We start from the raw sequence: 288,358 nt of genomic DNA on the forward strand, positions 1-288,358 counted from the left end.
TGTCATTATATATACATTCTCAGTTGGCCTGTTCAGACCATTGTCTTGATCTAGAAGAAATTTCATTCTATCAGAAAGCCACAGCCTATCTTTTCAGGTGTGTTCAGCTGAATATGAGCCAGCAGTGTGCCCAAGTGGCCAAGAAGGCCAATGGCATCCTGCTTGTATCAGGAATGGTGTGGTGAGCAGGGCTAGGGTGATCCTTGAGGTCCCTTCCAACCCTGACAATTCTGTGATTCTGTGTACTCGGCATTGGTGAGGCCTCACCTCGAGTACTGTGCTCAGTTTTGGGCACCTCGGTACAGAAAGGACATTGAGGTGCTGGAGCAGGTCCAAAGAAGGGCAACAAGGCTTGTGAAGGGCATGGAGAATATGCCCTATGAGGAGAGATTGAAGGAAGTGGGGCTGTTCAGTCTGGGGAAAAGGAGGCTGAGGGGAGACCTTATTGCTCTCTTCCAATATCTGAAAGGTGATTGCAGTGAGAGCGGGGTTGGTCTCTTCTTGCTGGTGACAGGTGACAGGAGGAGGGGAAATGGCCTCAATTTGCGCCAAGGTAAGTTTAGGTTGGATATTAGGAAAGACTTCTTTACAGAAAGGGTTGTTAAGCACTGGAATAGGCTCCCCAGGAAGATGGTTGAGTCACCATCCCTGAGTATGTTTAAAAATCATTTGGATGTGGTACTCAGGGACATGATTTAGCAGAGGGTTGTTAGGGTAGTATGGTTGGACTCATTGATCTTGAAGGTCTTTCCCAACCTGAGTGATTCTGTGATTCTATGATTATATCAGGAATGTTGATGTCTCCTGCATTCAAATTTTCACTTTAAAGCATTTTAAACCTACTTTTGGTGGCAGCACTGTACCTCCAGAAGCTTGTGGTTGAAATAGAAATATTACTGAAGTTACCAGTGTAGGATGAAAATACTATGAATTATTTTATTTTTTTCAACACAAACACATTCTGCTTATCCCAACAAGGAGGTGGTGTGTACTTTTCTTATTTTTCATTAATCTATATATTTTTTTTCTTTTTCTGTTTATGTTCAATGAACAGTTTGTAATTTGTCCTAATACATTTTAAAATATAAAATTGGACTTACGGAGCTGCAACTGTTCAGGTTCTTCTTTTTCACTTGTAATAATCCTTTAGGATTTTAGAGTGTTATGCTACGGACCAATGTAATTTAGCTTTGTGACCAGTACCCCCTGCTCCTGACCTCTGTCATTGTGGGTGCCCTAACCAACAATGGGATGAATATCCTTAATGTGTGAGTGGGTGTAAATGTATCGCTTGCCCAGATGCTGAGATTCCAGTAGATGGTGACACCTGTCCTGCAACAAAGAAGCTCAACAGCACAGGGAGCTGCTCTTAGCTGTCTGTTAATCAGGCAGCAACAATACCTAAGGGGGACTTAGAATGGAAAAGCTGTTGGATGGTAAAACAGGGTGAACTCCAGTGGCCAGTGACATCTACACCATCTTCTTCCTCTCAGGACTGAATGAGTGACTTGTGTTCTTTAATGTGAGCCTCAGTCTAAGTTATGACTGTATTGTGTGCTGACTGGTAAAAATTTAACCTAATCTGCAGTGGGTTTAGCCAGGTTACCAAAATGCCGTTGTAAATGAGAACTCTAGAAATTCTATGCAACTATAAACAATAAGTGCAAAACTGCACTCGTTGTTCATTCTTTCTTACTTAATAGCAAATCTCTGTTTCTAACCACAACAGTGCTTCCAGTTCTCTATTCTGCCAAGAACCTGCCTATCCTCTGTGGTGCTGGATGACAAGACAAGTTTTAAGCAGAAAATAATCTCATTTAGAGTATGTTTTACTTAGATGAGGAAAAACATGTCAAGCAAACATGAAAGTGATCTTTATCCCTATCTCTATTCAATCCATATTAGCCTTTTCTACATGTAAAAATTCTTTGTGCTTTTTTTTTTTTTTTTTTTTTTTTTCCTAGAAGCACCTTAGTGATACTCAGGAAAGATCTGTGTTCATTAAGATGACCTGATGAGTCTTCTGGTCACAATATTTGGCTGAGTTTAGGAATGATACTGACCGTCCTGCTCTGTGCTTTTCATGGCAGTGCTGAAGACGGCAGAGAACATTCAGCCAATTCAGGAGTGTTGGCAGCTTTCCCTAGGGAGACCTGTGAAGCATCAAACAGAGAAAAATAGACACTAAATGAATTATGGGAAAATTTGAATCATTTTTTTTCTTTCTTTAAGGAAAAGTGCAAATCAGAGAGTTCCTTTGTTTAACTAAAAAACTCTCTTGTCTGAAGAAATGAACGAATTAATAAACTGCAGATGTGAAACCAAAAATTCAGAATATGTGCTGATGGCATGATTGAGTAAATAATTATTTTTGAAGGAGCTTAATTCAGATTATAAATGAAAGCCAAAAGGGACCATCAAATCATTAGGTCCAAAGCTATCCCCCACGCATATTGCTCCCCAGGTGGTTTTGAAAGCTGTGTAGTATACTCATACACACATTGATATCCCACCACATAGTCTGAAATCATGACCAAATGATTCACCTGGGGAGAGACAGCTGCGGTGTGGCTTTTTTTCTGGCCTCATATATACAAAAGTCTTATGAAATAACTGCTTATTCCTGTAACAGTAGCAATCATCTGTAAGAAATCTTTTCTTTAGTGTGTGTCCATTGTACAGTGAGTTATTCTGTGCCTGAAAAGGCTTTGCTGTCCTGTCTACACAAGGCAGATGTATACTGTTACGCAAGAGAAGAACATTTCTGTAGAGCCCTTGACAGGTATGCATAATGAAATAAAACCTGTGACTGTTTATATTTTGTTAAGGAAAATAAATATGGGCTTTGCCTCCGATAGCATGATAAAGAGCTCTTCTCCTGGTTCTCCTCACTCCATTACAGTCTCAAGAAAGAAGGGAAAATGTAAGGAGTTAACTGAAGTTAAAATAATAGCAATAAATATATAATACTATACTTAAAAACTGTAACATGATAAATTGTAAACTGATACTAAAACTCCTTGGACGATACATCTGTGACATGAATATATCATCTTGTTCCTTTGTTATCTTCATGTTTTCAGAGGAAATGCGCTGTCAGCACCAGATGTGCATTTATGTCCACTCAGTACTCCCTGCTGCTTTAAAACCTCCATGCCAAGTCTGGTCTACTGTGTTCAAGTTCATGTTTTTGTAAGCTTGCAAAAACCAGCTGACTAGTGAAGTTAGGGAGATCATGTAGTTTGAACGCCATAGAAAAGAGGTTTTGGATTTTTTTAACCAAATATTTTCTTTTACATAATTTTGAATTTTGGGAAGAAGGAACCAGTTTTAAGAAATTGTGTGTTTATCAGCTTTAAAAACCACAGTGACTTGAGTTCTGGAGAATTATGAGGATCATTCTGTACAGACTGCATAGTTCTTAGTGTTTAAGTAATAGTCAACATCACATTTTTTTGCTGTTATCACAACATAAAAGTACAGCAGACATTGGCAAGGTCAGTATTTGGCTGGAAAACCTCTAATTTTTATATGGGTATGCAATATGCATCGGTTGTAGAAATAAAATGCAGACATTGTTATACACTGTATATATATTACATCTTCAGATATAAAGATTTTCACAAGGAAAGCTGCTATAATCTGATTTGCAATTTTTTTTTTTTCTTTTAATAAGCCACAATGAACCTCATGCATTAGAACATGAAACTTGATGATTTTTCTAGTCTTCTTCATAATTTCTGGGAATCCACAGTCTTGAAAGCATAGAAGCTAAATGGTGGGAATATTTACCTATTTCACTATCAGTTCATATAATTTGAGATTACTTCTACTTTAAGACCATGTAATCTTCCTATAAAACTGCACACTTATGGAATATATTACTGCTGAAGAGAGATAACATCTGACCAATATGTTCATAAAATGTTAACCATAGATGAAAATACACTTCAAAATCTGGAAACAACAGGGGAAACATCCCACATGTAAGACAGGTAACACTGAGATCACTATAGAGTGAGAAAGCAGACAACCTGGACATAATCCTTCTCAGTATTTAGGGAACATTTCTTCCTTCTGTTTTTTTTTTTTTTTTCTGGCACAGCCTTCCATCCATGCATGCAAGACCATGTGCAATACGTAGCACAATTTAACTGTGTTGATTACAGTGGTTTAACTACCGCTCCCTTTGCAGACACGTAGATGGAGCCTTCACCAAAGCACATGTGCTGCTGAAAGAGCACCCAGCCTCTCTTCATGCATGATCTATACTGCAAGCCTTAGACAGGTGCCTGAGCTGCTGAAAGATAAATGATTTGCCTGAAAGATGGAGATTGAATCCCTACATGAGATTTCTGGGGAATTAGATGTCTGAAATCCTGCAGGATCTTTTAGTTATAAATTCTGTAAGTCTTTTCTCTTAACTCAAGCACATGTCTGTGTTAAACAGTCAATAGAAATGTTATCATTAACTCAAAATGTTTACAAGCAAGTCATCACGAACTCTGCAATGAAAAGGGCAATACAATTGGCAATTACTTATTGTTAATTATTACTATTATTGCAGTCATGGGATCACTCAGGCATTTAGCTTTCTGTTTTGCCTGTCTTTCTGAATGCCTGGTGGCAGTAGTGGAGAGAACATTCTTCAGCATTTTTGGCCACGAAATTTAGAGGGCTGCAAGCTTTTTTTCATCTCACTTTCAGATTTTGCTTCCTCTATGTGAGTTTGTACAGGAAATCTGGCAAAAACTAATGCAAGATCAGCGCAAATCTGTTTTCTTCTTCTTCTTCTTCTTGCTGACAAGCAAAAGATCGGAGGAATGCAGTTTACAATTTAGATGCCTGGATAGAACTCTGTTGGTCAAAGATGGGTGTGGGAACTGCTGAGCTGTTCTATCACGAATCACTGGCTCAGGGCTCTGCTGGAGATAATGTCACTTTCCTAACTCCAGACCCTATAAGATGAGGCTTATAAATGCCTGATATAATAAGTAATAATTAGAACATAATATCAGGAGTATATGAGTAGTGTTCTTGAACCATTCTTGATGCCAGGAGACAGACAGATAGAAAAAAATTAAAAAAAAGTAAGAAGGGAAGGGTGGGAAAGGGAAAGGGAAGGAAAAGAAAAGAAAAGAAAAGAAAAGAAAAGAAAAGAAAAGAAAAGAAAAGAAAAGAAAAGAAAAGAAAAGAAAAGAAAAGAAAAGAAAAGAAAAGAAAAGAAAAGAAAAGAAAAGAAAAGAAAAGAAAAGAAAAGAAAAGAAAAGAAAAGAAAAGAAAAGAAAAGAAAAGAAAAAGAAAAAGAAAAAGAAAAAGAAAAAGAAAAAGAAAAAGAAAAAGAAAGAAAAAGAAGAATCTGGAGGTCAGCTAGTTCAGCTAGAGATAAGGACTTATCGAAGTATAATGCCAGCCTGGGAACCATGTCTCCTTGTAGTGATACAGAGTCCTAACAGATACGGAAAGACAAATGAACAGCTATGCAAACTACTGACTGGGGAAATCTTGAGGTTTGCTGAGGTGACTATTTCTTGTCAGGGCAAGGACTGAGTTACTTTTCAAGTTCCACAAGCTAAGTCAGTGATTTTGGAACTGGACAGTAAGGAGGATCAAAAGTGAGAATTGGTGTTATTGCCTGTAGGTAGATAATAAGATATGAAGCCTGTTTAGTGTGAATTCTTAGACAAATCAAGAGTTTCATCCAAGATCATGTGAACATTTGAAACAGGTCATTTCATAAAAGCAACCAAGAGTGTTGCTAGTGACTACTGCAGGGAAGATTTTTTACATCTTTGCTCTTTGGAGTGATGTGGAGTAGTCTGAGGGTTTGTGCAGGTACTTCCAAATGTATCCTCAGGCATCATGACTTCTTTTCTACTCTTGCTTTTCTTTCTTTTAAACACCATGTTATTTCCTCCATTCTGTGTACTGTGACCTTTATGCTGGAAAATCTTCACAATTCTTTTTTTTTCTCCCCTTCCCTTCCCTTCCCTTCCCTTCCCTTCCCTTCCCTTCCCTTCCCTTCCCTTCCCTTCCCTTCCCTTCCCTTCCCTTCCCTTCCCTTCCCTTCCCTTCCCTTCCCTTCCCTTCCCTTCCCTTCCCTTCCCTTCCCTTCCCTTCCCTTCCCTTCCCTTCCCTTCCCTTCCCTTCCCTTCCCTTCCCTTCCCTTCCCTTCCCTTCCCTTCCCTTCCCTTCCCTTCCCTTCCCTTCCCTTCCCTTCCCTTCCCTTCCCTTCCCTTCCCTTCCCTTCCCTTCCCTTCCCTTCCCTTCCCTTCCCTTCCCTTCCCTTCCCTTCCCTTCCCTGAAACTAGCTTTTGCTCATGGTGGAAGTAGATGGCTATCACTCTAAGCATCCTGTGTGCCAGAGAAGTAAAACATACTCTGTTAAGTGAAGACCGACACTTGGATCTCTCTGTTTTTGCACTGTATCTGCAAAGTGTTTCAGCAGTTCACATGAAGTGTTGATTTAGGCAGCTACACATTCATTACTTATGCTGATGACACACTTGCATACTCTTGTCCTCAGAAGGACACACAAGAATTTTTTACAGTTCAGCATTCCAGGTCTGTGCTAGCAGAAAAGTATTATCACCAGCAATCAATCTGCAAAGGCATATACTTGAAGCCATAACCATTTTAGCTTGTTAACTCTATTTCATATAAAATGATTATAGGTACTCAGCCATCTGAATCTATCTCTAAGCTCTCTTAACATCTGTTGCAGACCATGCTGTTGCTGTTGGCAGTCACTACTGTATTTCAGGAAAATAAGACATCATAGATGCATAAAAAGAAATTTGACTAAAAATATGTCATCAGTTTTTCATCACAACTCAACAATACTTGAAAAAGAACTTTTGCATTCAAGATCCCTCTCATTCATTGGCTGGACCCACTTTTCAGTTGAGTTTTCATGTATTTTACAACTGATAGGCAAAAACAGCTTTAAATTACCTGTAAGGTTCACAGTGTGTTATCACTGAATCTCATGCATTGTGCTGTCATAATTTCCATTCTCTGGCTAGAGTTCAGTGCACTGAACTATGCTTGGATGACCTGTTACAAATGATTAACAAAAACTTGTTTTTACAGGTAATTCCAGTGAGAGACCTTTACCGTCACCTGCAATGACACACTGTGGGTTTAGCAGATGAATCATTTTCCTCCACATCTCCTGAAATATAAAGTCTGTAACAGGAGATAGAAGTATTACCAATTATACTTTGAAAGCTATGACTACAGTTACACCCTCTTTAAGACCTGATCTGTTCAGGTGAAGAGAACTATCTAAATACAGCAAAATCAAGAAGTTTGTTTATCTTTCTTCATATTCATTGGTCAGTACCGTTAATTGCTTTAGTTAAGCAAGCTACTGAAAACACCAAAGCTCACAGAAGTACAGGTGTGCTATAGCTGATATCTTTTTAATCACCTCTTTTTAACCCTCTCTTAGGTGCCATCAAGGAGTTCAGTCCTTCCTTCAGTCAATAAAAAGTCAAAGAGAGTCTGCCTCCTGTGGAAGAAGGAATGAGAAACTCAGGGAGAGTTGGTACCAACAAAGAAGTTGGTAGGATATGCAGGGAAAAAATTAGAAAGGCAAAAGTCCAGCTTGAACTCAACCTGACCACTGTGGTTAAAGAGAACAAAAAACATTTTTACAAATGTATTAACAGTAAGAGAAGGGCAAAGGAGAATATCCATCCTTTACTGAATGTGATGGGGAACGTGATAACAGAGGATAAGAAAAAGGCTGAGATTCTCAATTCCTTCTTTACACCTATCTCTAAAAGACAAGCTAGTTATTCTCAGGGTACTCTACCCCATGACCTGGGGTAGAAGTCTGGGATGGGGAGCAGAATAAACTCCCCATGATTCAGTGGAGATAGTTATGGACATACTACTCCACCTAAACTGTCACAAGTCCATTGGGCTCGTTGGGATCCACTTGAGGATGCTGATGGAGCTGGTGGAGGTGATTGCCAAGTCATTTTCCACCATCTATCAGCATTCCTAGCTAACTGGAGAGGACCCAGAAGACTGGAGGCTTGCTGGTGTGACTTTCATCTACATGAAGGGGCACAAGGAGGATCCAGGGAAGTGCAGACCTGTCAGCCTGACCTCAGTGCCAGGTCAGGTAATGGACCAGACCATCTTGAGTGAGATCACATGGCATGTGTGGGACAGCCAGGGGATGAGATTCAGCTAGCATGGATACATGAAAGGCAGGTCCTTTTGATCAGCCTGATCTCCTTCGCCCGCGTGGTGGATGAGGGAAAGGCTGTTGATGTGGTCTACCTAGACTTCAGCAAAGCCTTTGACACTCTCCCACAGTATTCTACTAGAGAAGCTTGGCTTGGACAGATATATTCTTCGTTGAGTAAAAAACTGGCTGGATAGCCAGGCCCAGAAAGTGGTGGTGAATGAGTTAAATCCAGCTGGTGACCGACCACTAATGGTGTTCCTCAGGGATCAGTACTGAGGCCAGCTCTGTTCAATATCTTTACTGATGACCTGGATGAATAAGGGCACTAAGTGCATCTTCAGGAAGTTCGCAAATGACACCAAGTTGGGAGAAAATGTTGATGTGCTTGGGGGTAGGAAGGCCCTACAGAAGGATCTAGACAGGCTGGATAGTTGGGCTAAGGCCAATGGGATGAAGTGCAATGAGAACAAGTGCTGTGTCCTGCACTTTGGCCACAACAACCCCAGGCAATGCTACAGGATTGGGGCAGAGTGTCTGGAAGACTGTGTGGAGGAAGAGGACCTGGGAGTGCTGGTTAATGCTCAGCTAAACACAAGCCACCAGTTAGCCCAGATGGCCAAGAAGGCCAGTGGCATCCTGGTTTGTGTTAGAAATAGTGAAGACAGCAGGAGTGGGGAGGTGATCATCCCTCTGTAGTGCCAGTGAGGCTGCATCCTGAGAACTGTGTTCAGTTCTGGGTCACTCACTACAAGACAGACATGTCCTGGTCATGTCCAGAAAGAGCAGCAACAAAGCTGTGAGGGGTCTGGAGCACAACCCTTAGGAGGAGTGGCTGAAGAACTGGAGAAAAGCAGGCTCACGGGAGACCTTATTGTTCCCTACAACTGCCTGAAGGGAGCTTGTGATGAGGTGGGAGTTGTCCTCTTCTACCATGAAGCTAGCAATAGGACTGGAGGGAAGTGCCAGGGGAGACTCAGATTGGATGTTAGGAAAAATTTATTTGAAAGATTGGTCAGGTGCTGGAATGGGCTGCACAGTGGTGGAGTCAACGTCTCTGACAGTGTTCAAGAAACATTTAGATGTTGTACTAAGGGTCACAGCTTAGTGGGGAAGTATTGGTGGTAGGTGGATGATTGGACTGGATGATCTTAGAGGTCTTTTCCAACTTTAATGAATCTGTAACTCTGTGATATGTTATGGTAACCACTGAGATGACATCTGGAATTTGTAGGCTGATAGAATTATTTCAAATGCAGAAAGGAAACAGAGCCAATAAGTAACTCAGAGTATACATAGATATTCAGCAACTAGTGTCAGTTTACATTTGTAATCCCTGCAATAGATATAACTGAGGACATGTCTGATGGAAAATATTTTCCTTGTTAATTGCAGTGTGATACAAAGTGGTTAAAGAAGAGAAAGATACTGCATTGTTGCAATGGAATTTCCAAGCGGAAAAGCAAAACATCTATCTAAAAATCAGAGTTTTTTTTCAGTCTAATTTTGTTTTTAAATAGACAATTGCCCTTATCAGCTGTTTCCTAGTTCACTGAAGCAAACTCCAGGTCTATATCAGAGGATGTCAGCTTTTGAAGCTTCCTTTGAATTCTGACACGTACGCATTTTGTTATCTAACACTGCTCTGGTTCAAGACACTTATTGCACTGCTATAACTCTTTCTGGAGTTACTTTAACTAACAAACTTGCAATTCCAACTATTTTCCTGAATCTACTTTACTGTAATATATATTCTTTGTTTTCACTTACATTGACCTTTACTTACAGAATTTAACCAAGAATTTAAGGTCTTATAAACAAATCAAATTTGGTTTATATAAGTCAACCTCAATGACCTATTTTTGTTTTAAATTATTCCTCTATAAAGGATGAGTAATTACACTGAGCTGACATTGTTATACTGCTATAAAATGAGAATCACAAGAGAAAAATCAGCAGAGACTTACAATCTGCAAGTGGACTTTGAGTTTCCTGCTTGTGACATCCTTCAGTCCCAGCAGCAAAACAGACACTGACGTCTTGAGATCTTGTGATAGAATTCATGCTGGATCCATGTTCTGCTTCCATCCTGCACTATTTGCACATGTTGCAAGTCACTGTTGCAGACTTTAGCAGAGTATGATTAACAACTGCCTCACAATTCCAAGTTCATTTAGAATTTTTTCGAGAAATGTATGTATTACCAATCTGGATTGAAGAAATAATGAACATCAGTTAATTACAATAGTAGCTGTCCACTGGCATTTCTCTGCTGTTATACTTTGAAAAGTTTGATACAAACAAATAAAAAAGAAGGATATTTATGCTCAATGAGAAGGGAAGGGAGCTCTTATTCCCATCATTACCATTATTCCCCCCTACTAAGAAGGAGAGTGAGTAGACACTGGGTGATAATTATAATTACTGTTGAAAATGAAGACTTCACCAAATTAGAATTAATAACAGCTTCCTGCAGGGAGACTGGGTCTTACTCAACAACTAAGATAACACTTGCAGTGGGAAGTGAAATTAAATTTAGGATTTATTTCTTTAGAAGCTATGGACAAAGGGCTCCAGGAACCTGGTGATTCAAGGGGAATGTAAAAGAAATAGAATGGTTGGGCTTTTATGCTGTAAATTTAACAACTACTAACATCTTCATCCTACTTATAAAAAATATGGAAATGATAAATTTTCCACGCAATAAGGGCAACATGTCAGACAGACATATTTAGGGAATTATCCAAACAGCTAAATTAGACCCATCTACATGCAGAGCCAACGCTGTAACATTCCTTACCACTTGATGGAGGAACTGTCTTCCTCAATCAATCTCAAGTCAGAACAATGATGTTTGGTAGGGTGAATGTTATAAAGCAAGATGCTTACAGGATGCAACTATAAATGTAGTTAAGGCATCTATCTTAGTAATTGTTTTAATAAATGTCATGCAGCATAGTAGTAGTAGTATAATAAATGGTAGTTACTAGCACAGTGACAGTTACTAACAGAACTGCTGACAGTTGCTCCAGAAGTGCTGCTTCTCATCTCTCTGAAAAGTGTCTGCGAGTATCTCTCTATACTATCTGGGAGCAAATATACTTTTCATCAGTGACCACTGCACATTTCCATCCTCAGAGTGCTTTCCATAGCAAGTCACCTGTTTTATAAGCTAGCTGCTTTGTTTGTTTTGTATGGACCTTATATTCTTCAGTACACGTGAGCTGTGAGTCTCAGCACGCTTGGTGTATTATGCATAGTATTCCCAACTATTTGCAATAACTTGCAAGAGACAATTTTTCAGTATCTTAACTAGCTGTATTTTATTCCCCTCCCTTAATAGAGCTGTACCTGCTTCTTTTTGGCTGTGATTAAGAATTGACAGACCTGATGCACACCAAATACTTCCAGCACACCTGACAGGGCTCCATTACTGATAAAAATCAGTAACTTGACCCCAGGCAGGAGGCTCAGCAAATAACCTCTCTTTTGGAACAGGACATCATCACAGAAATGAGGGCTTGGTCCAGGAGAAAAAAGTTTGACTCCCTAACCACATAAAGTGAGGATATCCTGTCTTGAAATATCTATCAATCCCTATCAGACATCTGTCTGCTTTCTGCCTTATGCCCTTGGAGACTGCTGAGTAAAACCTCAGGTTTTAGCCCCCCTTCCTGTTGACCTGGGCACAGCATTTCTGGATGACAGCTCTGTTCCTCACACCCAAGACGCAGCCAGGAGCACACGGCGCTCATCTGGGCAGGAGATGCGGTCAGCACACAGAGCTAAGCAAATAAGTCTCACCACCAGGAACTCTGCGAGCACACTGTATTTGTAGACACTTATTTCTACATAAACATATGTAAATGCATACATCGAAGGAAATCATGCAAATTGCCAAAACAAAGCACATGAGCAAACCCTCCTCTGAGGAAGGAGGAAGAAAAGAGCATAATGTGAATGTTCTCATGTACCTCAGTGGTGAAGATGGAAAGCAAGCCTAACAGCATAACAGGGCTACGTGCTGCTGGCAGTAGGTAAAGCCTCACGCATTCCACGAACCTACAGTATTCTGAGGGCTTTAACCCACAACACACGTTGGTGAACGGGCGCGTCCCCCCCAGTGCCAGCGCAGCTGGTGTAACCAGGAGCAGCCACGCACCAGGAGCTCCGCGGTGCACACGCGCTGCGCTGCCGCGAGCCATTCCCTACGCAGGACAAAGCACGAGACAAGTCACTGCCACCTCAGCAGTTTTACTAATGGAGAAGTGCCTCTCCCCAGCCGCGGCCACCCGCGTGCCCACAGCACGGCCCCCGGCCCCCCCGCCTGCCCGTACCACTGCTCGGCTCGACGGGGTGGCCCGGGAGCGCACGGCCCCGCGTTCAGAGCCGCTGCACGGAAAACACCTCTCTAGTCTGCGTGACAAATGGGTTCTACTTGCAGTGAGTTAACCGAGAGGAATTTTGGAAACTTCTGCCGGAGGAGTTTGCTTTGCTTGCAAGGTCGCGCAGAACGAGCTCCCTGAACTTTGCCCCGCGCTGCCCCGCGACGTAAACAAGGGCCCTATAAAGAGCGGCGCCGCGCTGCGGCCGCGTCCTTCTGGCAGCGGAGCGGGGGGAGAGGAGCGGCGCGGCGCGGCGCGGCGCGGCGCGGCCGCTGCCGGGTGAGGGGAGCGGCCGCTGGAGGGCAGCGGGGAGGTGGGGAGGCGCGGGGGGAACGGAGCTCCCGCCGGTGCGCGGCTGCTGCGCGGCGTGGTAGTGCGGCACGGGGTCCTGCCGGCTTCGTGCGGTGGTTACGGGGCCCGGAGCTGCCGGCCGCTTCCCAGGTGTGTGCGGGGCAGTTTCAGAGTACTGTGCCCCAGGTGACTGCGGTGGAACTGCAGGGAGGCAGCACGGGGACAGCTGGGGTTGTCAGCTGTGCCGGCTCTGCAGCGTTTGTCTCTTGCCTGGGAAGATCAGTGTTCTTCATTTATGTATTTATTTTAATACATTGTGATTTACATCGTTGTCATCGTGTGTCAGAACTTGCTGTTTCCATAACGTTCTGTATTTACCATCAGATGTGAGCGCTGGAACTGCACAGTTCCACAGCCTAGTGTGTTGGGAGCAGTGTTAACATTTTATTTCTCAATAATGAGTTGTCTGAATGTATTAAGCCAAAGTTTTTATGCTGTTGGAGCGAAAGGGTAATTACAGAATTTCTTGAATGCTTTGATTCCCATGAGCATTAAAGGAACCTGATGTGAGCAGTGGATTTTATAGGATATGGCAAAGCCTGGAACTTGAATTTTTATTTCCCGTTTTTGCAAACTTGTTACTACTGCCTGCCCTAGTATTTTTCTCAATGACATCTGAGTGCTACAAACTGACTTGTAAAAAAACTTTGTCTTTTCTCTCTCTCTCTCTTTTTTTTTTTTTCTTTTTAACATTATTTTCTGTAATGCTTGGTGCTTTAACACACTGCTGTTTCTGTGAAGTCAGTGGTTGGATTTGCACTTAGGTTCTTACCAATGTGAACCCATTCAGCACCACTGTTTTCACTACAGAAGAAATGGATCTGGTAGCAGCATTTTAAAAAATCCAGCTTTTTTGAACAATTAAAAAAATATATTACAGAGGATCTCTGCTACTGAATGAGATAAGTATGGTTAGGCAGCAAACATAATGGATCAAATATATTCTTGCTGTTTTTTTTAACTGAACAGAGCCAGTATCCTGCTGTGTTTTGCGTGGGAATTCCAGCATCTGGACTTTGTTCAGGCATTGATCTCATTTTGTTTATTTTCTTTCTTTTCAGATAGGCCCAGCCATGTGGGCAGGGCTGGGACTGGCCCTGGTTCTCTGCCTCCTCCCAGGAGGGTGGGCAGAGAGCCAGCGGTGCCAGGAGCCCCCGGAATGGCGCATTGGGGAGGAGAGCCCAATGCTGAACTCCAGGGGGTCGGTGGCAGTGGTCGCTCTCCTCCAAGCTAGCTGATACTTGTGCCTGCTGCAGGCTTCCAGGTGAGCACCAGTTTCCTTTTGCTAAAACATGCATGCCACTTCATAAAGTCAACTGAGGATAATATACGCGCTCAACTATGGGTGCACTGAACAAGGAATAGCTTCCTCAGATTACCACCGCCGTAAGTGACCTTGTCCTCCTGAGCTGGCCATTTCCCAGCAGTTCCAGTTCTTCTGCTCTCAGCTTTGCCCTGGCTGAAAGATCTTCTGTTCACATTGTATTTACAACATAAAGTACAATTAGCTTAATGTTAATGAAACCCAAAACGCACTAAAAACACACAGGAACAGTTCAAGACAGATGCTTTGGTTAGTGGCAAATAATTAATGTAGGGAAGCACTGAAGCCAAGAAACATAGTTCTCTAGCATGGCTTGGACACTTGAAAAAGGCAGATGATCATTCCTTTTTATGTAAAAATAATAATAATAATAATAAATAAATAAAAAGAACAAAGCAGAATGTGCACCTGTCACGTGCCTCTGTTCACGGGTTCTGGATACAAAAAATTCAGAAGATGCAGAAAAGACTAACCTTGCAAAAAATTGATAAAACATTTAATGGAATCATCACTGTTATATTTTCATACAAGACCTAGGACATCAGTGCTCCAGTTTCTAGAATGTACCTTGGCATAAATAAATAGATAGTATGATAGTAACAGCAGCAGGAAAATAATTTTGAGCTGGCCTAAACATGAATTGCCTGCAGCGCTTATCTTTGGTTCAGTGGTTGTGAAATCACTTTGGCATGAAATTTCATAGTGCTGGTTTCACAACTTGATTAGGATCACTGTAGTAACATGTTTGTTTCATTCTCCAGGCTGTAGAGCTTCATGTTACAATAGTCTTAGCAAGTTTTTCAGGAGCTGGATTTTGGAAATAGCAGTGGCAAAGTTCTGGATTTGTGGCTGACTTTAAAAGTAGTTGGATTTGATTCCATGCATTTTTAAATGGCTGTATTCTTTGAAGTTTTAGACTACATCCTGAAAGTGAAAAAATGAGAGTATTTTTATTTCTAGAGCAATCCTGAATGAATTATGCTGAGGCCAACTAGGTCATGAAGACATTCTGTAGCTGTTCTTTTGACCCAGCTGCCATCCCTTTTATGTAATGTCCTTTTTTGGCTATTGCAGAAAGTAGACAAGTCAAAATGACAGGGAGAGCTGTTGGCCTTGTGCTGTAGGTTTACTTTCTTTGTTATTCAACTTCCTGATCTATTCACTCTGCATTTTTTAACAAACTATGTGACCCCAAACTCAGCATTTAAGTGAAAACATTACGTAAGTTCTCATTAGATCATGAAGAGTGTGAAAGAACTGACAGGGAAATAACACTGACTTCCATCTGACAGGAGATGTCTGCTTTACTTAGTAATCTTTTCTAAGTACGAGGATAGGAACTGAGGCATGTGGACTTTTGTAGGGTCAGACTTGATGGCAAAACAGTCATACATTCCTTTATGTTGGAAAAGAACTTCAACATTTTCAGGTGTGACAGAGCTGATACTTATGGTAAAGAGCAAAAATGTTTTAATAGTACTAGACTGTTGTTTAGAGGAAAAAACAGTCATCATAAGGTAAGCAACATGGAGCACATTAACTTTTGATGAATGTGGCAAATAACTTATTTTCATATCACAAAGGAGAAAAACCTCCTATGATTGCCTGCTGATTTATGTCGTCTTTTTTCACCTTCCCCTCTAGATTGGAGGACCTGCGAGTGAAATTAGAGAATGAAGGACTGGTCAATATCTCATATGTGGTTGTCAACCATCAGAGTCCTCATTCCCAAAAGAAATTTCACCTACTACAAGAAAGTGTTTCAGACCATATTGCTGTCTACCAACAAGAAGATCACCAGGCTGATGTCTGGACTACCTTAAATGGAAACAAAGATGATTTTCTCATCTATGACAGGTTTGTGTTTAAAGGCAAAGACTGGAAATTATTTGCATGTGTTTAGGGTAATGATTTGTAGATCTCTGTATTAATTCATTAAAATAATCTCACAACAAAGTCATCAAGCTGTACGTGCACTTTTACTGGGAAATGGAAGCTACAAAAGAAAGTCTGCTTTTGCTTGAGTAAGTCTGGGATAAGTACATACGATCTTTATAGGTAATAATGATGGCTTTTGGGCTGTTGAGTTTGATATCATGGTTATGGTGTTTGTTTTTATTCTCTAACAACTTTGTTATGTCCATATATTTGAAAGAAGAATCAAGCCTGGAAAGCTACCTGAATTCTCATTAGAAAATTTTGACTGAAGATGCTGAAAGTGTCTTATAGCTGAATGAAAAACTTAGAACTGTGGAAAAAATTAGCTTTTTGATAACAGGATTCTGGAACGTGAATCTTTTGGTAGAAACAGTAATGACTGTTTAGTTGGAATCCTGAGTTTTTGTTTTTGAAGTGATGAAAATTATTTGAGAACTTGCAGTTCAAAAAATGCCCATCTTGATTACTATTATGTTACTGTAAAGAGAGTTCTGTCTTTGTACTGAACCATAATGAAACGTAATGAAGAATTAGAAAGTTATTTAGCTTTTTTTTTTCAATATGATGAAATTAGACAAATTAGACAAACTAGCTATATTAGGCAGCAGATATACCTAAATTGGAAAGTTGCTGCTGTATGACAGATAAAGAGATCAAGACTGTATGTAGTCCATGGAGTAGCTGCAAAGCTGCCACCTGGCCCACAGCATTTGAAGGGTTGAACAGTTCTGCAGTGTTGATCCATTGGGTATGTGTACAGCTACACTACTAATTGGTTTGGCAGCTGTTGTGCTGTAATCTGTTTTGATTCTAGGAATTTAAGTCCTACTCATTGCTGGTCCTAGATATTTATGACAAATGTTTAAAGGTAGGGCTGAAGGACCTCCTCTTGACATTGCAGATACCTGCTTATCAAAGTGCCCCTGCGTACAGCTTCCACATTTTTACCAGCTGCTTTTAGTGTACCATTTGTACAGTTAAGTACATACCAGAATATTGAAGTACAGACACGATGCAGATCTGTGTCATAAAACCCCCCTCCCAGTGCACACTAAATTACTCATAAATGGTTCATAATGTACATTCCAATCAAAAATCACATTAGGTTGTTCAGACATTCCTTCTCTCAGACTGGAGATTAGGGAAAGGCTCTTCAACAGAGGGGTGGTTGGGTACAGAACAGGCTCCCCAAGGCAGTGATCATTATCCTAAGCTGCCAGAATTTAATAATCATTTGGACAGTATTCTCAGACATAACGTTTGAAATTTGGGTGCTTTTGTGTGGAGCCAGCAATTGGCCTTAATGATCCTTGTTGGTCCCTCCTGTCTTGGGATATTCTGTGGTTCTGTGATTCTTTGGATACAAAGACCATGCAGTGATTTGTACACTTATGCAAACTGCCCTCTTCATTAGGAGGACAGGTACTGCTATTGTATACCTTTTGCAATCTAAGTGCAGATAAACAAGAAGTTTCTGCCAGCAGAGTGTTTACATCCTCTAGAAAGCAGACTTTACATGTACTAAAGCAGCTGAGCAGACAGATGTTTGTGAGATGGAGATTGCTTGTTATTGTGAGCTCTTTGGAGAAAAATGCTATCCATGGGACTGCACAGCATTGGTGGACTGGCATAAGTAAAATAAGGTATACTAAGATGAGATGTTAAATTTTGTGTATATGTAACCTTGAAGTTCTTTCTCTCCTAGATGTGGTCGTCTAGTATATCATCTGGGTCTTCCCTATTCCTTCCTGTCTTTCCAATATGTAGAAGAAGCCATTAAGATTGCATACTGTGAAAACAAGTGTGGAAATTGCTCTTACACGGTATTTTCTTGTTTCATTCTTTATATACTGGGAAAAAAAAACACTGATACTTAAGAATCTTCGTTGGCATGATTAATCAAAAAAGACAACTTTGGATGTGTGTGTTTCAGTGTGACAGAATACGGAAGCATTTTTTGAAAGTTTGTCTAATTTAGAATAGACTGACTGTTTAAATTCCTGCAAAACATTTTCTGAAATTTAAATGTAATTGTGGATGCTAATTTTGTTTGTGGAATTACATACAGTTAGTGAGAATTTAGCTACTTTGGTTTTTCTTTAGTTTATGGAGAGAGGTAGGCACTTTTTTTTTTTTTTTTTTTTTTTTTTTTTACTATGGAGATGAATCTGAGCTGTTTGAGTTACAGTTCCTTTTAGTTTATGTTTAGAAGCACTATACAAAAGTTACTTTAAAAATTGGTAATACAAGGGAGTGATTGTTACCGCAAAAAAAAAGAAGAGGAGCTGTATTTTACATGTAACCAGATATCAGAATACTTTCAGGATTACTATGCAATGTAGATAGGTAGTGATGAATTTCATCAAGAAGAATTCTTTCTTAGCTCCCATCAAATAGCTTTCCAGCTTCCCATAGGCCTCAGGCAGATTAGATGTGGGATCCTAGAATAGGAATACTTTTTATTAGCAATTACTTTGATTATAATTCCCAAAAGTTTACATTAGGAATCCTGTGTAGTTAGCAGTGCTGTTGTAAAACAAGATTCTTTTTTATACATTTCAGTCATTTTTCAGCAAAGTAGCACTTTCAGAAACAATCACTTTTTTCTTTTTTTCTTCCTGGGATAGCTGTAAGAAGGACAGTGCAAAGAGTTTAGATGCTAAACACCCCACATGCTGTTCTCAAGGTGCAGAGCACCTACGTACCTTGTTCACTCTTCAGCCTCCAGTGCTTATGCAAATAATCACAGCCAGAATCACATGGGCTGATGAGCTTTTTGGGCACTGAAATAGAACATGAAAAGTATGTGATAGAAAATACTGCTTGATTTGTATTTCACAGAATTACAGTCAGCCAGGTTAAAAAAAAAAAAAAAAGTCATTTTAAATGGCTTTTTGGTGACTGTGAGGACTAACCAGGATAATCTTTGCTATTTTCAATTTTTTAAAAAAAATTTGTATTCCTTTTTTTTTTTTTTTTTTTTTTAAATTAAACTTTGCCATTAAGAAACTGAGTATGCATTGCTGACTGCTTTATCTACCTTTACTGAAGAATCTTCTGAAATCCACTCATAAGCTTATCTGTGCCTCAAGATCACAACCAAGAAAAGTGGGGGTCCTGGGGGTTATGGAGGAGGGGTGGTGCCTCAAAGACAAACTTTGGAAGCAGAATGTTTCTTCCCATGTTTTCTTTTATAATTGCATGACCTTTCAGAGGGTGCTGTAGATTCCCTTCCTGGAGCCAACATTTTTGGCTTTCCACTCCCTGCCAACCTCCAGGACAGAGAAATTACAGAAAGAGATTTTTGGATGGTCTTTGTCTTGACTTTTTTGGAAACTAGAACGCTAAAAACGCTTTATTATTTTCAGGACAGAAATACAGACTGTAGCTCATACTCCGCAGCACTCCATTAGTTTATCAAAAATATTTGTAAACAAGAATTTTAGATATCGTACTGCAAAAATATTTAGTTAATTAATATCTTACGAGTAGTTTAATTTAATATGATGTTTCTGTTTTGCAGGAACCTGATGTTGATTATATATGTGAAAACATCACCAAAAAAGAAGATGAGAATCTAGCAGGGATAGAACCTGAACCTGAACCAAGTGGTCAGCATTCACATCATCACCACCAAGTGCACAGGCACAGACACCACCACCATCGTGAGGGTGGTCGTCATTCAAAAAATCAGAACCATCAGGCCCCTCCTGAATCTCAAAGACGTCACCCTCACAATGGTCGACATCACAGAGTTTTTAACCACAACAAACATGATCAAATAGGTAGCCATGAACAGGTAGAAACTCTTCCTCCAGGAGAAGGTGTGGAAATTCTTCCACGTGTTACAAAACTATGAAAAAAGGGGAAAACCATCTGTAAAAACCAGTTAACTTGAAACTGGCAGACAGCATCAGACTCAACAACCAGTAGCTGATGCTGTCATTGTCGACACCTTTTGTTTGAAGAGCTAGGAAATTCTGTCACTTGACAGTGTCGCGGAGCACTTCCAAATTCGTGCAGGTGACACGGCCAGCTGTTAGCAGAGGACATCACTGAATCCTGACAGTGACGTCTGCTCACTGCTGCCTGAGAGTCAGCAGCAGCAGGAGGAAGTGAAACTAGTGACACCTGACAGTGACAGGAAAAGGCAGGAAACTGAGCATGAAAAACAAACTAAACACCTAAAAAAAAAGGCAGGTGAGTCATCTGGCCTACATTTACTTAATTGCTAGATTGGAAAAGCTATCAGATTAGGTATTTCTATTGCTCCCAAATAAAAATTAGACTAAGATGACAGGAGTATAGAGCTAAAATTTTTCAAAGAGCAGTGCTCTTGGAATTAGGCAAGACCTGTCAAACTCCATCAATGAAAATTTCTTGCTATAAAGGGATTGGATTAACCCATAGTTTGTTTTTCAATTACACTGGAAAGGTGTCTGCTTGGTTGATTAATTTGTCTTTCTTGTTTCTCTTCTAATGTTCTGCTTGCATTTGTGAGGACAGGAGCATAAACTATGACCTAGGGGCTCCTGTTTGATATTTTGCAATCAAGAACAGGAGATAAGCAAAAGAGATACTTTAATTTTTATTTTTTTTTTAAATTAAGAGGGGATATATTCAAAAGTTTTTTTTCTAAAGTAGGTATACAAATTATGTACAAGCAAAACTCATTGTTAAACAGTGGACCAAAATAACATTTTATTTGAAGTGTAAGATACAACTGTAACTGCATTGTTTTAAAGTAACATCATATACTTAACTTTTGTGAGTTAAATATAGTACAAGTTTCACTGATGCACACTATTACAGTTTGTCAAATCCTACTTAATCAGTAAGTTCATGCCTGAAGTGAGAAGCAATATTTACAACTCTTTGTGCAGATTCAATGCCTCTATCAAGAAAGAGACAGGACAAGTTCAGTCTTGGTTTAATACTTTGCTTATGAGTGTATGGAATTTGTTATCTGTATTGAATAGTAAGGCAGTATACCACTGACATTTTAATAATTTCTTTGTATGTAGCTTAGCATTTTCTAATTTTGATTAACCATGTTGAAGTAAAAATTCTTTTGTTTGAAGGATGAGCAGAGTATTCAAGAAAGAAAAGCAGCTTTGAAAGCATACACCATAATTAATGATGAATGAATAGGGCAATTATTCCTATGAAAACGGAATCTTTTTGTGGTGAATGCTGATTAGCAAGAAAATAGTACTGAATATAAACAAAATGCATGCCTTTGGGATATCTGACAAGAGACTTCAATAAAAAATATTCAGCGTCTCTTTGTATTTTGTTTTTACTTTTAAGTGCACAGTTCGAAACACACTGTTTCTTGTATGTTCTACTGAAATGCTTCATGCTATTTACTCAAAACCGCCTCCGTTTCAAGTGCAAATCTTGGCCTTTATTAAGACGTTGCTCTAAGTCTCTTATGGTGTTTCGGAGGATCTCAATTTCCTTGTTTTTCTCCTCCTGCAGGTGCTGTAGTTTCTGTAAAAATGCAAGTAAAGGTTTTGTTCATAATTATCGGGAGGGATTATGCATCAATACAATATGCTATTGCTAACAAGCAGTATTTTAATAAGAATTTTTTTTCTTGGTATCTTTTATCACAATGTTAAAAGAAATAATATCCCCTCAATCCTTTTCCTGTGACATTATGAAGTCCTTAGTCCACAAAGCTACTAATACATGCAAAATTTGTCATTAGTGTTATTTCTATCTCAGATTTCAAAGTCAACAATTCTGTACTAAAACCCCTTCACCTGTGGTCTTGTCAAAGATGTTTCATGTCAAAGGTGTTAAACATTATCAGTACCAACTGCAAAAAGACATGGAATAGGTAATCTAGAGGTGGGAAGTGTTGAAGGGACACAATGACTAGATCCTGTAGGTTACAGAACTTCTTTTCCCAAATAAAGTTTTCTTGCAAATGAAACACAGTAACAGCCAAAAAAAAAAAAAAACCAAAAAAAAAAACAACCCTGCTGTTTAGCATGGGCTGTAATAATGCTTAAGTATTTGCAGATTATGAGTTATTGGAACACATACCCTTCGATAGATACTTTGTGGCAAAACAGAAGCATCTGAATATGATTTTGTTGTTTTGTTCTGAACTCTTGCCAATTTAGTGTTGAACTGAAAGAAACAGGGAAGAGAAAATATTGACAATCCAATAAGAGGGGAAAAAAAGTATGTTAAAAAATACAAGCAGAAGTTTCTTTTTTTCTTTTCTTCAATGAATGTTGTATCTGAAAGTTGTTGCAAGATTATCTAGTGTTTAGTCCTAGGACAATGAAGTTTATGAGAAATCAAGATAATTACAGATTATATTTCTAAATAATGCTTCAAAATATTACAAAAAGAAAATAGTACAAATATTCTGATCCCAAGACATTACACGTAAATATTTCTGAATTACTAGATAAAAAGAACACTATGAAAATGAAAAGTTGAAAGTACTTTGACAGCACAGTCTCATGTATGCAGGAAGAGAAACGGAAAGGATGCTAAAAGCGTCTTAAACTTTCCCTCACATACTACACATATCTCAGCCCAAACACCTTGTTTCTGTTAAGAAATAGCTTATTTCTTATTGAGTATGTGAAAGATTTGAACTATTTCCTTCACTTTTCTGTAGTGAGGACTGAGCTATGAAATGTGTGTTGAATTCCATGTCTGAAACCTCTCAGAAGTTTATAGAAAGGTAATACTAAAAAATAGACATCTTCAAGTACCCAGAAACAATTATAAAAGAATAAAAATAAATAGAAAACATTGTTTTAGTTTCTTTGTAGGTAAAAAATTACCAACGCTTTCAAAATAAATTAAAAGAAGAAGACTACAAAGCTTAGCCTCCATATACAGTAGGTAGAAGAGTAGATTTCTGAGCAGAAGCTACTTAGATCCCATAGTGAAAAAGAGATCAATGCCACTGACCCTTCTAAAGATCACTTTTTAATATGCTTAGGTTCCACCACATTGTTATGCATTAATTACAGCATTTTTCACTAGTCTTCTAAGTTTCCTTAATGCCTAATTGATCTTTAATTCAGCAGAACCCATACCTCTATCTGCAGTTTAATTATTTCATTCTGCTTCTCTTCATCTTGAGTTTTCAGCTGTCTAGCTAGCTCTAATATTTCCAGTTCCTTTTTCTGTATCTGTTCCTTATACTCCATCTCTTTTTCTTCAGCTAATAACACAGTAACACCGAATATATTGATTAAATTAATTACATAATATGGTTAAATGGAAAAACAAAATAAAAACAGAGCATTTCCCAAATAGCAGAGCTTTCTTCAGCAACAGGTTGGAACAATTTCTGTCAAACAACAACAAAAAAAATCTATCTGTCTATCTATCTATCTGGAACCATTGTGAGATTGAGTTTCATTAAAGCAGCATCACGTTTTACAGAGACTTCATTTTGCTTTTTTACAGCTATGTGAATAACTAAAAAAATCCTACTTAAACCTCTGTCAGTAATGAAAAGTAATCAATGCTACAAGCAGGTGTTTCCTTTTGCAGCATTATTTATTTGCAGAAAGTCCTGCTCTTCTCAGGTATAGCTGAAACACCATCCTAGGAGCCTACCTAATTCAATTTTCAGCAAGTTCAAAGCAACTCTCCAGTTAGTATTTAACCCAAAATTTAACTCCTTCAGATTTTTATGTATGAGTTCCCAGTGTTTGTTATACTTGATTTGGAACTTCTGCTCATCCAGTGTTGCTGTAATAATACCTCACTAGCATTGTCTATTCAGTTAAGATAAAATTCATTTTGACAATATCCACTTCTAGCTTTCATGTTTCATGTTCAGTACTACACCTGGACTCTAAGTAAAACTATTTTCCAGTCATGTTTCCATGAGAAAGTTGAACTATTTTTTGCATTTATGCTAATAAAGTACAGCTCTTACAGGTTATGACATGGTTTATCCAGCTGTATAGCATTCAGGCTTCAGAAAACTTACTTTTTTTTCTCATGTTGCAGTTCAACTGTGCTATTTCTAATTTGTGGTCTTCCTCTTTGTTTTGAATTTCAATTGTGAGTTTCTCAATCTGATCGTTATATTCCTGTGAACATATAAATTCTTCATAAAAATCTTCTGGTTTCTGTACTTAGAAAGCCTTCTGCAAAGCACATTGCTCATGCCAAAGTATACTGAATAATTCAATTATTTGTAGTTCTGTAATTCTGTACTTGTTTTAAGTTGCACCTGTTCAATACTAAAATGTCCAGCTACATCTCACTGAATCCAATGAAAATCTACAGATAAATGATGCAGCAGATTTCATCTGTCTTAAAATAAAATTATAAACTGCTTGTATTAGGAGAAGGGGCAAATGAAGAGGTAGTATTCTTTTCCTCAGTGCAGGATTTGGTATGATTCTGCAATAGGTTAAATAACTACAGTTTTACTTGTATAAATTTCTGGTTGTAGAATTGTGCAAGAAGTTGTATTTAAAGTATCTCAGATTGCTAATATTGCTTATACCAAGGATTTCACAACTTTACACTGGCAGCAGTGGAAACATCAGTGGTATTAATACTAGTGGCCCTGACACTCAAGTTAGTAGTTTGAGCATACTTATTTTAGATTTTAATTAAATTTCAATGAGAAATACTCCGGAACTATCAAGTAATTTGCTGTAACTGCCAGTGCAGAGGTGCTTACTCCAAAGATCTCATCAGAACCTTCTGTTGTAGATAGACATGAACTATAGCAATGCTCAGAGGCATTACAAAGGCAGTTACTATCTGGTGGTAAGAGCACGTACAGAATAATCAACTAAGTGCCTTCAGAACATCACTAGAAAGATTCAGTATATGTATACATGCTTACACACACGCGCGCACACACACATATATGAAACATATATACATCTTACTTATTCTTAAACTGTCAAGATATCAGTTCTATTATCATTAAAGTTGACTCTTTGGTACTATAAAAATAGGCAAAGAAAATTGACAGTTAAATTCCTAATCCTATGTAGGTAGCAGATATGCAGTCTAAGCACAGAGAGCTGACATAACTTGTGGCCAGTGCTGTTGATGTTACCTCCTTTCCAAGAATAAGATGATAGATAAAAAGTACAGGGACAGCAATGGAATTTATTTTGAGATACATGGACCTATCCTCTTTACAGCATTTACTCCCAAAGAAACTAAAGAGGTAATTCAGATGGTATTTGATTTCCTGGCAGTAGAGTTGGTATCTTGACTACAAAAAAATTAAGTGTAAGAAGTAGATTTTGAAACTAAATATTGTTAAAAAATGAGCATACCTCAGGTTGAGCCAGAGTTCTCAGCATGGTATAGTTTTGACCTTTTTGTTCTTGGCAAACTCTCTCATACTGTCATTAGAACAACTTTTCTCTTTTTACACAGGATGAACTTTAGGAAAAGTGAAATAGTAATGTGATAGGCAGCAAACTCAAGAATAAAAAGGTATAAGAACAGCAGCATGAGACATGAGATAGAGACATGACTGTTATTATTCCTCCTATTAAAGAATGATCATTCTGACAAACCTGTTCAGAAGACTTCAATTTGTTTTCCAAGACATGAATATTTGTCTTCAGTCTGTCATTTTCATCTAAACAATAAAAGAAAAGAACAATACACTAAAAGGTAAATGTTGACACAGGGAAGCATGAAAAAAAATTATTTACACTTTTTTTTAAATTGCCTGGACTCTAAAGAGACCTGACATTTTCTAGATGTGATAATCTTAACTTGCAGAGATACATAATGTCTATACAGTTTCTTTGAAGAAGAAAATTCATTGCATAGTTGTAATATATACTGAACTTCTTTAAGCAATCTTTAGCAATTGTTTACCACTGTGTTCAAGAATAGATACAAAGTTAACTTGCTCAGAAAATGAAAGATTATTATCATATCAATAATTACTTTCAAATTAGGAGATGTAACTTTTTAAGTACTTGTTTCTCAAAACCAGAGCTTACTCAATTTGTGTGAGCTCCTTTACAGCTTGCTTATGGTGGTAGCAAATATACAAATTGAAAAGCAGTATCTCAAAAAGAGAATTTGGGAAAAGCAGATAATGCTTTCTTGATTAGCAAAATTCATTCTGATTATTAAAAACAGCTGTCTACTTCCAATTTTTAGAGTTTTATTAACTCTTATGCTAAGGTACCTTGAATACAGAACGGGTATATATAATTAAATATAATAACTAGACAGCAGTATAAAAATACATTGTTATATGATATGTATAAAAATTAAGTACTTTTACTTTTAATTAAAATAAAAATGAGCAATTATCAAGAATTTGTGGATAACAGCCAAATTTCAGCCTCCTTGAGATGAGGATTAAGACTCTGATTTTATGAAGCACTTTATCAAAGACTGTGCATAAGTGCTTTAAGAGAATACAGTTCAGTGGTTGAGTAATACTTTTCCACTTTTTCTTAAGTTTCCTTTGCTATGCTGAAATAGATTTTAAATCTAACTATTAACTAAAAATCTTGCTAGGACAGGAATTCCTTTATGAGTGGATTCTAGCAGAATAATATTAATAGACATTTACGAAGAATATAGACCACCAAAATCTGCACAGGATTGATTTTAGATATACTTTGTTTTATTTCTGTCTGGATGCTAGTGAACTTCTCTCTAAAAAACACAGTGAACAGAAAGAAAAAATTAAAAACCCTGTTCATACAATATTACTGTACAGTACATATAAGAACGGTTTTCTTTTACCTTCTATGTTACACTGGTTTTCAAGAGTTTGTGTAAGACCCTTTATCACATTCCGTAGAGCAGTACATTCTAGAAGTGAAAAATCCACTGTTTGAAAATATTTTCTTCACCACTTTAATTTAATATGGCAATTAAAAATAATAATGAACATCAAATTTAAACATATTTTTATAACATAATAAAAATGTCTGAAAATAATATACATATCTTAGTAATAGAATTGCAAGCATAATTCTTCTTTATGATCTTTCAAAAATATTCAACTTGTTTTTTTGGGGTAGTGGGAAAAATATAATGCTTTGCTTACTGTAAAGGTGATTGATAGTCTTTAAGAACAGCAATCTCTTTCTCCCTGGGAGTTAACCTTATTTAATTCATCACACAACTTCAGAAAAGGACATCTTTTGCAAGAAAGAGTTACTGACCATATATATCTAAACCTCACTTGCACAGTATAAATCAGCCTAAAGATTCATAGCCTTCTAACGGTAGACTACAAGAATTCAGAAAAAGTAAAGAATCTACACACTGTTTTGTTCTTAGGTTGGGCTTTTTGGTAACAAGTACCTAAATTACCTCATATTTGAGATTTTAATTAGTTACTGATGTTATTATACCATGTCTCTGCTTTTCTAGGTGGATTTCAGCATAAATAATATCATGGAAGAGGAAAGCCTGCTGTAGGTAGCTAAGCAAACATTTGGTATAAATATAAGAATTACAGTTTATTTTGGAAAAATCAGTGAACGCTTCATAGGAGAGGAGTTCAAAAAGTGATTGCAAGCCTTAAGTCATTGGATTCAACTATCAGTTTCCAGAGAGGGGAGCAAGCACTGTGATAATCTCCATTAAATTCTGTAATCTATAGAGGAAAGAAGAGATGACTGAAGAATTTTGCTTTACAGTACTATCAGCAAATAAATATTTTAATAAAGGAAGCTTAAAAGCCAAAAGAATTACTTTTCTATATTAAATTAATATTTTCTGCTGCAAGGTTTTACCTTCAAACTTGCTGAGAATATCTGTCCTGAAGATCTGCCCTGTTCCAGGGCCTAAATGTTCTTTTACTAAATTTTTAATAAATATTATTAAATGTTTTCTTAGTATAGCTAGATAAACATTATTTGGATGGCTTGCAGAGTCTGGCTAAATACTAATTTCAAGGCTGCTAAATATGTAAGCTTTACACAGAGTAAGGATTATATATTGCCATAAAGTAGAGCAAGGCATGCAAACTAAAAGTAAACATACTTAAGAATAAGCTTATAGTAGTTGAATTGCATATCCAAGGGTAATAGAATGAACATGAAGAAAAAAATCCATTTCATGTGGCTGTGAAAAATGGTTCTTTCTTAAAAATGTCATTTTCATTTGTTTTCATATGTTTGCCACTACTAGTCCCTTTATTACATGAATGACCATTATTGCAAAAATACTTGTACTTCATTACAGGTACTTTTAAGCTGTTAATGGAAGAAATCTACTTTTTATCAAATATTTGTTTGCCCTCCACTCTGAAAATGTGGCAATTTCAAATTCAGTCAAATGGTTGACTTCAGAAAATCCCAGTTTGTATGTGCTCCCTGGAGACCTTTTACTACTTGCTGCTAAGATTTCAAGACTCAGATAAATAGCCCCAAAACTGAAAAAGTCTTCTACCACTGTATCAGGAGCTAACTGCTGCTTTGTAATAACAGCTGATGTCAATCTCTTCATCCAGTAGCTATGGTGGTAATTAGAGGTGATTTAGTATTATGAAGAAAAAGCCTGAGACTGGGAAAGTAGATGTGGAAGAAATTGAGATGTAGATGGAAGAGGCAAAACACAGCAGAACTAGGCACTACTTTTGAGGTAGGTGACAGAACTGTGAGTCATGCAGCAGTCAACAATGAAGAGAAATGCCAGATGCCAACTGAAAAGGGACAGAGGTGGTAAGATGGCAATCGCACTGTGCAACAAAGAAAGGTGGATAAACAGGAAACTCAAGGTAAGCTAAAGGCAGGACATAAGAAACCATGCTTTAAGAATACTGTGAGTTCAACCATTCAAGTCAAACTTTCTTAATTCTATCGTATTTGAATTATAATTCTTGTTATCATAACTGGTCTTGAATACATGTAGGCATACAGCTTCTCCCCAGAACAAGAAGGTGAAGAGAACAAGGAATGGTATCATGATTTGGAAATAAAACACCACTGTGATCTTGTTAGTTATAGAAAGTGAGAATTTTACTTTGAATGAGATAAGATGTTTCTAATCACTAGATTCTAATACTAAAGCTGTTTGTGGCACTGTTATCTAGTTAAGTCAATGGTGAGCAGCTTATTATGCCTGCAGGCCTCTTTCCAGGTCAGGAGACAGCTTTAGTATGCCACTGTTTTTTTTCTATGTCACAGGACATACTGCAAAACAGTGTGCACATCCATGAGAGCACAACTCTGCATGCATGTAGAAAGAAGATGTGCTCCTCATTTTACAGATACCCACTCTGAGATTCAAGGTTCCAGGTATTGAAAATGTGTATCTACATATAAATGAAAATTATTTGTATAACTGTAAATAAGTAAACAAAAAAATGAAATGGGTATGGTACCTCGACAGATTAGACTTCCAATGTTTTAAAGTAAGCATCTAAATTTGGACATTTTGGATACTGATACTTTATTGCAATCCACTGTGAAACGCTGAAATAATTTCTGTCCTGTCTGCATGCAAAAACTGCAAAATTTGTAACACGAAAGACTTCAGTGATTCATATCCTTTAACCATGCTTTTCTGTACTTTTAATTTTGTTTACAAGTGTGTCTCAAATGTTTTATAACTACCTTGATTAAACTTAAACCTAAATCTTCTTACTGGCTACACAGATAACAGCTTACTATTATACTATTACTGATTATTTTTAGCTTTTGTCTTGATTACAGACTAAACTCAAATTTAACAAGCAGTACAATTTTATGAATTTTTTTTTTCTAGTCATCAAATAAGGATGCCATCATATTCTTGGCAGTAATTAAATTTTCCGCATCAAAATACTGACAATTTTATGTAATTAAGGTTAGGTTTATCTAACAGCATTTTTGCCAAGAACGTTTTTAATAAGACCAACACAGAATAGTTCTGTGTGTGCGTACACATGCAGCTTGTTGCTATCCTACATACTTATATTCCATAATTTTATTTTTTGTATTTGAAGACTATATGGGCTAGCTATAATAGAACATTTTGTTCTCATTAAAATCTTTTTATATTGCTTTTGTTCCTTGTAATTCTAACAATTAAGCTACAAAACATTCAAAGACAGGGAATAGTGGGAGCATTAAAACTAAAATTGCTTCCTCTTAAACCTTTTCTTTCTGTTTTCATAGTATCAGTTCATTTCTGAAATGGCTTTTAATATCTGTAACAGGTAAAGTATGCTAAATAACACTGCTTTTTGTAAGATGAAAGTTTTGTTGAAAACTGTAGATCCTGTAACTGAGGTCTACATAAACAAATTCTGAAGTCATGATGGTGAAGTATGATTCCAGTATTTGGTTTTCTACTCAAACTTTTTGAACTTTAACCTATTCTTCCTTCACGCCTGCCTTTCACACAGCTATGTGCTAGCCACCGTCATTGCCTTGTTCCATTCTTCGAAAAAAGCAGTAGGGGGAGTGCGAAGGGCATAGGAACAGTGACTGTCAGCTCCCACACCATGTAGTACATCATATCATTATTATAGTGGAATAATCCTGTGCAAATTTTGAAGCTTTAGGTCACTATGTCTATTTATACTGACAGGTTCAGTTACAATTTTTCATTCCTTTGAAAAAGTAGGAAATAAATTATAGAAAATCATACACATCTTGTAAATACACCTATGTATTTGAGTAAACAGTTTGACAGCAGATAGTCTTACAATGAATCACAGGTATGTAGGTGCAAACTACTTTTTTTTTTTTTTTTTTTTTGTCCAATCCCAAGAATATTTCCTTATCTTTATTATCTTAATATATATATATATATATATATATATTAGCAATTTTCTCATGTTAAATTACAGTTTTGATTGGAAAAAAGTACTGAGCTCACAGTTTTCTTGCCTATGTTAAGGAAAAGAAAGCACAACTTTGCTAAATGGTGACAGTTTTGTGGATCATTGACATTAGTATGGTTCATTCTCTGTAAAGAATACACCCTACACACAGAAAGACTGAACAGCCAATCAATATTATCCTACATTTAGTATTCATAATTCATTGCAGATCCTTCCATCCACATTTATAACAGAAAATATTTGCTTTTTTTTTTTTTTTCTTTAACAACTTCAAAACACTAGCCAACAAATACACAATACTGGAGATACTATATGGAACAATACAAAGCTCATTTATTATCTTTCAGAACATGTATGCAGTTGCCATGCTGCCCATCTTTTTCTATTATGTTTGGTTAAATAGTTTCACACTCCTCTCCCCAGTGAATTTTATAAATTTTCTTTCTTCCTTTTCATATCCCTCAGAACTCCCACTCTTCGTTTACTGTGCACAGTTCCAAAAGACTTCTGGCAATCAAGGATGTCAAGAAGATCTCAGGTTCTCATACTTTTTGGAATTTTCTTGGGGTGTGAAATGCTATTCCCATTTTGGTTTCTCATAATAGCATAGGGTTTTTCAGCCAGAATAAAATTCCACTTCCTTCATCCCCAACAGCCAAAAGTCCTTCAGGGTAAGTGGAACAACAGTCTTTCCTTACACAGTGCTTTTGCTCTCTTTCCCATTGCTGAAAGAAGCGTGTTTATTTGGAATCATATGTGAACCATTCACCAGCATGTGGTCTCTTATGTTTTTCCTTAGCTGTTCTGTGAATCGCCTTGTGGTCTACTGCTAAGGCTCAGTTGTTTATCTATCCTATAAACTCACTTGCTCTTGTATTAAATTTGCAAAAAGGTGAACTTCAGAATCTTATTCAACTTGAGAACCTACATACATTAAGAATGCATGTTGACATTGTTCATCAAAAATTTGACACAGCCATTCATATCCAGAAATTTCAGTTGCTTTTGAATCAGTTCTTCTACTGATACTCTTGGGAAATGTGACTGAGCTGGACTTTGGGAAGTGGCTTGGGACATGAGCCTAGAAGAAATCTCTTTTCCAAGCCACAGTTGGCCCTATCATTATATAAAAGCCATTCTCACATGCAGAGTCTGTTAGGATAACTCTTGCCAGAACAAGAATAGAAGAATCAATGATACATTGTTCCCAAACATCTTCTCCAGTTCCATGCAGGACTCCTCTATATCCCCAAGAGAAGTAAGAAGTCTTTTTCACTGCCAAGGTGCTTTGACTATCAGGTGCTGATACAAATATCCAAACTACCTGACACAACACTTCCAGAGCTCTGGTGCCAGTCTGAATGTACTGTATGCTGTTACTTTAACTTGTGATTTTATTAAATTTACTAAGTCTGCTTTATCAATTTTAAAAATAAAAGGCAAAATGCTTTGAAAATATTTTATAATTACTGCAATTTATAACTACTTAATAACCTATAATGTCCTTTCAAAGTATTTTTAGCATTGTAATTACTGCTGACGCTCAGCAACATAGTAACTCATGTTTACCTGAAAATTTCTCTGACAACATCTACTGCAGATTATGGCAATGCATAGAACAAAATGGTTTGAGAAACTACAGTTTGATTACCTTTAATGAATGTCATTCAAAAATGTTACTTACATAAACACTTTGAATTTTGTGGTGTGCTAGAATTCTATTGGAGTACTCTGCTGGTACACATTTTAACCTAAGAGAATATAGCCACATTAATCAGCTTATTTTCTAAATAGATTCTATGCCCTTGGTATCTCTTATTCATCTCATTACCAAACAGATTTCAGAAACAGATCTTGGAAATCTTACTATGTTTCAAGTTACCTCTTTTTACTTTGTGTTTTACTGCTGCTAACATGTTGGCTGTCTCTATTAATCATAGACCACAATTATCAGCTTCCAAAAATTCTGCCTCCTATCTATGTCCTTACTAATTTCTAAATTACTGCATCTTGAATATTATTGAGGTGTTTTGTTTTGTTTTGTTTTGTTTTGTTTTTGCCCCTGCTGCTGAACTTTCATATTTCATGCTGATTACTCTGGCATTTTTACTTGGACTTCTGCCATCCACATTTTTTTTTCCATCATGCGTTTCAAAACAGCTCCAGAGATTGTTCTCTCCAGTTTTGTCAGCATAACTATCTCCTCAAGTCATTTCAATCTTATCTCATTGAAGTGAGGCAATTTACATAGCCCAAACCTCACTTCTGATTTCCATCTGTTTTCAGTCTGTTCTGCTTATGGTGTCCCAGCTGCTCTGACTTACTGCATTGTCTCTTTCGTATTCATTATCTTTTATCCCATGGGTTTTATGATAAGAATAATTTCTTCTTTTTGTCAACATTTCTCTTTTTGTCTTTAAAATATATTTCATCTAAAAAAGCTCCTCTTTGCTTTCATCAGTAATGAAGCATCTTGCTCTGTTTCTGAATCACTGTCCTTCATTGTCTTTTGGGCTCAATAGAGAAAGAAATGTTTGTAATGAGTTAAACCAGAGTTCTTCTCAGTTTCTAATGAGTTAAACCAGAGTTCTTCTCAGTTTGCTGTCCTGTACCATAATTCTCAGTACAAGATACTTCAGGAAAGAGTAAAGATACAGCCACAATGCAATTTCCCCTCTTTAAAAACCACAAATAGGGGATACCTGAAAGAGCAGTACTGTCTTTGTGTTTAAGACTTTGGAATTCCAGGAAGGTTGCTGTTATCTATAAGCTAGCCAATGTTATGCACATCTACCAGAACAGCGTGCAAGAAGACACCAAAAACTACAGACCTGTCAGTCTAACCTAAGTCCCTAAAAAAGTTATAGAAAAGATTATTGTGGGTGCCACTGAAAGAATGAAGAACAAAGCTATTTTCAGGCATAGTCAGTGTGTTCCAAAAGAGAAAACTCTGCCTTAAAGATTGATCTCTTTCTGTTACATCCACCTCCTTGGTGGAAAAGTTGGTGGAAGGGTAGATTCCATTACATGCCACAAAACAAGCATCACTACATTTAACACAGTATCTAACATCCTTACTACTTTATATGACTGAAAATAATGGAGGTATTTCTCAGAACTTCTTGAATACAGCAAAAAGCACTTTTTTGTGGGTTGTTTTTTTTTTCTTTTTTAGGAAAAAGCCAAGACCTTACCTTCTTTTAGTGATTCCTCCCTCGACTGGCTTAATGTTAACAACCTATTTGATTTTTCCAGCTGAAGAGTTAATAGTTTGTTTGCTTCACTAATTTCTGAAATTTTCTAGGAGAAGGGAAAAAAAAACCTAATTTTATACTAATAGCTTTTGATTTAGGATTTATATCTTGTGTTTTAAACTTATATAAAATTAACATTTATCAAGACCGCAGTCACAAGCTTATATTATTTGACTTCCTGGAAATTCTATCATAGAAAAGATGAATCATAGAATGTTCTGGGTTTAGAATGGACCTTTGAAGTTCACCCATTCCAACTCCTCTGCTATGAGCAGGGACATCTGCTGTTTCAAAACTCCTCCCAGGTGTTTTAAAACTCTGTCCAATCTTACTTGGGCCACTTCCAATAGCTGAGCATCCACAAATTCTTAGGTCAACTGGTTCCTGTGCCTTATGACTCCCGTTCTGAAAAATTTCTTCCTTGTATCAGATCTAATTCTAACCTCTTCCACTTTAAAACAGTTTAAAACTGTTCCCTTTTGTCTTGTCACTGCAGGACCTGGTAAAAGGCCTCTCTATCTTTCTTATAAGCCTGTTTTATATATTGGAAGATTATAATGAGGTCTTCCCAGAACCTTCTCTTCTTCAGGCTGAATAAATCCAGCTTTTCCAGCCCGTTTTCATAGGAGAGGTGCTCCAGACCTATGACTATCCTCATAGCCTCCTCTGGACAAGCTCCAATAGATCCGCATCTTTCTTGTGCTGGGATCCCCAAGTCTGCACACAATACTGCAGGTAGGGCCTCATGAGGGCAGAGAAAAGGGGTATAATCACCTCCCCGGCTGGCCTCTCCTGATGAAGCCCAGGATACAGTTGGCTTTCTGGATTGCAAGTGCATACTGCTGGCTTACAATTAGTTTTTCATACACAATTCTTCTCAGAAATTGACTTTTCCCAGTCAATTTCTCACCTAGTTTGGTCAAAATCTGGGGATTGCTCCAGTCTAGGTATAGAACCTTGCACTTGACCCTGTTGACCTTCATGCAATTCATGTGTCAGACTTGAAAGCCTATGCAATTGATAGATTACCCTGCAGAACTAAGAACTAGCTATAATCTCCATCCTTCTGAATTCTACAGTGTATGGTACAGATGGATCCTCACAAAGTTCTTTTTACTGCTGTGAATGCCATCACTGGGAATCAACACGAATAATCTGTATGAATAGAAATTGATATGATATATATATATATATATTATATATATATATATATATATATATATATTCATGAGAAACACTATGTTTATTTTAGGCACTGCTTCTCTATTATTTCTAGTGTGGATTTACTGAATGGGATCAACTACCAAAGTGGTGGCCTCTCAGTCTAACAAGGATTCCAGTACCAACTTTCCTCAGTGGATCAGTCTTTAAGAAATTACACATAGAGAGTTCAGTGCATATATATGAAAAAAGAAAGAAAGAAAGAAAGAAAGAAAGAAAGAAAGAACAAACAGAAAGAACAAACAGACCTTCATCTTTCATTCTATATTAATAACAAGTTCTAGAACAGGGAACAATTTCTGAAGCAAAATTCCAGCAGATCTTTGTAATACTCGTATTAACAGTGGAAGTATCTGTTAGAAAGAGATATTCCAATCTTTTCTTGAGAAGCCAAAATTGTCCTCAGCACCATTAAAATTCTAGCACAGAAACAAATGCTTCTCAGACTTCACAGATCTTGCATAGAAATTGTGGCAGGTTGGAAGGCTGAGCAATCACTAGTCATATGAAGTTCAACATGAACAAGTGCCAGGTTCTGCAGCTGGACAGAGCACCCCTGGCTGTACATACAGACCTGGGGGGTGAGAGGCAGCAGAGCACTTTTGCAAAGAAGGTTCTGGAGGTTCTGGCCAACGGTGAATAGACTCTGAGTCAGCAGTGTGCCCTGGCTGCCCAAAGAAACCAGAGCACCCTGGGGTGCCTCAGGCCCTGCACTGCCAGGTGGGTGAGGGAAGGACTGTCCTGCTCTGCCCTGAGCTGTGTAGCCTCACCTTGAATACTGTGTACAGTTTGGGCACCACAGTATGAGAAGGAAATAGAAATATTAGCATTCAAATGAGATCTATGCAGGTAGAGGAGGTTCTAGAGGGTACAGTGTGTGAGGCCGTACTGCAGCTCCTCGCTGGGAGTGGAAGGCAATGCTGAGCTCTGCTATGTGTGACAGTCACAGGGCCCGAGGGAACAGCATGGAGCTGTGCCAGGGGAGGGCTGAGGCCCTAGGAAAAGGTCTGCACCAGAGGGCAGAACATAGGTTTTGAACATTTGGGAGTTTCTGTATGAAGCCATGTACATCTGTGTGTTATGAAGAAGCTGGACTTGGTGATATTGGTGGGACCCTTCCAACACAGGAAACTGCATGATTCTGTTATTCTCTTAAATCACTATATCACTTTGAGATAAAACCAATACAAAAAGCTTTGAAACAACATTGTTATTATAAGGTATATTAATCAGAATTAGCTGACACTATTTGAAAAGCTTACCACAGTATCAAAAAAATATTTATAGGTAGCAATTTCAACTCTCTTTTAAGACTTTCTTTTCACTTACCTTTTCTATCTCTGAGAAGTTATCTAAAAGTTTTTCAAGATTCACCACATTGATTTTCTTCATGGCTGTGATTCATTTATTTCTGGAACATTTCATCCAGTGACAATTGCATATATAAAAAATAGATCTATTAATTTTCAGAAGATTTCCTATGCACAAATGTAAGCAAAGCACTTCACACTTTTGAAAAAATTGAAAAAAATCTCCTCACTTTTAAAAACAAGAAATTGAATGGATTTGAAATACTTGTTCTCCACAATCGTTGCATCTTTTAGAGGCAACGGGTAAGTCTCTATTAGGTTTGATTAACTTAAGACATATTACATAAACAAAGGAGCTTTTACAAGGTACATATTAATGCAGAATATACATCTTTTAACTGTCTATGTGCTCTAATACTTTATTCAGACTTAAAGCTATATACATATCTTTTTATAAGCAATCCTAATAATTTCTTATAAACACTAGTATCAGTGATGAGACTCTGCTGAACATAAACCTCACCATGTTAGTAAAGATCAATATTTTGAAGCACACCCATATAATTTCCGATTAGTAACACAATTCCTGTTTTTCCTGTTTTAGGGAGTTCTACTTACAGAATCTTAAAGATGCAATTGCAAGATGGATCTGAAAGAAAAGATATGAATGTTTCTAAAAATATTTCAAGTGTCTTAGAGCATCAGGCTTCATCAAACAATAATTCTAATGCAGATAAATCATATATTCTGGACCAAACTATCAGTTCTGCATAGGAATGTATAAACTGTCTTTGTTACATACAGTAAATAAAGATGAAATGAGGGAGCTGATCCAGAAGATAGAATGCGTATGCTACCCAGAAACTGAAGACGTTTCCACATGTAAGTACTTATAATGAAGTTATGCTGAGATATACATGTAAACAATCAACTGAGCAAAAACCAAACAGAATATTTCCAGGTCTTTATGTATGTGCAACATCTTTAGAAAAGCAGAAAGACAGTAGAAATCATTCTGTGTGTTTAATAGAGCTTTCTCATGTCCACTATTTCCTCTAATTAGCATTAGAGGGACTAATGTGAATTCATTAGTAACACTAAAAACTATTTAAAAAAAAAACAGTCATTTTTAAGAATCAATACTTCTAAGATAACTTCGTAATTTTCTTCAAAGCTGGTAATCTTAATAGCCTGTAATTGTTATTACAATGTAATGAATTATTCAAATTGAGTTTCAAACAGTTTTTTAGGACAATCAATTTTGTAAAACAATTACATGTTTTATTTGACAATCTAAATGTACAATGCGAATGCTAAGCTGTGATCTTTCCAGTCTTTCTCATGGGCACTATTTTATCCATTTCTCTATCACTGTTCCATGCCGTGCTTATGAACTTGTTTCAACATCTATCTGAATATTGACTGAGGATGGAAGCTCAGGGAGCTGCCATGCTGCATGCTGTTTTATTTGTGTTTTCATATTCCATGGCATCATTTGTTTATGTAGAAGACAGGATGTGCTAAGCATTTGGCAGCATTAGGCAACGATGCCACTGGGAATATAACTCCTGCTGAACAGAAAGAATAAATTAAAAGTAATATGCTGTATTTTTAATGGTGTATTTTTCCAGCAGGAAAACTCATCACTTTTTGTGTAATTATTTTTATATGTTATGTTCTCCAAAAGCATTTTTCTTAAGCCTCCCACTCCTATTTTGAACTGCATTTATTTCATTTGGAGGTAGGCTAAAGATTTAACATGTGTTTTCAACTGCCACAAAACTGACGCCATTATTTACTCTCCACCTCCCCATCTCTTACAATCATTTTCTAAGTACTGCTTATGATGATCTTACTTTGGAATTTAAGGTTTCTTTTTTGTTTCATATAACACTGAAAACTATATATAACCAAAAATGTCCAAGAGGCTCTCCTGATTTTTTAACAGCACATCTGAACTGCATACAGTGATTACTCTGTAACAGGCATTTCAAATCACCTCACTGTTTTTCCGAGCTCCACCCATTTTGAGGAAAAGCGCTAGCACTGGTGCTGACCTTACTTCATTGCTCACTCTTGGAAGACCCTCTGACATTTCAAACACTCGATTTTGCAGAGGTCTCACCACAACGCGAGAAGACGGCAGTACCAACTGCTGCAATCCCAGCCAATGGTGTCCACCAGCTTGCAGAGGCCGTTTGCCTTTCTGTCCTGCAGTTTGCTAACAGCCAGTGCCTGCGTCGAAGTGAGATCCTCTCACAGGCTCCGGAGCGCAGCAAGCTCAAGGCAAGGCCTTTTGCTTGTCAGAAGCACAGAGAGAAGGCAGTGCAGCAGGTACCTGTGAGGGGCCCTGCCTCGCCCCACCCCGTGCACCCCTAGCCCTCAGAGGGCTGAGGAGGAGCAGCACACGCCCTCAAAGGCGGGAAAACCTCTCTGGTGGTGGAGCATTCTGCTGCTGGTCTCGGGGATCCCTTCAGCCCCTTTTGATTGCGGAGTGCCGGAGGAAATGTTGGCACGAGTGTGCCGCACATCCTAATGTTCCCTTGACATCAGCCTGAAGGCAGTGCCTTTGCTTGGCACCTCACAAAATGAACAAAACAGAACCTGAACACCTCAGTGGTGCACCTGTCAAGGCCCTGATTTTATTCTCTCTGTGACGTTTCAATTATTTTTTCAAATGTCTCCTCACACTGGCATTAACGTTAGCTGAGCAGGAAGTTCATGTGTGAATATTCCTTTGAATAAAGGCAAATTGACTTCTGATGAAGTCAGCACACCACCTCTGTGAGTGACGGAAAGACCAATTGGTTCCCATTATCTCCATTTCTGAGTATTGATGATGTGCCTATTACTGTCTACCAAGCAGCGATATTCTCTGTATCACTCCTTTTTCTGTGGGAAATTACCACAAAGAGCTTCTGAGAAAGCTGTCCAAGATTCACGTATAAGTGTGACAGCATGCAGTGAAGCCTGCAAAGTAGACAATTATAATGTCATTGAATAAATAACATTACCAGAAAATCAGATGCAACCAAGCCCTCTTCCCAGGGGAAGCTGCATAACTCCTCCTCCAGCTCATTCTTACCTCATTAAGTAAAAATTACTTGTTTTCCAGGCTATCGCTAAATTGATGACCAGGTCATATCAATGTTTCTTTAATCCTGCTTGTTAGGGCCATGTATGTATTCTGCTTGATATTCTGCCTTACCATGGAAACAAACTGCGGTTCATATCAGTAAATGTAACGGTTGTTATAATAGGGTAATTAGCTAGAGAACTTTACTGAAAGCTTCACAGCAAAACATTAACTATTTTGTCACTGAAATGATCATAACAGGGCTTCAGAGTTATTAATGCTGAGTGAGGGAATATTTGCTACACTTCACATAATAATTTTGTTTGGAAGGAACTTCCGGATCTTACCTAGTTCAGACCTCTTCTACAAGCATGGCCAGCTTCAAAGCCAGACTGAGTTGCTCATAACTTGCCAAATTCAGTTTGGAATATCCTTTACTCATGATTATATCATGGCTTGAATTGGATATTTTTAAAACAAACTGTTTCATTTAGACAGAAACAACTCAGCCACATCTGCATGCCAGAATAAGTGGACTTGCTTTCAGAAATGCTAATTATGTCACAGCATGCTCAGATAGTGTGACTTCATTTGTGATAGAGAGGAAAGATGTTACATCTTCAGTGCTTGTTGATACTGTCCTCAAAATTATTTCTGCCTGCCTCATAGATAGAAGCCATGGGAGCATGCAGGGCCCTTCAGGTCTGAGCATGTCCAGAGAAATAACAACTTACCAGTCACGGTAACAACTGCCGTCTGTAAGGAACAATGTGATCAGAATGTCTGAGGATCGCTACCCACTGGAATATAGACATAGTCAAAGTAATGAAAATATTTTTGTGCACAGAAGATCTGCAGCTGAGATAGGTGCAAATGGAGAAACTACTGTGCTCTCATAGTCGTGGATTACACTTGTGATTCCAGGTGTGTCATCATGGCAGGTATTGATGGAGAAAGGGGAACTCCTGTTATCTCCCAGTGAACTCAGAGCTGCTTGTACTTTCCAGTTCACCTCTGCTTCACATACTAATTTTCATGAAATTTATTATTCACTTTCTATTGTTCTTGCACAGTCATGACTACCACAAAGATTAAAAAAAAAAAAAAAAAAAGCAGTCCTGAATAGTGAGATTTTAAAATACAGTAAACCACTCAGTATTGTACAGTTTGTTTTTAATGTTAATTATTTAGTAGTTGTTTTACTTCATAGATTACATTCACAGGAAGACAGGCAATGTATACTGAAATACAAAACTAACTCTGTAGACGTCTCATATTTGCAGTAAGGTGATGCTGAATATCCATCTGTAAGTACATCACAGGATTGTAGAGCGGACTATCTCAAGTTGGAAGAGATCCACAAGGATTATCAAGGCCAAATCCTGTCTCCACACGAGACCACACAAAATCCAAATTCTATCTGAGCTATGACCAAGTGCTGAAGTATGTCCAAATGCTTCTTGAATGGTTTGATGCCGTGATCTCTGCCCTGGGGAACCTGGTCCAGTGCCCACCACCCTCTGGTGTGGAACCTTTTCCTAACACTCAGCTCGACCCTCCCCTGACACAGCTCTATGCTTTTCCTCAAGTTCCATTATGACTGGTAAACAGCAATTGAAAATTTCTAAAGTGTGTACTATTCTGTGTCTCTGTATTTGCTTTGATTTAAGTGCCTCCAGGAGGACTCATAAGGGTCAGATGTAAAGACACAAACACACGCTAGTGTTAGTGGTACCACACGCTTGACATAGAAATGTTTTTGGTCTGCCTTCTAAAGTAACTTTCTAACTGACTGTGACGGTGGATGGAAATCCAACTCACTGTATCATGCTGTCTGCAAATCTTAATCTGGAATAGCCTGTGTTTGTTTGCAGCATAACGTTTAATAAAATATTTAGCCATATGGTATTGAAGGTAGACAGCATGTTCCAGCATTTTCTGCATAGACAGGCTGGTACGTGCTGTTTCCAAGGGGAAAAAAGCCCCTTATATGTCATTAGAGCCTAAGAGACCTTTACAGTTATTTAGCTTGTCAGAACAATATTTTTGTTTTAAGTCTCAAACATCAACCAAGCAGGACTGAAAGCACTTATTTATACCATGGCTTTCTTGTTTTTTTTAAGCTTATTAAACTAATTAACAGGAAGAAACTACACAGTTGTTATTTACACTATAGGAGCAACAGATGTTTTACCCCTAGAGCTTTTCATAAAATAGGTCACTCTCTGGCTGGTCTATTGGAGTCTGACAACTACTACACTTCAGAAAAATGTTGCATTTTTAACTACTCTGTGATAACAAATCTAATTGCAGTTAACACAGATACTTCTCTAGAGCTTCACATTTTTTCATTAAAGCATATTTGGCTCAGGCAATTTCACTGAGAAGCTTTCATGACATTTCAAGGCACTAGCTAATCTTCCTGATTCCATAAATAACAAAACAAAACAGAACAAAAAAGTTATGAGAGATTTCCAAAACATAGACAAAAACTTAACTTATGGAATCCCACATTGCTAGACTACAGATGGAGGTTGGGATGCTGAACAATCCTGACATTTCTGGGTAGCAAACATCTGACACTCAGACTGTTTTTGAAGGGCTGGACCCACTCTTTGGGTAACACAGTTTTGCAAGGAATCGTGATATCTTTGATAATTTCCCAGACTTATGCCTTACTCTTTCAAGGAAAGTACATTTAGTTGGCTCACAGAATCAGTTCCTGAAGAATTTTTCCATTCGGAAGGGTGAAGTTGCTATTTCTTTTGTTTGTAACTCAAGATTGCAGCACTGTACGTGCTACAGGAACAGCTGCTGTGAAATAGATCAGAAATTTTAATTTCTTTCTTAGTATGGGGAAGTTACCAAACTCTGTATGGTTCTATACTTAATGTCTTTCTGATATAATATTGTAAAGCTTCAGGAAGGAGCACAGCCGACACCCAGCAGGCAGCCCACTCTTTCTCTCTTCTGAGAGCAGCATGAAGATGCACTCTGTTGAAACTAACATGGTGACCACCTGCCGCAACTGTCAGACTGTGTCGGAAACCCAGGCTGGGAGCCACAACGTTTCTGGGCTGATGCATGCACCCAGAGAGAGCTCATCGTGAGCAACTGAGCAGCCCAGGCCTTCAGTTTTGGGGAACTTCAGAATCTGGAAGTCCTTCAAGGGCCTAAGGGCAGACGGAGGTGTCATGGGTGCAAATGTGCCCAGCTTGATGAACTTTTTGAACAGGTGGCCATGTGGTGTAAGGAAATCACCAGGCAGTGTAATATTTAGATATCAGACAGAGAAATTGATATGTAATATTGCACAGTGACATGGACAGACTGACAGCTCTATCTTGAGTTCCTGAAAGGGAAGAAGCTAAGCTAGCTCTCAATCTTGAGGAGACACAATACTGTGGTCAATGGCTCTACATCCAGGCAGAGATTGGTGATGAATAGTATCCCCAGAGGGTCTGTCTTTGAACCAGTGCTATTCAACATCTTCATCAGTGACTTGGATATGAGATTGACTGCACCCTCAAAATGTTTGCTAATGACACTAAGCTGAGTGGTGTAGTTGATATTACAGAAGGAAAGTATTCCATGGAAAGGGACTTGGATAAATTTGAAAAGTGGGCTCATGAGAATGTAATGAGATGCAACAAGGCCACATGCAGTGTTTAGCACTTGGGTTGAAGAATCCCAGGTATGTATAGAGGCTGGGAACTCATTGATTGCAACTCTGAGGAAAACCACTTGGGGTTCTGGTGGGTGAAAGGCTCGAAGGGAGCCAACCACGTGTGCTGGCAGTCCAGATCTATCCTTCATTGCATTAATAGAGGGCTGGCCAAAGGGAGACGGAGGTGGCTGTAGTACTTCATCCAGGCCTGAGGCTCCCAGCACAAGATTTGAAGCGTTTGGAGCAGGTCTAGAGTGGAGCCACAGAGATGATCAGAGGGCTAGAGCACTTCTATTATTAAGACAAGCTGAGAGAGTTGGGCTTCTTCAGCCACCAGAAGAAAAGGCTCTCTGGAGTCCTCATTACAGCCTTCCAGTACTTGGTGAGAGAATATAAGCAGGATGGAGACCCACTTACTACACATTCTGATAGTAAAAGGACATGAGGGAAAGACTTAAAACTAAAAGAGGGGAGATTTAGATCAGACATTAAGAGGAAATTTTTTACTCAGAGGGTGGTGAGGCACTGGCACAGGCTGCTCAGAGAAGCTGTGGATGCCTCATCCCTGGAGAAACTGAAGGCCAATTTGGATGGGGCCTTGGGCGGTCTGATCTGATGGGTGGCAGCCTTGCCCATGGCAGAAGGGTTGGAATGCCATGGGCTTTAAGGTCTCTTCCAACCCATGCCGTTCTATGTTCTATGATATAAAACAGGAGTGAAGAAATATATGTTGTTAGTTTTACTACTGAAGAAAGAGTGAAGGAATCAGATTCTTGGCATGCATTCTCCTCAGGTGTCTCTTAGCAAACATATTTCACTTCCTCAAGCTCAAAAGGAGACCAGTGATTGTAGTGGAAGCTTCATTGATAAGATTTGTGAGTGGAGACTACATATTGCTGTCAGCTCTTCGACTTTGCTTTTAATTCTACTCCCTAAAGATAAGCCTTCAGCAGACTTCTATTCTTTCCAACTGGGAGGAAGTAATTTTATGTTCCCTCATAATTTGCAACATGATGTGGAAGGATCCTCTGATTTCTGATTAATTTCAGGAAGCGTATATAAAATTAGCGTGATAGATTTCATTTATTAGGACCTAGAAACTCATATTATGTGAAAAAACTACTAAAGTCTGCAGGAAATAATAATAAAAAAACCTATAAAACATTTGTGTTAATTTACTAGATGCATTGATTTTAATAGCTACATCTGCTTTTCATTACAAATACTGACAACAGTGTTGTCATCCGCACCACTCATACAGCTTCACCTACAACTCGTTACCATTGCTGTATTCCTTTGGCTATTGGTCTGCTTGGCCAGAGTCTTAAATATCACTGCTATTCTTCCACTTCCATCTGTTTTTGAACATTTTATCTTATGGTCCTGAATTGAGGAAGTGACAAGATGCTTACTCAGTAAGTTATGACAGTTGTTATGTGATACACAAATAATGGAAATGGATTTCATCTACATCTCGCCTCTGTTTGGCATGATTTCTATTGTTGCTAAAGCACTGACTATATGTCCAATTAATGATAACAAAGAAAACAGACTTTGAACAGTTAGATTAGATTTTAACAGAGATTTCCAATATAGATATATATCCAGTAGTATCTTCTAATAGTTAGTTGGCTAAGGAAACTGTTCAGTACCAATTTGCACCATACTTGCAAACAAGGATGTTCTGAATTACAACTGGGAAATGTGTAATGATATCGTAATCTTTCATAGTAATCCTTCTCCAAAACAGAGTTTGCATTGCTTCTTTAATTTAATACAATCAAACAATCAAAAGAAACAAAAAACAACACCATACTATAAGCATATTCTGTCTTTTCCTCTCAGGTCAGTTAACCTGGCACCCTGTGTGAGATCCTTCTTTATAAAGGGTGTCTGGTTCCCTTAGCATTCTCCTGCCGCCTGACCTCTCTCTCTTCAGTGGCAATACTTTCATTTTCCACCTGAACTGCAGGTGAGGTTCCTGCTCAGTAAGCTGGCCTTCTGTGCCATCTACTCGACTTCCAACATTTTGTTATTTTTCTACTCCTGTGCTCTTAAGAGGTTGTACTGCGCTGTGAATGACAGTAATGCACCCAACATAGACTGCAATCATAAACGTGAATCATTAATAATAACAGTGAAAGCTTATAGAACACCTCACACCTCTTTAATCTACTGATCTTGCCTCCTGTATAGTGGGTTAGGAAAAATATTTCAACTCAAGCAGTAAGCAAGAGAATCACAGAATCACAGAATTGCCAGGGTTGGAAGGGACCTCATGGATCATGAATCTCCAACCCCCCTGCCACATGCAGGGCCACCAACCATCCCACCTAATGCTAGACCAGGCTGCCCAGGGCCCCATCCAATCTGGCCTTGAACACCTCCAGGGATGGGGCATCCACAGCCTCTCTGGGCAGCCTGTTCCAGCACCTCACCACTCTCTCTGTAAAGAATTTCCCCCTGACGTCCAACCTAAATCTCCCTTCCCTCAGCTTAAAACCATTTCCCCTTGTCCTGCTGTCACTCCCTCTTTCAAAGAGTTGATTCCCCTCCTGTTTGTAGGCTCCCTTTAGGTACTGAAAGGTTGCAATGAGGTCACCCTGCAGCCTTCTTTTCTCCAGGCTGAACAAGCCCAGCTCCTTCAGCCTGTCCTTATAGGGGAGGTGCTCCAGTCCCCTGATCATCTTTGTGGCCCTCCTCTGGACCCTCTCCAACAGCTCCCTGTCTTTCTTGTACTGGGGGCTCCAGACCTGGACGCAGTACTCCAGATGGGGCCTCACAAGAGCAGAGTAGAGGGGAACAATCACCTCCCTGTCCCTGCTGGCCACCCCTCTTTTGATGCAGCCCAGGATACCATTTGCCTTCCGAGCCGCAAGGGCACACTGCTGGCTCATGTTAAGCTTTTCATCTATCAAGACCCCCAGGTCCTTCTCCACAGGGCTGCTCTCAAGGACCGCTCCTTCCAGTCTGTAGGGATGCCTGGGATTCCTCTGGCCCAAGTGCAAAACTCTGCACTTTGCCATGTTGAACCTCATCAGGTTCACCCGGGCCCACCTTTCTAGCCTCTCGAGGTCCCTCTGAATGGCATCCCATCCTTCAACCGTGTCAACCGCACCACTCAGCTTGGTGTTGTCAGCAAACTTGCTGAGGGTGCACTCGATTCTGTCATCGATGTCATTGATAAAGATGTTAAAGAGCACCGGTCCCAAGACAGACCCCTGGGGGACGCCGCTCGTTACCAGCCTCCACCTGGACATAGAGCCAGTGATGACCACCCTCTGTCTGCGGCCTTTCAACCAGTTTCTTATCCATCGAGTGGTCCACCCATCAAATCCACATCCCTCCATTTTGGAGATAAGGATGTGGTGGGGGACCATGTCAAAGGCCTTGCTCAAGTCCAGGTAAATGACATCGGTCGCCTTTCCCTTTGTCCAACGATGCCGTCACTCCATCATAAAAGGCCACCAGATTGGTCAAGCATGACCTTCCTCTGGTGAAGCCGTGCTGGCTGTCACGGATCACACGCCCTTTCCTCATGTGATCAAGCATGTCATCCAGGATGATCTGTTCCATGATCTTCCCAGGCACACAGGTGAGACTTACCGGCCTGTAGTTCCCGGGGTCCTCCTTGCTCCCTTTCTTGTAAATGGGAGTGACGTGACCCTTCCTCCAGTCATCCGGGACCACACCTGACAGCCACGACTTCTCAAATATGATGGAGAGCGGCTTGGCAACCACCTCAGCCAGCTCCTTCAGAACCCTGGGATGCACGCCATCCTGCCCCATAGACTTGTACACATTCAGTCTCATGAGGCGGTCTCGGACCTGCTCTGTCCTCACAGTGGGGGGGGATTTACCACCCCAGTCCCCACCCAAAGGTGTAGGTATGCAGGGCTCAGGGACGGGAGGAGTACTGGAGTCCTGGCCGCCAGTGAAGACCGAGGCAAAGAACTCATTCAGTACCTCAGCCTTCTCTCCGTCTGTTGAATCCAGTTCTCCTTTTACATTTACCAGAGGAGGTACACTCGCTTAAGAGGCTTAAGAAGCCCTTGATTGCCGAGGATCGCTGCTTCGGAGCTGGTCCAGCCAGAACCGCAGTGACTGATCGCGAGGTACAAGGGGGTTTCGGTCGGTTCCCTCACTCAGGTAAGCTGTTTTTTCACAAAATTATTCCTTAACAAAAAATTGTATAAATATTCAGCTTTTTATAACAGTAATTTGGAAACCTTGATGGAGAAAACTGATTCAAAATCAAACTCTTTCACGATGAAGTGTGCTTCTTGATTTCACCAAAAGGCAGAAATAGATACAATTTTTGCCCCACTTCAGGGAAAAAGTGAAAGTAAACAAATAGGCCGCTATGCAAGTGCCTTGTACCTTAATAACAGGTTACCGTGTTTCATATGAAAACAGCAAATTGCCAGTACAAAACACAGAGCTCATAGGCAGCTGCAGGTTGACCATTTGGACTTGTCTTCAGAACAAGTGCACTGTACACACAACCTTCAGTTGTTAGATTTGAGCTGCTGATGGAGGCAGGAAGGAGCTCAAGATAGCTTTCCACAGTCCTCTTAAACGGATGGTAGCTACCACCAAGAGATTGTTACACTACCTTCCTGCAAGCACACCTACCTTCAGCTGAGTGTCCCTCCTGTATCTTGCCCACAAGGATGAGCTCCTCAAGGAAATGTCTTGATCAAAAATAATCCTGTAAGAAGATTACTGTATCTCCTTCCTCCTTTGCTCTTGGCCATGTGGTCCTGTGTTTCTTCTCTGGTGTTCACCCAGAATTTTGTTCAATTAGTTTAACTCACTAATTAACAGAATATAACTTCTAATATTCTACTTCCATGAATATACTCAGGTTTCAGGAAGTTGAATCAAATAATTTAAAAGCAAGTGCTGAAAACAACGAAAATGTCATAGGTAAGAGAAATGGGAGCTGGACTTCCCCTGATGGCAGCAGAGAACTATTGTGCTCACTGCCATTTCTTACTTTGCAGTTCTCCAACTGTGAATCCCTAGACTCCCACTGGAGTTTAAGCAATTTTAGAGACTTTAAAAAGGCATAACCCTTCTGAAGGTTAATTCTTCAAGAAGATATAAGCGAGCACATTCACTCATAAGGACAGTTAATTTGTACTGAGTTCTGTAATCAAAGTTTACACAAAAAGCACAGATCCTACGAGAATAGCAATAGCTTTCTTTTCCCTTCTCATCAAAGGGTTCAGGTGAGATGAAATTCAGCTCAGCATTAAGACACTTCAATTAGCTTATACAATTTTGTTTCTGAATGTGAGCAAAACATCCATGCTCCTACTCTGGTCTGAAGAGTCTCAACCAATTCACCTAAAGCAGATGCCAAACCTAATCAGATAGGTAGCTCTTTAGACTGCTGGTTATAGTGGTAATTTACACACACCTGACACAAATGTATATGTTCCTTAACCTGTTCTCTTCCACTGACGATCAATTCAGCTGCCAAATCTATCATCAGTCAGGCTTTCAGATGAGGCAGAATCTACATAAGCCTGGTTGCTGTTTTTCCTGGAGTCTCAGAAGTGGCAACGGACTTCTATGTACAGGGAATTGAATCATACCCTGACTCACTGGGGAGGCAAGGATTTAGTTGTGTCCAACTGATTCCAAAAGCTCCCTTTCTACCCTTGTATAGAGAACACAGGCAGTAATAAATGACCAGGGTGCATACTAGGAAACATTCAAAGTATGACATTTTTTATATGACTAGATTGTATTTCTGACATTTCAGAGTTCATTTACTGATAGGTTTAAAGTATAATTATAAGTAGGCAATGAGGACTGTCAGAATCTGATTTGTGGATTGAATTGTAGGTGTGAATCTCAAACTAATGCAGTTTATTTATCTGCAATCACAGGCTGTGCCAGCCAAAGGTCTGCTAAATTAGTAACACAGTCTGGGCCAGTGCTGGGCACAGTATGTCCTATCTCCTTCTACAAATTTAGGTATGTAGTTCTATTTTTAACTAAATAAATATCAATAAATGAAAACACCAATGCCAGCAGGTATTGCTTGTGTTCAAAGGAAGGCTGTATTCTTCTTGACTCAGTAAGAAATACTCGATTTATCCTAGCAGAATCTCTGTTTTCCATGAACACTGAATTATCTGCAATAAAACACATTCTGTCAGGACAGATCAAAGACAATACATTTATTAAACTTTGAGGAAAACAAACAAAACACTGACATAAGGAAAGTTAAATAGAAACTGAAAGACACATCTTCTGACCGGCGAATAATGGCTTGTGTGACCAGTAAAGTACCAAAATGACATTCTGAGTTTGATTGAGGTATTTAACTATTTTTGGCAATAGAAACAGAGTAAGAAACTTCTTCCAAACACACATAGGCTTTACTTGCATTAGTGTCTATCATCTACGAAATTTTATATGAAACTAAATAATGTAGCTGTTAGAAAAATATAGCAGCAAATTAGCAGAATACCTAATGCACATTTACCATAAAGTACGTTCTAAACGTAAAAATCCCACCCAATAGTTGGGCTCAGTCCTGTAGCCCTTGGTCACAAAGAGAGCATCAGTGAGTTCAGTGGGAGACATCATGAGCAAGATCTGCATTCACGGCACGTCATACACTTCTGTTCATGTCAGAGAAAGGCAATGAACATCCCCATTTGCTTTATCAGAAGAACCCTGCTATGATGGAGCTATAGTCTAGTAAGGTAACTTCTGAAGCAATAAAAACTCATTGCAAAGCTCTGTCAAGTTCTTTATATACTTAAGAATAAAGAGAACTTTCCCACTTGGTTTTGGTTTTCTCACATCCTTTTTTTCCTAAGTCTGCCTAGCACAGTCAGAGGAGATACTGTAGGCAAAGAGGAAAAATCCTTTTTAACAACACTGTATTCAATTCCTGTGTTCCATTGAAGACTTTAAATCTATTTATAGCTTAAAAAATCAACTGCTGGCCAAATCCTGAAGTCCTTATTTTCTTAATCAATACTTCATGTGTCACAGTCTAAAACTGTTGCGGTCGCTTTGTCCATTGGAGGGCTTCAGAAGTTGGTCAAATATGAAAAGATTATGCTGCTAAATCACCAGAGCTTATTCATGTGTTTTCAAAAATTTTCAATGAAAATGTACTTCCATACTCCTTAATACTGTGGTCATTGAAATCTTGCTTTAAAAAAGTATATTATCATTAACAGAATTTGATGAATAACAGAAATTTTTGTCCAAATATTTTGTATAGTTTAAAGTTTTCTACAAAACTTTAAATTTCATGTCTATTTCTATACTAGTTACCATAAGAAAGCAATAGGATCAATTACTCTAAGTTCCTAAAATATTTTAAAATTTCTCAACAGATTTCTTTGGAGATATAAAATGGCTCTGTAAAATCTATTTTTAATTTTTGCTGCAAACAAAACTCTTATAAAACAGAAAACTCGTTGTCAAGACTGCAGCACTTACATTCCTTGGATGGGCCATCATAATTAAACTACATCATGTAGTGTAATATAAAACATCTACACTTTTGTGACTAAAATATTAAAATATATTTTATTAATTTATATAGATCAAAATAGATGCTTTATTCAAACTACTTCTGTAGATTTTTTCACCTTCATGCTCAGTTCCCAATTATTGATAGAAAGATCTCTGTCAACTGCATGATTTTACTAAATTCTCAGATTTTAGACCACCTGATTTTTAGCTTTACAAAAAGCATGATTTACTGTACATTAAACATAGTCATTTCAATGTTTAGTATCACAAAGATCAACACTCACAAGAACAAGACAGTCACGGCTAGTTAAGCAGTCTCAAGACAAATTCATAGATAATATTTACAGAGCAAGAGGAATATTATGATGAATATTTTATGTTTCAACATTTGAGATAAACTTATAAGAACCATGACAAATGTTTAAACTTCATTTTGGTTTCAGCACACAAGCCCAAGCTGACTCTCTGCTGTGAAATACTGCACACATCTAGTCAAATTGCTACGGCATGATTTTGTTCAGCTGGTCTGTGCTCACATAGCCACAAGACATGTTGAATTCTTTCTCTGGCACAGGCAGTGCAGTTGCATTGAGCACAAGGCCTTGTGGAGAGTGAACTATATGAATAGAAGTGTAGTCTGGGACAGGCATTTCCATACTTGGGGTTTCTGCCATTGAAGCTCCAAGACTGATACCAGTAGTGGTAAGGCTTTCTGTGGTGAAGTAAGTGTCCTCGTTACAGCTTTGCTCCTGAACACGCGGCTCATCCTCTTCCTGGGAAATCACAGCAATACATTTTTTCACATCCGCCTCGCAGAAATAGGCATTGTCCATATTGAAGTTTTGTTCTGTGCAGCCTTCACACTGTGCTCTCCCCACCTTGGATTTCTGCCCTGGAGAAAGTACAACACTTCCAGCTGGAGTAATATCACTCACTTGAGCATAGAAGTCAGTGTTTGTCAGAGAATTCTGGTTACTTAGCTGAGTTTGGACTGATGGACTAGCTGAGTCAGTGTTTTCTGCAAAAGGAGGCCACGACTCTCTGCTTTCAGACTGAGTACTAGTATGTGGCTGCTGAGTATCTGTGTTGGCAAGACTTCGAAGCGCCTCATCATCATCCTTCCTATGAAGGCACAAGAGATCCCCTTCTTTTTCAGTTACCTTCTTGAACTGATCAATATCAGAGATGGCATCACATGTGTCGCTTGCACTGAAGTCTGTCTCTGGAATATCTGGTTCACAACAACTGGCACGTCCAGAATCATCATCCTTTGCTCCCAAGCAACTGTGTGACTTCAGACGATCATCACTCAGGAGCCTGTCAGTATCTGAGACTCTGTTCTTTTCATCGGAGTCATCTATGTCCAATTCAATAAACTCAACCCACAAGTCATCATTGTATAGCTGTGTCTTGTAGTTGTCATGGCTGGCTAAGATGGAGTTCACTTCATCTAGCTTTCCTTTCTATAAAACAAGAAAAAACAGATGTTGTATAGGAAAGAATGAAAATATTTGTGCTTCTAATGATGCAAACTCAAGGAAAGGTAACTGGAGCTGACATAACAATTACAATAATTTTTTTTGTTTGTTTGTTTTCATATTTTATGAAAAGTTGTTCTATTGCATTTCCCCACACATTGCTAGAAGATGTAATTTTTTCCTAGAAAATTGTTCTGCCTTTGATAGCAATTGTAACCTGCTACTACTGCAGTGATTCCTGCTATAGATATCAGAATGTAACATTACCTTCAAGAGATCTGGGTCAATCCCTTTAATCTTTGGAACTGGCACAGGAGGAAAAATCAGCATTTTTAACCTGGAAAAAAATAAATGACTGTTTGTAATTTACAGCAGTCCTTGATCTACAGCAGACTTCTTTGCTTCAAAATTGAAATATTTGAAGATTCAGCTTAAAATCGTAATAAAGAATAGAATATTTTTTTTTCACATTCCAAACTAAAGCAAAACAAAACAAACCCTAGCTTTTTGTTGCCTGCTTTGTTGGAATCACATAAATTTATGCTGAACTTCACTCTGACTCCAATCAATTATTTTAATGCTTTATATAAGGAGAATAAATTCCTAGAGCATTGCTAATTGTTTCCCTTTTTATGTTTTCCCAAAGTTTTTTTTTTTTTTATTTGAGGGATGAAGTAGTTCTTGCATGAGCCCAATTAGTTTAAACGGAGAACAGAAAAAGAAAGTTGGCTAGGCCAATATTTTGTTGTCTGCAAGACAGTTGTTAATGCAAGAATTAATATATAATAATAAGAAGGTTCTATCATTGCTGAGAAAGAACTTGCTTATGTGTGTTCGTGCTGCTGAGATATTATTTTAATCCTTCATAAAATGAATTTAAAGTTATCTGAGAAAATAACTAATAATTCAGCTATGGTCATGCCTATCCTCTTCCATTTTACCTCTCTGTTTCTTTTGCAAACACATAAATTATAATCCCAAAAGGAAAATTCAACATTTTCTTTATACAGGATTACTTCTGTATTTTAGAAGATAAATCTGAGCCCACAAATCAGATATTCTGACATGATTGGGAACTAATCCATCTAATGACACAGCTCAAGGATTTAACCACTCACAGACTCAAGACACAGTTCAGAAAGCTCCTTTATTAGCTTCAGATAACTTTAACTTGTGTGTCTCAAGGCTTGATATGGCATCTGTCCTAAGGAACCTGGTTCAGAATTTGTGAAACAAAAGTTGAAAAAGAAATGAATAGGGATCTTTTCAGATATAGGAAAAAATGGATCCTGGATGTTTTGCATTACTGGAAATCTAAGAAGTCCATTTCCCTGCAAGAGTTGCTGTCAATCCCACCACCACATGTACCATTTTGAAGGGTGGAGGCCTGTCAGTCCAGAAATACGTGACAGATACGGCCATTGCTGGTGAGAAGCCTCCTTCAGCAATCGTTATTAGCACCAAATGAGCTGTGATTAGAGACATGCTTCAGCCCTTCGGATTTTTTGAGAAGTTACTCCTTGCTCTGTGTGCTGAACAGTAAGCTCCTGGTCCCACATGTGACATCTTGTACCCATCTGACACACGGAGCTTCTGCTATTGCAGAGAGTGGCCTCTTGGAAGTTAAGCACTACTAAAATGCAGTGTTGCCTGCCTAACCTATTTTTGCAGTGGTAGCTCCAGCTGCACCACCTTGTTTTCATTTCAGTGACTTGTACTTACCTGGTACGTACAAAATATCTCAATGTTCATTTCAATGTGTATATATAAGCTTACGGACAATACGTACGTGTGCACTGGGGCTAAACCATAGTGTTGCTCTAAAGTGAATTAATTTTGTCAAAATCTGTCCCTGAACACACATTTCAGGGAATGAATTTGCTGTGAGACCACTATCATGTTCTTATAAATGTGTCTCTGTGTCATTTTTATAAATGACACAATCCTGAGCTTTGTTTTATTTCATCCCTGTTATTTATAGGAGGCACAGTCTATCCACAGATACCAAATACCACCCCATGACTCAATCTCTTTCCAATGGCTCAGTGAAGTAGTCAGAGATTACTGGAATAGCCTTAGAACAATGCCAAATATACAGCCATATGTTTGAGTGAAACTTTTGAGCAGAAGTGTGTAAAAAATACTGTTTACAAAATTTGAATGGACTAAAAAAATACCAATTGCCTTCAAAGTCTACGTACACTAAATAAATACCATATTATAAAATGCTCTGCAATCCAAACAGAGCAGGAGTTGTCAGCATAATCATACTCCTCCTGCTTAAAGCACAGTACGCACATGTGCCAGCATCCATGTAGCATGACATGGTGGACAGTGATCATCAAAATAGTTTCTAGCCCCCCAGATGCAATGAAGTTGAAGCACCCCTTTCTTAAACTACAAATAAATGAAATATAAACCTCTCTACCTTGGCTGTTTAGATAGCAGGATTAAGATCGCTGTTACGGCCAGCCCACACACTCCGAAGACAACAACTAAGAACCAGGGAAACTCGATTTCTGGAAACAGAGAACAGAAACATTAGCAAGAATCTGCATCCCTGTCATAACTTACAGCTTCTCTGCAGCCACCTGAGAATTCCAAAGTCAGAAAAACTGATAGAAATATTTTTGGTTAGATAAACATGAAAGTTCTGTAGCAAGAAGAAATAAAAACACTCTGATATCAATAGTTTCCATGCTGCATTTGTGAGTCCACTGAGACTGCCTGCAGAAAGAGTCTGAACTTTTTGACATGAGCAAGATCACAGCACAGACAATATATATAGCAAAAGCAGACTGGAGGAAAATTCTGTCAGCCAGAAGTATGCTACCAAGTAGACCACTCTGTAGTCCATGTTATTGCTTCTGTTTTAGCCCAAGCGAGAGAACCTTATTAACAGCGTGTACCTCTGCTAAATCATGGGCACCACAGTGGCATCAAAAACAATTACACCACTTTTTCTGGAGGCAGAACATTAATTATGTTGTGAGCTGTACCAATTGCAAAAAAAAAAAAAAAAAAAAAAAGTTTTTTACCTTGCAGGCAGCTATATAGAGAGAATTTCAAGCCACTGATAAAAGTGATTTGGCAGGGATGAAGAACAATGCTGATAAATGAAATGTTTTACCTTTTATATAATGTCAATTGCTTATTTAATGTTAATTGTGAATTGTAAATTCAATTGTGTTTAAGCTGACATTGTAGAGTACAAACTGTAGAAAAATTTATTCTGGCTGTAGCCTCAGATTCTTCTCACTTGTTCCCAATTTTAAATTTTATATTCAAACTTCACTTTTAAGGTCCAAAAATACTGGGTAGGAAGCTTTAGAATTCTGTACTATGCATAGTGGCCTATACACAAACACACACACAGTGCAGACCAATTTGCTTTAACAAAACCATTTGGACAGAACACTAGGTATTCACCTAGACTAGGTAATACAAGCTGCTAAAAAGGGGATTCTGGCAAGACTGTGAAGGATAACAGTTACAGGTTGGTTGTATTTCCATTGGTACTACAGAAAATGAAGTTAAGCAGTTTGTTAAAATAGTTTACTGCAGAGTTCATCTTGTGAAAAGTTTAGAAAAAGGCACTGTCTCATTCTTACGATAGAAAAAATGCAGTTCCCAGTGATTGCTGCTTCTGTTTTTAATGGCAGTTTTAAAACAACTACAAGCACAAAAGAAAGAAATAGAAAAGTACCGTCCTTGATTATCAGGCAGATCAGGAATGCACAGCATTCTGATAACAGACTTAGAAAACAGTATAAAAATTTGATAGAAAACCACAATTCCCACTTCACTGCTGGAATGCTCTGCTTACACAATGGAGGTTGAGGTTTATCTGTCTTCATTTTAGGCTGTATAGCATGTGTAGGAGCAGTTATTATTTCTGATCCTCAAAGCTACCTGTACTTTTGCACTCTAATGAGCTGGGAACAGTTGCTGAATTTACTACAGAACCTGTGTGGAACTTGCACGTTCTTAATCTCACCAAATGACTTGCATGTGGTAGGCTAAATTATCAATCCATTCAAGCATACATCAAAAGTATGGAGAAAAAAAGCAAAAAGATGGCAATGATTATAAGAACATTTTGATGCTCTTCTCTTATTTACCTTCAGCACAATGAACGAATTCAATGCCTGCTTGAGTGAAGGAAACGTAGAGGATTTCACTGAACTCCCCAAACTTTTCGGAGGTACGCTGTCTTGATCGGACTCGGACCTCATAATCTCGTCCCATCTTCAGAGAATACAGTGGAACCACTGTTGAGAGCCTAGGTTCTAACTGCAAAGACAGAAAGGCTGTGATATATTTGAGTGACTTGTACCTGCAATTTTACATTGCTTCTTGGTTTCAGAAATTAACATTCAAAGGTATTTTTTTTCTGCTTGGAACATTAAGGATACAATGAGAAGAGTTCAGAGAGAAGTCACACTATTTACTTCAGACTTACTAGCCAGACACTGGACTTTCAAGAAATGAAAAGCTAAGAATCAAAGCTCTCTAAATACTTCGTGAAAAAAGGCAGCTGTGACTAACTCCACTGATTTTACCAAGCTGCAGATTCTTCTCACTGTTAAGATACAACCTTATTGACATCACAATGTTAAAAAACTTGCTAAAATAACACGGGAACCTTAAAATTACTGTGATTCCTCTGAAGAATTAATTTTACAAAGAAAAATGATTTACAGGCTTAGAAAACAAATTTATTGCATCTAACAAATCTAATTATTTTGCAAAGGTTGCATAGCTCTCAATATCTTCAAGGATATATAAAATGAGATAATGCAAAAAGAGTCTGGTAGAGCTGGCATCACACTGTATGTCTTGAGATGCCTATATTAGTTGCAACATTCTTGCTGCTGTGTATCAAACTATGTAGGAAATCATATTGGAGGTCTTAATACACAATATCACTCTTCTCCTCATATAAGAATATGTATTTTAGCTCTGACAGGAGTATAGAAAGTATAGAAAATCTAGAAAAAAAAAAAGGAAAATGTACACAAAATAAAAATCTACTTGGCAGATATTACATTCTATATTTACTTCAGAAAATTTATCTCTGTGGGGGTAAGAATTAAAACACCTGAAAAACAACAGCCACTGGGAACTTCAAAGAAGCATCATTTATACCTTCCAATTATCACCACTGCTGCACAATCTACACTTGAAACACATTCTGTTAGACATGAATCTGTGGAGTACTTGTCATCCTTGATGCCTCTAGATACAAGTGTTCCCAGAGGTGACCAGTCAGATTTTGGATGAGGAAGTGATGACCACAAACAGACTGCTTTTTTTCTGCTAATAATGGAGGCCAACCCAACTGGAAAGCGTGGATAAGGGTATATGATTTATACTATTCTACTTTACTTATTTTCTGTGAAGAAGCCATAAAAAATAGCACACTCAATTTTACTGTAGATAAATTATTTTTTTTCTGGAATATTTAATGCAGATTCTTAAGAGAGTGATGCTGGCCACACTAAACTGTATGTACCCCAGATAATAGCAGCAGTTGGAAAAGGCAGCATGCAAGCCAACACAGAGAGCTGAAGAACATCAAGTAGAATTGCTGTAGCTGTGTAACTCAAGTGACGTGAAATTGCAAGACAGTTAAATGAAAAATTGAATGACGTATGTGAAAAATCAAACAGGTTAATCCTGAAACCTACAGAAAAATTGCAAGGCCCAGCAAAGAGAATTTAATAGAATTCAAGCATGGAGAATTCTCTTCTATGTTACTTTTTTGTATCAGAGTTATCCATCATTACGTAGTATCTGTGCACTCTGAGATTATCTTCTGTGCACAAAACTAGAAATTTAATCAAAGCATAAGTGGACATCCCTTCCTTTACTGCTTCAGCACTCGCTTTAGAAGGTATTTGTAGTAAAGAATGCACAGGGAGAAACTGCTACTACCCTACTTTCAGTAGGAATTTTGCTATTCAGATCAAGATTTTGTTCAGAAATTTGGCTTTTGTATTCTAATTAATAGGGGCTCAATGGTTTTAAAATGAAAGGTGCAGTAACACACAATACATACACATACAGCTCCAGTACAACATAAACACTTTTTTCCTTGAGGCAAATACAGTATTCAGGAGTATCTGTTTTCTGCAAGAAGAAACACTGAACTTCAAGCTTTGCTGTCCTGGGGAGAACCAATCCCAAGGCATACTGGAATTATTAATGGTACTGGAGCAAGAACAAAGGTTTAGAAGGACATTTATATGGTTGATACCTTAAGGATTATAAAAAAAATACAAACTGTATTTTTAAAGAGGAATATGTATTGTCACCTGCTTTTGTAAATCTTTTAAGAAGTCAGCGGATTTCCATGTTACGGATTTATGGCAAAAGGTTAGTCTAAGTCATTTATAATGTAGAGATAATACAGAAAATATAGTTAGACAAATACAGAAATAAATTCAGGCAAGTATTTGAAAAAAGTTACAAACAATATAGGGCCTGTTGGTCTTTACTCTTACCAACAAGGGGAGACAGAAAAACATAATATTAAAAAGGATTAGAAGAGAGAAGGAGTCCAAGGTCTGTCTTAGCTATATTTCAGCTGGTAAACCTGCCTTTTGGAGATTAAGACAAATTCTCAGCAGTATTACCTGCTTTCCTTCTGTCATTTACCTCAATTCATTCTAGTAAGAAAATAAAGGAAGAGTGCTCTGAGAAGACATTACATTGGTCAGGTATTCAGAAAAAAGTCTATATATGCAAATATTCTACAACATCCTGACAGTAAGTCTTTATATACATTCAGGTAAGCTGGGTAAAATTACTTCTTCCATAACAGGAAAACTCCATGAAAAGTTAGTGATTTCTAGAATAAAATATAAAAGATTCAAGAAGTAAACACCTCATGCTTTCATGGACTACCTATACATTCACAGATTACACATTTCTGTCTTGTTTGAAATTTATGTTTTACCAATGCCTTGATTTTACTATCTTATTGATCCAATTTTAAATCATAATTCAATCTTTTAAAAAATTCATTAAAACAATATTTAAAACTGTTAGAATACTGAAGAATCTGGACAGACATGGTGACATTTTCCAAATATAAGATTCCTGTTTCACGTACTAAAAACACTGTGCACTTTTTCAGATAGCTGAGGCTTAGAAAAAACAACAGAGAAACATTTTATCCTTGAAAACCTTTACATATCTGATTACTGCTACACTTTGTAATATAACACAGGGATTTCAGGGTCTCATTATCATAGCTGTATGCCAGCTATCTTGATATGTAAAGTTAAAATGTCTGCCAGAAAAATTCAGAAGAATATGTGTTTATTGTTTAAAATTTAAGGTATCATCTCATTAGCATTCACAATATAGCTTTTCAAAATGGGACAAATGGGGTAGGGACAGGACAAGCCTGCACTAGACTATGACTACTGCATAATAAATATTTCCTCCATACCTCCTTCCATTTTGTCTCATTAACTTCTTTGTACTGCAATTCATACTCCAGAGTAATCCATCCTTTCTGAACATCTGCAGTTGGTGGTGGATCCCATCGTACTTGAATATCCCCATGGATCCCAGTTTGACTAGTATTTAGCAGAGTCCAGTTAAGATGCACAGGGGGATCAGGTAGTACTGTTTAAACAGAGTATTGGAATAAAACAACCAGTTTTCAAATGAAAATGACCATTCTTACTGTACACAGCTACATTATTTCTAGACTAAAAAAAACCATATTAACCGCACATTTGCTGATTAAAATCTAAACCTATGAGTGTCAATGACAAAATCACTAGATGTCTGGTAACAAGAAGGTAGCTAGCCACCAACAGCAGACATGCTCTGCATAAATCTCACCTGAATAGTTAATAAAGAAGACTAAGAATGTATTACCTATTTATATTATGATTTCCAAGAGTGGCTTATAAAACACTGAGACATAAACAACTCTCCATCAGAATTTACAGTGAGTTCTCTTGACAAATAAAAACAGTAATTAAAGTCACACATAATACAAATATTTGGTAACAATCTCAGAAATAATGTAGAAATACACTGAAAATCAGTATCTGAAAAGTAATTCTGATGTTGCTCAGCTGAATAAAAGGGCACAGTGGGTACACTCTAGTCACTTGTAGGAATACAGTCTTAACTGCATGTGCATACACCATTGATACAGACCAGCAAAAATATCTGGAAATCCCAGTCACAATTCATACTGCACTAAATATAAAATCTAACCTAGAAATGCTAAACATCCTGACTCTGCAGATGTTTTGATTCAGGAACAAAAGTCTATTTGGTTCAGGAACAAAAATCTGCTGGGTTCCAGAATCTTGCAGAATCAAGACTTTAGCACCATCTTTGATCACAGTGACCAAGGGTATATAGCATTCCCTAGAAAGGAATCAGAGTGACAGCAAAGGTAAACACTGACGCAAAAACTTGAGAGCATTTGTATTCATAAAATAAAATGACATATTTGCTTTCACCCTTTTAGATTGCTCTTAACAGTGGCAATATTATCTAGATGTAGATCACATTACATATTTTATAAATTCAAATTGCCTCCTATATACATTATTTTTTAGAAACTGTTCTCAGGGGGAGAATTCAAATACATTCTGAAAGCTTATAGAATCACACCCATTGCACTAAAATACTATAGAGATAAAATGCATAATGGAAGGGTACCTATTTCATCAACACTGAAACATTTTTCATCAAATACTTCATCTTTATTGGCAAGCTTAACACAATACGGTATCCAAATCGAGGTGTAGGATGTGTTGAAGTAACAGCTATTTTCTCCTGCAGTGATATAATCAGGACATTCTTTCCAGTCTTCATCATTCCTAGAATGACAACAAAAACATGAGATACGTGAGAGAGAGATTTATGGATTTTACAAAGTACAAATTATAGATGTTAGAAGACACGCTGTTGATAAGTCACATCTTCTATAGAAGTAAGAATATGTGTCAGTATTTCCTGTGATTTATAATGGAGTCAAACCACTATTCAACCAACCTACATAAATATTTCATGTACTGCTAGTGGTATTTCTATGCGTTGGATGGCATTTCTGAAAGAACAGTCAGAGAGTCATTTAACATGCATTTAAGTAACTGTTCAGGCAAAATTAAATGCAATAAGGCACATATCTGTATGATGAGATCCAAAACTTGAAAGCCAGACTGCAAGGTAGATCAGTGCTGCACCACTTGCAAAACTATGGGCCTATGGGCAGTGCACTTCTGCTGGTGACCACGATGGGAATGTAGGCACGGGGACATTTAATACTCACATGGGAAAGTGCCTGAAGGCAAATGCTGACACAAAACAACCCATATCAGCAAGATGTGAAAGAAAAGAGAAGAAATACAGAGAAAAAGCTATCTTACTTGGGATAAAGAACTTCTAAAACACTGGAAATACTAGCAATAAAACCACCTTTTTCCACTCTTACTTTGTTCAAACATTTATGAGTGCTCTTTGTAAACAAAAGAACTGCAGTAGGAAATGTCACTTTTGTATGTTTCGTTTAATCTCTTTAAAAAAAGAGAAACTAGCAGATATGAAGAGTGATGTGAATTCTTAGACTAAGAGTTGTCATGGATTTTGTAGGGTCATTCTCATAAGACAAAGCTGAAATGAACCAGAATGAACCAAACTATAGAAATCCTTCAGTTAAAGCAAAATGGGAACAACTAGTTTACTAGAAATATTCTACAAGAAAAGTGAAAGATTTTTATGCATTTTTTCTGAAATATCTCAGAATGAACAGATGCCATTCCTGATCTTTCTCTCAATACAGCCCAAATACAGACTGAATAGGGAACTTTTCAGAAATTACAGTCTCAGTTTGCTAAAGATATAATGTAAATGCTCTTCCTTACTAAGAGTTGTTCATACTGTACAGGAGGATTAGGCTTAAACAATTATTCCAATTGCATCCTTCAATCCTGAGTCTTTAAGACATAAAAAAGACAGATGCTACATAAGTGAAATGGAAGTGTTTGTGCCAGTAGGCAAGAGCCTTGTGCTTAGCTGATGAGACCAGACACTTCTCTAAAGGAAATGCTGTAGCTCTGCCAAAGCCAGGACTTGATAAAGGTCAGATACTTCAGACACTATGGCTCATGTTAAACAAGAGACTGAGTTACTAGATATAGTTCAATCCTGAGCCTTAAATATTGCTTGCACATTGAAACAGAAATACTTCTAACAGGATTTTTCAGTTCACATCTTTTATTGTAGCATACCAATTTTTGAGGCAAAGATGAAATACGTGATCTTTTCAACATATGTGGAACTGAGTTTAATTTTTTCAAGTTTGTACCATCTTTGTGCATGCCACTGGCGTTGTCAGCTCAACATTTACATTCTAACAGTGTTTTTGATTTGGATCCCTGTATTTCTAGGCCTTAGAAAGGTAAGGAAGAAAACAAGCCTTGCCATTAAGCTTGTTTCCTGAGTAAATTTATTGTCATCTGTACGAAGTTCCTGTAAATCAGAAAGGTTGAAAACCAGTACATTAGATGGAAGAGAAACACACACCCTTCTCCTATTCCTGTGAGTAAAAAGGCTTCTGTTTCCCAATTGGCCATTACTGGTAATGGGTATGCCCTCTTTCTGGCTAATCATTTTAGCAAGCAGAAATTTACAAAAACTTCAGTGCAACATAAATCTGAACTATACAGAACTCTGCAAAAAATAATCCCCAGTCTCAGAGCATGGTTTTTACCCAGATCTGCACATTCAGACTTTAGTTTAGCAGTTGACCAATGAGGGTTTTATACAACTTTAATAAAAACTGAAAAGGGCTTATATACAAATTCTTCTTCAATACACAGACGTAATGAATATCACAGCTACATGTTAAATTGTTAGGAAGCAAACTGAGGCTCCCCATTAGAAACTCCTTCCCCAACCCACACAGTATTCAATTTCAGATTCTGAAGCCAAGACCTACATTTGGAAAAATGTTTTCTCAATTCCCATGTAAAGTTCATGACTGCAAAAAGTTTGATAATTAACAAATAAATTCAAAAATATGCACTTAAAACACAGCTTTGTGCCCTTCAATACATTATTGTTTGTATTATAGTGAAAAATTAACAACAATGAGCTAACAGGCATATATGAGGGCTGCTCTGAAAGCAATGCCTCATTGCAGAGCTAAAAGTGGTGACTATGTTGAAAAGGACTGTTGTGTAGCTGCAAATTTGCTTTATCAAATAGCATTATTGCACTTTTTGTAGGTGTTGTAGTTTCCAGGGAAATAAATAGGAGCCATTACTTTTGGAGCAATCTATGTATAAGTAGGTTAGAATAAGAATGAATTCCCATTCTTTTCCTCCTTTTCCACTTTTTCATATACAACATATACCTTGTCATACCTTTTCATATACAACAGTTGTATTGTTCCTGAAGTAGTGAGGTTTCCATCAGTCCAATAACATGAAAATGTCTCCAGCTCAGGTGATCTGCACTTGCTGATTTGTGGCCACTGCAGAAGATCTATCAAGAAAAATGGCAGAAGACAGAATTGGATAAATCAAAGGAATCCATAAACCGGACCAAGATGCTTAAAATGAAGCACAGGACTTTTTATACATAATGAACTTTCCTTCCAATTGCTTATGAGCAATGAGGCAAGATACAAATTCTTCTTGCATGCATATATCTAGATGTCTAGATCTGTAAAAGGACAAATTTCAAAGATGGATCCAGCTTTATTTTGTGAGAATGGAGATATTAATGCCATGGCCTGGTACTCAGAGTGGAGGTATGCCAATGCTAGAGCTGTAGTTCAGTACAGATTACTCCTGCCCTTCTAAAGAAAAGCTCTGTTTTAAGGGTAGAATGGTACTGCAGAGCTCAGCGCTAGACTAACCAAAGCACTAGATTTACTCAGCTGAGCAGTTTAGCAGTGTGACAGGGCCTGTACTGCTATCATTAGAGTTGCTACCTTGAACCTTGAGTTGCTACCTTGAGTTCAGGTTTGTGTATTTTTCATTGTGCAGTTATAGCCTTACTCTGACAGAGATGAGGACAGCTCACAAGCATGTGCCTGTTCTACCACATGCTGCTTCAATATTCATAGTTTCCATTATTTTTCAAAGATCCATGAAATGACTGGTACAATTGCTCAGCCTTGTCAGCCTTGTGAGAAAAATAAAAACAAAAGCTGTGCATATAATTCACTGTTTTCAAAGTAAGCATGTAACTTCTTCCTAATTTTTAAGGGTCTAATCAAGCAGTTATTCCAAAATGCCACCATTTCCTACTAGGCCTAGGAAGCTTTCCAGAAAGGGATCACAGCATATGGAAGTGCTTATCTATCTGTGAAATACAATCATCTGTCAAAGAAAATTTCTCCACTGCGCAGCCAAAATTTGGATATTATCAGGTGTTTATGACTGATGAAACGATCCCTGGCCATGAACAACACAACACCACTGGATTCCGCCTGCAAAGCCTTTCACAAATACTTTTGCAGCACTGCAACTGAAAATATTTGGTACAACTTATTTAAACTCAAATTTGGAAAAAGTATTAAGGTACAGATAACCACATGCATCAGATGTTTCCTCCTACGCACGGGGATTTTGTGACCTTCCTGCATGCTGACTGTTTTATTTACAGTCCAGACAGAAAGGTTTACAGAATACCAAAGTAATTTGTATTTCTTCGACTTATTGGTTCAAGCTGTGTCCTCTACATTCTGCAGTGACATGCATTGACATAGGCAGTAGCTAATACATGAATATCAGATGTTTCTGTTTTGCTCACTATGCAGTATTGCCTCATTTTACACTTTGGACATTGAACAAGGACTGAACACCTTTGTGTAAATAAAAGGTTTGATAAGCTTTGTGGCCTATGCCCCCACCAAATATTTTAAATTCTTCTTACCAGCCTAAAATAACTTCTTTTTTAATGACAAAGATTTAAACAGCACATTCCATTTTTCTGAACTTCAAAGAAATTTCATTTTTAAATTGAAACACATTTTCAAATGAAATGTTGCAGCAAAAGGAAAAAAGTCAAACTGTTCCTTTTCAGAACATACTGAAATGAAACATTTTGGCTATGGCACTTGGTTTTGTTATGGTATTTAGTATTTGATGGCTTCTGCCATCAACACGGTTTTGATTGACCTTGATCTGAATTTATAGAAAACTTTGCATCATTCAACAATTTTCATCTGGCAGAAATCATCATTAGCACATGGCTGTGACATTGCAAACTATTATAACATAGATTGAAAACAAAATAGAATAAAAGATTCAAGAGTATTATATATATATATTTTTTCTATGTATCATAGTTTCACCTTTCAAGCTTGAACTTTCTTTTAATTTAATGAAAACTCAATTATTTAAAAACAAAGCAAAGAAAAATAAAATTTTGTGCCTCTACTTCAGACACATGAGCAAAACTGCCTCACTCGCAGGATACCTATAATCAGCACGACTCAGGTCTCTCCCTTCTTCTATAAACAAGTGTGGTAACAAAGAACATGTTATAGTTTTTTCCTGTTTCTATCCTCAGCTATGTGAATCAAGAACAAATATAGCTAGTTTCACTGAAACAGGTGTAAGAATAAAAGAAAATGATATCCTGGATAAACCCTCCTAAGTTAGGATATTTCAGTTGATGCCTGCACTGTATTTAAGGCTGGGACATATCATATTTAAAGCTTGCACAGTCTATATGTCCTCAACTCCAGGGGTAGAAGTCACACAGTCACTTCCTAACATGGCCAAAGGAACTGAATGGAATAAAACTTCACCACTTTATATGGAAACTGAATTAAGGACTATGAGACGTATGAACTGTTCTAGAAAAACTGATAAGGATGCAGCCAGAAGTGCAATCAGTTACGATGGAGAGATCAGCAATACACACAGAATGTTGATTAAGACATGTTGTCTTAGACTTTAGCTTGAGAGGAATGCATTCCTAAGGCCCCGCTTTCTTCTCTTCTCCCCTTGTGACAGGACTCACTATTTCATCACACAGGTGTTCCTTTAACACGCACAAGAATTTCTCTGCATGGAACAGATTTATCTGGGATTCATATACTCTTGGTTTGATTCACAATTGATATTTTTACTTTTTTAATGATCAGCTCAATTTCTAACAAAAATTGTTATCTAATCAGTTGTTTCCAGATTCTGTGTCAAGCTTCCAGCCTCCAAAACCACAGGCTTTTGTGCCTGACTGGAGGAAACCTTGTCACGCTGACTTGTAGAATGCTTGGCACTCTTGGGGTGCATCTTCTCATCTTCTTGTTTGCTACAGGAGGCAATTATCAACATTGTACAGGACCCTGTGTGAGATCCATCGCCTGGACAAACCGTACCAGACTCTGATAAATGAATACAATAGCTCAGTTGAATGCGTTTAGGCACAACGGTAATAAATGAATAAAACCATTCATCTCATCCCAGATAATGATTTGGCTAAGGATGCAGTTCAGCAGCAGGAAACATGGAAAAAACCTAGCAAATCTGTTGTTTCCACCATGCTGGTTCTGGTAGAGGAGTTCTAGTCCTGCCCAGCCAAAATGTTCAGCTGCCACAAATGTGCTGTAAATGAGTAGGATCTCTTTGTGTTCTGCTTTCCTTCTGCTGTGGCTGCAGATTAGCCGTGGTATAAACTGGCTCAGCCAGAAGTTGTTCTGCCAAAACAGTAGCTGAAACAATGGTGTGGTTTGCAGAAAGAATCAGGAATGCAGACGCGCCATCCCTCTGCTTACATTTGTTTGAGGTCACAGTTTTCCATTTAGTGTAGTTTCAATGCTACATATACTTTTAATTTAAAAAGGAATATAATACTGTAACAGATCACTGAAAGTTACATGTGGATGGGCTTCAAAACAGAAGTAGTCTTAAAGACAATCTAGAGTTGTCAGAGGGCTAAATCCTTTGGAGAGTAAGTTCTCCAGTGTTGTTGTTTTCTTTTTGTTTGCTTATTTAAAAGTTTATTTAAATAAAAAGTAACTGTAAAGAGAGCTGGCCTCGAGTATGGACAGCAGTCACTGATGCTGCTGGTAGTCAGTTTGTAACTGGGGTAGAGCAGAGCAGGTCACCCTCATCTCAGAGGCAGTCCTACTGCCACCAGAGTTCCAGCAGTTCTGCAGGACACTGGCAGGGCATTGTGTAAGGTATACAGAAACCTATGCAGTTAGGTAGGGGAAATACTCATGAGGATGCAACTGATACAAAAATAACCAAGCTAACTAAGCAGTACATGAAAAAGAAAGATGTAGTCTGGGGGATTAAGGCAAAGTATTTATCATGGTAATTTCAAAAGGTTCATCCAGAATTATTGGGTATCAGAACTTAGAGCAAACTTAAACTTCCAGAAAAATAACATGCTCCAACGTGCAAATCAATGACAGAACAAACCATATGCAACAGTATACTTACTTCATATTATTCACTCTCAAAGCACACACACTGTGTCATTGCTAAAGCATAACAAAAAAGATGGAGATGCAAACAGGGAAATTAAATACATTTAAATTGCAAACAATTATGAAGACCTGGAGTGTTATTTACTGTAGCTCAGATTTGTACATTGAAAACGAGTGCTCTATCAGTTAGGTTCTGCTTCTGAATCCACCAACTTTAACCACTGTCAAGCAGTGTACTTTATTGAGGGCAGGGTGATTTCTCTAGTACTAAGAAATTCTGTTTCTTTCAAATTGCAAGGCGAAATGAACAATGTTTGCTGTGTGTGGATGATATTTTAAACAGTCTAGTACTAATAATTTAACATATATCATATTTAAGGAAAGCAGGATGCAGCCAGCAGACAAGAGGGTCAGTTCCTAATCATGTTTCTTGCCAGTCTGACTCAGCTCTTGCTCTAGGTACTGTCCACAAAGGGCCAGCAGCAAAGTTCTGGAACAATGCTGTTGGGGAAAGGAAGGTAACTTCTTTTCTGTCAGTATCAAATGAGATCATATTGCATGAAGTACTTAGCAGAAAGAAAGATGAGTTTAACAGCTGTAAAAGGAACAAAATATTTCAGTGAAAAATAAAGGAAAATAATGCACAAGAGAGTATTCTGCCCATGCATTCTAAATATTGCAATAGTTCCTGAAAAATACAGATGTTCTGCTGAGGAGCAAGGAACACTGAAGGCTAATCTGGTGACCAGTTTTGACCATATGTAGGCATTCCTGCTAACAGATGGGAGGCACGCACGGTGCTCTGAAAAATGCCAGAAGGAACTTTTAGCAAGTTTGCAGCAGAGTCAACAAACAAAAAATCTGAAGATCAATATTGGAGCTTGAAAGCACTGAATGAAGAGGTAATGGTCAGCTACTCCCTTTCAGGAGCAAACTCCTTCCCTCTTGTCAAGTGAGACAGATATAGTTAAAAGAACGAATGCCTTGCAGAAGCACAGATTTTCTTCAGCATCACAGTGCAGTGACTGTGATGGTTTCCCACGCTCTCTGTGCTACTGAACCTCCACAGAACAGGAGCTGACGTTGCTCACAGATGTGGTGTCCATACTGTGCTCCTCGGGTACACAAGAAAATCAAGTAAATAAAGCTGAGAACTGTGGGAAAAAACAATCCTGCAGCATTACTCTGTACTGCTGCCCATGAGACAGTCTGTACAGGGATGAGCAAGGATGTGGATACGTGCCATGTTTCATGTGTTTTGTTGTGTGCTTTCCAAATCATGCCCTCCTATGCACAGTGGTGGAATCATGTGGTTTCTGCTACAGGCAAGCCACATCAGCTTCCCAGCCTACATATATAACATAGACATGAAAGCAGAGACAGAGGGCATAGTAAAGGAAAGGCAGTCAACACAACAAAATCCTTTCCCAATGATCTCATAGTTGTAACTCGAAGTTACTTTTTTCAAAAATGTATCCATAAGAATAATAATTAACAATGTTTTTATCTGTTCTTGCTGCTGCTGAAGATGTTCAAAATTGCATAACATTATGTGGTAAGGCATATGAGGAAAGCTGTGTTCTCTCTGCTGCACCAACAAACAGTACAAGAAGTAAACAAATATTGCAAGAGGTTTTCTTTGCCCTTCTGAGTGCAAGCAATTTCTACATAGCTGGCAGATACCTCTAGCATGCTTTCCTCTCTTGCTCCTGCGCCAGCTGACACCTTTCAGGTACAAAGGGTGCTCAGAACCAGGACATCATGACGGTCCTGGCTAAATCTGACAAATGACTTTCCTCTTTTAAACATCAGCTCACTTCCTATAAAGAAGAAGAGGGAGCTCGGGTGGAAGCAGATGATCGGTCTGACTCGGGGCAGCCCCCCGCAGCCTCGAACATGTGATGCCCGCATCACCGCGAGAGGTGGCAGCAAGCGGCTGCAGGAGGAGAAGCAACACTGGCGCCAATGGGAGAGACGGCAACATGGGAATGTGCTCACAGAGCTTACAGAGCTTACAGCACAGCTCACATCTGCAGCAGAGTGGATTGTTAAAAACAAAACGGGGGATGCAGGAAAAAGAAGGACAATGAAAGAGGAGGAAAAAAGGATGGGAAAAGAAGATGCATTTGGAAGCTGAAGAAGAGGAAATAATATGAATAAACTGTAAATGAAATATGCCAGGCGACACAAAAATGTGATCACTGCCACTCAGCCTGAATAGTAAAGATGATAATGTCTCTGTCTGGCATGTATATGCCCTGATAGTGCGGAGAAGAAATAATGTATTTCGGTGACCACTCAGAACTCTTAGAAGAGTTACTTACTAAGGTAAGCACACAGTTACATGGACAGTGTGGTTTGCAAGGCTGAGGAAATAAAAAAGGAATGACACAGCACACCACTGTTAGAGAACATCTGCAGAATACGGACAACTTGCCAGAATCACAGAAGTGATTCCTCATGAACCTAAGAAGGTTTCAATCATTAGATTCACTACAATGAGAGCTTCAGAAAAGCAGGGAAACAAGTTGGCCAGGTTTCATAAGACACATAGCTGTGTATTACCCATTATCAATGATACTTTGTCCTAAAATGTATTTTGTCACTGAAGCAGTACCTGGTATGCACAAATTCATCCTAGTATCTCTTGTTATTTATTCCCTTTCCACGCCTTTGTTAAATGCAAGTGAAGTAACTCAGGAACATTGTGGCTCTCAGTTCATCCTTGTTCTTGACATTTGCTCCCTTTAATTCACACTCCTTTTCGAAGGCCAGAATCAAGTTGTAAATCCTTGAACTTATAACTGTTGAGCTCCTGAGCTACTTCTACCTTCTGTAGATTTTAACCATATCAAAATACTGACTGATTAATGTATGTGGAATAGCACTTGCATACACTAGACAGAAATATGCTTCATTGTATGCTGCAGAGATTTTCATGGGGTGCAAATCAACAATCTCATTTCATTGAATTTGAAGTCACAGAATTTGGTGAGGTTTTTAGTCTAGCGAAGAAAAGGATGGAAAAATGCTGTTAGTATCCACAGGACAACTAGATGAATGCCCTTGAAGGAAACTCCCAGAACTCTTGTTCTTTAGTTAGGGGAAAGTTCCCTGTTATAGTCTATACATATTAATATAAAAACTAAGGAGCCAAAAAGCTTACAGAAGCTTTATTACTATGAAGATCATTTGTTACCTTCCACATCTGGAGTGAAGATCCAAGGGAGATTACTGAGTTGTCATACAACAATTCCTCTCAGAAGCCCTGCTACGAGATCTATCCGACACATGGGCACGTGCAACAAAGGGAAGATGAGGTCTCCAAATAGTCTGAGGAGTTTCTTCTCACTCTCTGATCACTGACAATCAAAAATTACTTGTTGCTTTGAATATCTGGAGATTGAAAGTCATGCTGATTTTTCACAATTTTTCAGCATAGAAACCACTTAATTTCACCTTTACAGATGATAAGAAGAATAGAGAGGTTTCATGGGATATTCTTACTCTTTTTGCACATCTGGACCATAAACATATTTTTCCTGGGCAACAAAGATGACTGAATCAATATGGGTATTTTAAAACCTCCTGGCATGCAATATTACGCCTGTGCTTTTTGGATGTCCTGTTTTATTACTGCAGCCAGGATGTTTACTTGCTCAGTAATTCTGAACTTTATTATTGCAATGAATCATGAACTATGAGTTACTAACTTCAAAGAAGATCCAGTGAAATTTTAAAAACAACCTAGAGAAGAATAAAAGTATTTTCTGCTCCATTTCTTCTGTAACTTAGTAAGAACCCGAGTCTTTGTGTCTTTGCAGTTTTGCAATTTTCTTGTATATGCATCCTTTTCAGTAGATTTCAAAAGGAAAATGTCTGTGACAACAACTTTGTCCCTTGTTAAAGTGCAGTTCTTACTGACCGACTAGCAGTGTCCTTTTAAAGGTATTTATAAAACAACTATTTCCATTCTTAATTAAGCCAACATATTAGGTACATAATCCTCATAAATTAACAAAATAGTTTCCTTTAAAAAAGCATAATAAAACAAGAGTATCAAGCAGTTCTCAACGCCATGACCAAATCTCAGGTGGACTCTTGCATATGAAAGGAAATATATGTGACACATATGAATTTATAAATATAGAGTATTTTGTTGTTCTTCCCCAAATGGTAAAGTTGCTGAGCTGGGTACTTTTGAGCTGGTTATTTTTTAGCTTTGAAATTCACGGGGATGGAAACACCAAAGGAGTGAGAAACCATGCTGATGATATTAGACTGATAGAATCAAACTAACAGTGGAAAAAAACCCAATTCCCAAAGTATTGGAGATTCAACAGTAAGATGAACAATGCACAAACAAGGAGCATTCATGACTCAGAAGGGAACTGTCCTTAACAGAATAGTACATTTTTTTCTTTCAGCTTTTATTTCTGTGATATGGCTATGAGCCTAAAAGAGTCTTCTATCATCTGCACAGCGCTGAGAGGTCTGAAGTAAGCCTCCAGATTCATTCTGATTTTGCTATTTATTATTGCATTTAATGATTCATGTGCAGAACGGATTTGGATAAAACAACCACATTCAAAAGCACAGTGGAGAGATTTATAGAGGAAATCTCTTTTTTTTTTTCTTCTGACAGACTGCCAAAAATGATTAGATTTTTATGTATCCTCTGCTGAACTTCCCTCTAATACTCACTCCTTTGTGAGGACCCATCACTGTCACTCCTATGCTTCAGAGCTTAGTTGGGTAAGAATCACAGAGAGAGTTGCTGGGGCCTTTTCCTCTCACTACTTGAATTACAGACTCCAGAGACACACCTGAGTTCAAGGATTTAAAGACTAGTGGATTTTCAAGAAATGAAGACTGACCGCTATTAAAAAATTGGCTGTTCTCACTTGGCTTGTTTCTCATGTTCCTTTAACATCTTTTCATAGAATAGCCATTTCAAATAAATGTAGCAGGAATTTACGGGGAAGCCTGACTTCGTTCATTTGAAAACAGAGGCAATATTTGAAAACAGAGACAAAGCACAGAGCTAACGTTAAAATTAACAAAAGATCAATCTCAATCTGTAGATTTACTTTTACATTAATCAGCCACTAAGTAGATTCCCCTTCTGACAAAAGGATGCTATGCCAAGGAAGGTCTCAATCCCTTGAGTGACATTAATACAGAAGCAATAGTTTTCACAGTTTGTTTAGATCAATGACAGATTAATAGGCATAAATAATGAGTCTTTAAAACAATCAAAGAGAACAAAAGTCAGTAAAAAAAATGCTTTTACGTATCATCTACTACTCTTCCAGTGGCTTTCCAACATGTACTTTTGGTCAGCAGGTTCTGGGCATTTAACACACAGTATGTTAAGTGCTTTGGATGTTACCTCATTCAAACCACAGCACATTATAGCTCTAAAAGATTGTGACATAGGTATTTCTCTGCTCCTAGCTAAAAGAAAACAAGGGATTAAGAGAGGTTTGATACCTGAACCCCAAGTAAACATAAAAAGTAGGATAGAGAAATGGCAGTCAAAGACAAAAATATTACTCAGAAAATCCTTACAGCAAGAACTTCTCTAATGTGTCACACTGCATTGTCAGTTCGGACACTGCTTACATTTAGATTTCTAAATGCATGCAGGAGACACTGATATATATGCTGGACAATATAACAGACACCTTTCCTGCTCTGGAGTCCCTGCAACCACACAACTCAGCTCCAACAGTGATCACCTGTCATGTGCCTGCTAGCCCAGCTTTTCTCACTCTCTTCGTTTTATTCCATTATGCTTCGCTTATTTTAAAGGTATAAAAAAAAATGCAACATTTAAGCCACCAACTGCTCTGCTGATTTTACTGCAGTGCTTTAGCAATGGAAAACTGAGATTAAGAGCCCGCAGATCACTTGCTTGTATTTAGCCAGATGTATGTATCTTGACTATGGCCTTAGTATATACTCCAGCACAAAAGGAGAGAGAGTTTTCTACTTAGACAGGTCTCAAGAATAATGTTACAATTACATCATTTTCTAAGCAACAACCATAAGCTATAATCTCACAAAAAAGGGCAAAACATTCATGGCACACTAAATCACTTGGCATTCTGTGATTCATTTGCCTCTTTTACAGGTGAGCAGAAAAACAAGCTGAGTGCAGGAGGTCTAATCTTTAGAAGTACTTTCTTAATAAATAAAAATAATAATGAGAATAGAAATTAATGTGAGAACATCTCTGAGTCACACTCTAAATTCTACCCCAGTACCTCATTCCATTTCAGTGAAAAACTCATCTCTTACTGATCTTTTCTTCACTGCTGTTGAACCAATCTCAGTTTGCACAGACAAGTAAAATTTAAGAGTTTCAGAGAGGGAGAAATTTAAGAGAAAAAACAGCAAAAGAGACGACCATAGCACACTATTAGTCTAAATATTTAATTTCTGCCCGCTGATAGAACAGATACATTAACAGTCTCTTCAGACATATTCTGTGATTATATGCTAATTTTCTCTTGGACACTAAGGTTATTTGGAAATTTAAACTTCTGAATGCTGTAATGCAGGCTTTCGTCATCATACCAAATGTGGACTTTCCCAAAGGACGTATTTTCACATCCTAATACCTACAGAGAGCCATCAACTGTGAATTTTTCTGTTGCTCACAGAAGTCCACAGGTCACGCAGTTCCAGTGATAATATGTGGAAAGATTCATGAGATAATGCTATTTTTTTTTTTTTTTTTATAAAATATGCTGAGTTCTCTTAAATTTGAAATGTTATAGCTAATGTTTTCTTAGTCATGAGAATGAGACTGTATGATAAGACTAGAATTAGAAAATATTAGGGCATAAAATAAATGCAAACATCTGATTTAAAAGAGATGATACTTAGCTATCTGAAAGAAGATTCTACGAAAACTAACCATCTCAGTGTTAGCAATGTACTTAATCAAATTTGATAAATTAAAAGACAAATTACTTCTTTGATCAGATTTCAATGACAAACTAATGTCTGTAGAGAGAAAAACTAATATTTATTACAACTACTCTATCATATTTCCCAAAGTATACCACATTTCTTGATTGCTGTTCTAATTGGGTTCAGAAAGTCTTCTTAATTATTCCCATTCTTTTGCAGCACAGACAGTTGCTTTTGTTACAGAAACAATAGTGACCTTGTGAAATGTCACCCTTTTACTTAGAACTAATTTTTGATTATACACTAAATCATGTTGTCTCATTTTATTTATACTAAATCTTGACAGCCCTTCAGCACCACGAGAATTTGGAAAAGTGAGATGAATTCTAGACAATGATTCATGTTTCAACAGAATTTTTCAGACAGAGTTTCAAAATCTCCACATTAAGATCTACAATGCTGAACCTTGTATCTAACCTTTACATACGCCAATATTTTCAGTCCATTAATATGCTAGGCTGACCTACAAGTAGCCCGGAATAAGTAGGTGGAGATGAGAAAAAAAACCAAACCAAACCAACCAATCAACCAAACAAATAAAAACAGAACAAGGAAAAAAAAGGTATCAAGAAAACAAAAAACGCTTAAGTTGCAAGTTATAAATTTGAATGACATTTGAAGTTGCTGTTTCTTTTTAAATTCATGATATAGAAAGCAACTACTAAAAAGATACTAAAACTGAATGTACGTTTTTTGATCCTTGGATGGACAGCAGTGACTCAGTGGAGACAGAAGACAATTTCAGCTAAAGTGGGGAGACAAAGATTTGCTGCATGGACCAATTGCTAGATTAGGAATTCTTTGAATTCATAATTCATTGCATTCAGAATGTCAGAGTGCAATGCCCAACTGAAGACCAGTGGCAGGTGGTGTCCTTCAAAGGTCTGTACAGGGACCACTGCTGTTTTTAACATTTCTGTCAGTGACATGGACAGTGGGATTGAATGCACTCTCATCAAGTTTATAGATGACACCAGGTTGAGTGACGACATTGACATGCTGGAGGGAAGGGATGCCACCCAAAGGAACTTGGACAAGCTAGAGAGGTAGGCCCATGACAACCTCATGAGATTCAGCAAGGCAACATGCAAGATGCTGCACCTGGGTCAGTAAAATCCCCCAAATACATCCGGCTGGGCATAGAACGGATAGAGAGTAGCCCAGTAGAGATTTTGGAGGTGTTGGCTGGTAAAAAACATGAGCCCAAGAGGGTGCACTTACAGCCCAGAAGGCCAACTGCAACAAAACAGGGGTGGTCATAAGGGAGTGGAAGGTGATTGTCCCCATCTCTCTGCCCTTATGAGGCCCCACACCTGCAGCACTGTGTCCAGGTCTGGGACCTCAGCACAAGAAAGATGTGGAGCTGTCAGAGAAGGTCCAGAGGAGGCCACAAGGATCATAAAAATGCTGGAGTATCTCTTTTATGAAGAAAAGTTGAAGTAGCAGGCTTGATCAGTCTGGAGAAGGCTCTTTTTTCCAAGACAAACAGGTTTGATCTGTATCTTCTGTATCTGAATGCCTCCCCTTCTTCACTTTTAATGATGGCTGAACTGGTGCCATTTGTTTTGGAACCAAGACTTGCGTTCCATACCCAAAACAGGTTGAGGGGCCACTGCACTGTCCATCAGTTCTTCAGACAGGCACTACATGGCAATAGGAAACACCTCACATAAACTTTTTGGAATGTTTTTTTATTGTCTCATACCAAACAAAGAAGCGGAGCAAGACTGGGAGCTGTTTCCAAGGCAGTGAGGAATCACTGTTCAGTGCCAAGCTGATCTCAAGTGTTGGAGATTCAGAGCTGCTTCCAAGTCAGAACAGCAAGAGACAGTTTCACAGCTCACACCAGAGTTTGCACACAAAATAAACGGAACCGGAGATGCCATCTGCTCACAATACCTTACTTGGTGAAATGAGCACTTGACTTCAGAAGCCAAAAGCTATAGCACAAGTTTGACCAAATATTTCTAAGTAAAAAGGTAAGCTTTCAGCAATATATACCTGACTGTGAACTGAAAAACAGGCACAAACATATACATGCATTTATTCAGCTGAAATATGCTACATAAATACTTTTGTATTATAGCCACATGTAACATCTTGGTTTCAAATAAGGCAGAAAGCAAAACGTATGCAAACTGGCATTTGCCTTAAGAACCAGCCTAAGCTCATGCACAAGCTGTGAATAACACACAAAAAAAATTAATCTGAAACAAATGTTGGTTCTTTAAGAAGATTCTCTCATTATGATTTTGGGTAGCTACAGAATTATTTATTAATGAAAACAGATACAGAACTTTTTTTTCTCCTGTGGAAGCTTGACATTCAAGAAACACAACAGAAAAGCAAAAGCTGAAGTAAAACATGTCAGTAAGCTCAGGACAGAGAAAAAGGCTGGTTGTGAAAAGCAAACAAACAATATTTAGAGCATGTTGCAATTTCAGATTTGCACTCACTGGAATGCCTAAGAAGTGAATTCATCAATAAAAGCCCATAGTATTTGCTTTTCGTCATTGATTTCAAGACCAGAACTATTCTCAACAGCCAGGCAGGTTTACATCAACTGCTAAAGTTTAACCTTGCAAATTGTAAAACACGTGGCTTGGTCTCCTAAAACCTATGCAGTAAAAAGTCTACCAAAACAACATCATTTCCACTAAAAAACACTTCCTCAGCAGATAGCCATTAGCCCTCAATACTTGTGACAGCATTGGACTGACTTCAGGATATCTGAAAGCTTAGCTCAGCACTTCAAGCTTGGATACTTGTTTGATTCTCTGGAGACAAATTTTTCTTCAACTTGCATCATGTTGGCTTTAGCAAGGCAAATAAGGTACTGTGAAGAACAGAACACGACCCATGGCCTGCAAATCTGAGTGGAAAGACTCTCAGCATGTCCTCCACTGTGACTTGAAGCACCCTCCTTTTATAGCCAGGCTTTTAGGTTTTTGCTTAAACTTAAAATTGAAAGGGAAAAATCTGCTGAGTATTCTATTGCATCCTGTGGTTTCTGCAGGAGGAAAGAGATAATCGATCCCAGGGTGTCATTCAGAAAGTGAGAGAGTCTAGACGGTTTTAATGTCAGGGATGAGAGATCCACCTCTCCTTAACCTGGCCAAGGTTTATTTGATGGTCACCACCTTTCAGCAAGTCCTGTTAAGTGTAGGCTGTTTAGATTTTTCCTGCAGCTATTACCGTGTTTGAGTTAGCACATAAGCTGTGTCATCTTAGAGACTGACAGTTTGATTAACTCACATAAGACAAGAAGACAGCAAGGTCCATATGGCTGAAAGCACAAGGGCTGATGGTTGTAAAGTGCCATGTTACTTAGTGCACTTTTGCTGGGCTTTGGAAGAAATAATTATGCCTAGGGAGGCTGTTGTGCTTGTTTCCAACTAACTCTGAAATACTCAGCAAAGTGTGCAGTGCCACACATATAAAGATTGATTTACAGAGGCAAACTGTGACAGGAGTCATCTAATGCCCAAGACAACACCAAAATCTTTGGCAAAGTGTGGTGCTTATGACAAACTTCAGTGTTTCTGCCACCTTGTTTAGGTCACTGTCCAAGAACACATTATGTAGAATGACACGAATCATCATACTCTCAAGACCACTGTAGAAATAAATGCAAATAACTTCTTCAGGTTTGCACAGGATATGGGCATTAGGATAGACATATGATTACTTAGTAGGTATATACCTAGCAGAGCACAGTCAGGCCCAAGACAATAAAAATTCAAACAAAACAAACCATTTTTTTTTTCAAAACAGTAAAATGGGCAGTAATTTCAGAAATGTGAATATCTTCTTTCCAAATGCTTCCAAAACTGCTTATTTTGAATATGTCAGCAAAACATGAATCCCAGGTGACAGTGACTAGGCAATCACACAGCTCTTTTTATCAAATTAATCTTCCTAGAAACAACAAAGAGATGAAATACATACCAGCTTAGTTTATATATATATATATATATATATATATATATATATATATATATATATATAAAACACTGAATATATACATCTGGCAGTGATCCTGGGTACGCTATGTAATATTTAAGCTCATACTTCCTCGCAAAGACAGAAAAGTCATATAATACACATGAGTGACTGCTGCAAAGTCAAAGGATGTGCTGCTGACACAGAAATTTCCTCTGTATATTACTTCTCTCTCTTTGTCCTGTCTTATCAGTCAGCCAAAAAATGCTATGATTTATGGACTTGGAGGAAAGAGAAGACACACTCTATATGCTTTGTCTTGGTAAAAGTCTCTAAATTATACAGTGAAAGATAAATGGGAACAATTGTGAGAAGAGAGGATGCCCAGCTGACTCATACTGTGAAGTACCTTGCATTCAGTTCCCAGTGCAGCAGCATACTGTGGTGAGGAATGGCTCTGCAATGGCTCTCACCACACACTGCTGCTCTCAGACAATGCAAACACAAACTCAATGATGCAAGTACAATCCACAACTTGCAAAGCCCTCTTAACACTTATGGCTGCAGCAGTGAATTTTGATCCAGCTACCTGATACAGTTCTATTGTCCGTCAGGCTCCCAAGAACACCATTTACACTGACCTTACTCAAGAGTTTCAATCACTTTGTTGCCCATGAAGGATGCAGTCAGAGAATCACAGAATGGTTTGGGTTGGAAGAGACCTTACAGATCATCTAGTTTCAATGCTATCACAGACCTCAGATTTCCTTGAATACATCAAGATAAAGGTAAGAAACCTAGACAGTAAATTAAACCATGTACTAAAATAATACATTTGCATTAAACACTGGCTACAGGTTAGATAATCTCTTTGTGGATTCTCTTCTAATACCAGAACAAGGAAGTGCAGGAAATCTTTCCTTGCTGCGGTCTGTTTCGTCTCATCTCTGCATATGTCTGCATCTGCATATCTGGCATATGTTCTCCAACAATCCCAACACGGTGCTGTCAAAACTCCACCCAGCGAATGTTCCCCAGACTGCTAAGGACACAGGCCTCACTGCCTCAAAGACTTCCTTGTTCAGGGTGGGCTTTTCCACTTTTCTTTTCCTAGGGCTCCTTGGCATGCTTTACGGGCGCAAAGACATGGATTCTTGCCTTCTAACTTGGAGAGCTTAATGAATGCCTCTAGGGAAGCAGTGAAGGTGTACTGAGCTGCATTCTGGAGATACCCATCTCTCAATGATTGCAGTCCCAGGAATTCCTTTGGCAGATGTAACCAGCAGTGCTGCCTGGAAGAAGCCGGCTCCCAGGATGTGTGCTCCCTCCTGCTCCAAGAGCTTGTATGATGGTGAAGCACACTGGACAAGAGAAGGGAGGCAGCTGAAAGCTGATACTGGAGGGAAGAAGAGATCAGCTCCCCAAAACAGCTTCCTGTTATGACTGCAAGAAGGTTTGTGCCAGCCTGTGTGAGAAACAGTTTGGGAACCAGCATGAGGCATGGATGAAACTCTTCCTTTCAGTGACAATGAAGTCCTCATCTCAGAAAAAAAACACCCACCTTTCCCTTAGGTGTTTGAAATCAAGTGCCAGTGATTCCATACAGCATAAAAATGATGTGCAGGCAGGTACCATAAGTGGCTCAAGTAAATCCTGATTCAGTTTCTTATCATGACAGAATCACAGAATCACACAGCATCATAGAATCACAGGGGTTGGAAGTGTCCTCTGGAGATGATCTAGTACAGCTCCCTGCTAAGGCAGGTTCCCTACAGTAGGTTGCACAGGAGTGTCCAGATAGGTTCTGAATGTCTCCAGAAAAGGAGACTCCAGATCCTCTCAGAGCAGCCTGACATGTAATGTGACTCTTGCAGCAGGAATGAGGATCAAAGACAAATTAGCTTCTAAATTCAGCACTTGCCATACCTGGATATATGAAGAGGAATTTCTAATGATATGAAGAAGCTGAAATTTTGGATAACTTCTGTGCTGACAATATAACTGGCTCAAACAATTGTGAGATAGGCACTCATTAATAAGGAGCAAATAAATATTTTGAGGAAATAAGAATAGCATGAAGAACTATACAAGCCTTCTATCCGGCTTTGCTTTGATTGAAGTTTGAAAAACTGAAGGTATTTTTTAACACTCATATTTTATATATTTTTTCTCTAACCTTTTTAGTTCTACTAGCAAGAAGAAACAGAAATGAAAAATTATCATTAAAAAGATGAGTTTCAAAGTATAGTGTTCCAAAAAGTAGTAATCAAGGAATATAGGAAACACCAATGTACAACTTGCAAAATCCCCGTGTTCGTTTCTGTATGGTTAAGCCTGAGTTCATCATCCAACTCAAATCACCACATGTTAAAGAAAAAAGATAAAAAATTACAGTTTTAAGTGGAAAACCAAGCTCAAAATCCTCCACAATTTCTTTGACATTATCTTACCATAAGAGAGAAAAGCTGTTGGAATATGGAGAGAATAGTGAGGGTGGGTACTCAGTGTTTACATGATAGAACAGAGACATAAAAAAACAGAAACATGTCATGATAAACTGTACATCAGTGGTAGAGCTAACAACGGCATCTGTGAAGTCTTCTTTTACACAGCTCACTAGAAAATCTGGCATTCATTTTCATGCTGCTTTGCTATAATTCACTCATTTCAGGTGAATATCTCTGTGTTAGGTGCTTGTCTATTATGGAAACCACCAGTCAAAACAGTTCAGCTTTTCATAGCAGCTTAGAGAAAACAGTTCACTCATGCTACAGACACTGGTGTTCTTCATTTCAAAAATAGGTTTTTGATTACAAACATGCCATTTGCTGCTGGACATCTGCCTAACTCCATAATGCATCATACTGAACACAAATTCCTGCCTAAAGTTGCATTAGTTACTTGCACGGGGCACATTTTTATTACACGATGTGTAGATATACCTATCACTTTTTTAAAATGACTGCTTATTTCATGCTGCTGTATGTCAGTGTAGTCTTTCGGTGAATGTTCATGCTGTTACCTGAGCTGGGAAACCAAAACCTGGAATCAAGTCTTTCATGTGCAGGCACATAACGTGGTGGCACATGTTGGAAATTCCTATGACAGTGGCAAAATGCTGACAGATTAATCTACACCTGGCCCAGAAAGTGTCTGCTACTTCTCACCAAACGATAAATCAAACATGTTTTTTCAAGTTTTCTTCTTTTAGAAATCGCTCAGCAAATATTTAGAGCTCAAATTGGGATCCTTTTTCTCATAAAAGTGCCAAGGCCTTTTCAAATTGGTTCTAACTGAGAGCAGATTAAAGTATCAGTTGCTTCTGACATACAGGAACTTCAAAGTGCTTAAAGGAAGAGAGCAGTATTTCAAATGATACCTTGCAGAAGATAAGCCACAGAGTCACTACCCATTATCAGTGCAGAAAGCCTGGAACTGTTTTCAAGCAGTTGTTGTCACTTTTGGCAGCATCAGAGTTGCTCTGCCCTTGCTGAGTGGCACTGTGTGGGTCCTGCAGTGGAGCTGATCTTCAAGGCTGAAACCACTGCAGTGCACGAGGCAAGAGCCTATGTAGACATCATGGACACAGGTATAAAATAGGACTTTCCATCCAGGCCTGAACACCCACATCTCTGGAGCAAGGCAAAATAGCCAGTGCTTGCTCTGTTTCTTTGCTATTCACTGCATATTTGGTAGATGATCATTTAAGATGCAGGAGATAGGTTACAAAGTTAAAAGAATTTTAGATCTTTCTTGGCACAGCTGTTACTGTTTGGAAAAGAACCCTGCAAGCAAGATAGATATGATTATCAAAAAACTGTGTTTTAAAATTATTTTTATGCTACAAATAAAATAACACTTTGTCAACTCAGTTTTGCCACCCCAGGTCAATAAGTGACATACTCAAGATTCCCTAGTCTTGCTATGTAACACAAATATGATACAAGCTTTCTCTTCTACCTTTAATCAAAGGACATTTGGTGAGCTCAAGCCAGTTCACAGTTTGGAGCCAGTAACTGCTATTCTAGATATGTTGTTCCAAAAGTAATGCCTCACTGTGCTGACAGCACTGTTTGGTCTCCATAAATGTTCCGCTAGCATTTATGAATGTCAGTGGGTGCCATCTTTTCCACATGGAGGAATTTGATGATGCACCTCTGCTACACACAGGCTTCCATATCAGATGCTGTTCTGTCAGACTGCCCCTCTGCTGCCATCTGTCACGTAGCTACAACATGCAATGAAATATTGGTGGGAACGTTCAGCTTCTACTGCCATTCCACCAACATCTACCTCTAACACAGGCCAACATAATAAAATAGGAGGCACTACTTTTGGAACAGCCTTTGTATTTTAACGCTGCAAGGAAACCTGAGTTATGTGTTATATATTTATATGTGTATATATGAAAAGTTCAGAAAGAAGGGTATAGCATTAAATTCATGGTTTAGAAAGCTGCAACGTTCTGCCCTCTTCCTTGAACATGATACTAAGCCTTCTGCCTACAAATGACACCCTCTCAGGCTCACCTGCACAAAGCTATGTAAACACCACTTTGGGAGCACTGCCAACCATGGGATGGTCTAAATCACATCAACCGTTTCTTTCTTTTTGAAGAGAAGGGCTGAATGCCATAAGGGGAGATACTCCAAAATGGTAAAGTTTAGGCAACTTAATTATGTACTCGTCTAGAGTACATCTATCTCGAATAGATACACCTAATTTGCACACAGAACTTTATTTATTTCTCAGTTACCAAAATATATACTGCATTTATGGTGACTTTTAGCTTGCTTCCCAGGCATAGCTGAGAAAGGCAACAGTGCCCTGAAGAACTGAAAGGACAGAATATTCCTGAACTTATGCCATGTACTTTGCTGCTGAGATTGTAGCCCGGGACAGATAGAAAAAGATTTATTTGTTGAGAGATCTCCTGCTGAGACCTGCATGTTACAGTCTTTTTTTCCTCCCTTGTAAATTTCATGGAGCAGTTCATGCAGCATTAACTCTCTGTGTGACTTCTACACTACGCAAAAATAAGACTGATAATGCATACACTGTTGGAATGAGTCACTGAAAGCATGATTGGTTTGCAATCAGAACAGGAGTGATCATCAGAAGGCAGTGGTGACCCTTGCACACCTGTAAGCCATGAGAAGAGCCAATGAGACACCTCTCATTTCAAACTATGAGAAATCAAATACATGGTTTCCTGCAGCCAGTGTGATGAGTAGAATAATCAATACCAAGAGCACAATCAACTTTCATAGACTGCAATGCAAACACAGCACATTTGGTGCTAGATGCCTAGGAAAGAAAAAGTCAAACAAGAAAAAGATTAAAAAAAAAAAAAAAGTACTGTTAGGATTTTAAAGTGTGGTTTGCAAAAAGAGAATGTAAGTTTTGGCAAGAGCAGAGAATAAATTCCCTTTCATGTTTCATCAGAGCACTTGAGGATCACAGATTTTATTACAGAAACTAGTGACAGAAATCCTTCTGCATCTGGTATTTCTTTCTTTTTTTGCCCTTTCATGTCCCCTCTTTCCCTTCCTGAGCTCTTTGCTACCACTGATGAGTTAGTTTCCTGCCTACATTTCTCCTTTCCCAAGGCGACTTCCCTCTGCACGTACTTTTGATCCTTCCCCCTCTGTCATCCCACCCTTCTTTGTGGCAGTTCCAAGTTGTGCCATTCTGGGCTGCTTTGCTCCTGTGGGGTGAAGGCAGGATGTGAAACAGGGCGCAGAGCAGTGCAGTGGCAGATCCAAACACAGCACAGTGACATGGCTTTATTTTCTGTTTGAGACACAAGGTCCCAGCTAACCTTTGTGTGGTAACAGGAGGGAAACTGTTTCCTAAAGTTCAGTAAATAATTAAATAAATACATACAAATAAAATGATTTGCTAAGGGATCTACAGAGGCATCCTGAAGAATAAAATAGAACTCATCTGACAATTGTGCTGCCTGCTTCATAGGGAACACTGAGCTTTTGACACAACAGAACCTGATCACCTAACGTGTCAGAAAGAACATTCTGGTAAATATTTACGTGAATTCTGTTGAAGTCCAAAAGGGCTTGTAAAAATTACAGCTTCGTTATGTGACCTTGAGCACTACCAAAGCATGTTATGGGACTGCAACAGTAACATATCAAACATACTCTATAAGTCTTACCAATGACAAGTATTAAGTCCCCAAACTACAACAGAGCTCCCATCATATACTCCTGCCATGACTGCTTGTCATCTTTTCTAAAAGCTTTGTATAATGCATTAGCCATTTGTTACAGTTTATAAATGGATTTACTTTCTGTCACAGGCATCCTGGTGAGAAACCTTTTGTTGACACAGACAATGGCAATTTCTTCTATGAAAACCATGTTTTAAGTTCACATCAAAGATATACTGAATAGACAGTAACATTTCAACAGCTTTTTAGAAAACTGGGGTATGAATTAAAAATGTCAAAATCACAGAGTCTCTGGAGCTTTTTAAGTCCTATCACTTGCACTGAAAAGATACAACTTCATTATGAAACTAACAGAGGGTGGGACTGGCTCTACCACACTTACTCATGCTGGACAGGGTGTACCTAACTAAGGCACCCATGGGATCTCTTTGCAATATGTAGTACTGGCCCTTTCAGATTAAACTGAGAAAAGAAAATAAATAAAACATTCCTTTTCGACTGTCTTAAAATGTTGATTTGCTGCATCTCATGGTGTACTTCTTGTACAGTTCCTACATGAATCTCAGTCAAGATTCATGTTTTCTTTCTGCAGTCTAGTTCCCAGTAAAAAAAGGATGTATGTATAGAGGAAGAAAATATGTAATAAACATGAGCCAACCTGACTGAATGCCAACTCCAGCAATACTGCCTGGATGGGAAAGGCCTATTTGCTGGCACTCAATATCTGGCTTGGTCATGCAGTTTGCCAGTGAGATCTGCATCTATCCAGTACGAAGCAGCAGGCCTCCTCTGGAGGAAAGCAGGCTGCAGAACTTATATGGAGCTTTTCTTTGCCGTTGTGAACCTTTGTGTCTCAGCATTACAAACCTAGCTTTATTTGCTTTTATTTTTTTGCCCTTACCAAGGAATCACCTTCAAGGGGTCTGAGCAGTTCCATTTTTGCCATTCAGACAGTATTCCTCTTTTCTTTCCTTGCTTCAGTTTCTTTCTTTTCCATTCAGTCTAAACCGGTCTGACAGAATTCCTTGGACTGCATTTACATCACCCCCGGGCCCTGCAGCGCAGCATGCCCCTGGATGAAAGGCTGCAAGTCTCTTACCATCAGATGGACGTGAGCTCCAGACCTGTCTTATCTACCCTGGTGTTATGCAATGTCAGGCCACCTTTAGGCAACATTTGCACTACGTTACCAGAACAGGCGGAGGCTGTGCAGACAGCTGGATCCCATTCCACAGTAGGTCAGTAGTGTAGATAGGCATCTACTGGGCCACCGAGATAATTTCAGGTCTAGCATACACAACAGCACGAATTCAACAATTCAACCCTTGCCCATATCCCTTTCCTCCAGATCAGCTCCTGTCCCCACTAAACCTGAGCCTATTCCCTCCTCCAGGCAGTCTTGGCACCAGCGCAGGTGTCACTGAATGCACACAAGCGGAAGGCTTCCTGCTCCCAGCTCCAGGCCTTGGCCCCCTCCCAGCCCACAGCAGCTGGCTGTAGCCGCTGAGAGAAACTCAGCTTCACCTCTGCAGCCCTGGGACAAAGTGTGCTCAGAAATGCTTTGTGGGCAACATGAGCAGGTCCGTCAGTGCTCGGTGCTAGCAGAGCCTAAGCAAAGTGTGATGTCAGAGGCTTTGGAAATTTTAGTTCCCAAGTGCAAACACATCTCTACTTAGCACACACACACAAAGTTGAGAATTCTCACAGGGGTATCACAGGAGTCACAGGAGTCTGAACATGCTTCGCAGACACAGTGAAATACAACTCCCCGGTGAATCAGAACCAACAGAGAACATTTAAGCAGATACATTTAGACGAATTCAATCCTACTGAATTTGAATACTTTTTATAGTCATTCTATCACTGGAAAGATTGGAAATGTGGAGAAGCACACAACACCAGCCCTCTGGTGCAACAGATCCTGCAGCCACTCCCTTGCTCTTTTGCATATACCTCTGAGAAGAAACAGGTGTGTCCATAAAAGCTCCTGAAGGTAATGGAAAACAGACCCAATTATCTCCAGCTCCTATTTACATACTGTGTGCTCCCACCCTCCAACCAGCACAGTGGCCCCCTCTGCTCTGGGACTGCCTCCAGGTTGTCAATGATATCTATAAGTACAAAGCTCTCTAGATTGCACAATCCCACAAGAAAACACCAACCTAACAACAATTAAATTAATTTGTGAAACATTTTACTGATTCTTCATTATTCATTTAAGATGACTGATTCTTCATTATTCATTTAAGATGACTGCTGGTAAAGCAATAGTTATGGGCAGTAATTTCAGCAGGGTACAGGGCACATTCTGCAGCCACGTTCTGCAATGAGGTTAAAAATTAAAGCCTATATAGAAATATAAATATTAGATAGAAAATATCCTGAAGAGTTTGATAATACTGGAAAAAAAAAGAAATAACTGAAAGCATGTTTGGTGAAAGTATAGGTTACAAATTTTCAGATGAAGTTCCCTTCTGTTATAATATTCCACTTAATATCAAAGCCACATTTTTCTTTCAACTGAGGTCATTTCACTGAGCTTCTGAGACGTATTTTAGGCAAAAAAAAAAAAAAAAATTCACCTTCTGCACTTCAGAATTAAAAATATTCCTTGTGACTCCTTGTGATCAAATGCTGATCAGTTTGTTTCAGCTAGCGTCTACAGACGAGCATTCTGACTTACCCAAAAACTCCCCAAAAAACACTGAGAAACAGTGCTGAAGAGAACTCTGCCAGCACAGTGAGGGCTGCTACGTTTTCCTATGGTATTATTTTGAATACCTCACAGAGGGTTCTGTGGATTTTCTAGGCCACAGCTGAGTTTTCCTTGCCCTCATGAAGTCTTTCTCCTCTCTGTTGATTATGCAGAAAAACAATGGGGAAAGTTGGGCCCATATGGCAACAGTTACAATCTTCCCAAAGGAAAAGAGAACTGATGTGTTTCTGACAATGCTTGCCATTGCAAGTAGCAGAGTTGCCAACTTCATTCCTACATTCCTAACAACATGAATTGTGTCAGTGGTTTTGGGGAAACGCAACGCTAGGTTTCCTGAAAGCATCCTTCCTGCACAGAGCATTTCAGAACGAGATAGGCAGAAGAACTGTGTCAGGAAGTGTGCTATGAAGAGAGAAACACTGCTGGAGCACTGTGCCATCAACTTGCTAACTGGAAATACAGAAAGCCAAAGGCACAGCTCTGCTACAGCACTGCTCTGTTAGGTAACTCCAAGAGGAGAAAATACCACATTGTATGTAGAAGACAGTAAAATCAGACACACAGATGGGAAATAAGGCAATGCAGGATTTTTCATAACGCTTCAGTACTGCTTGATGCTACTTATCCTACAATCACCTCTGTACTCACTTGGTCATGCTGTTGTGGCCCACCCACGGGTCTGCACTACCATGTTCACCCATGATCCACAAAAACACACTTTTAATCTCATTTTAAGATAATAAAATTAAAATATTTTGGAGTAGAAATGCAGTGAAAGCTTCAGTATTTCTAAATCCCAATCTATCAGGTAGATAAAAGATTCCAGTAGTAGTGCTGAGTAAGATCGACAAAAACTTTGCAATATAGCATGAAATGTTTATCAGTGGTATAAAATAATTTTTAAAAAAGGCTTTTGAGATTTAGCATTGTGTTGCATTTGAAATTCATGGGATAAGCATGTTGAGACTCATGCTAGTATATTTAGGTGTCCAACAACAATTTCAACTTACATTTAAACATATACCATTACTGTATTTCAATATAACTACAAGTGATAAAAATAATACAGCAGCAGTATTTCTAAAAGCAGTGATAGAAAAAATATTTTTGTTTTAAATCTGCCACTTTACATTCTTTGCTGGAGGCAGTTTTGCTGACTGCCTTGATATTCAGTCAATTAGTATCTTTCACAGTTGATATGGCCTCTTTACACAGCAATGTGATAACAAAAGAAAAAAACAGAAAATGGAAATGTGCATATTATGCTACTGAAAGGCTGATGGATTTGGGGAGAGAAGGAAGAATATGTAAATGTTGTAAGCAGATTTTTGATGATCAATTTTAACTCCTATGCAGTTCTGACACATGTAAATAATAGACGAAGACCTCTGCTGAAGAGAGACAGGGGTCATGTGCTTGATTTGCAGTCTTACCTAAAAATGAGTAACAGCTGTTCCCCTTTGCCTTGCTATCTTTACAAAACAACTGTTGAACTCTCCTAACAATTCCCCATTTCAGCTCACATGTTTCTTTCCTATCTGGCACCATACCTTCTGCTATGATTTCCAAACGTCCTCTTGACGCTTGTGCACGTACTGCTGCATCTGCTACGAATTAGGGAGGGATATTTAGCCTGGTTTGAGAATGAGGCTTTTCAGCAGGGAAAGGAAAGCTGCAAGTTAAAAACACCTTCTCACTCCACTTCCATTAATTTGTATGCACACTAAAACAGAGAGAAAAAAACCTCTGAGTCTTCTCCAGAATGAGAACATATATTTGCAAACGTATTCAGTTCTCTTTCCAAGACTCTGGAAAGTGATTTCTTCTGCTTTCCTTTGATCTCGGAGTCAGATTGGCTTTTTTCCACATACCTGTGCATAACAGATATTTGCTACCAAGCTGTTAAAACTGTCTAGGCTTGCATACACTGAACAACAAATTCATGCTACCTAACACAGCCAAACACTGTAGTAGGTCACCATGGAACAAAAAAAGCAGACCAAGTTATCAACTTGCCAGTAAATGTGCACAACAAATGAGAAAGCTTTATGCTAAATAAAAAAATTGTGGAGCCAAACATTGTGGAGCAAATGAGTAGGATATTTAATTATAATGCACTAGGAATCACATAGAATAGTTGCTTAACTTCTAACTAAGCAGGCTGTGATTTTTCAGTTTAGTGATATTTGGATACAGAAATTCAACTTTGTATGGAACAGCAGAATTTGAAAATGTAGTGAGAATTTATGGGGCTTTTCAAAAGCAAGGTTTCATCATTAAAAATGATTGCACATTCAAAATCCCAAGATGATTTCCTCCTTGTTGCTGCAAAGAACGGAAAATGGTAACATCTGACAACACCAAATTATTTTTTGAAAAAATGCAAATACATTCCTGTAGGTTTTGCCTCTCCTGATACACAAGCACTATACTGTTTTTCTATTTCCAACCTTAATACTAAAAATTATTTTATTTGCTCTCCCTATATTCATGTGCAGATAAAATTATTTAGGTGAACATGAATGTATAGTTTACATGTATGTACACACACTTGTTTCTGTTTCTATCGGTGGCCAATATTCATTTCTTCTTAATCTTCTTCCGTACACTAAAGCATGGGTATGCAAGCTTTAGGTTTGCTTGGGCCTCAGTGAGTGAAGAGGAACTGTCTTGGGTTGATGTTTGGGTCATTGCTGAGTGATGGGTGTGTGTCTATGTTAACGGGCAGGGCTAATTACTAGCTGTCCTGGGCTGCATGCGGGATGGATATGCCTGCACTAAATTATCTGAGGTCTTATTCCAAAGAGTTTCACACAGTTCAAAATGAAGATAGAAGATAGTTATTTGAAGAACAACGTATGAAATTTTGCTGATTCACTGCAGGTCTGTCACCATAATAACATTTGGAAAGAGGCTTCTTGAACATTTGGCAGCAAGACTAGGAAAATGATAGTTCCACATCTCTAAACCCACCAAGAGTGTTTCCAACAATAAATCTTAAGGTCTCCCTGGAAGCTCTTACTAGTGTTCACAAAAGAAAACAAATCCGAAAAACATTATTTTAAACTCTAGTACTTCTGACAGTAAAAAATGGTCCCACTCATTAAGAAGGAAAGGCCATAATTGTGAGAACTCTAAGTCCCGTTAACATATGGAACAGTTTAACACATCCAGGATGAATGTCGTAAATCAACAATTAGTTATGACAGGCAGAGATTTAGCACTCATTAATCTGACACAGAAACAAACATCTCAAATTTCCATGACAATACTGTATGTAGATTCCAGTTGTGTTCATAAGATCCTATCAAGACATCAAGAGCCTGATGGACACAGGCCATGATTTGTTTTTCTCTACTTTTTAGTCATCTTAATAAAGATCTGAATAGCTGTCTGAAATATAAACAAAGCTGTCCAGCTTGCAGAAGCTGACATATCTGCTGCTGTGTACCAGATAAAAGGGTCAGATCACATTCAGCCTGCTGAGAAACTTAACAACACCTATATGTGAACCATATTTGCTTGTTTATGGAGCCTGTCTAACTCAAAGCATAAATACATTTTAGAAGAATTGGAAAGGGTTTCTACTGAATTCTGTGGATGACAGTGTTACATATAGAGCTCACAAATACAACTTTGGATGTTTATCAACAATAAGTATTGTCTTCCTTGTTGTCATGTTGTTTTATGATAAAAGTATCTAGTTGTTAGAAATCTTATTTATCTCCACAAAAGAAAAACCTAAAATGCATTTTGCCAGCACCCATTTTGCAAGCATATTCACGTAAAAGTACTAGCCTCTTTCATTCATTCTCTTCCAGAAAATTTCATACTCAGTTCACTTTTTAAAATTTTTCTTGTATTCCCATATCTTTATCTTTTGCATTTCCAGGTTTTGCTCAGTGACCACTCAATGCCATGGAACTGGCGGAAATGGCATCCTTCAGACAACTTCCCTCAATCAATAAACAATTCTGGCAAATTTCCCCCAAAAGGGGTGAAATAAATCCAGGAAGAGCCTTTAATTTCAAGTGTTGCTGGGTACAAAGGGTTCTCAGCTCCTTATAGAAGAAATAAGAACTTAACAGCCATATTTAATCTTCTGAAATCTGAATGTTTTGACAGAGATTAATAAATTATCTTTATAGGACTCTAAACTGCAATACAGAACACTTCTGAAACTTTGCTCCCAGCAGTATTTGAATACTAATGGAACAAGAATCAGTAAACTCTGCATGTTTTTCATTCAGAAATTGGACATGCTGTTCCTGCTTTTGAATTTAATAAGAATTAGGTGATGTAATTTTAATTAACCCTCACCAAAAGAGTATTGCAGCATGTGTGGACCTATCTACATACAGCTCCCTCTTGGGAGGGAAAAAAATTTGGGTGTCTGCACATGTACCTTTCACTACCCACAACCTCCACCCAACTGGCATCACAGAATCATGAAATCATTTAAACTGGAAACCTTTCTGGAAGTTTAGATGACTTCAAAGCAAGTTCAGCTTCAAAGCAAGGCCAGCTGCAAAGGCCAATGTCAAAGCTAGCACAGGCTGCCAAGGCCCTTGTCCAGTCCATAGTGATTGACTCTAAAGACAGAGGTTCTGCAGCATTTCTAGCAAAACCTACCCCGGTGAAAAGGAAAAACCTTCTCTTTATGTCCTAGGGGATGATTGTTTTGGTAGCTTGTGATAACTTACCTTGCCCTTTTATATGTACCAGAAGAAACTGGCTCCATTTGATACACAACCACCCTGTATTAATGATTGTAGGAAACTGAATCACACTCCCCTTCTTCAGGTTAAACAACTCCATTTCTTTAGCTTCTTGCATGCCCAGTGCTGCAATCCTCCATCTATTGGATTGTGGTCTGTCAACAGTTTTCTGCAGCAAAGTCCCACACAGTACACAAGATACCACTGCTGAACAGACAGAAATAATCTCACCCCTTGACCTGCTTGCTATGCTCTCTAAACATGGTCCACTATGTGCTTAAGCCTTAATCTCATCCACCGTCATCCAGCTTTCTTCTCCGCTTCCATGCAGCATTGAAAACAGTTTTTCAAAAGAGACCTCTGTGAAGGGGATATGTGATGGAGCACAGTAAACTCTATGATGTTATGGGATGTATCATAACACTGCTCTTTTGCATGCTGTTGTATAAACATATCTCTCAGTTTCAGAAAAGCTGAAGTATTCTTGCAAATTATAAATGGTAGGTAAGTGAAACTGCCAAGATGTTACTCGACAGGAATTTTTGATCTCTGCAGACTCAGAGCTCATAAAATCTGAATAGTTATACAGGCTCTACAAAGAAAATCTCTGTACTTCATGCTTTCAGAGAGCACTTGAAGTTAAAAAAAAAAAAAAAAAAAAAAAGAGACATTTTCATCCACTCCTTTCCCAAAGATCAGTTTTGATTAAATACTAACATACACAGGAGTTTATCAATATTCCATTCTAATAATTGAAAAATCAAGTTTGTGTTTTGTATCACTGAGTCATAATCTATCAGAATAGCTCAGTACTTTAAAAATATCACCTTTATTACTACTGTAAGAAAATGTGAAAACCAGCAAAATAAGAAACCTTGCCCTTTATTAGGATTTAAGTAACTAGCTGCAAAACTTTGCTAAATGAAAAAAAATTGGAAAATAAACCAAACATATGAAAGAGTCTAAAACAAAGACTGAAAATTGATTTCAGTGACAGAATTTTTTTCCACACAATTCAGAAAGGCAGACAAAGAACACTGATTTCACAAGTGAAAGCAGGTTTAACAAACTTCACTATGTCCTTTATTGTTTTTGTGGTCAAACTGTCCAGCTGCTGATTTTTGTGAGGAAAGAAAAAAAAAAAAAACAAAACCCAAATCCTCCAATTCTCTAATCACCCAAAATAACTAAGAACTAACAACACTAACAACATTAACAACATTAGATAACTATTGCTAACGTGTTTTAGGTCTGAAGTCTTTTCCCTCAGAACGGTTATTTTCAGTTCTCCAGCCACATCAGACAGCAGCAGGTTGTTGCCAAGAGCATGTGTTCTCGGACATAGCTGCGGGTCCTGGGGAGGGATAAAATCTCCTCAGCTGAAGAAATCTGACTACAGAAGGCACTTCCAGAAGACTACAAATACTGCCCATCCTTGTTCTGAAATGTTTTTTTCTTTCTTTTTTTTTTTTTTTCTTCCCTGCTGTTTTTTCCCCTTTCTAAAGAACTGTAATTGGAATGACACTTCATACCAAAAGCAGAAAAGAAGCCAAGAACTCCCTGAACCTGACTAGCGACTTTATTATTTCCAACAGTTTCTGAGGATGTAGCTCAACTACCAGGATGAAGAGGACATTCTGATGCTGCAACTGCCTGGATTCTGTACTGCTTCCAATCCACCTGCTCAGTAACACAACGTTCCCTTGGACATAGTGTCTTTGAACTTGTCTGTAAACTGGCAGAAGAAGGAAACCTCTGTGAAAAATCAAATGGACTTGAGACCCTTATTCTTGTACCACCTTTATCATAGAATGACAGAGTGGTTTGAGTAGGAAAGGATCTTAAGGACAATATGGATCAATCAGGCTGCCCTGGGCTGCATCCAGCCTGGCCTTGAGCACCTTGAAGGATGTGGCCTCCATAGCTTCTCTGTGCACTTTAAATATTGGCTGTGTAGTACTTATCTCAATAATTGTATTTTCAGCACTGTTACTCCAAAAGCAGTATCAGATGCAATAATTAGCATTAGAAGTAGAAATATAAGTAGACTAGACCCAACCAACATTAATTCCGTTACTATACACACAGTGGAAAACCATGAAATCAGCTACACCTGCAGGCTTTTTCCCTCTGGGTTTAGCTCTCCTGCCACCTGTCCTGTAACACTATATGATAAACCTGCACCCATCATTCGGCTGCCATCTGCATGAAAGGACCTTAAAGCTTATTCCAACCCCTGCTGCAGTCAGAACTGCCATCCACCAGATCAGGCTGCCCAGGGCCCCACTCAATCAAACCTAATCTCCCCTCTTTTTAGTTTAAAACCATTCCCCTTTGTCTTATTACTACAAGACCATGTAAAAAGTTGGCCTCCCTCCTGTTTATAAGCTCCCTCCAAGTTCTGGAAGATCACAATGAGCTTTCCCCGGAGCCTTCTCTTCTCTAGAGTGAACAAGACCACTTGTTCACAGGAGGTGAGAATCTGAATTCAGTTTAGTGAAATGGCTGTGATAAAACCCTGTTCTAGAAGCATGTCAGAACTGTGGGAAGTTAAAGAAGTCCTTTAATTTTCCACAGATTTTCATTTTTAAAGACAAAACAATAGGATTTCTGTTTTCACAGTCTTCAACAGTCAACATTTCAAGAACATCAACAATAATTTAAAATTAAAATTGAAATATCCAGATGGAAAAAAACTAGACCATTCCTGTAAGAAACCTCCCACAGCACGGAACTGAAATCCCCAGTATATATTTCTCCCTCTTCTCAAGAGATTTCATTTGCTCTATTCTACTGTGTTTTATGAACAGCAAACTATTTCAAGCATCTAAATTGTGACATGATTCAGATTGATGATAATAGCCACATTTGAACTTTGAACACCATCTCCTTTTGCTTTTAATGGTTTAGAACTGTCCTAACGTATTTACACAGGTTAAGTATCCTAAAAAGCTGGAACACAGGAAACCTTTGGGCTAAGCACAACATGAGGAAAGTTCAGAGTAATGGTTAAAAAAAAAATGACAACAAAAGAGAACAAAAAAACTTGAAACAAGTTTTGCAACCCTTTTAAATAGAAGAATGTTTTTGTGGAAAACACAAATAAGTACAACTTTCTCTGAGTTATTTAAATAGACTTTTTATTACAGATTTTCTTCTTGTGTCAAATTTGGCAAAGAGATTTAATATGACACCTAGAATATCTTCACATGTATGTTCACACTGTATGTTTTGAAGTGCAAGCATTCTCCTAGGAAACTATCTTCTTCATTCAGGTATTTTACGAAGTGAAAGAAAAATGCAGTCAATTAGAGACTCCGATTGTGCCCATGGCTCTACAATCACAACTCTAAAATGACAAATATCTGGATACTTACATATAGTTTCACAGAATTGGAGCCAGCAATTTATCTACTTAGAGATCCATGAAAAGAAAAATGTTTTATATGGCCCATACAGCACTTACAAAATATTAAGTTAACATCAAAAATACAAAAAAACAGATAGACAAACTGTTTTTTTTTTTCTTCTGAGGGATGAAACACATTCTTTTAAATTTGATATATTGATGTTTCATTTAGAAAGATAATCTCTAAGATCATTAATATCTTTGTAGCTTGAACTATCTGCTGCCTGCATTCAGGCAATTTGGCTTAGCTAATTCTTAATTTTCTTTAAGAGTAAAAGAGTAAAATTTTATAAAGCAGTTCTTGTACTCACATGCTTTTAGTAATATCCTTTATCCGTTAGTAAATTACTCAGACCAGGAAAGCTAGGTAGTGCACATTCGTCAGACTCTTGAGATAATTAATTTGCTGTTTTCACTTTCAACATTAGTGGTTAATTTCATAACAACTGATAAAAGACTTTAGTTTGATATGAGAACCCTCTGTTTAAGTTGTAATTTATGGAAATACAAGAAAACAAACAGCAAAGAAATTAGAGGAATGTCACTTCTCTAATTCCCATTAATACTCCATCTGCCTATAGCCATCTCATCCTTGAAATTCTAAGGCTATATCAGTGCATCCCTTGTAATCCAATTAGATCAATAGTATGTATAATCTTCATCATTTCAGATTAGAAAAGTTCCAAAAACAAAAAAAGAGAGGAATCAAGCTGATAAATGACAAAAGACTTCACAGTTAAAAGATCAGTAAGATCCACCCATGCTTATGTGACAGAAGAAGTTCAGTCCTTCATTTAGGATAGGCCATGCTGGTGCTAAAGGTGCTCACACACAACACAGAAATGTCAGACAGGAACAAGTGTTTGCTTGCTGTCCTAAACAATGTTATAATTGACATTTATATTAATCTAGTCAGTATTTTTTACATGCAAGAATTTGGCAGATTTTGCTGTTTTGAAGACAAGGAGGAAGCCAAGCATTGTACTGCTGGTGCTTCTCTTGTCTGAGAAAACAGTGCCAAATTCACAGTCCAAAGCAAATGTGCATCTCAGCCAGTAACAGTGCAGCTTTTCCCATAACATTTCATCAATACATTTTAACCTGCATCACAGAGATTCTCTCTAAAATGTCTGTAGTGCAGTTACACTTACGGAAGTCCTCTGTCTGCTCTGCTGACAAACAGAAACAATTATGCTTCTTGACCCTAACGATTTTTTGATGCAGCTTGTTAGCAAGCAGCCTGACTTCAACAGCACATCTCAAAGCTATGAAAAAGCAGGCAGCTTGAAAAAGGTCAAATGTAACCCATTAATGATTTAACACAAACACCTGCTTGTACAAGCATCTTTCTCAGGCAGCTGCTGCTTAGTAGAAACCACATGCAGCAGCATCCCCTTCTCATATCCCAGCAGAGACTCTGTGGTCACTGCCTGCCACCGTGGTGCCTATGTCACTTACAACTTCTCCACACTTTACTCATCTGAGTGGAGATATTCTAAATTTGGTGTTTGTCTCATGAAAAAAGTGTCTTAGAAAACTCCAGACAGGATAATTCAGCCTTTTCAGTGCATAAGCAAAGGGGAAAAATATGTTCATTATTTGAAACAAAATGCTCTCTTCATTGAAAAGCTCCGTTTCCATTTTTATTTTTGGATCACATTTTTCAGCAGGGGGAAAGGCTGGAGTGTCACAGTGTGTAACAGTTGAAGTTTGAAAAGGGAAAATTTCACAAAACTGTTCATGTCTATGCTCTGAGCACATCAATGAATAGAAGAAACGTCAAGTGGCACTCAGGGAATCTCTGCAACTTTAGCAGCTTTAGCAACCCAAAAGACAAAGTGTTCCAGGTGTTGCTGATGTTGTCAGAATCTTTAAAATCAAATAAAAGCTTTTTATTTCAACTTGACCACATTGGGCAAGAAATATATATATGCTGTGTACACAAAGATTGAAGAACATGTATGAACATAAGCTCTATTCAGAAATAAATGTGTGGGTGGCCATTTCATAGTTTCCCGTGGTAACAATTAGTTATGGACTCACGGTAGTACAAATCCTTGCTTGTAGGAAGAAAAGTAGCGTTTCTCCAAGTACACAGATTTATGCAGAAATCAAGAATGTGCTGGGGGTAATGTCAGTGCTTTCTCAGCTAGCTAGTGCTGTCCTCTACCTGGTGATAAACACACAGATGAGCTACCTAACTAATAAAACAACAACAAAGCAATAAATAGGTTTAATTAATAAAACAAATTTCACTTGCACTTTAGCACTGAACTAAATGCCATTTGAGTGAAATACAGCTTCAGCATCTTGTACAGTGGTCTGCAAGGACTTGATTAGGCCAGCTCTGTTCCTCCAACTGACACATATATGCTGCAGACATACAAAAGATAGTTATATATTTTAATACTTATCTATGATCAAAACTTTGCTCTGATTTAAAAGAAGGAGATTTTCTTCATGTGCATTTTTCCGAAATTCTCATATTTCTATCATACTGTAATCAAAATCTATGCTAACACAGGGGAAATGCTGTGCAATTTCCCCACCCTTTTAAGAAGTCAGGGCAAGTTAAATATCTGCAGCTCTTAAAAATGTTATCTGTTAGATGATTATAGTGGCTTTTCATAAATGTAATTGACTACATAATGGGATTTCTGTAGGCAACTAGAATAACAGACAGAGTCTATTTCTGCTTAAATCTACAAGCAATATCCATGTAAGCCATTCCTTTTTTTTTTTTTGGTCCTTGCTTCTTTTATTAAAGGAGGTTAAGAACCGCATCCTAAGTCTAATACTACGTTTCTTAAAGGGATAGCTATGACTAGGAAAAACACTGTTTCTAGAAAGTCATTATCTATACACAGGTATCTTAGGATTATTGGAGATCTTAATTATATTTCACACATCTTTGCAAGTTGCTGAGATCTGTAGCCCAGCGAAGGGAAAACTTGTCATGGTCCTAATTTGTGTTTCTTAAGAAATTTCAAAGGAACATAATGGAATTAAGAAGCAAGACATTAACTGTGGGTACCTCTCCAAGCAAAAACAAAAAGAAAAAAGAAAAAACAAACAAGCAAAAAAGACCCTAAAGAAAAACTGAACTTTCAACTAAACAAATGGCAAGAATAAAACATGTTTAATTTCAACAGTAACAAGATCTCACAACTGAAAAACAGAGTTTAACAATAACTTACAATCAAGCCTTCTGTTGCAAAGTTGAAAAACACATAACAAACAGTAAAGATATAATCCTCACACAGTTTTTCCTGTAACTGGAACTGCTCTTTAAGTTTACCATCAAGATAAAATGATGCAGCCGGCTGTAAAGCCTGCTGTTCTGTTAGAATAAGATAATAAGTCAGGTTGAGGCTTCTGCAAGGAAGATATAGTTATTTTGAGGTGGCCAGCATGTTTGGAAAGAATCCCTCACCTCCTGCAGAACACTAACTGGAAGCTGTCAAGCACTTATCTCAACAAAACATTCACAGATTGCACCACGGGCAAATATGACCAGGAGGCCAAATTCTGTACAGCGTGCTACTCACGGTAAAAAAAAACATATACTTCTTGACTGGTGGAGCAAACAAAGAGCAACTCAGAGAAAAGCCTGCTTCAAACAACTAGCAGTGCACATGGACTGGCAACAGTAGATAGAAAAAGAGCAGCTAGATATTTTGGGTAAGCACATTAAATTCCACCAGTTTGATATTTGCTATTTGTCTTAATGTGAAGTCTCATTCTGGAAGGTTCTGCAATATTATTGAAGTATTTATGTAAAATATATATAACTCTACTTAATTAATTACCTTTCACAGGAACAGGAGGATGAACAGCTCCAGCTGTGAGAGCCAAAAAATCCCCCAGGACCCACATAATCATAGCATATCCCAAGTTGGAAGGGACTCACAAGGATTACCTAGCCCAACGTCTGGCTCTACACAGGACCACCCAAAAATCAAACCCTATGTCTGAGAATGCTGTCCAAACATTTACTGAATTCCATCAGCTCAAGGCTGTGATCAATGCCTGGGCAGCCTATTCAATGCTCACTACTCTCTGAAGAAGAACTTTTTCCTGCCTCCCCTCCCACAGTCCCCCGGCACAGCTCCACGCCGTTCCCTCGGGCCCTGCTGCTGCCACAGAGGGCAGAACTCAGCACTGCCCTCTGCTCCCTCCGAGGAGCTGCAGCAGCCATCAGGCCTCCTCTCAGCTCTTCTGCTCTGGGCCCAACAAACTCCCGGACCTCAGCTGCTCAAGTCTTCCTCTCTAGACACTCCACCATCTTTGCAGCCCTCCTTTGGACACACTCTACGAGCTGTATGTCCACGTTGGTTGGCCCTTCTGGCTGCTCGGGGGACTCCTCTGATTTGAGTTTACCTTGATGTCAGCCATATTCCCAAGATCACTTTCCACAGGGCTGCTCTCCATCCTCTCATCCTCTGCTCTATACAAATATCCAGGCTTGCCACATCCCAAAAGCAGGATCTGGCACTTGATTTTGTCGAACTTCATATGGTTTGTAATCATCCAGCCCTCCAATTTGTCAGGATCTCTCTGAAAGACCACTCTAATCTCAAAAGACTCAAGAGCTACTTCTAATTTAATCCTGTCTACAAACTTCATTATTATACCTCCAAGTCTAATATTTAGATAATTTATGAAAACAGTGAAGAGAACTGGCTCTAAAATGGAGCCTTCAGAACCCCCTCTAGTGGCTGGTTGCAACCCCATTTACCAACTCCTTGAGCACAACCCTTAGGCAAGTGTTCACCCATCACATTATGTTCTTGACTATCTGCTTGCTGGACATTTTGCCAGAAGGATAATGTGAGTAGTGGTATTAAAAGCTTTGCTGAAATCCAAAAAGATTACATCAACAGGCTTTCCTTAGTCAACTACACAAGTAAGCCATATCATAAAAGGAGATTAAGTTTATTAAACAGGACTTTCCTCTTGTGAACCACGGTTGGCTGTGACCAATGACTGCATTTTCAGGTATTTTTCAATAAGAACTGCAAAGTCTGCTTTTCTATCTCTGCAAAGCATGACATAATCCAGCCAAGACATCAATTTAATTTTGCAAGGCTCTAGATGTGTGCCATGAGTAACACAGGATACTTGGGGCTTTTCTGATTAATGTCTACAGCATCATATTGTGCAAATGCTATGGATTCAGACAGAAAAGATAGTGAGATATTGATCTCGCATCGATTTCATCACTTGAGGATTGTATCAGATGCAAGCATTTTTTCTGTGAAGTGGCTTAATAGATCTTCACAGCAAGAAGTGCTGAGCTTTGGAGCCAAGTGGAGGCAGCCTTGGTTAAGAGGGTTATTTTTGCCTAAAACAGATGAGGCATTTGCACTCAAAGATAATTACACTAGTTAGCAAGAACTACCACCCACTACAAGCCCACCGAAGAATAAAACAGAGAATGAAACAGTTTGCTAAAAAAATAATTTATACTGTCTATATATACACCAGCATATTTTTTTATTTTACTCTTCACCAGTGTCATATACTTTCCTTGTAATACATTAATCATATTTCTTTTATCTTACGAAATAAATTCATTGGACATTCAGATCAGTGATTTCCACCTCCAAACACCTTAATCAAATCAATCCCAAAATATAAACACGTGGCCTGTGACAGGTAGCTCTTGTGTGTTATATTCTGCCGGCAACCATTTTTGTTACAGAAGTCCTTAAAAATGGACACTAAGAATGTGAAAAAAAAACATTTCTTTTCCTTGCCAAGCCGTGAGCCACTAATAATTTCCATTCCCTTAATAACCACTTCTATATTCCAGAAAAACACTTCACTGCAAGCAAAGATCAACCCAGGATATATACAAGTAGATTACAACATATGGTTTGAATTAAATCCTCTACAACAGCAACTGTAGTTGTCATAAGTATTTTTATTGAAAAAATTATGAATATTAACTATTTGATCATTACCAGCAAATAATGGAGTGTTAGCATTTACAATTATTACCCACATTCACTTCCCTATGCTTGCAGTTTCCTATTCAAAGTCAAATTATTACATTAGACTTTGTCTTGCACCTCAGTTCTTTAGAGGAAAAAAAAAAAAAATCAAAGTGCATAATGACATTTTACTTTGTGTTGTTTAAAATTCAAAATTTAGTAAATGTCAACATAGTTTTTTCTGTTTTATTGTAGGCACAGGTGGCAAACTGTAAGTGCCTTTTAAAGGAAAAATGATACACATAGGGTTTGCCAGGCATGTCATTGTTGTGGTTATTTTGTCCTTACAAAGGAATAAATGGCATATATGGCTTCAAATATAAACTCTTGATCCAAGTGAGTTCACACTTGCTTGTAAATTTCCTGCATCAGCCTCGTCTCTAAAGCCAAGACTGTACATTGCTAGGGGAATAATAAACAAACAAAATCCCAAACCAACGAAAGAATACATTTATTTCCTTTCAGTGTGTTTCCCTGAATATATTCTGGATATGAGTTAGGGAAAGCCCACGAAGTACACACTTTCCAGGCTTGGTGGATATTTTTGCCTTTCCCCTATGCAATTGCACTCCATCATTACAGCTGAGCAGCGCTGGAGACTTTGCATGGAGATGAGAAGGAATCCAGGAGGCTCTGGATGCCTGCTGCATGCTCACACTCTTCTCTTTCACTCCCTCGACACCATTCAGGATTGCACAGATTTCCATCCGAACACGAAGCTTTCCAAGCAGAAAAGTTCTTCTCTATTTAATTTTTTTAATGGAGTGTATAAGGGAAATATCCTTAGACGTTTCTCCTGTGGGAACTGATCATTTACCAATATACATATATTTTCAATTTTATTTCAATTTCTCTTGCTTAGAAGTGTTTCCTTGAGCCTTTTTTAAAAATGGGTGTCAATTCTGCTACATGCCATTTCTTTAGTGTCAAGGCTGATGTAAAAGATAAATTCCCAATCACTATTTCTTACTGCATTCTTTGAAACTCCATGGTAAATCTCCTTGACCAACTTAATAAGACTGAAATACAGGAGTGAACAGAAATAACATGTGGCTCTTCCTATGATACATCAATATTATAAGCCTATCTTACAACAATACTGTGTTCCTTACCATGGAATTACTTTGTAAAACATTTTTCATGAATTTCATGAAGCACACATCTTGTGCTTCAGGAAAAAAAATGATTATCACTGCATAAGCAAGGATTCAAAATCCCCAGCAGGGAGACACTTTTCTCAAGCTCTGCCGCAAATTAATCACTGCTGTTACTGTTTAACAGACGAAGTACATTTCTGTAATGAGCAAGGAAAAAGTAAGGCAGAAAAACTTCCTCCAGATTCAGAAGCTAAAGAGGCCCTATCTATAGTCTGTGGTTCTACCACGTGTAGCATCATTCTTAGGCTACTGTTATATAGTTAATTCACTTCTCCAGTAACAGTGAAAGGAAATAACCTAGACCAGAATTTTTGGGGAACTTTACCAAAGCCTTGCTGTGGAGGCCCACTCAGTGATCAAGCTTCCAAGCATTATCCCTTTCCTCTTTCCATCATCGTTGGAAGTGAGTGATCACCAATGCATCTGCACACTGCTACGGAGAATAACTAGGAAGACTAGAGAAACAGCTAACATTTGAAATAAATAAACTGTCAGGACTGTCACAGTCAATTTCATCAAGAATTCTGCTTGGCTGGACCAAACCATACTAAAAATGGCAGCTCTGGTTGCCAAAGTACTCAACTATGCAGAAAGTGCTATTGCAACCCTGAAAATGACCTGTTTCTGTTGAGGGTGGTTACCAGTACAAAGCTTTATCACAGACACTCTGTGCAAATCATGGATGGCACCCTGTGATTTCTGCTCTGAAATGCTTCTCTGTTGCTTCTGGTCCTTTGGAATGGTTGAAGAGAGCAATGGTGTGCAAAATAGTGCTGAGATGTCAAACAACACTTCCTCATGTACAGTGGTACAAACCAGATCTATTCTGTGACCGTTCTCCAATTTCCAGTCATGCTTTTATTCTGTTTCAGATCAGATCCTACTACTTTTGAAGACCATAGCATGGAAATATAAGGTGCAACACTGCAGACAGTCTCTTGGTTCTATAAGTCCCTTGTATATTAAATTTGGCAGAGCAAAATAATGCACAATGATAACTGTACCATTGGATGAATTCCTGAAAAATATTTACTGTTTGTTTCCCATAGTATATTTCATAACACGCTATGAATGTGCAGTAACGGTTTATTTTTCCAGTTGCAGTTGGTAATACTCAAATCCTTTGCTCTCCATTTACCTCTGTACAGAATGATTCATTATAGCTCATGCAATATGCTTTTTTAATATTAGTATTTTTTTGCTTGAGCTACTTTTCCTTTTCTTGATGCAATGCCAGTTTATTAACTAAGGTTCATTTGGTTAGCGCATTACAAACAGTTCATATAATTCATACAAAAAATACAATTACATTTGTAATACCAAAATGAAAGTTCAAGTAAAAGCTAATTAAGAATGTTCTCATTTATTATCTTCCTAACTGTAATAAATTGTTTTCTTGCGGTCTCCATTATCTGAACTTCTTAAATACACGAACTCAAAAGCATATTATGGGCAAAACCTATTTCAAACTAGCCTCACTGATTCTCCAGAACTAAGTCACAAGTGATCACTCTGAGCAAGCAGTATTTGGTGCAGCTCATCTCTGGTAAGTCATGGTTCACAGGAGGACCAGAGTGTGCACTGGTGGCTTGGCTGCTTGGGAAAGAGAAGACATACATTGCAATTACAAGCCCCACAGCTGATATATAGAATGACTGACTTTTCCTTCTCACTACACCTGCTACTAACTACAGATGTGTGGCTAATTTTTGCAAATGACCCCACAAAAAAACAGCAGAGGACAAGAAATTGATGATTTTGTGTTTTAAAGAGAAGAAAATACAATGGCATCTAAGAAACAATGAAGAAAATCTACGCAAGAGCAGAAATGCTACAGATATCTGAGATAACAAGACAGGAAAACTGGCATGTACGTTATTCTGCAGGGTGTCTGAAGCTGACTGATCACAAAGTGGTCTTTTGGCATATTTGTGAGTGAAGATAACTAAGAGCTCAAAACTCTTCACTAAATGCTAGAGTCACAGATGTGGTTTAGAGGAAAGGACAAAAAGCACAAGTATTTTGCAATGCATATCAGCATTTCAACTACTGGATATACTCACTTATAAACCTAAATATGGATTTTGACGGGCATAATTTAAGGCTACTATAACTGAAAATTTCAGGACTATGTTTTTCTTTTCTGTGTTCTCTTACAAAAGATAGTCCTGTCTACAATTCATTTCCAGAATGTACTTTCAGCACTTAGAAATCCCAAATCCCTTCTTGTTAATCATATATGCTATCCACACAGAAGAAAGATAAGATGAAATCCTTTCTTCTCCATGTGAGAGTTTAGATACTGTCACGTTGTCCCAGATAAAATACTTATCTGTTATACGAACTGACCAAGAAGTAAGAGCAGTGAAAGCAACTCAGAAACACACAGACTCAAGGCCTTCCTCAAAATTTTCAGACAGTTATCAAAGCTATGCCTAATCACAGAGGAAAGTGATGATGAAAATACTACTTGGTTCTCTGCCAAAATGAGTGTTCTTTCCAGCAGGAATGTCTTAGCAGTATCAGAGCAGTATAACTTACATTTACCTGTGCCAAGCTTCCTGATCTTGGCTCCTATAATGGCTTCTGTGGTAATTTCTACTACATAATGGAGTATTTTTCTTGCTCAGAAATACTTCTGAAAATAAGGTGAGCATTCTAAATACTTTGCTTGTTTAAAATCTGTTTCAAAACTTGCTATTTTTAAATATGAATTCTCAACAATTCTCATGCTGTTCCTGTAAAAGAGGATTCACCAAGCTGACAGCAATGTTAAACTTTTTTTATTACCAACTCTGCTCTGGTTTGTATTCCATAATTATTACTTATATAATTGAGACACTGGCAAAAATTCGTCAGTTAGAAGAATTAAGGAAGAGAAAACAAACACAATGACTAACAACTATATTATGATACTATTGTTCATAAAGAAAAAGTAATGAGTCTGCAGCTCAAGGTAGAGACTCTGCCCTTTCTCATTATCCTCTTCTACTCCAAACAAGATTAGAATAGTTACATACAGAAATATAATACTTTTCCTGATCACCAAAAAAAAAAAATCATTTAAAAAATAAATGTTCATGTATGAGAAATGGTTTGTCACTGCATTGACTGCAATGTGAGTGTGCCTAAATCACAAAATGTGTTCAGCCAAAACCCCACAGAGTCACTGACATTTACTGAGAATTTCAAACCAGATAATGAAGTTCTTGCTATCTCCCAGCTCCAGGAACAAATGGAAAGTTCCCTTTCTCAGTGAAGAATATGCTTCAATTCAACTGCACCTTACTGCTTAGATTAAGAATTCCTCTCTGCATCACAAAAGTAAAATCAATGCCTTTAGACAACTTCAGTCTTCTACTTAACTTCATGGTGACACTAAGACGACAGTAGTTATCCCTTCAATCCATTAAGAAGACTCTTCACTTTGGCTGGCAATAGAAGACTTACAGCGTATGGCTGAGCAGCTACACAATTTCTCAGTAGAATGTATGCAGCATTATATAGACCCATATAGACAAGGCACTGGATTCACTGATCCTTGTAGGTCCTTTCCAACTAGGAATATTCTAAGGTAGACGTGAGTGTGAGACGCTGTTCAAAATGCAGACACCCAGACACCAATATATTTATTCAAGTTAGGCCAGAATCCAGTAGCCTAGACATCTGTAACTGTCTCAGACTGCCTGCTTTCCAGCATCTGCTTCAAAAGGCACGGGTCTCCTATAGGTTTTATAGGCTGTCTGCAAGTCTCATGCAGGTATTTTAGATACCTAGATGTTCTCCATATGATTCATCTATGTATCAGTTCAACCTCCCATAGAATCAGTGCAGAGAGAATCAATACTGTCTCTAGAAAAAAGAACAGCTGATGGAATTGATTTTGTTGCCTGAAAACATAACATTCAGGGACATTTGAGATGCTTGGCCTTAAGCTTTTTATAGAGCTCGATAAGCTTCTGGTTACTCCAGGACAATACAGATGTCCTACAGGTTCTGTGTTGTCTCTGTGGGTCCCATTCAGATGTCTGAGGTGCCCAGGAGTGTCTTTAGTGACAATAAAGCCTATGCATGGCCTGTGGTTAAAATCCCTAGTTCTATAATTGGTAGCTCTGACACCCAGAGCACACCTAAACTTAGATCAATTTGGACATGGAATACATACAAAGCACAGTAAGAGGGCAGACAGTAGCATATCAGAAAGACATTTTCAGGAAAGTAAAGTCTGGATTTCAGTCTCTCAGAAGGGTAACTAACCGATCATACTTCTGAAAAAAACAAGGAAAATAAAGCATTTGAGCATAACAGTTTCACGCACTAACTGGAGAAAAAAGAAGAAAAAAAAAAGTGATGCAAAACATTAAACTCATTTCTGAAGTCAGTCTAGATAAAAGGCACAGTAAATTCAGGCTCACAGCTCCTAAAATCATTGTTGAACAAAAACAGTTTACTCAAAAATATTTTCACAGTTCTATCAGAAAACACAAACATTTCATTAAACCTCCAGAGAATGAATTAGCATAGCTGCAATAGTGTACAATAAACTTTGATTTAGTATAAAGAAATGATAAAAGCCATTTCCTACTTCTTTCACTGGGAAGAAATTAGTTTTGGAACTATGAGCTTATGTATTGTTTTATTAACTGGGACTAATTCCAGGTTTGTCCTCTCCGTCCTTACGTGACCTGCACTGATCAGTTGTAGACAAGGAACAAGCAGACAAAACTTATTTTACTTCCTAAACATTTTGTAACCTCTGCCTGTGGCAATTCAGCCCCTTTGGATGCTGCTATACTGAGCCAAAACACTTAAGTGTATGCTTAGATACATATTTGAAACACCATAGTTACATTAATCTCACAGACAAATAGCTGGTGCCTACTTGAATACAAACTTGTAGTTTTCCTTGAAGCAGAACTACTATTGCACAGAGGTCAGCAAAACATTCATGAATCACTCCTGTCTCTTGTTCACGTTTACCTAAAAACAAAGCTCTGCAATTTTCAAAAGTACATAATCCCACACCTTCAAAACAACCTAAATTCTCAGGAATTGTAGTTCTGCTGACTTTACAAAAATGTCTTCAGAGATGTGAAAATGGGCCGTTTGCTTTAATTACACACATTAAAAATTACCTTCCCACTATTGTGACCTTAACACTTTCTCTCTGCCTGTGCTGTGCCATTACTGTTGCAGGCATCTCCAGAACATGGGCAGTGTGTGGCTCTGTGTCCAGCTGGCAGGAGGCTGCACGTCCCCCAGTCTGCCCAACTCTGACCCACTTCAAACTCTGATGAAGCAGACGTATTTGGCCACATTTAGCATCTCCATCTCAGTGATGGTGGGCACCCTGTGACTTTGCTTTAGCCATAGCCTCTGTTTAAGCAGCTGGCAAGCCAGGCTCCTGGCAGAAGGAGAACGTGAAAACTAAATCAATGGAAAGCCTCCAGCAGACGTAGCAGAAAGCAAACATGTTACTAAATGTCCAAGATCTGGTCCTGAATGCTGTGCAGTTCTCCTGCCAGCCGCTGGCCTCACAGCAGTTTTCTTGCCAGGAGGAAACACGTATGGGATTTAAGTGTGTGCCAAGGGTGGATCTGACCCCACTGCTGAGATCCAGCTCGAAGCACAGTTGCTTGTACAGCTGAATATAAGCTTTACTTTCAAGACACAGAAGTATGCAGATCTTTCCTTCCATGTATCAGTGTACACTGTGTCAGTAACATGCTTTGGTATAAGAGTTGTTAATATACCATGCCGTCATAAAAACAAACAAACAACAATTTCTGAAGTGAACTTCTTCAGTAAATCTGACACTGCAGATCCATCCAGTCCCAGTGGCAACATATCCACTATGCAGTACGTCAAACTAAGCTTATAGGAAGGTCTCAGCAAGTTTGTGCTGGGCAGAGCTTTGTGAGATTGTCAGGGTTCATCACCTACAAATGAGCTGGAAGAGTGGCTGGAAGCTGCTGGCAGAAACAGGCATACCCACATGAACAAAAAAAAAAAAAAAAAAAAAAAAAAAGGAGAAAGGAGAAAGGAGAAAAAGAGAAAATAAAAAGGAAAAAGGGAAAAAAGAAAAAGGAAAAGGGAAAAGAAAAACTATACTGGCAAAAAACCAACTTCATCTACATCATGCAAGAATGACACATGGGTGTTCTCCATGCTGTTATCTCCCATATTCCTGTTCAAATTAAACTTCCTTGTCTGACTTTTTCAGCCAACCATCTGCCACACACTCAGCACAGAAGTGCTAGGATCTCAGGAGTAGCTTACTGTTAAAAAATTATTTTCAGGATGACAAAGTGCTGTCACTTCACACAGTTTCATAGTATTACTGTAAATCAGGACACATGTAGTTAGCACTGTGTCCTGGATTTAAGCACGGGAACACAATTAAAATGTTTTTCAGTTTTTAATTCTGGAGGTAAGCTCCCAGAAATTACTATTTAATCAAATTACTATAGACAAAGCTGCCAGATAAAAGGTGACACTGTGGTTGAGTTTTATTTGTAATATGAAGATATTTACCTAGGACATCTGGACTATCCCTCAGCTGGAAAGGATTTAAAAGCCCATGTGTGCTTTTATATATTGTGAGAGCAATCAATTGGTTCACCAACTACATCCAAGCAGGGCTTACATTTGCCCACTTAATGAAGGTACTGTAACATACAGACCCAGTGGAGAAAGGATCAAGTCAGGACACATGCATTTTTGTTCTACTGGCTGTATGAGTTTCATTCTGAAAGACAGTGAATAGAAGCTGGTACATGTCTCATATTTCACTCAGAAATACCAACTTTCCACATTTCAGCAGAACCAAGGAGGAATTTGTAAATTTTATTTCACTTCACACACCTAACTAAAGGAGTGCTATGCAACAGGAAAAAAAAAAAAAAAAAAAAAAAAGAGTATAGAGCTTTATTCAGCAAATTCCTATCATAAACTTCCTCTTTTAAAAAAAAATTGAAGACAGAAAAGGATACAGAATAAAGTAAATAAAGGCTTAACATTGTTATGGACCAATTCTAATACAAAAACAAACACTTCATTAAACACACTTCCTTATACACTTCTTAAAGAGGCACTCTCATTTCCGTTGGGAGTGCAGGTAGCAGAATGAAAGTACTACTTTAAGAAGGAAATGAAAGTAGAGAACAAAAGAGAAAACTTGATCCATTCATTGCCTTCAGCAGCCAGCTACATTTGGGATGCAAATTGCATTTGGTAGATGTTACAGAAAATGCCTTAACTAGCATAGGAAAAGATAATTTTATAGATGAACTGGGGACAGTTGCCTAAAAAAGACTGGGGACAAGAATCTAAGCCACAAACATGGAAGTTGATACAGACACTCGTCTTCTTCCAATCTGAGGTCTTATTAATAAATCATCTTTAAAGAAGAATTCTCTGAAAATTGATCATCTGAATTCTAATTATATCTTATTGCAGCCTAATGTGCCCATTAACAATAAGGTAATATCCCTTGTATTTCTCCGGTAGTTCTGCAAAGACAAGTAATTAGAAATGCTAAGTATGTAACTCCAAGATAATGCAGAACTGTATCAGGGAGAAAGAAGATTATTACACCTTTAACCAGTTATGATTATAGGCAACTATTACACAGCTCTTTCATTTCATATCATATTCCAAAAATAACACCAGAAGGACTAACAAAGCATGGCTAGCAACTCTATCTGTACTTAATTTCCATTTGGTGACACGTAAGCAGGATTGGAACTAATGAGCAAAGAAAAAGGAAATAAACTGAGAGATGTGAGAAATTTTCATTGAGTATTTTATCAGTCTGTTTACAGCTTGCTGTGGAAGCTGTTTCCACTCCACTTTTTCCAAATTACTCATCAAGCTGCCCTGACTTTCTCTGCTGCACTGGATTCAGCCAGTAGGAGGTTGGTAAGGAGGGTTACCTGCTTAAGGAACCCCGCTAGTTCAGCAGCTCTGCAGTTTTGGGAGAAGCGGCAACACATTTGTGTAAGATTAGTAATTATGGAAAACATACTGTTCTCCCCAAAGGCCAGAACAAGACAGAGCAGATTTGGTTCTGTATTTGTTTACAGGAGTAGATCATAATCGGTGCTAGCAGATCAGTCTGATCACAACAACAAAGTTCCCACTGAAGTTAACAGGAAGTTCTTGTCCTAAATGAGTAAAAAAAAACAGTCACAAAGGACCAACCAGGTTCAAGGCAGGCCTCTGGGTGATACAGAAATGGCTACAGAGTGTTGCTGGTTGCAAGAGGACAAAGCATCAGAGAAAGCTCAGCTGGAAGGATTAATTTCCAGCCCTACATTAAATCTAAAAGATGGATGAGTTAAGGTGAATGTGTTTGGGAAAGAGAATGACTGAGGAAAGTCAGAGGTACATTCTGTGGATCTGAATCCTGGGCAATCTGTTAAATCGTGAGCAGAGCTTTGCCTGGATAAAAAGGTTTCTTGTAGCTACCCCCAGCCATCTGGCTGTCTGAGTTTACATGTTCATTTCAAATCCCTTTCCTAACCTCTACTTAAAAATTTCTAAGTGTATTTCTTATGCAACTTGTTCATATTGGCCTCAGATCAAATACGCCCAGCCTTAAAATACTTCCTCTGTACTTTCAAATAGTTCTACTTTTATCAGGGAAATACACTAAATACGCTTGTTAAAAAAAGAAAAAGTTTCAATTAAAAAATTAACATCACACACAATTCTTACATAATTTCAGTACACGAACAAAGAAAACCTTAAGATCTAACATCATCGATTCAGACTGCTTGCATTCCACGTGCCTGGTGTTGTCTATGAATTTCTCTTTCGTTTTCCAGCCTGTTGCCTCCATCTTACTCACCATCTTTACAATAAGACTGACATATTTTTCACATTTTGCATCCTGTTAACACAATCAAGGAACTTGCATAGTCCCGATGCATATAATACAAAATCACTCTGTATTTAAAGTTCTACATACACAAAGGCACAGAATGATATCATAAAACTTACCATCACTTGCAGAAAGTGAGTCATTTGCACAGACCAGTGCCAAAGTAAACAGCAGATGCCGAAGATCCATACCTCTAATTCTGTATTAACAAAGAAAAACAAGAGTTTGTTTATAAACTAATATTACTATGGATACATGACACTTCAATTATTATCTATTTCCACTGAATTTCTGATTGCATCTAAACTAGAAGCATATTTAGTTTACAGCTTATTGCCTCATATACATCATCTTGAGTTAGGAAATAGATAGTAAAGTCTTATTAAAAGAAGGCTAGCTCATGGGTCACTAGTTCATTTAATACAGAATAAGAAAATCAGTATTGTCAATTTTTAGCTTCCTTCCAGGCCACAACCAAAGTAACCACACTCCATACAGAGTAGCCTGTGGGGAATGGATCCCAACAACTGGCCTAGGTTAAATGTTAAAGTAGGAAAGAACAATATCTCTCAGGGAACAAAGACTTCAAGCTCACGCTCTCCTGATGCTGTTTGTCTTTGCAGGACACATATAATATTTCCTGAAGTATTATATGAAGTGAAAAACGAGTTCTGAGGGGACAGAGAAATAGCACTTTTATATTTGTCCATAAAGTAGTACAACAAACTTTGATTATATGCTGAAGTATTTTCAGCTAGACATTTTCCTTTTCCATCTGACATAACAGATCAGCAGAATAAATCGAACTATTGAGTTCACTATGGAGCAACGTTTTAACTGGGTGCTACTGAATAAAACAACTGGTGCTAGCAAACTTGGCTGTTAAAATAGTCCTACCAGAGTTAGCAAAGTTTGAATTTAATCAACTGTAAGACACAAGCATGCTGAGCATGGAAAACTATGTTCACATTGAACTGAAAAGATAATTCGCTTTACTTAATTTTCTCACCCCAAGAGAACAGATTATTCACACTGCAGGAAAAAAAAGCAATTATTACTAATGCCAGACTTCTCATTCATGCTGTTTAGAACAAAACTGGAGAATCAGAATGTATTTCTCACACCCTCATTAGCAAAACTACTCAATAATTCTCCAGTTTCAAGCCCAGCATGGGGAAAATTCATTCCAACTACATTGCAAAGCCTAACCTACAACTGCAAAGACAAACTGAAAGGTGCTTCCTTCTGTGCTGGGGCTGCTACAGGAATGGCCAGCTGCAGTGCTCATCCCTTTCCCACCAGGCACAGCTCTGTCCAAAGGGGCAGAAGTCTTAGAGCTTGGAGGGATGCAGGCTTGTGAGGCATTAGGGCTGATGTAAGAGCCTGTGGAGCAGAACTGAGGAGTGGCGGAAGGCAGTTGCTGCTGGAGAGCACAGAACTGGGTAAAGTTTAGAGAGCAACTAGAAACTAACTCTCCTACTTGCAGAGTAGGTACAATATGAAGTTCATCCCAGCACAGATACTTTTATCTAGCTCATCCAGTCCTCACTCCATCCGTATTCATGACTAAAGGATTCTTGTTGTCTCTTATTAATAAACCTTCTACAGAAACGCTTCACTGCATTTGTCAGTTTCTCCCCTCTTAGAACATTTCCACTTTAACAGTCCATCCCCACAGCCCTTCTACTTTCTCCCTGCAGCACTGCTCCCTCTTTCACAGATGTGAGCACAGCATTATTTTATTTACAACCCTGCTCTTCTACTATGACACCCAGACATCCCACATTGCCTCTATTTACACTTCCCTGTTCTCCTGTCTCCACCAACATCTGCTAATTTTCCTAAAACTCTTCTCCAAACTCTCCTACTTCTTCCTGCCTAACATCAGCTACAAAAAAACCTACAATCCACATAGAAAAAAACCTACAACCCAACCAACTCCATACAAAATCATCAACACTGTTGGTCTTTCAGAGAACATCTGCAAGTAGAATTTTGGTTTCTGTAACCACACCATACCAAGGAACTCTGTGATGAGAAGGGGATTGGTTCCCACAGGCTATCCCCTTGTTTGTGCACTGGAACTAGGAACTATCTTAGCTTCCTCCAAGGAAAAGTGGTCTGACAGCTGGAGCACTAACCCAGGAGTCCTCATTGCAGCCTTTCAGTACCTAAAGGGAGCCTACAAACAGGAGGGGAATCAACTCTTCGAAAGGGTAGATAACAGCAGGACAAGGGGAAATGGTTTTAAGTTGAGGGAGGGAAGATTTAGGTTGGACATCAGGGGGAAGTTCTTTACAGAGAGAGTGGTGAGGTGCTGGAACAGGCTGCCCAGAGAGGTTGTGGATGCTCCATCCCTGGAGGTGTTCAAGGCCAGACTGGATGGGGCCCTGGGCAGCCTAGTCTAGCATTAAATGGGGAGGTTGGTGGTCCTGCTTGTGGCAGGGGGGTTAGAGATTCATGATCCTTGAGGTCCCTTCCAACCACAGAATCACAGAATTGCCAGGGTTGGCCATTCTGTGAGTCTGGATGTATCCTGGAGGTCAGATATCATGTTAAACTTCAGTAAGGTCTCACTGCTGCAGATAGACAAAATCCCAGTTCAATACTGCTCTTCCTCTTGTGCTGGCATTCTTGTTTGCATAGCTGCATGTAGTGATACCATCAGGAAACTACTTCAGCAAAAATGAATCGATAAATATTTTTAACAAAGAACTGTTATAAATTGTAATAGAAAAAGCAAACAGGTTTATTCTGAGCACGTCCAATACAGACAGGATCAAGCTCAAAAATAGTGACTGCTCTTATCTGAAAACATGGAAAGTCTTTTATGCTCTATACAGGCCCTGGAAAAAGGAAATTCCACTTCCTCTCCAGCCTGTGTGATAGGTCTCATGCCAAGATCTACCCCAGACACATCCCCCCACACTTCAAGGGATGTGAAGCACTAGGGTCTGTGTCTTCTCTGCACCCAGCATGTAAACAGAAAGCACTGCTGATGTGCAGTAAGTCTTCTACTTCAGAACTTCTGGAGGTCAAGGCACAGCTGTACCACCATGCCTAAGGATTGTGGGACAAAATCTGTTGTGAAGCAGCTGCTCCATCATGATACTGCCTTTGGTGGTACAGATTTTGCAGAGAAGATTCCTTTGAAGCACCATCTGCTACACCATTGGACAACTTTCTTGTTGAAAGTTCTCAGATATCTGTTTTGTAACAACCCGCTGTTGCTCCTCTAAAACACTTGTGCAAGCTCACAAGGGCAGTATTGTTCAGAGGCTGCAACATTAACCTAGGGAGAGTCAGCTTTTTTCCTTTGATCAGCTGTAGGGCAAACTTGACCTTTTATAATCTACTAACATCAACCTCCCGAAAATTATGTCTGTACACGTATGAAAAACAAGTACCACAAATAAACTTCTTGTTACTGAACAGATCAAGAAATTTCAGCGCCTGTAACACATGCTATTCTAAAGGATAATAATCTATATCTTACCTAGCTCCTGCAGTTTGAAAGAACGAAGAGAGCTAAAACCAGAAAAATAATTACAACAGCTGACTGTCCTCAACGCAGCTGAAATTTGACCACAGGAACATTTGGCTAGAGGTCAGCTCAGGCTAATTGCTTCAGTAGAGAAGGAGAGCCAGGAGTTATAAAAAGGACAGAAAAATTCCTGGCCCTTTTCTATAGCTGTGCTGGAGTAAGGTCAATCACAAGTGAATTTAAACACAACTCTTCAGTGGGACGTGAACACAGTCAGCACAGACTGGGGAAGCTAGACTAAGAAAATCCCTGAGAAAATAAATTGTTTAGTTAGAGCATACTGAATGGTTTGTATCTACTCTGGACAGATAACAATATTGATTTTTGGAGCAAATCATAAAGAGTTCTACTTGTATACAAAACTGTTCTTTGAAGTGGAATTTTTATGTTTAGATAGCTCCTGAATCTGAAAGGACTTGAAGGAAAGAGAAAAATATTACACTTCATTAAACTGTGCCTAAGAAGGAATTTCTGCTTTTGCCATCTCCGTTAACTCACTGTACTCCAAGCACTCCAAATATGAGATTTTTTTTCCCCTATAACCTCCTTCAATTTCACTTGGCTTGCCAAACAACACATGTGCAACTATTCCAGAACCAAAGGTGGCTTCTCTGTTGCAAACCAAACACAACTGAATGAAGGACTAACCTGAGAAGAAGATTTACATTTTTTGTATGTTGCCATTTTGTATGTTACCATTTCATTAAATTTCAAACAGGCAAGCACACAAGAGGTCACGGTGCCTGTGGATGCGAGAAGAAGCAAATGCAAATTCAGGCTCTTAAATTCTGTGCCACTCTAAAGCAAATGTATTCAAATACCAAATATATGTGCATACCCTTGCTGAATTTCTGGGAGGAAATACCTTTATTTTTGGGAGTGCATACATTCCTTACAAGCTATCTCATGGCAAGATCAGTGGCAGTAAAAGCAAAATCTTCTTTCCCTGCTTATATTACGAAATTCACCCAGGTTTTGCTCAATACACATAGCTGAAATCACATCGCCTGCTCACTCTCACTTCACTAAATGCCAACAGTACAGAGTCATTTGCAGATGAAATGAATTAAAGACCTTCAAAGCAACACAATATAAAGCTGCCACAGACCTAAAGACTTCTCTGCTTGCGTGCTGATATTACAGCTTGGCTGAGTCACCATCAACGCTTAGATGACTGCCTGCTTTTATTGAGTCCTTGTCAGTGCCATATACGTGACCATCTTAAGAAACATAAATAAATGATTGCCTCAGTTGGGATGAATAGCACAACATTCACCTAGGGTCTGTGGTAATCCAGGATATGAAAAGAACAAGACATAATACCACAGAAACAGAAGTTATGCGTTGCAAATAAACAAATCTCAGAAAGGGCGCATTTCTCAAAAAAAAAAACAACCACAAAACAACCCAACAAACTCACAAAAACAAAAGACAGCACCACTGGGAAAGAATGAAGATCTGGCACAGGGCTGCAGTTATTACACATGGCTTGATGCAAATCTGCGTGTTATTAAGAAGTATATCTTCATAATAAACTGAAAGTATGGAACAGAAACAATTTTATGGTCTTAATTAGAGCTCTATGTAAGTCAAATCCTTTATAACAGATGTAAGTATTCAAGTTGGAAACAGAATCTATAAAAACAATTACTTTTTTTAAATAAAAAACTACTCATTTTGGAATACAAACTATATGATAGCTTCATTTAAAGATAAAATTTGACAGTTTTCAACAAGTCCTGATTTAATTTATTTATTTCTCTATTGTGATGGACATCTTTACCACCTTGACCAGAATTGATTTCTTTTCCTCCTTGACAGTTGTGTCATATAATTACTCTTACTTAAAACAAACTTAGACTGGTAACAGACCAAACGGTTATAGATTCTTGCATGTTATTTAATGAATTCAGACTTTAGACACTATGCTGAGCTTTTACTAAAAGCTCTTCTAGGTTAATTCAGCTGTAAGAATTGGAGAATACTACAAGAACATGGCATTATAATTCTCACCCTCTAAACGCTAGGATTTACATCATGCAAATTAGCAAGCGTACTAGCAAGCACGTGGCAACTACAGCCATTTAGGCTCCAGAACTCTTATTATAAAGAAATCAGCACCTCAGCTCTTCCACTTTTCTGCAACAGGATCAACTTATAGGCAGAGATAGCTGCTGCCACTCAAGTGATTATAAATAATGAAGTTTCTGCTGACCACAGGTGAATCCAGGTTTGGTTACAGTCAAGCAGTTTTCCTCAGTTGCTTTTAATCACCTTGAACTCAAGCTTGCCCTTCAGATCTCAGAGTATATTTGTTGTCAGGAGGCAGGGAGTTCATTTTTAATTGTATTTATACAAAGCTTTTCTCTTCCACTCTTGAAAATATCTTCAAAAAACTTCAAAAAGTTGCAAAACTCAGGTTAAAGACCCTAGTGTTTATCTGAAACTAATGGAATTACTTAACAGTTCATTAAGATGGGACAAATTAATTACATGGTTCAACTGAATGCTGCATTATTCATGTGCTGCTAATCAGACCAAAGACCACATAACAAAGCCTGTAAGACATTAAAGAACTCCTTTATTTAAATACTGAATTAAATGAAAGTTTGTAAGTGAAGAAGTACTGGAGCAGAATTTCTAGGTGGCCATTTTTGACTCTAAGTGTTTACATACTCACACTGGTTACCTGCAGAAAGCAGCAGGAAAGCTTCCACAATTTACATGCTGCCAATTGCTTGGTCAACAAATAATGACTAACTAGTTTAACAGAGGGTATATCTGTAAAAAGTGCATTTAAATTAGTGCAGCTTTGTGTGTCCTGAAATTCATACCAGTTTTAAGATACGATTTATATTGATTTCACTTACAACCAAGTGATCAAGTAAATATCAAGTACAATTATCTTTTTAAGAAGTTCTCTTCTGTAACACGATTAACTTCCTGGCTCTATTCCCCACAGATTTGGTGCTTTAGGTCCATGTAAATTTGAATATATAAACTGTGTGCATCTACCAAAAGTAGCTCACTGCTCTGACCAACTGCACACTTTAAAAGTGGTTAAAAGCCACTTTACATAACCTCACAAAAAATTCTGAGCTCCATTCTTAATTGTCTAAGTAAACACAAACTTGAGAGAGATCACATGATACTATCATGGAGAAAAAAAGTTATATTTTTACACGCAGCATTGTAAAAGTACATTTTCATAAGGCAGCAAGTAACTCACTGAAGACTGCTGTCCAAAGATTTAAAAAGTCAGTTAACTTCTTCCTCTACTTTCATTGGTAAGATCTGGAAATTAGAATATCCAAATACAGAGTTTGAAGAAAGCTTTGATAAAGTATCTCACATTAAAAGAAGTTGACTATATCCATCACAAGTAGTCTAAAAACACATCAGCATTTTTTCTACCATCCAAACAGGATGTCTAGAGCCTTTATGCTTAAACACATTATTGTGATACAGCTATCAACATCTTTTAAGCCAATAGCCATTGGACATAAGCTGCTAAGCTGCTCTTTTTCCAAGGCTAGTATGTCCAGTATTTCCAAACAGAGAAAGAGAAAACAGCTCATTTCATTACCTGAATTAATTCAAATGTAATGTATTTACATTTGAGTCTTTATCTTCTTTATTTACTGAGTCTTTATCTTCTAAGGACTCAATGCATCTTTTCTCCTACATCACATTTTCAGTGATATCACTGCCATTATTTGAGCCATCACAATTAGTACTGGTACTGAAAAAATTCTTCACAAAGGTGTTTTTTTCTTTTTAATTTGTGTGCATGTGCTTATAGTCCCTAGACACGGCAACCTATTTAACAGTCACTAGTTCAGTGAAGATGAAAATCATGTAGTTAATCTTCTAAGTAGGCACCAAGGAAGCCTGTTTTGGAATAAGAAAGGTAGCAGCTGGTGATTGCAGATGGCAATTAAAAATCTGTATCTGAAACTGAAAGAGCTCACTCAGACCCCATGCCCCTCTAATACTAATAAAAAATCTAAGACCTTCCTGTCAAATAAGCAATCAACAATAGAAATAAGGTTACCAATTTTAATGCTAATTTGCCAAATCTATTTATAAAGAGATCTTTTAATGTTTTCTGACAATGTTTTCCATACAGTCTACAGTGGGCTCAGTGCCTTCATCCATCTTCACACAAGGAAAGGAAGCTGCTTGCCTACATTTACACCACTGCCCCGCAGTAGAGTAACAGGTGGAGAGCTGCTGTAGCCTGTGATTTATCTGCCTCAGTGTGTTAACGAGAACAGTGAATTTATTGCCAGCCATCTCATAATAAAGCTGTAGTGGATCAAAAAAAAAAACCTCAACAAACCACAACACAGCTAATCATTTGCATTAAGAGATTAAGAATTGTAACCATTATAAAGACTAATTCTTCTGAAACTCTTGAGTAATTAGCAAAACTTTCTTAACAAATATATAGCTCTATCTTGTGAACAGAAAGAATATACAACAATCTTTAGCTATAGGAACTACTAGAGTATAGTGGATGTAAATCTCTCCCCTCCATGTTAAGGGGACAGACACAGTTCTGCATGCACACTACATGCAGAAGAGCTCAGCAAAAGCCAGGCTGACTGCACGTGGCAGTACTTCTCTTTCCAAGAATGTGATAAATCCCTTCCTTCAGGAAGCCTATCGTGTTTAAAGAAAGTGAAACTTTGGAGCAAATTCAACATTTCTTGTAATGAAAGCAGACAAATGCATTCACATCTCTCCATTCCTATCATTGTTACTTTATGCAGGAGCACAAGAAAATGGATGTCTACAGATAAACTTGACAATTTACCTGCCCTAAGGGGTAGCTGAGATCCTCATTCTTCATCCACTTCCACAGAACTGTTGCTCATACTCTTGCCAATTTCAAGAGGGCTATTCAACAAAACACTATATCAAGCTAGATCTCACAACTTACATTAGATGCACACACTATGCTAAAAATGAGTTGACCAAGGGTGAGGACATGGCGCCGTAGCCACAGAAAAATTTGTACAACCCTACCAGGGTCTTTTCTGGTATAAAACGATCATTAGCTCTTTTGTGCAGCCTTGCATCCCCACTGCATCCCCTTCCATAAAGAAGGAAGTGGCAATGCTGCCTTCACAAAGCCTGTAAGCAGAAGCCCCAACAACTTGTCCTTTCAATTTTAATCAGTGTATCAGTAACCTTCCCACTCAGTGCTTGGCCATGCAGACTAAACTACAGCTTTCAGTTTCACTACCATGATCACGCTCAGAAACTGTCCATACAGATGAGAAAGAAAATTCTTACACTGAGTACATTTAGTGTCACAAGTACCTTTGAAATGTACAAGGCTTCTTCCACTTCTAGAAAGACCTTACCATGTAAGTTCAAACATGATTTTTTTTGTTTGTTTGTACAAAAGATCCTAATGATCACAGAATCATTGAATGGCCCGGGTTGGAAGGGATATTTAAGACAACTGAGCTCCAACACCCTACTGTGGGCAGGGTTGTCACTCACTAAATTAGGCCCATCCAACCTAGAAAACCTCCAGGGATGGAGCAACCACAGCTTCTCTGGGCAGCCTGTGCCAGTGCCTGACAACCTTCTCAGCAGCAGAATTTCTTCCTAACATCTAATCTAAATTTCCTCTCTTTTAGTTTAAAGCTGTTTCCCCTTGCCCTGTAGTTACTAGACTGTGTAAATAGTCACTCTACTTCCTGTTTATAAGCTCTTCTCAAGTACTGGAAGGCCACAATGAAGTATCACCAGAGCCTTCTCTACTTCAAGCTCAACAAGTCCAACTTCCTCAGCCTTTCCTCACAGGAAAGATGCTCCAGGTCTCTGATAATCTTTGTGGCCCTCCTCTGGACCCGCTCCAACAGTTCCACATCCTTCTTGTAGCATCTTCTACCATGATGATACACACCATCTCCTCCCAAAAACGTGTTTGAACACGAAGCAATCACACTTGAATTGTGTGTAAGCAACAGCATTCACAATGAGGACAGTGGGTCTAACTGTTCCTAAGTCCTTGTACACACCGCAGTGCAACCCTAGATAAATCATTATCTCCATAGATCATTTTCCCAACACTAATTATCCCACAGAATATCATTGTAGACAGAGTCATTAGTTTTGAATTGCTGTGGTGTGTAAATTAGTCCTTATTTATAGTTCATTTATTGCCTGCAAATATCTGCACTGCAATCAAACTTGATTACAGGTGACTGGACTCATACGCTAGAAAGAATAATGGCTCAACAGAATTACTTGAAGATATTATTCTGTTGTTGCTTTCACAGATTATATAAGTGATCCTGCAAAGATTAGAGAGCTTATCAGTCATGTTATCAGCTAGCTCTGAATATAAATTGATACATGGTGCTTTAACTACATGTAAAAAAAGCCCCACACTCCTTCAGACATTAGAAAGTAAATCCAAATATTAGCTGTTCTATGGGTTGCAGAGAACAATTAATGCAGAATTACAGTGGTCTATAAATTATTTTGTTGGTAAGAAAGGTCTGGTTTGGGCTGGCTTGTAATTATAGACAAGCAGGCTTTCCTCCAGTCTCGGATGCTCTCAATAAAACACAGAGAATTCACAAAAAAGCACAGACTGTGGGTCAGCCAGATTTCTCCCAAATAGTTCAGACAGTAGGTATACAACAACTGTGCCCTTACAAAACAGAAATGTCCTCAAAATGTAGCATTTACCAAACACTTATAGTTGTATTTTAATTTTTCTGTGTCTTTCTCTTTCCCTTCACACTAAAGGGTTTTACTAGATTTTAAGTCTTAATAATTGAAACAGAGCTCAGTACCTGTGATGCAGATAGCTGTTCTAAATGCCGCTACAGATAGCGCCAGGCACGCTTGTACATATGCTTGAATAAGGATCCGAAGAAGAATTTGAGACTGAAATGCTGAAGTATTATACCAATGGTAAGTAGGAAGCTTGCATAATATAGTATGTGATTTTTTAGCAAACAGCTTATTTGTTACAATCTGAAAGATACTTCTTCCCCAAGAAGAATTTGTCCTGATGGGAGAAGTACATTTACTTTATTGGTGTGACTGAAAGTCATGTGATATGTTAACAAGCAGCTGTTAGTAGGAGCTGATGCATAAATTAATGGAGATGATGGTAGAACTTCAAAGAGAAGCATTTGAAACTGAAGACTAGCTTACTTTAAGAATGGGATTCCTTAAGTTGTTTTTTGGGTTTTTTGTTTTATTTTTATGGCATGTAGTTAATAAAGCAGATCTTGCCCACGAAAATATGCTATTCAGCTTGTGCCACCTCTACCTGGAAGACAAGAGATCCATGAAGCCTGCATGAACTCTTCCTCATTATATCCTGCCACCCACAGCCCAAAGTAGAGAACGCTTCTTCCTGTTGCCATCAGTGAAGGGGGGGGAAGTGCTGCTTTTTTAGGAGAAGCACTTGCTTCTCTTTGTTCCTTTTTCCTATTTCTTGGACTCTGTCAATAATTCAAGCAGAAGAGCAAGTATGTGCCTTCAAGAGAAAAAAGATGAAAAGAGCAGAGTTGCTTAAAAGCATGGTGAGAGCAAATAGCTGCTTCCACTGCAAGATAGGCAAGGAGTGTGGATGGGGTAAAATAGCCTGCAGTTGCTCAGCTAACAGTGAGTCAAACGCAGTTAAGTTGGAACATCGAGATCAGCATTTCCAAAACTCAGATTTACATCTCACATACTTCTGCAAAGACCAGACCATGCTGACATATTTTTGCTAGTTACACATAATAAACTCTACAGTGATACATATAGAGTAAGACTTGATTTGTTGCTACGTATTTTTAAAGCACATAAAACAACATATGTGAGGGTAGACTTCCATAGATTTATCTGACTTTTTTCACTGGCTCAGTGTATTATATTTAGCCTGGAAAATCCGTTTTCCACAAATAATTCTCAAACAGCAAATTTATGAGTTGCCGTGTACCCAGAATTCTATCTTATGAGCAAGGAGCCAGAACAGAAGTGGCTACACCAAAGAGTACAGAGTATTTTACTAAAAAAAAGTAAATATTTTTTGTGGTATACTTTTATGCTTGCATTCTTAGTTTCTTTTCTATTTTAGGCATAATAGTTAATAAAACACGACTGCCTTCAGATTTTTGCCAGGACATAATACCTGTCTTTGCCAGACTTGTTCAAACTGAATCTTAACTTTGATTTCAGGTCTACATTACCATATGACTCAACAGCAGTAGAATTTAACTCTATTTATTTAACAGTAAATTACATTGTTCTACTGATGACTGTATCATTAACTGGTAAAAAGCAAACACTCCAAATTATATGATGAACTGATAAAACGAAGACATGAAGAATGACCATAAAGCTAAAAAAGAGTGTTTTTCTTTTTTATGATTAAATACATATTGGTCTACTAGTAACACTTTTGACTGAGGATTTGGATCTGATCCCAGTCACGAACAAGGGGACATGACAGAAACGGTCATGTAGCTTAACATTACTAAACAAGTGGCCTGATCAGAAAAGTATTACTGCATTTTGGTATTAAACTGATGGGTACATTCATTGTCAATACAGCATCTACGCAATGACATTTTCATTTTAGGCAATGTCTTCCCTGAAGTTAGATGGCCAAAAGAGAGAAGCCCTGTATGCCTGTAAGTTTTTCCAGACTGTGGAGGAATAGAACAGAGCCAATTTTATTTCCATATCCTTAGCTTTTCTCAGGCACTCATAGCACTATGAATGGTTTCCATACTCTGTGTGTTGTATGCAAAAAACTTAGCACAGCTGTATTTAAAAGACAGAGAGGTGTGCTGACCTGGTAGATGCTGAGTGTTAACAGCTAAAGAAATGCCACTTACTGGAATATTTTACAGCAGTTATTTTACAACATCTCTGCTACTTCTGGCACATATTAATTTTTTTCCAGCATATTCAGCAGAACTACCAGCGCTCTCAAAATCTAATTCAAGCTCTGCATTTTGTTATCTTCAATTGGACTGTAAATGTCAGTGAGGCACAAATTACTCTTGCCATACCTATGGGGCACTTTCAATATCTCAGATTTGAAAAAACAAGGCATCTGTTTAATTTTTAAGGAAAGAATACAACACATTCATTTAGGATAAAAAAAATCCTTGTTCAGAGCAGAATACTAGAATCTAGAAAATGTGCAGATGAATATTTCCCATCACACACTGTGCATTACAAGTCTCAATTTCACTGAAGAGCAAAGCTGTAAACTTGCCTCCGACCCTGAGTCAAGGGTTAGTAAATCCAGGACTGTATCAAGAAGTAAATATAGAAGGGCTCAGCTCTTATTTAATCTGCATGACAACAGTTATCACATTTCCAATTCTTAACCTAAAACTAGCTTAACATAAATAGTATAAATTATGGGTACGTGATTTGCAAGTTACTTGGCCAGAATTATCTCCCTTTTCTTATCCTTGAAGTAATCACAGAATTATAAAATGGCTTAGGTTGGAGCAGACCTTAAAAGATCATCAGCTCCAACTCTCCTGCCAAGGGCAGGGCTGCCATCCACTAGATCAGGCTGCCTAGGAAAGGAGAAGTGCTCTAGCCCTCTAATCATCTTTGTGGCCCTCCTCTGGACTCACTCCAATAGTTCTGCATCCTTCAATTTTGCAGGCCCCAGGCCTGGACACAGTACTCCAGATGGGCCTCATAAAAGCAGGGTAGAGAGGGACGATCACCACCCTGTCTCTGCTGGCCACCCCTCTTTTGATGCAGCTCAGACCTTCTGGGCTGCAAGAGTACAGCAATGGCTCATGTCCAGTTTTTCATCCATCAGGATACCCAAGTACATCTCTGCAGGGCTTCTCTCTCTGAGTTCTTCTCCCAGATACTGAAAGGCCACTCAGATCTCTCCAGAGCCTTCTCTTGTCCAGGCTGAACAGCCCCAGCTCTATCAGTCTCCTTGTAGGAGTGGTGTTCTTGTATTTGTATGTAGGACTGCCTTGACCCAAGTGCAACACTTTACACTAGGCCCTGCTAAATTTCATTAGATTATTGTATTCCCACTTCTTGAGCGTGTCCAGGTCCCTCCGGATGGTGTCCCTCCCTTCTATTGCGTCAAATGCACAACTCTGCTTCATGTCATCAGCAAACTTGCTGAGGGTACATTAAATCCCATAGTCTATGTGGTTGATAAAGTTGTTGAAGAGCAAGACAGACCAGACCTGGGGGGTCTCACAAGCCTGTATTTCCCCAGATCTTCCTTTCTTTCTTTTTTTCTTGAAAGGGGAGTGATGTTTCCCGTTTTTCCAGTCACCGGGGACTTTGCCTGACAGCCACAATTTTTCAAATATGATGGAGAGCGGCTTGGCAACCACATCAGCTTGTTCCCTCAGAAGCCTGGGATGCATGCCATCTGGCCCCATAGACTTGTACACATTCAGCCTCACAAGGTGGTCTAAGACACTCTTCACTTTACTGGGAGGGATTTTGCTCTCTGACCCTCACTTCAAATTTCAAGGACAGAAGAGTCATGAGAAGCCAGGTTGGCTATGAAGACTGAGGCACTGTTCCCTCTGTCAAAATGTTTTCTGTCAAGTTAGTCTAGACTAGTTAGTGAAAAATACCAAATAAGAGAGGACCACAGAAATTTATACCTTAGAATCATAAAATCCTTAGAGTTGGAAGGGACCTCTCAAGATTATCTAGGCCAATTTCCCTGCAATGAACAAGGACACCACACCTAGATCAGGTCACCTAAGGCCTTATCCAGCCTCATCTCGCAAGTTTCCAAGGACAAGGCATCCACTGTATCACTAGGCAACCTGTTCCAACCTCACTGTAAAAGATATTTCTTTATATCTAACCTAAATCTGCCCTCTTTGAGCTTGAAGCCATTTTCCCTTATTCTATCACCACAGACTCTGCTCAAGAGTCTGTACTCTTCCTTCCTGCAGCTCCCCTTTAGATACTGAAAGGCCACTCACAGATCTCCCCAAAGCCTTCTCTTGTCCAGGCTGAGCAGCCCCAGCTCTCTCAGTCTGTCCTTGTAGGAGTGGTGTTCCATACCACAGATCATTGTGGACACTCTCCAACAGGTCTATGTATCTCCTGTACTGAGGACTCCACATCTGGATGCAATACTCCAGGTAAGGCCTCACCAGTGCAGAGTAGAAGGGCAGGATCACTTCCCTCGATCTGCTGGCTATGCTTCTTTTGATGCAGCCGAGAATACAGTGGGCCTTCTGGGCTGTGAGGGCACGTTGCTAGCACATGTCCAGCTTCTCATCCACCTGACCCCCCAGGCCTTTTTCAACAGGGCGGTGCTCAATCCTTTCATCCCCCAGCCGTATTGGTAATGAGGGTTGCATTGACCCAGGTGCAAAACCTTGCACTTGGATTTGTTGAATCTCATGAGATTCATCTGGGCCCGCTGCTCAAGCCTGTCTAAGTCCCTCTGGATGGCATCCCATCCCTCTGGTGTCAATCACACCCCACAGCTTGGTGTCATCTGCAAACCTGCTGAGGGTGCACTTGACTCCACTAGTCAATGTCATGAAGACATTAAAGAGTATTGGTGCCAGTACCAACCCCTGGGGGACACCACTCATCGCTGATCTCCATTCAGACAGAAAGCCACTGACCACCACTCTTTGGACTTGGATCTGCAGCCAATTCTTTGTCCACTGAACAGTCCACTCGTCAAATGCATACCTTTCCAATTTAGAGAGAAAGGTCTTATTGAATTTGAGAGAGATGACATCAGTGGCTCTTCCCTTGTCCATTGATACAGTGAGACCATCACAGAAGGTCACTACACTAGTTAAGCAGGATTTGCCCTTGGTGAAGCCATGCTGGTTCTCACTTCCATTTGCCTTAGCATAGCTTCCAGGAGGATCTTTTCTATGAACTTCCCTGGCACGAAGGTGAGACTGACAGGTTAGTAGTTCCCGGGCACATCTTTTATATCCTTTTAAAAAATGGGCGTGGTGTTGCCTTCTTTCAGGGACTTCACCTGACTGCTATAACTTCTCAAATATCATTGAGAGTGGCTTGGCAACTACATCAGCCAGCTCCCTCTGGATTTTGGGATACATCTCACTGGGACCCATAGATTCATGGATGTTTGGGTTCCTCAGGTAGCCACAAGCCTGATCTTTGTTTACAGTGGAAGGGATGCTGTTTCCTCGATCCCCTCCTACCAAACCAAATGTTTGAGGGCTGTGTGGTGAGCAGTTATCAAGGAAGACAGAGGCATAGAAGTTGTTAAGTACCTCAGCCTTCTCTTTGTCTGTTATTACCAGCTTGTCTGTATCACTCTGGGGGGAGTACGTCCTCCTGGGCTTTCCTTTTCTGGTTGAGGTACCTGTAGTCTTTCTTGTTCTTCTTGTCATCCCTAGCCAAGTTCAGTTCAGGCTGGGTTTTGACTCTCCTGACCCCATCCCTACACAGTCTAGCTGCTTCCTTATATTCTCCCCATGGAATCTGTCCCTGTTTCCTCTACCTGTGCATTCTCTTCTTGCTCTTCAGTTTGACCAGCAATTGCCGGTTCAGCCACACCAGTTTCTTGCTTTCCTTTCCTGACTTGCTAACCAGCAGATTGAGAGTTCTTGCACCCTTAGGAATGCCTCCTTAAAGATCTGTCAGATCTGCTCTGCACCCTTGCCCACAAGAACAGTTTCCCATGTGTTTTGTTGAGTAAATCACTGAAGAACTGGAATTTAGCCTTCCTAAAGTTTAGCTTCCTAATTTTACTCTTCACCTGTCTCATGTCCCTCCGGAGCACGAACTCAAACGCAGCATCATCACTACAGCTCAGGTAGTTTCCAATATTGACATCACCAATAAGTTCATTTATGTTTGTGAGCAATAGGTCCAGAATTACATTTCCCTCAGTGGGGCCGTCAATTACTTGACTCAGGAAGTCACTACCTGGGAATCCCTATAACTTTTAATGCAGAGTCATACTTGAATGCAACAGGTTTGAACTGCCTTTTGGTAAGGCATGTGTGCTATGTGAGTACCAGCATTTCCCAAGGATCAGACTGCTTTCATCTCTTCTGGAAGTTAAATCTTACCAGCCTTCATTTACAAGCAGCAAACTGAAACACAACACAGTAAAACAAGGTGGCAAGACCACACATTGTACCAGTAGTAGTGCTCAGAAGCCTGTCCAGACTCTCTTTTCAAGTTGGGCACTTGAAAACTAAAACATTTCTTTCACTGATGTTTGTAGAGGAATAAAGACCAGGCAGTTAGCCGGATCATAACTAGCTTGCTCAGCACAAAAAGTAAGGAAAAGAATGCACAGAAGCAGCTTTCTGCATGGCTGTATTGCCGTAATTCAGCTATAAGATGAAAGAAGTCATCCGTAAATTTGTTTTTAAGGGTGCTTAACTTATTAGGAGAAAGTATGGTAGCCACAACAAAAAAAGATTTTGGTTGAGAAGGTCCCTTTTGACAGTAGGTTACGCACACTTTTTTATTTTTTATTTTTACAAGCAATTTTTCACTCTTTTGACCTTTTTATTTTCTTAGTGGAATTGATATTTCCTTATAAAAGTCTCTTGAGTGTAGATTCATAGTACAATGAATACATTCAGAGTTCAACCATTTGATTTCAGAAACATTAAAAGGACATAGAGTGTTCCACCTGTTATATCAGAATCTCTTGAATTTCTCTTTTATTTATAATGTTGTATTTGTGTACATTTATATATATGTAGTCAATTAAGTTAAATGATAACAATCATAAAATTGTTACTGTACACAGATAGCAGCTGTAAAGTCTTAGATAGTCATTTAAAGCTAGATAACAGCTTTTCAGTTCCACAGCATAAGCAATCATTCTTCCCAAATCTTGCATCACAGTATATTTCTATGAAGTGTTTTATTAAAATTCTACCTCGATAGTAAATTGATTAAGTCTGTGGAAATGCATTCCAGATATGAATCAGAATCACTACAATAATTCATACTAGATGCCACTTAAGTGTCATCTAAACAAAGATCTTCTATCTACTATATTCTAGAACAGATTTCTAAGTTCTCTCTCCTGGAATAATAAGGAACATTTTCCCACTTGTTTTAATATTGTGCATTCAAAAAAATTAGGCAATCAACAGTTTAAATAACTCCATAAATGAAAAGTGTGCCACTGACACACAGTAAAATAAATTTTCTCTGACAAGAAAAAATGGCTTTCAAACACTTGTATCAATTATTAAGTCACTTGTCTCAAAAGCTCAGTAGAAATGAAAACATCAGCTTAGATCAGGATGGAATTGAATAGCCTTAATTCAAATACTTCTGTTTTTTTCCCTGGGGGGAGTAAGAGTACAGTGTAGGAAACTAAGCTAAGGATTGTAATCTCAATCAAAATTCCATATACTACATACTACCATTATGGTCTTCTGCAGGAATGAATCACAGGATTTGTAAGGATTACATGCAGAGCACTACAGGGCTCTACTCATCATATCCTTAGATAACATCAATCATTAAGTAATTTAGGTAATAAATAAGGTAAGAAAAAGGTTAAAACACTACCTCAAATGTCAGCAGGGGATGGATGATGCTTCACACGTCCCTCAGCTCAACTGCAAAATGTGGCCTTCTCCAGCCATCCCAGCACCTACACAAAATCAAGGGGAAAAAAAAAAAAAACAACAGATGAGCTCTAACATAATGGTGGAATGATGACAGAACAAAATCCTAGTGGAGTCTTGCCACTGTCCTTCTATGGGAAAGGCATCTTGGGCAAAGTCTCCAGCTGGGCAGCCTCCATAATGGACCAAGAGATGCACCTGGGCTTCTCACTCAAAAACCAGCAGCTGCCTGCAATCCCTTTGTCACTGGGGATTTGCCAAGCAGCAGTACTCAACACTAACTTTGACATTAAAATGTACCAACACAGATTTAAATGGCAAAGAGAAGTCAGAAAGACCTATCAACACTCATTATCAATATATCTACAGCATAAGTAAGGTGGTTTGGAAAGAAAAAGCGGAATTATCATGAAGAGGATATGGATGAGTATATCACATTCCTAATATTTTAGACAGTAAACTATAGTGTAGAAACTTATGAACAGCTAGTTTTAAGAAAGCAACACTGTGTTTTTCATTAGAAGGACAGTATGAAGCACTCCAAGGCATTTGTTTTGTCCAGAATTACTAAACACATTACCACTGCGGCAGTATTTGGCAAAGCAGCAGCATCTAAAATGGTCTTGAACTAGTGGCACTTCTATATTTAAATAAAAATAATTATTAATTCAATATGAAGGTTTATTTCTTCCCAAGGAAGAAGTCATTAGTGATTTGGTTTAATGGTCGACTTGGTAGTGTTAGGTTGATGGTTTGGACTTGATCATCTTACGGGTAATTTTCAACCTACATGATTCTAAGTCAGCATTCTTTAGAGTTTTGAAAAGTTGGCAATGGTGCCCACATTCATTGATTATTTCATAACAATTTGGTTGCTAGTGGGTAGAAACCCCTCAAAGACCAGAGTTCACAGTATCAAGCTCTTTAAATACCAAAAAAGGAAGCAGCTTGTGAAAAAGCATTGAAATAACTGCATGCATTCAGACTGTACACACAGGGCCACACTGCACTAGCCTTAATAAGAAGTTAGTATGTCACATAAGAGTTTCCCTTGGCTGAGGGCTAGTACTGGCTTCAGAAAGAACAGCAGAAATTTTCATCTATGTTCACAGAATTTCCAACTTTTTAAGAACTTCTTTAAATGTATGCATAGATGCCTAAATAATGAAGATCTGAATGTAAAATGAGACAGACTGAGTGAAAATGTTGTATTAGTCAGATACTCTTCAGTGCAATTTGTAAAACGCTAAGTGAAAACTGTGTAATTATGTTAAAAAAAAATGACAACAAACAACTATCAGATGGGAAAATCTTTGAATTGAACATAGAACAAGATTAAAGAAATATTTGGTGACATGAGAAGGAATCTTCCATTAAAAAATATATAAAAAAAAATCAAGAATAATATGTAGTAGCTATCAAAGTGAAAATAAATCAAGGTGTGTATCATAGCAGAAGTGAAATCTGCAATCATGGTTCTCCACAAATACAAGCCGTGGAACAAGATAACTAGACATGATATGCCTTTACTTATTACCTCTTTCACCTTCTGTAACAAGCACAACTAATACTGCACCTCACAGAAAGAGCCCACTCACATTTTGTAAGGTTGAGGATCTTACTGTCCCATTTTAACCTCATCCCATAAGGATTCTTAAAACCATTTGTAAATTTTGGAAAGATCTCACTTACAAAAATTGATCCATGAGCCACAACCCTCATTTTCTACAATAAAGGACAGTTCAGGCTGAACAAAACTGTAAAGACTAAGGCAGCTGTTGACTGAAGCAGGTTAACTAGGAGTACTGACAAATTCCTGTTTCAAAACACTTGGTACAGTATTAGCAAGTGGAAATGATCTCCATGTGACAAAATCAGAACCCTACTACAAAGGCAAAGGCAAAATTCTTCCAGCAGCCTTTCCAAAATATTTTGAAATCCTGCTCAATAGCAGAGAAGATCTTAGTTACTTTATAGGCAACAAAAAGGACATGCCCTAATTTCTGCTTAACTAACTGTACTCCGAATATTTTGTCTCACTCTTGGTAGCTACTGGAGATAGCACAGGGATTCCATGCAACAACACTGCTTATTTGCAATGTTGCAGTTTAGAACAAGCCAAACAAGCGGAAAGACAATCACATGTGCACTTGATTCTGACTCTTTATCACGTATGAAAAAGAGGTAGTATTGCACACAAGATAATGCGCAGCCATGTTTTCAATGATTCTTAGAAAAACTGCAACTTCAGTGAAAGGAGAACATGGATTAACAGGAAGAAACTGCAAAGGTAATGATTTTTTTCACATTTTTTTTCACAGTAAAAGTTATTTATGCTAATCTGTGTGGCAAACAAAAGGATTGGAATACAGAGTCAAAATGGGACCCATCCAGGATTCCTTTGCCTCGTAACTAAAAACATGCAATTCTTTATTGGGATGTCAGGATCTGTGTCCATTCCATCTCCTCAGCGCCTAACCTGAGAGAATAATAAACCTGAGAATGTGAGACGGACACAAACACGTCAGAAGATTTTTCAGTCTTCAAAACAGTATTCAAACAATTCCATCTTTGTAAAACCAATCATGGGTTTTCAAATAGCATTCTGTGGTTGGTCTCAAGGCAGGCAGAATGAGGTGCTTCACTGGGTATGAAGGGAGGAAGGAACCTGTTGCCTACAGAGGGAGCTAACTAAAATTAAGCTCTTGCTTGAAGGGAAAGCCTATGCAATGCATTGCCTCCCAGTGATGGGAGATTTCATGGATATGAATTTCATGGATTTTATGGAAATTTCAGCCATACCAGAGAGGTAGACATCTTACTGTGTGTACAGCCTACTATTCCTCTTCATCAAATGAACTGCTCCAATACAATGCTGCTCAGAGAGCACTAACTCTGCATTATGGCTTGAATGTCATTGGAATAAAGGGAAATGCTGTGGCCTCACTACCAGCTCAAGTTTTCCCATTTCACTTGTTAACTTTATAAAGTCATCCTCAGACTGAAGAGATAAGGAACTACAGATACAAACGGTACAAACCAGCATATAAGTTCTATGTTCTGCTATTGCCTTTCTTTACTTTAGAGTGTTATTTCTCAATATAAGAAATGGGATGGACAATGCCCTAAGATTTAGAGAGGCTAAGAGTTGTCACTTCATTTATATATGCTTCCAATCACAAGGCAATGCGTCTGCTTTTTATAGTTACATGTATACATGCACATTTATACAGTCATGCTGACAATATATTACAGTATTATTTCAATTGATCTTGAACAAAATAAGGCTACAACTTATGTAGACAACTTGACCCATGCACCAAATTTGAATCTAAAAACTAAGATGAATGATCTAGGCTTATGGCTGAAAATGCACAGTTAGCATGACTCGAAAGCCCAGCATTAACTTGTGGTCACTTGTATTGTCCAGAGAACTTGCAAAGTATTCTCAGTCTGGTTTACATACCACACTCTTACATAAGCATGTACACAAAAGTGTGCAAAATCAAAACCAGCTTCATGCTTGGATTCAGAATTACAGAATCACAGGAACAGCATGGTTGGAAAAGACCTACAAGCATCCAGTCCAACCATCCACCTATCACCAATAGTTCTCACTAAACCATGCCCCTCAACACAACGTCCAAATGTTCCTTGAACACCTCCAGGGTCAGTGAATCCACCACCTCCCTGGGCAGCCCATTCCAATGCCTGACTACTCTTTCAGAGAAGTAAGAGGAGGCATGTATATGTGTTCGATCTTTAGCTATAAAAAATACAACTGAATGCTTGTAATAAGCCACATGCATATATATGTCCATGGGATTTGAAGGAATGCACATGAAAGTTCTGAGGAAGCTGGTCAATGTCATTGCATGCAAGGCCGCTCCCAATGACATCTGAAAGGTCAGGGCAATGTGGAGAGGTTCCTGAGGATAGGATGCATATCACTCCAATTTCAAGAAAGGAAAGATGCAGAACATTGAGAACTAAGGACTAGTAATTATTACTCCTGATCCCTAGGGATCTCATTTTGATCTTCTGAGAAGTAATGGAGAAAATAATCCTCAAAAATACTTTGAAACATACAACGTACTGGAAGCAATTGTGAGTAGTCAGCACAGATTTATGAAGGAAATATAAAATCTGATGGCCTTCTACAGTGAAATAATTAGTTTGCTGGATAAGGGGAAAACAATAGATGTTATCTTGAGTTCAGCAAGGTTTCCAACACCTTCTTCTCTGAAATTTTCACTGACAAACCAAAGAAGTACTGCACAGGGAAGCGGATGATGGAAACTGGTTAGCATAACAGGCTCAAACGTGTAATCAGTGGGAAAAATTCAGCAGAAGGTCAGTCAGTGTTAAACTCAATATTCAATACTGACCAGGAGTTAATTTTTTGCTGCAAGACATCCATAGCAAATCAGAGAATCATGGAATAGCTTAAGTAAGAAGGGACCATGAAGGTCATCATTCCAACCCCCCCCCTGCCATTGGTAGTGTTGCCAGTCACTAGATCAGACTGCCCAAGCCCCCATCCAACCTGGCCTTGAATGCCTCCAGAGCACTCCAGTGGAGCACCCACAACCACTCTGGACAACTTGTCAGTCTCTGAGTAAAAGATTTCTTCAGAACATCTAACCTAAATGTAGGCAAATTTACTGAGGGTACACACAATTCCAGTATGTTGCTGATGTTGAAGAGCACTGGTCCCAAGACAGACCCCTGTGGGACATCACTTGTGATTGGCCTCCACCTTGATACGGAACCCTCTGTCTGTAACCTTTCAACAAATTCTTTATCCACCTAATATTCCAGCCTTTAATTCCATACCTCTCCAATTTAGAGATAAGGATGTGGCACAGGATTCTATTGCCCTTCCTTTGTCCACCACCAGTGCTGTCACTCCATCAGAGAAGGCCAACAGAATGGTCAGGCACATTCTGCTACTGGCAAAGCCACGCTGGCTGTCTCAGACCACCTTTTCATCTCACTTGCGCCTTAACATCTCTTCCAGGAGAATCTGCTCCATGATATTTCCAAGCAGAAAGATGAGTCTCACTGGACTGTAGTTCCCCAGGTCTTCATTTCTCTCTTTCTTGAACACGGAAGCAGTGTTTTCCTTCTTCCAGTTACTGTGGACTTCTCCTGACAGTCACAATTTTTCAAACAGTGGAAATTTTCAAATATTTTCAGATATTCTCTTTGAAGAAGCTTTCATGCACTACTAAGCCCTTCCATTCTTCTTAAGTTCAAACTTCTTACTGCTTCAAATTATTTCTGTAACACAATAACTCACACCCACAGATGAACAACCTTATTTGCCTCTGTGAGGTGACTCCTTGAAAATTCTCTAATAAATTTTTCTCTGCAAGGGGAGTTTTTCAAGGAAACACTAACAAAATACAACAGACCCTTCTAATCTCTTTGCCTTTTTTTTATCTTTCTTTTTTTCCCCCCTCTCTCTACCCAGATGTCTTTTTTTTTTCTTCTTTTAAATACTTTTTTTTTTCCTCTTTCCTTCTTCAGCCCTTCCACTTACCTTATCAGCATTCCCTGAATGAGGGATCATACTCTTTTTCCCAGTCAGAGCCTTTTTTCTCCCCCTCAATCCTTTCATATCCGTAGAGGTCTAACAATAAATCTTGACCTTCTTATTTTAAATACTTCACTCAACCACATTTCTGTTCAGAGAGACTTGGCAGTCTTTGCCTTCTTGACATCACAATAACTGGAACACCTTAGCAGCACTAAGCTAAGGAACAACTTGTATTTGTTTTGGCACTCACAGTAGGGATGAAAGGTGAATATGTATTTTATACTGTATTATGCTTACACAAGTATAGCTTTGTGGACAGGAGATCTCAGGAGTTTAGCACAGAGCCAAAAACAGGAATTATTACACCTTTTTAGGTTGTAAAATGAGGCATCAGCACTGTTAAGGTTGTGAACAGATGAGTAGTCCAAACTTCATAGGTAAGCTTAACACTACATACAATGTTGTGCTTGGTCTTATCAAAGCAGAATTCAGGCTGCCTTGCATGAGTAAAGTGTGCCATATTCTCATCCACAGTTGTTTATGTTTTTGAATTGAAGGAATATTATGAAAAACTTGCAAAGTATCTGGAGATCTGGGCAGCTGGAAATCCAGAACTCTACTAGTTGAAACTGGTGCTGAATTATCAGTAACTTAGAAGGGGAACTTTTACATTAAATTAACGGGGATGTACCAATTACTAGCTGAGAAGAAAACTGCATTCCTGGATCATTTTAGCCAGTTTTCATATGCACCCTTAAGAGACAAACAAACTTGAGAAAAACAGAAATACAGAAAAAATCTTATACTACACTTGAAATGAAGTAAATATCAGTTATTTACTAGAAGCTGAATGAACAAAACCTACATCCAACTTGCTTTTCAAACGCGGTATCACAGAATCAGAGAATAGTTTGGGTTGGACATGATCTTAAAAGTCTCAACTTCTTGCTGTTGCCATTCTCTAGATTAGATTGACCAGGTCCCTATCCAGGCTGACATTGAACACCTCCAGGGGTAAGGCATCAACTGCTTATCTGGGCAGTCTCATAGTAAATAATTTCTTCCTAATGTCTAATATTCCTGATTCTCAACTCTGCTGACTGGATTTCAGAAAAGACTGACAAAGACACACATTTTTCACAAGATTTTCAAAGATTCTGTAACCTCCCCAGGAAATCTAACCCAGTGCATGACTATCTGTGCCACTATGAAAGTTATTTGCATATAGATCCCAAGTCCTTCTTTATGTAAATCAATCCCTCTATTTTTATTTTTTTTTCTGTCTGTATGTCTGAATGTGTTTTTGTCTGTACGTTCCCTAATTTTTTTCGTAGTCCTTTACTTATGCAAGGACCACTGTACTTCACTATCTCTCTAGATTAAACAAAACTATTTCTTTCAATCAGTCAGGCCTTAAAGACTGCTGATAACTTTCAGTTAGCCCAGATCTTGCATAGCAGTCTGAGGTTTTACCAAAGCTAAGCTGAAAAGATTACTTCATGTAGTTTTCTTTTAGCTTTGTACCTCCAACTTTATCTGTATTTTCTCTATCAGAATGACATTGTTGACTCATAATCAGCCAGCTCCAGATAATTTTGTGAAAACTGAAATGCCAGGATTTTGAATAATACAGTTTCCCTTTCTCCCATCATCGACCACTCCTTCTTGATTAAACATTTCTAAATACAAAAATTATATATTAAAAATAGGGGGAAAAGCTGTTAATTTTAACTAAACAATAAAACAAACGCAAGGATAAAAAGTGTGCTTCAGAGACTGCAAGACTGCAAGGGACTGCAGGACTGTAAGAAGGTAGAAGAAAATATTTTTCTTACATATTAAGAAAATCACCTATTAAGTGTGTGATGCCAAAGTAATCACTGCTTTACAAAAAAACACATAGCATATGTCAGTATTTGGCAAACTGTGAATACAGAAACAAAGTTTACTGGATCAAAACCACTCATGACTAATCAACACAGCGCGCGAACAGTTTAGAACTCAAAACTACAGAACTTAAAATGGAGAAATACAAGATTTATTTTAAGCTAATTTGTATCTCAGTATATAACATGGTCAAAGTTAAAATCTATGTGGCTCTTGTTCCCTCTCTATTTTCAGAAATGGGGTAAATCTACACTTCAGGAGAGTGTTTTTGAGCACAAAGAGGGAGATTTGGTAAATTTGTTGGCACAAATTAAACTGAATATAATTTAACCTACGTTCTAATGTAATTTAGTCATTAAGTGATGCAGCTGCTATTCGAAGCATTATTATGGATCTTTGGTTTTAAATGCTGGCTTTATGAGTTCCTCAAGTAGCTCAAATGGTTTCAAATGATGTACTATCTTTGAACTAAGGCAGTGGCCACTTTGTTCAGCTTTCTCATGATTCAATAGCAAACCCCAAAAGTTCAGGTTATTTTATCCCAAAACAGCCATTCCATTTTCTGCCACAAAAAAAAAGCTAACTGTTGTCATCATATAGATTACTTTCAGCTCCATATGTCTTAGACTTCCCTGATACAAGAAGAAAACAGAACTGTTGATGAGTGCTCAAAGTTACATAGCAAGAAACAATATATACATACTTTATTTATTCCATACTCTAAATTTACTTCTGTTACAACTCTCCTCTGTAACTTCTGATTAAAAAAAACAACAAACAAACAAACAAACAAAAAACAAAAAAGAACAAACAAAGACTAAATTTTAAAGATATCTGTTTAGGAACTCCATGGGAGCTCTAAGCAGACTCTTAACAATGTTCTTCCAAACTTTGTAGATTATTCAAGAACTGGCTGCTTGCTGATTTTAGTCTTACTTTTGTACACATTTTCAAAAGCTTCTCAGAGTTGAATGTGAAGCAAGATTGAACCAGCAATCACATCCCCTTCCAAAGTTCGCAGTGAAGGCACTCAGCATTTTATCTCAGAATCCAATATTGCATTTGGGAAGATTTCAAATTCACCTCATTCTCTCAGTAACAATTAAACACGGAGTCACTGGTCTCTAACTCTCATGGTGACAGAGAACCAGAAGAGATTTCTTGTGTCACAAACTTTGGCACCTGTGCAGCAACAACACTGTATATTTTTATTCAGCTCAATTTTAAAAGCAGTCCTTATTTGCTTTTAACTAATAATAATAGAAGAACACATCTCTAGAATACTTCTTTACAAATCAATCACAGTGAGGCATCTTTTGAGAGAATGTATGGGTATACACATGTATATATTTGTATCACACATCTCTTTTGTGTCATGACTTCTTGTCACAGATGTTACCCTTAAGAGTTTACTCTAAATCCTGCATTCAATTTTCATGCGTATTCTGCAATATTCAGTTTTAATAAACTTCCTGACTGCTAAGGCACAGAGGTCATATAACAAACTCCCCATCAGTGATCAGTAGATTACAGAAACTACCCATTTGACCAAAATACACTGTGAAGTTTGATTGTTTTATGATACCGTGCCTTTCCCTGCCTTTAGAAACGTAATTCAGTAAAAACCACAAAGCACACCTGCACCTGGGATAGTCCTGTTCAGTGTGGATTTACTAGCCACCCCTGTAAGATCTCCAAACTGCATCTTTTGTTTTGAAGGCAACATGCTGCCTATGTGATACAGAGTCCAACTCCAAGAGCATAACTATCAAGAACTAAGGTTTATTTACACATGGATAACTAGGGAACAGAAAGCATCCACAGCAGGATATTTTGTGTGCATGTGTGACAATTAACACAGGAGACTGCTGTGAAGAATTCCTTCATAGCATGTTTTCTCTGGGGTGCCAACTGAGACCATGAATATTGCGCAATTCACATTTTCAGCCAATTATTTCTGCACTAACTTAGGCTTGTTTTCTCTTCTAAAAATATTAAATCAACAATCTTAAATCAGACTCAGGAATTTAAAGCAGCCTATTTTGAGGGCTTGGCAGGAGTACCATTGATGGCAACATTCAGACAGATTCCTGCCTGTAGCCAATATGAGACTTCATTAGGAATATAAACTTACTTAGGTACTTATGTATATACACATATGTAATATAACACAGGCACGTTACAGCAGTTCTCTCAGGTTTATCTTTGCACTATATGACATAAATGCTAAGTAATGGCAGAAGTTAATAAAATTCACTTAATACTTTCAATGAAAAGAAATGGAAAGTGCTTCCTTTTCCCATTTCAGTACACATATACCACAAGGAATTCCTGAAGACACCACTGTATGCCAAATCAGATAATCTTTAATAACTTCCTCATGAAACACTTACAGCTTGTAAATAAATTATATCATTAAAAAGTTAATAAAATTTGCTGTTTTCTTGCACTTCTAGGATATGTTTTCTGATATGTTTTTAAACTTAATCACCTCTGTATTAAGGAGAACTTCATGTTATCAAAACTTCCAAACTGAAATTAATGCCTCCTATTTATTTCCATAGGAACTACAATAAAGCTCAATCACAACATTTGATAGAGCAAATTTTTGGCTACAAAACACTGTTTTTCAAACCAGTCACCTCCACTAGTTATGCATTTTCACCAGCCATTAACATGCTGAGCTTGTCAAAACCTGTACAGCCATCTGGAAGGTGGCTTGCCCTTCACTTCACTGTTGTCACCACTGAAACACAGCACCCACTGCCTCACATCCACTGTGCTCACATCCACTCTTTGGTCTCTATAAATATTCACTAATCAATGATGAATGTCAGTGGGCACTATTTTTTCCTGCATGAAGGAATTTAGTGATGCATCCTGCTTCATCCACACTTTCATCTCAGACACCATTTTGTCAGGCTGCTCCTTTGCTTCCACATGTTGTCACGTGGGAACAACATGTAAGAGGATGTTGGTGGGAGGGTTCAATTTATACTGCCATACCACCAACATTCACCTCTGATGTCACGGGCCACTATCATAAAATAGGAGGCATTACTTTTGGAGCAGCCCTTGTACAGAAAAAGTCTAAAACAAGCAGATCTGTTTCCCCCCCTCCCCCTCCCCATTTCTTTTTAATCTCAGATCAGTTCAGAAGTTTTCATAATAATGGAATAATTGATGCTGAAAGTAGCTAAGTGGGAAATGTTTCAGAGAATGCTCCTGGGCATAACAATTACTGTCTCCCCATGCAAAGAATGTGCATTTATACAAATGCAATTTATGATTCATTGTTCTTCAATTTAATGGTAACTTTAATACAGAGTTCATTTATACTGTATCCATTTTTTTAAGCCTTTCCTCTGAATCCTCTTTAATTACCAAATCATTAATGTAATGAAGCTCTAATTTATCTTGTCAGTGTTTAAGAAGCTAGACTAAAGGATGAAGAGTTATACTATTAGTTATGCTATAAGTGTCTGAAAAGATTAATGAAAAGTAGTTATTTCTGTAAGCAGTTCTATACTGAGCATAAAGAAAAGCACTTTTCTTGAAATAAAACCCAAGCACAATTTAAAAAAATAAAGTACCAAACTCAAAGAGACAACAAATTATCTATACAGAAAAACAAAAAATACATCATATTGTAAAGAAATCATTAAAAAAATTTCAAATAAATTTCAACTGAATGTTTTCTCCTTAGCTCTGGTGCACGAAATTTTCCCCTTATAAAAAAAAATGAACAGCAAACAGCAGCTAGTTTGACAGAGCAGCACGTGTTATATACATCCTATATCACCTTCAGTCTGAAAAATGATGACAACGACTATATCAATGAGACAAGTATAATTTTAGTATTTGGTCACAAATCTGAAAAGCCCCTCTATAGGGAAGATTTATGCAATCTACCTAAAGCTCTGTTTCCTTCTAACATTAAGTCCTCAGATCACATGGTGATGTCAGATTGTTTTGACAGTTTCATGATCTGTAACTTTTGAGCTTCTCTGAGAGTTCTGTGGTCAGGTCCTTTTCTAAAATACTTCTTACTTCGGTTGCTGATTAGTCAAGAATCTAAAAAAAGAAACTGTTACAAATGCCTCGGGTTGCAATAGAAACAGCGCTTCTCATTGTACTAAGTGGTTTTCTCCAAACAGCTCATGCATTTTGGATGAAAATGAGCAGAGAGAGTCAGACTCAGACACCGAAGCAAGCTGTAGTAACCATGACACGAATCTGCAGTACCTCTCCTATACTAGTTTTTCTTGATAGTAGCAATCTGATCCCGGAATCTCAGCTTAACTGAGGACCATTGGGAGAAATAAGAAGTGTTTCAACCAGCAAAGAATTGAATTCCTTTGGTAATTTACATAGGCAAGTAATTTCCAAGCACCTGGCTAAAAGCACATCATCTTTTTACAGAAAAACACGCTGACACCATACTTCAAACTGCCTTAGCTGCCACAACGATTATCTGATATGGCAGGGCGACAGCTGAATGTCATGACCTTCAGTGCTATCTTCAAGAGGTGTTCATACTCTTGAAGAAGTGCTCCTAGTCATCTTTCAGACACTGGATGAAGATGACTTTGCAGTCTGTGATGGACAGTGTGTTTCCGAGAAATACACCTGTTGTTAAGAAAGTGGTGCATTTAAAGGGACAAACCTGACTGTGGGTATATGGAGTTGTGACAGTGCAATAAAGAGCTCAGCTGAGACTGTGCTTTAGCCAAATTGAAAATGGGTGTCTAAAACATCTCAGAAACAGGCTGAAATGAAACTTGTCCAGAGAAATTAGGAGTTTTATAAAGCACTAGTCTATCATGTGTATCTAGCTCAAAGACAAGAACACCTGTACAGTAAGGGCAAGAGGAAAGACAAGAAAGAATTGTTAGGGTTGAAATGATGCTGAGAAGGCTTTATGTCAGTTACCTAAATCTTCATGTCTAATTCATCATGAGCTAGGAGACAGACTTGAGGCAAACATTTCATACCAACAAGGAAAGATTCAATGTTCCAAGATCCAATGATGAGCAAGTATGTTCCATGGACAGCATACTCTATACCAACTTGCCTGCCTCCACACCTACCAACAGCTCGATGGAAGCAATGACTGAAGTGTCATTCAGAATGAATGGGAAGTGTCACTTTGCCAAAATGTATGGAAATCTCATTTGCAAGGCCAGCCTGCAAGCGGTCCAACTGCTTTTCCAGGTATCTGAAATGCTCTTTGGTGGAATTAGCCAGAGCACACTAAGAGAACTGAATGAACTTTATTTCCACTTTTATGTCTGAACATTCAAGTTATTTTAAGGTATGAATCCAGGAAAGATATAATTACAAGGATTACTGTGTGATTTTTTTCCAATTTGCTTGCTTTCATTTTTTAAGACTGAAGGGAACACACTAACAGCTGAAACAGCTTTAGACTGCTTGAACAATCTGGATATTCCTCTCCAGTGGAAGGCAATTTTTTTTCTTTTCTATTTTGACAACTTCATATCATTCCTTTTGCACTCTGTCCTGCTGCTCCCCTCTTCCTCTCCTTCAGGCTTTCCTCTAACCTTTTATCATATTCCACCTCACCTCATTCTACATACCTGCTCAGTATTTCTCTTCTAGCTAATTAGAACTCTAACTCTAACTCTCTGCTAGCTTAACCCAGAGTTTCCCTTCCCTTCCCTTCCCTTCCCTTCCCTTCCCTTCCCTTCCCTTCCCTTCCCTTCCCTTCCCTTCCCTTCCCTTCCCTTCCCTTCCCTTCCCTTCCCTTCCCTTCCCTTCCCTTCCCTTCCCTTCCCTTCCCTTCCCTTCCCTTCCCTTCCCTTCCCTTCCCTTCCCTTCCCTTCCCTTCCCTTCCCTTCCCTTCCCTTCCCTTCCCTTCCCTTCCCTTCCCTTCCCTTCCCGTCCCTTTTTTCCTTTCCTTTTTTCCTTCCCTTTCCTTTTTCCCTTCCCTTCCCTTTTTCCCTTCCCTTCCCTATTTCCCTTCCCTCCCCTTTCCTTCCATTTCCTTTTTCCCTTCCCTTCCCTTCCCTTCCCTTCCCTTTTTGTCTCAGACTCATCAAATACACTTCATTCAGTCACTATCTGGAGGCCTCATCTTCCATTTCTGAAGTCCAGATCTTTTACACTTCACCAAATTTTCTAAAAATCTGTTCCTGAACAAAACTCAGAATCTGATTCCATCAGCAGTCTTGTTCACTTATTCTTTTGGCCATACTCCCAAAATCTTACAGTCTTTTTTTATTTACTGCTTCCACAAAGGTTCTTATTTTTCTGTTTCTAGTGTTCTCATTTCTTCTTATCTTGAGGAAATCTCAAATCAAAACAACAACTTAACTCATATAAAAAATCCTCTTGCTGAAAATACTCCTAAATTTTGCTCTAAATTCATTTATCTTGTTCAGAAACAACTGTAAATTAAAAGCCAATTTCGCAGAAATGGCATGCAAAAATGTGAAAAGCACTTCCTTCATTAAGTTTGTACTCAATTCAATGCTATACATGAAAAGAATTTTTGTTTAAATATGATTTTATCTTTAAATTTGATCAAAATCTAATTTTAAAAGGTGAAAGGCTCAAAAAGTCTGATGAGGCAACATCAAAAGATCAAGAAAATATTAATCAAAACTTTTTTTTTCCCATTTGTTTTAAGAAACTCAGACTTTTTTTTTTTTTTTTTTTTAATTTTCACTAGTCTGATAAATAAATTATTCAAACAGCTCTTGGAAGCTATACAAAGCAGAAAAGTGAGAGCTCATAAGTAACTGATGAGATTTTAGCAAAAGCTTTCATATGGTTGAAACAAATTTTTTTAAAGGTGCCATGCCAATGCAACCAAGGAAAATTTGGCTGGCATCCTAATAGAGATGCTACCAATTTGAAAGGTTGCTATCTTAAATAAAGGATTTTGTATTTAAAGTATTATTTGAAACTCTTATTTCATGCCAAAATAATATTGAATAAAGGCAATTGGAAGTGCACCACTACTTTGACTGAGCACAAACACCCAGTGCTCTTAAATAAGAAATCCGCTTAATTAAAGTACTGTTTTGTTCTGCTTACTAAGCTGAGTTATAGCTTCTTCGAAAACAATTTCCAAAATATACAATTATGAATAAAATCACAATGGTCATGTTTTAATAATAATTCACATTTACTCTAAGAATAATTGCTATACTTTTTTCTCTGACAACATATTTGCATACTCTGTTCTTAGACATCAGTTTCTTTAGACTACCATTTCAAGCTGGTACAATAATGATTGTGGCACAAAGTCAGTGCAATGTGGTAGGCAGAAACAAGAGAGTAGGAACCCAGAAACATTTCATGTATTTGTAACAAATGTGGACACTAGCATCTCAGAAACACTAGCTCTCATACATGTAAATCACAGCCATATGATATGCTCTAATAGTATAAATGTCACTGGAAGGACCAGGGTAGAGTCAGATGTTAGATATGTCTCTTAACTGGCAAGAGCACTAACCCAAATACCATACATTCTGGCCACAGGAATAGTGATTCTGTAGTTTCTCTGGTAAGCTTCTCTCATATTTGCACAAGGAAACAATATAGTACGGCTGTAAGTTTAGGCAGCAAAAGAGTCATTAAATAACAAGATTCTTCCCTTTTCTTAGCTCATAACTCATTAATCAAGAAGTAATTATGTTCTAGTGCCACTTTGTTAAACATCATGAGAACAATTGGGACTTGAAAGGCAGCATGAACCCCCAGTGTCACAGCAGAGCAAGAACAAAATATCCACAGCAGCACTAAGACTTGGAGTGCAAAACCTGAATCCTGCTTCCATAGATAACAACAAATGACTCTGAAAATATAAAATGAAAAGTTTGAAATGGAAGCTATAAAAACTTCACTTCTAAATTAACACTTAATTCTCTCTACCTAGGTGTACTTAGTAAAGGGTAAAGAATATATTAGTTGAAGTACAGTGAAATTTGATTCTGCTTTTTACATATAAAAAGAAGAAATGACCCTCATAAAGCAGAGAAAAGCACATGCAAAATTCATCTTATTTCTGGTGCTGACTAACTAACTTTATGCTAAAAAATGCCAGAAGCAACACATGACCTTTATAACATTTTGACTATGTTTACTCCAGTGAACTGAAAAGAACCAGGGAATGGGCCCAATTATTGGCATCCATCATCCTTACACAACATTCAATTGCCTGCACAGCTCCAGCTTTGACCATCTAGCTCTGTCCCAGCCACCCATGCCCTGGCACAGAGCTCCACTGCTGCTCTCCATTGAGGGTGCGAACGCGGCCACTACAGGGCACAGGGAGGCAAGTCTCAGTCCTCTGCCAACATAAGAGCACCCGGTCTATTTTAGCCTAGATGCCTCTTCTGAGCCTTGGGAAATCTACTTTGTTAGGATTAGAAAGGGTGAAGAAGGCTTAAGTAGGGAAAAGATAAGGCTGAATTGCATCTTACATAGTAGATATCCTTCAAGCTTTAGCAGGACACATGGCCATAAGTAGTGTCAATTTGGATTTATAATCTAGATTGGTCCGGTCAAATTATCATCCATGTTGAAAACAACATGATAACAAGATGAATATTGTAATATGAGAAAACAGTGGCAACGGCAGCCAATTTGTATCAGTCTGCCCCTTCTGCTGGCTTAACTTCAAAATGAAAGGTTAAGAAGCTTCCTGGTCTAAATCCTTCTATCAAACTAAGTACTCTCTCTTTCTTTACCCTTTTAGCCTTACCTCTGGTAGTCATCAAGCGTATGGGTATCTTACATGATGTTAGATAAGACCGAGCAATGCTTCTTCCAGCATTAATACAGGCCTGGCACAACTGTTTCTTTTGTAACATGTATGAACTATTCAGCTATCTGTTGTTACAAGCTTTTGAAAAGCAGGCCTGCTAAAGGAACTGTCCATGACAGCTTTTACATTTCCCAGGCATATTTTTCACAGCCTCAGTGACCACATTATTATTTATAATTTGCAACATATGCACATTTCCTAGAAGTTCCTATTCATTCCACACAGTTTCTATGTTGTGCACGTGTAACACACACACACACACACACACACACACACACACAGGCCCTACCATGGAAGCCTGTCAGGGTCCCCTTGTGTAGCAGTTATATATAAGACTCAGTTCTCTACTATCGCAAGAAGCATTGCGATCTTCAGGAAACTTCACTGTTCACTCATGTTGCCCCTTCCTATTCTCATTCCCCTGGAGCACTGGGAGTAATGGTCTGTAAACCACCACCGCAGCCTATTAGACAGACGGCTGTGCGCTTTTCTCCTTTAGATCACTGGACAGAAAATGAAGGTCTGTAATGAAAAGCTGAAAGCTCTATTTCCCACAATCCTCTTGTATGATTTACAACAGTCATGGTAATTTAATGCTGGCAACCACAGACCAGAATGCTTCACTACTATTGTTTTAGTAGCACAATCAAATTACCGATTCTGGGCTTTTACAATCATCTTGTTACGTGCATATGTTATCACTTCGTAAATAGTAATATTACCAGACGGAATAATTCAGCAGGGAATCATAACAGGAACAGTATTCTGAATGTAACTCCCATATCCGACCATCACTGAGAAGTCCTTTATCATAATACATGTTTAATGCAGAAACAGAATTTTAGAAACTTTTATAACAATCCACTTTTTACTTTTTCAGTTTAGGAATTTAAATGAAGGGAAGTCGTTCTTTAAAAGCAACCACTGAAAATTCCTGAACACTATAATAATTGTGTGGGTGTTTAAGTAATCCCTAAGGCCCTTATAACTTCAACTAATGCCCCAAGCTACACAGACACCTACTGCAGAAATTAGTAAAAGCCAGCTATGTTCTTCTTCCCTACGTTAGGCTTGCCAATTATGGCAAGAGTCCTTTGCATGCATGTGTGACAAATTAGACAGAACTAGAAAAGAGCTCTTTTCTTACATTCACTTTTGTGGAACAATTTGTCACATTAGTAAGTTAATTCCACATATGACTAGCATGCAGCTGTGAAGTATACAGAACATCATGATAAACACCACTTGACTTCTATGCACTGTTATTACAGCAAGAGGGATGAAGGGGAAAGCTTTCTTTCTATATAAACTCAAGATAAAAGATGAATCATACCAAGTGGGCAGTCTAGTTGCATTTATTGTATAAAGTAATGATAGAAAAGAAAACACAAGATTTTGTGACATTTTTACTAAGAAATTTGGACACTACTGGGCAGTGAATAAAGTTAATAGTTCAGTGAAATCGTATCTATGCAAGGAGAATCCTAAAATGAAATGACAACATTAGCTGTTATTAGCTGTGTTCACTTTCTGTTCTGCACTGCTTTGGATGGAAAATGAGCTGGATGGTATATCTAGATCCTCCCTCACTGCTCAAGTCTTAGCTTCACAATCACGTTAGTCCTATACCATTCTGACCTTGGAGGGAGACCAGCTCCTCAAAGGAACACTTGCTACTTGTTTACTATTTCATCCTGCCATTTGTGAGGCTTGCTCTTGTTAATCTCACATTAGATCTGCCTAGAACGTTAAGATGACGGTGCAAGGTCACCAATCTATACAAAACCGCAGTTGCAGAAGTATGACTTGGGATTTTGGAAGCAGTATCACTATTAGCCACCACTTAAATGCAGTTGCAATTGTAATTCTTAAAAAAATCCCTTCTAATCAGAAGGCTACAAGCACAGAAGGCCAGTTGCCTTGCAGCCATGGGACAGTACTAACATGCCTCCCCAGTGCTAAGGGCAGTGTGAACACAGAAAGAACAGCATTCTAGTGATGTGAGATGTTACCTGCCCTTGCTTGTTCTCATGTCTGCCATATAAAAAAACAGAGGAACTGAACAGAAACAGGAAAGGAGCTAATTTAAAGAGCCAATAAAATAATCACATATGTTAGTGAGGTATACGTGAAGCCTAATGCATCTGTAGCTGAATAACAAGAACAGGAACAAGATTATACATTAGGTTAAGGACAATACTGATAGCAGACGGGATCTCAACAGGCTGAACCAAAAGCAACAGTAAATAATAAAACTATTTCAAATACACTCAGGAGAGAGGTCAGGTCAGGAAATGAAATAATGTGGTTTCTAAGCAATGAGCAGGTGATTTATTAACAAATGAGATGTTTGACAGAGATAAGGCTCTCTCTTTCCAGATTGTTAAAGGGACGGCAAGAAAAGGTCCCAAAAAACACTGGAAAAGTGATAAGATATGGTACGAAGAAATTAAAGTTTGTAACGAATTTAAAGTTCAGCCACAAAGCCCTTTGAGCCGATGCCAGCATCCTGACAGCTCTCACAGTCCTCCCTGACCCTCTGCAACAACCCAGGGCTCCCACCCTCCCTGCCCAGGCCCCAGCGAGGCCACAGCAGGAGGGCCTGGCTCCAGCTCCCCACAGCTCAGCCCTGCCCATCATGTCCCCAGGGAGGATCCCAAGGCACGGGGCTGGGCAGTGGTGGGACAGCTCTTCAGGATTATTCCTAACAGTTTCATGACTCCTTTGTCCTTCTCACTGATAATGTGGGGCCGCATTCAAAACTCATAAAAGAGAAAGCCAACAAAAAGGCCTCACAGATAATCAGTGACTCCAGACTGGACACTAACAGCAAAAATTCCTACAGCTTATTCCAGATAATCCGACAGTTTGTCATTAACATATGTCAAAAGACATAGAATATTTACAAACCAATGAATGCTAAAGGTCAGCTATGTTTTCCTACAATAAAAGAATTCATTAATCTGAAGAGAATATGAACTTCAACAGCGCTTACAAAACAGTAACCTGTGAGGACAATAAAGATAAGAGAAACTCTTCCTCATCCCTCCAACTACCATATAAATGTCAGCTCACCCTTGTGCAATACTATGCTTGTTTACCATTGGAAAAATCCCAACTGACAGTTAAACAAGCTATAGTTTGTATGTACTAATGTGTTTTTAGCATCTAACATTTCACTAATAGGAACATCCTTGAATTGTACCTCAGACTACCCCTTAGTTTGTCTTTGCTTATAGGGATTGCCACAATACATCAGATCATATGAATCCTGTTATAGTGCTGATCCCGTAAGACACATAGAAGAGTGTCCTGCTCATCAGCAACTAAACAATAGTGAAAAAGAAACAAAAAAGAATAAACAACCCCAACTTTAAATGATTACATCTGATGTAAAGTAATGTTCCAGTCTTTCAAAGCTATTTCTGGAGATGGCCTTCCCAAATCATCCTAACTCCATGTGTGCAGTTTTAAGTGCACACAAAATAATTTCAACAATACAGTGCACCAGCACAGTGTTTATACAGAATTACAAACTCAGTGAAAAGACCCTGAGGTTAAGTTTTTCTAGACTGTGTTCTCTAAATTGTGCTTTGAAGGGGGTCAGATTATATTGTTGTAATTCCAGATATCAATCAATCAATCAATCAATCAGCATGGCCACAAGAACATCCCCAGTCATAAAGTGCTATTAACTCAAACTCTTCTGCACAGGGACTTTTGGGACTTGTCAGCAGAGACACAGATGGAACATTCTGCACTGGAAACAAATCATGTAATGAATGAGTGCAAATTTTACATTATGTTTCTGCATTAATAGATGTTTAAGCAATCCTACCACTGCAATGAACCTTCAGTGACGTTGAGATAATGCTATCCTATTGTTGAAGATCACTGTCCCCTTATCTAGAAAGTAGAAATTTTCTATTAATAAAAAAAGTGGAAGCTTGAGGTCAAAGGGACTTAAGATAAAGGAAACAGTCTAAATTTCCACTTAAAGGCTTAAAAGGAACAGCATCAGGCTGTAATGTGTGTGAGCTGAGTTGGTCTTTTCTAATTTTTGTAAATCAATACTATTTTTATTTAAATATGACTGATGGTTTCAGGGATCCAAAATCATCTTAGGACAATTTAACTAAAAGTGAGAGTATGTAGTATTGAGGAGAATGTCTCAATATTGTTACACATTGTACTTTTCACTCCTCAAAGTCATAGCTAGAAAACACCATATTTAGGGTTCAGGAGGCTCAGATTTCATGTTCACAGAACAATCAGTGGTTTTCTAAAATGATACTTAAAATTATTGATTTGCTATTTCTAGCCCAAATCTTGAAAAACATCCTGCTATTTATTCTTTACAGAGATTGTGTTTTTCATGTACCTTAAAAGCACATGAAAGGAGTTACGCAGATGCATAAATGATTATCCTCTGGTTTAATATCAGCCACAGTTACCTGCCTTTATTCTGCTCCTGGAAAAAAATCTTAGTATTTCAGGATTATTTTCAGCAATTCTGGTATTTTAATTTAATCCTGTATTATACTAACATAAATGTTTATTTTATTTAGATAGTCCTTTTAAGGTAGGCCATCCTTATCTGAAAGTGAACTACTTGCCAGTTGCCAGTTTGCTTACAGTGAATTACCCTTTTATTTACATTTCAAAAAGAGCTAAACAAACAAACAAAAAAAACCCTTTCTCTTAAAACCGAGGATTGTTCTTTAAGAATGGGTCTTCTTATCGTCGATATATTCAAGGCCTTCATATCTCCTGTTTATCTTTTGCAAAACCTGAAATTGCCTAGCAAAAGCCAGAGTTATCATTGTACTATAGATGGTGGTCTTGCGAATCTGAGCAAGAAGTACACAGTTCCTTATTGCTCCAACCTTCAAATCATTTAGGATCAAAATTCAGTAGCTGCACAGACTGCAACAGGGTATGGTGATCCTTCTTCCCTCAAGGACAGCACCTGCACCATGCCAGAGAGGATATCAAGAATGCATCAGCTTCCATTGCAGTGGCCTACATACATTGGATAATGAGGAGTCCTAGTAAATTTTCTTCCTAGTTCCTCCCAGAACTTGTTTCCAACCATTTTCCGTCTGTAAACTCAAGTTTGCAGAATACAACTCACTTAAGGCAGCTCATATATTTTAAGGAGCATCCTGTTAAGTTCAGTGTAAATAAAAGTTTCTAAACAAATGCTACACAAGTCCCTTCTATTATTATTAACATACACATATAAGCAACTATAGAACCAATAGCTCACATACATGATTCCTGGAACATTAAAGCCAAACACAGAAATTTTATCTGTGCAATTTTGATGCTATTTTATCCTTAATGAATGTTGGACCGCCACAAATGTAAGGAAGTTGAAAATTGAAATGATTTAAGAACTATGCATTCCAATCTGAACACATGACTGCACTGAGTGTCAAAACTAGAAAACATCACCAAAGCAAGTACACAATTCAAAGGAATATTGTTGTTGTTAAATACGAAGTTGAATAATAAAAGCAGACCTTGATAAATGTGAATTGTAACATTTAGTGATTAATTATATTACTAAGACATATTTTCTAGTGGTTTGATATTACCAGAAGCCAATTATACAATATAATAAGGATAGGAAAAGAAGAAAAGCCTTGGCTGATGTCTCTATTGGAAAGCCATTAGAAACAGTAGATTAGCATAATTATGAAATTGTTGTCTAAAATTGCAAAACTGCAGGTAATCATTAAAGTTACTTTTACTAAATAAAGGGAACTTCTTGGATCATAATTACATTCTTTACAAGCCCTGTGCAAATACTTTTTAAAAGTACACTGAAGGACACTGAGGTATTACAGAAAAACCCATTTGGGTTGTAGGACATTGGTGACTGACCCAGGAGTCTGGGCAGGATTTTACAAACTTAGAATTTTTAACTTGATCAACAGTAACAGCATAGTTAAGATCAAGGGCAGTGCCCCTGAACTGCAAAAAGATGGCAAAAATGATATGAAATTTGTTATTAGGTGAAAATGCCCAGGTGATCCCTAGATGCAATAACAGAAGCCAAGTCCTTGTTTTTAATTAAATAATCCCCTCATTAATCTAACCATAACACTAAGCACACGAGTGCAAGGTACATCAGTCACCCAGACAATGTTGTAGCAGATCCTACATGGCATTCATCAGCTACAGCCAACGCTCAGGGCCAGGTTAGTGCAAAACACTTGAGAAGCCAAATTGAAAGTCATGGAATTAGAAAAAAAAAAAAAAAGAAAACAAAAATTTCTTGAAGACAAATTCAACAATTTTGTTGGGTCCAGGTGTCACATGAATTAAGTTCTCAGAGCAAGCCTTCGAAAATCACTGCAAAAGAAACCATGAACAGAGGCAGAGCTACACACAGGATTAGTGAGAGCATTAGGCCAAGTGTACTCCAGTTACTTAGCTGCTAATTTTAGGCCCCTGTTTTGATACTTGGACATTGCTGATCTGGTGAGAATGGCAGGTACACATCAGCATTACCATTGCCACCCCTGTCTCCCTCCCAGATTCCCCCCAGAAAATTGAATCACAGGTGATAAACAATTCAGAAAAGTTTTAGAGAGAAAAAAATCTCAGGATAATGCATGGTATGCACTGAAATGAAGAGCTGGCGTTCAGGGAAGGTACTTGTTGGATATACTCCTGTCCAGTTGCAGTGTGGATTTGCACTAGGGGTGTGCATGGCTGGCCCTGCTAAACATCAGCACAATCATATGCTGCTGTTAAGAGGGGATCTTAATGAGGTGAGGCAGTATGGAAATGACAACAATCATTTTTAACATCTCAAGAAAAATGCAGGTTTCTATATCAGTTTTTAAAACTGTGCATCACACTTGTAACTGGGCCCTAAGCTAAGATAAAGTCTCAAATGGAGACTGGTTACCAAGATCAAAACCATAGAGGTCCATAATAGGATAGAATCCATGAGAATGTGGAGAACTCAACATTCTGAAAATGACAAAAAACAGGCTTTTTAAGGGTTTATAACATCTGTAAGTTCTCAAATCATTAGCATGCTATAGGTTGAAATTTGTACAAAATATTTTTCATTTTGTATTACATTTGAAGTATTTTTCCCAAAATGGTGTTTATTTTTTTTTCATTAGCTACATTTCTCACCAAAAGCTGGGACTAATAAAATACCCTGTAACAATAAAAAAGCAATTAATGATTAATATTCAGTACTATTTGCAGACTTATGGCAAAACAACAGAGTTGTGTAATTTGTTCCGTTTGTTTTATGACTGCTTACACCAGGACACAGCTTCCATACTTTACTGCACTAATGCTTAGCTCTTGATGTACCTGCTGCAGGCTGAACTGCTTTATTGGATTCCTTGTCCCTTAGAATGTTTTCAATTGAATCCCCTCTCTACTTTTTGGATTAGTCACTAGAAAAGTCTATGGTGAGCTTTAAATTTTGTACCACTGTTTCCTTTTAAGATCAAGGACAGGAGACTGTTCCAACTCCTTCACAAAAACCTGTAACAAAAGTTCTAGAGTACAGCTGTCATGTCAAAATTAAGCAGTGATGCAGAGGGTGCATAAGGGCATGAACAACTCACACCTAAAGGGACACAGTAAAATCAGGATGTAGTTCACTGAAAACTGTTTCTTAAAACTTTGTTTCATTAATATACCAAATAAAATCTTCCATTCAGTTTTAGAGGTATTCTATTTTTCTATAGAGTATTTTTCTTCTGTTGATGTTTTGCAGGGAAAACACTGTCATGCATAAGAAGAGTGACACTAAAGTGCAAACAGAAGCATAAAGCAAATAACACTAGACAATAAAGAAAGAATAATAATTACTTTTAACTAAATCTTTACTAATAATCAACAATTAATTATTTTTTCAGTCATGTACAAAACGAAAATAAGAAGAGGTTTCCCTCTGAGAGCTTTTTACTTTCCAATAGATAAGTAATACAGTATTCAGAATCAAACAATAACAACGTATGAGAGAGAGAGAGTGAACAAGAAAACATGAGATGGATGCAAGTCAAACATTAACCGTTATCTCATAATGGCAGCCAAATCAGTATTCTGACTCTCAACAGAATTCTACAGGCAGGAAGGGTCAAAGCATGACTGCCATTGCTTCTGTACACAGCAGCAGATAAGCACCACGGAGGTAGGACTCACGACTCTATCTCTATACAAGACCCTGCAAAGTATAGCAACTCTTGGAGTAAGAGGGGAATGTTCTCCTTTACTGCATTAACATATTTTCTTTTGGAGAGAGAGAAAAAAAAAATCTCAGTCTTGTAACTAGGCCCTATTCATGGTACAGTCAGATAACCAAAAATCAGTTTTTAAAGAACTGACAATATGGAGAGTTCAGCAAGTCCTACATCTCTGTTTCTGGTCAATCATCAGTCAATTCTGACAGAAAATTATATTTATTTAATATCCAAAACAGTAATTCCTGGGGCCATAATCAGGTGTAAAATGAAATTTATCAAATGCTTTATAAACAAAAAGGTAGGCCTCTGAGACCTTCGTATCACTCATCCCATCAGTAAAAGCAAAAAAAAAAATAAATCAGAAAATGGAGGCCAAATTAATGGTTGTTTTTTTTTTTTTTGGGGGGGGGGGGAGGAGGTGGGGGGGACTAAACTGACTGCAGCAATCAATAAATAAGTTTCAAAGAACTCTTTTAGCAAAAGCCTGGCCTGAACAGCAGGTATTACATTAACTGTCACTATCAATTAGGACTCTCTGTGAACAGACTTTATTTACAAAGCAAGAGTTCTGGGAATTCACTTGTGTGTTAAAAGAATCTCTGTACTGCTCCAGCACGTCAGCAAAGCTGAGTGCTGCTTCATTAGATGTAGTCCTGTGCATTTCTTAATGGAGAACAACTCTAGTATTTCCTGGGACTTCATTGTTATCATCTAAAGTGGGAGATATGTATTCACACTAACAATTTCGGAAATAAGATAAAATACTGCTTGTTCATTTTATACTTTTTTCCACAACAAAGGCAGTATATCATAAATGAAGCATTAGCAAACTAGGCAAACACTCTCCTCAGTTATTAAACATGGCTAGCTTTTAGCATGTTAAAGTTGGCAACCAGTAATGAAGAAAAAGAAAGAAGTTAAAAATCACAAAATATTTTGGCTTTTGAGAACACTATCATATCCTCAGCCCTACAGGCATTGATCAGTTGACAAGGGAAATAATCAAGCAGGAAAGAGGATGGGTATTTCTGGTAAGTCAGTAACTTCTTTTTCTGCTTGCAGTGCCTCTTGCAGTAGGATACAAACATAAACTTCCTAGGTCAGCTGTACTTTTTGAAAGTTTTCTCTTGATTATAAAACCTATGAGTTAAACAAATACAAAAACATTATCACTGGAGAGACATTCAACTCAAACCCATAAAGGGACCTTATTAGCTACCGATGCTGCCATTTTCTGCGCATTGTATTTTAGGTAATAAAGACATAATGGATTTGTTTCGAGGTGCAATAATATGAGTCATACATGACAAGGAGATAAACAGTACCACTCCATTACCCATGAGATGAGACAGCTTTGGAGTGTTGTCACTATTTGCACTTAGACACAAAAAAGCTTGTAAATGAAAATATCAATCTCTTTAAGTAGAAAAACAGCTTAGGTACTAAAATTAAAAAGCAACAATAATTCTACCACAATCAATTAAACATAATTGTATTTATTTTTTAACAGAGGCCATTTATTTCTACCCTGAAGGTATCTACATACTACAAAGGACAAAACTGCTTTCAAGCTCAGTATCCATATCTCTCTCAACCATAAGTGGCCTTGAGAGTTGGATGATTTAACTTTTGCTTAAAGAAACCCTGAAACACAGCACAAGATGATTTTTTCACTTGTAAAAGCAGCTTAACTCTGAAATTTCTATACTTTGGTAAGGTTTGAGCAGATTTTCTTCTGAAATAACAGTTGAACTGAGAAAATTCCAGAAAGCAAATAAAACCAATGCTTATTTTAACAAAACTGTTTTTTTTTTTTTTTAATATAAAAACAAGTATGACTCAGTCCTACACAGCAGTTTTACTACCAAGAACTTCCTGTCCCTTCCCTGCACTTGAATCATTCCCGACAACATGCTCAAATATGCCTTGCAGCTTTCCTTCATTATTACTGCCCAGACGTGAAATGAACCCTGTTTAGAGAGATGAATGTGTTCTCAAACCACACTAAAGGGACTAACTGTGGATTATGCATAAAACTGCAGCACCTCCATAGCACCCACATATAGAAAATAACTAGTATAGACTTTAGTATCAGTAAATCACTTTGCTCTCAAGTAGAAAAGGAAGAAACAGAGAAAAATACCATTTTTACTTTCTCTGTTTAAGTATCCAAGGCCTTCATACACCAAACATAGTGAATGGGATTGCTTTAAAAAGTTATTGGATTTGCCAAGCAAACCACAGGCATTCAAAATTCATGAGGTTGGTTTAACACTGTGTTTAAAAGTGATCTTTCTTATTTTTTCTGAGTCCTCAACCTTTAAGATTTGTGAAATCCTGTAGGCAGTAATTCTGCATTAAAAGTAAGATACAGGCTTGCTGCGACTCTTTGGACATGAAATGCTTTCAAGCATATTATAGAACCATGCGTAAGGGGCTAAATAGATACAGAAGAATACAGAGGGTAAAACAGAGTGAGCCTTACCACATCTCTTTTCATCTCTTCTCAGTTCCCCTCCTGAACTATCAAGCAGGACCACTCAAGAAAAGGAGGGTATTCCCACAATAAGGTATCTTTAACATTACTGAATTTCACAATATGCAAGTAGACAGTGTCTATTTTTAAAAAGAAGCCCTGTTACTGCAGTCAGTTGACTACAGCAGAAGCTCATAATTATCCATCAGAAAGACACCAGGCTTCCCTTGATTAGCTTGAACATAAAGGGTAAAATCACTTTTGTGTACATTCTCAACTCCTGCCCTGTTTGCAACTGCTTAATGAAATATAAATAGCATTAACTTTCTCTCTGTGATTCATTTAGGAGGTTAAAAAGTTCAACTGAACATACAGTACTCATCAAAGTAGCCTGTGGCATGGAGTAATTGTCTCTGAGCTGTTACAGTGAAAATGGAATGCAAATTGATTCACATTGTACAAACAAAGCGTTATTCCTGAAGACAGCGCAGCTCCACCTTTATAGTCCCCATAAAACACCCCTTATAATCTGGCACTGCCTTCTGACCTTCCCATCACCACAAAGTCAAGAAAATAACAATTGAAAAAGATAAACTAATCCAGCACCTGGATTGGGAATTCAGCCAAAACAAAGAACCAGGCTGCACAGTATGAGTTCACCTTTCAGCACATGCACATTCAAGGCCGACTTTAAAGGATGAAAGAAGAGTTGATGTCCAGCAGAAGGAGACAGACTGGAGGGCAGAAGAGTAAGCTGCACCAAGGGGAATGGGGAAGGTCAGAAGATCACCACTAGCAAGTACTCTGATACTAAGCCTCTCCCAACCACCATCCCTTTCCACTTGCCCTACAGGAAGAAAGTCCTTGGTAAACCCCATTATCACTTCCTATCTGCCAATCTCCCTCTTTAGGTATGCACCCCATGCATCATCCTTTATGATAATCCAAATATTCCCATCTGCATTGCTAAAAAAAAAACAGTAACATGCAATATGTCTACAATTCATCTCATCAAGCACTCCTACAGCAAAAGCAAACGATCACCCTGAGCACAGTTTAGAAACTGCTCACACTGGGATTTCCAGGAAGGAGCCTCTGACAGAAAGGGGATAAACAAGAAAATGTGTACAGGGATCATCCGGAAGTTTAAGGGCAAAACTGTGCTGAGTGAGAGCAATGGCCCTATGTACAGTCAACAACTGGATTCCAAGTATTTTGGAATATGAACTCAATATTTCTTTGGTTAACAAAGTTTGCAAACCTGAAGTCACGCCAGAGACAAAGAGAACATTTTCATTTTGCAATAAACCTCAGGGAGAGCAAAAACTCAGAAAATCTCAATATGCAGCTGAAGAAAACTGCCTGCCAGTTTAGTAGTTGTATTTGAAAAGCTTTGTAAAAGTTAAGGCCAGAGGAGAATCTATACTGTCAGAAGATGTCTGGCCTTAAGTTATCGCCTTAAACTATTACAAAAAAAAACAAAAAACAAAAAACAAACAAACAAAAAAAACCACAAAAAAACAAAAAGCAGTGTTTGGATCTTTACTGACCACAAAGCAAACAGGACTTTGCTCTGACACAGGACAGTGGCAGAGGCAGAACTCCAATGTGCTAATGCAGCAGGTGAAACCCCTCCGGATCCTCAACAAAATCTGTTCTGACCACCCTTTTGTGGAAATAAAGAGATGGTTTTTTTGTACTTGACTACCCCATTTTACGTGCTGAAGCTTGTTCTAAAGCATATTTGTTTAGGGGCATGGAAAGAAAAGAAAAAACAAAACGAGTAAGAGGCCTTAAGTTACAGGAGTGTAAGTGATTATATCTGGGGAACTCCCATGATTGAAGACAGTTTTCATCACTGTTTTACTACAAGATTAAATGTTAGCATGTAGCATGCTACCACTAACCAATGCTTAAAAAACAAAAGAAAAAAAGTGTCCTACTGTGGAAGAGGAGTAAAACACAGACTGTGAGACAACAATGTGGTCTTATCTCAAAGGTACCAGTAACCCCATAATACATTAATGGGAGCAGCATACATGTGACGGGAGACTGATTGTTCCACGGTTGGGTGCTATGAACACCAAGTTGCTTCTGGGCAGCTGCTCCTTGCAGAGGCGACTGGAAAAACAAAGGAATGCAGAAAATTACAGCCACCAAGTTCAGAAAACCTGACCAACAGAGAAAGGTGTAAAGATTGGTACTTTGTGAGAGAAGTGAAACATAAGGGGGGGGATCTGAGGAATCATAGAATCATAGAATTGGTAAGGCTGGAAAAGACCACAAATATCATCTAGTCCAACCACCAACCCACCCCCATCATGCCCACTAACCACAGAATCATAGAATCACCGAAGTTGGAAAAGACCTACAAGATCATCCAGTTCAACCGCCCACCTTTCCCCAGTAGTTCTCACTAGAGCATGCCCCTCAACACAACACCTAAATGCTCCTTGAACACAAAGAGGAAGAGTGGAGGAAGAAAGAGAAACAGAGTCTCATTCAGTGCCTACCACTTCATTAACAGCAGTGTTGTAGCGACCACAATCCTTTCTTTGACATCATTATTTTGCATAGTAAGAATCTGGCATTGGTAAATATTCATTTAATCTTACCGTTTTCATATGCACCATAAAAACATTGGCCTCTCTATAAAAGAGAACTGGCAGCAGTCAGCACAGCAGCAAAAACACTTCAACAAAGATCCTTTTGGCATGATGAAAAAACTCAGCTACCTCAATTCATACAGAAATTAATTTAATAGACAATTCTTTTTTTAAAAAAATTTCTACTTAATTGTAACATTTTATGAAAAACAAAATAAAATGCATTTTGCATTTGTTTGAATACATATTCAATGAAAATATTATATAAGCCTACTAGAAATTACTTCTGTTTAGCTGTTTACTTCTGTTTTTTCATTAAGCTCTATTAAAAAAATATTTCCGACTGCAAATGTTATTTAAAACGTTTGAGCTACTTTTAAGAAATAAAGCTATTAGCCTAATCCAACTTAAAATAATAAAATGATTTCTTGGAATCTCTGTTTTTCAGAATTACTTCATTTCATTCAGTCAGTGTTAAGTTTGTAATGAAAAGCTTCTATACTTCATTGCATTAGAAAAGACTAATTATTTTCACTCTCAATTCAATATTCATTGATTCCTTTCATGGTCCATTCTGTCACCAACCACATAAGGCTGCATTCAAAACTTTCTTAAAATTTGACATTTCAGGAAAATATTTTCCTTCAGCTACTTTAGCAAAGCACAAACAGGCAGTCAGGGAGCATTGTATTTCAGCAGACATACATGTATTAAGATCACAAGTAACCAGCGTGTAGAGCAGTCACATGCGACTACGTCAGTTTTGTTGTGCTTTGTAAATTACCCTGCTGACACGGAGTGCAAAGAGGCAGCCCACCAGTCTCCCAGGCAGGTAGCTTTTTATTTCTCTGGCACAGATCAGTGAACTGCTAGCTCTGGCAATGAACTGCATTAGTGATAAATTATTGTCACCCGATGCAAGAATCTCTGCTCCTGTTTATCCCAGCAGATAGCACACATTAGGGAAATTCTGCAGATACTATTGATGTATTAAACTCACGTGGCTGAATCTTAGGGCTATCAAAAAAGATTGGTAGCTTCAGAGAAGGTTAATATTTCAGTTATTTAGTGAAGATACTAAATATTTGATCACATGAGCAAACTTCAGCAACTAAAGTCTTGGCCTAATGATGCTTAGCATTTTGAGAAAACATAAGGTATTTGTGGATAATCATATCAGACCAATCAAGTATCCAATATGCATTTACCTGCCTAACTGAAGAAACTGAGCTGTAAAACAATTAACTGTATTAAATGTGTTTCCACTACTCCTTTGAAGGATTAACATAAAAATCATAAAAATTATAGAATCTTTTAAGTTGGAAGGGTCCTCCTTTAGAGGTCATCTAGTCCAACTCCTCTGCAACAAACAGGGACATCCACAGCTAAATCAGGATGCTCAGAGCCCCATCCAGACTAATCGTGAATGTCTCCAAGAATGTGGCACCCACCACATTTCTGGGCAACCTGTTCCAGTGCTTCACCATCACCACTGTAAAAAACTTCTTCTTTACATCCAATTTAAATCACCTCTAGTTTGAAAACATTTCCCCTTACCCTATCACAAAAGACCCCGCAAAAGAGTCTGTCCCCTTCTTTCTTACACACCCCTCTTTAGATACTGAAAGATCACTCTCAGGTCCCCCAGATCCCCAGTTCTTTCTCCTCGCAGGGGAGGCAGGAGGCACTCCATCCTTTGGATCATTTATGTGGCCCTCCTCTGGATGCACTCTAACGGGATAATACCTCTCCTGTACTAAGGACTCCACATCTGAATCACAGAATCACAGAATTGCCAGGGTTGGAAGGGACCTCAAGGATCATGAATCTCCGACCCCTGCCACATGCAGGACCACCAGTCATCCCACATAATGCTAGACCAGGCTGCCCAGGGCCCCATCCAATCTGGCCTTGAACACCTCCAGGGACAGGGCATCCACGGCCTCTCTGGGCAGCCTGTTCCAGCACCTCACCACTCTCTCTGTAAAGAATTTCCCCCTGACGTCCAACCTAAATCTCCCTTCCCTCAGCTTAAAACCATTTCCCCTTGTCCTGCTGTCACTCACTCTTTCAAAGAGTTGATTCCCCTCCTCTCTGTAGGCTCCCTTTAGGTACTGAAATGCTGCAATGAGGTCACCCCGCAGCCTTCTTTTCTCCAGGCTGAACAAGCCCAGCTCCTTCAGCCTGTCCTTATAGGGGAGGTGCTTCAGTCCCCTGACCATCTTTGTGGCCCTCCTCTGGACCCTCTCCAACAGCTCCCTGTCTTTCTTGTACTGGGGGCTCACAAGAGCAGAGTAGAGGGGAACAATTACCTCCCTGTCCCTGCTGGCCACCCCTCTTCTGATGGAGCCCAGGATACCATTTGCCTTCCGAGCCGCAAGGGCACACTGCTGGCTCATGTTAAGCTTTTCATCTATCAAGACCCCCAGGTCCTTCTCCACAGGGCTGCTCTCAAGGACCGGTCCTTCCAGTCTGTAGGGATGCCTGGGATTCCTCCGGCCCAAGTGCAAAACTCTGCACTTTGCCGTGTTGAACCTCATCAGATTCACCCAGGCCCACCTTTCTAGCTTCTCGAGGTCCCTTTGAATGGCATCCCTTCCTTCAACCATGTTGACCGCACCACTCAGCTTGGTGTCGTCAGCAAACTTACTGAGGGTGCACTAAATGCAGTACTCCAACTGAGGTCTCAGCAGTGCAGAGCAGAGCAGAGAGAGGGGCAGGATCACCTCCTCCTCCTTCAGTCTGCTGATCACACTTATTTTGACACAGTCCAGGATACGGTTGGCCTTCTGGACTCCAAAGGTGCACTGTTGGCTCATGTCCAGCTTCCCATCCACCAGTACTCCCAGGTTTTTTTTTTGGCAGTGCTGTGCTCCATCCTTACATCCCCCTGGCTTGTATTGACAGCAGAAGTTGTCACAACACAGGTGCAAGGCACTATACTTTGATTTATTGAACTTTACAAGTTTCATCTGTGGCCACTGCTCAGCCAGTCTAGGTCCTTTTGGATGGCATCCCATCCCTCATGTGTGTCAAATGAATCACACAGCTTTGGCATCATCTACAAACTTGTTGTGGGTGCATTCAATCCCACTGTCGATGTCAATGATGTTGAAGAGCACCAGTTCCACTACTGACCCCTGAAGGACACCACTCATCACTGATCTCTATCCGGACATTTAGCCGCTGACCACTACTCTCTGGTTACAATCCCAGGATCAGTTCCTCCTCCACTGAACAGTCCACCCATAAAATCCATATCTTTTCAATCTAGAGAGAAGTATGCTATGTCCATGTCAAAGGCCTTACTGAAGTTCAAGTAGATGACATCAGTGGCTCTTCCTGTCTACTTCTGTAGTTACCATCATAATGGTTACCACCATAAAAAGTGACAAGGTTGGTCAGACGGGATCTGCCCTTGGTGAAGCTATGTTGGTTATTCCTTATCACTTCTCTCTTCCATATGGCATAGCTTTCAGGAGGATTTATGCCATGATTTTCCCCCACACTCAGTGAGACTGACGGGTCAGTAGTTCCCCAGGGTCATCCTTTCTGCCTTTTATAAAAATGTGCGCTAGATTGCCTTTTTTCCAGTCACCAGAGACTTCACCTCACCACCACGACTTCTCAAGTATTATCAAGAGTGGCTTGGCAACTATGCCAACCGATTTCCTCAGCACTCTGGGATACATCTCATTGGAATCTGCAGAATGAAAGGTGTGCTAGTGCCTTCTACTAGGATAGTAGCATGCCTGTAAAGGTATTAATCAAAATTTAGTTTTGGAAGGAATACAGGAAAAAGCAGCTTGGCCTTTCTGGAGTCTCAAGAAGGGCAAGATCTTCTAATAAAGATGCTGCTCCCTTGGCTGCTAACGCTTAAAATGAGGGTGAGGATGGGTGGACACTGGGTCCACGCCTTCCAGTCAGTCAGTTGCACTGCTTGCAGCTGTACTCCTTGGGTTAGCCACACCTTGGTTCTCAATCACTGGTTCAGGCTGTGACCTAGCAGTTCCCATACAGGACCCATAAACTTATGGACATTCATGCTTCTCAGAAGGCTGAGAACATGATCTTTACTTACAGCAGGAGGGGCATCTCCCCCCTGGTTCTCACCTTCTGAACCATCTGATCAGACGCTGTGTATAGAGCAGTTGCTAGTGAAGACCGAGGCTAAAAAGTTATTGAATACCTTAGCCTCCTCCTTATCCATTGTTACTAGCCTGCCTGTGTTGCTCACTAGGGGGAGTACAACCTTCTGGACTTTCCTCTTCCAGTTGACTTTTCTGTAGAAGCCTCCAAAGCACAGGACATATGAAATATGCTTACAGTTTCCTTTCTCTTCTCCTGTAAACTAAGTTGTCTCTGGCAAATTGCAATCACAGGAGGAACCAAACTTATTTATATTTTAAAAGCTAACTGAAAATAACCTTCACTCTTAGCTGTAGTTCAGCTATTTTTCTGTATTCATAGGAATGCAAATCACTGCAGGGCTAAAATTCTGGAAATGTGTAACAATATTCGGGATTAAATAGAAAACTTGATCTCTTAATTAAAAACAAACATCAAAATACAAAAATAACAAGCTTATGATGCCACTCAAAAACACTAGGCACCATAGGGTCTTATTTCCTAACTGCTGCTGCATCTGCCCATCCCTGCTTGACTAAAATTTGTCTCTGATGGCAAGCTCATAGAGCTTGTGGGTACACAAACTTTTGGGTCACCAAATGGCTGAAGGTATGAGTTTAGCTACCTTGCAGGTTCCTACAGCAGCTGCTAAGAAAGTAGATTGCACTGTTCCCCTTTGACCAGTGCACATGGCCCCAAATCACAGAATGCTTCAAGCTGCCTCAGACCACAGCCCTGCAGCAACACTGATGGCACCTGGTATGTGGGGCTGCCAAAAATAACTTAATGCCTGATCAAAATGAGCTGACCAGCTCCTCCTGATGATGAGGTAGACCACTACCACAGATTCCCAATGCCTGCTGATATCAGAGTTGAAGGACAAGTTACCATTAGCTCAACAATCGGGATGAAACAGGTTGTGGTTGCTGTCCCTTTATTTCATTAGATGAGTTTGTTGATTCAAAATACAAATTGATTCACCTTATATTCACACAATGATTTGCACTAACACTGGCAAAGAGTGGGAACCAGAAACCTGTGTGGAAAGGAACACAGACACAGATCTGGCTTGGCTTAGATTGGCTTAGTTTGGCTTGACCCCGCAGGAGATTGCATTCCCAAGTAGGAGAGCAGCTCTGGCACTCTGACCAGTAGCACACATTGCTGTATTCACTTATGCTCCAGTCTTTGTATTTCATTTCTGAAACTATCCTGAGCAGAAATAAACTCAACAAAGCTGAGTCTGTCTTAACTGGTGACTGTGAAGGGAGAGGTTCAGATTCATAAACTGCGATTCTCTTGAGAATTAATAAGCTTTTGAAGCAGATCATCAGTCTAGTTGTCAGCTAACAGACAAGAAAGAGAAAAAAATACCATGAAGCAAAGGGAAGCCCAGCTGGGAAGCCACATTTCTTCACTGATGTTGTTTCTATTTACCGCTAGCTTCAGGAGAGTTACTACAGCTTGCTAATCATACACCAAGAGTCAAAACTGTTAATCTGCTTCTGCATACACACACATTTAAGAATTTGTGTATTTATAAATGGAATATGAAGATCACATTTTCCTTTCATAGAGCAAGCTACAGTTCAAAAAAAAAATACCTGCAGGGAAAAATGATCCAGCCTTTAAGTACTGCAACCTTAATGGCTATACTGCCGTTCAACAAGACCTGGACAAACTGAAGTATTGGTCAGGGAGGAACCTGGTGAGATTTAACAAGACTAAGTGTACAGCCTTGCACCTGAGGAGGAATAAAACACATGCATCAGTACAGGTTAGGGGCAGTCCTGCAGGAAGGAGCTCTGCAGAGAAAACCTGAGTGCTCTGATGGATAACAGCTTGGCCCATGAGCCATCAGTGTGCCTTTGTAGCCAAGAAGGGCATGTTGTATGTATGTATTCTGGGGTGCATAAAAAAGAGTGCTGTCAGCAAGTCAAGGGAAGTGATCCTCCCCCTCTACTATACCCTGGTGAGGCCACATTTAGAATACCTTGTCCAGTTCTCGCTTCCCCAGTTCAAAAAAGGCAAGGATTTCCTAGGAGTCCAGAGGACGGCCACAAAGATGATTAAGAGCCTGAAGCAAATCTCGTATATGGAAAGACTGAGTAACCTGGTTCTGCTCAGCCTGGTGAAGAGAAGACTTAGGGGAGCTGATTAACACTTATAAACACCTAAATGGAGGTGGGAGGCAAATGGATGAGCTCAGGCTCTTCTCAGTGGTGTGTAGGTGAACAGGTGGAAGAACTTCTTTAAGGTAAGGGTAATGGAGCTCAGAGAGGCTGCCCAGAGAGGCTGACGAGTGTCCTTCTGTGGAGAAATTCAAGACCTGTCTAGACATCTACCTGTGTGACCTACTATAGAGCATCTGCTTTAGCAGGGAGGTTAGATGATGATCTCTTGAGGTCCCTTCCAATCCCTGCAATTCTGTGATTCTGTGAAAAAAGTCTCTAAAAATAACCAAATATGCTTGATGACTAATTGCCAGTTATGAAATTTAACAGTCTCGTTCTTTCAAAACAAAGCAGCTACTGATAATAAGAGACAAAGCAAGGAACAAAATAATATGTTTGTGCTTATTTCTTTCAATAGTTTTCCACCTCACAGAGCCCACAGAATACTTTTTTTTAATCTGCAGTTATGAAAGCATTTCAGCTGTGTTTTTAAAAAAAATCGAATATATTTTCCTGTCTACAGAATACTCAAGAACATGCCAGAAAGTAATTAGGAATGACAGGCATATAATGACATGTGAGCTGAAAGTATTCAATTTTTAGTCCGGAAAATGAAACACTTAACAATGGATATGGAATGCATTTGCTCTACTCCTTTATGCATAGCTGACTTGACTAATTTGAAAAATAAGAGAACCTATGCCAATCTACTTCTCAGGAAGAGTTCCAATGATGGAGAAACTTAAACAGGAAAAGAAAGAGGACCAGAACAACCATACCAAATGCTTATATTAATTTTGCAGAGGAAGAACCAGCATCTCCAAGGCCCTGTGGGTAATAACCCACAAAAACACCAGTCTGCACTTGGGGCCTGCCAGATTCCTGTCTTTACCAAAGAGATAATTCTAGCCTTTCTGAGAGTGGTGAAGAAATGATCACTTTGTGCAGATAAATCACCATCTGGCAGAGATCACAGATATAAATTATTCTTATATGCAGGTATCTGCTAGCATCATTCAGTTAGACTTTTCTGGATTTATAAAAATCACTGCTTAATAAAAACTTGATATCATAATCTGAATTTTTGGATGGTATGCTGGATTTTGAGCAAATGCTTGGAGATCTAGTGTACCATGGAAAATGTAGATTTGTTTACTGAGCAATAGGACATGTCTGTTGACACCCTGACTAGAAACTTTCTCTTGAATCTTACCAGAAGTGGAGTTACTGAAGTTCAACTTACTGATGAACAATGCAGGAAAGTTTTATGATGGAGAAAAAATTTCTTTTTATCATGCAAGTTGGCAGCAATAGGTTATCCAATACATATCTGTCCCAAACAATACTGTCAGCGTACTTCAATTACTGAGCAAAGTAGCTGTGAAGGATATTATTGTCCTATGCCTCGCAAGGAAGGCTTGCTGCCAACTGGGTCATACAGTAATCAACAAAGCAGGCTTCAGAAAGGATGCTACATTCCTCCTAGCTGCACCTACTACTGAAACAAATATATTTTCTCTGTTTCAAGCTGAAATTTCACTTCTTTATTAACAAACTTTAACAGCCTGACTTCTTACTTTGCCATGCATCCTTAACTCATGTAAACCTTTCAGCCAGAAAGGCTTGAACAAAAGGAATAGTCTGTTTATAGACTCCCTGGAATCTTGGGTTGTGTACATTATCCTTGAAATACAAGAACCTGGCTTATTACAGTCACAAGTCTGCACAAAACTGAGAGCACAACACTTTCAAAACAACACTGAAAGACTTAACAGGTAATCTCTTGTTCTAGAGAAACGAAAACAAAAAACAACAAAACTGCTGCAGTGGTTCTGCCATGATTTGGAAACCAGCACCATGAACACAGCGCTCTGAAAGTTCTCATCTGGCAGAGGTCTTTCTGAGCTTCTGCTGAGCTTCCTATACATGCACGGCCAGGAACATGGCTATGTTCCTAGCCACAAGAAGCATATCGCTTCCAGGAGCTACTGCTTGGGAAACGCAGGCCAAGGCTTTCACTCTAATGCTACAGTCTATTCCACAGATATTTCTTCACAGCTACATTAAATTCCCCAATAAAACACAGTGTATGGATTCCCATAGCTAACAAGATAGATGAGAAACGCCTTATTCATAAGCATCTTTTCTGTCTGCTGACTCGTCACCCAAACCATAGGGTAGTCTGCAAAGTATTAATAAACTCCTAGAACAACTGGACTGGTACTGACTTTGAGTAATTTTAGAAAATGCATTCCTCCAGTGGTGGCTGCTGTTCTCTCTCAATCAGCATAAGCATCTGGCAACAAGCAATTCCACTGAGTAATCTTGGCAAAAATTGTTTTGAATTTTCTTCACAACCTCTCAGAGCCTGACTGTACTCGAAACTGAAGATCAAACAACACTGTTGTGGGTCCTTCTGGCCCCATGATAATTATTCTAATGGTCTTCATGGTTGTTTTTTTGTTGTTGTTGTTTGGTTGTTTTTTTTTTTTTTTTTTTTTACTTTTTCAATGTTTTCTTAAATTTATTGCAATTAACGTGACTCTTCTGTTCAGTCCCTTGCTGGTAATGAGGCAAAGAAGAGCAACCAACATTAAACATAAACATGTCTTTTAGACAAATAATGGCCAGAAATACTAACATCATATAAAACACACCCTAAGTTTGCAACAGGATCTGCAGAAATTTCTCTGCCTTTAATCCAGTAAGGTCCTGCTTTGCTCTACAGAAAGGAGCTGCCAGGACAGTTTTGAAACTGTTATCTTTCATTTAACAGCTACAACCAGTTTTGAAGAAAAAGTCAAAAGAACGTAAGCAATTCTGCTTGTTTTTAACATTTTGAGTGACAAAACAGTGTAATAAAAGGCATTAGTCCTCTTCTGTACTAACTGAGGCACTCTGCTAAGGTTGTATGGTAAGAGTAGTAGAGGTCAAAAGCAAAGGACCAAAGCCAAAGCTGCCAAAAAGCAACTTTTTATAATAATAGGGCATCAAAAAATATCTCTGCTGTTCACTCAGAAGTACACACACTCCATCCTTGATCAATTGTGTTAGAAGTGCTTTCTACTCTTCACATCTCAGTCTCTTGATGTATCCCAAACAGCTTATGCAACTTGAATCAATGTTAGCCTGGAAGAACCATTATGACTCAATGTGCTTTTGGTAGCTGGGTTTTTTTTTTTTTTTTTTGCTGTTGCTTTTCAAACATCTGAATTCCTCTATTATTAATTTCTTGTGTTATTATAGCACCTACGAATGGTTGCTGGCCAGCTATGCTACAATGCACAAATAGAACAAAATGCCCAACATTCATCTTTCCTCAGAAGACGCCTTAATTCTGTCCAGTAATTGCTGTAATGAATACAGTTGCTTGTTCTGGCTTCCTGCTATTCTCCCTGAGCTAGCTTCCACATCCATCAGTGCCACATCTACACCACCTTCTGCAGCTTTACTCTCTTTGGGTCCCTTAACATATGGGCTTTATCATGTGCTGCTTCTCCTATACTGGCATCACAGGATACCAACTACTGAATTCATATACATTTGCATGTACTCCCAAGACAGACTTCAATTTCTGCTCAGCAAGCGAGAGAGAGAGAGTAGCAGGAAAGAAGCACAAGGCAGCTATGCTTATGTTGTGCTGAATGGGCAATTGAAGCCACGGCTGCCTCTTCCTTCTGCTGTGCACAGCTCAGCACTTTCCCAGAACTGGCTTCTCTGTGTACTGTCTGGAATTTCTCCACAAGCCACAGCTTGCAAACAACTGCACGGCTTCTGCCCCAGAATTTTAATAACATTTTTTAAAAGTACCTATTTGTATTGTTAAGATACAGAGTAATTAGAGATCTAATATTTGGAAAATGCCAATCCATTAAAATATTAAGCAACATTTTGAACATAGCATTTTGTCACTGCCCTTCAGAGCCACCCATTCAAAACACAACTGCATGACAAGAACTAGAGATTATTCATTTGTCCTCTGAAGGAGCCTCCTCTTGGTCTTCCACACATTCTGTCACGTAATTCAGAAAATCATACCCAATACTTAAAGTCTGCTGCCAGTTAGATGAACTAGAATAAACCAAAGGAAGTGACTTAGCTGTGTATACTAAATATAACCAAACATGCTGCTCAGTGTGGATTGTATACAATAAGAAAATACACAGTTCAACGGCCTGGATGCATTTTTCTTCTTTATGGATTGTTCTGTTAAAAACATACCAAAACTTAACTTGTTGTTCAATAAACTGGAGATCGCCACTCTGGTATTTGCCTTTGTCAACTACTTAATATGACTGCTTAAAAACAATCAGAAGAAGATAAAATCACCAATGGAAGCCTCTGCAAGTATGTCTTCCTCCTCATGGTCAATACTGACACTGACACAGGAGAATTTGAATGTGTTTCTTCCTCCTCTCTTAGCATGCTCCTCTGTTCCCTCTCTGTTTTTCAACAGCAGAACACTCTGTGGGCTTAATCAATTTCACCCTTAGTAGGCTACGCAGGCTTTCAAGCTACAGCTATGAAGCTATGAAAATTGACAACAAAAAATCATAAAATCATAGAATCACAAGATTGGAAATGACTTGCAAGATCATCTAGTCCAACTGTCCTCCCATTACCACTGCCACCACAAGCACTAAACCATATCTCATAGCTCCTCATCCAAATGCCTCTTGAACACTGCCAGGGACGGCGACTCCACCACCTCCCTGAGCACTGGCCATTCCAGTGCAAATATGTTTGTATATGCTGCATTATTAATATAAGAAATTTATAAGACCTTTATTTATCCCTGCTAGATTAAGGGTTCTAAATTAAATTAAAAAATTACTTGTTTAAGCATATTCAGCACTCAGTATCTTATGACCAAAGGTTGTGGTCTGTGGCTCCAGGGGCAAAGGAGTCTGGCCACTATTAATGGAGAAAGGAAAAAAGCAGGAACAGAAGGCTGTCTGACTTACAGATCCAGAAGCCAAAGCCAAGGACTTGTGAATGGGACTGCATGTACTTCTCGTGGTAATTTTCAAGACACCAGCTCAGGGCAGATGTTTGAGATATAGGGGCTGGTTTTGCCTGTAAGGGTGCACTTTTGCTTCATTTGAACAGCATTACTTCATAGCCTCTCAACAGACAGGACTGCTTGGCAAGAGCATTCTCAATTCAGTTAAAAAAAAAACAAAACACCACACAGTAATAACTAACTGGTGAGAGATATGTTTCAGTCTTAAAAATAAGCAATGGCAGTCATTCGCTTTTATTGACATCTAAGGAAATAAAATGAAAATTGCAATATAAACAAACAGTGCCAACCGCTCACAAATAAAGGGAGTTGGTAAAAGACAACGCTTGTTTGATGCAAAAATACCATTTTCCAGTTCCTTGTGTTTTGTTATGATGCTGCAAAACACAGCAACCAATATGACAGCTCGAAAGCCCAGCAGTGCAAACCTCTGGCAAAACAAACATTTTACTCGTCCCACAGATCTACCAGGAAAGTGGAATAATCTTTGTAATAGGAAAAAAACAAAATGAAAATATACTTCTGGGTGTAATTCAAATTACATTCAAGTTTTTAGATAATCTTGATGTGTTTTACTTTTTTGCTTTTTTCAGACATCTCAAATACTCTTTAACAAAGTGTTACACATGATCTTAAACATGCCTTTGTAATTACTGGTCATGTGTTGTCCAGTTTTCACTTTAAGGCAGTACAGCAAGAGAGCACAGACTCTGTAACTTCAGTCCTTCCAGCACCATCCAACAGTTACTCAAGTTTCCACGTCCTGATCTATCTGCTTAAATATTTTCTCCTTTGTTTCAGAAAGTATCCACAAGCTATATGCAACACTTGTCTTTTGATCCTTCATGCCATAGAACTGCTTCTCATTCCCTGTATGTTTTCGCAAACTAAAACACATGCAACACATGTTCACCCACTATGGAAAACTTCTTCTGTCTGCTACTCCGAGATCTCTCCTGGTTAAACAGGTACTTGTGTTCCTTAGACCTGAAATAACACTCGAACAGTAGGACAGAGTTCTTCACCATTTGAATTATATCCAAAATTCAAACCTTTGTATACAAAAGTGTGACTACTGAAGCTTCTGTACAAAAGCTCTTGTTCTGTTGTTCAGTGTTAAAGGGAAAGTTTAATTAAAGTCATGACAAGAGTCTTTCTTCCTAAATCCTGCATTCATTCTTCCCAATGAACTTTTTATTTTTATTGGATGCATAAAGCTTCCTTGGGCTCTTACAGAGAAAGCCTTCAGTATGCAGGAATAGAAAAATGGAGGAAAAGGGACCAGAGATGATTTTCACAAATATTTTTGTTACTTTAGTAAAATATTTATTTGTAATACGAAAAAAAGCAATACAACAGGCTACAATAAATGCACAGGCTCAACAATAAGCAACATTACCTCTTCCATAATGCCACTACATGCATTCACCTATGTGAAGATACAAGCACAGAATGTATTTCTTACCTCCCTCGTACATCCACACATGACAGCTGTGGCTTACAGTTACGCACACTAAGCCTGAAACGTCAGTGGTGTACAAAAGCTCCTCATGTATATACTGCTGTCCTCTTTGCTATGACACAAGTTATGCAGGTTTTATGCATCACTTAAACAGGTAGATGCCACTTTCCTTAATGTGGTTGAGTGGCACACCTGCAGTCAGCCAAAGCCTTAAGAGCAATCAAGCAGTACTCTGTAGCTTACAAATCTGTCTGTGCATGCCTTGTGGTGGGCACATAACACATCACTGCAGAAGAGTGCCTGAACCCAGAAGAATAAAGGACATTCACTCTCTTAAAGCCATCTATTATGTCGAGGAAAGTGGTTATCCAAGAAAAATACTTCAACTGAGAACCAGCAGTGAGGAGGCACAGGCTGCTTCTTAGGAGAGTGAATGCTTTTTTGAAATGGCTCTGATCTGATGTGGCCAGCTGCATTAGATGCACCCTGGTGCTGGACAAAGAGGAGCTCAGCACATGGTCTCACTAAAACAGCCCTACTCCCAGGCTCTGCTCCCAGTTTGGGGCTGCAGCTTCTCCATGCAGCACAGGCTGTCCTGCACTGTGAGCTGGCAGTGACTCCATCACATGACCAGCATAGCACTGCCAGCACCAGCACCCTGAGACTCACTGCCACTGCCCTGAGCTCAGACATGGTGTCTCATGGTGTCTCAATCTCTCCCCACTGTGCAGCTACAAGCACAGACAGTCCATCTATGCATCCTGGATGAGCAGGTTAGTGCTCACTGCCTGGTTGAAGCACATGTCAAGTCTCCAAGTTTTTGCTGTATGTGTTTCAGTTACATGTGCAGATGAGGCAAGAACTTCTGCACAAGAATTCAGGAATAAAAGGCAGCATTCCCTACAGCACACTACACATCAGTCCTTATGGTGACTTAACTCGCTGTGCAAGGATGGAGCCGCAACATGCCCTGCAATTGTCAGGAATCAACTTGGATAGCTAAGGCCCCACAGAAATGGGAGCTCATGAGGCTTGACCTGTGCACACTCAAAGGTACAGACTGCCATGCAGAGCTGGAGAGCCCTGACCATACTCTATTCTGTACTGCTTACTTAACATTTGACTCAGTCCCTAGAGCTGCGCTATGCTTGAGTTCACACTGTTGTAGTCATTTCAAAAGCCACAGGGTCAAGAGTTTCTTTATAAGCAGAAATTTCATAGCATTCCTTGGACCTATCTTTTGTTCATACAGAGATACTGATAGATTCCTTCTCTTATGATGACAATCAGCAATCAAATGCAAAGACAGAAGTGATGAACCAGCCTAATTGCTTTCCTCCTCTTGATTGTTATCCCAGAAGATTTTCTATTCTGAGAACTTCTGGTAAAGCTTGGATCCATATGTCACCATGCTCAGGCTTCTTCAACTTGTGCAGTGCAACAAGGACTATGATCAAGCAGGAATCTTGTGTTTTTATCTCTTCACATCTCTTTTATGGAGTCACATAAAGCGACAAGCAACCTCTTGAACAATCAAAACAGCAGCCAGTTTGAGCTCTTCTGGATGAAAACAGTATACCAGACATCACTCAGAATAATTACAAGTGATAAAGCAGGTTCACAACATTCTTTGCGAGCAAACACAATTTAACAAGCATTCAGTAGCAAATTCAAACAATACTTGCAGTCATGCGATAAAGGAAAGCCCAATGCACCAATCCATGCTGAAGAATTCCTATGTGTGTGTGAGAAACACAGACAAATAAAGGAAAAAGGAACATGAAATACAGCAGAAATCTGGCTGCTACCTGAACATTTCAAAGCAGCTGGGAATTCTGATAAGGCATGCAGTTTGTGAAGTGAAGCAAAAGCTGACAGGCATGCTCATTTAACTGAGACAGCTAAAAAAAATTTGTCAGTCCTTTTGGTCTGTTTCTCCCAGTCTAAAAACTCTACAGTCAGATCCTCTTCATCCAATCCCCACACTCCACTAGGCACAGAAGGAGTTGTCTGAATGTATCAGTAAGATTGAGCCAAGCACTGAATAAAACACAAAACTGTTGCATCCTGGACAGTCATGTAGACATCTGTTCACAGAACTGAGTAACATCCATATGATTTCTATTTACAAGTTACCAACAATGCATTCTGAGATGAATGGGAATAGGGAGCCAGTCTGCATGGACTTCACCCCCCAGTATTTCAGAAGTGTAACCAATTTTCAAGGCTAGAAACAGCTGTTGGATGTTTCCACCCAGGTAAGACAAAGTAAAAATACTTCTGTCCTCCCCAAATTCTAGGCTGGCCAGACGTGAATTGCCGTTGCTACAAAAGCTGGGATACTGAATGCATTCATCAGGCTGCCCAGGGCTGCGGAGCCACGATAATCTGGGTACAAACAGATCAACCCTTAGCACTGTGCTGGAACACCCTCTGACAATAGGTCAGGATTTGTTTTTTTCTCCCACTGAAGGGTCAAGTTTTACCAATCTCATTTTCTCCCAAGGCAGTAAATCTTCAAGTACAATTTAAGCACTTGAATGATGCAACACGATGGCGAGGAGACCAAGCTGTTATTAATAACCTAACGCTTTCCAACTAACCCACAGAGTTATGTGGTAGCTGCTGACAAACTGATACTGCACAAAATCATCCTGTGGAGCATAGGAAATACGACTTTATGTTTGGACTGACAACCTCTAAACTGAGTCTGAAGACTGCAATGGACTTACAGCTTTTCAGTTTCACACTTTAATTATCTCCATATTATTGATCAATGTTTAAACGATACCCAAAAGTAACTGATTATTCATACTTGTGTCGTTTCTGTTCTAGGATTTCATGCATAATCTTCTTAAGTGATCAGAGACAGAAACAATTTGCCTTAATGAGTGTAAAGCCAATGAAGCATCTTCACTTCATACGCTGTAAGCTTCGTTTCCTATGTTCTACACTACATGGCCATCTGTGCTTGATCCTCAGGCTTAACAAGTCTAGCACTGCCATACCCTAACTGTGCATCTCTGTATGACTACAGAAAAGGTGAGGCAGGAAAGCGTAACTCCTTCCCCAACGAAGGAATAAGCAGTGTCTATTTTCTTAATGCAGAGGTTGACATTTTATCCTAAATTTACCAAAGCTCCATCCCTTCCTATCCACACTCCCCATGCAGAGTTTGTTCTTCACTATATCTCCAGAACTCTCCATAGAGATCCGTCCTCTGCCCATACCACCACATTCCCATACCATGCATTTCTTCTGTAAAGGGACAAAGGCCATCCTGTAGAGTGCAGTGCTGTACAGGGAAAAGTAACATGCCTGAAGAACACAGAGTCACACGGCTGAGCATGTTTTAGAAGATACAGATATCTACATCATGGTACGTACAACTAGAGAAACTTCTGGAGCTTTAAAACTCATTAATGAAGATTGCTTGATTACTGCTACAAGCATTTACTTACTGACTACACTGATAACAAAGGAAGCAGACCACTTTCTACCTGAAAAGTTACTCCTGTCTGCAGTCACACGTCTCAGGGCAAGTATCTCACACATCAGCAATCATCAGTACTCAAAGCACAACACTAGGCAAGGATGCCTTCTCACAGCCACTTCTTCACAACACTGTGCCTCTGAAATGCTCAGAACTCCACTTTGTTTAGATAAGATATTAAGTCCTACTCTGCTGCAAAACACTGTGAAGTGCTTCTGAAGATTCTATTAGTTTGTTAACAAAAAAATCTTCTGGTGATGACTTTCCAACCAGATAGCCAATAAAATGTCATGCTTAAGTGTATTTTCACTTCATACCTGCAGCACACGTGACATAGCAAACAACCGTCTGTCTGGAAACAGCCCTTACAGTTTATTAGGAAAATTTATGTCTCATACACGAAGAACCAGCTCCTGGGTAAGACAACACTCATTACATCCTCCACGAATTAAAATGATGTGTAAAATAAACATCCACCTCACACCAAGAACTCATCTCAGGATTTGTATACAGCAAAGAAAGATTTCCCTTGCGATAAACCGTAGGAGCACAAAGTGTGCTTTCAAGTCCTGACATAAATCTGGTTTCTCATCTTCTTGCCTTTGCCACTGTTGCAGTGCAGGCTCACTACCTTTCTGCTGTGTTCCCGATGCTGCATGCTTCTTGCAATTACCACCTGGCTCACATGGGACAAAACTCATCTTCCCATCAGATCAATACATGGCGAAAGAACCAGCACAATCCTCTCTGTTCCAAGGAACTGAGCCCTTCAGCAAGGGACTCCTGTGTGGAGCTGTTATTGCACTGCTGTTATCCCTGCCTCACCTTTCCCCACCACCTTGTTAATAGTACTGCTTTTATTTATTTGCAATGCTTTGACATTGTTTTGAAGCCTGTCTTAAGACAGAGATGGCTTCACCTGGATTGAGTACAGGTGTTGTCACATCTGACAAAACTCTTTATAGTCTTCAATTAGAAAAAAGAAGTCTAAGCTTCTTTGCTCATTTTGTTTTCTGGCCAGTATTACCTTGGCTTTTATTTTGTCTGTGAAAAGATGGCATTTCAAATAAGATACACAATGCTTTATTTATTCAGCCTGATGCTCCCATTAGCAGTGCAAAATCAACACTCTTTTTGATTAAAAAAAAAAACACCAAAAAAACAAAAAACAATTTCTGAAGCAAAAGAGAGCTTCCTTTGAAAGAAGCAAGGACAATCTATCTACACACAATCAAGGGAAAAGCACCCTTTTAGTTATAAAAGCTAAATGGGCCAATGCAGACGATGGAAAAACCAACCCAGAGCAAGTGAATGACTGAAAAAATCTGCTTTAGCCTTCCCTGCTGGACACGTGCACAGGAGGCCCTGGCAGCAGTGCAGGCTCTGGGCAGCAGGACAGGACAGGGCAGAGCAGAGTCCCTGCACCCACAGCACACCAGCGCAGTGCAGACAGCCAGGAGCTGCACTCTGGGCTGTGGAGTTGCAGATTCACACACCCACACGGCACTGACATGTGCTGCACCCATGTACCAACAAAACATGCCTGGGGTACCTATGGCTTCCCAGTACAGCACAATAAATGTCAGTGGTTATTTTCATAAGTTTAATAAAAGTACCACTGCCGCTTATTGGCAGTTTTTAAGATGACTCCTCAGGAAAGCCATGCAAACTGTGTTGTCTGTAAAATCCCTTATAATTATTAAAGCACGCTGACGTCCTGAATTAGCGCAGCAAGCAGCAGTTCTACTAATGCCAGACGGAGATGTGGCGGAGATGAAAGGCACTGCATTCCTATTTAAACACTTCAAGCTGCCTGAATAACTTTCAGTAATACTCATTTTTATCACTTAGAGCCACAGAACATTTCAATTGCAACCTAATCTCAATATTTAAAGCAGCATCTTTTACACAGATTTGAAACAAAACTTACCAAACCTCTTTACACTGACTGTTCCCAACTGTATCTTCAGCACCAACGTGAATGACCAAGTATGAACAACCAAACGTGCACCACAGTTGGGAGAGTTTCAGATTTACTACCTACTTGGTGAGCAATTTTGGTTCTCCCCATTGCTTCAAGGATCACTGGATTCTTAAAATGAGATCCAACTCAAGCAGCGGGCCACAGCCTTTTCACTGCTCCGCTCTTAAATCTGACTTAACCACAAGTGGAGATGCGGCCAGGGGTGCATCATCTGTGGTTGTGGCATAAGGAGAGAACGAGAGCCCCGACTGAATACGATCTGTTAATGTGCCGCATTCTGAATAGAGTATCGCTGTTAAAGGATGAGCAGTCACACACCTGATGGCCGCCACCACCTCCGAGAGCTCGCAGCGACAATGTTGCTGTGAGAAAGCACCGGCTGTGCCTCCAGCAACGCCTCCTGTGTGTTTATGGCGGAGCGGATGCAACATTTGTCCTTAAAAATACTCTCTTCAAGTTTTTCCGTGCAATACTTACAGTGGACCACACACTAAGAAGCAAGATCAGATATATCTGGGCACGAAACGGTTGGGATTTTTTTTCCCCACCCCCCCCCCCAAAAAAAAAAAAAAAGAAAAAAAAAAAGAAAAAAAAAAAAGAAAGAAAGAACGGAAAAAAGGAAGAAAAGAAAGGAAGAAAGGAAGAAAAGAAAGGAAGAAAGGAAGAAAAGAAAGGAAGAGGAGAGAGGACTGCCCAAACACAGAGCAGACCCTCGGGGCAGGACGCCGGGACGCGGGCAGCACCCACCGCCCCGAGCCCGCTCTTCACACCCGCACAGAGCGCAATTGCCCGCAGCGCCCGCGCTCCCCGGCCCTTCACCCCCGGGACGCGCACCGCGGCCCGGCTCCCTGCTCCTGCCGCTCCCGCGGTGCCGAGCCGCGCCCGCAACCCGAGGAGTGACGGAGCCCGCGCCGCACGGCACGCGCGGAGAGCGGCGGCCGCCACCTGGCCGCCGGCAGAGGCGCGAAGCCGCCGCCCGCTACTCACCGCCCGGCTCAGAACTTCCCCCAAGTTGCCCGGCGCTCCCCGCCGTGGCCCCGGCACCATCGGGGCGCCTCGGGCAGCCGCGGCGGCGCCGCCGGGCACGCGGCGGGCGCGGCGTCGCGCGGGCCGGGCCGGTCGCAACTTGCGGGGAGGTGAGGGTCGCCCGCGGCCGCGCCCGCAGCGCCCGCAGCGCCCGCAGCGCCCTCCCCTCGCGGGCGGGGAGCGCCCGCCGCCCCCGCCGCCCCCTCCGCCTTCGGGCCGCGACTCACTTCGCTCGCGGGAGCCGGCAGCCCCCTCCGCGCTGCCCCTGCGCGCCGGGGCGCGGGGCTCAGCGGCCGCCGCCTCCGCCGCCTCCTCCCATGGCCGCCGCGCCCCGCTCGGCAGCTCGCTGGCCGTCAGCCGCGGGAAGGAGGGGATGAGGGAGCGGGGCCGGCGGCGCGCCGGGGGAACATGTCTGTCGGGAGGGGCCGGCGGCCGCCTCTGCTCGGGGGAGGGAGAGAGGGAGGGAAGGAGGGAGGGAGGGAGCCGGGCGGGGCGGGAGCGGTGCGCGGGGGGCTGGCGGCGGGGCTCGGCGCATTCCTGGGAGCGCGGCTGGCCGCCCGCCGCCCGGCCGGGGAGCGCTGCGCCCGGCGGCTCCGTCTAGGGGAGGAGTTGGGCTACTGCAGCGCGTCCCGCAGGCCGCGAGCTGAGCCCGGCGCCCCGCGCTGCCCCTGCCCCGAGGCCCGGCCCGGCCCGCTTCGTGCCGCGGCGGTGCGATCGGCGGAGAGGCGGCTGCGGGCTGAGAGGAGCGTTGTCTGATGGGTGCGCGTGCGGCCAAGCGCCCGGCGCCGTGCTGCAGCCCTCGGGTAGGCAGCGGCTGTAGGCAGAGTGCCTCGTGGGGCTCCTCCTGAAGTCAGACGGGTTTCTCTTTCGACGCTTTTATAAAAGAAATTACTCCAAATGAGCATATCCCACAGTTTATTTTACTCGGGTATCACACCGGTGAAGTACCCACGTGTGCAGAAGTGACCTCGGCAGCGACGTGCTGGTCTGTGAGTGCTGCAGCTTCCCTGTGCTGCACAGTGTCCTGCTCCTCGTACCACAGGGAGGACGAGGGCCACACAACACTGAAGCGTTGCAATGTTTCACAGTCACTGGTTGAAATGACTGGGTAAGCCGTGATGGAAATCATGTTCAGAAATTAACCCAGAATAAAAGGGAATCGCAGCTTCCCTTGTGATAGGATGAGGGTTCAAACTAAAACAAGAGACTTAGACCAGGTATAAGAAAGAAGTTTTTTACAATCAGGGTGGTGAGTCATTGGATCCACTTGCCCTGAGAGGCAGAGGAGGCACCATCCCTGGAAACATGCAAGATCAGGCTGGACCAGGCTCTGAGCAATCTGATCTAGATGTAAGTGTCCCTGTTCACTGCATTAGAGTTGGACTAGATGACCTGTAAAGGTCCCTTCCAACTAAAATGATTCTATGATTCTTCCCCAAGATCCCTGCTGTGGTTTGGTGAACACAAACGTGTGGGTTGGAGTGGCTGGGAGCAGCAGCCCACACTGCTCGAGTCTGTGCTGCCTGGCTTCAGGGAGCTTGTGCATCTTGCAAGCAGCCCTCGCACACAAAGTGAGCGGCCCTCAGGCGGCTGTCCCTCCAGGCTGGCTCTCTGCCTGCTGGCATGAGAGCCAAACCAAGAGAGGGGGCAAAAATATGCAGCTGGGGAAAGATGGGCAGTGAGATGTGACCTCACTAATTTGGGACTGGCTTAAAGGAATTGCAGTCTAACATGGCATGTTAGCCAGGAGTCTTGCAGAGGTTTTAAACTAAGTGCCTCTTATGGGACACGGACACATCTTCCTTATTCTTACACCAGAACTATTTCTTTTCCTTTCCCCACTTCTGGAATCATGGAAATGATGTTGAGCATAGCTTTTCCATTAATATATACGTACGTGTAATGGACATACAGTTCAATTGTCACCAGCGGTTAGGGGGTTCACATCCTCATCTCCTGGGAGATGCCTGTGCTGCCAAACCTGTGGTTATTCCTGAGGCCTTTCATTCTGACTTCCTGCTTCTGAAGCTATGGGAGAGTATAATTAGCAACTCATGGGGTTAGAAATTGCAACCGCAGACCCGATCCGGACTCTCTCATTCTGTGGCTGGAGCACTCTGCTGGAAGAGACAGACGTGTGTTCCAGCCCTTGTGCTTATGGTGGTGTTCTGTACAACATTCCTGTAACACAATAGGAATATATCTCAAACTGTTACCAATCGTTTTATATAGGCACAGTGGCAGAGGTACTTGAACATCAATATCACCAGACAGTTGAAAATAATATTCCCTCCTTATATGTACAAATGAGCAGAGATATTTATAAATCAGTAGATTTAACATATGCTCCTGATTTATTCTTCCCTGTGTTTACTGTATCCTAGATAGTGATTTTCTTTTTTTTTTTTTTTTAATTTCTTTTTGTGGCATGTGGTTTAATTTCATGGGGATTAATGTCAAATACAATTCCAACCAGATTTAGTCAAAAGTAGCTCATTTTGGGAGTAATAATGAGGATTTTACCTCTAAATTAGACGTCGAGTTTCCACACCAGCTACTAGTCTAGAAGCTGGAAAAGCACAGTGCTCTTGTGTTATCTGTCTGTAGGGTATTGCCTCAGTACAGGTAAGTAGTGTAATACAGTCAGTTGAAAAAAGTCTTTTTTTTTTTTTTTTTAATATAATCAATATATTCAGCTTCAATGAAGAATATGGGGGGATTATGTGATTCCTTTATTCTGTTCTGCTAACATGTGGTTGTGTTTTAATGATCACCAGAAATTAATTTCAGAATATCTGGGCGTGAGTCTTAAGATTAACTCAGCCACATTATAGGAATTGATTATGTTCTTTATACATCCATTAAGAAACACCTACCTTTTTACTTTCATGCATGCCTATGTACTCCACTTTTTTTTTTTTTTTTCATTTACACTGCATTCTTACTCTTCTAGATTCCTTCAGTTTCCTTGGAAAGCCTGGAAAAGCAAGTTTGACTACAATACATTCAATAAAGACCTGAATTCTGACCTCTATCCTGACATTTTGCTTTTCTGCAAAATATCCAATAATGCCAACATCAGCTAGTGTGAGTATTCTCTTAGTATCCTCTTTGATCCATTCAGAAGTGTAGTATTAAACATCGTCTCCATTCCAAGTGTGATGCTATGGGACTGGGCACAGCAGACAAAACTTGCTTTGCTTTCTAGTTATATTATTGTGTAATGTGAAGTTTATCAATAGGATGTCAGACAGTATTCTAACAGCTCTGCTCACAGTAGTTCTTCATCTGGAAGATGTTACTTCACTGTTAAGTGACTACAGCTAGTATTATGTATTATAATAATACAGCTAGTACATTGTATTATGATTGGCAGAATTACTGCAAGACTAGCTGTGAATGCCTGTTGTAAGCACTGGCTTAAGTTTGTGCTTGTATGGCATAAGAGTACTTTTGTCAGTAAAATCAGTCCTAGGTGGTACACTGGTACACTGATCAAACTGGTTGCGTGGTTTAGCAGTTGATAATTTCCTCCAATAAGAAAAAGCTACATTAATATATATGTTTCTGGATCAGCATAACAGGGTCCATATGCAGGGTCTATATACTAGAAAAAAGAAAAAAGCTGTGTGGTTTGTACTGGAAGAAAATAAAGTGACTTTTTTTTGCTGCTGAACATTTTTGCCGATACAATACTATAAAATGCACTTTTACTTGATATTTTTCTACTTGCTGAGCTTTTAGGTGAGGCCTGAGACTCAGAGGGCTCATCTGAATAGTTCAAAATACCATAATGCATATAGTTTAAATGACTAACTACTTACTTATATTACATTAGAAAAACAGTTTTCACTTTTCAAAACTACATTAAAAACTGCAGGAAACTGAAGTTAAATCAAGACATTTTTCATATTCTATATTCTTACCCACATCTGTTTTCTTTGCTTTGTTTTTAACATAGAATCATAGAATCACAGGCAAAATGATGTTGGAAGGCTCTCAGGAAGCCCCATGTCCCATCTGTTCAGTGAAGAGGTCAGATGTGGTTGCTCAGGGCTTTACCCTGTTGGGTTCCAACGATGGAGAATTCTCAGTGTTTTGGAGCAACCTGCTCCATTGCTGCTCAGCCCTATTTTAACTTTACCTATTTCAGCTTATGTGCACAATCTCTTATTCTGCTGTCTAGTACAGCTGTGGAGAGCCTGACTTCATCTTCTTATTATTATTCAACTTCTTGTTGATAGGGGTAAGCTGCTCTGAGGAGCTCCCTAAATGGGCTGAAGCAACCCTGCCCCTCAGGCTCCCTAGTATAGCAGGTGCTTCAGCCCCTGAGCATCGTGGTCAAGTCAAAATTCTATTTAGAAGGTAGGTTACCACTGCCTTTTTTCTCACTTCACTTTCTTAATGTTCTCTGTTAATCCAAGATATTAGAACAACTGAAAGAAGTGAAGCATTCTTTAAATTTCCATCATAAATGGAATTGCAGCAGAACTTTTGTTACAACACACTACCATTTGCCACAAGAGGAAGCCACACTAATAAGAGGCATATTCCAGCCATGATCAGACTGCTAACAAGAGCTGTACCAGACATACAGAGCTAGCTATATGCAAAAATAAAATCAATATTTAATAGCAGCTCTACTCTCAGCCTCTGGATATGTGGAAAATTTTAGGTTGTGGATTGTCTGGGTTACTTCCCTTAAAGCTACAGAGCAAAGGTCCCCTAAGTACTTTGTATTAAAGCATAATTGCATAATTAAAGCATATTGCATAATCAACAAATATCTGTGGAAACACTGAATTTTTGTTAAGGAAATAATCTCCAAGAAATCATCAGGAACGTGCATGCAGGAGAGGAAGGCACAGTCAGAAAGGAAAACTGAAAGAATACAGTGCTGCAGTATGAAGTCTCTCTCTCTCTCTCTCTCTCTTTCTCTCTCTCTCTCTTTTTCTAAAGCATCTATCATGCTGTTACCCACAGTTAATATAAACTGAAGACCTATTGGAGTCTGTAATGAACACATTGTCTTTCTGGTAATCCGTAAAAAGAAAAGGAACAATGTAAGTATTTAGCCTGTTTTGTTTGTGAAGAAGGGAGACAGGAGAATAGAAGTGAAGGTCTTGCTTCTGCCAGTGTACTCAGTGCCCTTTTTCTTAGGCAAGGACTTTCAAGTCCATTCCTTAGTCTGCTTTTAGCCCTAACAGGCTGCCCTGCACCGTACATGTACAATAGCCAGAAGAATTGCTACAAATGAACAGTGACAAAGATGTATTATTTTAAACATTAATAACATGCATGTATTACACTGTGGATCTTAGATCAAATGTTCAGAAAATCTGTGTTTTCAAGGCCTCAGTGATATCGGAGCAGGCTCTAAGATGTTTGTCTAGAGCCTACTCCAATATCATTGAGGCCTAATCTTCTGGTAGCCACAGCTTTTTTTTTTTAACACTTTTTTTTCTTTACTGGATACACAGGACCTACTGCTTTAGGTGTCTCTTCTAGAAAACCTAAAATCACAAATGTGCAGACACCTATGCTTCAGAAAATGCTGGGTCCAGAGACAACTTTATGTACAGTTTTTATAAACAAAGTGTATTTTGGAGTTATCTGTGCTTTTCATTTTCTGTGCAGGACCTCTAGTCCTCACCTTGCTTGCCTAAGGCAGGTATTTACTAAAGTGCTAAAGGTGATGTGATATTTTCAGTCTGAGGGATTAGCTCATATCTGCTGTCACCCTGTGTATATCTGACGTAATCTGTGGTATCTAGAATAGCCCTAAATGCCTATTGCAGGTACCTGATCCTTAGTCTTTTCAGTGCTTACTGAGTGTTCTAGGCAGATATGCAAAACTGGAATCCAGAGCCTGATCACCAGTGTGCCTACGTTGGCTTCCATTTCCTTCTACCAATAGCACAGGTTTAGGCATCCAATAACACTTCTGCCTAAAATACTAGTCTCTGAAGTGTCTCAAAAGTTTAAACATTAAGATTGTCTTGGATTGGTTTCCTATACTTAGGTTCCTAAATTCTGGCATGATAGAGTCCTGATACACTTTTCAAAGTATTTTACATCTTATATTTCAGAGTATGCTCTCTTTATCTATCCTGATTTTATGAGCATTTTTCTGCAATTTCTGTCACATATTCCAATCCCTCCCTTTAAGTTCTTTTGTCAGATTTAGGTGGAAAGGAGATTATAGAATCTACAGCAGAGACTATTTGATTTTGAAGATACTCAAATTCACTTTGAGTTGAAATGTAGTTTTACCATGCAAAAGGTATCAGGTAATGATTTGGCCAAGACCACGGTATATAAAGCAAGAGATCTAAACTGGGAAGTGTAGTTGAAGAATGAGAAAGAAGCCACAGAATCACATTGTTTTCATAAAGCTGCTAGTTCCAGGAAAAGTAGCATCCTTCAATTTACAATCTGGGTTAAAATCTATTTCTATTAATCTGCAGCTCTTACGTGTATGTGATAGCAAGGGATTAAAGTCAGACAGAGAATGTGTATTACTGTCTCCAGTACATAACTGGTAGGCTATTGACGATGACATAAACCTTTATCTGAATGGCTTGGTTATTTTAAATTGAGGGACGTTTTGAGAAAAAATGCATCATTAGAAAGTCTGCTCAGCATAATTTTCTTAGAGTATCATTTAAATGCTCTGTTAAGAAGTTAAGAAGTTTCAAAGTATAATCTTATTACATACACAGATGTTTGTGATATGATATGAGATACCTTTGACTCTCCCAAAAAGCCATCTTCATTCTCTTATTTCCCAGCATTTCTTGTATTATGAACTTCATCTTCTAATCAGGTGTAAAAATCAGATCCCCTGGATCCTCTATAAAGCCATTTTTCACAAATGGGTTTATACTGATCTCTTGTCAGAAATCTTAATTGAGCAATAGCTTTTCTGCAATCAAAATGTAGATATGTAGACCCTGTTTTGCTTGGTTGACAAATCTTTCCCTAATACTGTGCTAGGGTTCTCACGTGTACTTTTCATTCTACTTATAGAAAATGGTTTGGCTGTTCAGCCACAGGGCCTAACATCCTTTGGCCTTCAACCACTGTCTGAATGAAATTATTACATAAAATTATTTTAAGTTTGCTTCATCCTGAATACCTGTATTTGATGATTCTCAGCACACATAGCACTATTGAAGGGGAGGGCAAAAATCAGCTGACCTCAGGAGTCATCTGGTTCAGAGATTGTCCATCCTTTCAAATTAACTGTCCCTACCTAAGTTCTGACTCTTACTTGACTGAATTTTCAATGAAGACTCAGTGGTAAAGGTAACCCTACGTATCAAAGCTGCCTGTATCAGACCTTCCCAAATGTATTATTAGAATGTTTTTCTTTGTGCCTATATCTTCTTCAGAAGAGTTCCAGGATTTTTCTATCCACTGTAGAAGTTATGGTCAGATTATTCTCTTCTCTGTTTGATAAACTGCCGTATACCCTTTAGTTTTCCCTTTTTCTTATGTCAAGCAATCTCTGATCTTAAGTTGATCTTCATGGATCGTGTTTTCTTTACTTCTAATCACATGCTATTTTGGGCTTTTTCTTGTTAGGCCATATGTTTTGTGATGTAAAGCGCTCCAAAGGGACCGAGTCTTCCATCTGAGGTTCTGTCAGTACTGAGACAAAGAAAACTTGAGTGCTGTGTGACTATTTATAGATTATGGGGTATTCCTTGCCCCTTGCATTTGCAAAAGACTGTTGGCTTTGGTAGATATTCAGTTTGTGACCTGTTATCTCTCGGCACTTTTCTAAAAAACTAGTTATTAAATAGTCATTCTCTGGCTTGTATTTCTGTATTTGACTATTCCCACCTAAATTCATTTCATTTCTTTTTCATTCTATTTTACTTTTTTTTTTTTTTTAACCATTTTCAGTTCAATCTGCAGTTTTTCAAAATAATTCTGATAATTCTGAGTTGTGTCTTCCAACGCATTTATGATTGAACTTTTTTCCAAATTTCTCTCATCTGCAAGTTTAATAAGACTATTTCTGAGATTAGAATAAAGTCATAACTAAGGCAGCTTCCTCTAGAAGCCTAAATTTGTGACAGGATAATATGACAAATAAAATAAACAATTATAAACAAGTACATATTAGCAAATTAGTTTTTATGTTACTAATTTTTTTGCTAACTTTGAAGTGTTTACAAATAATTAGATTCTAGAATATATCTTTTACAAGTTGAAGTTAGATCAGTTACTTTATTATTTCCAGGCCAATATTCCTCTTGTCCTCTTTTTTTTGGGGGGGGGGGTAGGGGAGGGAAGGGAAGGGGAGGAAGAAGAGGAGGAATCTATTTTTGTCCTTTTGTTCTTTTCTAATCTTATATACTTTCTCCATCTTTCATGAATTCTCAAGTAATAGCTAATCTGACTACTTAATCTAATTCTTAAAATGTCCCATGTCACAGCCTATTAAGACCACTTTAACATTTTCCCATCCTCTTTTTCCCCTGGTTTAGATTGAGTTCTAAACCCTTTGTAATGTATGCTATTATGCTAGTCATGTGCATGTAGCTGGCATCCAAAGAAGGTTTTAAATACTCTGATCTTCATTGGAAAATCAATTTATATGTCATCACCTTCCCCCCTTACCCTAGGCAGACAGGAAAAGCAATGAATGTTTTCCTTGATATTCTTTTTTATCAGTAGGCATTCCCTTTGGATGTCTTTTGTACTTGCATGTAGGTTGCTCTGAAAGTAATGTCTCTTATTTATTTCCATGGATACTACAACACATACAAAGAACACAGTAGCACTATTGCATAGAGCAAATTCTCTGCTAGTTTTCAACACAGTCACCACTGGCTATGCATTTGCTCCAGTGATTAACAAGAAATTGCACGCCATGCTTGTAAAAATTTGCACCAATAGATGGGACCCACTGTTTTGCAGTTGCTACAGTGGTATAATTGCTGGAAAATGTTGCCCATACCATCCATCTTATAGGCTCAAAATCAGAAGGCAACAAATCTGGACTATATGGTGGCAGTGGTAGTTCAGTCAAGCCAAGACAGGCAATCTACTCCACGGTCTGAGGTCTGGTGTTATCATGTTGTAAGGAGAAGGCTATATTCTTCTCTGGTATGACTCTGAAAGTTTGAGCCTTCAGCTTAGTCAATGTCAGATGTAGTCATCATAGTTGATAGCTTGTCTAGGTTCCAGGAAATCCAGTATCACCTCCTTCCTATTCCAAAAGACAATGCACGTCACTTAACCAGCTGGAAGCTGTGCCTTGAACTTGTCTGTGATGAGGAACTCACATCACTCCACTCCATGGACTGATGTTTAGACACTGTCTCACTGTGGTGACACCACATCTTGTCACCAGAAATGATGGGGTCTGAGAAATTGTCACCTTGAAATTTCTGTTATTTCAATAGGTCCTGACAAACTTGCACACAGAGTTCTTTCTGTTCCTGTGCGAGCATCTGTGGGATCCACCTGGCACAAACTTTGTGACATTCCAGCATTGCCACCATCATTTCCAGCACATCAAGACTGATATTCTGCTCTAGGCACTGTTCCCTGCTCATAATCCACTGATTCACACAGATGAGCTGGTTGAGATGCTTTTCTTTTCATGGTGTGACAGCTGTACATGGCTGTTCAGAACATGACTTGTCTTTCACATTGTCACCACTGTGAAACCCACTACCCACTGCCCCACCGTGCTCACTTCCTCTGTTGGGTCTCTATCAACATTCAGTGAGCCTCATTGAATGCCAATGGGCACCATTTTTTCTGCATGGAGGAATTCAGTGACACATCTTTACTTCATTCATGTCAGATGCCATTCTGCCAGACAGCTCAATGGGATGTTGGTAAGGTTCAGCCTCTACACCCATATGACCGAAATGTGCCTCTGACATTATGGTCCAACATTAAAATAGGAGGCATTACTTTCAGAGCAGCCCTCATATACTGGTATTGTGCTTTATTTTTCTGTTTTTTTTTACATGTGCTGTTATGTGCTTTAGAATTTGATCTGATTGCTACTTTTTTTGTGTGGAGCTTTGTGAACTTGAAGCCAATTATAAACTTCTTACTTATGCAGATTAATCTCTCTTGTTTTTTTTTTTGTTGTTGTTTGTTTGTTTGTTTGTTTTTGATAGAGATAGCTTGCGGTTTCTGTCACCACAACCTACACCTACTTACGTTTTCCTTTCACTTTCTCATTGACTTGAGCTGATGGAAGTTTGCCTGCTTGAAGTCCATGATTTTCTTGTTTTCCGTGTTGTCTTTCTTAGGACTGTGAATTCTGTAATTTCATAGTTGTAGTCTCAAAGCTGTCTTTCATCATCATATTCTTAAAACAATTACAGTTCGTTGGTTAGAACCACATCTAGAAGAGCCTCTGCTCTTGCCTGTATTTTCTCCTGCACCAGAAGTGGTGACCAGTGCTTTTCCATTTAGAGCTTGCTAATCAATCTCTGTCCCAGTGTTTTCCTTTCCCAACAGTCATAGTTTAACTTAACAGGCAACTCAGCACAACCAGTGCTCACTCCCTCCTCACCCGACCCAAATGGACAGAGGAAAGAACGAGAGACAAAAAAATAAAAGCTGTGCGCTGAGATAGACAGCTTAATGGGTCAGAAACGGCAAGGGATAATTAGAATAAATGAAACAAATGATGGAACTCCTCAACTGCTGTTGACCAATGTCTAGCCAGTCTCTGGAACCCTCAGCCAGCTCCCCCAGCTTTACTGTTCAGCATGATGCCATGTCATATGGGACATCTCTTTGGGCAATTCATGTTAGCTGTCCCGGTACTGTATGCTGCCAGCTCCTTCTACAGCCTGTCGCTGGCTGGGTAGCATGAGAGGCTGAAATGTCCTTGGCTCTGTGTATGCACTGGTCAGCAACATTACATCAAGGTGGGATCATCTGTGTTCTCATTCTAAATCCAAGACACGGTATCACCACGGTATTAGGAAGTAAGTAAAATCTGTCCCAGTCAAAACCAGACAGGCAGACTCTTTAACTCTGTACATTGAATGGCTTGTCATATTGTTGATAAAAACAGCTTCCACAGCAGATGACAGTTCAGGTGGTCTGGTCCAGCAATTATAGTGGATCTGTCCTTTTGTTCTTCACCATTACCCAGAGACTTTCATTGGGCCTGACTTCCTCTTTCCCTTGGAATTCAGCACCAGTACAAAACTATACCCTTTAATAGTAAAAAGCCCTATTAAGTAAATTACTGTGCTAATAATTCTATGTTTTGCCAACGAGGTCATTTTTGTGGTTATGGTTTAGGTTTTCCTACTCCTCTTGTAATTTCCTGCATTTCCTTGCACTTTTTCTTGGCTTGTCAAAAATACTCCTACCCCCATGCATTATTATTTTTTTAATAAAATATTTTCAAATAATGCTTTATGTACTTGAAATGATCTCATACATGTCAAGTAATACAGAGGAACAGATACAGAGTAATATGTATTTAAAATTTAATCTGATAGTGGAGTGCTTTTTTCCTGTTCTTTCTCTGATTTGTATGTTCTTGACCAAATATGCAGAAAGAATAAAAAACCAAACAGGGAAAGCAAGTCATAATTATAATTCTTTGTCAGCTGCACATTTCTGTACTCTGTGGTGATGATGTTCTCAAATTGTACTTTTATTTATCATTACTGACTTGAGACAAAGCACTTCGGATTCCAGCTCTGAATTCATTTGCAAAAACAATTTAAATGCCTTCAGCACAATGGCAGTGACATTTAGCTAGTGTGATTGTTACTATTGTTGTTATTATTATTATTATTATTATTATTATTATTATTATTATTATTACTATTTAAAACAGTTCTAGCCACGGTGAAGCATCAGCAGATGTGTCCCTCCCAGTTCCCTTTAACTGCACTTGATAACATTTCATCAATCCTGACACTTGTAAACAAATGCTCAGATATCCAGCCAGCGAAACCTCTGACACAAGGCACATCTAGAAATAGGTGCACAGAAATAATCCCTTAAGGCATGTGACATAGCCAAGAGCGGGGCCCTGTAATGCTAAGGGACATGTGCTACTTGCCTACACACTAACTAAGAACACCTACTTCCAACACAGTGATCACACTCATGACTTCATGTGTGCTATATTATACTCGCACTGCATGGCATGATTACATGCACTTCCCTTTCTAAGAAACTGTCACAGAACTGCTGTTTCCTGTTTTCATAAATTTAATCTTTTCCTTTTATTACCTGGAAGCATTTTTCAGTTCTCACCCCCCAGCAGATACAGTCCCAACATGGGGAAGAGGCCACAATCTCCATCGCATGCCAGGGACACAGGATTAAAGTTTTATTTGTCTCTGCTTTCCCTCCCACAGCAATCCATGCCTGGATAAAGCATCAGTACAGAAGTGCTGCTAGAGCATTTCTCTTGGCTTCTTGAAGCTTAATTTAAAATATGAAAGAAGTAATTAATTTTTGAAAAGGCAGGGAACTGTAGGGGAAGTTTGCAATTTTGGAGACCTATCAAATGAACAATATTTCATAGCTGTCGAAAGGACCAGGACTTCCAGACTACAAATACAAACAGACTATTTCTTCTTGTATTTGTTGTAAAGAAAGCCAGAGAAACATACAGCTGGGTAGGATGGTTGGGGCAGGCAGGACAAGAATTTCTTCACTGTTTTTTAGTATGTACATATTTCAGTAGTCCAGCAAAATATTGTGGTGGTTGTAAATCTACACGTGTGTTTTGACTTATATTTATTTTTCCCCAGACGTACCAATTTTAATGAAGCTTACAGAGACAGCAAAAACAGAAATGGAAGGAAAATTCTGAATGACTGCTTGAAAGTGAAACCCATCAAGTGAGATATATAACCTAGATACACGCCGACAGCTGGGTGGCATGAGACACCATTGACTCCCAGCATCTTGGTTGCACAGGAAGAGTGGGTTGAATGCAGTTAATATACAGGGGCTGGTCCACTTATTTCCAGCTGCTGTGTCATCTGAATAAATCAAACATTCTTCCACTCCATCTTATGCAACACAGAGTTGAGATTTTGGGCATTAGAACTAAGCTGCCCTAATGCTTAGGCATATTCTCCTCCTTTCAATTTAAAGCTATTCATGGCCTGCAAAAATCCACTTCTTTGTGTGTCAACATTGGCTTTCACCAAAATTACTCACCATCTTCTTAACAATTTCCTTAGATGCATTAATACTTACATTATCGTCCTTGTTCTTGTCTTTCACTTTGCTTTTATCAAACTTCTTCGTTCCCTCTGAATGAAGAAGCTGACTGTAGTAGGAGATTCCCCTATTTTGTCTTTGGACTTTGTTTTCCTATTTGTCCTATTTCTGAGCTGACCAAAAGGGAGAATTTCAGTTCACTGGGAATACTTGTGGTGGGTTTTTTTTTTTCTTGTTTTGTATTGATGGATTTTTTGTTTGTTAGCTTGCTTGTTTTTTACTCCTTTTTGTTTTTCTTTGTTTTGCTTTAGACCAAAATAAAATGTTCTGAATTTGTTTTAGAATTCTTTAAAATTCCAAGAATTTTATTCAAAAACTGCCTATGTGAACATCTGTTGTCAGCTTAGTTTTGCTGCCAAGATCCCAAGCCTGAATCTTCAGTGAGCAGGGGAGGAAATGCTGCTCTTCTCTCCCATATATTGGATCTGGCTGCCCTGGAATCATGAAATCTGAAATCCCAGTTGCAGAATGTGAGCTTCTCTTGCGGTCTGTTTGGTGAACCTGCTGCAGTCAAAGTGCCTACCTTTCTGGGAGTCACTCAGCTATTCAGCTCAATTCTGCTGAAGCTCCTCAGTGCCTACCAATTTCGCATCAGACATTTCAGGGCTGAGTGAATTGTCATTTTTCTCCTACTGGAGGAAGGCCACTGCATGAAGGTGCATGCTTAATTATCACTTAATTAATGATTTAAATATTGACAGGACTTTTGGCTTGGCAACATTTTCCATATCCACAGTCTACTGGGTTCTGTTCCAAGCATCAGCTCTAATACCTTTCCCAGTGTCTGAGAATCAAAGCATTGTGACAAACAATGAAATCACATGGCTTTGGGTCTAGGGCAAAAAGAAAAAGGCGGCTTTTGAGCTAGTTTCATTCACTTAATAGTGGTCAAGTCTCCCCAGTCAACTTGATCATCAGAAGAGCTAAGTTTATGAATATACTGCCATATTGCATACAGTTGAGTTTAATCTGCATCTGTTCCCCTTGGATTATATTCATCATAATCCTTTTTCCCACAAAATCATGATTTTGGTTGTTATTACACAAATAAAAGCTGATCTTAGTGGGAACATTTGTCATTAAGCGAAGCAAAAAATAAAGATTACTGTTAAACAGTACTTTGATTAATAGCAAAATAGGCTAATGAGTATTATTAGTTACAGTTTCAATCTTGTTTCCTTTTGCTATTTTATTCATAGACCTCGTGTTTTTGCTAAAAAGGGAATGATAAACAGCTGCAGAGTGTCCTGGGTCACAAACTGAAATGGCCTCTTTCAAAGCATGTGAAGCTGATAAAACTGCAAAATCAAGTCTAAATCAAAATCCAATGCTGGCAGCCTAAGCCTGAAGTATACTCACTTGCTCATTTTTTACCTAATTACATTTGATTAGAACAGACAAGAATGATTTGTTTTTTAGTGATAGCAGTAGAGCAGATGCACTGAATCACTTAGTCCTTTCCCCTGCTATAATAACCTTGATCATCTTCATGTTGCTCAGAGAAGAGAGTTAATTTGCCTCTCAATAATGACGATCACTTATCCTCCCTATGTATTTCCTAGACCCTCAGCAGCATTCAAATGTGTGCACTCGTTCTTTATATTCTAAATGTTGTATCACTACACTCCGAAGTACAAATCTGGTGCAATCCTTATATTTTTTCCCCATGTTAAGTTCTTATTTATGTTCTCTAGGCAAGCCTTTTGTTTCTTCCATCCCCAAATCCTGCTAATTCAGTTCATGCTTACTCTTCTGCTACCTTCCAGCTAATACATAGGTATCTGTGGATGTTTTGGAAGCGCCTCTAGTCATTAGGCTGGAAAGTTTCCTTTGCTATGCTGATATAATTCTTACTGATTTTCAACTCTTTTAAAGTGTCCATCTTTCTTTCTCCCCATCCCTAAACTACCTCCCATGTTTATTACTGAAAAAAGATATTTCCTCCAAATTCCCAACACATTTCTTAATGCCTTGGACTTTTCAGAGAGGCGTTTTTCTTATTTGTACAAATACTGGCTATTTATTTAGCAATGTCACAGCCATTTGTAGGCAGCCAAAGAGAGTAGAACAGCATACTTCCCTCTATTAATGTAGAGCTTTTATCTTTTTCCCAAGAAAATCTACATCCTTAAGAAGGATGAAGATTATCTCTTCTGTTTCAAGAAGTCTGGATTGAAAGTGAAATGTGGCTCAGAAGAATAAAAATGAAATGCTCGTTCTTTTTCCTACTTTACTTCGTAAGCAATAGAAGTTGACCTGACAGCTATGTCTAAGCAAACCAACCTCTCATAACTTGTTAAAGAACAAGAACTTCAAAGCAATTATGCACCTATAAGTTTTGGAAGCAGGGAGTAGGAAGACTTGGTAAAATTATGTCATTATCTGAGAATTCTACTTGCAGGGACAAAAGGAATGTTGGTCCTTTTCTAATAAGGTGCTATTCCATAACATTCTGTTTATTTCACAATGAGCTAATGAGCCTCATCTGTTGCAACTTTATCCCAGAGCTACTTAATTCATTGGCCTGGCAAGTATACTGTTTGCTGGAATAACAAATACCAGCAGAGCTCCAAATTCAGCAGAGTTCATGGCATGACCTCTGATTATGTTCACAGCAGAGACTGGGAATAGCACGAGGGCATCTCTGCCAGACTCTGCCTTGTGACCAAGACAACTGAAGGTCATATAAATTAGGACTTTGTCTCTCCTGCTAGCCATTTGTTGACTATCTCCCTATTTTTCCCTACCAGAAGGTATTACATGTGACAGATATACAGCATTTCTGATAGTTACTGTGAGGGAATGCCGAAGAATACAATGATTTACTCTGGCAAAGCAGAAAGCTTCAGAATAAGTGCTGTTTAACCTTAACATATGTAATCTTTGGATTTGGATCTGTCAGTTTCAGTGATTCAACTCATTCTTCTTCCTTGCCCAACAGATGAGTGACCAAGGAGGTTTGTGATGGAGTCACTGACATTGGGAATGGTCAAGGAACGTTTAGACATTCTGTTGAGGGACATGGTTTAGTGAGAATTATTGGTGATAGGCAGATGATCTTGTAGCTCTTTTCCAACATTGGTGATTCTATGATTCATGCCCCACATGGCTACTAACAGCATTTCTCTGTGGCCAGTTATAGTTTGTCGGCCTCTGAACTCAGGGAGAATTATGGGGTTTCATTGTAAGACACTGCTATTCAGAGCCCCGTTCCCATTACAGAATGTTTCCATCCTCCACAGTAAAATTGATCTTTGAAGATCAATCCATAGTGAGGAGAAGCCACGGATCAAGATTCAGGACCTGAAACAGAATGAGCAATGAAAATTTATACAGGAATCCATAATAGAAACTATTATCAACTTGAAAAAAAGAAAAAAAAAAGAAAAATAATCAGAAACAAATACCATAATCCGTAAAAAAGACTATACAAGCATGAAAAAATGAGACATAAAATGGCTTTCTAATTATAGTTTTGGTGTAAGATCACTTATCACTAACAAATACACAGAAAATCCTTCTCCCTAATATCCAGAGGGGAAAGATATCATGATGTACAAAGCACCTGGGGGTGGGAGTGGGGTTAATGGGTGACATGCTTCGATGAAGTCAGCCCGTGAGCTTTGAGTACTTATTTCTTAGGCAAACTTCAATGACGACATTCCCTCCAAATTAAGAGTACACTTTTCTATCAGGTTGTTATGCTGGAATGTGCTTGTCTTCCTAGTGAAGAGCTGTTGTTCACTCTACACTCTGCTTACTTCCTACTCAGCTCGCTCACTTATTGCTCACTGTTGTAAACCCTCACTAGTGCTTAAGATCAGCTGGCACCTCTATTTGCTTTCTTTTTTAGTGTTCTACTTGAGTGTACTCTAAAAGAGAATGTTTCTAAGAAGAAACATGACGTCAGTTCTTCTTTAGTTGGAATAAATAATTACTGTCCTTCCAGCCATATCTTCATCATCATATCTTCCATACCTTCCGTCATCACAAATGCCTAAGGAATTGTTAAAAGCAAAGGCCAAGCCAGACTCCATTTTCTATCACACTGTTACCATTTTCTGACCATTTTTAGTGCGAAGTCTCCATGTGGTCTGTCTTCAAAACTGACACAGCTGTAGTGTCAAAGTGCAAATGTCTTACATTCTTCAATGCATTTAACCCTCAGAATACATTTCTGACTCAGCAAAGTGCAGTTTGTGGATGGGGAACTGAAGATTCTGAAGGGTAAGTCTTAGAAGGTTTCACCTTCTAGACATGTTTATCTCTCCCCCGTGCCTGTGGTGAGACCCTTGATAACTGCAGAAACTAGAACATCTAAATGTAAGTTGGATTCTAGCCTAAGTTTCTCACTGAGGGTTGTAGAGGAAGTAGTTAGCAATTCAGGCAATTGAACACAAGAGTCTTGAAATCCAAGGTATCACTAAAGATGTTGGATATTTTTTCCTGTTATTGCTTGAACCTTCTTGTTAAAGGGAAAAAGAACCCTTTCCAAAAGTACCTGGTCTCAAGAGAGAGATGACATACTTTTAAGTCCAAAGAAAGTCTTCCATGTTTTTGCTGAAGGCCAAAAAGATGCAACTAGCTCCAAAAGAGGAGGGACAGCCAATGTATCATCTGAGAAGGGAGGACTGTCATTTTGCTAGATTGCTTTCTTTTCACTTGGTTAGGCTTCAGGAAAACAATAAGCATGTGGTAATGGCAGGCACTTACTCCCATTGCACTGCCATTATAAAATCAATGACTAGCTGGAAATGTATAAATAAACACAAAGACAAAATTTGTAAAGATAGACTGACCTTATAACTGCAAGCAGGGACTTCAGGTTGAAAATCACAGACATCCCCTACAGCACCCTGAGAAGAGACCACTTATCATCAGTATACAGTGCTTGCCATTCAGATTGTATCAAACTGTAAATGGAAACTAGACCATAAGCCATTTAGTAATTTTCAAGATTTAACAGTTTTTTTTCTCTTTCTGAGATGGATCTTGACAGAACAGAGGAAAAGGGATATTCCTGGGCTCCAGCCTGAGGACTTGGCACAGGAACATGAATCTCATGATGCCACATTGCACGTGAAAATAAGGCTGCAATCACATCACTGTCATGACTGGACTAAAGTCCTCATTCCTGCTTAAAACGGAGATAGCAAAACAGATTTAATTCTGACCATAAGATCCAGACAGGATAAGCTGATTTTTTGTCAGTTGTCAGGGATTCTAGTAATTTTCACTGCAAATGCTATCAATCCAAAATACAGATTTTGCTTCTACAAATACCCATGTTGTACGCTGCTGCTCAGATGAACCATTGAGTTCAGAGCACAGAACATAACTACCATCATTCAGTACCTTCAGTAAATAAAACTGAAAGTGTTTGGTTGGAGCAGACAGAAAGCACTTGGCTGGCTATTGCAATGTTTGGTATTTGGGATTTTATTAGTTTGTACATAATGAAAGATCTCTATAATCAGTTAAAAAACATAACAGTTTGTTTAGCCTATTTTAGGACATCAATCCCAAGGGTCCTTGACAGAAAGCAAAAAAAATACCCATACTCTTGGGAGAAGTTAAAAGTTCACATTTTGATTGAGACTCAGATGTCATGTATACTAACTCTGCAGGAAAAACATGTGTTGACTGTACTTCTGAACTCAAACTTCTAAAGTTTTGTGTGTCTTACCTTCCAGTCAGCGCAATTCATCTTCAGTGATCAACTACTGGATCAACAACAGTGGTCTCATTACTTAACTTTTTCCCCCCAACACATTATTTGACGGTCTTTTACCAGAAAGTATTCTGCTTGTAACTTGTTGCTAGGGAGATTCTATCCAAAGATGATCCTTGATAGATATTTAAAGAGTTTCCATTATTTTTTTTTGCAGAGGAATGCCAGCAGGCATATCGCTTTTGCCATCTATGAGGTACTTGAACAGTACTTGAAAAGTGTAATGCATGAAAAGTTCATGCAGTCTTGCTCTTTCATGTCCCACTCAGTCAGAATTCTCTACAAGGCTGTCAAAAGGGTCATTAAGAGCAGATGGTAAAAGCCCTCAAGAAACAAAAATTTCATTGTCAGTTAATGCTTGCTTCACCTAACTGAAAAGACTCCAGAAGAAAAAATTTTGGTTTTGGCGATATTGTTTTTTAAATACGTGTTCTTGTGGTGGGTAGAAGGATTATCTGGCCTCTAGTTGATGAAAAAAACTCACCCTTGAGCCACTGGAGGGTCTGATGGAAGACACTTGGTACCTTCCTGGTTATGTTGCTCAGGGCTGGGCTCCATGGCACTGCAGAGGCTCCTAACTGCAGCTTCCTCCAACAAGCTGCATGGCAATAGGTCTACACATCTTTATCCAGCTGCCACATCACATTCCCACCTGTTCTCAAAAGCACCAAACAAACTAAAAAAGTCTCACAAAGCAAACTAAATCCTAAGGCACCCTTGACCATTGGAGCAGGGACTGATGATATCACAAGTGGTGCAGAGGCTTCCTCTGCACTGTGACATATGATTCAGATGAAGAGTGTGCCTGCACCATTCCCTTTGTGCTGTCTTAACTGCAGCTGTGCAAGTCTTGCAGTGCTCTGAGTAAAACTATAAGAAATGAAGCATCTGTGCTGCTACTCAGAAGGACCAAGTGCCAGGAGCATACAGCAAGGATGAAGCACACCTTTCAAGTGAAGAAAACCTTACAGGGGATAAGTGTTTCACTGGGAAAGATGACAGTTAGAGAACTTCTTACCAACTATCCCTCTCCACCCTGGCTCCTGGTATTTCTATCCATCCCTGTGCCTTCCCCTCCAACACTGTTCCCCTGTTCCCTTCACATCTCTAATCTTCTGTCAGATTGATTCCCACCACCCCCAGCTCTCCTCATTACATATAGCCTCATTATTCCTTGAAATTTCATCATCTACAGCTGAAACTAGATTTCCAGGCCCTGGGTTCCTGGCACTCCTAGGTTCAATTTTAGAATGTGTCTTCTGCCTTTGAAGATGAACACAGCATTTCAAAAACAGATTTTTTTTCCTGTCTTAGGGACTGCAGGCAGTGAGCCGTCTCATCTCACCTGCAGTTCTAGATCTAGCTGCTCCTGAAACTGAAAAAGCATATGCTTGAAATTTGAAATGCATTCATAGATGTTCCCATTCAGTTACTTATCTCCCCTTAGACTGATGTAGATGTGGATAACTGAGTGGAAGTCAACTGCTGCAGAAAGCGTGTACAGACAGATCTATTCCTACCACCATAACAACAAGCTGTAAGGCAACAACCCCCTTCCTTAATCCTGAGCTAAAGTAAATTTTATCCTAAGGGATTTTCCCTTGTCTCTATCATCACTGCTGGAGTAGGGGAATAAGCTACAAATTGCAGCAAGGATGTAAATAGCAAAGATTTACAGCAAATGAAGAAATTAAGACATGTTCCTGATGTCTTTTGATATCTTCACGTACACTCCCCAGTGAATGCTCACTAAACACATTGTTCATTTGAATCACTGCTAATCTTCACCAACATTACTACTCCCCCCGTATTGTTTTCTTCAGAGCTCATTCCATCCGTCTTCTCCAGTATGCTGCTGTAGCTTCCTGATTGGGTATCCAAGTGAGGCACATTTGCCATCAAAGTTGCCCTTAGTATACTGCATCTGTTTGTGTAAGTAATGATCAAGTGAACAAGGAAAACTTGTAGAGAGGTAAAAAAATGTGCGTGTAAAGCCATAAAGTAGTATTGCAAAAGGACTTAACACTGACATTTCATCAGAAAGAAACTTATTTCCCTGTCAGATTAATTCAGCTATGTGTTAGATTAGTAGGCATTATGAGTTATTTCAAATTACCTGTAAATTTTTTGTATATTTTTGACTACCTGGCTTCCAGAATGCCAGGTAGGATCAAACTCCCACTAGTCATAAAATCTTTGTACTGATTTCAGTGATGCTGGATTCAGCCACAAAACCACACAGCCAGGAAAGCACTCACAAATTCAGGGGAAAGTACTGCATCATCAAATACAGCTCAGGGTAACACTGTGCTGTAGCCACACAGATCTTCTCTAAGACCAAGTGCAAGGAGGGGAACATTCTGTGCAAGACTTTAGTAAGAGTTCCTAAAAATGCAGAGTAATAATTCAGTGCAAAAGGTGTTGTACTGCTCATGCAGTAGTTAATTCTGATTTAGATCTCATTATGAGAGATAATGACGAACTGGAAGTTTTCGGTTGCCTAGGCAGTAGCAATCATAACTTGATTATACTCACTAGTGCTGGAAAGGAAGTCAGTACAAGCACTAGCAGCTTATTTTGAAAGCTTAAAAACACCTGTGCTTTAAACCTCCCTGTCTGAAACCTGGGAAATGAAAGCATAAGGCATGAGGAGTACCTCCAGAGGTCAAAGAGGCCTGAATGAATGTGAGTTTAATAAGAAGGCAAAGAGATAATATTGAAGAGTAAACCACTGAAATAAGTAATAAAACTACATAAAGACTTCAGAGAAGGAAAGTTTACTAACTTTCTTATAAGTCCAAGGAACGTGTCCAAACATAGACTTAGCAAATCTAAGAAAAAGAAGGCATTTTTTTCTTTGCTTATACTGCTCCTCAGCTTCAGTGCCACTCTTGCTACCTCCCTGGATATGGCTATCATCATTAGATCTGCAATTCCCCAGCTGATCTTCAACATATGAGTTCCTTTAGGCCCTCCAGTAGGTTGCTTCAGTGCTTTACTGTTACCAAGAATACAAACATACTCTCTTAATTCAAAAAGAGACAGTAATGTCTATGATTTTTTCTTGTCTCAAGATCTTTCAGTGTTTGGCCATAGGAGCATCTGTCAAAGCCTTCATTTCTGTAAATTTCCAGACATTAGTTGCAGCCACTTCAACTTTGTCATTTACTTATTCTCTAATAACAGTATCGTAAGGTACTGCACACCAGGAATTGGTGCAGCCATTTACTTCTCTTTGTTACCAGATGCTGTAAGAGAATTCTTCACTGACATCCTTGCCCATATGAAGCTCTTCGGTTGCTCTGAAATAATTCTCTCTTTACTTATTTTGAACTGAATTAAAACTGCAGAAAGGAGAACAGTAAGCCAGAAGTCAAATTTCTTTTCAACAATTCATTCTTTTCCAACATTAATGACTTGGAGCTCTGTCAGGTGAGGATCCGGTTGGGTATTAGAGAAAGTTTCTGCACTATAAGTTGGTGGGCACAAACAGGCTGTCCAGGGGCAGCAGTCATGGCCATGAGGTGCCACAGTTCAGAGAACATTTGGGCAACGCTCTCAGACGTAGGATTTAAATTTCGGGTGGTCCTTTGTGGAGCCAGGAGCTGGGCTCAATGATCCTTGTGGGTCCTTTCCAACTTAGGATGTTCTGTGTTAATTGTTTCTTGAAGTAAATTTCTGGGTAATAAATCATAACTGTGATTCAATCTCCATTCTTCTGGGCATCAAAGAGCACATGTAACATCTATTTTCAACCAGTTTGACTGCTTGATACATAATAACATACCTTCATTCAAGAGCCTAAATTCTCTGTAACAGCTTGCAGAGAAATGTAGGTATCTTAAGATGGAGATTCTTAGCACTACCTAATTGGATAACTAAAATCAGATTATGAAGCCACACCTTCTAGAAAGTAATCTACAGATCAAAGAGAAAGGGGTGCAGGCATGCCCTGCATGAAGGGGGTATAGCTGCTCAGAGAAAATGTAGAGCAAAGAAGAACCAGTCTCTTTGCCAGGAAACAAAAAGGCTTTATGAACTCCAGTTTACTAGCAGTTGTCCTCATCTGGCTCGCATGAACCAACTACCAATGCTTTTCTGTACTTCCCCAGTGCTCTGTGTGGGGTTGTTGCCTCTGGCATAGCACCACACAGAGCAAATGGAAGACCTAGTATGGGCCCAGGGGATGCATTCAAGGAATCTCTTCCTCCTAGCAGACCCAAAGTGCTAAGGCTCAAGTAGAATAAATAGGCTTGTGTAATTAGTCTTCAAAGGAAAAAGGACATGGAAGCTGATGTTTTTGGCAGGAGTCAGTCCTACCCCTTAGGATCAGGTTCAGCACAGCCCAAGGCATGCCTGGGCTGCAACCCAACAAAGTGTGCTTCTAGCTTCCCAGAGTCACTGTGTTCAACACAGTACTGGGCACAGACAAGTTAGGCATTCAAATGAGCTTTCATCGAACCTAACAAGTTTCTGGGACATAGGAGGGCTTGGCAGGGAGGGGGGAGGTGGGAAATATTTCTGCACAATACTCTAGTTCTCCTGAACTCTAATATGAGACCATCCAGAAACCAGATTGTATCTCCCAGGCACTCAAGTATTTGTTGCATGATGGTGAAAAAGGAAAAGAAAAAAAGACATGAAAGTTAATGTTCACTACCTGTCAGTCATGTCCTATGAGAAAAGTTCCATTTACAGTCAAGCATTTATAATCTCTAATCAAATGCCTTTTTATGGAAGTAATATATTCTACATCGTAGAGTATTATTCTGGTATTCCTCAAAGGCAAAGTCCAAATTTTTCTGATTCTTTACATTGGTTTAAATGTAAATGCAGAGCCAATCTTTCTTAAAATATATTTGTTGATTTTTGTTTGCCCAGTATGAAAACAAATGTCAATCAGAGGAATTCTCTGGAGTTTTTTGGGAACTTTTTTGATGTTATACATGTGAAGACTATCATACTGACATATACGGCATATGTAAGAATTCAGCTTGCCTGGCACATCCTGTCTTTTGGAAGGGATTGCAGTACTATTTTCACCATGCAGCTTGTGTATATATAAAAGAAAGAACGACATGCATTGTTTCAAAGGATGAGGTTAGCAATAAGAATTTCAACAGCTATAAACTTAGCAAAGTTAGGATCAATGCAGTCTATGGTAGAAATTGATTCCAGACTGAAACTTTGTGGATTTTTGTTTTATACTAAGAAAGCAATCACAATGGGCTACTAATAATACATTCCTTGTTTTGGGCTCCCAGCCTCAGACAACCTGGCTCTCTTTTCATAGATGATAATTAGTCAGTACAGCTGAAGCCAGAGGAAGTCACAAGTATCTGGTAGTTATAAGACTTGAGCATCTCAGGTGAGGTACTTAGATAATTAGGACTAAATTTAGAGATGGCTTCTCTAAATACTGAGCTAAATAATTATGAAGTTTGCAAAATATTGTCAGGCAGCTGAGAAGGGAAACTCATCTGTGATTGTAGGCTACGCTGAGACTATGGTAGTAAGCAGCATTAAGAAACATAGGATAAAATGATTCATTTCACTGCAGATACAAGGTTCAGATGGCTTCCATTTCATCTACTCTGCAGTGCCATTTACAGCACAAAAGGACCTTTTCTAAGGCAACAGATACTTTTTATCACAGAAGGAGAAGATTGAAGTGGGTTCCTCTAAGGATCCAAGCAAATTGCTTAGCTGAACAACAAAGTGCTTGTGCTCTACCAGATCCTGTTGTATATCACTGTATTGTACATCAGGCAGCAGAAAGGTTGTAAATCATTTCATTTTGGAATTTCTGCTATTTATTAAATTCTAATTTTAGTGTAGTAAACTCTGAGCAGATAATTCATATTATTAACAAATAAGTGAATCACACAGAAACACAGAATGGCCAGGGTTGGAAGGAACCTCATGGATCATGAAGCTCCAACCCTCCTGCAACATGCAGGGCCACCAGCCTCCACATTTCATACTAGACCAGGCTGCCCAGGGCCCCATCCAATCTGGCCTTGAACACCTGTAGGGACGGGGCATCCACAACCTCTCTGGGCAGCCTGTTCCAGCACCTCACCACTCTCTCTGTAAAGAACTTCCTCCTCACATCCAACCTAAATTTTCCCTTCCTCCACTTAAAACCATTTCCCCTTGTCCTGCTGTCACTCACCCTTTCAAAGAGTTGATTCCCCTCCTGTTTTAGGCTCCCTTTAGGTACTGAAAGGCTGCAGTGAGGTCACCCCACAGCCTTCTTTTCTCCAGGCTGAACAAGCCCAGCTCCCTCAGCCTGTCTTCAAAGGGGAGATGCTTCAGCCCCAAGTGAGCTGGAGCCTTATGTGCATTATCCAAAAAATGCTGCACTGATAACTGCCTAATCCTACTGTTAATTAATAAAGAAATTTCAGTAAATTAAAAATATATTTCTATATAATTTGTAGAACTTGTGTAATATGCACTATATTGCGTATTAAACATTCAAAATTATTTTTATTGAAACATTGATATTATTTTGAGTTATAATGGTATATAAAATATTCACATATATGTCCTTATTTCCTTAAACACATGTTCCTTCTGGAACTGACAATCTACACGAGTGTAGAGTTTTATATTTGATTCACCTCACTGTTCTGCTTACACCCAAAGGCATTAAAAGGATCTTCACTGAAAGACAGAAACAAGAATCCATGTGGTTGTTAGTGAGAAAAAGAAAAAACGTGGCAAAGAAAAAAGCTCATGCTTTGAGATCTGAATGATGCGTGTAACTATTGAGAGAAAAGCGATAGTATTACAGAGGCCAAATAGTAGATAGATCAAGTCTGTATAACCATTTCAAGCCATTTCTGTGTACAGCTGATATATTAAAATCACGTGTTCTTTACACTACAGTGTTATTCTAGTGATACAGTCTTCTACTGGGGCCAGGGACAAAATTTGTTTGTGGCTTCTTTTCAAATGTCTAGTGCCTCTAGTAGAGTAATTGAAAGCTCTGCTGCCTCTCAAGTCTTTCAGTTCCCATGCATGCATTTCTAAAGCCATTTTTTCTTTCCAGAGGAAGGCATGCAGGTAACTTTTTTACTAATTGTCACACTAATTTGGTATAGCAGATTTATTTCCAGATGTGATCAAGCACAGTCTAGCCTAGATTTTCATCTTTCCTAAACCATATCAAAGTTATAATTGTGAATGACTTGAAATCTTCTCTTTAATTGTTCTTGTCCCATGTTTAATTATAACCTAATCGTTACGAAAATTGAAATCTGTCTTTATCTGGATATATTTTTGTATCATGTTTGTTTCTGGTTGATTGGTGGTGGGTCTTTTTTTTTTTTTTTCTTTTTCTTCTTTTGAAAGCTTTAATTTTCACTGAAAATGAAACTAATCAGTTATTTTTCATCAGTAAAATAGCTTTTATCTGCATTTTTCAAAATAAAGGCGAAGATTTCTTTGGAAGAAAGATTTGTCAAAAATAATGTTTATTAAGAAAGTCCTACTTCACCATTCCACACACAGTGAGAAGCTGCAGGAGTGGAAGCTTGTCTCCAAATTTGTCAGTTTTCCTAGTACGAATGTTCATTCCCAGGTACCAGATAGGGTACAAAGAAAAGAGAAGTTTCCCATGTATTCATTGACATAAATTCAGAGAACAGTTATTGATGTCATTAAAACTATTTCAGATTTGAATTAGATTTTCAGTCTAATTCAGCAGTTTCATACTTGGTCATTCTGTTAGTCTGAACCATTACTGTCCTTTTACAGCTAAACCATAAATCTTGCTCAAACTTTGCAATCTATGTGATGAAGCTGAATGTGGGCCTTGCAATGTCCAAATTAATTCTTATTTGAATATGTGACAACTGTATCTGTAGCTGTGGTAAATACTAGCCCTCAAATCTAACTGTGAAAGTGCAGTATTTCTGAAGAACGTACGATGAAGATAGAAAAACAGAAGAGAGAATTTCAAGAAAAAACATTAATTAAAAAAAAAATCTTCAAAAAGATATATATTTTTTTCAAATTATACAAAATGTAAAGAGAATTCAGTGTATGTAAGCCAACGATATTACTATCACAGTGATCAAGATATTGATTATGATGTGAGATGGGATTTTTTCTGTCCCTTCTTTCATTTTTCTTTTTTCTTCCTCCAGTTTATAAGAAGGCTCTCGTACTTATTTTGTCAAAAAACTATTTTGCAGCCACTTCAGAGACAGTGTGCTGGCAGATCAGTGGCACTGAACTGTGCCCTCCAGATGGCCGGGATTTTTGACTCAGGAGCACATTTTTCTCACAAGAGTTTGCTTGAGCTGAAGTGGTACTTATATTCATGTAACAAAAGCAGTGCAAAGATCAGCCATGGCACGTCTCCTTCTCCACTACAGATGCTTTCAATTCAATTACAGCAGTAAATATTGCCATAACAATTCTCAAGGCAGTAGAAGAACTGCAGCGTTAATTAAAAGAGGACTCCCGAAAGGTTCTGGCAATCAATAGAAATGATTGCTACAGTTTGTTATTTAAACTCACACTTGTCAGTCTTTTGGCTCTACTCCTACTCCATGGCAAAACATTTGATTCCTGACAGATTAATATTTTGACATATCATTGGAGGAAGGAAAATTTCAATCTGATAGTAAGGCTTTGGACTTTGGGTATTGCCAGACAATGGCATCACTAGGATTTTATATATATATTGCAACTTGCTGCTTGGCATTTCTTTTCTCACTGACAGCAATATTATTTTTTGTGTCTAGCAGCTTAAATGACCACAAACAACAAGACAAGCCCTGGTGAAAAGGATGGTTATTATTATCACCATCTTCTCTGCACAGCTGACACAATACCTAGCATGGCTTTGTGTAATAAACAATTGATGTGTCTCAGACATGAAATAGTACAGAGAGCAGAAAAGCAATTTTTTTACACTGAAATATCTACAAGCACAGACTACTCTGAAATCTCTCTTCTATGTGCTAAAATCAGTGGAATTTGCAGATAAAATTGTAAAACTGAATTTGTTGTTATGTGCGACATCGTGATGTAGTTATTGTGTTGGAGCTATGTACGCTTGACTCGTGATCACAGCTGATCACAGCTGTGCAATGCCAATTATGTTGTGACTCATTGCAGGGACAACAATCTGTGGGACAGTTATTACTGCAAGTGAAATTAAGAGCGAGACTCTTTTTTTCCCCCTGAAAAGAAGGAAATAATTCGTATATCCTCTCAGTAGACAAAATTTTATTTTGTTTACTATTACACATTGTAATAGTAGTCAGTAAAAACAGATATGAAAAATAAAACAGAATAAAACCTGAATAAAATTCCTTCCTATGGACTTCCCCTGTGTTACAGGCTGGCAGCCTGCTGTCTGTTAGCAAAGGAGTAAAGACGCCAGTTTGAGTGAAAGAGTTCAACTCTCCAGGGAGGCTGAGGCCTCATAAAGAGTTTATGATAATAGTCCATCATCTCTGTGAAACACAAATGAGCTAATGGCTCAGGAAATACACTGGTGCTATATTGTTGGAAGCCCTTTCTTGTGGCACACAGACCTCCCTCTAGAAAGCAGAGGAACTGAGCCTGTGGCCATGAAAACCAATGGAGGCAATTTCACTGCTTAGCTAAAGGGAATAGAAACCCATCTTTAGATTCCTGAAGAAGAGCCTTGTTCATCATGTAATCAGCACTACAAAATGAGCACCAACATATTTAAGAAAACAACTCTTTCAGGAGCAATAAGCGACAAAGAAAGTGCAGAATTAAATGCAGTTCTCTGTAACTGTGCTCTTTTAAAAATTCATCTCAAGATCCTTCGCAGATACTGCAGATCCACTTTGCACATCAAAAAAAGGCTTTTTTTTGTGAGTGCTTAAGATAATGTATTGTCTGCATTTATTTTGAAGCTGTCTTGAACTCTTTCAGAGCGCTATGAGCTTCAAATTGCATATTTGTATCTTTCTGAAAGTTGGGAACTATGATGTATGGGTTTTTTTCCAAATTTATGTTCCTTTCTGTATTCATTAGAAATAAAGCACAGTGATGTTTTTGAAGTTATTTCATGGAGAGTAATTTTCTTTTACCATCTATACTGCTTGAATCTTTCATATTATTTTCTGCTTGTGCTTATGTAAGGAAAACATGCATGCCTGATTGTCTTTTTCCCCCTGTATTTGCCTTCTCACCTAAACAACCACACCAGAGCCTATTACTCATGTTATCTCAGGTAATAAGACTGAGTTTACATTTACATAGCTTTGAAAAGAAGGGGAAATCAAAAGGATGAAAATGTTGCTTATTATGGCAACAGTCAACATCTAAACTTGTGAGATAATTGCACACATATAAGTGAACTCAGCCATTGTTCTGAGTGAAAGCTGCAATTGTGACCTGAGAGAAATTCATATTAGAAAAAAATAAGCAAGACAACATTAATTTGCTGCTGGCATACATACGTCATATTTAAACTTGTAGGAAGTATGTGGATATGTGACAGACCTGGATCCTTGTACTTCTAATTTATTTTTAAAGAACTATGAAGGAAAAAAACACATTTTGTATATAAAGCATTTGACCTGGAGCACACATGCCACTGGTGTGACCATTACAGCAAGCCAGTAACTCTCTTTGTGAAATGCAGCAGGCGTTAGTGTAAATTTCTTCTCTAAGGGCTGCTATAATACCAGTCTTAGCATAATAACTCATGTTGATGCTTCATCTCACTCTGACCACATGCCCAAGCACATACCAAAACATGCTGAAGCCCTCAGATACTAGACACCCTATTTGCATGGGATTTTTTTCAAATGTAGACCATAGCGGTATGCTCTCTCAAAAACAACTTGTGCATTATACCCTGGCAGTGAAAACGTCCATTTCACAGTCCCAACGATTCCTGTGGGAGAAAGCAAAAATTCCTAGCAAGGCAGAATTCCTGCAACTCCTACCACTGATCCTGCAAGATGGTGTAAGCTTAAGAAAGCATCAGATACAAACCTCAAGCATTATACTGAGACTCCTGTGGGACCAGAGACAGAATCACACAGAATCACAGAATTGCCAGGGTTGTAAGGGACCTCAAGAATCTCTAACCCCTCTGCAACATGCAGGACCACCAACCTCCACATTTCACATACTAGACCAGGCTGCCCAGGGCCCCATCCAGTCTGGCCTTGAACACCTCCAGGGACGGGGCATCCACAACCTCTCTGGGCAGCCTGTTCCAGCACCTCACCACTCTCTCTGTAAAGAACTTCTTCCTGATGTCCAACCTAAATTTTCCCTCCTTCCACATAAAACTGTTTCCCCTTGTCCTGCTGTTATCTACCCTTTCAAAGAGTTGATCCCCCTCCTGTTTATAGGCTCCCTTTAGGTATTGAATGGCTTCAGTGAGGTCACCCCACAGTCTTCTTTTCTCCAGGCTGAGCAAGCCCTGCTCCCTGTGAGGCCCCAGGTAGGGCCTCACAAGAGCAGAGTAGAGGGGGATAATCACTGTCCCTTCTGGCCACCCCTCTTCTGATGGAGCCCAGGATACAATTTGCTTCCCGAGCTGCAAGGGCACACTGCTGGCTCATATTAAGTTTTTCATCTATCAAGACCCCCAGGTCCTTCTCTGCAGGGCTGCTCTCAAGGACCTCTCCTTCCAGTCTGTACAGATGTCTGGGATTCCTCTGGCACAAGTGCAAAACCTTGCACTTGGCTTTGTAGAACCTCATCAGGTTCACCCAGGCCCACCTTTCAAGCCTCTCAAGGTCCCTCCGAATGGCATCCCTTCCTTCCACGATGTCAACCGCACCACTCAGCTTGGTGTCGTCAGCAAACTTGCTGAGGGTGCACTCGATTCCGTCATCGATGTCATTGATAAAGATGTTAAAGAGCACCGGTCCCAAGACAGACCCCTGTGGGACGCCACTCGTTACCAGCCTCCACCTGGACATAGAGCCAGTGATGACCACCCTCTGTCTGCGGCCTTTCAAGCAGTTTCTTATCCATCAAGTGGTCCACCCATCAAATCCACATCCCTCCATTTTGGAGATAAGGATGTGGTGGGGGACCATGTCAAAGGCCTTGCTGAAGTAAATGACATCGGTCGCCTTTCCCTTTGTCCACCGATGCCATCACTCCATCATAGAAGGCCATCAGATTGGTTAGGCATGACCTTACCCTGGTGAAGCTGTGCTGGCTGTCTCAAATCACACGCTCATTCCTCATGTGATCAACAGGAGGATCTGTTCTATGATCTACCCATACAGAGGTGAGACAAGCTGCAGAAGCTGCTGGGAAGGAGGAGCTGAGGGCAAACAGCACCCTAACGTCTGCAGCCATAAATACTACTTCCAACTATGCTTGAACAGGAGCAAGGTAGCAAACAAGCAAGGGAAGTACAATAGGAGAAACTTCCACCAGGTGTGTTTTACAGGCATTTGTCTCCAAGCAACAGTGAGGGCCTTATAAACAGTAATCAACTTATTACTGTAAAAGCTCAAAACCAGAATGTGCCTGTTTGAAGTACTAACAAACAGTAGAAAAATACTTTAGAACGGTAACAAAATGTTAGAGTTGCATGCGCACTAATCAGCAGAGCCCAGGACCTTTGATGAGCTTGCCTTCTGACTCACACAGGTCATCATAAAATGGAAATCAGATTGGTACCTGCTGAGGCACACAAAAGGATATCAGAGAGTCACTTACTGCAGTGCTCTGTGCTCAGGAGGGGCATCTGACAATCTAATAAGAAGTGCTTTGCTGGTAGTAATGCAGTGGTTGCTAAATGCACTCATTGTAGCCTACTAACTACGTTCACATGTAATAGTAAGGCACACTATATAGATAATCATAAGTAATGAGGAATTAGTAATAAACACAATCAGAGACTGTCCATTTTAAGCGGTATAAATCACCCTTAGTGAGCTTTTCTACCTCTAAAAATGTATATCACATTGTAGTTTTGTAAATAAAGTAACAAGCTCTGGGAGGGCGGAAGGCCCTGCATTGGGTAGGCAGACCCTCATTTCCATCTGACGTGGCTGTTCTATTCTTTCTTCCACAGAAAAGCTCACAGAAGCTCATAAGCTGCCATGTTCCTTGAAATTTTGAAACCAAGCTTGCCTTACCACAAAGGACAAAAGCAAGTCACCAGGGGGAAGGCATGGACTGAGACTGCTCCCTGTGGCTACTTAAACCCATGGGCTAGGCATGTTGAATTGGCACAATTGTGTCCCACTGGCTGGAAACCTGCTGAGAAACCATCAGTGTGAAGGAGCTGGGGTGTGATACTTGTCATGGGCAGTCCCTCATGACCCAGAAGGTGCTGAAAGGGACCAGGGTGGCTCCCACGTGTCTCAGTGGCTCAGCTGTCACCCTGCAGGTCCCTCAGGCCTTCTGAACCAGGATCTGGGAAAGAAAAAATTAGAGACTCTATTCCTGCAACACCTCCTTCAAGAAGCAGCTTTTGGGAGATGCACAGCATTGCACAGATTATCTCTCTGGCTGTAACAAGTCGTTAATAACCTGTTGGTCTATGATTGCATGCTAAGACACAGTCACAAGCATAAAATTTCTGAGGAAAAGGATATATATTCATGTAGATTTATTCAATGGAAAATAAACATTTTCAAGTATTTTAAAGTTATCGAGACAGTACATACTGTAAACGAGCAAATTCCAGATCTTCTCAGATTTGCTCCATCAGTATTAAAGATTTTCTCCATTAGTATTAAAGTACATTTTAACTAGTTCTAAATATATTTTTTCTTTCAGATAACTTTTCAGACTATGTTCAATGAAAGTATTTCTTCTTGAATATGTCTCTCAGAATACTCACGTATCTGAATTATCAAATTTATATAAATGCACATTTGGACAAATCACACAAGAAAGCATCATCAAGATTCTGCCTACTGTCTTCACCAAAGCACACTATTTGTAGGTACGAGAAAATGTATCTTCAGGACAAAGTGACCAATTTCCTAATGGGCCATGTACACTGTAAAGAGTATCATACATATGTTAAATGCCATAAATGTTACAAATCATTTGATTATATTGATAATGAAAGATACTGCTACCAATTTTGTTGTTTCCAAGACTAAGCACAGGTTGGTATATCCCAATTTCCTAAGTATTTAGGCAATTTTATGAGATGAATTCTGCTATTATATCTTCCAAAATCAGGAAGGAAGTATATTTAAGCTGAGTTGACTAAGTGATAAAATAGTGATTTCACAGGAAAATCTAACCAACCATGTAGCATGTGTCTTTGCCTGACAGGCATCAATGGCAGATTATTGTAAAAACATGAAATATGCAATAAAAACCCTTTATTTTTGCATAAGGCTAGTACTTAATCTTTGAAATATTCTACCACACAGTTGTTTTGGTTTGTTATTGTTTTGTTTTTAATTTGAACACTGCAAGCAATTAGAAATGTGCTTGTACATAAACGTTATGAACATCTATTTTTCTGTTCAGACTATTCACAGAATCACAGAATCATAGAATCACAGAATCATAGAATTGCCAGGGTTGGAAGGGACCTCAAGGATCATGAATCTCCAACCCCTGCCACACGCAGGGCCACCAACCATCCCACCTAATGCTAGACCAGGCTGCCCAGGGCCCCATCCAATCTGGCCTTGAACACCTCCAGGGACGGGGCATCCACAGCCTCCCTGGGCAGCCTGTTCCAGCACCTCACCACTCTCTCCGTAAAGAATTTCCCCCTGACATCCAACCTAAATCTCCCTTCCCTCAGCTTAAAACCATTTCCCCTTGTCCTGCTGTTATTTACCCTTTCAAAGAGTTGATTCCCCTCCTGTTTGTAGGCTCCCTTTAGGTACTGAAAGGCTGCAATGAGGTCACCCCACAGCCTTCTTTTCTCCAGGCTGAACAAGCCCAGCTCTTTCAGCCTGTCCTCATAGGGGAGGTGCTCCAGTCCCCTGATCATCTTCGTACTCATTGCATTATTTGTGGTTTCTTTCTCATCTCTTGATTCATTGTAGCTAGAATAGCATACTTTCAGATTCTTGGGGTCCACTTCACAAGTCTTTATTCTTAATGCTTTGTTTTTAGCAATGTAAAGAATTGCTAAATTCTGGTTTATAGTAGCAGAAGAAAATACTACACAGAGACCAACAGCTACATTGTTCAGAAGAAACTTATGTGCTCATTCTGATATTGCATATGAAAAGAGAGAGAATCGTATCAGATAATGAAATTTCATGACACAAATTTCTGCACAAAAATAGTTTAGTAATCTTGGACACAAAAACACCAGTACTTCCTCTGTGGCAAAATAATATATAAGGTTCCTGTAATATCTCTTGTCTCCAAAATAGAAGCAATTGTTCAGTGTTGGTTTAGAATCAACAGTCCATACCTTGCTGAAGTTACTAATCTGATCCGTATGATCACATTCTTTTGCATAGACTCATTTTTTTTAAAGATATCTCAGTTTATGTCGAATGGCTAAAAAGTTTAACACAACGGTGAACAACATGGCCTTTCAGTTTTGCTTGTCCTCTTGTTACAGAAATAATAAATGAAAAGAAAAAAAGGCGAACAGGCCAAATGAGAAACCAGAGATCTGCACAGAGAAAATAAATAAGGAGAGAGGAGAGGAGAGGAGAGCAGAGGAGAGGAGAGCAGAGGAGAGGAGAGGAGAGGAGAGGAGAGGAGAGGAGAGGAGAGGAGAGGAGAGGAGAGGAGAGGAGAGGAGAGGAGAGGAGAGGAGAGGAGAGGAGAGGAGAGGAGAGGAGAGGAGAGGAGAGGGTACATAGGGCATTAGACTGAGCAGAAAAACCACAACACTGCTATGAAACACGTACTGCTGTTCTTAGTGCGTGGAGATACTGCATACTGTATACTTAAGATGAACTGTAATTGTGCTATCAGTGTTTTAAAATTTCTAGTTATAGAGTAATGCAGACAGAGTTTTATACAGAGCTGTTGGTTTGTCCAAACATAGAAATGTATAGCATTCCTAAACAGAGGTCATGTTTCAGTGCTGACCCTTCCTGGATGCACAGGGTTCACCTACATCAAACAAATCACACCTGCTCAGCTCCACCCTGGATTTTAATACAGGCTGCAAGATTTCCAATGGATTAGTTTAAAATTGGCTTAGTCTTGGAAAGAGCACTGAGAGGAAATTGATTTAGAGGCAATCATTTTTTACCATGATGTGATTTGTAGGTAAAATGCTCACACATCATCGCACCATCTGTTTAACCGCAGTTGTCTGGAAAGCAGAGCGTAATTATGAGATAACTAGGAAGTAGGTAGTGTTGTTTATCTAGCAGGCTAATGCTGTCTTAACTACCATATATTTATTTATTTTTCTTTCCCAATATCATTCACGTCATGTTAGTATTTACATTTTTTTGCTCTTGATCTATTGTGCAGAAAAATAAATCTAAAATGATTTTCCCAAAAGGAATTTTTCAGTAAAAAAAAGAGAAAATTGAGATTCAAAAATAAGTGTTGAATTTCTGGGCATATCATAGAGTTGCCATAGAAAAGAATTCAGAGGCCTGTTTTGTCAGCTTCCTACATCCTTTGGGTGACTTCTGAAAACAGTATATTTTGATTATTCTTCATGTTTCCAACTCTGTTAAAGATTCTTCCCCCTGGCCCCACTCCTCTCACTGACTGCAGTGCAAAAGAGAATTTGAGGATGGAAAAAAGGCAGACAGCCCTAGCAGTCAGTACCTGTGTTGCACAAAGCAGCAAATCACAGCTGTTTAGATGCCTTGTCACCAGTACTACAACGAATGGGTGTCCCCCCCCATGATCCAAGCCCAAAAATGAAGTTCCCTAATGGGTCCACAGCCCTAAGACTTCCATCTTCAGATTCACACCTTCCCCTGCAGCCTTCAGGGTTGGGCTCAGGGGCTGCAGCTTGACCTGTGCAGAAAGCTCTGTCCTCTTTGCCTCATTGATCAGGATTCAAGGGCAGCCTACCTCCAGCAGCGGCTGCTGAGACAGATGTCCACCCTGTGCCTGACTAGGGGAAGCTGTCTCCTGTTCAGAAGTGGCATGGCAACAGCAGAGCTGTTGAATGTGAGCTAAAAGTCTTGAAAAGGACAAAGTATGTCACCTTGGGCTTGATGGCATGACTGTGGCAGGTGAAGGCCTCCTGTCCTGAGCTGGTCTGTGCTGGCTTGCTGGAGGGGGTGAATAGCCTGTCTGCATACACCTAGGTCAGCAGGCCTGGCCCTGGTGAGGAGATCAGCTCTGCAGTGCAACACAAGGCTTGGAGTTCATCTATGGGGGTGCTTCCTTTGGTTGTTTCTATTTTGTTTTGAGGGGCTGGGACAAGAATTTTTTTTTCTCCCAGAACTTTTAGTCCCAGTCAGCTCTGTAATCAGTACTTGAATACTCTCTGAACAACAACAGGTTTTTATCTCTCAAAAGCAGAGGTGTTAATGCAAGAACTGGCCCAGAAGCTTTATCCAAAAAAAAAGGTAAAAAGGTTATTAGGGAAGGGCTCTTAACTGAAAGAAACTATTTGCTTTAGTTAGTTTTTCCACTCCAGATAAAACCTTCAGTGCTCTGCTGAGATTTGGCCCCACCAAGTTTATATTTCCACACCCTTGAGAAAAGTGAGATGTGGTGACTGCTGGTGAATTAAATGGCTTGTTTGAACCCATATGGATGCAAATCTCCAGATCCACGGAGGTACACTGGCCTGAAGGTCAATATTTGTAAATTTTTCACTGTTGTCTTCTACTTTTCATCAGCTGCTGTGTCGCTTGGAGACAAAATACAGCTGTTTAGGAGCTAAGTTCTTCTTCCAGATCTTAAGTGCATGTCAAAGCACTGGAAAAATCCATTTGAGTTACATGGTAAATAGGTGTATTAAATGTTTGTTCTGTCAAATGAAGGCTTATTCTTTAATCGAAGTACAATAATTTAATACACAAATTTTATATACAAAAGGTGAATATTTTAAAAGAAGTGAGAGATACTTCCAGTATCTAAAGGAGAACTACAAGAAAGATGGTGACGGACTTTGTAGCAGGTTCTATTGTGTTAGGGCAAGAGGGAGTAGTTTCAAACTAAAACAGGGGAAATTTAGATTGAATATTTGAAAGAAGATTGTTATGATAAGGGTGGTGAGCCGTCGGAACAGATTGCTCAGAGAGGTTTTGCATGCCCTGTTGCTGGAGACAATCAAGGCCAGGACAGACCAGGCTCTGAGCAACCCGATCCATCTGTAGATGTGTTTGTACACTGCAGGAGTTGACTTAGATGACCTTTTAAGCGTCCCTTCGAACACAAATGATTCTGTGATTCTATGATTCTGTGTGTCTCCCTAAACGCTGCAGTAGTAAAAAAGAGAAAGGTTGAATCAAAGTACATTGGGTAGGAAATCTTCTAAAAGGTGTATTTTCTTGAGAGTTCTTACCAAGCAGGAGCAAAAGGTTCAGGTAATGCAAATTGTTATGAAGCCACACATTTGTGAATGGCACCTGGGGATTGGATCCTGATCATTTGATCCAGTGGTATAATTCACAGTAGTGAATTATTTAATAGCATAAGAATATTGGATCCCAAATCCAATGCTATAATTCTTTTGGGCAATGAATAAAGAATCAGAAGACTGTAAAAATTTTAATGTAGAATATCAGGGTATCAGAAGGATTTTTTTCATATTCCTTGTTCCTTGGCTTTTCTTTTTTTAATAATTTGATTAAATTTTCCTCTTGATGCCAAAATGTTAAAAGTGAACATGCTTTCAGAAATTGATTGAACTTTGAGGGAGAAGTGTATCTGAGTGAGTATGTCTGAAATGACATATCTTAAACAGAAGAAAAAAGTATTTTTCTTCTTTTAATTGATAGTTCATATAGATAAACATTCAATACAGAGGTACAGCACAGAACTTTTACCTGGGAAACATCTTGGGGGATGAAAGACAGCTTTCTTGACAGGACAGACAATTTGCATGTATAATAATGAAATATTTTGAAGGAAGGGTTTTTTTTAGATGGCTTGTGCATTATTTTCTTTTTAATGAACAATGTCAGAGTTGAGTTATACCCAGATTGTTGAAAACAAAACAGAACAACCCAGTGATCCATGTTTTCTACCTAAAGAAGCAAGGTTTTTCAGCATATACATTTTTCCATGGAGGGAAAAATGTGAAGCATAACCATTCATTGAAAATATTCTCTCCTATTATTTATTACTCTGTTTGGGCATGGCCTTCACTGAACATTTCTGTGTTGTTGCTAAGAGACACTGATATATGATACCCAATTATATTACTGACATTGAATTTTTCCTCCTTATCAAGTTATAGCTTGCTTGAAAACAACTCCAATTATGCTATGAAAGAAGCCTCTCTTCACTACCTTTTATATTTTAGTCACAGAATGAAGTCCATATCTTTTTGCTACGACTGTAACAGTTCTATACTATTATGGCAATAGTATGTGATATTGATGGTCTGCACCTTCATCTGTATCTTGTTGCCTTGACAATATACAAATGTTTTCTTTAATTTTTTCAGCCAATGTATGCCAAATTGCAGGAAAACCAGTGATGGTTTTCTTTATTTTCCATCTTAATGTGACAACCCATTTTGAGTTGGCAGGTAATAAAATAAAAAGCACTCAAACTGATAATTAATATTTTGGAAACACCTCATATTTCTCTTATTTTGACCTAAAAATTGATCAGTTGAAAATTAAAATGAAAGGATGTTCTTTACTAAATATTTTTGTACCTTGGTTTTGTATGGCTTAAGTAATTTTTTTTCAAAATAATCGCTTATCTAACAGTTGATTTACCTCAAGTATAGGCAACTGCCACCACAAAAAAAAAAAAAAAAAAAAAAAAAAAAAAAAAAAAAGTATGTATATGTATGTATGTAAATGTATATATATGTATAGATATGCAAAACTAATTGTTTGATCATATTATTTACTATATATCATCAGTGTCCAGAAACCACATAACCACGACCAGAATTTTAATGAAACTTGTACTCTCCAGCATCTGAGGCACAGACTCAGGTGTGAATGATCCAAATCATTTATTACAGGTTCTAACATACCTTATATACATTCACAAGTTCTCTCCTTTAACTTTCTCCCCTGCCTTACACATCAACAAAGTGTTCCACAAATGCTCCTCAACTGTGCATGCCAGCACTTATCCAGTCAGAGCCAGGAGTTGTTTCTGGCCACATGTTCTTCCTCTAATCAGGGTCACCACCACGTGGCCATCATGCAGCTTACTTGATTTTGCTTTTCTCTTCTTCTGGAGAAGTCTTTGGTCAGCATTGCTTTCTCATGCTGTTTATCTTGCTTCACAGCTGTTGCTCTGAATACTCTTTCTTGTATTCCCACAGTACTACAGGCTTCACCTATATCATGTCCAGATGTGGAGTCCTCAGTACAGGAGAGATTTGGGCCTGTTGGAGTGCATCTGAAGGAGGGCCACAAAAATGATTCAAGCCTCCTACAAGGACAGGCTGAAGGAAATGGGACTGCTCAGCCCAGAGAAGAGAAGGATCTGGGGAGACCTGAGAATAGCTTTCTGTATCTAAAGAGGGGCTATAAAAAAGAAGGGAACAACCTCTTTTGCAGGCTCTGCTGATAAAGGGCAATGAGATATGGCTTCATTCTAAAAGTAGGGAGATTTAGACTGGTTATAAGGGAAAAAGATTTTTACAGTGAGGGAAGTGAGGCACTGAAACAGGCTGCCTAGAGATGGGGTGGATGCCCCAGCCCTGGAGACGTTCAAGACCAGGCTGGACCAGGTTCTGTGCACCCTAACTTCACTGTAGATGTCACTCATCAATACAGGGCAATTGAACCTTATGACTTTTAAATGTCCCTTCCAACCCAAACAATTCTATGCTTTTATGATTCTTTTTTCGAGGAATACAAAATTGGAGAGAGCACTTCTTCCTCACAGAGTTCACACTCCAAATAGTCAAAGTAGACTTGATAATACAAAGTAAAGGTAGATGCATAAATATTTTACAGTACGACATAGTGTCTTAAACATCTTTGTATGTATGTTTTTCCTAAGCAACTTACACATGTGCCTTCTGGCCAGGTGTTGCTAGTGTTATGATTGACAGCTACCCTGCTGGGAGGCAAGAGCCTTCTGAGGCTTATGGCATTTGTTATGCCTAGAAAATTACTAAAGAAAGATATTAGGATAATCTGGAATGATGTACTCCAGTCATTTATTGTCCCCACTTTTAATTACTTCACTGACCTGGATTATTCATTCTTAAAATTTGCTTCTAAAGCATAATAAAAAGTCAGTCTCATAAGTAAGTATCATTTTTCTTCTTCCTTAGATATAAAAGCAACATATTTCATGCAAATAATATTGCCTTGATTTTTATGTATTTTTAAAGACCTCCTGCTGTTGGCATTATTAGTATAAGCTTGCCGTTGAAACTGGAGAAAGATCCAAATATTTTTTATAATTTCCTTTCTTTTTTATTTGAGGGATGTTTCCATGTAAAAATGTGTTGCCAAGCTTCAGATTCTTACAGAGAAAATTATTATCTGCAAATACACATCTACAGCTGTTACTTGAGGTGTCATGTTTTATTTCCATACTTATTCTCATAAGTATATGTAAGGTTTTTTAAGAAATTTGTCATGTAATTCTTTGCTCTTCACTATAATTTTATCTTGTAAATGGACAGGAAGATTTCTGTCTGATTTGCAGCTATCCTGAGAAGTCCTGAATTGGAGTAGCTTTAATCCTATTTAATTGTTTCTGTAAATTTGTTCTTAATACAAATGTACAAAACAGTGTTTGCCTGGAAGTTTCTTTCCTTCTAAGAAAAACAGAAGCTGTATTTTCAGTCAAAAATACAACCTTGGTCATTTGTATAATCAAGTACCGTTCAACTGCAATTCCAGCTATATGTCTGCTTGTTAATCCTAGTTGTTTTTTTTTGATGGAATAGAAAGAAGATGCCTAAGATTACCACTGCATAATTTGTCAGAGAAAAAGCTGTGAATTGATAACTATTACGTATATATTTGCTACGGCACATCATTTGGCAAAAGAATAAACTCATTAACTGCATTTTTCATAAACAATATTCTTTGGATTCGTCCTTGTTTGCCAAGAATATCAACTCATTATTTCTCTTTCAGTAATATGAACATCACTACTTGTTTTAATATCCAGTCCTACAGCAGGTCTTGGAAGTTCTGAGTATTTCTCTTAATAGTCTACATTGTTTTCTTTCCTGATATAGTCTTCTTATAACAACTGTATGGAACTAATCATTAGCCTTACTTGAGATGAAATCCAAGATTTCTTCAAGTTAATGGCAAAATTGTAACTAACTTTAAGGAATTTTACCCATATTCTTTACAGCCTGGAACATATATGGCCCGCTGTTCAAGTGTCAGACATTGCTAACTAGTTAAAAGGAGAGAGAAAAACACTTCACAACTCCTTAGATTCTGCATTTTGGATTTCCTTTGAAAAATCTGTAGATATTCAGTACTTTAGAAATTTAGGTTACCTACTGATAGGCTTCAGTATTGTTTTGGTATTCTATGTGTAAACACTACTGGATATTTATACATAGAACTACATTATTAGTGCTTGAGTTTGTTAAAAAACCCAAACCAATGGTATTTGTATTGTACTAGTCTCAGATTTCTCAAATCTGCACAAATGACTAAATACCAGAAAATAAACATGAAGTAACGTCTCCACAGATCAGAAACTAGGAATCCTTGGCCTTGTTTCCACATCTGAAAAAACTGTGTCTGTTAAAAGTGGATGAAAACGTCAGCTGGAAATAAATCATATGAACTTTAACCAAGCAAAAACACAGTGTAGTAATGGAAGGAAATATGAGCAAGATAATTGACATTATTTTATCAGAGAGAGTGGAACAGATGTTAGGAGACCACTGCAGAGATTTCAATAATGTTTACATTAACTTTAAATAAAATATTGATTTTTTTTTTTTCCTCCTGACATTAAATTTCTACTGCTGGTGTGAATCAGTATTTTGCAGTTTACAAGGACATTGCAGTAATAAATCCGAGGGAGGAAGAAACTATTCAGTTTATCTCTTGGTATTTACTTTTGCCGTTTGGAAGCAATGGAAATTGCTGTCCTTGCAATCTCTACACAACATGGTACAAGAGACAGTATGACCAGAAAACACTTCTCATCTTAGCCAGTGTCTCAGTTAACATTATGCTAACTAGAGTTCTACCCAGAACATGTCTCTAAAAGTGCCTCATTTTCTGTTCATGAGCTTAATTTTTTTTCTTTCCTGGAGTTAATCCTCGCTACAATTCTTTAGAGAGAGATTTCTGCACTGTGGTTTTCCTGAGGTTTGTTAGCATGTGTCTGCCCGTGAGTGACTGGCAAGTTGTGGCTAAAGAAATGTGAGGCCTTTTCACTTTGCTTAAAGTTCAGACCAAGATCCGGAAGGAAGGAGAATTAGATTCTTTTTCTCCTCATATCCTAAATCCTGAAAGAACATCCCATCTTTCAGGTGAAGAATGGATGACCATTCTGTCCTCCCAGAACTATTTGACTTAGTGGTGTTACTTACTGGAATTCATAAAGCTTTTCATGACTTTATCATGTAACAGTTAGAGCACTTTCTTGAGAGAAGGGAGAGCTGATTAGATTCTTGTTCCAATTAATATTTTATTATTTCTGTTAAATCCTCAGTAGCGTACAGACAGGAAAGACTATTCTCCAGTTTCAAGAAGAGAAACCAAATGACTCCCAAACCTAATGCAACGAACTCAAATATGGATTTAAATCCAGAAACAGAAACATAGGGGTGGTTTGCCTGTAATCTGGACAAAAAAGCATTGCAATCACCCAGTTATGAACAGAAAGAACAATATCTTCCTCACTTATAAGAGAGCAGCTGTAGGAACAAGGAGCATCAACTGGAGAAAGGCTCATGCTCTGAACACCTGGTGGACAGAAGCCTCTCCATGCAGATCAAAGTGTGTATGTATGTCTCAGAAGGCATAAAACTTAATTAACAGTATTTTAAAAAGAAATAAAATTATTAGGTGAATACACACCCCGTATACTTGTTCTTTTTGATCTCTTTTGCGATCCTTTTAGTCTATTGACATGTTCTTTACAGAGACTAAAAGCCCAACATAGAGATATGCAGTGCTCTTGTGTGATTAGGTACCTGCAATATTCTGCACTGTAGTGACTGAATGCTTTTTTGACTGTATGCCTTAAATAAATCACAGGTAGTTGAAAAGAGAGCAGCAATCTTTAAAAGTGAAAAATCTGAGCACGGTATCTCAATTTAATCCAAAGCTTTTCCTAGGATGTTTTCGGACATATAAGAAAAACAGGTTATATTTTTAAGAAATAAAAAGAGAAAGGAAAAATACAAAAAGGTGTGTGGATGTTTCTGCAGAACTAAAACACTGAAGCACCACATGTGTACATGATTTGCATATGAAAACAACACCTTGGATAGTGAATACCAGACCTGCTGCAATGGTACAATACACCTGGAAACTTGCTTGGAGTTGTAAGGATAATGTTGCATCATTTTGTTGATTGTGTGGAAGTTTTAATCTCATTAGGCTTTCAGTGTGTGTCTGGTTTGAAATAACATGAATGAATCACCCTCAGTTAATACCTTGTGCTCATCCATTTATTTGCGTTTATGAACAGTTTCAATGCCTGCTTATTGTTTTTACTTCTTATATCCTAGTTGCCTCATCTAAGGGTGTGGGTTTTTATTTATTTTTGCTGTTGTTGTTTTCCATTTATCAGAAGGCCCCACGACTTTTATTCTGAATACTGTGACAACAGATGGTAAAGAGAAGAACAAGGATGCATATTTAATGTTTTCCTGTACAATTACCAAAAGAAGGTGGTGCTTCTCAGTCACGAAGACACGTTTTATCTGTCTTTGAGTGTGAGCAGGTGTTGGATTTTCCCCGTAAAATCCAAACTGTTATGGCTCCTTAACCTAAGATCAACGCAATCTTCTTCAATCCGCATTCTCACAAGCATGAGCACACAACGCTTATTAGAAGCTTTTTCTAAATAACTGTGTCCATCATATATCCAATTCCTGTCACAGGAAAAGATAATTAAACTGGAGAATGCAGAGAGGTCTTTCTTGTATGCTAGCAGAAGATGTTTGTGTAAGATGAAATGGCATGAAAACAGTCAAAAAATGAAAACGTTATTTATTTTAAAATTGTACTACGTGAACAGTTTCTAAATGTGGCAGAGCAGAGACGTAAAGAAGCCTGATCTACTGGGCTGCTGTGTTTGTAATTGAACTGTGGCTCTGTGAGATGCCCCTGTGGCTTACTCAGCTGGAGATTCAGTTGCCCTTGGTTTTTAGACACTCAGTATAAAGCTGTGGTTTGATCTTCAGGAACCACCAGCTCTCTGGCTACCAGGTAGGAAGGTGGAGAAGGTGGGGGAGGGGAGGGGAGGGGAGGGGAGGGGAGGGGAGGGGAGAAAAAGAGGGGAGGGGAGGGGAGAAAAAGAGGGGAGGGGAGGGGAGAAAAAAAGGGAAGGGAAGGGAAGGGAAGGGAAGGGAAGGGAAGGGAAGGGAAGGGAAGGGAAGGGAAGGGAAGGGAAGGGAAGGGAAGGGAAGGGAAGGGAAGGGAAGGGAAGGGAAGGGAAGGGAAGGGAAGGGAAGGGAAGGGAAGGGAAGGGAAGGGAAGGGAAGGGAAGGGAAGGGAAGGGAAGGGAAGGGAAGGGAATAACCCACTTCCTCTCTGCTAATCTTGAAGACGTTTTATTACCAAAATCACCTGTTGGCATGTTTTGCAAGTCTTTTTATTTCTGACATTTCATCCTAATGCAGAAAAACGAATTCCAGAAAGGGCATTTCAGAGGCAACATCTTGCTGGGAGATTTGCCTTTGTCCTCTCAAGAAGCATTCTGCCTTTCAATGCCTTAGCTGATTCCAAATTAGAGAATGGCTCGGAGTAAGAAGCTTGCATTCAAATACTCTAAAAGCCACATTTTCAAAAATCTGGTATTTAAAACCAGGCCTCTTCACTAAATGAACTCAGTTTCCCTTCATAAATCTCCATAAACAGAAAGCTATGAGAGAACTCAGCACCCTAGATGTCACCAAGGAAATATTATTCTGTTTGTGGGGTAAACTACTGCACAAAGTTGTACCATAAAGCTGCAAAGTCAATATCAGTGCTTTTGAAGTCTAAGCCTATAGCAACTACAAAGTAGGCTGGTCTTGATCTTTTAAAGCATAATAGCACTATGTGCAAACTCTGAAAATCTCATTATTCGAGTTAAAAATATGTAGATGAAGAAGTTCTGGCTTGTTCCACACTTGGAGCTTTGGATAAGTCAAAAAAAAAAAAAAAAAAAAAAAAGTAGTACGGTGTTTCCTACATTTTAAAACAGGTTAAGTGGCTTAAAATGTTTTTGGAATGTTAAAGCAACGTATGAAAGCATCTATGCTCAGAATAGGTCTGAGGAAGGCACCTCACTATAACATCTGTATAGAAATGGCACATAATGGAAGCAGTGAGTTTTCACCATATATGACAGAGTAATGCTGCTGCAAAAGGAAATTCTGCAATCTGAGAGCATTTAGAGATGAGAACTCTAGAGATGAGAATCATCCCCATTTTTTTCGGAGTGAAAATTTATCATGAAAAATTGTGCAACTGAATATCAGAGAAACACAAAATCTACAGACTCCCAAGTTCCTCCCACTGAATCAAGAAATTACCTAGAATTTTCAGCTGTGCAGCTTAGTTGATGTCAGCTACTCAGCCCTGCTGGAATCTACAGGTGAGTGGTCTGATTCCAGCCTCTGCATAGGGACTCAGCCCAGACCCCTGCCTCAGGCTCTGTCTATATATTTTATTGAATAACTCTTCTTACACAAACGATTCAAATTCTAAATGGGAAATGGAGACTTTTCCTGCCTCTGCCAGCTCAAAATGTACCTGTGAGGGAGGAAGACATGCTGATATCCCATCTGCCTTTTTGTTTCCTCATCAATCGTTTTGGATATTTTCCAGAAAGAGAAAAAGCTTTGAGAGGAGAACTATGTAATTCTCCCTTGTTTGGGGGATAGAGTAATTTCTAGAGCTGTGACTGTGGCTTTCTGCAGTCTGAGGTGATCACAAATAAGCATATTTTCACTGAGCAGTGTTTGACTGTAGTCAGTTTATTATACTTCAGTTTTTCCCGTGGCAAGGTGTTTGTGTGGCGTATGATGTATATTCCTTCAGACTAATCCTATCAAAATCTGTTCTGTTGTTAAGTACAGATTAGCAAGGAATTTATTAAGGGCCTAATTTATCTCTTTTGGACTTTGATTTTGAATGTTCTCATTGTAAAGCTGAATGATCTAATTACTGCATTTATAAAAAATGAAAGTCTTGACAGGAATATTCATGACCTTGTTTAAAATATTCCGCTAAAAAACTACAATCCTTTGGTAACTTTTTTAGAATCTTGTAGTAATTTTAACATCACAGGGTTTTAATGAAAGTCTAAATGCCAGAAATCTGTTTAGTAAGTCTGTCAAATTTCAAGATGTATTTCATTGAAGGGATGAATTGAAGATGTACATTGTAGCCCATACTGTAAGAATAATACAGAACAAAATCTCTGATTATTCCTATCATAACAGCCTGTTCATAATTTCCCTTGAGAAATTACAACTCTTTATCTTAATGATAACTTGAACATGTGCTTCTTCAAAAACCTTACATAAAAAAGCTTGTGATTTTTTTATATTAAAACAGCTACTGACCATTTTTATTAATGTTAGAAGGCTAAAATTTTCTTATACTAGAGTTCTTGCTACAGAATTATATTATCTGGTTGAGTCTGAATATAACAATTTTTTTCAGATAAACCATTCCGAAGTTTTAAGTTCTGTAAGCTCAAAGTCACCAAAAGAGTCAGCAGGAGATGGCAAGAGAAAGCAGCCATAGCCTTGCAGAAGCCAATTAATGATTATGATACTGACTATATTCTTACACAACAAATATGGTAAGTCATCAGAAAAATTTTGTCTTCATTCACTATGTCATGAGTGTCCAATCTTTTGACTTGTGAGAGTGGCACTGAGTGAAGAATTGCCTTGGGCCACGTATATACAGGTTACTCTGAAACTAATGTCTCCGATTTATTTCCATGGAAACTACAACAGATACAGCGATGTTTGACAGGGTAAATTCCCAGCTATGAAACACTGGTTTTCAGCATAGTCACAACTATTCGCTATGCACTGCTGTCAGCAATAAAACAAGAGCCTGCATGCTTCTCTCATAATAACGTATATCAGCAGAGGAGACCCTCAGTTGCTGTTGCCACTGTTGGGATGTATCACCCATCTCCTTGCTGTGCTCACCTCTACTGTTTGGTACCCATAAATGTTCAGCAAGTGTGGGTGCCAGTTTTTGTATAAAGGAATGACACTCCTTTGCTTTATACACTCTTCCATGTCACATGCCATTTTGTCAGACTGCCCTTTTTTGCCATCTATCACATGGTAACAGGATGTAATGAAATACTGTTGTGAGGGTTCAGTCCTACTTCCATAACACCAGTAACGCTGCCTCTGCCATTGTAAAATAAAAAAATAGGAGGCATACTTTTGGAGCAGCCCTCATAAAAGTATAGTTAATGTATACAACTGACAAAACATTCCAATTTTTAATTTTTTTATTTTATAAAGCATAAAAAAGAAGAACAACAAAAATGTAAAACTAGTGGGATAAGCGGCCTTGTTTTTGTGAACCTAACACATCAGTCTGGTTCAAAGGCAGTGGTTGCAGAATCACAGAATCACAGAATTGCCAGGGTTGGAAGGGACCTCAAGGATCATGAATCTCCAACCCCCCTGCCACACGCAGGGCCACCAACCATCCCACCTAATGCTAGACCAGACTGCCCAGGGCCCCATCCAATCTGGCCTTGAACACCTCCAGGGATGGGGCATCCACAGCCTCTCTGGGCAGCCTGTTCCAGTACCTCACCACTCTCTCTGTAAAGAATTTCCCCCTGACGTCCAACCTAAATCTCCCTTCCCTCAGCTTAAAACCATTTCCCCTTGTCCTGCTGTCACTCACCCTTTCAAAGAGTTGATTTGCCATTCTTACTGAGCTCTCAAGATTTTCGTCCAGGATTTTTGATAAAATTTTACTCTTCCTGTGCTTTGTCCTCAGTAGTAGTTGTTCACGAATGTATGTTCTGCGAAAACGATGACGACACGAATAGATGTGACTGTTAAGTGAGAAATATTTCTTTCTTCTAAGAGAGGATTTATAAAAGTCTGACAAAGAGACATAGTCAGATTTTTTAGTTGAATGTTTGAATGCAACACAGGACATTCCATTTGAATATCTGCAGGTTGTGTATTTATCTTGCTTAAAAATGGGTTTGCAAATAGACAAAAAAATTGATGAATCTTTAAGCAGTCCTGAAACCCATTCTCAAATTCCTTTACTAAAATGGAGGGAATGGCTGCGTATTTATTGCTATTTACAGGACTGTGCTTAGTCAATGTATCATACTTCATAAACTTATTTGCCATAACTTGAGCTGGCACCGCACTGCACCCCATGCCCTGGTTTCAGCCCAGATGGGTTCATAGCACACCGCTGTTTGGGTGGAGCTGAGGGGCTGGGCCAGGCTGCCCTGTGGGAAGAGCTGCTGCCATGATGGAGTGGGGCAGGGGGTGGCTGCAGTGCGAGCTGTGCTGGGCTGCATGCGGCCTGCAGGTCATGGGTTGGACATGCCTTTCTTCATAGGGGAGATGCTGCAGGCCCTTTATAATCTTTGTGATCCTCTGCTTGACTCTCTCCAGCAGTTCTCCATCTTTCTTGAACTGAGAAGCCCAGAACCGGACAGAGTACTCCAGATGTGGTCTCAACACAGCACAGTAGATGGGAAGGAGCACCTCTCTCAACCTACTGGCCTCACTTTTATAATGCAGCCCAAAGTATCAAATTCCTTCTTGGCCACAAGGCGCACTGCTGGCTCATGGCCAACCTGTCAAACACCAGGACACGCAGGTCCTTCTCTGCAGAGCTCCTCTCCAGCAGGTCAACCTCTAACCTCATCGGGTCAAAAGCCATGCTGATGTCAAGGTACATAACATCCAATGCTCTCCTTCAGCCCTTTCATTTTCAGTCCTGCTTGTAATGAATGTGCCATAAAGAGTTCCAAATCAGTTACATTCTGGGATCTTCTCACCAGTTCAGCTCATGTATTCATTGTGATCTTTTGTATCAGTCCATCACATCTCAACTGATTCTGCTCCTGGACTTGGTCTGACAACCAGTGCTCTCTGGCTTTACCCACAGCCCTTGGAGTCCTGCTCCTCACCACCCTGACCCTGGGACAAGCACAGAAGGGCACAGAACAGTTTTGTTGATCTCTAAACTGTATATGAGCATCACATATTATATTTTATAAGGTGACAATCTATTAGTTTTTGTGTTATTAAACTTACAAAATTTATGATAATATTAACTTTAAAAAATTTATGATAGTAGAGAAAAGTGTAACAATCAGACACAGGCATCAGAAAGCAAACAAAATGAATCCCATCTGCAGTAAGCGTCTGAAGGTTTTCTGAGGTTCAACAGATGACTTTTTAAGCTCTTAGTATTGGCAGTATTGGATGCATATGGCTAGCTGGAATTTTTTTTCTTTTTTTTTAGTGATATGTTTTCATTGGAAATGTTGACTCATCTTAACCAAAATATTATGTGGGAAAAGATAATTTTCAAAAAGCTTCTTGAACATTTTTAGATATTTTTTGTTAACACTTTCAAGCTCAAACATTTTCTTTTCTGATCCAAAAAACTGTTAGAAATGGAAAAAAGCATGCAGAATATGTTGATGTATAGTCAGAATGACAAGAATTCATTTCATCTGGGGGAAATTATGACCAAATTATACCCTACAAAAAATATTTTTTCCAAGGCACTTCATCAGACTGGACAATTTTCCAGGCTTTGCTTAAGAAGTATTTCTTTGCTTTTTTCTTTTTTTTCTTTTTTTTTCTTTTCTCTTTTTTAAAGATTAAATAAAACGAATTTCCCTCATACACAAATGTCATATGCCTGTAAAAATGAGGTATGGGGAAGATGAAATGAAGGACCTAAATTTCTTAATGCTGCAGCCAGAAAGAAAGGATTTCCATTATTAGATAATACTGAAGTCAACTCCTTACCCTGACTTCCCACCATTTTATAAATATCTTTAAAGGATTACAAGCAATGAAATATCAGCAGATACAAGCAGTAAGGTAAATGAAGATGGCTTCATCTCTGCAATTGTTAGCATTTGGAGTACATTTTCTTTCAATAATTAAATTTCTATCAATTATTTAGCAGTTCACATTATTTTTGATGACAAACAAAAGGGCTAGAAGTGTTTCACTTTGAGTACAGTAATGAACTAGTTGTGGTGGTATTGATCAAGAAAACTCTGGGAGAAAATCTCAAGTTTTAATATTTCCCTTGTACTGCAAACATACATTTCTATGATGTAAATGAAGAGCTGAAGCAAAAAACAAAAAGGCTGAAAATGCTTATATGTATACTACTTAGATGCAAAGCCTTTTTAGGGGACAGAGGGAGATAATATTGGGGTGATATTCCCTGACTACCTTTTAAAAAACTCCTTAGAGGTAATATTTCAGAAGTAACACATAATCAGTTCCCTTCTCCCACATGTGTTTCTTGCCTCTTGACCACTGTTTCTTTGAAAAGCAGCATTATGAGGCAGAAGTTCTGATGTCCCATTCTTTCTGATCTCTGCTAAAGCTCAATGTGATCTTAGAAGAGAAACTGTATGTTCCAATAAAATATAGAATGTAGCACATCACTTCTTTGTAATGAAGATGTCTATTTGTTCTAATATGTGGAATCAGAACAGTCACAAACACACAAATTTCATGAGACATATGTTGACAAATATTGCTTAAACAGCTAGTGTTTCCCATAGCAGAAGTTTGTTAACCATTCAGTGAGTAAAAGCTAATATATAGGAATAAGCTTTTCTCTAAAGGAAAAGAATCATAGAATTGTTTGAGTTGGAAGGGACCCTTAAAGGTCATCTAGGTCATCTTCCCTGCAATGAATAGGGACAACTGCAGCTAGATCAGGGTGCTCAGAGCCCCATCCAGTTTAATCTTGAACATCTCCAGGGATGGGGCACGCATCACATCTCTGGACAACCTCTTCCAGCGTCTCACAAACCTCACTGTAAAAATCTTCTTCCTTATATCCAATCTACATCTCCCCACTTTTAGTTTGAAACCATTTCCTCTTGTTCTTTCACAGCAGACCCTGCTAAAGAGACTGTCCTTTCTTATTCCCCCCATTTAAACACTGAAAGGCCTTTCATAGGTCTCCCCAGAGCCTTCTCTTCTCCAGGCTGAACAGCCCCAGCTCTCTCAGCCTGCCTTGGCGGGGGAAGTGTTCCATCCCTTGGATCATACTTATGGACCTCCTATGCACACACTCCAACAGGTGCATGTGTCCTTGACCAGGTAGACCCCATTGGCAGCCATCAGACCAGCACCAAGTGAACTGCCCCAGAGTTGAAATGTTAGCAGCAATAGTGGAATCAGATTTTAACTTCTGAACTTTCTTTTTGTTGAATAAAATGGTGGTAGTGACAAGCCAGACAAAGACAAAAAGAGAGTGAAAAAATGTTGGAGGTGGTAAAAGTTTAGTTTCCAGAACACTCTTCAAACCAATGCATTTTAACCTACCCACTCTCCCCTGTCTGCCAACCTGCCCAACCTTCATTCCTGGAATCATTTACACATGATTGTATCGGGATAGTGCAAATTACCTATGATATCTGCTCTGCCACCCAAGTTGGGGTATTTCCAAGTTACTAGAAGCTGCATTTTTCAGAGGTGGATTTCCCCAAGGAGGAGCAAACATACTGGAAGCAGAACCCCAAAGAACTACTGGGATGAATAAAGGTGACAACAAATTGCTATCTTAAATAATTGCATAGGAACAGAGTGAGATGATATGTTGCACTGCCAACTCATGTCAGAATTCTTATATGTTGTGGAAATATCAGGCAGGAGCTTTGGACATGAGAATAATCTCACAGCTGTGGCCAGACATAACCAGGCTAGTTGTTAATAAGGTGGTATGATGCTTTAGCAGTGAAGCCATGGCAAGGTTAAGTTTAGCACCCCTCAAATTCAAACATTTGCCTCTATTTTGGGGCTGTATGTTCTGTTACTGCAGGTATTCAACCATGTTGCCCCAGCTATGCTTCTGCTATTGTCTTAGCTGGGAATTCTAAGGGTAGTTCAAATATACCTAAACAAAAATTAAACAAGATCTAACAAAGAAAGGTTAGGTCAGAACAGAGGAATAAAGACCAAGATTTATTGTCTCTGCTTTGCTTTCTTCCACAGCTTCCACAGCTACACAACTTCTTCAATTTTTTTTTTTTTTAAGACTAGATTTCAGAAAGCAAAGGTTAATGTGTGGAGGAAGGAACACTGCTCTAGCATTCTCGTAGCATGATCTCAGCTCAAGCTTATCCTAACTGACACTCATCTACTCCCTCCCATCCAAACATTAATCTTCACATAGCACAACAGTCTCCTTCCAGCTTTTTTTTTTAATTCCTCTGCTGTCTTCAGTCATAATCCTGTGGAAGTATTGAGGCAAATATGAATTCCAGAATTCTTCTTTTATTAGATGTTTCCCACCTTTACATTTCAGACATGAATACTTCATTTCCAATTGCATGACTTTGCTTTTCTATTTGTTTTCTTCCTCCAAGGCTTTGCAAAACATAATAGTGGTGCTTTCCTTTCTGGATTTCACATTCTAATCTTTTTGTACTACCCGTCAGAGAAGCTGAACAGAAATAATCAGAAAAAACGTCTTATTCTGAATCAGAACCAAAAAGTATGCGATAAATTGTTCTTGGTATAGAAACAGCTGTTACAGCTGTAGTGGACTTTTAGCATGAGTAAGACAGTGTTTGTAAAGAGAGAGAGCGTCTTACCAGGCTATTTGAGAAAGGAGGTTAAAAAAAAAATTAGAGGGTACAAGTTGGCTTACATATTAAGCTCCAGTTGCTGTACCTAAGGAAGGTCTGGTAACCCAGTTGTACTTTAAGTTCTATGTATATGTCAACTCCTGGGCAAACAAGATTTCTTTGGCTTTATTTCTTTCTTGTGTGTGCAAACTGCATGTGACTTATCTTCATATTGCAGGAGATGGGAAAATCTTAGTATAAATTCAGCATACGAGGAGGCAAATTATGTATACTTACAGCAAGACTGCTAGCTAGTTTCTTAAAGTGTAATTTTTACAAGCTTCCCTGAGTTTCTTGCCTCTAGTTTCAAGTATTCTTTTTTCTTTTCTTTCTTTCTGTAATTGCTTTAATTTAGAAATGAAATGACAACTGATCTACAATTCCACAATCTATACCTAAATGGCATTCTCTGTTTACTTTTAATGACAACCTTAAGGAGTGTAGAAGTAGTGCACTGACTCTTATCTAGAAGGATATGAAACAATATATATGTGCCATAATAAAATATGGTTACATTACTGCCTACAAAAGGCATTATAAATAGTTTTAAGGAATTATCATCTTAAGTTTGTGAAACAGAAGTTAAGAATAAAGTAAAAGCAGGGAGTCCAAAAAATAAAAAAATAAAAAAAAATTAAAAAAAAGGAGGGACACCCAGAGCCCAGGGCCTTATCCAGGCAGCTTTTGGAGATCTCCCAGGAGAAGATTCCACAGCATCTGTACAACTTATGCCAGTGCTCAGCCACCTGCAGTGCATAGAAGTGTTTCTTGCTGTCAAACAGAACCTTAGTGTTCCAGTTTGCACCCACTGCCTTGTGTCCAGGCACTGGGTGCCACTGAAAAGAGCTTGGCTCTGCCTTCTTTGCACCCTCCCCTCAGGTATTTACAGTCATTGATGAGATTCCCCTGAGACTCCTCTTCTCCAGACTGAAAGATCCAGCTCTCTCAGCCTCTGTTCACAGAAATTTCTCAAAGGGTGTTGCTAAGGTGTTACACATAAGATTTCAACACTCAAGCAAATTAGTTGTGGTGAATTACTTTACTTCATTTCTCATGAAAATATTAAGTATCTGGAGGTAGTTTAACCCTGAATTAGAAAAGCTGCCAAGAAGTTGGAGAACACACCTTCACATCTGTTTTGCATTAGGGTTCACAGGATATTTTTTCATGCAGATATTTGCTCATGAGTCCAAACCCTGAGAGCTGGGAAGGAGATGGTGATTCCTCTATCTTCTGGACTGCATCATTGGAAACAGGGTTGGGTGAGAAGGTGTAATAGCATGTTCAAACACCTTTCTATAGTTGTTGTCACTCTACACTTTGATTTGAATGCTGCTCAAATGAAACAAGCCTCCATATAAATTCCTTATCATTGTTACTGCACAGAGTAAAGCCACCTCTGAGAGCAAAGGTAATATGAGGAATCTGAGGTCTGATATCCAGTTCACAACCTCCTCGTGCCACCAGCAACTAACAACAACAATTTATGTAAAAGCTGTATTATGTAATAGCAGTTGTTGTTCAATGCATTATTGAAATACCTTTTACTGATGCCTTGTAAACTGTCAGAATTATTTCTCCTACAATTTAGCTCTTTTTAGAGCAAGAGAGAAAAGCTTAAGTTTACTCTGTGCTTTTCTACAGCCTACAACTTGATATCTAGTCATATCTTGTGAGCTTTGGAAGAGAAAAAAAATACAAGTAACTACTACTTCCTACTGAAACTACATAAAAGATTTTCTCTGTCTGTAGATTTTGTTTTCTACTCAAATATTGTGGATCTGTCTGTAACTCAGACATTACTATTTATTAGCACAGTGTGTTCCTCTGCTTCAGCTACTGTGGCAGAGATATATGGCATTGATTTGATGCCTGAGCAAACAAAAGAATAAAAGAATAATCAGGTGGTTGATAGAAAGGCTGCCAGTTAGAGAAGACTCTGACCTTTAAAATACTTAACAAATATCAGTTCATTTATGGTTACCTTGTTCTAAAAGTGTGGTGAATCTCCAATTCCAGCCTTTCTTTGTTGACAAGATGGATCTCATTAGCCATAGTTTTCAGTGTAACTGAAATTATGAGAAACTTATAAAAATACAACAGAACACTATTTAATCTTAAGGTTATTCATCAACATATCCCTTGGAATTCAATAGACTAAAAGAATCACTTTCACTGTTGCTGCCATTTCTCTACATTAAAACTACTCTCCAAGCTTGGCCCCATTAAATACAAAAATAAACTCATGGAGACCTGCAGCTGCAAGGACATCCTTTTGACAGTGCTTGACCCTTTTGATGTACAGATATGATCCAAGTTGCCCCTAATCAGTGCTGAATCCTGATCTTGCTACAGAGTTACTACTGGTCTCAAATGTCCCTAGCCTGAAACACTACCAGGCAGGATTTTGGATCTTTACTCTTAAGTTAATCAATAGCAATTGGATATAGGCCCAACAAAAGAAATTTGCATGGTAAAATATTAACTTAACTGAGGCTTGTGTGCTCCTGGTGGAGTCACTCAAGAAACTTCAACTGAAATATTTCTGTGCCACGAAATGATGAGAAAAACACCAATTCATATGAACAAAAGCACAAAAACAGCAGTAAAAATATTCTTTGAAGAGTTTCTCAGTCTCACCAGTAGAGACAGAAACATTCACTGAGCCAAAGAGAGATAAGAAAGGTTCCTTAGAACACTCCAGATAACAATATGGCTGTCCAGAACAAGATCAAGAGAAAGACACACTGAAAGACAAGTATGGTGGCGAGTATTATGTCTAGAAGGGTTCCTAACAGGATCATAAAGCAGACTCTAGCAAGGAGGTGATAAGACCACAGCAAGCAATACTGTTTCAAGGCAGGGGGATTGGGTCACACATCACAGATATGAAAACAGAGGCAACAGCAGTACTGTGGCTAAAGTGGGGTGATGAAAGGAGTAACTCAGACGGAGCAGAAATTGGGTGCTGGAGGTCGTGAGGCTTGCCTACATCCAAAGACATCCTGAGCAGGAAAAGCAATCCCATTGAATACTCCATATTTGCAACAAATCCTTGCAGCAGCCTGCAGTTGGTTATGCAGCACTGTGATAACAGGCTGTGGACAGGTATGGGACTGACACACTTGGCAAAACTAAGTAGACTTCCAGCAATCAGAAGACTGGTTACAAACCACATCATAATCTTTCAGAGGCTCATTTTTTTCCTCTCCACATCCTCAAAACCATTCGTGGAGAAGGAGACCCAGGCTCTTCCACGTAGCAGGTAAAGCGTGTGCTGAACCTGGGTTTCCAAGGAAGCATGTAACCACAGGATCAGAGGGAAGGCTAAAACACCAGATTTCCATGGAAATACTCTGATCTAATTAGAAAGAAATCTGTAAAACTAGAAGTAAGTTGTTATATGCTGATCCAGAAGCACAAAGTATTTTGGAAAGATATCCAATTAATTTTATGAAATTCTGTATCACAGGAGACCCTTGGCCTATGAACTATTAATGAATACTTCCTTTAACACTGCTGTTTACAGTCCGTGTGGTTCAGAGTTAGGTAGATACAAAACAAAGGAAAACATAAATGTTTTATAGAATCATGTACATTAGAAAAAAAAACCATAGGTGGTGTCCCAGGCATTGTGAAGTTCCAATGTATTTAATCAAGAGTAAAGGGATGAGATGCATCATTCTCTGAAGAAATACTGGAGCTTACTGATTTCCAGATCACAGCTAAAATCTTGGATGTCAGCAACTTTATTAGCATCTAAAACACAATTTTAAAGTGAGTGGCAGAAAGGAAGGTCAGAGTTGTTCTGTCTACTGAGCAGAAGGCTAAGCTTCATTTTAAAATACACTGACTTTTTCAGCACTTTAATGGAGCGTAAATGAACAGGCATATAGACATATGCAGATTTTATGCTCCATTGCATTTTTCAAATTATTTAAAATATTTATACCAACTTATCATTTTAGTTGTTGAGGCACAACTTCTCAAGGATTAGTATTTATCTTTTGGTAAGTGAAAAGTTTGTATTTCAGAAGTTCACATAATCCTGTATATACTCATCTGGCTATCTAAAGAGTTTCTAAAGTTTCTCAGAAAGTATTTATAGTCTCCACTTCTTTGTACAACCACCATCCAACCCTCTCTAAGATGTGGCCTGTGATTAAGATTATTCCATCTTTATCAGCTCCTCCTACTTCATACAAGAGACACACTGTGCCTGCTGCTACTGACAGATACAATAGCATTTCAGGTGATCACTAGGATTTTCCAGACTCTTTAGTCTGTATTTTGGTAGCATAAGACATAAGTAATAGGCTGTATTCATAAACAGGTATGCATCTGAGCTGTAATTTTGACTGGCTTATTGATTTACTGTGGTTTGTCATTTTTTCTTTATTTTCTCCATCACTTTTTCTTCCTAGTGTTGGCAGATTCACAGAGTTCTTTCTATTTTTTTTTCTAGCAAATGATGACATATTCATTAGCACTACATTCATCACTTCATTATGAATAGTAGGGTTTTTTTTTTTTTTAGGAAATGAAGTTTGAAACAAGATTGCTTGAGCTAGCTCTGAATGATTTGAAAATAGTATGAGAACACGAAAGAACTTTCTGCCTGAGTAATACTGCTTCCTGTACATGGCATTGCACATGACCTTAACATTTGATTTACTTTTAGATTCAGTCCATCTCTGACAAGTCCTCATAGACAGTACTCGAACACCTGAATGTTGTGGGTGGAATAGTTCTCTTCCTAGAGGCTCATATGAAGTCATGTTTTGGATTTTTGATGAAAATGGTGATGACATGGCTGTGTTAGCTGCTGCTGAGCAGTTTGCATAGAGCCAAGGAAGTTTTAGCTTCTGACACTGCCTGACCAGTGAGGGGCTGGTGGTACACAAGGAACTGGGAGGGGACAGAACCAGGACAGCTGGTCTAAACTACCCAAAGGGGTACCCCATACTACATGCTGAATAACTAAGCTGGGATAAAGAAGGGAGACGGAGGGATATTTGGAGTGATGGTGTTTGCCTTCCCAACAAACCTCTACATGTGTCAAGCCTTGCTGTCCTGGCAGTGACTGATGGGAGACAGCCAGTGAGGTTTTCACTGTGCTTTACTTGAGTTCAGGGCTTCTGCTTTACCTGGTGAAATGTCTTTATCTCAGCCCAGGGATTCTTGCATCTTTCTGATTCTGTCCTTCATAAAATCATAGAATAAGGTTGAAAAAAAACAGTAAGATCATCTAGTCTGATGTCAGCCTATGCCTGTCTCTGCTCTAAACCATGTCCCTCAGTGCAACAGCTACCCTTTTCTTGAACACCATCAGGGTTGGTGTCTCAATCACTTCACTAGGTAACCTGTTCCAATACCTCACCACACTCTCTGATAAGAAATCTTTCGTAATATCCAACCTGAACCTCCCCTGGCAGAACTCAAGGTCATTCCCTCTGATTCTGTCACTAGTTACTTGGGAGAACAGGCCGACCCCCACCTCACTACAACCTCCTTTCAGTCAGTTGTACAGAGCAATAGTGTCTCTTCTGAACCTACTCTTCTCCAGAATAAACAGTCCCAGTTCCTCTTGCGCTGCTCCTCATAAGACTTGTGTTCCTTCACAGTTTTGTTGCCTTTCTCCGGACACACTCCACGGCCTCTTTCTTGCATTGACATCTCCAAAGCTAGCACAGTACTCGAGGTGTGGCCTCACCAGTGCTGAGTACAAAGGGATGATCTCTTCCTGCTCCTGCTGGCAACACTATTTCTGATCCAAGCCAGGATATTATTAGCCTTCTTGGCAACCTGGGCACATTGCTGGCTCACGTTCAGCCAGCTGTCAGTTAACACCCTCAGATCCTTCTCCACCATGCAACTTTGCAGCCACTCTGCCCCAGGCCTGTAGAAATGCATGGGGTTTTTGTAACTGAAATGCAGGACCTGGCACTTGGTCACGTTGAACTTCCTCCCATTGCCTTCAGCCCAGTGACCCAGCCTGTCCGGATCCCTTTGTAGAGCCTTCCTACCAGATGGGGACAGTGAGCGAATGGCTGCATGATGCTGAGCTGCCTGCCAGCGTTACACTGCAACAGCAATTTACTAAGAGCTTCCTGAAATATATTAACTAATCTGAATTTAATAAATTGGAATGCAAAACACATTGCTGCAGGTAAATAATTAAAAATATCATGGAAATTAAGGTGTCAGCAGGAAAATTTGAAAAATATGACAATATAAAACTCAAGCACCCCCTTTCTAAAGTAACTTGACAGAATCTCTTAAATAGTATCCCTGACATGACCTGAGCATTTAGTATAATTGAAGGATACTATTAATGTAAATTCTATTTGTACATCCGTGATCCATAAAATACAAAAAAAATTGACAGCTGCAGAATGTAACAGAATTTGTTCTTCCTCTCTGAAAGCATAGCTATCATCAAAGCAATATTTTGGATGTTTATGAGGCCAAGCCTGAAGCCTCTGCTGTGGGAGAAATACACCAGAAAATAAAAAATCTTTTAATAGCTTGAAGGTCAACAAATCTCATGAAGCCAGTATAAAAAAAATAATAATAATAAAGAAACAATACTTTCTCCAGGAGTTACACAGATATGGACCTCTCAGTTTCTGAGTCTTGAGCTGGGTAGGCGCTGAAAATTATAAACCTTCAAAAAGCACTACAGCACACATCTACAATTATTCAGTAAGGCTCAAATTGACCTTTCATTCCAAGAACAATGTCTCAAAAATCAATCCTTTGTGTCTTGTCTCATCCAGTACATGGCCTACGACCCAACATATTCATTTGATGCACATGCAATTAAATTTATGTACAAAATAATACTGAAAATAGCTTTTCCTTCTATGGAAGAGAGAGAATGCAAACGCCTTTGCAAGAATGGAGAATACCTATGTATATAGAATCCCACTGCAAGAATTGCTACGGTAGATAGCCCAGCATCTGAAAAAGACTGGGTGCTAACCTGGTATGGCAGATTCTGTATTGCTGGGAAAAAAATCACAAAGTTGAACTATTCATTTTTCTAGTTCACAAATTTTTGAGAAATCTCGTTAAAGCAACACTGTAAACACAATGAGTGTGTTTTGTCTCCACCTGTTTTGCAGAGGAGCACACATCACACATCTATATACTACTGCAATTTTAACATTCATTTTTGCCCTGCAACACTACAGAGATCATAACCTTGCAAAAACTGAGGTAATAGATACAGAGATTATAATAACACATTATCTAAACAGCTGTGGATTCAGCTGTATATTTTGTAATGTTGATGCAGTTGATTTTTAGAATACATGGAATATCATTCAGAATTAGTACAATGGACTATGTCATCAGCTATTTTACAGCTATTACAGCAACAAAATGACTGAAAAAAAAGAATAAAATAATACTTGGGGGGAAAAAAAAAAAAAAAAAAAAAAAAAAACAGGAGGTAAAAAGATGTCATTGCCAATGTCATTTACCTGGACTTGAGCAAGGCCTTTGACATGGTTTCCCACCACATCCTTATCTCCAAAATGGAGGGATGTGGATTTGATGGGTGGACCACTTGATGGATAAGAAACTGGCTGAAAGGCTGCAGACAGAGGGTGGTCATCACTGGCTCTATGTCCAGGTGGAGGCTGATAATGAGCGGCGTCCCCCAGGGGTCTGTCTTGGGACCGGTTCTCTTTAACATCTTTATCAATGACATTGATGATGGAATTGAGTGCACCCTCAGAAAATTTGCTGATGACACCAAGCTGAGTGGTGTGGTTGACATGGTGGAAGGAAGGGATGCCATTCAGAGGGACCTCAACAGGCTTGAAAGGTGGGCCTGGGTGAACCTGATGAGGTTCAACAAAGCCAAGTGCAAGGTTTTGCACTTGGGCCGGAGGAATCCCAGGTATCCATACAGACTGGAAGGAGCGGTCCTTGAGAGCAGCCCTGTGGAGAAGGACCTGGGGGTCTTGATAGATGAAAAGCTTAACATGAGCCAGCAGTGTGCCCTTGCGGCTCGGAAGGCAAATGGTATCTTGGGCTCCGTCAAAAGAGGGGTGGCCAGAAGGGACAGGGAAGTGATTGTCTCCCTCTACTCTGCTCTTGTGAGGCCCCATCTGGAGCACTGTTCCAAGTCTGGAGCCCCAGTACAAGAAAGACAGGGAGCTGTTGGACAGAGTCCAGAGGAGAGCCACAAAGATGATCAGGGGACTGGAGCACCTCCCCTTTGAAGACAGGCTGAGGGAGCGGGGCTTGTTCAGCCTGGAGAAAAGAAGGCTGCGGGGTGACCTCATTGCAGCCTTTCAGTACCTAAAGGGAGCCTACAAACAGGAGGGGAATCAACTCTTTGAAAGGGTTGATAACTGTAGGACAAGGGGAAATGGTTTTAAGTGGAGGGAGGGAAGATTTAGGTTGGATGTCAGGGGGAAATTCTTTACGGAGAGAGTGGTGAGGTGCTGGAACAGGCTGCCCAGAGAGGTTGTGGATGCCCCTCCCTGGAGGTCCAAGGCCAGATTGGATGGGGCCCTGGGCAGCCTGGTCTAGCATTGAATGTGGAGGTTGGTGGCCCTGCGTGTGACAGGAGGGTTGGAGATTCATGACCCTTGAGATCCCTTCCGACCCTGGCCATTCTGTGATTCTGTGAAAGATGAGTTACAAAAGTTCACAAACTAACCATTGTCCTTTTTCCTCCTGATGTACGTTAGGACCCAAGGAACAATATATTTCACCACAGAATGTTCAGATATGATCTTGGCAGAGGGCTAAATTAAGATAATGCCCTGAGTAACTTCTTGGAAAGGCTTCTGAAGAGCTAATGTGAATGACAAATTGCAGCAAATACTTCTCTGGCTTTAGAAAGCGTAAATACCATTAGCAACAGCGCTGTGGATTTTAACCTTTAATTTCTAAATCCAATTCCCCTATTTTCAGGGAAATTACAGAATTACAAGCTTCCAAATGCTAAAGAAATCCGTTTTTTTTTTCTTATTAACCTGGAGGATATTATATACTTTTTCTATCTCAGCCCACATTTACTCTATGCCTGCATTTTGATATTCACCAGTATATCCTTTTAATTTAAATACTAATTCTTTTCCTTGTCTTTCTCACAAAGGTTTTAAAAATATTCATGTATTGTTTGTGTCAACATCTGTCTTATTACTTATTTTGTTTCCTAATGGATAGTCAAAGGCTTCCAACAGATTGAAGGAGAAGATTATCCAAGAAAATAGTGGTTTATATTCAAGTGCTATGAACTGATCACTACAAAAGCCTTCATACTTTTTTGACATACCTTTTCATTTGCAAAGATAAAAAGGACATACAAAAGCCAGGGAACATGCAGGAACACACGGAGTTGTAATTTTCTTTTTTCTCTAATTACTGATTCTCCAGCAGTTTCCAGTTTCCTATTCAGATTGCAAGTTTTCCACCCAGTTTTGTTAAAAATTATTTTTACTTTCTTCTCTTTTCTCCTGTTATCCTACGTAACACATAACTCTTATATACTGTCAGTAGCAACCAGCGCCCTCATTTTTTTTTTTTCTCTTCAAATTGAAGCTGGTTTACAGCTTTGAAACAAGTTCTGAGTGTGTGACTGTAAATATCAATTTGTTCAAATACATCTGCAACTAGAAAAAATGAACAATCAGCAAACAGCAACTCAACTACACAGTATTATTACGCCTTTTAACAGCACACTACTTTGCAAAAGGCTCTGACACTGAAGCCTGGAGAACCTGTTGCCCTGTGACAACTAATGTTTATCTAAAACAAGTGCTTACAAGAACCTTGCCAATACTCCAGCAGCATCTATGGATCAGTTAATCCATGCATCTTTAAAAAGTTAAATATTTCTTTGTTTTTCCACAGTGTGTTATGGATAAATTGCTCAAAATTACAGATAAAATCCAGAAAAAAAATTATCTCCAAGCATGACAGAAGTTTTTCAACAACATCTCTAATCTCATTTTATATTTCTTATTTTACTAGTACCAGGCTTTGATTCAGGATCTTGTTAGCACTAAAAATAATCTCTCAGTACTATTTTGGCTAATGTTTGAAATAAATTTTTGCTGAGTTTATTTAATGCAAACTTCTTGATCTATCACTGCAGCAGCAGTCTCCCGAACTGTTTGCTGAATATGCACACCTGGAACTCCACACATTGCTATGGTTATAGCTTTGTTAAGTGAAAAGTCAGCTTTAATCTTTCAGTATTTCAGTAGAGCATAATGCTGGTAATCTATTTACAAATTGAGCCTTACTTGTTAGTTTAGAATGCAAACAACCGGCATCCATCTGCCAGCCCTGGACCATGTGGATGTGGCATTGCAACTGGTAGGGTATGTAGGGAATTACAGCTGACTTTTCCCTATCATTTATGCTTGGTTTTCCTGTGCTAATGATATCCATAGACTACCTGTTTTGTGACAGACAAAAATAACTCTGATTTCTGTCTTGTCACAAAATAGACAAAAGCATTTCCCAGGTCCGTGGGCATTACCAACAGTCACTGTCACTTTCTGCAGCTTGGCTCTCGAGCAAAAATGTAATTCTCTCAGTTTATTGCATTTCATTTGGAAATGTATTCAGAAGCAGAAGTCACACTGTGAAAAGTTAATGGAAGAAACAGGAAAAGAAAGAGAATTGCTCTATCTAGAAACCGTTATAGTTCAGCAACTGGAGTAAACCTGGGGAAGATATTCTGCAGTGCCCTGAGTGGTAAGGTAAGATCTCTGCTTAGTCACAACTGAAACCATGGTATTGACAATCATGTTATTGTTCCCATTTACTTTGAAGTCTGACACTGTGAAATCCTAAAAACAATAGAAATAGGCTTCACAGAAATCTCTTGAATAAACTTCTGTGTACTAGGAAATTTATCTAGGAAGATATCAGTATCTTCTTTCCAAGTTACGCTAAATTAAGTAGATTTGAGTGGGGGGCTGCAGTACATAAATATGTCAGGAAACAAATATGCATTAAGCAACCGAGTTAGAGACCATGAATAAAAAAGGGGTAAAACTAATTAATAGCCTATAAATAATGAAATAACTTTTGAAATCATGAAAAAAAGGGTAGAAGAAAAATGCATTAATTAAAAATGCCGAGGAGTAGAGATGCAGTGTCTGCACAATGTCATCCTCCTGGAACTGAGTGTTATTAGTGAGGCAAGAGAAACCCCAGGCAGTTCCATGAATACAGGTCAGCACACATTAGAATACTAGCATATACGTCAAGCTAAATTTCTAAATGACATGCTGCAATACTAGCTGGACTTTCTTCAGAGCTTAAAAACAGAGGATCAGAAAATATCCTTCAAAGCAAATACCTGAATTAAACTGAATCCCTGCATCTTGCTTGACTAAACTGAATGACTGTTTCTTTTTCAGCACAGGCTCCTTGTATGTAACTCATTCTCAGATAGAAGGAAATACCTTATTCTAATAGAGAAAGAATGTTTCATTGACCTCACTGAGCTTTGGAACAGGCTAAATAAAAACAATGATTCCCTGAAGGCAAATCTGTTTTCTTTCTCTGGTGTGGAAAGGGCAGTAGCTGGGAAGTTCAATATCCTATATGCAGCATGGGACACTAGAGGAATACAGTGGCGATAAGATTTTACAGTCAGATGTGGAAAAAATAACTTTGAAATTGGCACTCCAGAAATAAAAGCTAAAGCTTATCCCTAGGAAAACAAGCAAAAATTTTTGATGGTATTCAAAGAAGCAGCAGCATTACATTCTTCCTTCATTTCAATTTCTTGTCATGACTGTACCACTGTTTCTACAGTAGAAATCAGTTCTGCTCTTATTTTGTTGATGTCTCTGAAAGAAATCTCAATTATCAGTGCTTTGCTATATGAATTTCATCCATAGTAATAGTTATTAACTTTTACTCAGCAAGAAAATTATGCAGTAAGAAGGAAAAGAATTCTTAGAATATAAAATAGTGATCTTACAAGCTACTGTATTCCTACCTTTCAGTGTTTTACTGCCTTTATTTCTCTATACCCCAACAAAGAAAGTCTACAGGAAAAACAGGCAGGATATGCCTGATATCCCACAGAGGCCTTCTGCATTCGATCTTACGCACAGGCTGTTAGGACATTGCTCCCAGATGGGCCAGTTTCAGTGTCCGTCCCACCACACCATAAACATTTTTGTGAGTGCTTTCTGTACAAGTTCTGCCTGGGAACAGAACCGCTGAGGCTGCTGATCTCTCTATTTAGCTGAAACTAGCAAATAAAATGGTATCTCAAGGTCTTTTAGTTTCCCCTCTGTTAAGACTGAGAATTTGGATTGTTCCGGGTGTATACCCTATGGCAGAAAACCAACCAAATAAGATTTCAGGAGGAGAAAGCACACTGCACAACTGTGACAGTTTAGGACTGAGTGGGTAAGGATTTGTTGCTAGCATATGGCTTAATTAAATAAAGCCCTATCTTAAAAGGTTACTCCACGTACAGCTGTTAATATGTAAGCATTCAGTACTAACTGGAGACAAAAGCTCCAAGGCAATTTATTCATTTAAACATCAAAATATAGGCACTGAAGGAAAAACCTGGAATTAATCTTTTGATTTTATTCTTTCAGTTGAAGGCAGCTGCCTGGGCAGCAGATCTAGGGGCTGGAAAGCCCACAGATCAGATCACACACTCAGACCCATAGTCAAGAGCAGATGGAAGCAGAGTATGAGAAGTTATTTCTACACAACAAGAAAAATCTGAGTCTGCCAAAGATAACTGCAGTTGCTGCTGTACTACTGCCAGCAGTGCATATGTTTCTTACGGGCAACTGAATGCTTTCCATTCAATGTGTAAGAATCCTGTTTTCTTGAACTATACTAACTGGAAACACTCAAAAGTTTTCTGAATCCAGAGCCACACAGAAACCTCTCGTAAATCATTATTCCCTATTCCATAAAACGTTTGAAGTATTCTACCCATGTATCTATGGTCTAGTGCTCCCCTATCCCAGCGAGGAGATTCACTTAAAATTCACAGAAAACAACCAAATAAAAATAATCTGAAATATGTCTAGGTTACATCTGGAGATGATCCAGATGAGGTGTACTGTGGGAACGCTCTGGCCTACGTGCCCAGACTCTCTCCTTAGAAACAGAGCATACGTTTGCATGTGTGTACGAACGGAAAATGGCACAGGCAGATTTTGTCCTACAGGGAGTCAACGTGCTCAGGGCAAGTGTCCAGGTCTGGAAACTGGGAATGTTTCCCAGATCCTAAAGTACAGACAGAGCCACAGAGAGCCAGCAGCTGGCTCCTCGGTCCTCTGGTTTTCATGCTCCAATTGTGCAAGATGGTCAGAAAACAGGTCTAAAAGAATTGGCCATCATTTGATTTTTTCAGAAGGTCTGTGAAAAATGTGAATGTTGACACTAAAGGCTTCAGTTCCCAGCTCTCAAACTCTCATGGAACTGTCTATTGAAAGAAATGAGATAAATAAAGTGTGAGACTGAGGCAGAAGAGAAAATCTCCAGCAGTTAGGTTTAGTGCTTGAGAGCACAGTTTTCTGAGGAAATTCTGCATTACAGCTCCTGAACAAGATCCTGTGAGCAGAACAATGTAGCCTCCCAGCTGCTCTCTCTGTAGGCTTAGGGAAGAGAACATTCAAAAATAAAAACACATCCAAATAGGGCACCAATACTGTGGAAAATCCACATCTTTGTTGGAAACCTATAGCCACTGTGCTTGCTCTCTGCTTCCTCCTAACCAATGGATTTGTGAACCACATGGCTTACGAAAAGAATTCCAATTCTTGTATATCATTATTTCTGAGTTTCATAGGATTCCTGAGCACTTTACACAACAAATATTAAACCAGGCCAAAAATCAAACGTATCAGCTTCTGATCTAACAAAAGCGTGGAAGTAATACAAAAAGGCAATGACTATCGTATCTCACTGAAACACCGGACAGGATACTTTTTTAGAGACTTTTTCACACAAAATGCTGGCTTACTTGGCTTATTCTCTGGATCAGAAAACAAAACAATAAGTGAAATTGATATGGTACTAGAACACAATAGTCTCCCATTTTCTCGACAGCATATAATGCACATATTTTAAAAAATAATTACATCAGACCAGTTATACTCAAAGTGATAGCAATCTAATCCCCCCACTATGTTGCACTTTTCTCTCTGTTCTTCTGACAATCCAAAGATGTTTAATGTAGGTGATAGAAATAGAAACCTGTGTTGATCCCCTTCAGGCTACTAGTAACTTCATCTTCTTTGGTGTCAGTTGCCAAGGGAACCAACAAATTGAGTCAGCGATAAACAGGGTAATCAATTTTAGTTATTTTCATCTGCCTTGCTGTACTAAGCCAAAACATCCTTTCATCTCAGCATTGGTTTGGTATTTCATTGCTCTCCTCATGCTTTTTCAATTAATACATCTCATAAAAAACAGCAATCCAGCTGCACTACCACAGCTTGACAGCTGGATAGACGGAAAGCTTGCCACATTTGCAAATGCCAGTTCCACAGATTGACACATCTGAATAACTGATTGTTAAGAAAAGCCTCACCCTTGAAAGGCAGATGGGTTGTGTGAACTTTTGTACATATATGCTGGGGCTAATCAGACCTTCATTTTTGACCCATAGCCAACTAACCCTCAACTGAGCAACAACAGGACTCAAACCTGAAGAAAATAAATTGTGGACTCAGATGAGCTGTGGCTGAAATTATCAGCGAAGTAAGTCTAAGATTAGAGGAGACTGGATGAGGTGTTAAGTCTAGAAAAGCAATTCTGAAGCAAGATTTTAGCCTAAGAACTCTTGCTATTTTTCACATGCTTGTATAGCAATGCAGCTCACATTTGGAGTCCTTAAAAAAGCTCAGGGAGATTATGATAGTCACTGGAGAACACAGTGAAGAAAAATAAAACTGATGCTGCTCTGCTGGTGTGTAGTGGGAGTGGATCAGAAGTGTACTTCTGAGAGAGGCACGTAGCCCAGAGCCTTTCACCTGACTACTCCTGATCAAAGTGTGCTGAATTCCATGGGAATTTTTATCATTAGCTTCAATAAATTTTGCATTAGCTATCACTGTTCAAATCTGTGATAGAATATACTGGCAATTAAGATTGTGTTTAGGAGTAAGAATGGAAAAATAACAACACAAAAATTATGAGATGTACTTAGGAAAAAACAATGTGTAGCATACAGTTCAACCCTGTTAACTTCAACTGCTAACTTTTTAAAGTAAAACAACAAAAAAAAAACAAACAAAAAAAAAAAAAACAAAAAAACAACAAAAAAGCTTTAACTTACATGAGAAAAATAGAAAAAGGATGAGAAAATGGAAGTAAAATTATTCAGGACTAATAGTGAAACAAGAAATTACCAGTACTGCAGAGAAGCTCTTTTTTTTTTAAACATAAAATCTCATTATTCTGGATTTTCTACCGCTTCCATCCCAACTATGAATTAATATACTGCAAAATTACAGGAAACATATCTGTCCAGTAAATTACAAAAACACGCTGGAATAGTTTTGAAGTAGCATATATAAATCAATTTGAAATCCAGGTAATCTCTGTTGGCTTGAAAGAACCAGTTATGTCTTTTTTATTTATAGAGAGCAGATTCATTATGCTATATTAAAATGTGAAATGCTCTAGTGAAAGAATTCTTCTCTGAGAAGGCTTATTTAGCAATTTTGCAGTCAAACTTTTGTGAGATCCTGGGTGCTCTCAAGTAAAATTGCCTCAGATGAGATGGCAGTGAGTCTCCACAGTGCTGCACTGGGGTCATACTAGACAACACTAATTTTTGTTACAGATGAGTCATATTTATATTGAGATTCCAACTGGGCTAGAAGATGTGCTCACCATCAAACATGCTGGAGAGAGAGATGCTATTTTGGTTGGAACAGATCACCCACAGAAGAAGAAAGCAGTGGCAAAATTCCAAGTGAGGAACAGCAGGGTTTTATCTTCCAGATGTAAAGAGGAAAAAACATTGATGTGCACAACATCTGGTTCTTCCACATGGAGCTTTGCTCCAACTTATGCTTCTCCTTCTTGCAGCACAAGCACATGGTAAGGTGTTGTCTCTTGATTTTGCTCCCTGAAAGCATGTCTTCAACTCTGTCATCATTGCAAGGTCTTTACTTTCTTTTACTTGAATTCTCTTGACAGGTAGCCATAAAGATTCCTTTATAATTTTACTTAATAACTGATAATGAACTTCACTTTTAGAAACCTGCTCCCAAAATTTTGAAATGCTTTGTTTTACTCATTTTCAAACAGGAACCTGGAGTGAACATTTTGCTTATTGCAAATAAATTTCACTTCTTTGCTAAAATACATTAAAATTTCTAACCTTTGCAGTACATATGACCTCACTACCTGAACTACCTTAATGTTCCCACTGCTCCTCACCTGCTGGTGCTGTCAGTCTGGAAGGGCTGTTCAGAAACTGAAGCCAGTGAGGTAGATTGGCTTGGTTGTTTAATTCATTACAGCTAGATTTAAAGGCAGTGCTGAGTAGCTAGCTAGGTTATGTGCATATCTCCTAAGAGTGCTTGACTTCTGAATCAGACTTAATAATAAAGGCTGCATGGATTCTTTTTTATACACACAATTAGTACCTAGAAATACATTGAGTAATTAAAGAAAAAGCAGGAGTCCAAAACTATCTTGTCAGATCTGTGCCTGAAAATGCTGATACATGCTAATTCTGTCTTAAAAAAAATATATAAAAATATTCCCTGAATATGTTATATGCACTATTTGCACAATGATATACCAGATAAAGACATAATAAGTCTCTGAAAACGTTGATCCAAAATTTGCCCTAAATGAATATGTAGTGGAAAGAATTAGATCTGGAAGATCACAACCTACTGGTTCTGGCTTGTTACACTCTCACTTTTGCCAAGATGTTGCTATAGAGAGTGGCTTTGAACAGTCCTCCTACCTCTTCCCACAATAGCTCTGCCAACTTCTGCCAGATAGGATATCACATCACTAAGACCAAAGAGCTGGAAAACATTTAGTGATTTGCTTAGAGCCCAAAGCATTCATTCACATCACAGGAAAAAAAAAAACAACAACAACAAATTAACAACAAAAAAACCAATGACCCTCCAGTGTTGAAAATCTAAATAATTTAGTGATTTGTATTAAATTATTCCCGATATTCAAAGATGAAAGGAGTGCTCAGATGCTGTATCTCTAGATTACCTTTTTTAACACTTGAGCTGGCTCTTACCCAATTAATTCAGATATTACCACAAGCCTTCACACCTTCCTGTAGACTATAGCTCTACAGGTTCTAAGCAGTAATAAGTAAGTTTTACTTGTTATTTGTCATAATTTTATATATATATATATATATATATATATATATATAACTGTTTGTTACAAGCCACAAGACATGAGATCACCTTCCAATAAAAGTGCAGGAATTCATTACTCTATTTCTGCTACAATTTTGTGCATATTTGATTCTGATCTCTGTTTTTAAGAGAGGGAAACAATCTGCAAAGTAATAATCTGCTTATAGTGTTATTTTTAAAGCATCATAATTTTAACATAGCATGCTTCGCATGCAGTGGTGCTCTCATTTTCTTTTAAAATATTTCTTAAACAGTAACAAAAAATTCAATAGAACAAAGCAAAGGCATTAAAAAGCCATAAATATTTAATTGTAACCCTTTTATTTAGCACTCTAATTAATCTACTGTTGTGATGATGACAAAAGAAAATATACTAATCTATAAATATAATTTCTCTCTCATTAGTATCTATCTATCTATCTATTTATTTATTTATTTATTTTTAAGAAGTTGTAGTAATTGGTAGGGTTAGATGACAGGTCCAGTAGATAGCCCAAGCTTTTATTACTCAGAATGCTTGATTAAACTTTAGTTGTAGAAGACAGACACAAGATAAATTAAAATATATGATGTGCTGACAGCACATCCAGCTTTTACCTCTTTCTCCTGGATTGTTATGAGCTGATTCTCTGGGTAGTAATCACAGACCATTCCCTATTGGTTTTGGTGTGTTGTTTTTTTCCACCTGATGGCAAATTGTGCATAAGTATACCACTGCAGAGCACCTAATTGGATGAACTGAGGAAGTTTAGCTGCTGAGAGCTCTGTCCATGATGTTCAGTGTGCCCAGGTGGCCAAGAAGGCCATTGGCATCCTGGCTTGCATGAGGAATGGTGTTGCCAGCAGGAACAGGGAAGTGATTGTCCCCCTGTACTCAGCTCTGATGAGGCCGCACCTCGAGTACTGTGTCCAGTTTTGGGCCCCTCACTGCAAGAAAGACGTTGAGGCCCTGGAGCAAGGAAGAAGGGCAACAAAGCTGGTGAGGGGTCTGGAGCCTTATGAGGAGCAGCTGAAGGAGCTGGGATTGTTCAGCCTGGAGAAGAGGAGGCTCAGGGGAGACCTTACTGCTCTCCATAACTACCTGCAGGGAGGTTGTAGTGAGCTGGGGGTCGGCCTCTTCTCTCGTGTAACTGGTGATAGGACTAGAGGGAATGGCTTCAAGCTGCACCAGGGGAGATTCAGGCTGGATGTTAGGAAATACTACTTGTCTGAAAGAGTGGTCAGGCACTGGAATGGGCTGCCCAGGGAGCTGGTGGAATCACTGACCCTGGAGGTGTTCATGAATGTTTGGATTTTGTGTTGAGGGACGTGGTTTAGTGAGAACTATTGGTGATGGGTGGATGATTGGACTGGGTGATCCTGTGGGTCTTTTCCAACCTTGGAAATTCTATGATCCTATGATTCAGAATGACAGAAATCTGAGTTCTTCACTGGTTTCTGAACAGTACATCGAGCAAGGTATTCACTACAGGCATCACATTGCCATCAAAAGAACTATCTGCAATAAATCATTTTACTTTGGTTTCAGAGATATTCCAGCTGCTGATAGGTATTCTGGCCAACTGGGAAAAGAACAGTTTGCCTGAAAAATGCATATGGCAGATATTAGTCCCACTATGGAGATCCTTTGTTCTCCTCTTCTGCTATGCTATTTGCTAACACAAGCACCACCAGCTGAAGCATCTTTTGAGTCTTGTACTTCTTCCCTGAGTAAAACAGGTTCTTGAATTGTTGACCTGCCCCAAAATTCAAAGAGATTCATGTTTGAGACAAGGCTTGAATTTGCTTTCAGATTATAACCCCTCTTTTCTTGGAGGAGCTGCTTCAACTCCAAGAGGGGATGGGAGGACCATGACGGACAGCCTGCCGAACTTCTACAAATCTGCACCAGCAGAGATGACCCCCTATCATTGTTGCCACTGCTGAAATGCACCACCCAGCCTGCTAATATCCACTGTTGGGTCTCCATAAACATTCAGCAAGCATCAGTGAATGCCAATGAATGCCATTTTTTCTGCATTCTGCAGGAATTTTCAGTTACACATCTTTATTTCATGTGCACTTCCACATCAGATGCCATTCTGTCAGACTGTCCCTCTGCTGCCATCTTCATAAGGCAAAAGTATGTAATGGAGTATTGGTGGGAAGGTTCAACCTGTACTGCCATACCACCACCATCTGCCTCTGATGTGGGCTAACATAACAAAAAAGGAGGCATTAGTTTTGGAGCAGGTCTCATATTTCACTCCTTATTTTGCTTTCTCTCTTTTAAATGACACTGTATGTAGCTAAACTGTAATCAAAGACTGAAGTACAGAGAACTGCCAGTAACAGCAACATTCTTAAACGCAGCAGATGTGCTTGTTCTTCACTGTGAATGAGACTGAAAATATATTTATATGAATTATGATCTTATGAACTCTAGTGAGACTTTAAAATTTTTATCTTCCCACAACAAATAAACAATTTAAGCTATTTAACTTAAATTACTTATGGTGTAGTAAGTGACTCAGTGTTTCCCAGATCCATACATCTGTGCTCCCTTCAAGGGAGTCCGGGTAATTATGAATGAGATCTTCAAATAACAGAGTTAGTTGTTTTTTAAACAACAGAAAGCCTAGAACACCATGTTGAGTGGTGCAGGCAGCATGCTAGAGGGAAGGGATGTTATCCAAATGGATTTGACAGGCTTGAGATGTGGGCCCATGCCAACCTCATGAAATTCAACAAAGCCAAATTCAAGGTTCTGCACCTGGGTTTGGGCAATCTCAAGTACAGATACTGTTTGGGCAGAGAATGGCTTGAGGGCAGCACTTGAGAAGAAGTATTTGGGGGTCCTGGTTGAAAGATTGGATGAAAAATTGAACATGAGCCAGCAATGTGTGCTTACAGCCCAGAAAACCAACTGTATCCTGGGTTGCATCAAGGGAAGAGTGATCTGCAGATTGAGAGAGGTGATTCTGCCCCTCAAGTCTGCTGTCCTGAGAACCTACCTGGATCTACATCCAGTTCTGGGGCCCTCAACACAAGAAGGATATTGAGCTGTTGGAGCAGGTCCAGAGGAGGGCCACAAAGTTGATCAGGGGGGCTGCAGGAAAGTTGGGGAAGGACTTTTTATAAGGACATGCAGCGACATGATGAGGGAAAATGATTTTAATCTGAAAGAGGGTAAATTTAGACTAAGTCTTAGGAAAAAATTGTTTACTGTGAGGGTAGTGACACTGGAACAGGTTGTCCAGTGAGGCTGTGGATGCTCCTTCCTTGGAAGCATTCAAGGCCAGGCTGGATGGGGCTTTGAGCAACCTAGTTTAGAAGGAGATGTCCCTGCCTATAGCAGGGTTAGGAACTAGATAGTCTTAAACCATTCTATGAAAATAATGCCACCAGAAATCATGACTGATATATTTATTTCAGATGAATACTAGCCCTTGAAGTTACAGATTGCAGGCATGCTTTTCAGAGAGTTTACTAGGCTATAATTTTGCTGTGTGCATCACTTTTTATTTTTCATATATATATATACATAGGTATATATATATATACATTTATAAGATGGAATTGGGAGTCAATATTAGGCAAGATAACATTTATATCTAGAGTGGGTTAGTATTGGCATTCTGATTTGCAGCAACTGTAGCAAGTAATATGTACAGTATTCCTGTGATAAAAAGTTTCTATCATTCCAGACCAGCAAAACCTAAAAAGTGAGTACTAAGAACTCACATTGATTATGATGAGATTAGTCATGTGCTAAAATGTTTGTCAGGATCGGGTTTGACATCAATATTAAGACTATGAAAAAGCAAAGATAATTCTTACAAGCTGTCCATAGCATCATAGCAATTATTCATAAAGCAGTAGTACTTAATGTCCAAAAACTGAGCAGTCTAGCCTTATCTAATTGCCATTTCACTCCAATATGAAAGTACCAGAAATCATTAAAAAACACATTATTTCTTAATCCATTTTCTGTCCATGTACACTGACACATTCTAGGATGTGATGTGCATAGCTTCTTTTCTAGATAAATTAATGATAACTTACAGCATTCAAAGGGAGGAGATGTTGGAGAAAATAGTGAAACAGAAAAAGAGAATAAAAAGAAGGTAATTGTCATATTTTAAACTTAATCATTTAGTCTCAATTATTCAGTGTAATCTGTAGCAATGAAGTGTGGGAGAAATGCTGTCTCCTCTTAAGATTTAGTTGGCATACTGCATTGTTAAGGGTCCGTTTTAGGATTCAAGTTAATCTTTTAAAATAACTCCTACAGGCAAATAGTTTCCAACTGTCTGGTGAGAGACATGAGCTTATTTGCATGTGAGGTTTAGCTGAGGCTTAAGACAGTTTTAAAACATTGTCTCTGACAGCTTGCAAAACAAAGCAGTCTCTGCAGCTTTTTGAGAATGGTAATTACATAGTTCCGTATCATTTATTTAGGATGCACAGACACAGTAATCTTTAAATGATTGAAATTGCCTGTGACTGAAAAATAGCTCCACTCTACTCCATTTGTGATTCATTTGGTTGAAATAATTTTGTATCTCATACCTCAGTGTCATCCTTTCCTGTAAATAAGTGATCTGAATAAGACTAAGTAATATAATCTCAAAAAGAACCAAATTTTAAACGTTGAGGTTTCCTCTACTGGCAAGGCTCTTCTTTGTGTTCATTCTTGATAGAATTCACTTATTAAATGACAATCAAACATGATAAACAAATTGCTGCTGATGGGTAGCTGTCAGTCTACATGGCATGAAGGTTGACAGTCTCCCTACAACAGAGAAAATCTTCCTCCTCTCAGTACACAAAACCCATTTGGGAAGCGCTGCTTCACCTGCACCGACAACAACTCCCACTCAGTGAACTTCCACCAGCAGCAAGCTTAAGGAAAGTCTTGTCAAGTTACTCACTTTTGTTCTTCAGTTATAAGTTAAAGATAATGACATTAATTATCTGTGATGAATTTTGCCCTGGGTCCTTCCAGAGAACCACCTGTGCGCCAGCACGTCTTCACAGAGCAGCGGGGTGGAGAACTGCAGGATCTGAGCAAATTCAGCTTGGTCTTGATTGATACACCTGCAAATGCAACAAAAATCAGCACATCTGCTGTTGTTACAGTGAAATATGAAAATGGAGAAATCATTCAGAAAGAATAAAATTCAGAGTATGTAGGGACATCTGGGAACTCACTGTGAACTTATTTCTCCAGGTCATTGATGAAAACGTTGACCCTAACCCTTGCCTGTTCTATTTTCACTCCATTTATTTTCTCCTGCTAAAATAATAGAGCATGGAAGCTGCTGGTTACTACAAATAAAAAGGCACAACTAAACTTCTAGATTATTCTTAAAAAACACACAAATATATTACAGAAAAAAAATCTTCCTAACAGAGGTACCCTAGATGACAGGATTGAGTTTGTCTCCCCTAAAGGCTCTTCCAAAGCTGGTAGTAGTGATGGCATTTATAAAATACCTACATAAGTATAGTAGGAAAGCACACAGAAGGGAATAATTGCGACTCTCTTCTCAGCTGTATTCTGTATATATACCTATAAAATGTTTGATTATTGAATTAGCTGATAGTATTTGGCTTCCAAAAGAAAACTTCAAACAAAATAGTTGTGGAATCAGGTGAAAGCAACATAGGGTAGAACCTGGCTAACAGAGAGGGCAAAAGGAAACCCCTAAGACTGGGAATTGTTGTTGGAAAAAGGTGTTTGATGGGTCCTGGACATATAGGACGTAGTGAACTCGAAGTTAATCAGAAATATGATTTTAAAAATCTGTTGTCATTTTGAATGTATTTTCTTCTTCAAATGCTGCATATGTGTTTCCCCTTGTAAATTTTAATTCTTTTGCAAGGCTGAGTTTCAATAATTCTTCACATTGGGTGTGAATAATTGTAAAGTAAAGCACAAAATTACCTCACTTCAAGACTTGAATGATCTTTTAGATATATTCAGAGTTGTGATGGGAATCTTAATCAGAAAAGTATAATAAAAGGCTGAAAGCTTGTATTTTACATAAAACACATTTCATTCTGTTGTAGCAATTCAAACCTGTCATGTTCTTTTCCTGTTTACACTACCCAAAGAGTGCAGATCAAACACAATTCTTTAAATGAGACTTGTTTGAAAAGGAGATAAAAATGCAATGTGGCACTGCAGAGACTAATTGAACTACCATGTTCCAAGATAGTGTCTAATGATATTGCGAAACACTGCCCTAGAGTTTTCATTAGCACTAATACATTTGTGTTTAAGACAGAAATGATTGTGTTTTTCTCCATACAGCATAACGTGATTAGGAAAGAAATTTGATTACTCTTCTGATCTCCCTTCCTACTAGTGATTTGAAAACTATATCTGATATATTCAACATATTTACCTCACTGAGAAACGCAGCCTGACTAGCATGGCCCTGGTTAGGGGAAGTGAGATTTTTTGAGATGTGAGAACTCAGGACTCCTCCAGATCCATTCCTCAATTTCACCCAGATGAAATGTAGTGTCTGTAAGTCTCTACGTGAGGAGATTTCAATTACCAGACATAAAAGGCATAAGAGAATTCAACATTTGTCATCAGATACTAAATGACATGATTACTTTCAGATGACATAATAAACTGCGTGGAGATTTTTGTTAACTGAGCTTTCTAAAGTCACTCATCAGGTAGTCATCTTATTAACATTTTGTTTATAATCATTTATTTTGCAGCAAGTCAAGTTGATGCACTGTCAAAGTTGATCTCTGCTCCTACAATCTGTGACTATAATCTTTTTAAAGGCGAATGTCACCTACTGCAAGTGCCTCATTCCAGCATTCCAAGTGACTTTGAAAATACAATTTTTTTTCCCTAGACATTCCTATGAAAAAAACTTGACACTATAAGTGATTCTCAGTGACATGTAAGATGAATAAGAAAGCTTAAAAAGATTGAGACTGATCCTTAAAGAGAAGAGTCTACCGCATTTTTTGTAGTTCTTTTGACCCACAGTACTTTGCAAAGATTTGTGGCATGATTATCATAATTCTGGAAAGGTTTAGAAGTAATCAGTTAAATAACTTGTCAAGAGCTGCGTAGCAAAGCTTTAGAAAGGAGCCCTGTTACTTTTTCCAGTCCCAAGCTGTGAACAAAGGATCACAGTATCTCTTCAGAAGTATTACAGACCTGTATGAACTACTGAAAAAGATCTTTTAAAATCTCTGAGATCAATGTGGAATTATTGGATTCTTTTGCTTTAACTCGGCATGTGGCAAGTGCTTCATAGACATTCATTCACATCCAGTGGAATTGGGAAGAGAACAGGGAAAAAACTAAGAGCTTGTGGGTTGAGATAAGACTATTTAGTAAGATAGAGAAAGGGAAAACAGTTATGACAAGATATATATATGTATGTAACAAGTGATGCACAAACAATTGCTCACTAATGTGTTGCAATAAGTAACATGACAGACAAATAAAAATTTAATGACATGGGGTTCCTGTATCCAAATTAAAGGGATAAAAGACATTCCAGTCTATGTGCCAGAGCTGGAGCAGAAACAAAGCTACCATGCACAGATCCTAGAGGAGCAATCACTGGAACTCTTGAAACATTCAGCAGTGCATGATAGATCTCTCTCTTTATGGAGATTAAATAAAGGGGCTGTTTCTACTTTCACCCTTGTGTAAGGAATTACTGAACGAGGTTTCCTGGGAAAAAGTCCTTAAGACAAAGAAATGGAGCAAAGCTGGGTACTCTTTAAGGATGCCTTCCTGAGAGCACCAAGCTCTGCATTGCTCAGGATAAGAAAGTAGGCAGGGGAGGCAGGAAACCAGAATGGCTTGGCAAGGACCTGCTGGTCAGGCTGAGGGAAAAGAACAGTGAGTACAGGCAGTGGAAGCAAGAGCATGTCACCCAGGAAGAATATAGTGATGTTGCCCAGACTTGCAGAGATGGGATTAAGAAAACCAAAGCACAGATACAACTGTATATGGTAAGGGATGTTAAAAACAAGGGATTCTACAGGTATGTAAGTCAGAAAAGACAGGCCAGAGAGAGTATACCTTCTCTGCTAAATGGGAAAGGAGAACTGGCTACAACAGATACAGAGAAGGCTGAGGTACTCAGTGAGTTATCTGCCTCAGATTTCACTGGCAGCCAGGATTCTCACATTCCTGGACCTCACAACTCTGAAACTCTTGATCGAAACAGGAGGAGCAAGCTCCCCAGCTCTGTGAGGGTGGAGCAAGTCTGACAGCAATTCACGAGACTGAACGTGTACAAGATCATGGGGCTGAATGACATGCATCCCAGGGTCCTATGGGAACTGGCTGATGTGGTTGCAGGGCTACTCTCCACCACATCTGAAAAGTCATGGCTGTCAGGTGAAGTTCCTGAAGACTGGAAAAAGGGAAACACTCCTATAAACAAGAAAGGGAGGAAGGAGGACCCAGGGAAATGCAGGGTGGTGAAACTCACCTCTATGTCTCGGAAGACCATAGAATAGATCCTCCTGGAAGACAAGTTAAGACACATGTGAGACAAAGAGGTTATTTGAGACAGTCTGTGTAGCTTCACCAGGAGACAGATCATGCCTGACCAATCTAGTGGCCTCCTAAAACAGAGAGTATCAATAGACAAAGGGTGGGCAACTGATGTCGTCTACCTGGATTTGTGCAAGGCCTTTGACATGGTTCACCACCACATCCTTATCTCTAAATTGGAGATATATGGATTTGAAATTGGTTGGAAGGTTGCAGCTAAGGGGTTGTTGTCTATGTTGTCTATGCCCAGCTTGAGGCAAGTAACATGATGTGTCCCCCAGAGGTCTGCCTTGGGACTGGAATTCTTTAACATCTTTATCAGTGACATAGATGATGGGATAGACTGCACCCTCAGCAAGTTTGCTGATGACACCACGCTGAGCAATGTGGTTGATACAACAGAAAGAAGGGATGCCATCCAGATGCCATTTGATAAATTCAAACTATGAAACTAACTGAACCTAATGAGGTTCAACAAAGTAAAGTGCAAAGTTTTGCACCTGGGCCAAGGTAATTCCAGATATATATAAACTGGGAGAAGAGCTCCATGAGATCAGCCCTGCTGAAAAGAACTTAAGGGTTTGGGTGATGAAAAACTTAACATGAGCCAGCAGTGTGTCTTTGCTGCCTGGAAGAACAATGGTATTCTGGGTTTCTTCAAAAGAGGGGTGACCAGCAGTGTGAGGAAGGTGATTGTACCCTTCTGCACTGCCCTTGTGGGGTCCCATATGGAGTACTACACCCAGGTCTGGGGCCCCCAACACAGGCAAGACATGGAGCTTTTGGAGAGGGTCCAGAGGAGGTCCACTAAGGTGATACAAGAGATGAGCACCTCTTCTGTGAAGATAGGCTGAAGGAATAGGGCTCTATCAGCCCTAAAGAGAAGGCTTTGGGGAGATCTCATAGTATCTGAGAGAAGTTTATAAACATGAGGGTAATTAACTTCTTACACAAGTAGATAGTGATAGGACAAGGGGGAAAGGTTTTAAACTAATGGAAGGAAGATTTGGATTAGATGCCAGGGGTAATTTCCTTACTGACAGAGTGATGAAGTGCTGGAACAGATTGCTGGAACAGAGGTTGTGGATGCCCTGGCCCTGGAATTGTTAAGGGCAAGATTAGATGGGGCCCTGGGCAATCTGACCTAGTTCTTGACCTAGTGGCTGCCAACCCTGCCTCTGGCAGGGGTTTGGAACTTGATGATCTTTGAGGTCCCTTCCAACTCGAGCCATTTTATGATTCTATGATACTTCAACAGCGTCAAGAGAAGACCTTCAGCAGTTTTGTCTAATTGTTTTATTTATCATTATAGAACGAGCATGATGACCATTTTTGACACACTAGAGGAAAGAGATACTATCCAGAGGGACTTGGACAGGCATGAGATTTGGCCCCATGCCAACCTCTTGAAGTTCAACAAGGCCAAGTGCAAGGTCCTGTACTTGGATTGGGGCAATCTCAAGCACAGATACAGGTTGGGCAGAGAATGCCTTGAGAGCAGCCCTGAGGAAAAAGATTTGGGAGTGCTGATTAATGAGGCTGTGGATGCCCCCTCCCTGGAAGCATTCAAGGCCAGGCTGGATGAGGCTTTGAGCAACCAGGCCTAAAAGGAGGTGTCCCTGCCTATAGCAGAGGGTAGGAACTAGTCGTCTTAAAGGTCCCTTCCAACCCAAACCATTCTGTGGTTCCACGATTCTATAACTAAAACAGTAAAAATTGTCTTTGTTTTCAGCATTGCATGTAATTCAATGTGATCAACACTTCCCGTTCCTCTTTTTTTTTTTTTTTTTTTTTTTGGTTATGTAAAAGATCTTAATGGCTTCTTGTGACTATGAGAATTGTTACAATTCATCAGGGATTTAGAGTTGATTTACTGATGCTAAGTTCCAGTGAATATATCTTAGCATTCTCAGGGAAGGAAAAACTCTTTACCATGGGTGCAAGTGGAGAGTCGTTATCAATCAATCAAGAGCATCAATCAGGATCTAACAGTTAACTCTGAAGGAACAGAACACAATTTACTGGATTTTTATAGAACTTGGTTTCTATTCTACTCCCTTATGTTGTATTTTCAGTTATTTCATAATACATTTTCTTAAAAAAATAAAAGGAAAATTTTAATATATTCAAAGGTTTTTAGTTAAGATATATTGATAACTACTGGGATGCCACCGAACTATTAGTCAGATAAATAAGTGTTCTGAAAAAGAATCCACTGCTCAAATTGTTTTCTAAATGATAATTGCTTTAAGGCTAAGAAGTAATTCCCTAAAAAAGACTGATTCCAGTTTAGACTGATGCTGTCATCTACCCAGGACTGTACTGACTCAGTGCAAACTAAGTGTAAGATCTTTAGCTTGGGTTTGGTCTTGGTGATCTCCAGAAGTCTTTTCCAATCCCTACAGTTTTGTGCTTCATAGCTTCTCACTGCAGAGGCAGAATAAGCCCCAAGGTAGCATATACCATATAGTTTATTAGACGTATTAGTCAAACTTCAAACAAAAAAAGTTTTTTTGTTTGTTTGTTTTTAGTGCAACAGTTGCATTCACTCCTAGCTATGAAAGCAAAATTAGGTACAAAACAGTACAGAAACAGCTCATACTATTAGAGGCATCCCCAGAGATAGCACAATACTAATAATGTAGATTTCATTCAAGTTAAATTGCTATGAATTAATCAAACAGCAAAATCAACATGCATGTGGACAAGACTAAGTAGGTTTTGCTTAAAGTTTTTACACGTTTTAGAAGACAGTGCTGCTAAAATGTATAATGTGTTTAGCTGTATGTGTTGCAGTTAAAACCATACTGATTGGTTTTAAATTTTAGAAATATTTGAAAAATATCTGAAAAAATATATGAAATATGTTTTAACATACTTAAGGTATTTTAACAGCTGAAATTATTTAGAAAATTGTTAAGATCTCTAGGCTTTCTCCTTTGTGTTTGAGCACATGGCCTTCAGGAGAGAAATCACGGAGATCAAATTGGAAGGAAAACTCACCTCACAATATCCCAGATAAGGCATTCAGGCTGAAATGTACCAGATGATGGCGAAGCCTCAGACATCTGCTACTGTTGAAACACGTGAGTTAAGATATGCACCCCCATGAACTATTTCTCCTTTCTAGTAAAATGTTGAGAGCAAGCTCTTTGTTTATAAATGTCACAGTACATTAAAATGAATTTTTCAAATCTATTGATGTGAACACAAGCTTGTAACTGTGGCAATTATGATATGTATTACTCCACTTTATACATCCTTTTGTGCTATATTTAGCAGATAGAAATGCACCATTTGTTTTAACTGCATCCCAAGAATAAGGCCTGGCTCCCCAGTACAGTTGGTATTGCTGTTTGGAGACATTCTCAAAACACTCGAAGTGTTGGACATGACTCTGCAAAGTACAACGCTTTCAGAAATTGTTGATACTATCTGGTGTTTTAGATGGCATAGAATTCTCAGGTTCAGGCAACTAAATAATGTTTTAACTTCCCATTTTATTCAGAGAAACATTCCTACAAGTGAACACTCCCAAACATTTTGGAGATACTTTTTCAGATGTTCAGACAATTTCCTGTATGCTGGAGAAGCTGGCTTGAGACATTTGTTTAAGCTCTGGGTCAAGAACATCTTCCAAAACTCTCTTTTAATAATATAGATGGATATTACAATACTCAAATAACCACTGCCCTATTTAAATACGCCTTCCTATTTAGTCATAAATCTGTTTTGAATTACATTTCTGTTAGGAAATCAGAATCTAAAGTACAATTGAAAGTAAAACACTCAAGATTATTCACTGGCAGTCGGGAATATTCATTATCAGAGCTACATCAGACATTCTTCTAAACATTGTGTTAAATTGTGGAATCATAGAATGGCTTGGGTTGGCAGGGACCTTAAACATCATCCGTTTTCAACTCCCTGCTGTGGGCAGTGTTGCCATCTGCCAGCTCAGAGTGCCCATAACCTGGCCTTGAACACCTCCAGGAATGGGGTACCCACAGCTTCTCAGAGCAGACTGTGCCAGGGCCTCAGCACCCCCTGTGTAAAGAATTCCCTCAGAACATCTGATAAAAAATATTGCATACATTAGTTTAAAACCATTTCTCCTTTTCTCTTGTTTGTAAGTCTATTCAACCATTGGAATGCTATAATGTGATCTCCCCAGAGCCTTATCTCCTCAAGCCTTTCTTCATAGGACAGATGCTCTAGTCCTCTAAGCATCTTTATGGCCTCCTCTGGACCTCCTCCAACAGCTACACATCTTTCTTGTGCTGGGGTCCCCAGGCCTGGATACAGTAGTGCAGCTGTGGCCTCTTGAGGTCAGAGCAGAGAGGGACAGTCATCTCCCTCTTCATGCTGGCCACCATTCTTTCAATGCAGTCCAGTATACTATTGGCTTTCAGTGCTGCAAGAGCATACTGCTTGCTTGCATCAGTCTTTTCACTCACCAGAACCCCCAAGTCCTTCTCCACAGTGATACTGACAATGAATTCTTCTCTTAAGTATCAGATTTTCCTGACCTAAGTGCATCACACTGAACTTGGCCTTGTTGAATCTCCTTATGTTCATATAGGCCAAACTTTCATGCTTGTGCAGGTCCATCTCTTTGGATGGCAATTCTTCCTTGTCTTGTACCACCTACACCTCTCAGCTTGGTGTCATCAGCCTGGGCATAGAGCCATGGAACACAACCCTCTGGTTGTGACCATGCAACCAATTCTTTACCCACTGAGTAATCCACACTTCAAATCTATATCCATACACTTCCAATTTAAAGCTAAATGAAAATTATTTTATTATAAAAATCTGATGACATTTGTTTTCATTATTTTTTTTAAAGAAAAACATTCTCCAATTTTTGTTATGAAATATATGCATATGTTCTTATTTTCACTGATCAATTTTCTCTTCAAATGAGAACAGAAATATGAAACTATGGTAACAAAGAAAAAAATAAGAAAGAAATGCATGGAGACAAAAACTGTAGACAGCTATTAAATAATAAATCAGGATTTCAGTATATTTGAAGGCTGGCTGCAAGTAACACCATGCTGCACATCCATACAGAGGGTTTAAAAATTATCAGTATGTAAGTAATTTTTCCAAAATCAGGTAAAAGTCTGATAGTACAGAGCTGTGCTTTTCAGTTGCTGTCAACACAAAAATGAACCTGCAGCTTTTGAGAATCTTTACTGGTAATTCCTGAATTCAGCCAAAACCTATTGCCTGTGCTCTCCTGGAGCATCAGAACATTCACCACTCGCCACCAAATACAAAAATTTAAATTGTATTAATACGCCCATTGTTGGTTTCAAATTATAACACTATTCTGCTGGTGATGATCTAGCTAAAATCCACCTTGTTAAAAAAAATAAATGGGGACACAGTTGAAGGTTCAGGATTATTTTTTAACTTATAAACATGAGTTGTCAGGTTTTGTGGATGAGACGAGGTAACTCCATCATGGAATATTTATGCTGAATTTAGTGGAAGAATTCCATGGAAGCACATGTTTGTGGAAGAAATGTGGATCTGTAAATCTTCATTATTCTTGATTACTTCATAGAAATGCTGATTTTTAAAATACTGTCAGCAAATTGAGTGTGCTACCTGTGTTAGATATTTCCATTCCCTGCCATGTTTTGAGGAATTTCTAATGTCTTGGTATTGTTTTTATTATAAGAGTGGGGAAAAGTCAGCAAGATTATTTCTAGCTAAGAAAACAAGACTCTGTGATAGCTTCCAGTCCTAGGCCAGTACCTCATGTCCTGGCATTTCCATAACTTCACTGATGTCCCTCCACCCTCACTGACTGTTCTTTAATGTCTGGCTCCATTCTCTATTCTCTTTACTTCTCTGGGTGACCTCTGGCACCGCAGAACTGGCCTCTGAGTGACATTTCCTCCTCTTTATGCCTAGTCTCCATCTTTCAAGCTGCACTTTGTGACAGTGTATATCTCTTCTTCTGCTTCCCACAACCAAGTTAAGCTCCATTATCTGAGAAACCCCTCCCCAAGCATATATGTCAACCCATCAGCCTTCTTGTGACCTGCAGACAAGGCAAAATTAAACTCACCATAGTCTTCCAAACCATACATCTGTGGCTGGACTTGCAACTTCTCAAGCAGACTCACAACAGTAAAGTCAAATATACTACAAGTTTTATGTTTTTGCTACCCTTTTTAAAAAAATCTTTGAATAAAAACATGCTTTAAAATAAATATATATGTGCTCTGCTGGGTGAAACATTGGCTAGATGGCCAGGCCCAAAGAGCTGTTGCCAGTGGAGTTAAATCCAGATAGCGGCCGGTCACAAGCAGTGTCCCCCAGGGCTAGGTACTGGGACTGCTTCTATTTAACATCTTTATTAATCTTGATGACAGGACTGAGTGCACCTCAGTAAGTTTGCAGACAACACCAAGTTGGGAGGGAGAGTTGATCTGCCTGAGGGGAGAAAGGCACTACAGAGGGACCTGGATAGACTGGATAAATGGGCCAAGGTAAACTGAATGAGTTTCAATAGAGCCAAGTGTTGGGTCCTGCATTTTGGTCACAACAACCCCAGGCAACCTTACAGGCTTGGGGAGGAGTGGCTGGAAAGCTGCACGATGGAAATGGACGTTGGTGTACTGATGGACAGTTGGCTCAATATGAGCCAGCAGTGTGCCCAGGCGGCCAAGAAAGCCAATGGCATCCTGGCTTGTATCAGGAATGGTGTGGTGAGCAGGACTAGGGAAGTCATCCTGCCGCTGGCCTTAGGCTGCACCAGGGGAGGTTTAGGTTGGATATCGGGACACACTTCTTTACAGAAAGGGTTGTTAAGCACTGGAATAGGCTCCCCAGGGAGGTGGTTGACTCACCACCCCTGAACGTGCTTAAAAACTGTTTGGATGTGGTGCACAGGGACGTGGTTTAGTGGACGGTTGTTAGTTAGGGTAGTATGGTTAGGTCATGGTTGGACTCGATGATCTTGAAGGTCTTTTCCAATCTGAGCAATTCTATGATTCTCTGATTCTATATATCAAACATACTATACATTTTATATGAAAATCTCTATCACTTAACACAGCACTATGAGGCCCACACAACACGGAACATCAAAGTTTTATTGTTTTGTTTTACTTCATTTAATTTTTTAAGTCTAGCTCAGATGCTGACAACAGCTGCTTAGCTCTTCTTTCATAGTGAAAAAGAATGTTTCTTCCATCTATAAAAACTACTTCTTCTGTACAATTCTAGGCAACAAGGACATAAATACCACAACGCTTGTGGAAAAAGTTAAACTTTAAATCACAAGAAAAAGAAAATCTATTTCCTTTTTTATTATGTGCTGCTTTTTCCACAGTTCTGGAAAAAAAAAAAAAAATAGGCTGAATGAAGCATCTTCCTGCCTGATGTAAGTGCAGATTTCTTCAGCAACCTTGACTTTGGCAATAACAGGTCTTTCATTAGACAGGTTTATCAGGAGATCCAATATTAGCAATAACATCTGCTGCCTGCCTGTGCTAGGTGGAATTGAAATTAACGTGGCCCCAATTCCGTTTCCAATAGATTTTTTTTTTTTTTTTTAAATGGCACATTCCTATAAATGTTTGAAAAAGCCAAAAGTCATATGACTCATACATCTTCCTGTCAAAACAAATTAATAGCCCTGTTTATCCACACAGCACATGTAGAAGCAGCAGTAGATAGGCTTTCCCACACAAATCAAACAGTGAAATGTGACACCAGGACCTAAATGCACTACAGTCATTAGACTGCCACTGACCTTCTGAATTTATTATTTCAGGGGAAAAACACAGAAATATCTGTGCTAAAAGATCTTGGTCTCCCACATAAACAGGTAGTCTTCAAATTGTTCCCTCTGTGCTCCTCCCAGGTCCAGGTAGTAAGGGTCAGATGACTGAGATAAAGTCTTAGCTGCCCTCTGAAAGATGAGTGGCAAGTTTTAGCCCATGTAACAGATCCCAAGCATCTGTAGAAATACAAAGAAAAAGCCTCTCAAGCTTCTGTAACTCATTTAGGTCTTTAGGAATGATTTGACTTGGGCACATCACCAAGACTTTGGAGGGTCTCTCATCCTTCAGTGGAGTGGAAACCAACACTCTTCGTTTGACAAGGGCAGTGTCTGTTCCACTGAGTAGGAGATGTCATACAATTCTGCCAACAGGACAACATTCTGAATTCCATATTCAAAACAGAGATAGCAAAATAATACCTGCCTAAAGTAAAAGGACATGGAAGAAAGCTGAAGGAAAGATGTGCCAAGAAACTATGCATAGATCTCTGTTATACGGGACTTTCAAATCCCAGCTGTGTAAATATGAAAGAACCAAGTTTTGGAACACCTATCTTATTTTGGGGATCTAGTTACAAATTTTAAATCGTCACCGATCCATTCTATAAAAGTGGTCACAGGGTTATCCCTAGATATAAGTCCGTGACAGGGGGCACAGGCCCCGGGAAAAAGGAAAAAAAAAGGAAGCGGTAGGAACGCTTTGCCTGACCCGGCCGGCCCCGGGCCGCCAGCGCTCCGGGAGAGGGGAAGGACAGAGAGTTAGCGGGTAGTTTTAACAAAGAGAAAGCACAGTGGCAGCGATCTGAGGAGGAACGGTAATTTACTGAATTCAACCAATTCAAACAAAACGAGAGAGACAAGAGTATCCAAAATGCGAGTCAAACCACGGCAGTGCGAGGAAAAGCACGTGCGTTTCTCCGCGGCGAGCTGAGCCGGCTGAGCCGGGGCGGGAAGGAGAGGCCGGGGTCCTCCGCAGCTCCACCTCACCTCCTCCTCCTGCCAGCTCTGTTCCCTTCTGTCTTATATCCTCCCTTCAGATACCGAAGATGTCCAGCAGCATCCACAGGCCTTTTTCAGCAAGGCTGTTTCCATCCGCATAGCCCCCAGCACATATTGGTGCAGTTGGTTGTTCCTAGCCACGTACAGGACTTGAAGCTCTTGTAGAACTTTCATTTAGATCCCATCAGGCCATTTCTCCCCTAGGTCCCTCTAGATGGCAGCACAGCCCTCTGACTTTCACAGAACCACGGGATCACGGAATCACAGAATGGCCAGGGTTGGAAGAGACCTCAAGGATTATGAACTTCCAACCCCATGCCACATGCAGGGCCACCAACCTCCACATTTAATACTAGACCAGGCTGCCCAGGGCCCCATCCAGTCTGGCTTGAACACCTCCAGGGATGGGGCATCCACAGCCTCTCTGGGCAGCCTGTTCCAGCACCTCACCACTCTCTCTGTGAGACTTTGCCGCTACTCCTGGTTTTGCGCCATCAAACTTGCAAAAAGAACATCACCTAACTACCCAGCTCATTAGTGACCATGTTAAACTGGACCCAGTATTGACTCCTGAGGTACTCCACTAGATACAGACTTCATGCCACTGATCACCACCCTCTAAGCCCAGTCATTCTACCAGTTTTCAGTCAACCTCACTGAGTGCTCATCCAGCTAATGCTTCAGCAACTTATCTCTGAATATCTTTACAGAGGACAGTGCCAAAGGCATTTCCAAAGTCCAAGAAGATAATGTCCACTGCTCTCTCCCCATTCATGAGGCTGAGGATTTCACTATGTATTATATAATGTATCTTATAAATTATGTATTACACATTGCATATTATATGCATCATACATTATACTTTAATGCCATTATGCATAATATATTAAATATTTGTTATGTGTTATACATTAAATATTATTATATATTGTATATTGCATATTGTGGCCTGTCAGGAGGGGGACTGACATTTTATATCATCTAATAGTGATAAGACAAGGGGAATAACTTTAAACTAAAAAGGGAACATTAGCCTAGATGTTAGGAAGAAATTCTTCACTAGAGCTGGTTGCTCAGAGAGGCTGTGGATGCCCCACCTCTGGAAGCGTTCAAGGTCAGATTGGATGGGGGCCTGGGCAGCCTGACCTGATGGGTGGCAGCCCTGCCTGTGGCAAGGTGTTAGAACTCAATGATCTTTAAGGTCCCTTCCAATCTAAACCATTCTGTGATTCTATGATATATTATATGTTTTATATATCAGATATGGCAATGTAAACTCAAAGAGGAGGCTGAAGAAGGGAAGGTAACAGAAGAAATGAAGAGATTTAAAATGAAGAAGAAAGATTAGAGGGAAGATGGGAGGGGTGAGTAGAAAAAAAGTCTAAGAAGAGAAAAAATAAGAAGGTTCATGAAGATCCATGGAAAGCAAAGAAGGCCACAAAGGGTCAGAGAGGTTCAAAAGAGGTCAGAATGTACCTAGAAGATCTTGAAAGCTCAGAAAATGCTAAAGAAGGTCAGACACTGTGAAGACCAGACATGCAAATACAAACTCACAGAAGAGGAGACAAGGAAGAGAAGGCTACTAAAGAGTTGAGGAGATTAAAAATGAATAGAGGTAATCAGAGAAGAGGAGACAAGGTCAGAGAGGGGAAGAGACTGGAAGAGGTCAGAAAACAAACAAGGTCAGAGAGGAAAGAAGAGAAGGTCAGAGAATAATGTCAGAAAACATACATCACCATTCTTTTCACTTTTTGTGGATCTTTTAGAAGATGGTCCTTACTGAAGGTCCAGCTTGAAAGAAGGTCAAAGAAGATTAAAGGCCATCACAGTAGGGCCACATTTTCCATACTGTACCTTTTGTCACTAATAAACTTACAGAAGCTCTTCTTTTCTTTGATGTCCCAGTTCAGGCTCAATTTCATTTGGGCTTTATTTTTCCTAACTTCAACTCCTCATATTTGAATAATATCTCTGTACAACTTGCAGGGTGGATATGCTTACTTCCACTCTCTCTATGCTTCCTTCTTTTGTTAAAGACTGTCCAGAAGGTTCTTGCTCATCCAGGCCTTCTGGCATTTTGCCATACATCTCTGCTGGGATGAACTTCTCTTTAAGTGGGAAGATGTGATCCTTGAATATTTATTAGCTTTCCTGGGTGCCTTTTATCTCCAAAACCCTAGCTCACAGGACTCATCTAAATAACTGTTTGAAGAGGCCATTTCTGCTCTCCTGAAGTTGAAGGCTGTGATCTTGCTTTTCACTCTCCTCCCTGCCCTCAGGATCCTGATCTCAACCTCTTAATAATTACTGCAGACAAGGTTGCCTTTGACATTAATTTTCCCAACAAGCCCCATTCTGTGCAGAGTCAACCCAAAAGGCCAAGTCAACAACACCAGATCTGGAGCCCATTATTGACCTGCATTATTAGTACACTCTTCACATCCTGTGAGGTGGAAGGGAGGAGGACTCAACTTTGCTTTGTTTGCAAAATAAATTTCTCCATAGAAAATTCAATGCGTTTTAGAGGTGGCTACTCTTCTTGGGACAGAATTGGCCAGGAGCTAAAGCATTTCTTTGTCATTATCTTTATTAAGAACAAAGACACTGCATTTACACATGCATAACATTAAAATACTGCATAATTGTGATGTAGCTCAGAGCAGAGCCTGGCATCTGCCGTATCTTCTGTTCTCAGCAACCTGGAAATACATCTTCCACAGTGGAAAATAATAATTGTTTTCTTCAGGTAGAACCCACATTCTGCCTTAATATGTCCTGCTGCACTGGTGTAGTGAATGCATTAGAAAATGAATGAACAACAGCAGTTATTAGGAGCTGAGGATGGGACAAAAGTCCCACAAGCCAGCTACTTAAAGCAATGGGAACCTAGACAAAGAATTCATCCCAAGTCCCAGATTGCAATCCAAACCCCAGGGCTGTTGGTGGCTGTAGCAGCCAGCTCTGTTATAGGAGCAGTGCTCCTCCGAGCTTGCAGGTCCCCCTGTTCTGCAGAAAATACTCATATTTTATGTAAACCGTGTGTACCATTTAACAAGGTAAGAGAGTTCCATATTCATTTCTAAGTATCTTGCACGCATTACCATAGAAAAGAATTTGCTTAAGTGACTTAAGCAACTACTTAGAAAGAAATAGAATTTAACATAGGGGATGACAAAGTCTGCTGAAGTTATCATCTGCTACATACTCCTTGAAAAGCAGTCCAATTGATTTATGTTTAATCCAGAGGTTTACAGCTGTTGCTGAACTGGTACTGCTCAAAACTACAGCCCACTCACTTCCTTCAAAGAAAGAGATCTGAATGTCCAAATGAGTGTTTAATCACTATTGGCAAAAGAAAACAGAGCATAACATCTTGCTGAGTACATAGATTTTATAAATTATAAGGTAAGTTTCAAACATTCATTGTATTGATACTCTCACTATTCTATTAGTTTTCTAATTTTTACCATTTTTCCTCTTCTATATGGTACAAAGTGACCTACGGTTACATCTCTACCTGCAACATTTTATGCTCAGCATTTTCTTTATTCATTCAATATTTCCAAATGCATGTAAGTTAATGGAACCAAGCATCGAAATTTCAGATTTATTTTAGTGGATTGGTATACTTCCTTTCACCACCTGTGCAATGTAAAAACCCATTTGCAGGCAAATATCAAAAATAAAAAAAGAAAATAAATAGAGGTCATCATTAACCAGAAGCCAAATTGCCTTAGGTAAATTCTCCCAGTACCACAAGACCACAAAGGACAATTCAAGATAAAAAAAGAACTTTGTGTTCTCAGAGGACTTTTTCTCAACAATCTTAAGAAACAAAGTGCAAGAAAATGTACCAATGCATTAGCTGAGAGCCACTCAATTAATAAAATTAGAAGGGAGGAGCTTGAAAATCCAAGGAATAGTATGAGCCCTAACCATATAGACATACAGGAGGCTCCTGTAGTTGGTCTTGTAGACCACTGGAACTAGATGTGGCAGAAATGAAGGAGCACAAAACAATTGGTTGGTTTGGGAAATGCGAAGAAATACTGGTACACTTAAATACAGTGGCCAGTGATAGACCAGAAGAAAATGTATCAAGAATTTTCCTTGAAAATTAGAAGCTGTTCTAAAAATGGGAAGGACGTGAAAAAGTTGAAACATTTGCAACTATATGGATAGAAATTGTACATACACATTATTCTTTTGCAACAGTGTAGCCAGAGCTAAAGGACAGTAAATGACTATCTGCTTAGCAAGACAGCATGAGCAAGAACCAGGCTCTATAAGAAGTGTATTTATTAAGATTTGCCTTAACCTGGGTTACTCAGTGGCTAAGACAATACCTTTAGGACTTGACTTTGCTGCTTGATTTCCTCACAAAAGCTCTGAAAATTTCTTAATTGAGGGGGACACGGCAGAGGTCATTTAAAACAGTGCACTTGCTATGGGAATGATTTCAATAAAAGAATAAGGCTTTTCTCTGATCAGGGTATTTGAGATGAAAGACAGTTCTGTAGCTTCATTAAATTAATTTGATTGATTGATGGAACTCAACCACCACTACCTACCAAGGAGGCCAGATGGATTGGAGCAATTCAAGCAATTTAGACTACCATTCATATAACTTCCAGCTCAGCTACTGCCTGACCCACAGCTTGTGGGAATTGGGATGCACTGTGAGGAAAGACCAGTCAAGACTTGCACTTTTCTTATTCTCTTAGAACTTACCACTGATGGAGACCAAAATAAATTTGACTCAGTATAGCTGTGCTTGAACTGACAGTGGAAATTACATATGTATGAAAGCCTTCAACAGAACAGCATGCAAAAAGTAGAACTTCAGCACAGAACAAACTTTCTGACTGCTAGCTCTTCTCTCCTTCAGCATAAGTCTCAAGTTTTCTTGAGGCTTACTTGAAGTTTATTGTCATTTTCCAATTCATATACCTGAACTGAGAAAACAAGACAAGAAAAAAACTGTATACAAAATAAAACTGGATGTTTTCTTTCAATGGTGAGGATTTAGAACTATAAAGTAGGACCTGACCCACTACATTTTAAAGTGAAAACACTGCAAGTTGATTAAGTACTAAAGGGAAGTCTTTTTAAACTTGGCCTTTCTTGAGTTAATATCTTACATGTCCTTTGAGCTTCTCCTCTTGAGACTGAGCCAAGGTCCAATCTAATTTTGCAATGGCCAGAGCTTGGCTGCAGAAGCACATTCCAACCCAAATATACAAAGGTTGTATTTTTATTTTTGCAGTTTGATTACAAGATAAACCATTTCAATATGTTCAGTATGTGGTTGCTTCAGCCTTTTGAAACATAGTTAATATTGGCTACAGTAGTTAGGATTGAGTACAGCCTGTTATCTCTGGAACTCTATTATGATATAAAGTAGAGTGATTCTCTGCTATTAACCTCTCTTAAATAGAAAGGCAAAATCATTGTCAAATTGTATTATTTAATTATTTCTGAGAGAGGTGACCCAAATAGCCTTGAATTTATATATTAAGCTAGATTAAGCTAGATAATCAATTTGGGAATTCCCCCCACAAAAACAAAACAACCAAGCAACCAAACAAAAACCCACCAATGTTTCAGTTGTTGCTGAGTAATGCTGCACAGAGCCAAATACATTCTCTATGTCCTGCCAGTGAGAGGGGCTGAGGGGACACATGGGACTGGGAGGGGGCAGAACCAGGACAGCTTTTCCAAAATGACAAAGGCATGTTCCACACCATGTGTCATCAAGTGAAAAAATTATAAAATTGTGAGGAATTGACCAGGGGTGGGTGGGCCATCACTGGGTTTAGCTGGGTATCTGTCAGTGAGTGGTGAGCAATTACTTTGTCCATCACTTGTTTTGCATCTATTTGCATCTACTTGTTTTGTATACCTCTAATGTTATGTGATGTTAGCAATGTCTTGTAGAGTTTCTGCAGCAGTTTTAACTTTTCAAAAAATACTTAAAATCCTTTCTTAGTTCTTTCCTTCTGAGGAAGATAGCATATGGCTGACTTCCTGTGCAATAATCTGACCCCAGAAGTTTTCATCTTGCCTACTCTCTTTGCAAGAGACGGGAAGTGCTTTCTGATGGTCCAACACATGAACAGAGCTTTCTCCATTTTCTTGCAGAGGCTGCACATCCCTGAAAGCAGGGCTGGTGTTGCTTGAACTAAGAGGTGAAAGGCAAGGGATACTTCTACAAGAAAATTTCTTTCCAACACCAGCTGTTGCATCCTCCTCCCAGGTCCATTTTTTGGCCATTTCAACCTGTCTCTGATCCTTCATGTAACAAGAAACAGCTCAGCTCTGGAACTAGCAACAAGTCTTGATAGTTTCTCTCTGTGACTCCCAGATGTAGTTGCTTGTACAAGGAAGAAAGGAAAGGAGCTATAAGTGTGTGGAGAAGAGGGGATGAAGACAGAAGTAGAGCCAAGAGTACTTCCCAAATTCAAACGGAGTATCTGTAGTGGAAACATCCTGAGTTTGTAAAGAAACATACTTGAAATGTAACATTTCCATAACTTGCTTTTTTTTTTTTCTTTTCTTTTCTTTTCTTTCCTTTTTTTTTTTTTTTTTTTTTTTTTTAAGGTGCTGTAATATATGTGCTGTTATTTCATGCATATTTTTCAGCAAAACAATCTTTAATGTTGCTATGAAGCCACTATCAATCTTTGAAAAGTTCTAGAGATAGAGAAGGTTCACAGTGACTGAGAAAACTGCAACAAGATACAGCTGACCTAAAAAAATTCCAGAAATGATGGCTTGAGGCACTGCAGTTAAGTCAGTCTCACCATAATCCTTTGGAAAATTATGGATTAAGCCTTCATAGAAACCATTTACAGGTACATGCAGGACAAGGAGATTGGTCACGTGTGCTTTTCCTATGATAAATTCATGCTAGCTGTTACCAGTCTGATTACTTTCTGAGAAGAGATGACTGACCTTGTACATGTGCAGAGAACAAGATAAATTTCCTTTGACTTTTGCAAGGTAACACTCTTTACCACATTGCATTCTTGATGCCTAACTGATGAGGAGATAAGAAATGTGTACTGAAGTTCCAGGTGGGTAAAAACCTTTCCCCTAGAATAAAAGTGTAATCTTCAAATGTTGAGGTCCAATCATCAGCCTGAAATGAGTGTCCCCAGGGCTGATACTAGTAACAATACTATTTATTAACCTTATCACTGACAAGGATTAAATATGTCATGTTGTCCCTTATTATGTTTGGAGAAGACACCAAATTCTGGTGAGTGATTAAAACACTAAATAGCAGGGCTGCCAGTCATTCAGATCTTGGCAGGCTCAAGGAGTGGGATAGCAGAAATCTCATGAAATTAGGATGATAGATCTTAAATTATATTTTGTATAATAACCTTGTGCAACTTGGGGAGCAGCTCTGCAGTAAAGAACCTGAGTCCCAGCACTGCTGAAGAAGGTATCCTTGAGCTGCATTAGCAAGAGTGCAGCCAGCAGACAGAGAGAAGCAATTATTCTCCTCTCTTTTGAGATTCACTAGACTATTGAAGCCAGTATTGGGCACTGAAAAAGACAGTGACAAACTGGAACAAATACAGCAAAAGACTGCCAGGATGGTTAATAGAATGAAAAATACAGTGTATGAGGATAGACGCTGAAGGACCTGAGCTTGATCACCCCAGAGAAAAGAAAGCTTGAGAGGATGTAACCACTGTCTTCATTCTCTGTAACTGGTCTTAGTGAAGACCAAGGACAGACAAATTTGTAGAATGAAATTCTAAAGATTTTTGATAGTGTTGTGGGGATTTTGAACCCCACAACACTATTAAAATGTCATAGAATTTGACTTGCAGCAATCCTGTGATACTTCCTTAGGAGCATTACACTCATCAGCATAAAATCATTGGGAACCTTTGCAGAGCAAAAGAAAGAAACGCTGTATTCTTCAGTATTTCACTATCAAAAATATCAAAGTACAAAATCTAGAAGAAAAATTTTAAAACATTATCAAGTATCTTTCAGTATTGCTTTGGTTTGATAAGAAAGGAAGTGCCTCTGATTCAACGTGGGTATGCTAATTACCTCAGTGGAAAGCTAGATCCAATAAAGGAATTATTTTCCTATCGGATGTATTACCAGTTCTCCTCTAGTCCCCAGTCTCAGTGCACTTCCACACTCAAATGATGAATGAAAGTGGATACTCAGACCCCTTGTTCAGATCTATGCCATCACTGCAGATACTTAACTCATTTTCTAGCTTGCCCTTCAGCTTCAGCTTTTTACTCATCTTCACATGCAAATAACAAGAGATTTGCTTTCAGCATTGTGTTAAATACGTAAGTCTCAGTGTAAAACTTCTTTCTATAGCTGCTCAAGGACATCAATACTTTTAAAATTTGTATTTGTAGCTCCAGTAATAAAATCTCCATAAAAATGTGGCCACTGGAACTTCTGAAAATGTTAACAAATACATTGAATCCCTTAAGAAAAGAGTCACGTCCTGCATTTATTAATTCTGTAAATGTGTTACAATTGGCACATGTGCAGTGTTATGCTTTCCAAAAACATGTTGCTCATCTTTCTTGCTATGGTAGCTTGATTATGTGCTTTTTTTTTTTTTTTTTTTTTTTTTTTTTTTTGCTTCTTGAATAAATGCTCAAGTGACAGAATGGTTGCAGATTTTTTTTCTTTCCAGACATTTAATGTCATCTTCATAGCCGTTCTCCAGTTGCTAGACTGTGCAAATATTTAAAGAGATTTTCTTAAGAAAATCTTTAGAAACTGACATTGCATGCAGCATTAAAAATATCTAAACAGATTAAAACATATTTTTAAACTTTGTACTGGAATTTGTGCTAGCTTTGAAATTGAACTTAATAGTACTTTTCTCCTCACATTTATCTCCTGGAAATGATTTTCCATTGGAATGTAAACAATTTTGGCAATTGTGACTTGCAGATATAAAGCAGTAAATCTACAGTCATATGCTCACACGTGCACTTATGTACATACACAGATTCATGGAAAACAAGGAACCAGAAAACTAAGAATGAAAGAGAGGCATTACAGTGACTCAAAAGACCAGGAATGAGAGGAGCATAACAGTGACATCCTGGGAAAGCTACTTATATAGTTTTGAATTGCGCAGTAGATAAAACCCACCACTCAGATACTACAACCTGTTCCGTCTGGGTGCTTGAAGCCATCATCATGTGTATTGTCAATTTTAAAGAGTCATATGGCAATGAGATAACTTGTGCCCTCTGAAGTTCAGTGCAGATCCTAGAAAGTGGGAGACCCTCAGGCTGATAGGAACATTAGATTCTAAATGATGAGCAAAAGGCTACAGTTGATGAACACAGGCTCATCCCTAACAAAATATCCCCTACACATCTAAGAAAATAACTTTTGAGAAAATGAGAAGTATGTGGGCTATTTCCAATTAGTTGTCTATATTACCAATTATATTTAATCTTAGCAAACATATTTGCAAATATGAATTTTTTAAATACAGTTGGCCCAGAAGACCAACTGTGTTCTGAGTTGCATCAAGAGAAGCATGACCAGCAGGTTGAGGGAGGTGATTCTGCTCCTCTACTCTGCTCTCATGAGACCTCATCTGTTGTGGGGCCCTCAACACAAGAAGGACATGGAACTGTAGGAGTAGGTCCAGAGGAGGGCCACAAAGATGGTCAGAGGGCCGGAGCATCTCCTCTGTGGGGACAGCTGAGAGAGTTGGGGCTCTTCAGCCTGGAGAAGAGAAGGCTCCAAGGGGATGTTATAGTGGCCTTCCAGTACCTGAAGGGGGCCTACAGAAAAGCTGGGGGGGGACTTTTCATTAGGGCACGTAGGGACAGGACAAGGGGAAATGGTTTTAAACAGGAATACGGTAGATTTTAGAGACTAGCTATTAGGAAGAAATTCTTTACTGGAACAGGTTGCCCAGTGAGGCTGTGGATGCCCCCTCCCTGGAAGCATTCAAGGTTGGATGGGGCTTTGAGCAACCTGTTCTAGTGTGAGATGTCCCTGCCTACAGCAGGGGGTTGGAACGAGATGATCTTAAAGGTCCCTTCCAATCCAAACCATTTTGTGATTCTATTATTCTATTTTCCTTACTGTTTTTCACTTGCAATCAGCAGAATGTAGTTTAATATTTTTAAGCTCGGATTTTTAACAGGTTATCTAGACTGCTTTATCTCCATTGGAAATAACGTCTGCTAAGTTCAGGTGCCACTAGTTGCACAAAGAAGTCAAATACTTAAAGCAACTGGAGTGAATACTCTTGATATTCCAGTATTTTTATTTACTTAACTCTGTGTATTGAACACTCCGGACTTTTGCAATCTCAGCTGGGTCATAGGCAGGTGGAGGTGTTCTCAGCTGATAGCAGTGACCGTGTCAGCTATGCAACCCTCTATTGCAGTAATGACCTCTCAGCACCCTGCTACATGAAGACATGTCAGAAGGTAGCATCTGCAGAACCGTGGAGTTTAACCTGGCAGATAGCTCAGCACACAGCCGTTTGCTCACTCCCCCTCAGTAGAATACGGGAAAGAATAAAAAAAGTTGGAAGGCTGACAACTCATTGGTTAAGGACAGTTTAATAACGATTATAAAAGGTGATGCATATTGTAATTGCTCACCACCTGTCCAGACACTCACCTAGCAGTGGTGGTCTTTCCCCCAGTTTTATAGTTCAGCATCATGCCGTGTGGCATGCGACACCCCTTGGGCCAGTTTGGGTCAGGTGTCCTGGTTCTGTCTCCTCTCAGCTCCTTGTGCATCCCCGCCCCCTCCCTGGCAGGGCAGTTTGAGAAGCTGAAATGTGCTTGACTTGCTGTAAGCACCACTCAGCAACAATTACAACATTGACGTGAAATCAACATTTTTGTCCCAGCACCATACCAGCTATTACGAAGAAAATATATTCTATTCTGGCTGAAACCAGGGCACAAACTCACAGAAGCCTCCAGACTCACCATTCTGCATTTGAATGCAGAATTTGAAAAGAAAAGCAAATGAACTGAATACCACAAAAGAAAGCGTACTCAGGCCCTGAAGTAGCACATACCAGCATATACACTTCTTTTATGTTCTGTATGGTATCCCAAGGTGCTATAATTTTCAGATAAACATGCCTGAAGAAATATGAGGTTTTTATAATTTGTCAGAGTACTGTTTTCATAACAGGAAGCTGGGGGTATATGCTGAATACCTGTGAGTTTGGCACAAAAATAATGCACTGCAGCATAATCCTTGTATCTTTAGGCAGTGATAGTGTTGAAAAGCAAGGTATCTATTTCCATACTGCCTAGTGAGCATGGTCATGACACACACTTCTCCTCTAGCCATGCTTGGGCCACTTGTCATCAGCTAATGAAGGGACAGGCAAGCTAAAGACTATTTGGCACAGCCATAACCACCCTGGGTTGTTTGTTAAAAGCAATATGGACCATTGATGGCCCAGTGCTCATTTTTCCTCCTTGACCATTTTGCTTAGCAATATAAATAATCAATACGTATCCTGAGGTAAACATAGCACAACACTGCCTTTATGAGTGAAATAAATTATTATGTACTTATTTACTGCCATGGAGGTATGCTGCTTTAGTAAAGAGGCCAGTGTCCTAATTATTCTCTTTCCAGACCAGACCTCCAGGGCTGGGAACACAGTAACCATGTGCTAGGTTCAGTATCTCAGTTTCTTTGAACCTTTGACTCACATGTTGGCAAATGCACAAAGTTACACCCCTCACTATTTATCAGAAGTCAAATAACACTGCTTGTGATCACCAAACATCAAAGATACAGCAGGCTATGCAGTGTTCGTAACATGCCAGACCGCACATGTTCACCCTAAGCAGATTCATCAGTAGGTGAATTTTGCAGTTTATGAGACTAATGGATTAAAATTCAGATTTTCATCTCAGGTTATTTTGACTGGATCACCAGCATCCATATCAGCTTTTATGCTTATGGAGTGTACTTCTTTCTATGGTCATATACTTGTATGTATCTATCTCATATGAACTAGCTTATTTGATATGAGTCATTTAAAGGTAAATAAGCAACCTCTAAATTTTCTTTTCTGTGTGGACAATCCTAGTTAATATTTACAATCTGAAAATCTACGACTGATTTAACTTTTAAAAGTAATTGCGCTTCTGTGTTTATTTTCAACTTAGTATTATTCTGAGCCACTTTGAAAATATATCCTCTGTGATGGGTGAAATATTGTAAAAGAAAAAACTGCATGAAAAACGTTGATTTATCCACAGATTTTATGTTAGAAGTAACTCATCAAGGCAATAAATCATTTATGTAGTGCATGTGCAAAATGACTCTGCAGAAGACATTAAAATCTTCTGAAAATGCTTGAGGGATCTGAATAGGTGTAAGACAAAGATGCAGGTGTAAGACATACAAACACTCTTCCCAAAATGTATCTCACAAACATTTCAGTATTTTGAATACACATGTCAAAGGGAAGGTGGCTGGCTTAATTATGGTACACCATTTAGTCAAGGCGTCCTGAAAATTCTGATAGAGCATTGATAGAAACCTTACGTATCTCCCAATAGATAGCTCCAATTAATGGAATTCATATTTTATTGATAAATTTGGCAGGATTACCAAAATCACCAAACTTGATTAGCTGTGAAGACTTACGTTTGTAATTTTTTTCCTAATGGAAAAAAAAAAAACAAACACTACCCAAACCACAAAAATACAAATGACATTTTAGAAAAGCTTTTAGAAATAAAGAACACTCTGGTCATAATTCTCTGGTGTTAGCTTGCAAGTTTTTCTTCAGGAAAAGGCAAAAACTAATTTTCTCATTCATTGTCAACTGTTAAATGTGACTATCTCTTTGACAGAAAGCCTCCAGAATATACTCTGCTGCTAAGATAACACTGTCAGAAGAACTTTAAAATTCAGCTCTTTCAAAATGTTCTCAGTTTGTTTTTTCAATCTTTTCATTCCTATCAAAATATATTATGGTGAGTGGTCAATATTCCCACATCACTGCATGCTTCACAGGCAATGTTTGTACAAATCAGTTATTCAAAAGGTCTGAATGTTTCAGTAAATGTAAGCATTAGAATTGTTCTTGGCATACAGTGTAGGCAGGTAAGTCTGCTGTGCCTTCCTCAGTTGTACCTGCTCATTTGTCAGTATTTATGATACCCAAAAATTCCACTTCAATTCCATGCTGCGTGACAGCATTTGACACAGATACTCCTGCATGCCGCAGCACTATGTACAGTAAGGATTGTACAAGACCCTTGAATTCTCATATATAACCTTATAGAATAATAGAATCATAAAATGGTTTGGATTGGAAGGGACCTATAAGATCATCTCGTTCCAACCCCCTGCTGTAGGCAGGGACATCTCACACTAGAACAGGTTGCTCAAAGCCCCATCCAGCCTTGAATGCTTCCAGGGAGGGGGCATCCACAGCCTCACTGGGCAACCTGTTCCAGTGTCTCACCACTCTCACAGTAAAGAATTTCTTCCTAATAGCTAGTCTCTAAAATCTACTGTATTCCTGTTTAAAACCATTTCCCCTTGTCCTGTCCCTTCATGCCCTTATGAAAAGTCCCCCCCCAGCTTTTCTGTAGGCCCCCTTCAGGTACTAGGAGGCCTCTGTAACATCCCGTTGGAGCCTTCTCTTCTCCAGGCTGAAGAGCCCCAACTCTCTCAGCTGTCCCCACAGAGGAGATGCTCCAGCCCTCTGACCATCTTTGTGGCCCTCCTCTGGACCTACTCCTACAGTTCCATGTCCTTCTTGTGTTGAGGGCCCCACAACAGATGAGGTCTCATGAGAGCAGAGTAGAGGAGCAGAATCACCTCCCTCAACCTGCTGGTCATGCTTCTCTTGATGCAACCCAGAATACAGTTGGTCTTCTGGGCTTCAAGTGCACATTGCCATCTCATGTTGAATCTTTCATTAACTGACATTCCCAAATCCTTCTCAGGGCTGCTCTTAAGTCATTCTCTGCCCAACCTGTATCTGTGCTTGAGATTGCCCCAGTCCAAGTGCAGGACCTTGCACTTGGCCTTCTTGTACTTCAAGAGGTTGGCATGGGTCCACTTCTCAAGCCTGTCCAGTTCTCTCTCAATAGCATCCCTTCACTGTAGAGCGTCAACTGCACAACTCAGATTGGTGTCATCTGCAAACTTGCTGTGGGTACACTCGATCCCCTGTCCATGTCACCAAAAAAGATGTTAAATAACACTGGTCCCAACACTGATCCATGAGGAGTGCCACTCATCATTGGTTTCCACATGGATATTGAGCTATTGACCGCAACTCTCTGAGTGTGATCATCCAGCCAATTTCTTATCCAGTGATTGGTCTACTCATCAAATCCATTTTTCTCCAATTTGGTGACCAGGATGTCATGCAGGACAGTGTCAAATGCTTTGCATAAGTCCAATTAGATGATGTTGCTTTTCCTTTATCCACTGACATTGCAACTGCATCATAAAAGGCCACCAAGTTTGTCAGGCATGACTTGCCTTTGGTGAAGCCATGTTGGTTACCACCAATCACTTTGTTTTCCATGTAAGGGATTTCAGAAGGATCTCCTCCATGGTCTTACTGGGCACAGAGGTGAGACTGACTAATCTGTAGTTCCCTGCATCCTCTTTTTTTTCCCTTCTTGAAAAGTGGGGTTATGTTTTTCCTTTTCCAATCAGTGGGAACTTCACCAGGCTGCCATGACCATTCAAATATGATGGATAGTGTTTTGGCAGCTTCATCCGCCCTCAGAATCCGGGGATGGATCTCATCTGGTCCCATGGACTTGTGCACCTTCAGGTTCTTTAGATGGTCTCAAACCTGATCTTCACTTCAGCAGGTAGATCTACCTTCTCCACATTCTTATCATTGCTACCTGCAGCTTGGGTGGTGTTCACCCTTGCCAGTGAAAACAGAGCAAAGAAGTCATTGAGCACCTCAGCCTTCTCCATACCCCTCATGATTAGTTCTTCCAGAGAGGACCTACATTCTCCCTGACCTTCCGTTTATCACTGATATACCTGTATAATTTCTTCTTGCTCCCCTTTATGTTGCTGGCTAGATTTAATGCTGTCTGGGTTTTAGCTTTCCTAACCTGATCCCTGGCTGCTCAGACAAGCTCTTTGTAGTCTGCCCGGGTAACCTGTTCCTGCTTCCACTCCCTATAGACTTTCTTTTTGAGCTTAAGTAAGTCCAGGAGCAAATTGTTGATCCACAAAGGCCTCCTGGCATTCTTGCCTGACTTCTTAGAATTATCTGTTAAACTACAAATACATGCCCCATCCCTGGAGGTGTTCAAGGCCAGATTGGATGGGGCCGTGGGCAGCCTGGTCTAGCATTAGGTGGGATGGTTGGTGGCCCTGCGTGTGGCAGGGGGGTTGGAGATTCATGATCCTTGAGGTCCCTTCCAACCCTGGCAATTCTGTGATTCTGTGATTTCATCAGCATGATCCTTTAATCTGGAACAAACTGATTTCTTTTACCAGTTGTTAATACATCGCTGTTGTGATCAGTAGGATATAATTTCTTTTGATGCAAAAGACATTCAAATAATAGCTAGGCAGATACTACAAATGTTTGGAACTTCTGTAAAGAACCACAGCCATCTCAAAGTGCTACGAACTGTTCTCCAGCAGCCTCAAAAAAGGCTTTTTAAGATCTTCTTTGTTGAAAGAGTGTGGAGATAAGGAACCAGCACAGTGTATCAGAGCTTGGATAAGCCAAACACTGGTTCCAGTTTGCAATGTTATTTACAAGCATTAATAGTTAAGGACTACCCTTTCTTGTTCAGTGCTTAATTTCCTGCATGCTTTCTCCATCTTATTTTTCAGGAAGACATTCTCTTTAGTCTCAGTGCAATTGTCATTTTAATGCACAACTTGGCTGTGCAAATACCAAGTTCCCTATGCATCATATGAAACAAGAAATTTGAGTATTTATTCAGATATAAACTTACTTACTAATAGCATCACAAAAAGTAGTGAATGCTATCTGTACTTATATGTAGACAAGACAATGAAAACAAAATTATGTTTTATATTTTTAACTCCTTATATTACAAGATATGTTAGAGTGATGATCATACTTTCATTTTATATCACAATCACTTTAACACTGATGAGTTGGAAAAAACAGGGCAAAGGTTTATTTGCTTCATCTAAATGGTACATTAAATAAACTAGAGCAGACAAAACAAATAGTCTGGCAAAATGTTTACCATGGGTCTAGAAGTAACAACAACTGCAAACAGGGGCAGTTTTTGTTTCTGGTGAATCACTAATAAAAATAAGATTTAGTTAATGATAAAAGGAAGATTTGTTTGGAGACTAGTGAAAACTGATCTCACATAGAATGTCGAGCAAATTTTTAGCTACGGAGTGCCTCCTACCTCCCAAAGCAGCATTATACCTCTGCCTATATATATATATATATAAATATAAATTTTTAAAAACCACACAAAAAAAAAAAAAACAAACAAACACAAAGAACTCAAGTAAGTGAAATTGTCAATAAAATGCTTTTAACGAACCCTAATAAGGAGATTTAAATACCTCCAAATTAAAGAACTAAGAAATGACATTCCTGGATGAGGAATAAAGCAAAGGGGTATAATACGAGCCTTCTCTATACCAGATTCTAACCCAGTAAATTCTTCAAAATTCTGTCTAGTCATTCAGGAGACAACATTTCCCAGAAAAAAAAATTACAATAGAAACCTAAATGAGGTGCCATGAATTGGGTCCAGAGGCTGAGTTTCTCTGTTTGATGACAGAAGAAGCTCTTGTAAAATGAGGACAATAAAAGACCTTCATCTGATGACTGTGTGTGGAAAAGGAGAAAGGAAATGGGAGAATTTATAATAGGAGGTAGTAAAATAAACCAGTGAATTAATTTGTTAACTGAGAAAAGGGAATTTTGTGCGCACAGCACTAACTAGAGAATCAGATGAGGCACAGATGAGAATTCAAAATACATCTGTATGCTCAAAAACATTGAAATTATTTTTGGATAAATTCCCCCAAAAGCTATTTATAACCTCACAGATTCATGACTTGCGTAGCAGAGCTACTCATGAAGTTCACAGCTACCTCAAATCCTTTAATTGGTCAGCCTTAATTCATGTATGATAAGCAGCTGGTAAAGTAATCCAAACTGTCATTCCTCAGCTGTTGCTAATGCACATATGACTTCACTGAGGAAAAACACAGTAAGTTGGAATTTGTCTAAAATATACAGTAGCTAGTTTACAGATCCTGCTGAGGACTTAAGTGCTGAGAAAACTGCTGGTTACTCAACATTTTATTGCCTTCTGTGAATTAGTTCTCATATTTATCCTCCTAGAAGGGGTATCCTTAATGAAGCAACCTAGAGGTTTTCCAAATATTATTTCTCTGCACTTAATATCTGCAGCCCTGGAAAGATGTGGAGCTTTTGGAACTGATCCAGAGGAGGCCACAAAGATAAACAGAGGGTCAGGGCACCTCTTCTATGAAGACAGGCTGAGGGAATCATAGAATGGCCTGGGTTGAAAAGGACCTCAAAGATCATCTAGTTTCAACCCCCCTGCTATATACAGGGTCGCCAACCACCCAGAGATGTGCCCAGAGCCACATCCAGCCTGGCCTTGAATGCCACCAGGCATGGGGCATCCACAGCCTCCTTGGGCAACCTGTTCCAGTGCCTCACCACTGTCTGTGTGAAAAACTTCCTCCTAATATCTAACCTAAACCTCCCCTGTCTCAGTTCCCCTTGTCCTATCCCTATCCACTCATGTAAACAGTCGTTCTCCCTCCTGTTTATACACTCCCTTCAAGTACTGGAAAGCCACAATGAGGTCTCCCCAGAGTCTTCTCTTCTCCAAGCTAGCAAGCCCTGTTCTCTCAACCTTTCCTCACAGATGAGATGCTCCAGCCTCTGATCGTCTTAGTGGCCCTCCTCTACACCCACTCCAAGAGCTCCATGTTTTTCCTGTACTGGGGGCCCCAGGCCTGGACGCAGTACTGCAGATGGGGCCTCACAAGAGCTGAGTAGAGGTGGACAATCACCTCCCTCTCCCTGCTGCCCACTCCTCTATTAATGCAGCCCAGAACACAGTTGGCCTTCCAGGATGCATGTGCACACTACTAGCTCATGTCCAGCTTCTCTGGGCTTGTTAATCTGAAGATAAGAAAGATCCGGGGTGACCTCACTGTGGCCTTCCAGTACTTAAAGGCAGTTTATAAAATAGAGATAAATCAATTTTTTTACATGGGTGTATAATGATACGATAGGGGGAACATTTTTAAACTAAAAGAGGGTAGTTTTAGGATAGATATCTGGGAAACTTTTCACTGAGGGGGTGATGATGCACTGGCACAGGCTGCCCAGAGAAGCTGTGAATGCCCCATCCCTGGAGGTGTCCAAAATCAGGTAGGATGGGATCCTGGGCAACCCAATCAAGTGTCTGATTTAGAGGTTGGCACACTGTCCATGGCAGGGGGTTGGAACTAGTTGATCTTTGAGGTCCCTTCCAACCTAAGCCATTATATGATTCTATGATTAGAACACTAAATCATTTCCCTGATCAAATCTAAGGGAAAGCCCAACACTGAAATAATTCATAATCTGTAAAATGGTTGCCAAGTGCAGATGAACCATAAGAGAATAAAGCAAAATTATAACTACACTTTCCCAGACAGTATTTCAAAATATTGCTCACATGAACTGGTTCTACGCCAGACCTGTGCTTGTAAGAAACTCTTATAAAGAGTTATTGAGAGGTAAACACTTATGCTTTGTGGGTTTTTTCAGTTGCAGCAAAGGAACTAGACACAAGGTGTTGTTATCTAATAGCCACTGCTCAGGACAATTTCCTGGGAGAAATATTCACTTGCAACACAGCAAGAATATTTTAGGATCACAAGGGATAAGGTAAAGAGGGCTAAGTACTGTAGTATGTTTGTTTATTAGAGAACAATATGAACTCCAGCTCAGTCAGATGATTACTACTATGATTACTGTTTGAGCTCTCCTCTCTTACTTCCTCCTCCCAAATTTTAAGCTCAGATTTAACTAATTCCAGGGTGGGACCTGTTCCTCTTCTCTTAGGGAAAATGAACTGTTACCTTACAGGGCAGTACCCTACCAAACAGCTGACAAAATACTCAACGAAATGGAACCCTCAACAATTTCTGAACTGCTTAGAACTTTTCTGTATGCAAAACACATTAAGTGATCTAAAATCCAATCCTATGCTGTGTATGTCATTAGCTCATCAGAAGATCTTGATGTAACTTGGCCTTGTACTCTTGCATTTTCCCAGTGCTGATCTTCGTTTGGATTACCATACAGGAAAAACTTCCAAAAATCTGAGGAGTGCCTAGCCAAAGACAGGAAAGAACAGCAAAATGCAGCAAATGGGCAAAAATATCACCACAGTATGTGTTGCACAGTAAAGCCATGTCCCATTTTCTTGATCATTACTGCAGAAGAACAGAGGAGCATAGTGAGATACAAGGAGTATGCATGATCCATGACTGAATTTTCACATTATTTATAACAAAACAGCTGTCAAGAGCAGCAACACAAAAACCTAATTCAGATAGTGCATCAAACAACCATCTATGAACTATCCAGACAAACTGGCAAAAAAAATCTATAATATCATCTAGAAAATAAATAGCTAATGATGAGCTTGTCTTCTTTAAAAAGTTACAGATGAAACATTCCTCAGTATTTGGCTTTGTTCCTTTTCGGAAGTACACATTACCCTAAATGTTGGCACAGCCACACGGTATGAATGCTGCGGCAGACATCATCGTTAGATGAAGATAGCTAAATTGGTATCACAGCCTACTTCCATGGTGATTCTATCCGTTACCCGTGATCTACATGTGCCATTGACCAGCATTGCCTAATATGAGTTGCTTGTCTGTAACACTAGATTCAGTGTTTCTTCACCTGTTCACTAAAAGTCAAACTGAAATGAGAACAAGAAAAATTCACAAGAGTCCACAGCAAACAACCACATCTCAACGACAATTTGGTAGGTCTTATTTTTCCAATACCCTATAATACATCATATTCCCTTCAACGGTAGTGGACATGCAGTAGCATTCAACTCTGGCAGCATTTAGGAACACTTCATCTTACAAAATCAGCTAACATAACTATTGTGACCTTCCTCCATCTCAAAAGCCTCAAAATGTTAGAGAACACCTTTGACATTCTACATAGGCATCTTCAATCACATACACTTAACTATCATTGATACAGTCTTCCTAATCCAAAGCATGTCAGAGCAGCTGCAGTCATATTCTCAAGAAAAAATGAATGAATTCCCATTGCTAATCTTATCAACTGTTTTTGAAGACTTTTTTTTTTTTTTTAATGTTGCACCACTACAAACCTGTTTATCAAGGTCACTGAATTGGCTGCATTGTGACCACAGGCAGACTCTCCAGATGGAGTACATGTAATGAGGATATGGTTAAGTGACAGTGCATGCTGCAGGGCAGTGCCCTCCAGTTCTGTTTGATGTTAAATGTCAAATACTGTTGACATTCAATATTTAATCTTGTTTGATTTGCCAAGACATAGATTCATTAGATAATCTCTCCTGTTTATATTGTTTTGTAAGTAATTAAACTCTTACTGGCACACGATACATAACATAGATGTACTGTGTCCTTCCTGTCTAACCAAAAGCTCAGTTTTATTCCATAGTTTGGAACAACAAATATTTAAGAATTTTACTAAAATAATATTATCTTCACCAAGGCATACAAAGACCTGTTTCAACTGATAGTTGAAACAGAAACAGATCAAAGGAGCTCCTGACTGTGTTCCTTTATTACATGGATGGCTTCATTATTGATGTGATTTCTTAAGGGTTATAATACTACTGACATTAGCATTAGTGCCAGGGAAAAAATTGATTGCAGATGAAATAGTTCAGCCAAAAAGCACAAAATAGTTCAAATTATATCTGGTAAAAAAATACTGGCTGAATATTTCATCCAGATCTACAAAAGATTTGAGCCATGAAAGGGAATAACTCCTCAGGTTGAATATTCTCCTGAAGTCAACCAATTTAAAAAATCAATTACATCCAAATTTTGTGAGAACTTTTTCTTCTGACTGATTTTATGTTCTTATCAGCGTCTGAATGACACCAACATGCCTTGCCTCTCCCAGGGCCTCCCCACTCGTGGCTGTGGCCCAGGAGTCCCTTTCATCCATGCCTTCTTACGGCTACAGTCCACACTTCTGCATGGTTGTGGAATTCACTAATTATGACCCTCACCTGTGTGCTGATGTCCCAGCCCAATGTCAGCCCAACCCTGTACCCAGGAAAGTGCCTGAGGCTAGGACTGTTTCCACTAGCCCTGTGGCTACCCATCTCCCTGCTGGGTGTGAGGGCCAGCCCTGGCTAACCAAGGGAGTATCGATAGAGTTGCCTGCCTGCATAGTGCCCTGACAGTACAAATGCAAAGAAGTATTTGATTCCCAGGCAAAGGATCCTCTGAATAATTTAAAATACAGTAGCACAGAATGAAAATTGAAAAACAACAACAAGAACAAAACTTACAGGATTATTTTTTCACATCACTGAAATAACCACCATGCTCATGTGCACAATTTACATCTTTATAAATGCATGACTAAAGAGCTATCTGAACCACAGATGCAAATAATGAATGATGAAGTATCAGAGACCCAAAATAAATCTGATACACTCAG

The 288,358-nt window shown here is 39.1% G+C and overlaps 3 protein-coding genes and 2 long non-coding RNA genes across 9 annotated transcripts; 1 reads left to right on the plus strand and 4 right to left on the minus strand.

Annotated features, from left to right (window-relative positions):
• Nucleotides 1-332: 332 nt before the first annotated feature.
• On the minus strand, nucleotides 333-12,701 carry LOC149913116 (uncharacterized). 2 transcript variants are annotated; one of them, XR_016461404.1, is made up of 4 exons: nucleotides 12,538-12,701; nucleotides 10,168-10,408; nucleotides 6,955-7,056; nucleotides 333-2,153 (listed from the first exon to the last, which is right to left on the minus strand). It is a non-coding gene; the product is annotated as an uncharacterized LOC149913116 (long non-coding RNA). The 2 variants fall into 2 exon arrangements; XR_016461405.1 differs by lacking the exon at nucleotides 6,955-7,056.
• A 75-nt stretch (nucleotides 12,702-12,776) lies between these two features.
• SELENOP (selenoprotein P) lies at nucleotides 12,777-21,481 on the plus strand. The gene is made up of 5 exons (XM_031609588.2): nucleotides 12,777-12,864; nucleotides 13,998-14,200; nucleotides 15,905-16,117; nucleotides 17,904-18,021; nucleotides 19,722-21,481. Exons 2-5 carry the CDS (start codon nucleotides 14,010-14,012, stop codon nucleotides 20,376-20,378), a joined length of 1,179 nt encoding a protein of 392 aa, XP_031465448.1. The 5' UTR covers nucleotides 12,777-12,864; nucleotides 13,998-14,009; the 3' UTR covers nucleotides 20,379-21,481.
• On the minus strand, nucleotides 21,482-38,909 carry CCDC152 (coiled-coil domain containing 152). Of its 2 annotated transcripts, none has more exons than XM_090130530.1 (10): nucleotides 38,820-38,909; nucleotides 37,381-37,411; nucleotides 36,782-36,863; nucleotides 34,172-34,277; nucleotides 26,939-27,007; nucleotides 25,741-25,805; nucleotides 24,177-24,279; nucleotides 23,269-23,396; nucleotides 22,253-22,339; nucleotides 21,482-21,691 (listed from the first exon to the last, which is right to left on the minus strand). In XM_090130530.1, the coding sequence occupies exons 3-10, from the start codon at nucleotides 36,842-36,844 to the stop codon at nucleotides 21,569-21,571; spliced, it is 744 nt and encodes a 247-aa protein (XP_089986656.1). In that variant the 5' UTR covers nucleotides 36,845-36,863; nucleotides 37,381-37,411; nucleotides 38,820-38,909; the 3' UTR covers nucleotides 21,482-21,568. The 2 variants fall into 2 exon arrangements, with proteins under 2 accessions (XP_089986656.1, XP_089986657.1); XM_090130531.1 differs by having other exon boundaries at nucleotides 38,762-38,890.
• Nucleotides 38,910-49,684: 10,775 nt separating this feature from the next.
• GHR (growth hormone receptor) lies at nucleotides 49,685-179,334 on the minus strand. 3 transcript variants are annotated; one of them, XM_031609596.2, is made up of 10 exons: nucleotides 179,104-179,334; nucleotides 129,992-130,076; nucleotides 112,038-112,117; nucleotides 63,901-64,021; nucleotides 61,193-61,353; nucleotides 59,955-60,133; nucleotides 56,617-56,788; nucleotides 54,924-55,014; nucleotides 52,763-52,832; nucleotides 49,685-52,480 (listed from the first exon to the last, which is right to left on the minus strand). In XM_031609596.2, exons 3-10 carry the CDS (start codon nucleotides 112,105-112,107, stop codon nucleotides 51,518-51,520), a joined length of 1,827 nt encoding a protein of 608 aa, XP_031465456.2. In that variant the 5' UTR covers nucleotides 112,108-112,117; nucleotides 129,992-130,076; nucleotides 179,104-179,334; the 3' UTR covers nucleotides 49,685-51,517. The 3 variants fall into 3 exon arrangements, with proteins under 3 accessions (XP_031465456.2, XP_089987416.1, XP_089987417.1); XM_090131290.1 differs by lacking the exon at nucleotides 179,104-179,334 and adding an exon at nucleotides 178,838-178,968; XM_090131291.1 differs by lacking the exon at nucleotides 179,104-179,334 and adding an exon at nucleotides 134,887-135,154.
• A 15,655-nt stretch (nucleotides 179,335-194,989) lies between these two features.
• LOC116239490 (uncharacterized) lies at nucleotides 194,990-198,643 on the minus strand. The gene is made up of 3 exons (XR_004169132.2): nucleotides 198,340-198,643; nucleotides 196,924-196,980; nucleotides 194,990-195,427 (listed from the first exon to the last, which is right to left on the minus strand). It is a non-coding gene; the product is annotated as an uncharacterized LOC116239490 (long non-coding RNA).
• Nucleotides 198,644-288,358: the final 89,715 nt, after the last annotated feature.

This window comes from Phasianus colchicus, chromosome Z (genome assembly GCF_987193195.1).
Source record: "Phasianus colchicus chromosome Z, bPhaCol1.hap1.1, whole genome shotgun sequence".
Taxonomy (NCBI): Eukaryota; Metazoa; Chordata; class Aves; order Galliformes; family Phasianidae; genus Phasianus; species Phasianus colchicus.

Excerpts from the sequence above, each read along its gene's own strand:
- CCDC152 (XM_090130530.1), bottom strand. The coding sequence starts at position 36,844 with ATGAAGAAAATCAATGTGGTGAATCTTGAAAAACTTTTAGATAACTTC. Across the intron at positions 25,806-26,938 it reads AAACCAGTGTAACATAGAAG|ATGAAAATGACAGACTGAAG; the intron begins GTAAAAGAAAAC and ends TTTATTGTTTAG. Across the intron at positions 24,280-25,740 it reads AATTGAAGTCTTCTGAACAG|GAATATAACGATCAGATTGA; the intron begins GTTTGTCAGAAT and ends ATATGTTCACAG.
- GHR (XM_031609596.2), bottom strand. The coding sequence starts at position 112,107 with ATGGATCTTCGGCATCTGCTGTTTACTTTGGCACTGGTCTGTGCAAAT. Across the intron at positions 60,134-61,192 it reads TTTCAGTGTTGATGAAATAG|TACTACCTGATCCCCCTGTG; the intron begins GTACCCTTCCAT and ends CTGTTTAAACAG. Across the intron at positions 52,833-54,923 it reads CTGCTATCTAAACAGCCAAG|GTTAAAAATGCTGATTTTTC; the intron begins GTAGAGAGGTTT and ends ATTTTTTTCCAG.